The sequence below is a fragment of the Calypte anna genome, chromosome 14 (genome assembly GCF_003957555.1).
Source record: "Calypte anna isolate BGI_N300 chromosome 14, bCalAnn1_v1.p, whole genome shotgun sequence".
NCBI classification, from domain to species: Eukaryota; Metazoa; Chordata; class Aves; order Apodiformes; family Trochilidae; genus Calypte; species Calypte anna.
The window spans coordinates 9,477,126-9,703,168 of NC_044260.1; the positions used below are offsets into that span (position 1 = coordinate 9,477,126).

General features: G+C 39.4%; 11 protein-coding genes across 21 annotated transcripts; 7 read left to right on the forward strand and 4 right to left on the reverse strand.

The window, feature by feature from the left end:
* The first annotated feature begins 759 nt into the window (after positions 1-759).
* Positions 760-6,004, forward strand: RSL1D1 (ribosomal L1 domain containing 1). 2 transcript variants are annotated; one of them, XM_030459634.1, is made up of 9 exons: positions 760-853; positions 945-1,081; positions 1,731-1,869; positions 2,184-2,332; positions 2,491-2,592; positions 3,213-3,306; positions 3,394-3,522; positions 4,059-4,268; positions 5,474-6,004. In XM_030459634.1, the coding sequence occupies exons 1-9, from the start codon at positions 827-829 to the stop codon at positions 5,816-5,818; spliced, it is 1,332 nt and encodes a 443-aa protein (XP_030315494.1). In that variant the 5' UTR covers positions 760-826; the 3' UTR covers positions 5,819-6,004. The 2 variants fall into 2 exon arrangements, with proteins under 2 accessions (XP_030315494.1, XP_030315496.1); XM_030459636.1 differs by having other exon boundaries at positions 812-849; positions 941-1,081.
* Positions 6,005-7,761: 1,757 nt separating this feature from the next.
* On the forward strand, positions 7,762-10,805 carry TMEM238 (transmembrane protein 238). Its single transcript, XM_030459954.1, has 2 exons — positions 7,762-8,256; positions 10,561-10,805. The coding sequence occupies exons 1-2, from the start codon at positions 7,856-7,858 to the stop codon at positions 10,568-10,570; spliced, it is 411 nt and encodes a 136-aa protein (XP_030315814.1). The 5' UTR covers positions 7,762-7,855; the 3' UTR covers positions 10,571-10,805.
* A 1,147-nt stretch (positions 10,806-11,952) lies between these two features.
* RRN3 (RRN3 homolog, RNA polymerase I transcription factor) lies at positions 11,953-26,005 on the forward strand. Its single transcript, XM_030459946.1, has 18 exons — positions 11,953-12,068; positions 12,177-12,285; positions 12,722-12,778; positions 13,604-13,693; positions 13,783-13,912; positions 14,376-14,435; positions 15,161-15,224; positions 15,715-15,784; positions 17,420-17,518; positions 18,127-18,222; positions 18,769-18,904; positions 19,454-19,584; positions 20,651-20,781; positions 21,572-21,756; positions 22,305-22,413; positions 22,755-22,907; positions 23,798-23,885; positions 24,544-26,005. Exons 2-18 carry the CDS (start codon positions 12,193-12,195, stop codon positions 24,688-24,690), a joined length of 1,839 nt encoding a protein of 612 aa, XP_030315806.1. The 5' UTR covers positions 11,953-12,068; positions 12,177-12,192; the 3' UTR covers positions 24,691-26,005.
* Positions 26,006-26,990: 985 nt separating this feature from the next.
* NTAN1 (N-terminal asparagine amidase) lies at positions 26,991-34,142 on the forward strand. Of its 2 annotated transcripts, XM_030459947.1 has the most exons (10): positions 26,991-27,189; positions 28,255-28,357; positions 28,433-28,498; positions 28,976-29,084; positions 30,045-30,118; positions 31,355-31,408; positions 32,160-32,213; positions 32,712-32,809; positions 33,553-33,666; positions 33,826-34,142. In XM_030459947.1, exons 1-10 carry the CDS (start codon positions 27,109-27,111, stop codon positions 34,003-34,005), a joined length of 933 nt encoding a protein of 310 aa, XP_030315807.1. In that variant the 5' UTR covers positions 26,991-27,108; the 3' UTR covers positions 34,006-34,142. The 2 variants fall into 2 exon arrangements, with proteins under 2 accessions (XP_030315807.1, XP_030315808.1); XM_030459948.1 differs by lacking the exons at positions 28,976-29,084; positions 30,045-30,118 and having other exon boundaries at positions 26,993-27,189.
* On the reverse strand, positions 30,779-61,328 carry PDXDC1 (pyridoxal dependent decarboxylase domain containing 1). Of its 3 annotated transcripts, XM_030459943.1 has the most exons (25): positions 60,879-61,327; positions 54,636-54,709; positions 54,021-54,086; positions 52,677-52,760; positions 51,679-51,825; positions 50,371-50,560; positions 49,653-49,721; positions 49,145-49,223; positions 48,271-48,355; positions 47,351-47,399; positions 47,145-47,246; positions 46,812-46,937; positions 46,292-46,342; positions 45,518-45,581; positions 44,162-44,250; positions 43,638-43,743; positions 42,356-42,527; positions 41,587-41,705; positions 40,657-40,778; positions 38,585-38,677; positions 38,388-38,484; positions 37,090-37,194; positions 36,074-36,309; positions 35,310-35,359; positions 30,779-31,498 (listed from the first exon to the last, which is right to left on the reverse strand). In XM_030459943.1, the coding sequence occupies exons 1-24, from the start codon at positions 60,897-60,899 to the stop codon at positions 35,333-35,335; spliced, it is 2,373 nt and encodes a 790-aa protein (XP_030315803.1). In that variant the 5' UTR covers positions 60,900-61,327; the 3' UTR covers positions 30,779-31,498; positions 35,310-35,332. The 3 variants fall into 3 exon arrangements, with proteins under 3 accessions (XP_030315803.1, XP_030315805.1, XP_030315804.1); XM_030459945.1 differs by lacking the exon at positions 35,310-35,359 and having other exon boundaries at positions 60,879-61,328; XM_030459944.1 differs by lacking the exon at positions 30,779-31,498 and having other exon boundaries at positions 34,811-35,359; positions 60,879-61,328.
* Positions 61,329-62,550: 1,222 nt separating this feature from the next.
* Positions 62,551-67,162, forward strand: MPV17L (MPV17 mitochondrial inner membrane protein like). Its single transcript, XM_030459950.1, has 4 exons — positions 62,551-62,891; positions 64,951-65,021; positions 66,223-66,252; positions 66,418-67,162. The coding sequence occupies exons 1-4, from the start codon at positions 62,576-62,578 to the stop codon at positions 66,595-66,597; spliced, it is 597 nt and encodes a 198-aa protein (XP_030315810.1). The 5' UTR covers positions 62,551-62,575; the 3' UTR covers positions 66,598-67,162.
* A 7,135-nt stretch (positions 67,163-74,297) lies between these two features.
* BMERB1 (bMERB domain containing 1) lies at positions 74,298-108,427 on the forward strand. The gene is made up of 6 exons (XM_030459811.1): positions 74,298-74,475; positions 89,313-89,436; positions 102,961-103,034; positions 105,056-105,170; positions 106,741-106,823; positions 108,158-108,427. Exons 1-6 carry the CDS (start codon positions 74,370-74,372, stop codon positions 108,268-108,270), a joined length of 615 nt encoding a protein of 204 aa, XP_030315671.1. The 5' UTR covers positions 74,298-74,369; the 3' UTR covers positions 108,271-108,427.
* Positions 108,428-115,238: 6,811 nt separating this feature from the next.
* On the reverse strand, positions 115,239-138,859 carry MARF1 (meiosis regulator and mRNA stability factor 1). The gene is made up of 27 exons (XM_030459542.1): positions 138,700-138,859; positions 137,226-137,433; positions 135,555-136,229; positions 134,414-134,582; positions 132,803-133,029; positions 132,292-132,409; positions 131,419-131,591; positions 130,170-130,604; positions 129,476-129,645; positions 129,232-129,384; positions 128,454-128,643; positions 128,076-128,254; positions 127,133-127,213; positions 126,560-126,796; positions 125,633-125,752; positions 125,110-125,285; positions 124,680-124,900; positions 123,834-123,976; positions 122,406-122,539; positions 121,739-121,941; positions 121,113-121,340; positions 120,267-120,497; positions 119,945-120,157; positions 119,159-119,219; positions 118,916-119,056; positions 118,118-118,288; positions 115,239-117,655 (listed from the first exon to the last, which is right to left on the reverse strand). The coding sequence occupies exons 2-27, from the start codon at positions 137,370-137,372 to the stop codon at positions 117,423-117,425; spliced, it is 5,229 nt and encodes a 1,742-aa protein (XP_030315402.1). The 5' UTR covers positions 137,373-137,433; positions 138,700-138,859; the 3' UTR covers positions 115,239-117,422.
* Positions 138,756-155,575, forward strand: NDE1 (nudE neurodevelopment protein 1). 3 transcript variants are annotated; one of them, XM_030459544.1, is made up of 9 exons: positions 138,756-139,297; positions 145,267-145,395; positions 146,141-146,294; positions 149,357-149,505; positions 149,830-149,966; positions 150,954-151,133; positions 151,879-151,970; positions 152,972-153,108; positions 154,180-154,280. In XM_030459544.1, exons 2-9 carry the CDS (start codon positions 145,310-145,312, stop codon positions 154,271-154,273), a joined length of 1,029 nt encoding a protein of 342 aa, XP_030315404.1. In that variant the 5' UTR covers positions 138,756-139,297; positions 145,267-145,309; the 3' UTR covers positions 154,274-154,280. The 3 variants fall into 3 exon arrangements, with proteins under 3 accessions (XP_030315404.1, XP_030315403.1, XP_030315405.1); XM_030459543.1 differs by lacking the exon at positions 138,756-139,297 and adding an exon at positions 141,921-141,999 and having other exon boundaries at positions 154,180-155,575; XM_030459545.1 differs by lacking the exon at positions 138,756-139,297 and adding an exon at positions 142,061-142,079.
* Positions 155,576-157,570: 1,995 nt separating this feature from the next.
* MYH11 (myosin heavy chain 11) lies at positions 157,571-212,793 on the reverse strand. 3 transcript variants are annotated; one of them, XM_030460232.1, is made up of 43 exons: positions 212,721-212,793; positions 206,105-206,463; positions 202,424-202,580; positions 194,378-194,405; positions 188,735-188,837; positions 187,062-187,082; positions 184,829-184,921; positions 183,973-184,036; positions 183,465-183,563; positions 183,052-183,195; positions 180,609-180,704; positions 180,119-180,237; positions 179,799-179,951; positions 179,148-179,321; positions 178,707-178,880; positions 178,296-178,410; positions 177,176-177,369; positions 176,893-177,014; positions 176,710-176,779; positions 176,405-176,565; positions 175,482-175,590; positions 174,471-174,602; positions 173,990-174,196; positions 173,455-173,592; positions 172,712-172,835; positions 171,928-172,099; positions 171,161-171,373; positions 170,878-171,022; positions 170,584-170,790; positions 169,435-169,539; positions 169,194-169,346; positions 168,514-168,762; positions 168,053-168,265; positions 167,136-167,348; positions 166,460-166,621; positions 165,644-165,772; positions 165,006-165,094; positions 164,644-164,767; positions 164,294-164,502; positions 163,036-163,144; positions 162,280-162,452; positions 161,182-161,213; positions 157,571-158,283 (listed from the first exon to the last, which is right to left on the reverse strand). In XM_030460232.1, the coding sequence occupies exons 2-42, from the start codon at positions 206,444-206,446 to the stop codon at positions 161,186-161,188; spliced, it is 5,832 nt and encodes a 1,943-aa protein (XP_030316092.1). In that variant the 5' UTR covers positions 206,447-206,463; positions 212,721-212,793; the 3' UTR covers positions 157,571-158,283; positions 161,182-161,185. The 3 variants fall into 3 exon arrangements, with proteins under 3 accessions (XP_030316092.1, XP_030316089.1, XP_030316091.1); XM_030460229.1 differs by lacking the exon at positions 161,182-161,213; XM_030460231.1 differs by lacking the exons at positions 161,182-161,213; positions 187,062-187,082.
* A 5,595-nt stretch (positions 212,794-218,388) lies between these two features.
* On the reverse strand, positions 218,389-222,865 carry FOPNL (FGFR1OP N-terminal like). 3 transcript variants are annotated; one of them, XM_030459781.1, is made up of 5 exons: positions 222,760-222,865; positions 222,112-222,309; positions 220,930-221,014; positions 220,088-220,227; positions 218,389-218,808 (listed from the first exon to the last, which is right to left on the reverse strand). In XM_030459781.1, the coding sequence occupies exons 1-5, from the start codon at positions 222,785-222,787 to the stop codon at positions 218,732-218,734; spliced, it is 528 nt and encodes a 175-aa protein (XP_030315641.1). In that variant the 5' UTR covers positions 222,788-222,865; the 3' UTR covers positions 218,389-218,731. The 3 variants fall into 3 exon arrangements, with proteins under 3 accessions (XP_030315641.1, XP_030315643.1, XP_030315642.1); XM_030459783.1 differs by lacking the exon at positions 218,389-218,808 and having other exon boundaries at positions 220,121-220,227; positions 220,930-221,046; XM_030459782.1 differs by lacking the exons at positions 218,389-218,808; positions 220,088-220,227 and having other exon boundaries at positions 220,926-221,014.
* Positions 222,866-226,043: the final 3,178 nt, after the last annotated feature.

Here is a 226,043-nt window from a genome sequence, read left to right on the forward strand (position 1 = left end):
TGTCACTTGATTCCTTTTACTTTGTACTGATACACTGACAGAGAATCAAATCTTGTTGGAAGGCATCTGGTGAGAAGGAATAAAGCCATAACTAGAAAGGCAAAGAGGAGGGGAAAAAAATAGAGAAAAGTGATTCACTAAGGCTTATAATTTCCTATGTATTTAACCTCTGGTTATACATAGGAGTGCTATCCAGGTAGCAGCTCACCTATGTGATGAATGCAGGCAGCTCAAAACTGCCAGGACACACACAGCACTGTAAGAATCAGGGCAAAATAGTTCCAGGCTAGATTTGATCTCAAAACAATGCACTTAACCAGTGTTGAACTGGATTCGGTAAGCATCCCATTAAGCTACTTCCCTGTAGTCAAAGCAATTCTGACCGGGAACCGGGATGCAGCTGCTCTGCCTTTACTATTCACTCATATGGAATAAAAGGTTTGGCATACGATCATCAGTGGTACCCTCAACTGTAGTAACCTGGAAACGGTGGAGTTCAAGATGCTGAGAGGTGTGTCAGGAAAATTAGGAGATTAAAGCTCTTGGACTTCAGGAGAAAGGCTTTGGTTTACTTGAAGAACTGGTAGACAGGATCCCCAGGGAAGCAGCTCTGAGAGCTGGCAGCAGCTCTTTACGGACAACTCCCTCCAATCATAAAAGCAGCCCCGCCCCGATCCCGTTGGACACTCAGGAAAAACGCGTCTTTCCCAAGGGATGCTCCCGTCCCGCACCCATCGCTGAGCGGGTTGGGGACGCCCCGCCCCGGACGGGCCCCGGCGGAAGGAGCGCAGTGCGCAGGTCCGGCTGCACGTGGTGGGACAGAGCCATGGCGGAGCGGCTGGAGCGGGAGCAGGTACCGAGGGGACAGGGCGGCAGGGCCAGGATGGGCCGGGACAGGTCGGGTCGGGTCTTAACGCCGGCTGTGTCGCGGTCGTGATTTGCAGGTGAAGAAGGCGGTGGAGGCCCTGCTGGCTTTCACCAGGAGCAAGGCGAAGGGAAAGGAGCTGCTCGGCGAGAGCGAGAACGTTCACCTCCTGGTGACGGTCTGGAAGATCCCACGCGTGGCACAGCTCATTAAAATGTAAGAAATTCACCCTCGGCCGCTTAGCTATAGGGGTTCTGGGATACTCTGGCCTGGAAAAGAGCATTTTGTCCTGTCCGCCATCATCCTGTCCTGTCTCCCTCTGTGCGGTGAGCGGGAGCTGCCGGGTCAGCCCGGGGCTGTGCCCGCCTCCTGCGCACGGAGAAGGCTCTGGGTCTGGGGGGTTGCCGGTTACAGGGTGCGTGCCTTTAAATCCTTACGTTCAGGAAAATAAATGAATCACCAAATCATTAGGAAGAACCACTCGTCTTTTTGTGGTACCCCAAAGCCCTGAATTGTAAGTTTTCTTTTCAAAATGTAGCTGTACTGTATTAGGAAGCATCCAGCTATGTACCTGGGCCCCAGCCAAGACTTGTCTGATGACTGGATGCAGCCGTGGTGTGAAGAGAGGAGAATGGATGCTTCTCCCCGGATGTGTGTGCATCTTTTACAGTTTTGTGGGCTTTAAAGCATGTGGGTTCCACCAAGGACATTTAGTAGTTAATGTAGACCAGAACCTAGATCCATAGCTTCTCCACAGTACTTGTTAAAAAGTAATGATCTTTGCAGACAGTGTAGACTTAATTTTGGGAGAAAAATTATTTTCACCTCTAAGATATCCTCTGTCCATCTGCTGTTCCCATTGCAGACCACTGCCCCATGGCATTCGACCAGAAACAGCCGAGGTTTGCCTGTTCACAAAGGATGAACCAAATTTATCTGCAGAACAGACTGAAAAGCTGTACAAGAAACTTTTAATCCAGAATGGGATCGGAAGTGTTAGCCAGGTAAGAGATGCATGATGCTATAGTACAGTCCTGTCATTTCCCTCCTCTTGTACCAATGAAAAGGGAAAGCAGTTGTTCTTTTTTGTTGTTTAATATTCTAAGCTCAATGGTTGCAAGTTAAAGAACTGTAGTAAGAGTTTTCTGGCTATTCAAACAATTTTTTTCTACATTTCAAAAAGTATTGTATTCTTTTCCAATTTGTTGTCTTTGGCATTGTAAAATAATGCACTGTGATAGACTCATCACTTATGCAAGATAATTCTGTGCAGTTCTAAGAAGCATTCTGGTGGGCTAAACTGTTACTTGCACTGCAGATCATCCCATACAAAACTCTTAAAAAGGAGTATAAACTGTTTGAAGCAAAGCGTCGTCTTCTGAACAGATTTGATCTCTTCCTGTCTGACGAGCGAATTAGAAGGCTCTTGCCCTCACATCTAGGAAAACACTTTTATGAAAGGAAAAAGTAGGTATTTAAATACTATCTATCCATTTTGTGTGATCTTTTTTAAAGTCAGATCCTTTCAGTTGCTTTGGTTGGTGCATGTGTTTGGTTTTGGTTTGTTTGTTTTGAGGCTTTGAAGTTTTTTGTTTCTTTTTTTATTCCCTTCTTTCTCTTTTTAGGGCTCCTTTGTCTGTAAACTTGAAAGCCAAAAATCTTGCTAAGGAACTACAAAGACATATCCAGGGGACTACGCTCCCAGTTACCAACAAAGGGTGCTGTTAGTAAGTATGAATAGATGAATACTTTACCAGAAGGATAGTTGTACCTTAACTGAAGAAAATTTGAGTTATTTCATTAATATATGAATAAAAGAGGTTAAGGATCAGCATTCTAGATCTAGGTAATTTTCAGCCTTAGCCTTGATAAAGAAATCAGTAGTTCTACTTGAAGTTTGACTGTAAAGTTTTACTATTTGTCTGTTTTTCACTATGCCTACAGAATTTCTGGGAACTGTCACTGTCAAACATCATGTACAGTCTTGGAAAAATATTACTGTTAAATTAGAATATTTTGGAAATAGTTTTTATCTTGTCTTGTAAGACCTTTTTCATATACTGCATGTCTAAAAGGATCGAAATTGGTAATATGCTTAGTAATATAAAGCAGAAATTGTATATGGAAATACAGAAAGGTTAACGTAGGTAAATCTATTCTGACTGTTACTGCAAAAGACTTGCAGTAGCCAGCAGTTGTGGTAGAAACTTTATAAAAGTTAAGATAATTGCCCATGAAATAGACTTCTTTCATTTCTGGGTATACCAAAAAAATAACATGAAGAATTATTTACCTATATATATGTGTATATATATATGTATATATGTGTATTACTCTTTTCTTTCAGTACAGCACGGATAGGTCACACTGGAATGAAACCTGATGAGATATTAAATAATGTCATTGCAGCAGCTGAGGTGATTGCTAAGAAGTTACCCAAGGTACTGCTGATAGATTGATTTAAAACCAAGTCAGTTCATAAGTCAGACTTGTTATTTTTACATAATATACTGTTCTTCTTGTTGCAGAATTGGAAAAATGTAAAAATTCTTCACCTCAAAACACTTAAATCAGTTGCACTTCCAATTTTCACTGCAAATATCTCCAACTTGGATGAGCTTGACAGCCAGCCATCTCTCAAAAAAAAGGAAGTAAAGGTAAAAAAAATTCTTCAGACTTTCCATAAAACCTATTGAAACAACTAGTTCTTTGGCTTCCTTCTGTGCACTATAGTGTGTGTTGAGTTTAAACATTTTAGCATTTGATCCCTTGCATTTATGGCTACAGATGGGTTAGAAGCTCCTGATTCTGAGCATGTCAGATACTAAGTAATAGTAATGAAATCATGGAAACTACCTTGCAGCAAGGAATTGAAAATAAGTTATTTAAGTGTTTCTAGGCCTAAACTGTAAGGAGATGAAATTCATTCCAAGTACCTTAGTTTGCACTGTTTATTAATATTTGCCATTTTAAAATACACATGCATTCAGACTATGCATCCATTACTTGATGGCTCATCAGGGGCATCTCAGTAATTCACAAGCTATTATATTTCATATATTTATATATATTAGGGGGGGCTCTTGCCTAATTTCTAGTCAAGGTCTAGACCAGTCAAGGTCTACTGAATTGCAGTATTTAAATTAATGTTGCTAGACCATCTCATGTGACATGTACTTCAAATTAATTCTAGAAGGTGAAGACCAAGAAACCTAAGAAGGCAGGTAAAAAACTGAAGTCAAGTCAAGTCACTTTGACAACTGAAAATAATGCTGCTGCTGCTACCCAGAAGCTTGCAATAAAAGAAAAAGTAGTAGAAGTCAATGAACCAGGTGATCATGATGATGATGAAGAAATTCCCCAACTAGTGCCTATGCAAACAACTGACATAACTGAGCAGAAGGTAATTGTTTAGTAATATTGAGAAACTCACTTTTCTGTTAAAACTAAAGATTTTGAGCTGTTTAGTTTGCTCATTGCTCCTTAGGGAACACTTGATGGGAACTGGATTTTTTGTGAATATATCATGAATGCAAGAGTTGACTGTATGCAGGATGGATGCCTTGGGGAGGCAGCTTTTTGTTTGTTTGTTTTGAAGTGGGGAGGCCATTTTTGTTTTTTAGTTATTTCCTCTTAAAGACAAATACAGCCAGTGGCTATTGCCGTTTTATGTATTTTTCTGAATAACAGCAGTTTTATCTAGGTTGAATAAAAATCCTGAAGTTAGAAGAAAGGGAGTGCAAAACTTGAGGAAAACCAAATAACATTCTCTAGGATATTTGTGTACAACTTTAGTTCTCAGTTTATGTGATTCTTAGCAGGTTGCATGAAATACCATATGGCTGTATTGTTGCCAGGATGGGAGATGATGTAGATAATGCAATTAACATGTCTGCAAAACAACCAGACCAATAATACCTACATTTAGCAAATTCCTAGGAAAGGCATTAGGATGAATAAAACAATAACAAATATAAATTCAGTCTAGCTATCCTGCATTTGTGATTGGAGCACATCCTTAAACACTCATGATACACCTTTTCAGAGATTCCTAAACTAAAACTACTACATGTAGGCCCACAAAAAAAAAAAAAAAAAAAAAAAAAAATTAGCTTCAAGCTACTCTCATGCAACAGGTCAAAATTGGCTCACTTGACCTGATTGCCAGAGACCTGGTATAGATACAGCTGGAGGCAGCTGTTTTGATGACAGCACCTTCTTTCATGACGGTCATTTGGAATATGTTACAAACTCTATAGAATACTGGGCCTAATGCACAAGGAGGAGTGCAGTAAGTTTGTTTGGACTTCAAAATAGAGCTGATCTTTATTGAGCCTGGAAATGAGGCAAGAGGAGTGTGATTTAAAGCTCTGCCAGCAGAGGTCAGTGACTCGGTTAGCCAAGAGGATGCTTGCAGCTGTTAAATCTATTCACTTTATTTCTTACTTATTTTCATTATTTAGTTCTGTGTTATCCTCTTCTTCCAGACTGAAATGTGAAGAGATTATTTGGGCCAGAAAGCACTTATGTTTTTCATTCATCCTTCTTGAAATACGGTAAAGACGTTTCTTAAGTGAAAGGGTAATTTTTTGTGTGTCTTAAATACAGAAAACAGCACCAACTCCAGAAGAAGGCGACAACCTGGGCAAGAAAACTAAAACACCCCTTGGTAAGAGAAAGAAACAACCTCTGGCTCTGGAGACTCCCAAACCAAAACATAAAGTTACAGAAGAGCATGCAAGCTTGCAGACACCAAGAAACCAGAAAAAAAACAAGCAGCTCAGTGTGCCAAAGGAAGCAATAAAAGAGAAAGAGATGAAAAAGACTCCCAAAAAGCCTGAAGCAAAGTCTTTTGCAACACCCAGAGCTGGCAAATCAATACAGTCAGCTAAGAAGTCTTCAAAAACACCGAAGCAAACACCCAAGAAAGTGCTCAGGCCACAGTCAGCATGAATGTTGTCTGTTGTAACATGATCTATATAGTCATTCAGTGGTATCTTTTTAGTAAAAATCATACTGATGAAGTAAAAATACTATAAGAAAATCCAATCTCTGGAGCCTTTTTCACCTTAACCTGAAGTGATTGATTTGTGTTTTCTTCTGAGAGGCTGGAACAAATAAAGTCATGATTAGCTCATTGGCTCTGTTTCTTACATTTTATCTTTTCCTGGCGCAAACTAAAAGCACTCCACTTCCCAAGTGTCAGAGGGCAGGAAGGGGATGATTCCAAAACAAACAAACAAACAAACCCTGAGAAATAACTGTGTAAGTGGCAACTATGTAAGGGCAACAAAGAACAAAAGCGTGGACAATTGCATTTTATCACTGTATGCTACATCCATGCTAACAAAAAGATTTGATCTTGACCAGAAACAACCATCAGTTTTTAGTTTGGGCTGTAAAATACTCTTGCCTCTTTTCTAGAAATGTGTTGGTTTGGGGCTTTTTATCTTACTAGCCATGTTAAATGTTAATTCAATTTAATTTGTAGATATACGGAAAATAATGAAATTAAAATCACAAGTTTTGTATGAGTAATTGACAGTGACATGTAGTAGCTTGTAAGTGCTGGAACACACATCCTTCACATTGAAGATGTTAACAAGTACAGTAGTAGAATATTAATAAGCCAGTAGTAGAACCATAGGGTTTTTTACTGCAGCTAGGTTTAAATTTTAAAATTCAAAAGATACTTTAAAATAATCACAAATTTTTAACTTAAGAGACTTTCAGCTTGTGATTTCCTAAACATATATTTTGGGGAATAGTTTCAGTAACACAAGTAATCACTGGGGGAATTACTTCACCTAGTCTTGATTCTCACTGTTCATCAGGAGCAATGACTGTGAACCCTGTGCTATGATAGGAATAGAGTCTGTAGTTACAGTAAACAAAGAGCACTCATTGTTATTGGAGCACCTTTAAAGCATCGTTTTTGGCACACTGATCTTCCACCAGTATGTGGAAGCTTCACATGCTAACAATTCTCTTAGACCTGAGTTTGCATTGGCTTGACATTTCCAGTCACAGGAGCAGCGTGGCTTACCCATCATTAAACAAACTGTTAGATTGTGTGAGAGTATGCACCAGACAGCTCACAGCCAAACATAGCTCTTGTGTTTTGGGACTCGGGAGTGTTGAAAGACACATACCAGGTCATTAACTGAAGAGTGAACCAAGTATCTTGCCTATTACATGACTGTTTAACCTGCTGGGTTTTTCATCTTGCATTCGCAACCAGTTTCCTGCTTAACCTGAAGTAGTATTTTAAGTACTCTTTAAGCATGCAGTTAAAGTAGCCTACATGATTTTACAGGTGCATATTGTAACTGTCCCACAGATCTCTGCTGCCTAACAACAGCTGCCTCCTCCTGCAAGCACCAATGCCTACAGCATGTGCCTTCATCTCCAGACCCCCTTTTTTTGAGTACTTCCCTTCTAGGCTGTCTGAGCAAACTAAAGCAAAGTCCTTGCCCCCTTCTAAAGGTAACACTGCTTTAACTAGAGGAGTTACGCTGCTCCAGCTGTGCCTACCCCAGCTCACCTGCACAAGAAAATGGCGGCAGCCACCACCTCCAACCTTCAAGGGCTGCCTCGACTCCAGAGTGCTGACAAGGCCCATCTTCAACACCTGCTCAGGCTCTTACAGAGTGGAGCAACGCCTCGAAGCAAAGCCAAACTGCCTCAGGGAGAGGCCAGCAGTAGGAACTGACCCTCGGCGAACACTTCGGACGACTTACGATGAGAGAGGAGAAAAACCTACGCCATACCCACGGTACCTGAACTCCTCAGAACCGCCCTGAGGGGAGCGGCCGTCCCGCCTTTCACCTCAGCGGCCGCGAGGGCGTGGCCCCGCGCAGGCGCACGCGCAGGGGCGTGGCCCGGGCGCTCCCTCAGGTGCGGCGGCGCCGCCCTCCTCCTGCTCCCGCCTTCTCCTCAGGTAAGGGCGGCCCGAGGCGGCGGAGCTGGAGCTGCCGTCGCTCCCCCGCCATGGCGGCCCCAGGCGGGCTGGGCCGCTGCGTGGCCGCCTTCTGGCTGGCGCTGGCTTTCGACGCGCTGGGCCTGGCGGTGCTGCTGGCCGGCGTGTTCGCCGACGTGTTCTTCTCCGACCTGCTCATCTACGCAGGGGGTATCGGCATCTTCTTCAGCCTCATCTGGTGGGTGTTCTGGTACGCGGGCAACTTGGAGGTACCGCTGGAGGAGCTGCGGGACGACGTGGGGCTGGCGCCGCCCAAGGGTCGTGGGGACAGCTTGCTGCGGGGGCTGGTGCACGGCCTCAGCCACCGCTTCTCCTCCGCATTTTCTTCCGCGCCGCGATCCCGTGCTGCGGCCGCCGACCTGGAGCTGCAGTGTCCCGGGGGCCCGCGGGGCCGCCCCGCCGAGTCCGGCAGGTGAGAGCCGGGGCGGGGGGAGGTCAGTCCCGGGGATCGCCACTGAGCGGGGCCGGGCCGGCAGTGGAAGGGAAGTTTAGGGCGGGGGAAACCTTAAATTTGTCTAAAAGCTGAGGAAACGCTCTTTTAATTGAGCCCTGATGCTCAATTAAAAACTTGTTACGTTAAACCACTTACACTGAACACTTTTTTAATAAGCAAAAATCGTTGGAAATCTTTCGCAACTCTGGCGATAATAGAAATCCTGTGAGAGAAATGGCCCGAGAGTGATCAGGCAGTGCAGGTGCTTCCTGCAGACACCCAGGAGGGGGAAAGGCCGACGGGAGGGAAGGTTGCGGAGAGCTCTGCAAGAGCCGTCGGGTTGCAAGCACAGAAGCTCCTCTGGTCCTGACCTGATTCCGGCGGTGACTCCGAAAGTCAGTCAGAAGCAGGAGGTAATGCGTTAGCCATTAAACACTACCCACACGAGCTCTTGGAACCAAAAAAGTGAAATGCTGACTTCTGGTTACTTTAGGAACAGATTTGTAGCTATTAGTTTGAAACTCATAGATGCTATTAGTAGTTTAACTACTTGTCTTGAACCTCAGTCATCTGAATGAGATGTGCTACTATCCAGTGTGCAAGTGTCCGTGTGCAACTTTGAGGCACTGTTGAAGATCATCAAGCCTTTAAAAATACCCCTAGTGTGTTCATTATTATGTCATGTTTATTTAAAAAATAGAACACGTATAATGCTTTGAAAATGGGTGGATGGAGATGTTGAGCTTTCACTTGATTATGTAAAAATCCTTTTCTGAGGATAATGTAAAAGCTGCTTTCCATGGAGTGCCTGAACTGCATAAGGATTCTGAACAAACTCATGGTCTGTCTCACTGATCAGCTTTTTCTGTTTCTCCTTTAAACTAAATCTTAATGCTACTCTTGACTTCAACATGAACTTTTTTGTAAGCCATCTGTCATGAAAGCCATAGAATTTTCTTGTGAGGAAGTTCTAACAGTAGGGAGATTGACTGTAGATAAGTGTTGCCTAATAGAAAACTTCTAGGAGGCAGGCAAGAACAGCAGCCATTAAACTTTAGGTTTGTTGCAGACATAGTTTATTATTAACAATATCTGCAACTAGAAAATAGGCTGGTGAAAATGAGACATTCTATTTTTATACCTTTTTTTTTCTGAAATGGGCTTGGTTGACAGATTGAGGTATGTATTTGCAGGGGAGAATTACATTTGTAAATTACTTTTTAATCTAAAGATTATGGCAACTACAGGTACTGAGTTCAGTAGGTAATAAACTCTGTAGGTGGTCAGTATGCAATGGAGGCAGATTTTGGTGTAATGAACTACTTCAGTACAATTGCACTAGTAATTGTAATTCGGTAGGAACCAAAACTGTGAGTGTCTAAGTTACACATTGTAACAAACACAATTATTTTAACTTTCAAGGTAAAATCAAGGATAACCTTACACCTCCAAAGATAATTTAGGGTTATCTTTTTAAGTAAAGTAATCTGGAGTACTTTGTATCTTCTCATAAACAAGTGTCTGAATCAGATTATCCTGTACTGATAGACCAAAACCTTTCTCTCTCTGTAGAAACTTGTGAGCTTAACCAAACAGGTTAAACATGTTTGGCCAGATATTGTTAGGACAGAGGTGGGAAAAAACCACCAGCAGCACCACCAAAAAAAAATTTTTTTTATAAGTATTGCCTTAATAAAGAGGTTTCTTCATAACAGAAACTACTTACACTTTTTTCTCATAAAATTAATACTAATTAGATGAGGATCTTTTAACCTTAAAGTATGCAGAGTATAAAATATTCTGGAGGTCTCTACAGTTGTAAGTGGTAGGGAAAGATTCATAGGGAATGGATTCCTGAAAGCAGGAACCAGTGAGTTATCAGGTGCTGTGGAACTCAAGTGCAGGATTGTTTGGTGTGGGACAGTGGAACAGATAAAAATGTACTGATTCAAAAAACAGAGGTAAAAACAGGAGAGGTGCCAAGGTAAAATCTGTGGCTCAGGGAGACCTGGAGCAGTAAGTGGCAGTTAATAAGTGGCAGAGAAAATATCCTGAGGTGTTGGGTACGTGCTGTGCTCTTACACCCGTAGAGACAGCTGCACTTGGTCACCATTGGAGACGGGCTTTTGACTTGATGAATCTCCTTTTTGTGTCTCAACTGGCTGTTAAACATGAGTAAAAATACTTTTAAGACTGTTCAAGTAACACTTTAGAGTTTTATAAGGCTATTTGTTCCAAGACTATTTTGGAGTAACCTTTTCTCGATGTATTTATTACCTTCAGGACCTGTTGAAGACACCATTGTGGAAGTTACTGACTCTAAAAGTGGAGGAAGTGCTGCAAATTGTGGAAAAATTCCCTCTTCAATGCCATAGGATTCTCTCACTATGGAATAATCTCTGCAACCACCATGGACTCTATAAAATGGACACATATAGCCATATCTCTGCCAAACACACTTATTTCAGTGTTGGACTGGATAGCTTTTGTGGGTTGTTTTTTTTAACCATTTCATTACATAAATTAGGACTCTTAAGAAATGAGAACTAGAAAGGAAAAAAAAAACTGATTAACAGAAAAATCACTGCAGCATATAATATAGATGTTTAGTTATATTTGTAATAACCTGGGAATGTTTGGGTAAAAAGCTCTTGCACAATGAAAAGCTCTTGCACTGTTTTACCAAAGTCTGGGAGTTAAACTTTCTGTGATTTTTTTTTTATTTTTTTTTTTTTATTATTTTTTTTTTTTTTTTTATTTTTTTTTATGCCAGTGCAATACTCTTATTTGTAAGGGTGCTTTTAGAACACTTACGTTAAACTATTGATGCAAACTTACAAATGTGGTAGAACTTGTTTATAGTGTAAATATACAATTTACAGTTGCTCTTGAAAATTTAAATTGCTATTTTTTAATTACTTGAAATCAGATTTTATAAGTAGACAAGTAAAAATAATGCTGTTGTTATAACAGTACTTTTTTCATAGTTGCAAATAATATAATATGATGATACTGAGAGGCATCTTTAGTCCAGTGATGCTGGGAATTATTTTCCTATGCTGAAGCATTTGGTGAGCAAGGGAAGGCCATCACCAATAAACCCTCCCTGATGATTAACAAATACTTCGATGTTTTTTAAAATTAACAAATGTGCATCTAGATGGAACCGAGAAGGAGCACATGGAAAAAATTATAATAAAGTGAATTATACCTAACATTCTTGTGTGGATAAATTCCTCACGAGTTCCTCTGCTTTTCAACCAACACAGAGCTTGAGGCCACCATTAGCAAATAGGGGTAGGTCATATACTTCTAAAGTGTGATCTGCTCGCTCTGGTTCCGCTCGCCCTGGCTCTGGTTCTGCTCGCCCCGTCCGTCCCCACGATGGGAATTCTGCTTCCCTAGGACGCGCTAGACTCCAACGGGAGCTCCGGCACCCTCCGCCTGTACGAAGGGGCTGTCTGCCGGTACCGGGCTCTCGTTACCCTTAGGTGTCAATGTTGGAACCGAAGCGGTGCCGCCGGTACCGGGCAGAAACGCTCGCGCCGCGCGGTCCATCGCGGCTCTCTCGGTCCGCCCGCACCACCGACGGCAGGGCTAGAGCAGCCACAGCCCTTCCAGCCGGCGCCTCTCTATGGTGCGAGGGGCGGGGCCGTGCCCGTTTCCGGCGGGGCGGGCGCTCTTTCCGCCGGGGTGCGGACATGTGGCGGCACGGGACGGCAGCGCGCGGGAGGCGCGGCGCGCGACGCCGGCTGCCCCGGTAGCGGGGTGCGCGCGGGCGGCACCGCAAGGCACGGAAGGGATCGGGGCGGGATGGGGGGGGGCAGCACCGGGGGGACCCCTGCCCGTTCCCGTTCCCTGAGACCCGCGGGTGCTCACGCCGCTTCGCTTTCCCACAGGCCCGAGGCCGTGACCATGCTGGGGGGGGACGAGTTCATCAGCTCCCCGCCCAGAAAGACGGTGCGGTTCGGGGGGACCCTGACGGACATCTTGCTCAAGTACCAAAAGGTGATTGCGGCTCCGGTCCGGTGCCCCTCGGGTGACTCCCGGTCCTGCCGCCCCGGCGGTTCCCGGGGGGTGGTTCCGCTGTGAAGCCGCGTGTCAGTGTCTGAAGGCTCAGGGAGCCAAGCGGAGTGCGGTCGGGTTGTGCCAGGCGGTGCTGCTGTGCAAGGGAAACGATTCCCGGTGAGTCAGCCCGGTGACGTCCCGCAGCGCCAGAGGGTGCAGAGGGATCGCGGCGGTGTCAGCAGCGGCAGCGGCTAAGAACGACCCAGCAGCTTCAGGTGTCTGGCAGGGACTGCGCTCTCCTGCGTTCGGCCTGCCTTGAGCTTTCCTGCTTGCCTGGGTTCTTCCTGAAGAACTGTTGGGATACGTTGATGATAATGTATTTTTCTGCTGGGAAAAAATACCAGCATTATTTCCTTCTTTTTCTTTCCACTCCTAGGGTGAGACCACAGAGTTTGAGTTGTTAAAGCATCAGCTGTCAGACCCAGACATCAAGGTAAGAGTCTTGGTACTAAAGGGGTCTGATTTAAAGTTTGGATGAGTGTAATCATCAGATAGGTCACTTTGGTGCTTACCCAAATCCTTTGCTTTAAACATTTAACTTTTTTTTTCATTTGTGGAAGCTATCAGAATCAAAACTGAATTTAAAAAAAGCAGTTGTATGTTTTTACACGTTTCTTACATGCCGTGTCTCAGTGATATATGGTGCTTTGGACTTTTTGCTCTACAGTGAGAAACTGCTTTGTGATGGGGTCTTTCTTTGGTCCAGATAAGAGTCACTAACTCAACAGATTACTTCTGTAGATGGAACCACGTTTTCTGACTTGCATAGCATTTAAGTTGCATGAATTTTTACCTTTTCCTGCACTCACAAAAAGCTTGCTTGATTAAGCAGTACATATGCATTTAGTAGTTATACTCAAGTATTTCATTGCTCTTCTGTATAGCTGTGAGTACCTGCTGCATTTGCTGTCTTTCCTTTTTTTTTTCCCTCTTAATTTAGCCACAAAGCTGTGAAAAGAATGCTTTATTGAGGACCTTCTTTCTTTGAAGAGGACATTTGTAAAATACTTTTATTTTAGTAGGATTTTTGAGTGCACAGGCAAAATCAGTGTAAAATTTTCCATGTAGAGTTCCTGCTGTTTCAGTATCTTTCATGTGATCCGGGGGCTGGAGAAAGAAATTCCATGTATGTTAATATGAAAATAATTTTGGTGTACAATTAATACTTGACTTTCTATTTTGAGGATTTGTGCTATTTTTTAGTAACAGGCAATTCTGTTTATTAGAGTAGTTATCTACTTTTTCTGCTTTTTTTAAGGATGCCCAGATCATTAATTGGCTGCATGAATTTCGATCTGCTGTTGTGTATTTGACTAAAGAGCTTGAACAACTGGTCAGCATTTTGCTGGTAAATATAAGTTTGTTCTATGGCAAGATGAAGAGTTTAGTACTCAAAACATCCTTTTCTTGATATCTGGATCTTTTGCTTTCTTTTAGAAGCTGCCGTGGTTGAGAAGAAGCCGAGAGGTAGTGGAAGAGTATCTGGGTTTTCTTGGCAATTTAGTGTCAGCACAAACTGTCCACCTTAGGCCGTGCCTCCTGATGATTGTGTCCCAGTTTGTCCCCCGTGAGTTATTTTCCTCTTTTTTGTTTGATTGTCAAAACTTCTTTCCTAAATAAATGATGTATACATATAATGAGTAACAATTAATTATCTGGTTTGTTTGGTTTCTTGTTGATTACTTTTTTAACTTGAATGGCTGAATTATGACACAGTTTTCTGTACCTAGGTTTTAGAAGGCAAGTTCTAGTGGTTAATACAGCCCTCATTTATGAAGATGTCCTAAAAAAGAACAAAGTTTATAATGTAGTGACCAAACACTGAAAGCTGCAGTGATGATCTCAAGAACCTCCTGGTTCTTCGGGTGAAACAGTACTTTTTGATCAGTTTCTGCTTATTGTAGAAAGTCTTTTGGATAATCTTGGTACTTTAGTCCTGATGATAAACCTGTTGTCCATTGTACTTGATTTGATACTGAAACTGCTGCTACCTGTAATATTTGAACAGTTTTGATGTAACTTTTTTTTAGCTCGAGTAACCATCAGAGAAGATGATGTGGATATTTCAGATTCTGATGATGATGATGAAAGTGAGTTTAAAAAAAGCATGGCTTATATATGCTGCTGTTAATACCTTTACTAAAAAAGCATACAGTGCATGTGGCTCCTTTTTTATGAAATTAATTTAGCTCAGTTAACAGAAAAACATTAAGAAACAGTAGATCCTTAAATTCCCACATGAAGGACTGTCCCGTACTCAAATCAGTCATGTGGTGACCCACCTCATTTCAAAATACTTCTGTTGCTGCAGCATCTGTGGGAATAAGACTGAATACATAGGAGAACTTTCCAGATCTAGATTGTCTCAAATCCAAAGAAAAGTTAGTTTTCCATTTGATTTATCTCAATAAAACTAGGTTGTTAGGAGGATTCTTGAGTCTTTTTTTGTTTGCTTGTGATAAGCTCAAATACAATTAATAGTTATAACAAAATGCTGTGTAATTTGTGTCTTCATTGTTAAAGCAAACAGATGAATGTCTTTCAAGAATTTAGTTTTTTTTTTAAATCTTGAATGCTGTAATAAATTTCTACTTGTGGCCCAGTTACTCTTTCACTGTTCACATGTGGCACTTTGGATTTTAACACTGTGTCATCGAAGCCTAAATTATCTGTTTGACTATTGTGAAAATGAGGCAAAATCTTCAGGTAGATTTTATATACAGACTTGGACTTAAGGTATCTTCTGAACTGGTTTTGTTGGTTTGCAATTGAGTTTTCTGTAACCAGATGCATAAGTATATTTTTCTCTCTGTAGACCTCTCTGAAAACTTTAACACATGCCACAGAGCATTGCAAACTGTTGCAAGATATGTTCCTTCGTAAGTATATGGTCCTGTGGTTTTGTACGTGCTTTCCTTTTTAAAGCTTGTGACCTGATGTATTGTTTTCTGGGTTTTTTTGGTTTTATTTCTTTATCTTAATGGGAAGTGTAATTCTCAGTTCCATTCCAAAGTCCATTGCATGACTTTCCCTGCTACTCCGTTACTGGTAGAATGCTGTGTCCAGTCCTTAGGAAATTTCAGTAGGCATCAGCAGCTGAAAATCCTCTTAATGGTGATAGGAAGTGGGGAAAATCATGTTTATAGCAACATATTTTAAGTGTCTTTTAACAAGACCACAGTGAAATTTGCCCCTTTACTAACTGTTCTGTGGTCCTTGCAAAAACAAGTTTTATACAACTAATTCCTTTAAAATAAAGTTTCTGTGCAATGAGGTTATTCCAGTCTGTCTTTATATAGAGTGCTGCAGTGTCGGTAACTTGGGGTTATTGGGTTTTTTTGTTTCTTTTGTGTGTTTTTTTAATTGTAGGACACCGCAATTTCTCATGCCAATACTTGTGGAAAACTTCCCTTTCATTAATAAATCAGAAAGGACTCTGGTAAGAACTATGAATACATTTGTTTGTTCACTTGTTCTTAATGTTTAAGTGTACTCCCTAGTGCGACAGCTGATTTGGTGGTGTTGAATGCAGATTTTTGAGTGTATTGCCTGAGATTAGTGCTATTTTTATATATATAAATATATATGGTTGTGTCTGTTTAGTAGAAGGCTGTCCAGACATACTTAAGTTCCTTGTGCATAAGCATTATGCTAGTCTTTAATGACATAACTGCATATCTTTTCCACAGGATTGCTTTCTTAATCAATGCACAGGATGGACCTCTTTGACGATGAATCTCAGGGTTGTGTAGTGAGGAGACGGTAGGGTACCTGTCTCATGTGTTGTTAAAACTTAAAATTTCTTCAAGAAGAACAGGGGGGTTGATAAGAACATAGAAAGCAACTGACACTTCAGGTGAAATCCAAGTTGCCAGGAGTGTAGTGGGATGTTTTATTACGTTTTTGGTATAGTGCTGATGTGGTAAAAACAAGCTGGGAACTTTTGACAGGTTAGGCTCTTATGCTAATCTTTATGTTTGCTTGTTCCAACTTGATATGTTGGCACTTTATTTTTCAGTAAGGCAGAGCCCTGCTCCACCAGCAAGGTTCAATCGGAGCTGTTTGAACTCATCAAGTGCTGAAAAAAACCCTGAAGTTCCTTATATACCTTGATTCCAAGTAATTTTGAGCTTCAGTTCCCTGTCTGTAAAATGAGGGGGATAATAGTTCTTATGGGGTGCTAAGAGAAGAATTTATTTATATTTTGATTTATTTTCGTTTGTTTATTTAATTTCATAACTGTATTTTCAGGGCAAGGTTCGAATAGAGTGTTAAAAAAAAAAAAAAAAAAAAGGTCCATGCATTGTTGTTAAATATTTCCCATGTATATGTTCTGATTAAACTATCTCCATCCATTTTACATACTTAGCAAGCCAGATGGCCTGTGGAAAAATCATATGTGCTCATGTAATTAAAGGTTGTGTTATAATGCATATTCACAAAGAGACTGTGATGTACTTATGTGGCACTTCACCTGGTTTTGTGTTCAAGTTCAAAAACTTGACAGTTTTTGCTGTATGAAAGTTGCAGCATTGCCTTCCTTATGTATGTGTGTATATCTGGGTGGGCACATGCACACTCACAAAACTTGTCTGTTAAGCTGTTTCAATTATAATCAAGATGACTCTGAGGACACTTAGCTGTGGAGTTAAGATCTGTTGTTATAATAACCTGAAATAAAGATGTACTCTCACTTTAAATGGTTCTACTAGATCTGGTTCTAGATGTAGTGAGAAATATGCTTGTTTTAATTTTCTTCAGGAAAGTTTAGGCATAAACTATGGAAATTAATAACTTACAGAATATTCTTTTATAATATTTATACTCATCCTGTCTGGCGATATTTGGAAGAATTTGCATGGAATAGTAGATTAAGAAATCAATGGTAACACAGCTGAATAATTGAAAGTCTATGTTTGGTTTATACATTAATGTATTCTAGATTGAATAATCTGTTTAAATTTATTTCTGGCTCTTTAAATAATAAATTAAGAAACTTGTTTATAAAAATCCTTGGCAAAAATGAGAGTTTCTGTTAATTTTATTATAGATATAAATTAATTTTGTGTTACAGGAATGTTATGTTCATAACCTGCTGCGAGTTACTGTGTACCTTCCAACTCTGAGGCTTCAAATTCTGGAGCTCATTATTGAAAAGCTGTTAAAGTTGGATGTAAGTTTGTTCTTTTGGGGAAGCTTGGTGTTAGGGTACACAGAGTAAAAAATTAAATATATTTCAGTGTTAAGCTTAACAAAAAAAATACTTTGCAGTAGTGCTCACAAGTATAAAATGAATAAAGTTTATGCTCCATTTCCAGTCTTAGGCTGTTCCCACACCTGGGGGTAATTGTATGATGTGTACTGTTACAACCTGCACAGAATCTCCATGCCAGAATCAAAATAACTTTTTCATGCTAATGAGTGCTGAGGTGCAGAGAATGTGCCTCTCTGTAGCTGATCTGTTTTATCATCCCTTTGAAGAAGAAGGATTTGGTCTTAAACAAGGAGGAACCGCACTGGAAATTATTTATATTTTGAAGAACCTCAGCAAAGAGCTTTTTGGGGAAAGCTTGAAATCTGGAGGTGAAGTTTAAGGTGGTTTGGCTTGTACAGTTGTGTATTGCATACACATCATTCCCTTTTAAAGTTTAATCAAGTTTAATCAAGGACAAAACCTAATCTGGAAATTACTCATGTTGACATTTCTTGTATGTACGTAATTAAAAAATTATTGTTATTGTCATAGCTTTACAAAAATTAATTTCCTCTTTGCCACTTTAGGTCAGTACTCCACAGCAAGAGATTGAAGATGCTGAAGAAGCTGCTAATAACTCTGGTAGTGAGGAAAAATCTACAGAGGAGGGACTTTTTGACATGGTTGGCTATCTTGTTCTAGTAAAAATGGTTTTGTTAAAATTTTAACTTCTGAAGTGGCTGTGAACTGAGAAACTAGGAATATACTGTTGCTTTGTTAACTACACTGCAAATCAAGAAACTGTAGGAATACATTATTTTATCATTGCTGTGTTTTTGCTTTGTTACTGCACTGCACACAGCTCTTGAAACCTGACAGCTGACAAATGGCTAATGTGTTCCCTTTATATATGTAAAATACCCAGCATATATGCAGTGAATTAATTTCATTCTGTAACAACACAAGCAGATATACATAAAGCTAAGTAAGGAATATGTGCTAGTTGGCTTAGTTTACAAAAAAATGGTTACACTAAACTGTGTAATAATTAGATAAGGCTTCTGTTATCAAAACAAAACAAAACAAAACATCCAAATGTACACCCCCAAAAAACCACTAAACAACTGTGGCATATCACTGAAAAAGAAGTTGAGTTTCACTTTTCCTGTAGTAGCTGTTTCTGTGATGTGTATCTATAAAATCTGCCTGCCTGCCATTTTATCTACCAGGAGGAAGATGAAGAAAGAAGAGGAAACAAAGCTGTATCTTGTAGTAGTGAGAGAATGGCCCATCCACTTGCAGAGCGACTTGATATTTTGATGACCATCCTGTTTTCCTATATTAAAGATGTTTGCCATGTAGATGGTAAGAACACGACCTGTAATCAAACTTGTTTTGCTTGCAAGTAGGAAAAATGTAGGATTTCTTGCTTTCTGCTTCAAGATACAATCCTCAGCCTTTAGCACCAGAATTCTGCCATCAGCAGGCTACAGGCTGCATTCCTCACTCTGCCCAGGGGTATTTGCAGAGGATACAAAGGTACATTTATGACTTTAAAGGTCTAGTCTTCAGCTGGAGACATTTTGATTTTATAAATAGGACACTGTATCCAGATGGCTCCTCTGAATTGACACATTACTGCAAAGTGCATGTCTGCCAGTTTTATACCTGTGTGTATGTGCACATACACATATATTCCCCACATACACCAACAAAAAAAGCAGAGCTCCAGTCCAGAGAAGTCTTACTACAAATATCTTTTAGATGTTGGATGAGCTTGTAAGTCAGGTTGATAGTTTTCCTTTACAAATTTTTTAGTGGTCTAGAAAGTTATAAATGCCACATTTGCAGCATAAGGGCAGGGAAAAACGGTGGAATGTCTCATTTAATTCTGTTTTCTTTTTGTGTTTGTAGGCAAACTTGATATTAACAACACAAAGGATTTGTATCGGGATCTGGTATCTGTTTTTGACAAGCTCATTTTACCAACCCATGCTTCATGTCATGTACAGTATTTCATGTTTTACATCTGTAGCTTTAAATTGGTGAGTAGAAGCTGGTTTTTAAATGCAGTGTCTTCAGTTATCTCTGCATCCTTAAAAATAGCTGTTTTCTGCTGTAATTCTGGTATTCCATTTGTCTGGAGATACTACATCAGGATTCATTAATATCTTTATTTTCTTTCTCTGTTACTCCTTTCTTCAAGTTTTTCTTTATGTGGTTTCTTTTTCCATATTGTTCCTAAGCTTCAAACGGATGCAGTCTTGGCTAGTGTGAAGGAGCTTGGTTAATGGACCTCTTAAAAGAATCAGTTTTTCTCTTGAACCTGAGACACAGTGCTCCAGGAAGTTTATCATCCCAAAACTATCTTGAAGATACAGTTTATGTTAGCTTTTCAAATTGGAATTGATGTCTGCTGTTTGTTCCCCCTCTTCCTGTTTTCTATCTCTCTCTAGCAAACTTTCTCTTAGCTTATAAAAATAAGACTGTGCATGCTTTTTGCATAAGAGTAGCCAGGATCTGGTTCTGCTAATGCACTCTCTCTGACAGTGGTGGATAATGAGTGTGTTGGAAATATCAGAATGGGGTGTGTTGTGATGCTTTGCTAGAAAGTCATCTCAGCATCCAGCCTTTTGTGGGGACAGCCCATGATGGGCAAATTCAATAAGAAGATCTCTCATGATCTTACATTTTTTGGTACTGATGTGAATTGTGGCCAAAATCTCCCCAATATAACCATTTAAGGTGAAGAAATCATTATAGCTTATAGAAATTTCCCCTCTTGCTGTCTTCCTTGAATGTTTCTGACATTTTCTGCAACAGGAGATGCTGAACTTGTTTAGTTTCTTACCTCTCTTGTTTTTAAACACTTGTTTATCTGTTCCTGGCTTGTATAGACTTCTGGTTCAATTTACATTTTACTACTAAATATAGATAAAGACAACAGAAAAGAATGCTCTTCCATCACGCATAGGAATGCTTATTTACTACAGTTATAGGTAGACTTTATTTGTGGTTTGGTTATGGAAACTGTGGAAATTGAGTATTAGGAATCTTTTAAACAATTTAATCAGCATAACAACTTATGATTTCTGTGTTTCTTGTCTCTAGGGGTTGGCTGAGGCGTTTTTAGATCATCTTTGGAAAAAACTGCGTGATCCAAACAATCCTTCAGTGATCAGGCAGACTGCTGGGACTTACATTGGCAGTTTCTTGGCAAGAGCTAAATTCATTCCAGTCGTGTAAGTTTATGATAATTGTTAAAGTTACATATGGATTTCACAGTATGCATGAACAATGTTGGTCTTCTGTTCCCACTACTTTGCCAGTTGGCCTGTATCAATAGTCATTTGTCCTTTCTACAATACTGTTTCAGTATTGGCTTGAAGTTTACAGACTAATGATTTCTGGGATTCATGACTTCCTGTTTAAGGTCTCATTTCCAAAGAAGTGCTAAGCACGGGCAGGTTATGTTCCTTATAGGTGGTGTCTTGGATGCCCAGTGTATCTCATGTTCAGAAGCAGATGTTTTCATGACCTATTGAGGCATTTTATGTAGGCTCTGAGACAGGAAAGTCAAGTGGTCAAGAATTTTGATACAGATGGATTAATACACTTAAGCAGATGGGTGAAAATGTCTTCATATGTACACATTCTGTCTTTTTATGATGTTCAGGGTGGGTTGGTGACTTAAATGTTGACCTTTTTTTGTTGACCATTTGATACTGGAATAACTTGCTAGATGTGGGAGATATCTCTGTACTATCTGTAGCCCAGGATTCTGATTATTTACTCTGTGTGTCACATGCAACATGCGTTCATGAATTCATCTCTTCTGGCATCTTGTGTTTTCCCTGATTGTGATTTTCAGTGCTGATACATTGATTATATTCAAGGAGAGAACTAAATCTCTTCCATTGCAATGAGTCTTTATTACTGATACTTTTATAACCATTAAGATCACTGAATGCTTGTTTAACATCTTGTCTTGGGGTGTTATACTTTTTTTTTTTTTTTTTCCCTCCATTATAGTACAGTAAAAGCATCCCTGGATCTTCTGGTGAACTGGTTGCATAAATATATTGAAAGTCAGGATACAGGGGCTAACTCTTACTGTGATGTAGCTCTCCATGGGCCATTTTATTCTACGTGTCAGGCCGTGTTCTATACACTCATTTTCCGTCATAAACAACTTTTGGATGGAAATTTAAGGAAAGGTGAGTATTGTAGGTTTAAACAGCATTGGGATTCATTTGCAGGTTTTACTGTTGATGTGTTTTGTGATGGTCAGTTTAGGCAAGCATCTGTTGTTCATGTTGTTTTGTTCTAAATAAAATGAGATGGCTTGTACACCCGTCAAGCCACGAAGCTAAATAATCCTCTTTCCCCCCACTGCATAAAACAATGCCAGTAACACCTCAACATTGATAGCTGGCCCCACTTACTGAGCATGTTTAAATTGCAGCTGTTTGAAACTCATGAAACTCTTTCTTAATAACTTGTGCCTCTGGTCAGCACCTGTAATGGGTCTGTAAGTGTAATGCCTGTGTTAGAAGGACCCCTCAGATCTGGCAGGTTACCTTGACTTGGAACAGATTTTCTGCAGAACAGGCTGTGGGGTAGATCTCTACTGTAAAAGACCACCTTATGATGTACTTCTGTGGTGTCATGCAGAGTGCAGTCTGGTCAGACTGGGAATTCTTATAAGATAAATTCAGATTATATGAAATATAACCCATGTTTGTCCGTTCCTCTTATTTTCAAGGTCTCGCATATCTGCAGAGTTTGAATTTTGAGCGCATTGTCATGTGCCAGCTGAATCCCCTGAAGATTTGCATACCCTCTGTTGTGAACTTGTTTGCTGCCATTACCAGGTACCTACTCGTTTGTTTCCGTTTCAGCTTGATGCAGATACTTCTGTATCTGTGGGTGTGTTTCTATTCAAAAACAGCACAGTCCTTTGAACATGGGTTTTGCTTTGTGCACCAGGACAACTTGTATAACACTGCCCATATTCTAGGTTGGTAAATCTCTGGTTCAATTTCAGTGAAATCCTACAGCACTATGAAATGGATTGCTTTGTGTTGCAGGTAATATGATTGTACTCAGAAAATAAAGTGATGTTGAAAAATAACTTTGTATTTTAGTACCATCTGAAATTCCTCCTTTCTGTGTGCTAAAGACCCTTGTTTTTTTCTCTGTTACCTTTTTGAAGGAAATACCAGTTGGTGTTCTGCTACACAATAATTGAGAGGAACAACAGGCAGTTTATACCAGTTGTTCGGACGGGCACAGGGGGTGACCTCGTGCAGACGTGCACCAACCCCCTTGACAGTTTCTTCCCCTTTGATCCATACATTCTTAAAAGGTATAGTTTAAAAATCAATAATTCTTTTCTGCCTTGTAGAAAATAACTAAGACTGTCAATGTTTCTGTAGTTAACTTCCTTCCTTGATCTTTAGTACTATTCATGTTGCATATTTCAACCAGAGATTATCAAAGATTTGAATTAAAAGTTACCCCAACTATGACTTGTAGCACTGGAGAAGGAACAGGACCCAGTTTCCTGGAAGGTCTAGAGAATATATTTGTTAACTTCTCTTTGGGTTTTCTTGTTGTAAATACTGCCTGAAGTACCGTACCATAAATATTTTGCTGGAGCTGTGGTCATGTTGTGTTATTTTCTTGTTGTTTGTTTGGTTTAGGTATTTTTGCACCTTGAGTGTCTTGCTTTTTGATTGGAGACTTCATCTTATTTAACACCTTTTTTTTTTATGGGTAGATTATTTGCAGCTTTGCAAAATGTCTAGCACTATGATGCTTTAATCACTTTTTAATGTTAAAGGGCAGAGTTGTGGCATTTTTTGGTTTCTAAAGAATGAATGCTGCTTCATAAGAGGAAGCCTTTCACAGACGTAGAAATTATTAAAGAAGCCATATAATATGCTAAAATTTCCAAAGAAAATCATACTTACTTGTAAGCATAGTGTAGCTGTTAAAAATGCCCAGCTAGGAATTAGGGGAGCTGACTGTATTAGAAGTCCTGAGGTGAACATTTGTAATTTGTACCCATCAGTTGAATGGCATTATTTCTTCGTGGGATTTAAGGGATATTATAAAGGGATTAGTTGACTAGTTTGTAAAATCCTACAGAGGCCTATCAAAATGCCAGATGTTCTATATTGTATTATTAAAATGAAATATATATTACTGTTACTGAATACATGAATTCATAGTGTGCTTTAATTCCTCTTTCAGATCGAAGAAGACTATTGATCCTTTTTATCAGTTTTGGGAAGAGCTGAGTGCTGAAGATCTTGAGAATCTGAAGAAACCCATTAAAAGGGTAACCAAAATGCAGTTCAGCTTTTTCAAATCTCTATCAGCTTCTTCTATTTTAGGACTAATTTTTTTTATTTTTTTTTTTTTTATAGATAAGACTATTCTAAACATTTATGAGAAACTGTAGTTGAAATTAGGAATTTTTAGGGATTGATCTGTCCTTGGTTTGAGAACACTTTTCCACTCTTATGCAGAGGAGTTATTTTAGCAGCCCAGGATCTCAGGTTATGGGCACAATATCACTGGAAAATCCACTTTATAGAAATGGTTTAGTTCCCTTATATCATAATAAGAGTATGTCTTACTTCTCTTACCACTCCAGCTGGTCATGGCAATTGTAGTACAGCTGGAGTCCTGAATGATGCCCTTCTAAAGCTCCTTTTTAGTCTCTTTATCTTCTTGCAGGATGTCTCTCCTATGTCAGATTCATTCCATCCTATGATAAAATATAAAAATCCCTTATGGTGTTGTAGCTTTGTTAACTGGTCACTTTGTAAACTTTTCTATAGTGTTTTAATTAGAAGATTTGATTATTACAACATTTCAGAATTTAGTTTAGGAATACTTTTTTTTTTTGGTCTCAGCATTCATTACTTCTGACAGAACTTGATAGAGACCTGGAGTATCTTTCTGCTCTCACTGGTCCTTTTGAATTTATGCAGGGTGCTTCTGAAGATGAAGACGATGACTTCTTGAAAGGGGAGACCCCTCAAAATGATGGTGTGGTTGGAATTGCTCCAAATTCTTATGAATCAAATACTTTGAACATTGGCTCCCCCCTGGATTGTTATGTGCCGTATCCTCAGTGACATGGAGAATCAGAAGTGGAAATGTTGAGAATGGTGTGCAATTTTTTTCTCTGTAAAGAGACTTTAGCTCATCTTTGCAAACTGGCAAATGTTTAAGTAACTACATTTAAGAAAAGTCATTGTTTCTTAAGCATCAGATTTCTACAGATATGTTATGATAAAGGTATATGTTGGTAGAAAAGCCTAGAGAATAAATAGGGTGATATTTTACAGATTTCACATTGAAATGGATTTTATGGCTTAAAAGGATTTTTTTATAGTTTTTCCTGACTTCAAAACTTTTGTTTACTGCTTTTCTCTACAAGGTTTTATATATTGGGGGTGAAAGTGTGGTCATCCTTCCTACTGGTCTGTGAGGGGACCTAAGTTCCATCATCAGTACTCCAGCTGTACTCTTCGAGTGTTTCTGACTTGGTTTCAAAGCAGTGGTATCATCCCATGGTAGGGAAGCCATGAATCAACAGTGATTCTTTTGCACACATCTCTTAAGCTTTTCCTGTCTGTAGAGTATTTAGTAAAACAACATGACAGTGGGAAGTGTAATCAGATGAAAAGCATTATTGCTCCTTAAATACGTAGCTGACACACTTTGCAAGCTGTGAAAGTTGGGACGTGCAAAAGTGATGATGTTGAAAACGAAGGAGTAGCTGAATGTATGATTTGTAGATAGGTGTCTCTGGGGTGCTTGTGAAGCACTCTCAGACAGGTATTTATTTTCAGGGTTTGAAGTTTATATGTGAATGTTGACAAGAAAAAAAAAAGACAAAATAATTTCCCTCTTAGAAAGGAAATTTTTGTGCCACTGGTGTCCTTGTGTTGTCCACGTGTCAGTGTTGGTTTCTCTGCATAAGTTTCTTGTCTTTTTTTTGTGATTATTTGCTTTTTAGATTTGAGTAAGAATATAAATAGTTAGGGGAAAAGTGTTATTTGTGCTACATTTAGTTGAAAATATGCATTTGAGACTAAACTGAATAGCTGTGCAACTCCATTTGTTTACCCTTCTTTAGATTCCAAACTTGGAAGTGTTCAAGATAACATTTTTAATCAAAGCCAATTAAGATCAATGCAACCAGCACAAATCTTACACCTTTGAAAAAACATCTCTGTATGTAACTAAGGATCTCTCAGTGTAGTTGAGCTTCTCCAAGTTAGTGTTTGTTCTCACAGATTGCAAAACTGCGTTCTGGGGATAATACTGCAGTAAACAAGAGTAGATCTTGTTCATCACTGGGTAAATTGAGACTTAGTTTTTGGTTTCAGTTTTAGTCCTCTTTATTGTCATTCCTGAGCAATAAACAGTGGATTTCATCTGAAATAATTGCATTCTCTCCTGGCATAGAAAAGAAACGTTCTTGCATCAACAGCAAGGAAAATGTCCTTTGCAAGCTGCCTTTTTCTGTTCTTTCACCGCTAGGCTTTTAGCAATGTAGTCATTCACTTCTTACAGAACAAGGCTGTGTCAAACATTCCAAGTTGTAATAACAGGCATGTGAATGAGGAACTTCCTATCTTATTAAAAGTGAAAGAAAAAAGATCTAAGTGATGCAAAGTATTAGAGAATCATGTGCACAGTTTACATTTGTATCCTAAAGGCATTTGCTTAAAACAGATTAAATTAGGAATCCCACTGTTTCTGTAATCTCTTCTGTGATAGACCTGGCTTCCTTGATGTGATTGCAGAAATACGAGCTGACAGGCGCTGGTGTTTTGCTAGACACTATGTTCTGTAAATGTCTCTGAATGCTTATTCAGAGGTGGAAATTCTGCCTTACCTGAGAAATGAAGTGTCGCTTTTGAAGGAGGTATAGCTGTTAACTTCTGTGAAAACTGGATCGGAAAGGGTAGAGCTGAGGTTATAGGGTTGTTTCCTGTTGGTTGGGAACAGTCCACGGTGCCCTGGCTGGTCCTGTTCTTATGTTCACCGGTGGAGAGCTGGGGGCAAATACTCAGACTTTAGGGAAAAACTGGCGTCTGAAAATCCAGCTTTGTGTCTGATGGGCGGGTGAGTGGTGGTGTGGATTTATTTATAAATTCGGGGCTTTATCACGGTTATTTCCAAAACGATTTCTTAGAATAACCTACGGAGAGTCCCGCAGTCGCTGGAGGAGAGGATTGGTGCAACCTGAACGTGTTAACACCGTTAAGCGGTGACGTTACCGGGCGTCTTTTCTGTCAGTGCCGTGTTTCTCTGGCGGTGACGCGGGTGGGGCCGGGGAAGGCCCTGACCCTGACCCTGCCCAGGCCTCCCGCCCTCGCAAGCCCCGCCTAGGCCGGGCCGTCCTGCCGAGCTCCGTCTGACGGCGGCTGCCCCCGCCCGTCTGCTCCCAACGCGCTTGCGCGGCGACGCCCGGCACCGGCCCGGCCCGGCCCTGAGGTGGCGGCTCGGAGCTTCCGCCGCGGGCCTGGGCGCTCGCCGAGATGCCGCTGCTGATTAACGGTGAGCGGATCGACCTGGCGCGGCCCACGGGGGACATGATCCGCACCTACCCGCATCTCGAGGTGAGGAGGGGGCGGCCAGAAGGGCCCCGGCGATGGGAACCAGCGGGGGTCCTAGCCGGCGGAGGAGCAGCGGGTCGGGGTGGCCGAGAGCAAAGCCGGAGGGACGGGACGGGACGGGCGGCGGAGCGGAGCGGGAGCGGCCCCGCGCTGAGGCGGTGCCCGCTGAGGCGGCTCGCGCAGGAGCGGCCCGGCCTGTGGTGGCACGGGGCGAGGTAACGCGGCTCTGCACCGCGGTGTTCCCCCCCCGCGATGAAATGACTCGGTTTGACCGAAAATAAGTAAAATCAACTGTCACTGTAACAGTAAATGCCCCGAGGTGGAAAAGCTTGTGCGGGGTAGGTGCGTGTGCCGGGCCAGGTTGCCCCTTCATGTGCAAACCGACAAAAACTGGTGATAAAAGTCACGGTAACTTTTAGGAAAGTAGTGACCTCGGTTCCAGTATGTAGATGTTGTAATCCTAAGGGCGGGCTGTGAGCCAGGAACTGCTGAGCAGAGCTGAGCTGTCTGGGGGGGTGTTTTCTCATCAGAAAATGCTTTTTTTGTAGAAACTGATTTTTTTTGCAGAAAACCGGTGCAAATTTGATAAAACTGTGACGCATTTTTTGAGCCCCAGGATGGAAATTCACGGCCTAGCCAGCAGGTCTATGACAGCACTGCAGTAGTCACAGCCCGGGAAGCTGGGTTTTCCATGCAATAGCAAGCTGACAAATAGGGATATTTAGCTAAGTACTAAATATAAATATGCTGGATTTTGGCAGAATAAGGCTGAAACTTTTAAAAGATTTCCTTTCTTGATTAAACTTCTGATAGCTGCTCTGGTATTGTCCAATGTAATCTTCACCAAGTTCAATTGCTTTCATTGTACCTTCATTTTATAATCTATAAAGGAATAAAATTGATTTTGTGTGTTTACGGAATGATGGTGTTTAAATTCTCAAAATTCAAAATATATCATAATTTCTTTCTGACCTGGCTCCCTTTGCTTTTCAGAGGTGATGTTTCTGTCAAGTAATGGATACACCTGAGAATTCAGCCACTGTAGTCTCTGTTATCATTTATCTTTAGGAAAAGGCAAAACAACTAAGAAGTCAGCCCCCCCAGATTGTGGAACCCAAAGGTCTTCTGTATGTCCAGCAGAGAGAATTTGCAGTGACCACACCTAAAGATGGTAGGCATTTTTCCTTCTGCTGAAGCAATGATTGTAGGAGTGGAGTTCTTACAATGTTTCTCTCCTTTTAAATAGGTTCTGTTTCCATTCTTGGATCCGATGATGCAACTACCTGCCACATAGTCGTGCTTCGACACACAGGTACCTTTGAATAATGTTCAGAACAAAACCTGTACCCCTGAATTAATGAATTAATATTGGTTTATGCTGCTTGCTTCATGAGCAGATCCTAAACTTGCTCTTCTGTGGCCAGGGGCAGCTGCAGCCCTTGGCTGTGCTCAGCAGTTTGGGCCTGTAGGGTTTGGTAAAGGCAGAGTTCTTAGAAGGATCCTTGCTCTTTGCCTGGATTTCTGACATTAGAGACTGCCCCGGTTGCCTGGTGCTTGTTAAAGGCATTTGTAGCCTTTGTATCAGTTCTGGTGATTTTGTGGTGGGGCACACAAAGGGGCTATTGCCTCATTCAGTCAACCAGTATCTTCTGCTGGAGGCTTCTGTCCCGAGGGGAAGGAAGATGGTGGGTGTAACTCTTGCTCTACTACAGTAGTGTAAACTGTTACTGATTTCCATCATGGTAGCATGAGAGCCTCCAACAATGTCATTGTCTTCTCATGTCCTCAGGCAGTGGAGCTACGTGCTTGACACACTGTGATGGCTCAGACACAGAAGCTGAGGTGTCCCTCATCATGAGTTCAGTAAAATCTTTCTCTGATACAGCAGGATATGGAAGGTCAGCTCTGCTCTTACTGCTTTTCACAAAGGGTATTGCAGCTTTTAAGGTGGGGAATTTTTATGTCATTATATGGGGTTCAGACAAGGTGACCGAGCCAGAAATCTCCCTTCATCGAGAAAGACATGTAAAAACAAGAGTTTTCTGGATGATTTTGAGGGTATTTTTAGCAGTGGTTTAAAGCATGGTTCTGTTCTGAATAGTGTCTCTGTAAAAATACCATTTTTGGTATTGTGAGGTTGATTTTACAGTTTCCCAGTTAACTTTTATTTCAGAGATGTGAAATTTTCCGAGTAACTGGTTTTGGTTTTGTGTTCTATTTTTCCTTCAAAACTGTTGAACTTGTAAATTTCTTTTGGGATCTGAGATTCCATCTAAGATTTTTCCAAGTCCCACATTAAAAAAAAGGGGTGGAAAGGACAGTAGAGGGGGAAACGGAATTCAGCAAACAAGGGTCTGGAAGTTTTTGCCCCTGTAGAACAAATACTCAATGAAATCAGAAGATAATGGTCTCTTAGAAGCTTATGATTTTTCAGAGCTTGTCTTTACACAGACTCTTCCCAGAGAAGAACCTTGCTGTATGGTCCAGGGTGGTTGTGAGGTCAAAGGAGCAAAAATCTTCATGTTTAATTAACCTTTTATTTCAAACTGAAAGACGGTTACCAAGATGAGTCCAAACCAGAGGTGCTAACCCTTGGAGATACTACAGGGTTAGACAGTTGCATGCATTAATGCTGCTTGAAATTTTTTATTTGTTTTGCTTCCTGGGTGATTCCTGAAGTGTTCAGATGGAACTACCATAACTTGCTATGTAATGCAAATCAACTTGGTGCATGTGGCTGTAACAAGTGAGGCTTCTCTAATGATTGCTTTGCAGTCTGGGCTGGGGTTTACTTTGTGAAGTTGTTCACTTTGGGATGTCTTTTTAACTGCTGTTTCCTGTTATTCCATCTCTGTTAGGCTGGAAGTACACCTAGTTGGAGGTTTCAATGATGATAGGCAGTTATCACAAAAACTTACTAATCAGCTTCTTAGTAAGTTCACGTTTTTTCAACTCTCCTGTCTGAAAAAAAAAATAGTAGTTCTGACTGGATTTGAGTAAAGTTTATTTGTAATCTGAGCCTATTGTCATTCAATGGAAAGAAATCTGGATTCACTCTGAAGGGCTCTGAGGCTCACCCGTGACCAGTGCATGGGATGGAAGGTCTAAATTTGGAATTTCTTGCTGGCTTATATTCTAGTGTAGAACTGGAGTGCAGTTCAGCTGCTGACATCATCTTGGTCAAGTGTTGTCACTGCCTAAATCTACAGGTGTGGCTGACTCCAGGTGATGTCAAGTCACCATTGATTTTGTACCTTAATATGATGAGGTAAAATTTAACTAGTGCTTGGAATTTTCTGATGAAAGATTTTGTCTGTTTATAAAAGCTATAGTCTAGCTATAATGTCAAAGTGTGGTGCTTTACAAGCACATTTAAGTCCCTGCTTAGACCCTGTAAGTGCTCTGGCTCGTACTGAGCACCTGTGGAATGTGGAGAGGCCTTGGCCTGCTGGAGCAGGGACAGCTATCAGTGAGTGTGGGAGGGAGAGAGGTGGCCCAGGGGAATAAATGAAAGGAAAACAGAACTGGCAAAGGTCTTGGGATGCAGCCTCATGGTTGTCACAACCAGTGATTCCTGTTAGCCGTGTTAGGTGTCATATGACTTGAATGAAGTGTTTTAGTTAACTTTTTTCCTCAACTTCCTGTTTTTCATGGATCACAAGTTAACCATTTGAAACAGTAATGCTGTATTGTGATTAGAGCTTTGATAAAGAACATGGGAGTTTTTTTCTGGTGTTTGGGATGGTAAAACAGCTAATGAAAGACCAAGGTTGGTCACTAAATATGTAACATTTTAGGAAAATACATTTAAATATAAGCTATTAAAAATACGGTGAACTAAAGCAGAGCTTATGTGATGCCAGAACTAAAGCAGTGTTGCTAAAAGGAGTAAGTGGCACAACACTTGTTTAGCCTGGTTTTGCTTATACAAATGGCTACACTCTGTGAATTACCATCCTGTTTAGTAGCTGTGGCTTTAGTTTTATAAAACTTAGTTTGAAGCAAATCTGCAAAATGGTGTTTACTCTGTTGCCTTACCTAGGAACAGTGCGTTAGGTCTCTGCCCAGCTATTCTGCAGTGCACAGCACTCGTAATGCCCCCTTGTCTATATACAGCACCTGCTTTGCCACCTGTCAGTCTTATACATTGCTGCTATCGTTGCTGTAGGAGCATTCGATCTCCAACCAGATGATGTTCACTTAGTGACTTTCTGTGTAACAGGTAAGAAAATGGTTCCTTGGTTTATGAAGTATCTTTAGCCACTGGAATTGAAGCGCAGGGGTCTTTTCACACACAGCTTTTTTACCTGTCCTGTAAGAAAGAACAGTCTTAGTCCTCCGTAACAATCTCTAATTTTTAGTTTTGTGCTGGCAGTGCATGTGGTGATGTCAAATAGAAAATACAGCAACGATTCTCTCCTTACCACGTGCTGCTTACATGCAGCTAGTGATAGTAGAACCATCTGTGATGGTTACCAGGGTATTTTGCCACCTTTGTCCTGTGGATCTTAAGAGGCAATTGACAAAGGCACTTAGAGACCTCTGACCTGCCTTCCTGCAAGTCTGAATTCCAGAACTTAGTTATAGTGTGTGATGTCTATAAAGAAATAATTTCCTTTTTCTCATGCCACATTCAATTTTATTTCCACCATCTATACAGTTCAATGCTGTTGGTGGCTTACATCTTTGAGACTTAGCATCACAGCAGTTCAGCATTGTGTGTTTCTTTCCCTGCAAGCTGCCTATGCAGAAGGTGGAGCTGGCCATACTATTACGAGACAACATTCAATTGCAGGCCCTAAGTGGATTGTTTCTGGCCTCTACCTCCCTTTCCCTGGCTCTTTTAGGCTCCCTTGGTATATTTCTGTCTTCATGCAACATCAGATCTGTACTTCTTTTATAATATGTAACTAAGTGAATGCTGCTAAGAAGAATCCAAAGCCCTACGAGTCTGACTTTATTTTTCCTTACAGAACTAAATGACAGAGAAGAAAAGGATATTCACTTTCCAATCATTTATGGAATAGGTGAGTTGAATAAGAATTCAGTGTGTTTTTTTGTAACTGGATTTATTTTAAGATTCTAGTAGCTAATGGACTGCTTTTAATGACTAGGTCAAGCGTGTCCAAAAGTTAAGTGCTGCTGTTAGAGGCATAGGTAGAAACAGAAGCTTTCTTCTGGTACCACAGTTAGGTAGATGCAGATGTGTAAGTGGCTGTGTACAAATGCAAGCAGATTTTGTTCTGTTTACCTGTACTTAAAATTTGGAGTTATTCAACCTTCTTTTCTTACCTCATTCTGTGTTTTTTTATTTAGTTTGTGTCTCTGAAATGTTCTTCTGAAATGCTGCCAAAGCAGCATCAAAATAATTAGAAATCAGCTATTACAGGTTAAGGGGTCTGTGGTACTGAGAAATACTGTAGTAGCATGCGTTGGGTTAACAAAGTCATGATGAGGATACTGTCATTTTAAACAAGTGTTTTGTAAGAATTATTTGTTTCTCTATTTATATTCTTTCCTACCAGCTGTAAATGTTAAAACAGCAGAGATCTTCCCTGCAACCTTCCCAGAAAAAGGGCCGGATGAGGATTTGCGTTCAGCCCACGTTTTAACAGGAGCAACAGTGAGTAAAAACAACAGGGCAAGAAAGGGTGTTTTTGCTGGGAGACCAGACAGTGGCAATGAAATGTGAAAAGGCTGAGGAAAACAAATACATTATAAGTGTTCTATCAGTGTAACAAAATAACTGAGAAAGATGGTTTAGGTTTAGGTTAAATATTTAGTTTAGGTTAGATATTAGAAAGAATTTCTTTAGGGAGAGAGCGATCAAGCATTGGAATGGGCTGCCCAGGGAAGTAGTGGATTCTCTGTGTCTGGAGATATTTAAAAAGAGACTGGATGTGGCACTCAGTGCCATGGGCTGGGAACCGTAACGGTGGTTCAAGGGTTGGACTCGATCTCTGAGGTCCCTTCCAACCCAGCCAATTCTATGACTATGATTCTATGGAAGAGTGAAGGCCAAGTATATGGGTGGAGATCAAACTACTGCTGAGCTTCCAGCTGCCAGGGTGCCCCTTGTCTTGGATGTGCATCTCTTTCGTGTGCTGTTATGACAATCCTTGCAGCTTTCAGCTGGGTGACTTATGTAAAGAGATTCAGGTCATGGGCATAATCCCAGCAGTATCTTTCAGTTCTGGGTTTGTTGTTAGTTTAACATCCTGTTTGTCAGAATAACTGGTTAATCTTTATGCAGTAGGAAGGCAGTGGGGCTGAGCTGGGAGGCAGCTGCAGCTCAAGGTACTCAGTGAATTTGCTCTCTTTCATCTGTGAAGCACTGTTTCAGTCTTAAGGCTCCCTGTGTTGCAGCTGACTAACATCTACGATCCAAAGATGGAACAACTACACATTGGACCCTATTTCTGGAGACCTTTCCCACATGTGGATTTCTGGTTGGAACAAGATGATAAACAAATTCTACAGGTAACTGAAATTGACTTTGTTGGGGTTTTTTATGGTCTGTCAAAACATTTCCCAGTATACTGCTGGGGAAGATGGGAAATAATTTTATTAAAAGGCAGAATAATTGAGAACTTTGTACTCTGAATGTCAAGCAGCTATTGCTACCATTTTCTTTTTCAGAATCTTTCCACATCACCCCTGGCTGAACCACCCCACTTTGTTTCCCACATTAGATCTACATTAACATTTTTAAAAGAACATCCATTTCCATCTCACTCACTGTTTCCTGACAGGAAACCTCGTATCTACAAAAAAAATGAAGAAGGGTTGTGGGAACAGGTTTGTTCTGACAAGATCTAACCTGGAACTGAACACCTCAACTGCTTTAGGGAAGTCTAGGCATGCAAGGAGTGCAATCTGTTGCAAAAAGCATACTGCTGGTATAGAAATACTATTGTTCCTGAACTTTTCAAAATAAAATATTTTGACAGAAGTAATTTGTTTTTCTGCATTACTTACATAGGATTCAGTGCTACTTCGAAGTAAGATTTTGGCTCTTATTTTCTGTTGCTCTACTTCAGTAATTCAAATGCACAGGTAAAGAGCAGGAGCAGTGCTGAGAGACTGAGAGGAAGTCAGTACCCTGGTGTGTATTTTGGAAAATGATTTTCCACAGAAAGTGAAAGAAAGTGCACATGATTAAAGCTTACTGAAAATAGGGAAGCATCCTTCAACAATTACTTAATTCAAGAATAATAATTTGAAGAATCTTTAATGAAACATTGAGATAGTATCCTAAGAATGAAGCTCATTCCAACAAAACTACTGGTTTAACATTTCCAAATATAAAAACATTAAAAATTAATCTTTCTGGTGATAATTTTATCACCAACAAATTATTCTTATTAACATACTTCATTGCACCAAAGAAACCAATAAGGAAGACTCGTTAACTTAACTGGTTTTGCACTTTAGAAAAATTGCACTCTGATTTACATAAATTACCCCAACAGCAAAATTAACCTTGTTCATGGCATCCCCCAAAAATCTAGAAGCTGAAAGTCAAATCAGGTGATAGTACAATTAAAAACCCCCAAATTTTTCAGATTATCGAAGTAAGTCCTGCTGCCACCAGAGCCACTAATGATGTTAATTTCTATCTTCTAGTGGGAGAAAAACAACCCAAGCAAAAAACATAAAGCAAATTACAGTATTTGTATCCTACAGAGCTGGAATGGTTTTCCCCAACGTAAGCCACCTTTGGGAAAGCAAGCTTTTCCAAAAGATCTCCTTTCTACAAGAAGCTCTGAAAATTTGCAGCAAAGTGATTAAGAAAACTGGGGGGGACAGACAGACACCTAAACCTTAACTTTTGATTGATCCAAAGCTTTGCATGTGCATTAAGTAGTCCCAGACACTAGGAAGTTGTGCTGTAGTGTAAATAACCCCTGTAATTTCTTTGTACAATTCCTACCATAGGTAAGTTACTGTTCTTTAAAAAAAAAATAAGTGTTGCAACCATCACAAATGTATTACTTTTTCAAGCTGTTCTACAACTATGGGTAAAAATACACAACAGAAGGGGACTCCACTACATGTGTTTGATAGTATTTGGTTTATAAACAGCGTGCAAAGGAAAATAACAGTGTGTTGGTGTTTCTTACCAGTGGCAGAAGCAAGAAGCCGTTCAGGCATGCAGAGGCACTGCTTCATTCTAAAAGGCATAAAACTTGTTAACTCAGTCCCCACTGTACCAAGGGTCTCAGCTGAATGGATCAGGTCATACCAACACCAGAAAAACAATGGTTGATGGCAAAACACTACCCAGTGACTCCTATGTACACAGAGCTCACCCCACCACAGCTGCTTAGCAATGTTCCATGTTAAGGGTGAAAAAAAAGAAGCAAAGCTCAGATAGTGTAACTGCAGTACATGGCTTGCAGGAGAGGCTAAGATACTAAAAAGGTGAACAGTTGGCAGCTGAGTATTTTTTAAAGTGTATTAACATAAAATTAGATAATTTTACAATTATTGGGTGCAGCTGTATTCTTAGTCTTGTGTATGGCTGATTGATTGGTTAATTAGCAGATATGCCTAGATTCCTACAGGAAGGATAACTGCCAATTGTTTTTACAAATGCTGATGAGCAGTTACTAAATTTCACTAGTACTTTGGTGAAACTCAACATGTAGAGGATTAAAGCAACTGTAACAAGAGTAAGGGGTAAAACAAATCTGTCCCTTGGGGTGAATGTATATTTGTGCAAAATCCCAGTTAATAAGTTACAGTAGTTATTACTGTACTAGTGTGTGGCACTGTTCACATTTTAAATGCATCATTAATGCCCTGCCTCCCTGGGCATGGGGCTCCTCTGCAAAGTCTGAAATCCACAGTCTGGATTTTATCTTTGACTTTCTTGTTGCTCTACCTTTGTGCAGTCATTTGGTGATTTGTCACTTTGAATATCCTCAGCGTCCATCTTTGTTGCCTGTGCCACCTCCTTCTGCTCCTCTGTTTTTTCTGTCTCCAAAGGTCTTTGCTCTTGGCCAGGGGATAGAGCTGGGGGCCTCTGGTCCATCTTCTCCAGGTCATCACAGTGGCTGACTGAACTGGTCTCACTGAGTGCATCAGAACTTCTCAGAGACCTTTTAAAAATTTTCTGACCTGCCAAGTGTTTAATAATGTATTGAAGGCAGCAAATTCAAGATGTGGTATGCACAAGTTACATTTCAAAGAAAGTATCTGAACTTTACAACCACACACACACACAAAAAAAAAGATTTTATTTGGTTTCTACCTTGAACCCTAAGCAGTTACAGCTATGTATGCAAGGCATAAGCAACTTATTTTATGCTGTGTAAGCAGAGACTTCAAATTCAGCTGAAAAAGAAACCATCCACATGCACAGTGAGGAGATTCTAGGGTAAAAACTAGCACTCAGAATCACAGGGTGGAAGCTAACCAACCCAAAAGGTGAGTTAAGACCATGGTTTTCCTACCAGTCAAATCAACATTAACTGCTAATATAACCTCACAGAGAGTGCCACTGATTTACTAGATCTCCACCTTAGAATGACCTTGTCCACAAAACGTTAGGTAGCAACAAAAATGCAGTTACTGAGCTACATTATGCATTTATTTCAGTTAAAACTTTTGTCTTGTTTACTTGCCACTTTTTAGAAGTCAATAACCTTATAATATTCCAGCTTCATAAGGAGTTGCTGGTTAATGGGTAACAATTTCTGTAGTCCCAGGAAGAATTACTGGGGAGAAAGACAGATGGCAGGTGTTCCTGCCATGTTTAAATTAAGGTTTTTAAGGCACCAGAAGATGAGCTCTAGTTTCAGATATTGCTAAGGATGGTAAGTTGTGGGTACTCCTGTGTCAAGCAACTCGTGTGTTTTAACAAATTTTAGAAATAAAAACTGAGATGTAGAAACTTACCAGGAAGTCTTTGCTTTGCTAGACTGGCAGTAGGAGTTGGTGGTGGAGTAGTGCCTGTTCCTTGGGCTTTTGACACATACGTGGATTCTGTGGATTCTAGAGAGCCTGACATTAAAACAAAAAAAGTTGAATAAAACACAAGCTAGGCAAGTTTTCTTTTTATCTGTATTTATAAGACACATGATAATCCTATCTTTACTGCACATTTCTGAAAGTCTGAGTTGAAGTTGCTACTTGATAATAATTTCTGAGTACCTGGGGTTACAAGTGCTGAGACTTAGAAAGATGAATAGGAAGTTTCCCCTCATGCTTACTTCACAATGCTGCTACACCCTGTAGTACTTCTCTCCTTTTCCACTGGACACTCAACATACAGCAGCACTTGTAAGAGGTTTCTAGCTAAGAGGTAAGTATGCCCAAGGCAGTCTTGCTTCTCTCTGCTGTAAAAATCTTCCAGTTGGTACATCAAGAATCAAAAAGGAAGATCCCAAATACAGCAGAAAGCCTTTCTCACTGTTCACAGAGACAGTTGAGCTGTGCCAGGCCCAACACTTTGCCAAACTCAGGAATATTCTTAAGGCTGCTACAAATTTTTACAGAGAAAATTCTCAGACTGTAACTTCAGAATGGCTTCTGTTAGTACATCAGGCTTCCTGTTGTAGCCAGTTCTTGTCACACAAATTAAAAACGGGTGAAGTACCAATTTTTTACATTGTTCCATTCCATTCCTCCCAGTCTGCCACACAGCCGTGCTCACAGTCCTCAGCTAGTTTGTCAGACACTGCATTCATAGCATGCAAACCAGCACATCATCAGTGTGGCAAGAGCCAGGTGATAGCTCAAACCAGGGTTTCAGACAGACATCCAGTTCCAGCAGCTCAGACACCAGTTTGCAAGCACAAGGAAGGAGGACACATGCATATACATGGGGAAGCAATGTTCTAAGACCTGTGGTACTCTGCTGGCATATATATCCTTATAAACACAGCATAAATGTCAAACTTTTGCAGCATATGTAACAAAAAAATCACAGAAATTAGTCCTCTATTAATAGATACTAGTGACTAATATAGCTTTTTTGATGTGACTCAACATGCAAGAACAAAAGGTAAACTGCAAGAAAGGTTAGAAGATTGTCTTACTGGGTGTTACAGAAATAGTGAAGAGTATGTTCTGTTACACCCTGCGGGTGGATTTTGTCACTCATGATCAAATTAGCACAAGAAAGTGTTGCAATTTTAGTATAAAGTTGGAAAGTTCTAACATCATGACATGGCTGCAGATCCACTGAGTCCTACCTGCTGTTAAATTAAATGTTCTTCCCTTTGGTGAGGCTTGGAATGGAGAAAACCAGTTCAGCACGGAGCCTACTACAGGAATTTGTCGGAGCAGTCCCTGCAAAGTACAATCAGGCACTGGCTGGTCAGTAAACTACCCATGTTGTAGCACATCAGTTCAAGATACCTAGACAGATAACTCATGTTTATAGCCTTACCTCTTCCAGAAGTCGTTCTTCATTTGCTTTCTGAAGCTGAAGTTGTGCTTCCTGTATCCCTTTTCTAACAACTTCTGTCATGTTTTCCAACAGCTAATAAAAAAAACACATATTATTATATATATTATTTGCACTTGAAACAGTCTTTTCAGTTCAGGTTTTGAAGATATAAACATGTAGTCGGATACTTTTCTAATTTAAGACTATATTTGACAATCACTGTTTTCTTATGATTGTAAATTAAAGAGTGAAGGCTGACTGCAGGATTTTTAAGACAGACCCAGAGGACAAAATGTAATTTTAAACAGAAATGGTCCATCTTTTTCCATTACTTACAGATAAGCCTGTGACCCAGATTCTTCAAAGACCTGCTTAGTAGCACAAAAGCATTTGTCAGATGCTGAATCTGAGAAGAATTTTTAGGTTAGAGTGGATTTGGATTTCTGTAAGTGTCCAGAACTTACACCAGCCTCACAGTAACTCTAACCAGTATGTGCCAGTCTAGCTACTGGTTCAGCTTCGGTTTTCAAATTTATATACAACTACCAATCTGAGCCCTGTGGTATCCTCTGCCTGCATCAACAATGTTTCACACTGCAAAGGACAAGCAGCTGCCTGGGAGAGTTGTAGAGGTAATAAATGAGCAAAGACCAGAGATAAAAAAGTCACAGTTTTGTCATATGCAAGGCAAATGCCAATTTCCCTAACTTAATATGGGGTTTAATATTGTGCAAGGCCCAGATGACAGGCACTTCCTCCAAAATGCCAAATAATTGGATTACAAAAAAGGAAACTGCTCTTTTTCTGTAGGGGAGGGGCAAGTCAGGATTTTACTACCAAGCTAAATATGAATATTCCCAGCAACTGACTACAGAAGGGAGTGCAACAGGACTGCATTCAGAGTACAAGGAAGGACCACTCTGTTTTCTGGTCCAGTTAGGATGTTTGATCTACGTTTTAGTTGTGCCTTTTAGTGTACTTCTTTCTGTGTCCTAAGTGCTTGCTGATACTGGGGTAGTTTTTTTCCTAAAAGCTTCCCTCTTGTACAAAACCTCCTTTTATCTAAAGCATGAGTATGATTCTTCTCAGATTGGTTCTGCTTATCTGTTTTGGATCACATGGTATTCAGGTCTTTCCAGTACTACAGATTTACTGTAGCTGGTTTCAAGGACTGCACCTGAGGCCCCAACTACTCTTTGTTCCTCCCTAGAAACCTCAGGATCAGAGCTGATTCCAACATTCAGTTCCTAATCTCTGAACTACAACAGTTATTAAAAAACTGAAGTATATACAGGCAGGCTGCCTTTCATCTCACCCTCAAAACAGCACAGGAAGTCAAGAGTGAGCAGAAAAAATCACCAGAAAACATGGCTAGAAAAACACTGGCAAAATCAATATAATCCCATGGGCAGAAACAGGCAAAGGTTTTCTGAAGTTCTATTTTTCAGGAGAGAAAGTGTCCAACACTACAAGAATAGAAGGACATTCATTTGTGATGCAGATCATTTAGAAATTCTACTTTAGAGAACATCTGGAGAACTCTAATCAGGTAAATCTTTTACAAAAAGGAGTTTCATCATCAGCTTTATTACTTCAGTAGGTAATTTGTAATTTCTGGTTTTAAGCCACCAATTTAAAATTTTTCACACTTTTTAGGGCACAGTCTTATCTTAAAGCTGCATATAAACAATCTGAATCCCACCACCTGGTAGCAGTGATGAGAAATACCAGCTCACAGTCAGCCTCCACCTTACTCCTGTTTCTGGGTTTGGGTTTTGTTGGGTTTTTTTGACAGCTGAAATTTTAGTGATAGAATGAGCCTATTTCCACACTACTCAAGTTTTTTCATTGAACTATTGAACACAGGATCATGAACAGAAATCATGACATCCTTAGAATATCATAATTCTGTCACAGTACTTATGAGGACACAGATTATTCTACAGTAATTAATATGGTTTGTTGTGGGCAAGTACAATTTTTACTTTTACAAAGAACAAAACCATGTCCTGAAGCCAATATGGAAGGGGGAAAAAAGGTTCTGAAATGCTCAAAGATATTTTAATACATACTCTTGAATTTTCTTCAATTTCTCTGCCTGTTGCTGCAATAGTTTCAACTAACTCAGACACATCCACATCCTCAGTTACCATGCCAATGTAAACACAGTTCTTCTGCCCTCCAAATTCTGGACCTGTGAGCAGAGGGAGAATCAAGTCTTTGTGATGTACAAAAGTGCATTTTCACAACAGGTGCAATAATCATTTTTGTTAATCTGGAAATCCTAATACACACTCTTCAGTCATTAAGGGCAGTATCTGCATAGGTATAAATTATGCAGACTGACAAAGCTCAGCCCTGTGGGTTTTCAGAAAGAGGAAGATGTTTTTAAAAACAACATCTGAACAAGAAAACCAAATGGATATTTTATACAGTCAAGGGTTAGTATAATAAATATCAGTTGCTGAATATGCTTCAAACTCATTACTTTCTGCCATTTACAGATTACTTGGTTCTACAATTCTAGGGCACTTCATTTTAGAAAGCTGATTAGAAAAAGGCCAGAGTTCCAAGTAAACAAATTAATATTATCTCAGCTATAATGTGGCACTATGTAAACATGAAAGTGCTGCCAAATATCAAACTCATCTGAAGCTTTTAATCTACCTACAGAAAGCAGTGAACTGGTCAGTGGGTTTTGAATGAGATCTGTGTTTCACTAGGTATGGCACTGAGAAGGCTCAGATGATAAGGAGGAACACTGCAGCTTTTATTCTTTCTGTGGAGGAAATGCTTTTTGGTCTGGTTGCTGAATATTTGCCAAACAAAGCAGAGGTGAAGAGGAAATGAAGTTGCAGATGCTGTTTCAACAATGAACATATATGCAGCAGTGTAATTTTGCATTGTACTGACCTATGTACAAATGACCTATTGAACTGTTGGAACACAGCCAGCGAAGTTACTATGGGCTTGAACAGAAGTTTTTTAAATAGTACAGTTACCCAGAGAAAAAGTGAGATCTGACTCCAGTTCATTTAGTTTTTTCAGAAGTTCTGTATTGATTTTTTCTAGTTCTTTTTCTTGTTTGTCATCATTCTTCCCATCACTGTGATAGTTGTACCTTCAAACAAGCCAGAAGATAATTTCATTTTATGATATATACAAAAATATTGACATTTAGCATATTTCTACAAATCTCTATTTTATGAACAATAACCCTCAAATTATTACATTTTAGATTAACAAGTTTATTGGCAATTGTCATCAGAGATTGTGGATTGGGGCAAGGTGGCTGCTGCAAGCTTAATTGAACACAACACATTTCTAGGTAATGGATTGATTATATTTCAGCTGCTCTGACCGTACAGAATCCTTCCTAGCAGACAGTATCAGAGGATCCAGACAGACACCTGAAAGGTTTTATTCAGTATATGAGTGAACCCCCTTATAGACAAAAATCTATAATAGAGTAGGATGAACTTGCATATTACATGTCCATCTATCACATCCACACACTGGATCCACAACAGTATTAGAACTATTGTCCTCATTTTGCTGGAAAGGCTTTTCAGCTTTTAAGAAAAGATCTCAAAGCAATAAATATTAAATAAGTATTTTTTTTAAAAGTGCTCAAAAGCCTCAACTTTGTGTCAAGCCAGATCCTAATCAGCAAACAACACATAAAAATCACCACTAGAGAGATCACATATTTCTTTCCATTAATGCACAGTCTATCCAAATATATAGTGAAGAAAATACAGAAATATTTACCTTACAACACCTAAGCCTGGCCAGCTGAGATCTTCAATATACAACAGGCCTACTGTTCTTCTCACTTCTTGCTCAAATTCCTCTCTCATTTGCAGTGTACTTGTCAATACTGGTATCTTCATTTTTAAGCAGTCTACTAATTGATCAACATCTTGTATTTCAGTTCCTAAAACTAAAGACCTGATGTGTTAAGTGTGTGATAAAAGTGAACAGACACACACATAAGTGTCTGAATTAAGTTAGTAATCTCTAAGGAAGTAACTCTAAGTTAATCATAAATACAATTTACAGATATTATTGAAATATCTTGACCCATATAATAGTGTTTTTTCTCCAGTTATCTATCCACTGATATATCAAAATGGAGTAAGCTAAAAATTTCATAAAAATAAGCTAATGAAAAAGGATTTTCTAATATTACAACTAGTATGGACAATACCCTTAACATCTGTAGCTAGCATCAGAAAAAAATCCTCTTCCCATAGCAAAACAGACAATGAATTAGCTTCAGTGATGGTTTAAAAAAAAAAAAAAAAAAAGTAAAAAAACCATCACTACAGCATCTCCAAGTAACTTTATCCAATATTCTATCTTTCTGTGTACATCAGGATCCTCTCATGCCAGTGTTAGGTGTTTTGATAGCTTAAGCTGTTCACTTCACACAAGCTAAAAGGAGATCCCATGGATCACCCTGAGATCCTGGCAAATTGCTCTGTGAATCTGCTGAGTCTAAATGAAGTGTGTATATAGTGCTGACTTAAACATGAAGTTTAAGAAATTTTCTAAAACACAGATTTAAGGTTTTTTCACCTCCTATATCAGTAATTATAGAAAAACCTAGAGGTTTATAAGCAACTATTCCAGTTGAGTAACTGTATTTCGACCACAAGCACCATTTAAACGTTGAAACATATGTATAGAAAGGTCTAACATCATCTTTATCTGAAACAGCTGAGAGATGGAAAGGTGACAATGATTTATCCTCCCTACTTCTTTTATACCTGTCAGAAACAAATTGCTTCTCTCCTTGCTTTTCCTAATGAATGATCAGTCATTCTCTGCAGACAGAGAAGCAATGTCATATACAACAGCTGAGCTACCTCTAACACACCTCTTGCCAAAGCACAACAGAACAATAAAGCCAACATCATTTGGTTTGGTTTATAAAAGCTTCCCTCACCACAGGAAAATATACTTAAGAGTTTCTGCTAGGAGATTTGTTCTACAATTCTATAGCACATCCCAGTGTGTAACAAGTTAGTGAATTAAAAGTATTTGTTACCTGCAGAAGTCATTAGTGGGCTAAAACGGACACACGTGCCTTCATCTTCCAGTTCTACCACATCAACTCCACTGGCAGGAACCAGCTGTGCCAACTGCTCTCCCAGCTGGAGGGAGAAGGCACAGTCACAGAACAGCACAGAGCATCACCCCCTGCAGTTGCTTCCTCAGGCTCATGACTATCTAGCTACTAGGAATCTGGAGGAGAAAGACTGCAGATTCATGAACACACAGACATTGTCAATGAAGTATCCAGCTGATTACAGAGTTCAAAACTTTTCACATATTCACAAAAATCCACTACCAAAAGCTTAATATGCAGTAATAATTTCAGTCATGATTACATGTAAAATAATCAGAAATGTAAAAGCAATTTTGCAATTTTGCTTCAGAGCAAAGAAGTCACCTTTTTAATCCAGTGTCCACTAGATTTTGAAAAGGTTATCAGTCTACCAAAGGTTGATTAACCTCTGGAAGCACTCCAGTGACACATTTTTCCTTAAGAGAAAAGGCATCCATTCTTACCCACTGATTGAAAGTGTCATAAATGTGTCTTTCGTTGCTTATTATGGGATGCTGAATAGTTGAGGCCTGTGCAGCATGTGAGCTTTGATCTGAATCCAAAGATACAAGAATCACAGAAGTGGATTTTTATTTACTTAATTAAACAAAAGGCAACCTAAAAGTTAGACAAAAGACAATTATATTTCCTAAATAATGTAATATATCTGCATGATGTACTGGACCTCAAGCAGACTAACAAAGATATTTTATTTTTTTTTAAGCTATGTTGAACATGACAAACACTAGAAATTAAAGAGCTGAATATATTAGTTTTAAAAACAACTAATAAAATACTTTTCTCAGTTTTGTGGTTCAAATGCCCCAATGGAAAGAAAACCAGTATTTTCACGAAACAAAATCCCATCACAGCAGCCTGCAATATTTGGTGCACTCAGCTACCTTTTTAATCAAGTTTTAATTATTATTTTCCATTTTAATTATAGTAAGGATTTAAAGGTCTGTTACATACATAAACATGCAAAAATGACCAAGCATTTCATATGCTTACAATTCATATGGGTGAATTCTCCCTAGTAAAGTTTTTCATATAGGTGCATCAACATACAAGCAATCCATCATGTCACTGGACCAGGATGGACAGGTTTACTTTGTAATTGCAACCACTAACTAGATTAAAACCCAAACCAACTCTCCTCTGTTTTCTAGCAGTCTTCTGCCTCATCCCAGCTGGATATTTCCCCAGCCTCAGAGTGTGCACACAAAATCAACATGACAACATCCTCTGTTGTAACCAAGAGGACAAATACCCTCTTTCCTGGAGAACATGTGCAGCTAAGGATGTTCTGCTCAGAGCCACCTGTGGTGTGGCTACTGTATCCCCATAACAGTATTTACCCAACTGTTCCTATTGTGTTCTGTTATTTTAAAAACTACTGCAACATGTGTCACCAGTAAAACACAGGAACATGGTTCCTGCAAGTAGTCACTAAAAGCTTAAAAGGAACAGAAAGCCTGAAAGAACTGAACTCATCTGTTACACTCAAATGCAGCTTGAAGCTTATGAGAGAGCCTTCTATCTTTTGCTCTCAGGATCAAAAATCACATGCAAATCTCTCCTTGCTCTAGAAGGCAGACAATTACTTGTTATGAAAATTAATAACACTGCAGTCTATCTAAAAAAAGAAGCTATTTCATGTATGAATTCTACCACTAGATTCTGACCAGCATTCAATGTCTTTTAAAAAGCATGCTGCCAAGAGAAGTGCACTACCTAACCTTTACCTCATAAAATTAATTTTACAAATAAGTAATTTAAAAAGATATAGAGAGAGGTTTGTTTTTAGATAAATCACATACCTCTATTTGAATATTCCCGAAAGAACTTGAAAACCACCACTGGTGAACTCAGTTCATCTTCAACCTTAAAAAAAAAATAAATTAAATATATTTTCTTGTAGTTTTGAAAGATTTAACACTAAGTAATTCATTAAATTGCCAGGCAAAGCAGATAATTTTTTTTGACAGCAATAACTATGTTCATACTATCTCAGTATTAGAAGTTAACTCTAGGAGTGTAAGTAAACATTTGTAAACACAGGAAAGTAAATCATTAGTCAGCTAATGCAGGATTATATAAATTTCAGGTATCTATAATTAAAATTTAAGTACTATAAAGCAAGGACCCTAAGTAGGTTCATTAGCAAATGTACTGCATGAGTTTATTTAGCTTTAAGAATTTTCAGACATTAACATTAAAAAAAAATCTCTTGGAAATCACCTCAGAATTACTGGGGAACATCAAGAAATTCCCAGGAGGAATAACAAGATTAGAACTGATCCTGTTTTGAGGACAGGATACATGGGTCAGGCAACTTCTGGAGGCAATCTGAGGCTACATTTCACAATTTGAAAAATGCAAGATTTATTTCAGTATAAGGGGGAAATGCTGCTGCAACTTGAATTCCAAAGGGATTTCCACTCTTGGAAAAACAATTTTTACAAAACTGGTTATTGTCACTCAGAATGATCCATAAAAACTAAGCAGAATATATTTTCTAGTTATTCTAGTTAATTAAAAATGGGGGAGCAAAGATTAAGGTATAAAACCAAGATATTAATTTTACACTGTACCGAAGTTTTAATGAAATCCAGGTTTTTCAAGTTTTCCAGCAACCTTTGACTCTAAAAGACAACAGCAGAAGGGAAACAAAAGGAACAGACAAATACAGTTTTAGGTGAAAATTAATCTGAAAAACAATAAATAGTCACTACTTATTTTTTCTTAACAAACCCCAACAGACATTCACCCAATTCTTTTTTTGTAAATATAAAATTTAATTTTTTTTTTATTTTTAGTAAAACACCCACTACACAGTCAAAACCAGTATTTGTATTGACTGTAATGCACCAGAATAATAAAAAATACCAAAAGAATCAAAAGGATAGCAGCTATTATAAAAACATTCCTAAGTATAACTGTGTTCTGTTACATCCATCTGGATGTCACTTGTACTATCATCGCTACCAAAACTTTTTTCTGCTTGAAGACTCAAGCTGCTAAATCAGATGGTGAAGATTCTTAAGAACAGTCTCCAGCCCATACTCAGCAGCAAAACATCCATCACCAGTGTGCCAACAAGCTGTTGCTTACTAGCTGTGAGGCATGCTTTATCCTCTCCACAATCCCATCGTGGCCCAGGTACTGCAAGGAGAGCCACAGCGGCAGTGCCCGGAGCTTCTCCACAGGCTGACTGGATGTCAGCCCAGCTGCTAAGGACTGAAGAGGAAAACAAAAAAACAAACAAACCATTATTAACCTCTCTTCAAGTAGTTCATTCTTGTCAGCTTCTGGAATGTGTCACAGCTTAAATAGGGGAGCTTTTGCAAATTATAATTTAGACGCTTTAGAACAAGAAGGCACTAAACTAGGATCAAAATTAAAGTCTAAAGATCTTGAGAATAATGACTGAGAAATTAAACGTACCAAAGATGGATCCTCATGTCTGTAAAGTGTCACTGCAGGCACAGCTGGGAGACCCAGCCAGGAACCCAGAGTAAGAGTCATGCTGTCACATTTTGTAGCAGCCTGAAGATTGTGACAATGAGCAGAATATAAGCCACATATATTTTTATTAGATTATAACCTTAAAATCTAGAGCACATTATGTTTCAAGATATAGTAAAACATACCAGTACAGAAGAGGAGACATAACCCAAAGCCAAAGTTGCCAAATTCACACTAGAAAAATAAACTGGTTTTAGCACATATTAAATATGTATTAAAAGACAGCATTTTAATCTTTGAGTTTCAACAGTTCATGTTGATGTGTAAATTAAGGTAATTTTTGTTCATATATTTTCCATTAATAAGCAATAGATGTTGCTACTTGGTATCCCAAGATTGAAAACCTAAAAGTAAAAATGCCTTTTGATCTAAAAATGTTTCAGTCCTACCTTTGGGGAAATCATCCCCCAGAGACCTGCCCAGAATTCAGTATCAATTTGGTATTAAAAAAAAAAAAAGCATGCAAATGCAACACTATACAATGAACTATCAGGAGAAATTCTACTCCAGGATCAAAAAAAAAACCAAAACAACCAACCAACCCCAAAATCTTAGACAACTGGAGTCTTTATTAACATTGTCTAAGTTCTTGGAATTTCTTTTCCTCTTGGTTTAAGTTATGCTGCACACTGCACTTGGCAGCAGTGTTCTTGACAACCTTCATTAAAGTGTCACCTCTTTCACACTCACTTCATTATCCTTTCTTATTCTTAATAATCACTGTATAATGTCTTCCCTGACTTGTCCTGTAAGGTCTCTTTATTCATATTCCAGGCTATTAAAAAGCAAGAGCAGATAATATACCATAAAAGTAACCACTGACCTATGCTGGAATAACCACTCCAATTAATTATTCTTGTCTATGTAAAACAATCTGTATCTCATACACTAACAAAATTATAACCGTATAAAATGCTTAACATGACAAAAATAAAGATGGTTTTGTGGCCCTCTACTAGCTGGCTAGCTGCAAAATTTTGTGCTCTCTAGTATTTCTACTTTTTAATTAAAATAGTTATACAGAAATAATTTTCAAATTTCATACCCTTCTACATGGAGCCACATATTATACTGCTCACAAAGTTCCTTCAGTCGGCCAAGTTTATCCGTGTGCCCAGCACCTGGTGTCCCTTTGTTGAGAAGGGAAAAAGGCAATGACAAACGTGCAAACTGGGACTCTACACAAAAGTACCTCTTTTAATATTGTCAAAAATGTCACATAAGAGCAGGTAAGAGGATGTTTAAAAAGAGCCTAGTAAACAATGTTTATATCTGGTTCATTTTGACTTACAAGCAATTGGAATTCTAAACAAAAAATTATACTAATTATTTTGCTTGTCAATATATGTTAAAAATACATAGAAAATTAGAGATCCTGGGCATCAAGAGGCTCATCAGCCTCAGATAAGAAATGCAGACATTTGTAGTATGTTCAAAGTATGACCTCACCTAAAAGAAACTAAGCCAAGATTAACATCTATTTTTCCACGCCCAAAGGAAGTAACAGTTACCTCATTCATTTGTACTTAAAACAAATTTTGTTCATGAGCACTTCTGTTTAATTAGCTAGATGAAAAATGCAATTTTTAACTTCAAAGTTGATGGCACATTCATAAAAAAAATTCTGAAGAGTTAATGTGAAACAGATTTTCACCAAGAGATTTGCACTAAATTCTAGTCTTATTAATACATCAATTGGCATAAACAGAACTGGAGCAGTACAATCCAACTTTTTAAAAGTTAAATAAAGCCCCCTGTAGGCAGATAATGGTTGTGTGGTCATTAAGATATTTACTGATATTTCTCGACATGCAATCAACTAAGCTATTTAAGAAAATATATTTTAATTTTGGATCCTATATATTATTTATTCATAAAATAGCATGCTTTAGTTGTTTTTGTTTGTCTACAGCACTTACCAGCATTGGCCACGAGCAACAAAGGCAGTTTTCCAGACTCAATATCATCTTTAATCAGTCTGTCCAACAGAGCAACATCCTGTTAACAATAAGAAAAAGATACATATTTATAAATGCTTACCAAACAATACAAAATTGTTTCTGCTGAGCCGGAATAAAACATTAGGAGTGAAAATGGACATAACTCTGAAGTTCTGAAAGACATTCTTAATGTCTTTGTGGCTTGCAGTTTCTTCTTCTCAGAAGTAAAATAACACAAAGCTCAGATAAAGCATTTGTGAAAAATACAACACAAATACATCACGTAGTCTGGAAACACACCTCCAACTGCATGCATTATAGAAACCTTGGACTGAAAGTCACCATACTATATGCTAATAAAAATATCTTGCAAATGACAAGACAAAGGTACAAGCCGCTGGCTTGTTAGAAGATTTCAGTCTACAGTTTGTACATCTGTAAAAAAAAGAAGGCAAAAAAAAGGAGCTCTTAGGGAAAACAAACTTACCATTTGATGCTGAGATCCAAACATAGTGTTACAAGGCACACGGCACATGCAAGAAAGGGGTAGCCCGAGCTGCAATAAAAATGACAGAATTTCAACAACTGAGACAGACTCATCTCAAATTCACAGAAATATACACAGTGACACAAAATAAATGTGACAATAAAAAGTCAGATATTACATTATAAAGCACACTTCCTGCTAAAACTTTTGAAAAGCTCAGCCCTCATCCTTCAAAACGCCCCTTTTCATACTATGTTTCAACAGGCAGACACAACATCCTAATTCTTAGAAATATTTATAAGCTATAAAAACCTACTATGTCCACAAAAAGGCAAAGAAGAGATGAAGATGAAGGGAATCTGCTCATGGGGAACACTGATCAGGCAAATGTGTAGAAGGAACAAGAGAGCTGCAGAGACAGCCTGCTCAGCTTGCCTGGAGATGTGTGTATTCAGTCAACAGTTGCATTGGGAAAAATCTGGAGGAACCTTGCCTTGTACCAGTGGAACTTCCAGGCAGACACACAGATATAAAGGAAAACTTTTGCTGGCACCAACTAATTTACAAGACCACTGCCAGCAGTTTATCAGCCTATAGTGCAAGTATTTGTCTCTTGCAGGAAAAGGCTAAACATATTTTTAAGATCCAAATTTCAAGTAGGTAATATGAAGCCAGGTAGGTTGTACTTGCAACTAAAGCCCCAACTGATTCACTTCACCTGATTGCATAGAGCTTGGCCCAAGCCTGTTCTAGCTGCAGAACTGATGTATATCACAGGCTGCTTAGTATGGAGCACATTAAATCCCTCTACTGTATAATCTTCATAGCGTGTGTGAATAACAAGTCGGCAGATTTTTAGGAGACCTTCACGATCATCTTCATGATAATAAGCTGATCCATTTTCATACCTGCAATAAAAGCCAAGCAAGTATGACCAACAAAACTGACAGCCCGTTCAGTGACTAAAATAACACCAGCAAAGGAGGTCACAAGAGGACAAAGAAGACAGATTAAACCCCCTTCTCTTTTCCCAGGATAACGTAGTGTAGAGTAGAAGGAAACTTTGATGAGAGAGGTTGAAATTAACCATGAAAGAAGCCCAGTATGTATTTTCATTCAGACTCAAAGACAAAATAAAGTTCCTAAGGGACTTCCTTTACAGACATCAAAACCTTGCTTACTAAGAAGAGAGCTGGGGAAGGTACACACAAAAAGCTTTGTCTGGGTTTAATATATTTAAATTCTGGACTGTTAATTTTAAAGAGAATGCAACCTGACAAGTAAGCAAAATCAGAATGAAACACATGAAATAAAGTAAATGGGCAGAAACTTGCAATCTTTATTACGAAATCACAAATCAAGCTGTTTTGTAACACTCAAAATTACTGACATCATTTGTATTTTAGCAAGTTCGAAAATAAGACCACAATTTAGTATAATCTGCTCAGCACACTGCAAGACCATTTTCCTGATGTTTTAAATACACGAGTTACATAAATTAGTAACATAAATTAGTTACATTTTCCCCCAGAAATATTTTAATGATTTTACTGATATTTCGCCTTCAAATTATTTTACAAGGCATTTTTCCTTGGGGCTCACAGGGGTGCAGGTCTCTGCTCCCCCCCACCTTTTTTACCTCCTCTAAGTATCAGACCCAGGTGAGCACATTAGCCTTTAGAGTCAAGAAAAAGGAACAAAGTAACTAATGAAGAGATAAGGTATGAATGTTCCACACTGAGGGCAATCCCTCAGCTGTAAATAAGAAATAATAATTTAGTTCAATGATTGACCAATTAATGTGTCTGCAACTGTACCTTGGCCAATAGCTCAACATTATAGGCCTTATAAAAGGATGTTTGCTTGAAGTTTTTCTTTAAGAAAAATGTTAAGTCAGACCTCTAAAAAAATATTTTTTAAGCTGTGGCACAGGCCATTTCTTTTTTTGACATCCTCAGCCCAGTCACACATATTTTTAAATAATTATCACTACCTAATCATACGAAAGTTATTTACAATAACTCACCTGAAAAGCCTGCAGAGCCAGAGAGTAGTATCAGAAAGGATCCTTGTTGTAAGTTTTCTCAGTCTTTCCCTGTCCAACACTGATATATAAGCAGCCAAACTGTGCCCCAGCAGAGCCATGTGACCCTGCTCACCAACATTTTGAAGTCTGCAAACCAGAACACAGTAACTGCCAACTCAGTACAAGGCATGAACATTACAGTAATTTCAGGTTCACAGGTTTTTATGGTAGAATAGCAGAATTTGTTGACATGCAATTTTAAATATTTAGCAGAGAGAAGTACAGTACACCAGTCACCTTCCTGCCATTGTGTATTAATGTACTAAAATGTAGACAAAAGCACTTGGACTTCACTTGGCCTAGCTGCATACAGTAAGACCTCAGCTTCTTGTCTGGCCAGACAGCTGCCATGAGTTGGAACTAAGCACCTCATCTACTTTGGGGCTTTAGACTGCATTACCTATATATCTTTCTCTCCTCATGCAGAGAACACTCAGGAGACTTCTTACTATCTTTAGAGGCATAGTTTTCATTAATTTCTTGGGGGAGTTGTTTGTTTGTTTGGGGTTTCTGTTTGTTTCATCTCCATACTGTTTTTCAAATGCTAATCATACTGTTCAATAATCTTCTGCAGATTGGTATAACTTCCATTTTACAGAAAAATGGAAATAAATTTTATTTCCTTTTTTTGTTTCCCTTTAAAATCTGCAGGAAGAGATGGTAGAATAATTATTGGCAAAGTTTTAAAAGACTTTCAAAAAACTGAATACAAAATGAGCTGTCACATCACAAACAATTGTCTTATATAATTCAGTTGAGTAATTAAAGCTTTACAATTTTAAAAAAGCACAGCACAATATCTTAAGAAACATTGCACAATATTGTTACACTTTAAAACACTTAAACATGCAAGTTATATAAGAGTCAGAACTAAAAAAAAAAAAAAAAAACAAACCACAACATACATATATATATATATTAAAACATATTGGATTTACCTGTATGCCTGTGAAGTTTCCTCTTCCTCCTCTCCATGCATTAGGTTCTGAACTAACTGAAGGATGCTCACCATATCCTGGCCACTGGTGCACCGAGAAGAAAACAAAACCCACAGAAAAAACCCAAAAGTTCAGTACCAACTTCTAACAAAACAGTCATTTGGGACACTGCATGTTAAGACATGAAGACAACACCGCATTGTTACAGAATGCTGAGTGTAGCAAAAAAAACCCAGCTCCTTGCTCTGGAAAAAGCAGATACTGAACACAAAGTTGCTGAAGCAATTAACTCAAAACGCTACTTAATTATAGTAGGACACTTCAGTAACTGTGAACTCAGACTCACAGGAAAACAAATCTGTTGAAAGCAGAAAATCTGGACTGAAAAGCTGAACTTGACAACGTTTAATTGCTTATTCCTACACAGCAACAGCTAAGGATCCAAATTTCTCTCTGCACGATGCAGCTTCAGCTCAAACTCATTTCTTAATTACCTACAAATACTGATTTCTGGCAAACAAAAGCTACATTATACTACTGACATCATGCACTCTAAAGCAATAAAACTGGAAAAGACGCACAACACTTAAACCTGTGTAATTCCAATTAAAATCTACAGAATTAAAAGAACTTAACACTGACAATAGAAACTGGATTTTATTTTTAGGAAAGCTAATTCAGGTGTTTCCACTCAAAACCAAGTCTAACTTATCTACACAGAAGACAGATTTTGCAACACTTTTAGATATGCCAGCTTGTATTCCTTCAGGATCCTCTTCCAAAGAGGCCACAACCAAGTTAAATGTCAGGCTTCTTAAATTTTATGCACAAGAGCTCCATACGGGTTTTTGTTTTTTGGTTTTTGGTTTTTTTAAGACCGGTGGGACGAAAATGTGGAGGTGTTTTATCTTGGTTTGGAGGGGGGTGGAGTTTGGAGGTTTTGTTTCGTTTTCTTTTTTTTCAAAGCTTTTGCATTTTAGCAGTAAGGTCTTGGTGTGTTTGAGTTTTTTTGTTGTTTTTTTTGTTGTTTGTTTGTTTGGCGTTTTTATCTGGGTGCTTTAATGAATCTTTATTTATAACACAAATTTATCTAGATGTACTTGATGTCTCAACCACAGCTGTAAACATCTTCATCAGATTCCAACTGTTCAAAACTTCAGTACAAGAAAAAGTAATCCCTGTTTTTTTCCCCTATGTGAGTATGGAAATAGTTGAAATAATGTCTGGCCTAGCAGATGTTCATGTTTGCAGTAACACAGAAGTTTACTGGAAAACAAACATGCTGAACATATTCTACAGGTTTTAATAATTAAAGAGCATTATCTAAAAACTGCTGTTTCCTACCTGCCTTGCAGTGGTCCAGGAATATCTTTCCGTGCATATTTCTTTTCATTTTCCTCTTCCACTTTTCTAAGTTAAAGACACAATAAGTTAAGCATTTAGTCTGAGTTTTATAACATCAAACATGTAGCTGACTTTGGCTTGCAGAAACACACACTGCCAAGTTTGCAACCTATTTCATTGACAACCATTTCATAAATAAATCAGATGAGACAAATGCAAGTGTTTAGCTCAGAGTGAAATAAAGAGTTCCCAAGTTTTGGTTTTCACTTCTGTACCAGAAAATGCCAGTACACAAGAGTCTTACATATTCAGGAATTAAAAGTTACTTGCACAGCAATAGGGAAAAAACCACTTAATATCTCTGAAAAAAAATCCTTACTGGACTTGCTCTGAATATTACAGAACACATATAAAGATGTATATACACACTTATTTTCAAAAATCTCATCATTTGAGAAATAATGGTGATTTGTATAAGGTGTAAGATGCAGAATGAGCTTAATATGACAATATGACCTTAAGCTACAAGGAAAATTAGTTCTTTGATGCTTAATAACAATGATAATAATCCTCTTAAAATCAGGTATTATTTTTGTAGCTGTACTTTGCACATACCTTTGATTGTCTTCTAGCATCTTCATTGCCTCATTCAAATTCTTTCCCATTTCTGCTAGAGTAGGGTCAACCATCTTTCAAGGAAAAAGATAACTTTTCTTAAAAGACCAAGAAACATTTCTTTTACCACTATCCCTGCAACATCCCCAATGAAAATCCATGCATTAGGCAGATTCTTTTAATTAGTCAGTGTGTACTCATTTAAAAGTAACAGTATGGTGTACATCCTGAACTCAGCACAACTGAATGTTTCTTTTTCATAGCCATTTTACCCCACCAATAGAACTTCAACCACTCCCTTAAATATAAATATAAAAATTAACATGCAGTCTTATCTGAAATTAAAGCAAAAGCACCAAACACCTTCTAAAGGACACTCTAATCTTTCTACAAAGTATGTAAAACAGATCAATACCCCAAACGCAATCATAAGTTACCTTCTAGAAAGTAATTTGTTTGGGAAGCTAAGCACTGAAAACATTTGACCCAGGTGGGCTTTTGGTCATTGAGCACTTTGATGCAAATTCAGAGAGAAACCTGCACTGACTGACAGGGTTGTTTTATTTTTTAGATTGCCTGTTCAACTAGGAGATATTCAAACATGTTCAAGTAATAATTCCTAGGAGAGGCTAATAAGGCCAACATTTCTTACCTAAGAAATACAAGGAGGTATAATTTAAGTTTGCTCTAGCAAGGCATAAGTAAAACGGCATCTTTCCCTGCCATTTCCCCATTCAGGTTGCCCTGACACTTTAACAACAGCAGTTTTAAAACCAGATGAGAAAACACCTAATCCAGCTACTCTTGTAAATCTATTTTCTCCTGTTTCTGGTACCTCTAAACTGACTTTAAATCCTAACTTACTGGAGAGAAGCCCTTTAACTAAACAAGAGAGTAAAACTGACCCACAATAGGCACCTTAAGGAAAGGCTGACATGCAGAAAACAGTCATCTTCAAGCAATTGCAACCCTCTAGCTACACAAAACAGGTTTCACTGCTGAAACCAGGTAACAGACACTTGTTAAAGAGCCTGTCATGATGGAAGAGCTTTAAAAAGCATTGAACTGATTTCCCCTGAACCAGTGAAACATTCAAAGATGAGTAAATAGTATTTTCCAAATAACTGCTTTTGCTTCAAAGAAGTCTCTTGTGAATTTTGACCCAAAACACCTGGAGGAGCTTGTGACACTGACAAGAGATCTGGAGAGGAACATTATCCATTTAAGGATCAGATGCCACCAGAACCTTCCAGAGAAGGTATAATCTGATATATGTATAGTAGTGGATATTAAACTCTATTTGAATAATAAAAACACACTGTTTAGAAGGTAATTCCACTGACAAGACCCATCACAGCAGACAGCAAAAAGGTTTAAGATACTCAGGTGACCCCTGTTTCAGAGCTTCTTTTCCCTTTCTCTGCTTCCCAAATGTACTGGAAGCACAGATTCCATAAATTCAACATCAACCCTTTTTCAGAAGACTGGCACATACAGCAAAGCCTCCATTAGTTAACCCTGTAGATTGCTGCTAAGGCTGGGGACTACTAGGAGGGGAAGGTGGTGGTTGTTTAAAAACAAAACAAAACCAAAGGAAGTTAATATTCAATAAGTAAGTTTATCACACTACCCATGCTGCAGGAACACTGTATCTTTCCTGATGGAATATTTGAGAGCCAGTATTCCTGAAGGCCTGCACATGCTTTCCAGCACTGCATGCGACACAAGTGAATCGGTTTGCTCACACACTTGTAGACACAAAAGCAAATTTAATCACAGAAGGTAGTGGGGTTAATTTACATGAGGATATTAAACTATTTTCACTGGGAGGACTCATCAAGAAAAGAAAAAATTAAGTTGAGAGTTACCATATGGTCAAACACTATTTTTATCAAAATATTTAGAGATCTAACTCATATTTTAGGAAGTGGTAGGTAGCTGAAAGAGTGAGAAGCCAGGCATGGTCACACTGGATCAAACCATGATTGATTGCTCTCTCTATTCTGTGGCTTTAGAAATCACCAGTAACAAATGCTTAGTGGAAAACAATATGTTTTCCCACAAGAATCCCTAGCATTCGGCAATAAATGGCTTTTTACATTTCTTGCTTCTACAACTTGTATTAGCTATGAGGTCCAAAACTTACTTAAACACTGCATGACAGAACAGCACAAATACAAAAACTTCAAGATCTCATCACAGAGTTAAAAAAAAAAAAAAGAGCCACACATGACAAGCATTTGATACTCAGAATATAATGTATATATATATAGCTAGAAGAAAAAAATTAAAATATAATTGGCAATATTTCCATATGTTTCCAGTGGTTTCTAGGGTTGCACCACATCAAAGAAACTCTGAAAGGAAATCTTACTTAAGAAATCAGTTTTGCTCCTGGGAGACTTTAAGTGAGTAATTGACTATACATAATTTACAGAATGTATTTCACATACTTTAATTCCTGTTGCCATAAAACATGTTTGATGGCTGGAAGGTAGTTATTTGCTTGAACCTTCCTCAGCATCACATACAAATATTCAAACAGATTGGTTGTAGATGAGGACACAAGATGTACAGGCTTTACAAAAAGGGCTCTGAACTGTTTTTGTTTGTTACCAACACAAAATTAATGTGCTGGAATGACATCAGATGTTAAAACCTGCGTATGCTTGCCTTGTGACTCACACTGTCTCACTTAATAGTAATTTCACATGCATGAAACCCTTCTACCAATAAGATGGCAGAATAAATACATAAAAGACAGATCAAAGAGTCATAAGAAGTTAGCTAAGCTCCATAAAATAAAATGCTATGAAATCCAGCAACTCTGAGCATTCTGATGTGGGTTTAATTGGAAAATTAATACCTTCTGGTTGTTTTGTTTTTTCCAGCTGTTAAGTGGACAGGCAGCAACTTATTTTCTCTTTTAAGTTATGGGAAGAAAAGGACCCCTTTAACAGCTAGATACTGAATCTTTATACCCTTCCTTCTCTGATCACATTAGCAAGGGCATGCAGATAGGAAGCAGGAGACTGCTTATTTTAAGCAGGAAGAAAAATAGGTGTGGCAAAGTTACAACAACAAACCACTCAGTTAAGAAAAGTTTATGAAGATACTTCAATAACATGCCATAATAAAGCAGTACCTTGCTTTAGTTTAGTCTGTAAATGAGATCAAGTGCATATAAATCAAATCAGTAATAAATGGAGTACTGTTTTCATTTTCCTGAACCTTTTTGAGAAAGAAACTGGCAGACAAGTTATTGAATACCTCCTGAATCACAGGACAACATACTTTTTGAGGGAGTTAAGACAGCTGCACTAGGTATTATACCAGTTTCTGCACCCAGTCCTTTCCCTGGAATCGCAGGATCTGATGCTGAGCAGTTTGGTGGATCCTTTGACCAGATGAGTTCCAAGACAAGGAATGTCCTTGCAAGGAGGCACCAGCTTAGGCTTCTTCCTTCAAGGTGAAGGAAGCAACCTGACACCTCCTGCATTTTAAGTCCTTCAAAGACCCTCACATTCAGTACCTTCCTTTGACTTTTATCACTTGTTGCCTAAAACCAACTCACTAAGGTTAACTTGCAAGAGGTTTGATTTTTGGTTACTTCCCTATTTTTTTTAAGCACTTTGAACTATAAACTGGTTTTGGTTTATGGGCAGTATGTCTCACCTTGGGGTCAGGCAAATGGGGAAGGATAGGGGGCAATTATCCAGTTGTGATAAGACTGAAAATTAATTACAAATTCAATAAAGGAGAATGTTGCTTCATATACCAATGTTTTACAACCTTGAATTTGCATTCCCATAGGCTGTACTCCTAATGTACAAAAGGGACAATTTTTAAACACACTATATAAACTACTGTGTGTGCAAAGAAACTCACAGGCATAGCTCATCAAGTATTTCATGAGACATACGCCTCATTTTCCCACTGTATTACTGTATGTGCCTAGAAGGAAGTTTTAGTATCAAATCCAAAAACTGTTCCCAACAATGAATTAATCTCAAACAATGCCAGTATTCTTCAGCCAAAATAATACAGCACTTATTCTCTACGCTACAAAAAAAGTTTAGATAACAAATAAAAAAGCAGCCATTTCATGACTGTTAGGCTTGAATGAAAATGGCACTGCAGCACCACAAGGCTTCTACTTACAGGTATTTACTCTTTTGTCTTTATCACTTCCCTGACACGCAGCAGGATATGCCAGCAGGACTGCTGGCATGAGGTTTTGATCGAGTTACCAGGATGCTGTGGTAATTAACACACTAACAAAAGTCACAGGCTGAGCAAGAAACCAAAACAGGTTTTTTTATGTTTAGGGAAAATACTGTTGTAGATACAACAAAAAAAGTTACAAGGAAAGAATTTGCACTATCATACCACTGACAGCCACCTAACTTGAAAATTTAAATGTTAAAATCCTTCAAAAGATCGGTCAATTCTATCAAAATAAATCACAGATCTGTTAGCTTAACTTCTAAAATTTGACACAGGCTTCCAGAAGAACTTAAGTTTTAAGTTCACACAGAAAAAAAATCCTGGATTTCAGGTAAAAATAAAGATACCACTTATAACACACAACATTCACATATCAAAAGAAAGAAACCTGATAAAACAAAGATAATTTGCAAAATCCAACTATGAGATTGTTTGTGTGCACACCTGTATGTCAGATTCTACAAGTCTTCCTTGCAATCCTGCCATGTTAAGTTTTCACTTCTCGAGTTTTTCATCTTCTAAAAAAATAATTTTTCAATGTGCAAGAAGCTAATTAATGCCTATTAGAGCTAATTAGGAGATTCTACCAAAATGCCTTCTGCATTATTAAAAATATGAAAGTATTTATCACTGACATCCCAATATACACATATATAAACATGTAGGAAGTAGAGAATCTATGGTTCAAATAAAAGACACTCTCAAATGTACTACATTAATGCTTAAAGAAGCACAATATAAATGGATGTACATTCTCTGATGATAAACACATCCCAATTTGGACGAATTTCAAAATTATTTAGGGGGAAGACTTATACATCATACTGAAGATGAGATAAAGTTCAGACTGTATCATTATTCTACTTGAGATGAGTTGATAAAGATCATATTCCACGACAGCATACTCAAATAATTTCAGACCAAGCACTGGTCACTGTAATTTTTGGCAGTTTTATAACTAGTAAAGAACTTAACCTTTAAAAGGCTACCAAACCCTCTTCAACTCTGTATACTTCATGTGGATTGTAATACATAAATAATTTTGTCACCAGTTAATTAACCACATCAGAAGGTCACTCTTTCCTTACTGTTCACTAGAGCACATCCTTTTTAACGTTCTCTGGCAAATTCCAAAGATTACCTAGAAATTAACATGCTGTGTACAGTAAATGATATGAAGGGGAACATCTCTTAAGCACCCAAAGTATAAATTATTCCACATGTATACTATCCTCAAAAACATACAACAATGGTGATAAGCTATGTATCAGCAGCCACTCCATCCTCACTTCTAAGGCAGATCTTTGAAGCCACGGTGCCACGGAAGCAGGTGCCACGGAAGCCACCAGAAGTGTAGCAGGTCCCAGATTATTCTATCATATTCTGACTATCTCACAGTGATAAAGGAAATACAAGTTTTGTCAGTCCCTTATGGTAGTAAAGAATCAATATTTGCTTTGTACAGCAGAGAGCAAACACCAGAAACAAACACCCCTACCATGAAATGAAAAAAATACAGTATTTACTGTTCTCCTGAAGGCTAAAATTCCCAACAAAAAACCTCCATGTTTTAAAGAAAGCCCGTTCCTAAATCAATGTCCTGGTACTTACTCAGTTTTAATAAATCAAGGACAGAGAAAAAAAACCCAGCCCTCGCACAGGGCGACGAAGGCCAAGGGCCGTGAAGCTCCACTGTCTACTGAAGGCTTCCGGAGGCCAAGTTAGCACAGGCCCGTGTGGCACAGCCCCTCGGGGCAGGTGGCCCGGGAGCGCCGGTGGAGCCGCGACCCCACCGCAGCCCAGGCTCTGGGGAACTGCACCGAGCCCCGGCCACTGCTGATCCCAGCCCCCTCCTCGGCCCCGGCCCCGGGGCACGGCCCCACGGCCCCCGCAGCGACGGGACCACCAGAGCCCGGTCGCCTTCTGGGCCCGCCACGCCTCTGCACCCCTCCGCCCGCAGGTGCCCCGGCCCCTGGGCCGCCCCCTCCGCCGCCAGCCTGACATCACCCCACAGACCTTCTCCAGAGAGGCGTCCATAGCCGGCGAGGTCGCCGGTGCGCACTGCCTCCCCGCCGGGCACTTCCGCCTCAGCCCCGGCCGGCTCCACGCTGGCAGCGCTGACGAGGCGGCGGCGGGAGGGGCGGGGAACGCGCTCACCTAGGGAACGGCAGCAGGCCCGCCCCGCGGCTGAGACCACCGCGGCAGTGCAGCGGGGAGAAGCCGGGGGCAGAGGCTCTACCGAAGGCGCGGCGGGGCCCGGCTCCCTGACAGCGCGGGCCGTTGAGAGCCCAGCCCGCTCCCTGCCCTCGGCACAGTGCCCGCTGCAGCTTCCTGACACCCCCCTGCTCCAGCTGGTGGAACAGTCCCCGGGAGCCACCGGGAGGTGACAGGTACTGGCGCATGCGCAGTGCGCGCACCCGAGCGGTGACTCCCGCCGGGGACAGGAGCTGGGCGGCTGGAGCTGTTCCGGGTTGGATATCCCGGGTAATGGTTCGTGGCATCCCGGTACCCCGGGAGGATTCTGCATGGCTCGAGCCTTCACAGACTTCCCGGCTGGCACCCCGGCGTCGTCAGCTTGGCCTACAGGGCAGTCCTTGCACAGCCAAAACCTGTTTTCCAGAGCTTGCTTTGTCGTTCAAGCTGCAGTGACTTTGTGACACATTCCTCTTCCTTTTAGCGCTATTTATATTACTTAACAGCTGTTTTTTTCCCAGAGCCACGTCTATTTATTTAGATGGCAAGGACAGCTCATGAGCCCTGACTGTGTCTCCCAAGGGACTGGGCAGCTCACTCCTTTGCTATTAAAATGTATTTCAATCTACAAACCAACCATGCCTATTTATAATGATTCCTGAAAGATTTCATTATAGTTTCAAACGCATTCATCCCATTTCCTATGAGGACACAGTGACTGAACTACCACCTCATGCCTGGAGATGGTTCCCTAAATCAAGTCCGAGCCCACAGCCAGGACCAAGGAGAAGTCCGGGATGCTCTCATCGCTGTAGCCAAGTGCTGCCTTGCAGGACAGAAGCCTCCGTAGCTGTCAGCTCACTACATCTACTTCGGATCCACTTTGTGACAGTGGTTTTGTGTACACCAGTCTCTAGAACAAACATACATCACTTCTGATTTCTCCTCAAATTGTCTCAATAGCAGAGGGCAAAGCAGAGCAACAGCAGGAGCTGCTGCTGCTCAGCAGGTACGTGTCAGCCTTGCTCAGTGAGGGAACAGAAACCAGACTGCAAAACAACAGCAAAACTGACAAGAAGCCATAACCTACTCATGTAAGCAAGCGCCAAGGAGCTAATTAAAAAGATAATAAGCAAACAGTGCCTAGTTTCCACATGTCTCTTAATTGTTCCAGCAATACTGTACAGTGCCTTCACGGTACACTCTGGACGATAGCCCAAGCGACACAGTGACCTACTTCTCCCCAGTGAATGCGGTTACTTGAAAAACCACCCCACGAACTAGAGCCCGAGCGCCTGGCCATCACCCGCGGGCTCCCAGAGACGGGCGCATCCGCGGCGAGGCCGAGCACGGGCACTCAGCAGGATGCCGGCCTTCCCTCGTAGGGACAGACCCGGCGGAGGCGGCACCCCGGGCGGGGTAGCCCGGAGGGGAATCGAAGACCGTAGAGATGGAGAGGGCGGCAGCGGGCGGGCCCGCGAGGAGGAGGAGGAGGAGGCGGGCGGAAGAGGCGACGGGCCATGGCCGGGGAGCTGCTGCGCGGCGGGGTTCGCCGCTTCCCCTGGCTCTGCAACGTGCTGCTCTACGGCGGGCTCTTCGCGGCGGGAGATGCGGCCCAGCAGCTGTGGCGGCGGCGGCGGCGGGGGCAGCCGCCCGACTGGGCGCAGACGCGGCGCGTAGCGCTGGTGGCCCTCGCTTTCCACGGCAATTTCAGCTACGTCTGGCTGCGGGCACTAGAGCGGGCGCTGCCCGGCCGCCGCCCAGCCGCCGTGCTCGGTAAGGTGCTCTGCGACCAGCTCCTCGGCGCCCCCGTCGCAGTCCTCGCCTTCTACACAGGTGAGTGCCGCCATCTCGGGGCGGCGAGGCGGGCGTGCCGAGCGGCGGCCGACAGCGTCGACCGGAGAACTCCGGCGGCGCCGGCAGGCGTGGAGTAAGCACACCGAACGCGGGACTTCTCACCCCAGGTTGTACGAGGTGTTGAGGTACACGCCTGCCTGCCAGGTGGTGATCGCTGCGAGCCGGCTCCCGCAGCCCCAGAAACGCCGGTGCGGGACTGCGAGACCCTGCCCGCAGCGATCCGAAGCCTCGGAAAGCAAGGCCTCGGAAAACGCCGCAGCCGCTCGCAGAGGGATGGGGAAGCTGCTGGGGACCTGCCAAAGCCGGACCTGCCCCGGTATGCACGTAAAGCAGCACGGCCGCCGGCCCCCATGCCGCCTGCAGCACGGAACGAGAGGGTGCTGTGCTAAAGGGGAGTCCCGCCCTGGCTTCCTTGGGCCCCTAGCTTTTAATTAGTTGCAAGGAATTCAGACCTTGCAAGAACTGAACCATCCGTGTCTGCTTGAATTGCTCTGCTCAGTTCTCAACGTCATCTGTCTCATTTCACAGCTGTAAATGTCGGGAGATACTATAGTTCAACAAATAAACTGTACCATCTTCTGCTGCAAGAGTGCATAGCAGTACAGTGTTATTAGGTGGCAATGTGTAATTTCAAAACTGAATGAATAAGAAGAGACTCAGAGAAGACTAGTATCTATTTCAAAAATAAGCAGTGAATAAGAAAAATTATAGGTGAGTCTAGTGGAAAACAAGGCTCTCATTTAATTTAAACTTAATGTGGAAGAAGAGTAAGAAGGGTACTCTTTCTGCCTGGTCTTGGGAAATTTCCATTTTATGACTGACAGGCAAATCATTCAGTTTGTGATTAAAGAAAAAATGAAGGAAAAAGTCAAACATCAGGTGTTTACTCTCAAAATCTTATCTGCCAGTCAGACTGTAAGCAGAGGATTGCCCAGTGACCAGAAGAATTTGAAGGATGACAGAAGCAATGGGAAACATGCCTAAATTGGGCAGCAGAATAATGTATCCATTGAGATACACCAATAACCTCATGGCATGCAAACTTCTAGGTGTACCCGAGTTGGTCTAAGCAGCTTGGGCCTCTGCTTTTGGTTTTCAATTGATTCATTAAAGCATGTTATCTAACACCATTGCTTAACACATATCTCACGTCACGTCTTCCAGTTAAGGTAGCTGTTCTCTGAAAAGCTGCTACATCTCTTAGAAAGATGTAGACTTAATTTGGCACTTGAAGAGTCTTATCACATGAAATACTGTTTAAAGGGTTTATTGCTTTCAGCATTATAAGTGATATTTCATGTGATGGGAACTCATTCAGTTCTTTTGTTTCCTGTTTGCCTATGCCTAATATGTAATTTCAAGTCATACCACTTTCCTTTTGATCTTGGGTGTAATGTTGGGAGGCTGTTCTGAGGTTGTGTTTTCCTAGAATCAAGAGGAGTTTGGATCAAGGAGAATTTATTTAAAATTTTGGAATGCTGTCTGTGGAGAGTTAAACAAGTAGGTTTTGAATTTTTTCTGCTTGTCAATTCTAGAATTTGGATTTGATGGACATATTTGTGAACAAAAAAAAATTACATGTTTTTTATGATAGAAATAAAATAAAATACATGATTTGGTGTCTTTTCCACTGAATTCAGTGGTCTGAATTCAAGGATCCTCCTTCAAGGATCTGATTCAACAATCGCTTGCAAAATGCTTTATTCTCTCTCTCTCTCTGTCTCTCTCTCATGGGTTTAAAATTGCTTTCACCAAATATGTTCCACTACCATACCACGGGGAATTACATGGCAGTAGAACACATATAATGTACAGTATATTCCAGTTGATACATCACATCAACACAGAGAGTCATGTCAATAGATGAGTAGATTTACGTAGCATCATTAGTCATCTGGAATGGTAATTTTTTCTTTGTAATTATATCAGATTTTCTTTCAAAACTTTTTTATTTTGAGAAGAGTTTGGGACGTAATTCAAATGAGTTAATGAATCATTTTTGTGGTTCTTCTGATTGTTGTAAATATTTTGCTACTAGGTATGAGCATCCTTCAGAGGAAAGAGGACATATTTTCAGACTGTAAAAAGAAATTTTGGAATACATATAAGGTGAGGCAAACAATTCACTTATCTACCAGACAGAGGGAAAAAAAAGGAGAAAATATTTTAAATACTGCTTGCTTCAGAAGCCTTTCTTTCACTTCATTATTTGATTAAATGTAGGAAGCTTTAAGTATCAATCGTCACCTGAAGTCAGGGTAGTCTGCAGCAGGCACTGCTGCCAGATGGATGAAATGATGCCATTTTAAAACCCTACAGTGTTTATATACATAGCAGTTGCACCCAGCCCTGCTTGAATGAGAGCCTTACAAGACAACACTGATTATATTGTACTACATTTTATCTCACGAAGTACCCATACACCAATGTTTAATTATTCATGCTGTTTACAACTCTTGCATGGACACCTGTAAAACTAACTTGTTATAGAAATATCTTTTTTAGGAATCAATTTCAGCCTGTACTTTTTTTCAGAGACAGTCTTCTCACTTCCACAAATATAGTCCATTGTTTTAAGAAGACTTTGGTCTACATGTCTACATACATGGGTAAAATTATCTGTGCTACCTCAGAGCTGAAAAAAAAAAAAGAATTTAAAAGGTCTCTTAAGCACAAGAAGAGATAGATTAGCAGAAAAAATAAAATAGAAGGAGAAACTGTGATTTAATGTGAATTTATTTTCACATTGTGGAAATATATGGGTAGGACAGAAAAGAGTAATTTTCATTCCTGTGGAGGATGATTCTAAAAACAGTGACCATTATATCCTATCAAAACATAAGGTTTCTATTTCCCTTATGTTCTATGAGTAAATTATCATTGATTTTTTGCAAAAAAGCCTTACATATATGAGTAACTAGAAGGGGCATTGCAAATGTGAAATAAAAAAGTGTTCAGTGATATTTTTAATTCATGGCCGAAACAAATGTTCACATATTTAAACATTTGTTCACCCATCTGGTAAATGTGTTTATGTATCTGGTGTCAGATGACTTCAAAGACTTAACTGTGCCTAGAGTTTTGTATTTAAAATAAGTTAAAATAATGTGTTTGAGAAATTCCTGGTATTGTGATTATTGAAGGTGATTAGAAGTTTAATATTGTAGCCTTTAAGGTAAACAACTTAAATTTACATTTGCATCTTTTATTAAGTATACTCAAATATGTCTTAGTCTTTGCTAAATATGGTAAGAAAAAATGAACCATTGCGGTTGAAATCTGTAAGAATAACAAATTATTTTCATTTCAGACAGGACTGATGTACTGGCCTTTTGTGCAGGTGAGTTTTCAGGGTAACTCAACAAGCCCTTCTTCCTTATAAACCTAATTTAATGCATCTGCAGTCTATCTAACCTAGTGAGCAGTCAGTGGAGTTGTTGGGTGGGTAGGTTAGTACTTAAGGATGTCTGGACCACTAACTGAGCTCTCTCTCCTCCCAACACAGCTTTCAAACTTCATTTTGGTCCCTGTTTACCTGCGAACAGCTTACACGGGACTCTGTGGCTTTGTCTGGGCTACCTTCATTTGCTTTTCCCAACAGAGTGGAGATGGCACAGCAAAATCAGCACTTATGTGGCTCCAAAGAGAGAAGGTCAATGCAGATGAAGAATCATCAGAAAAATAAGAACTTGAGTCTGGAGCATGTTCTAAATGGAGTTTATGACAGTCAGTAAACCACACTGCAGCCTCATTGATGTGTTTAGAATAAACAGTCATCTTAACATTCCTTGGTTAGTACAAGCAGTGGAACAGTTTGTCTTTGTGCCTGCTTATTTTTCATAAAAGAGGCCAATTGTATATAGACATCTAATTATTTTCATGCTGCCATCACATCTCTTCTGGGAACAACTGACTTGCAGGGTAGTGTAAGCATTTGCACATCATGTCAGACTGCTTTGCTGGGGAGAAATATTAACTGTAATTTAAGTTTCAAGCAACTTGTAATTGCTAGGAGAAAGAGAATGCTAGGAATGTGAAGTCATCAATTGTTGGACTTGACAGTTGTTATAAATGCAAGATTGCTTTTTCAGATCAAAATCTAATGCATTTCTTATCTAAAAAGTGGCACTGAATCTGTTTTATTCAGAGAAAACAAAATTGCTGAGTTTGTAGGGACTGCTTCTCTATAGGGGCAATCTTGTTTTATTCTACATTAAAATCTATGTAGCAAATAAATTATTTCATAGAATGTACAAACCTGAAGTATATTTGTACATCTTTTATCTTCACGTCAGAGCTCTCTGGGGTGGATGCTTCATATTCACACTTGGGAGAAGCATCACTCAGACAGCTCCTGCACAATGAAACCTAACTGAACACTGCAGAGAGCTTTTGCTGGATCTGTCAATGACTTTTGCCTTCAGCCCACAATGGACAAAGTATTGAAGAGTACATGGGAGTCTTGACACTTTCACTCCTTTCTACTGTTTCATTATGTTCAAGATATAATTGAGATTTTGAAGAAAAAGAACATGGGAAGGAAGGTAATGTGAATGCTAGAATCCATCACAAAACAATCCAGTTATATATAAAGATCTTGCATTTCTTCTTAAAATGACTTTTAAACATTTCTGTTCCTAAAACACAATGTGTAAATACACATTGGAAAAAGTGAACATTGATCTGTTCTGTTAACAGATGATCATGCCTGAATTGGTATTTTTCCAGTGCACATCAGTATTTTTAAAATGTGCATATGTATCTCAGAACAGGAACTGTGCAAATTTCTGTGATTGCAGTAAGTTGAAATCAGACCAGTAAAGAAGGCTTTGGTTTATTAGAATGGGATTTTATGCCTTGAAATTATTAAACTGGAAGTTTGAAAGAGTATCTTATTTAACCCATCTTTGGTGATTGTAAAGAGAAGACTCAACCCTCTTTCTTTACAGTAATAGGAAACCACTTTGAGGAATGTTTGAATTCCTCAGTCCTCTCTAAATAGGAGTGCAAAGCCTGCTCAGGCTGTTAAATATGTATTCCTTTGGCCAGCAGCTGTAATACTTAATATATTGCTTACAGTTATTTGTCACTGTGGGAAATACTGCTTAGCTCAGAAGTGATGGGGATCGTGCAGGAGCTGCCCAATCTGTTCCAGGTACAGTCAGCCTGTTTAGCATAACCCAATGGTTAAGAGTGATGCAAAGTACTTGTATGGCTTTGACTGCATGACTGAAGCAAAGGGGAAGAGGGTAGGTGGCTGGGGGGGCTTCTTCTACAGTCTGTTTTGCTGGCAGACAGGTCAAGAAGGTAGCTTCCCTCTCAGGACAGACAAGTCACTTCAATTCCATCCAGAGAGACATGGAAGAGGACACCTGCCTATGAACTTAAGGTGGAATTAATTTTAATTGACTTTCAGCATCTGTAGTGTGGACATCTGCAACTTGGCTTATCAGTTTAAGCTCTGTTTATAGTCAGTGGAAGAAAGTAGGTAGTTTTAGGGATGTTTTAGGGATGGTGAACTGTAGATTTTAAATGTGTCTTTCTGTTGGTAACAGAGTTTAGGCAACTGTCTGCCATGTAGTTAGCTTCATTGCAGATGCTTGTATTTGGTGATCTGAATTCCTCTGGTTCTTGTCTACTCTGCATGACCCTGTGGAACAATTTAGTGGGTGTTGATGTGTGAATCCCACAGTGTGGATTAGGTGGTCCTGATGCTGGACATCCAAGTAGGAGCAAAAGACCACAGAGGAACTACCTTCTTTTTACCCTTTTAAAAAATGAAAGATGAGTGAACAAATGTTTCAGACAACTACAGCTGTTAATTTGTTATTGTATGTATAAAGTCCTCAGGATAAAGAAGTGATTTCTGTGGTCTTTTCTTCTTCTGGTATCTTTAGGATCAGAATAGTTTTTAAGGTACGTTTATTCAGTGAAACTTAAAAGTTTCAAACAAGGTGTACTAACTAATTGACCTTTTTCTTACAGATGCTATTTATTTGTATTTCTGCTTGTGCCTTAAGAGTTTAATGAGTAATAGAATTCACTTGGAGAAGGGAACTGGAAACTGTTGCCATTAGAAGGAGAGTGTAACATTATTTGTTTCCTGTAAGTAGTATGTGATGCTCTGCTACATCTCAGTGCAAAAACTACTTCTACATGGGTATTGGTGGTAAAACTTAATCCCCAGGTGAATCAAGAATTCAAAACTATTTTCATGATCTGCATATTGCTGATACTTTTCTTCAGCAGTATTTAATCAATGGAAAATACATCTTACTATAAACAGCTTAAAAGCTTATACAAGCTGTGCTTTATTGCTCTATGTTTTTGTGCTGCTAGCTTTTTGCTTGGGAATTTGACCTGAATCCTGCTTTGTCTTCAAGTTTCTCTGACTGTGGGCTTCAGGGTTTTTGTCAATACTTCTGTTCCTTAAGTACAGTTCTCTCATGTAATGGAAGTCTGTAGCTCTATTTCAGTAAACTTTAGATTCTGCATCATCCTTTCACTTCCTCTGTTTCTCATGTTAAGTACTTGACAGTTAAGTAACCCGGTTCCCTTTTCATTAGAAAAAACACTTTTTTTTTTTTTTTTTTTTTTTTTTAAATTATGAACATGAATTTGTCTTACAAGCATTTCAGACCCACATAATACAGAACAACGAAGCTGTATTGGGACAGTTTCTCAGAGTGGATAAATTAATGCACCTTCTAAAGATTTTCTGCTTCTGTCAATTTAGTTTGAGGAGCTGACCTCTTGGTTCTTAAGGACTTTTTTGACAGTTTTTTGGGTTTTTTTTTCTTAGAAAATTAATCTCACAGAATAACAGAATGGTTGAGGTTGGGAAGGACCTCTGGTACCTCTGGTATACTAGTCCAACCCTATTAGACACATCTATGAACTTCTAGTTGCTTCTAAAGATTCAGTAATTTCTTAAAAAAGTAATAAAGATGTGCAAGAGTTTTCCCAATGTCTTTCCACCACCTTTTCAAAAACAGCCATGTGGGCTTTATGATTATTTCAAGGAACTGCACTGATCTTTACTGCCATCTGAACATGCAGATTTCCATAACCAGAAAGCTGAACAGAATTCTACATTACGGAGGTGTTCAAGAAGGAGGGAACACTGCCAATAGCTACTAAGCATGCATTCAGGTGACATTTCCATTTTATGTCATGTGTCCTCTGTAAGAGTAAATGGAATGAGAATACATTTATACCAGGTGCTGTGCTAGCTTGTTATTCTGGATACCTGTGGAGATGTAGAGTCTGAATTTGATAAAATGAGAATTTGAAAGTGTATTTTTCTACTGCAAATCTTTCATGCAAATATACTTCCTGTGATTACTGGTAAATGAAATACATCCTTCTAGGCTTGGAAAATTCAAGAAGGTCTTTTTCACACCAGAAACAACTATCCAGTAACACAGCATAAAATAATCAGTTTCATACTGCAGCAGAGGTGATTTGTTACTATATCTGGTACTTTCAATTCTCTGTATAGCACAACCCTTGAAATCTATGCAGCCTCAAGCCTTCTGATTCTCTGCTGTGCCAATGCTTTCTGCTCGTGGTGCTGCCTCTACTGCTAGTGCCAATCCAGTTAGATGTGCAAGGAGTACTTGAATTTGATTAAAATGATGGATTTCAGGTTTACTGAAAAATGTTTGTGTTTTGGCAAAGGCTTAAAATAAACATTAAATGCTATTCTTTGGCTCTGTCTTTAACTTGTATGTGTACAAATACAAAGCCAGGTCTTATGCAAATTTCTTATGGATTTTCACAGACCACACACAGCAAAAAGCTCAATATGATGTCCTAGACCTTATTACAGCAGCAGAGCAAAATATAATCAGGGATTATTCTTTGCGTTTTAAGGTTAGTTACATACATCAGATCATTTGCCACCTCTGAACAAATTCAGAACAGAATTCTCATCTTCAAAGCTTTATGCTGGAGCCAGTGGACTTAATTTTTTATTAAAAAGAGGTAAAACTGATATAATTATCTGCTTAGATAATCAATGAATTTGCAGAAGGAACTGAGAAAGTCGATCAGGAAAAAGAAAAAAAAAGTCTGAAAAGAACAGAAGCTAGCTAGGGGTCCTTACTGAAGAACTACACACAGTGTAGCTGGTGTGGGATACTCTTGGGAAGAAAACTGTTCAGAAGATTTGAGGCAGAAGGGAGTAATGTATTCCACAACTGGAAGAGAGATACCACCTTCTTTCCCTGCTGTAACTTCTTGCATATTTAGAATGAGGAGGAAGCTTTATGGAAAGGTTTCAAGTTGAAAAATTCTGTTTCATAGATGTTATGGCCAACAGGGGAAAAAAAGATCATTCAGTCTGAATTCTTGCATAATGCAAAGCAAAGAGTTTTTCCATACCACTGATGTTGAGTGTCATGCCGTCTTCTAGAAAGGTATTCAAAGCTTTCACACAATGGGGGTTCTTGAGAAATTACTTATGTATTTTAATTAAGTTTTATCACTTTTCTAAATCAATCTAGCTTTACCATCCTAGTAAGATTTTTTTTTCTCTTTCTGACAAGATTTAGACTTGGTACAGTATTCCCTTTCTGGCAAGATTTAAAGAGTTGCTACAACAGACAAAGTCTTCTGTATTCATTTAGTATTAAACTCTTAATGTTTTTGTCTATTCCTTGGATAAACCACAATAGGTTTAGCTCTGTTTGTCCCTTACTAAATCATTCTTTGAGTACTTTTGTGAACCCTTCTTTTTCATTGCAACTTCTAACTTGAATTGTAGACAGTAACGCTGCAGAGATTACTCCCAGTGACAGTTTCATGTTATTTCATATAGATATTTTTTCTACTGCTGCTTAATATTCCTGTGCTTAAGCAGCCAAAGAATAGATGTGCTCCCTTAATTTCAAAATTGTATCGAGAACTGACACTCATTTATCAGTCCAAAATGATTAAAGTTATTGTAATCCATTTTAAACAACAAAGAATGCAGATTAGAGGTGAGTATGAGTGTTGATGTACACTTCAACATCATCTACACTAACAAGCTGACTTCCCTTTTTTTGCAGGTTATTAAATTAATGTGGTAGCACCCACAGGTTTGCACTGTGTATCCAGATAGAAAAACATACTTCACTGCAGAGTATAGCACAATGCATCATTCTGCTCTATGCAACATAAGTAACAATTACATTTTTTCTTGTGCTGAGGTCTCCAGATTAACGAGGTGTGCAGTTAGCTTGGAAAAGACATTGTGATTGACAGCTCTGCTGTATCAGCAAGTACATGGGAGAACTCCAGAAACTGAAGAATGGGCCTTTCTGTTTGCTGTGTTCAGGGAAAGCCAATTATGAAGTGGGGCTGTAAAGTAACAGGGGGAAAGGACAACAGGTCACACCCTGTGCACACACTTGTTTTTTGTTAAGTGATGTGATGTGAGACACCTATGCAAATGCTTCCTCCAGGAGAAGACCTTGAATATGGAATCTTGATGTAGTTGTTCTTCTCTTGTGTTTGTGAGAGTCTGCAGGGCTGAGCCCTTACAGTATTTTGTGACTTTTCCAAAATGGGCAGGTAAAGACTTCCTAGTTACAGTAAATCACCTTACACATTCTTTGTTTTATGTCATTAAACTCTGTGCATCCAAGTTTCTAAATAGTGGGTGTACTAACAAATGCAGAGCTTTAAATATATAACCATTTCTAGGATCATTCCACCATCTCCTAAACAATGCACTTGAATTCAAATTCTCTGAAAAACTTGAAGGGATGGATTGAAGCTAAATTGTCCTCAGATCAACCAAAAATTGCCCTTTCTCCCTAATCAGCCTGTTTCCCTTAATCCAACTCTCATCCATATCCCAGATGGGCTCTTATCTTCCTCCCACACATGTGTTCCTCACTTCTACAAATGAGTCAGTCCAGCCCACCCCAGCAGGCAGCTGCACTGTCACCCAAAATCAGCAGTGCAGAGGGCTGCCACCAGCTTTTCTGCTTGACTCACGGCTCTGTTTGGGCTCCATCTCTAAAGGACAAAACCAGCGAGGATGGAGCAATGCACAGTCAGTAAGAGCTCTTCCATCATGTCTCGTGCTAAAATCATGCATATCCCTGTGGAGCACAGCTGACAGAAAAACTGGAGTGCCCTGAAGACCTAAAGCATTGTTCAATTAATTTTGTTAGCTATTTCCAGTTCTCAGAAAAAGCAGAGAAATTATAACACATTTTCAGCTGTAGAATTCAGTGGGGGTTTTCACTACTCCAACATGTGAAACACTCCCCAAACAAAATTGTTCATGAGTATAGCAGCAATGGGCATTAGTCCAATTAATAAGTAGAGCCCTGAGTATAGAGGTAGTACTTCTGAAGCACTGATGGCTGAAAGGTGAGGCAAAGTTTTTAGGCAAAGGTAGCTGACAAACAAGATTTCATGCACCCTGTATATGTTCAGCATTACCAGTACCCCATGACTCTTGATAAATCAGACAAGTTGTGCTAAAACCCTGATTTTCTGTGGGCCACTGGACAACCTGCCTAACTCCCGCTTCCCTGTCTTTCCATCAGAAATGATACCTCACACAGTAAAGTGCAATGGGATTTCACTAGGAAAAGTGCTCTCCAACTGTAAAACTCTGTTCAGGGCCTTTCTCCATATAACCTCTCCTACAATAAAAGAAAAATATAATATAATAATCACAACAGTGATTATCACCACAGTTGTCTGTCTTGCATGGTCATTTCCTTCTCTTCTATTACCAGCAAGCTACAGAAGCATCAAAGCTGCATGCTTATGAAAAATACAGATGATTATGAGAAATTTAAAAATCTTATCACTTGTTTAGGTCCTGTCCTCTGGCTTTTGTTAACATGGTGTTGGAGTCATTCACTGCAGGACTTTCAGGAAAGTCCAGGACAGCATGCACAACAATCTGAGATGTGTTACTGCAAAAGCTGTAAGTGGATGTGGATTTTACCATTATTCCCCAGGTACCTAGGCCAGAAGATGTGCCCAGTGTTGCAATGGCCAAAAAGACAGTCCTGTGTCTTGACAGATACTGACTGGCTTGCCCGAGTCACTTCAGCTATGCAATAAAAGTGTGCACCGCAGGTGAAAAGATGGGCAGAGACAAACCAGCCAGGGGCTCTGAGCTGCAGGGTAGCATCCTTTTGGAGGTCAGCCGGCCCACCGGAGCGGGAGGGTGGGAACCGACCTGTCCTGCGGGGGCTCGGCGGGCGGGGCATGCTCCCGGTGACGGCTCCCGCGGGGGTTACGGCTGGCATTGTGTCCCTACCTCCCCCGCCCCAGCCCCGCACTGAGCATGTGCGCAGCGCCGCTTCTCCCCCTCCCCGCCCGTGGGCCCGTGCTCCGCGCAGAGGAGCGGTGCGTTCTGTGGCGTGTCCGCGGCGGTGGGGCCGCATCCCCGCTGGCATGGTGTGAGCTGCGGAGCCCCGCGCCGCCCGGCCCGGCCTGGCCATGGAGCTGAGGAGGTCCATCTCGGCCAGCGCGGAGGCCGAGAAACCGATGAGGCGCTACGGGGCAGTGGAGGAGACGGAGTGGAAGGCGGAGGCGCTGGGGAGAAGTGAGTGGGGGGCATGGGCGCGGGTCCGGCTGAGCACGGCAGCAGCGAGCGGGGAAGAACTGACGGCGGTGCGGGGCGGTCCTGTCCTCCTGGACCCGCGTCCGGCAGCGAGCGAGCGCATGCCGAGGGCTCCTGTTAGCAGGGGGAGGCCGCCGGGGGCTCCTCGGGGAGGAAGGTTTGTGTGACCGTTTTGCCCTCTGAAAGGGCTGTGACGGAAACAAAAAGGTTTTCTTTGTCGAGGGACAGGGAAACAAAGGCATCTCCGGCCACTTCAGTGTCTCCCGAAATAGGTTGCTTGCTCGTTCCGCAAAGCCAAGCGATTAGACAGACAGTGGCTGAGGAAGGATGACTGGGATGCTAGCTCTCCCTTGTTGTTTATTAGGTGGGATTTAATACATAGCTTTTCATATATATTGGTAGCCTTTCATGTGCTTCGCATGTGAAATGCACAAACCTCTCTGTTCCTTGTTATGTCAGGCAGAGGGTATAGGAATACAGCATTTAATTCCCTTCTTCAGTGGTTGCACTGTATTTAAGAGCTCGATGAATACTCTGTGGTGGAGGAGCCTTCTTGAAGTCGAAATTTTGCAGAAACCAGCAACTGACATAACGTTTCCAAAGTGCAAGTGCAAAGAGTAGTTAAAAACATACGTAGCTGTAAATTCAAGTTATCCATGCAACCTTATCTAGTAAGATACTATTTATTATTCTCTCACTGGCAGAACTATCTTCTTTATAACCTAGTAAGCTTTTCCTGGATAACCAGTGAGGCAAGAAATCTTAAAAAGACTGTCACAACAAAAGGCTCTGTACTAGTATAAAAAGTATTTTCTAAGTTTTGTCAAATGTTTGATTAGGCCATAGGGAAAAAAAAGTGTCGTGTTATCTGTTGTGCCACCTTGGCTGATACTAGGGTTGCTGATGCTCCTAGTTCTCTGTCCATTTTTTTATGTGCATCGCGAAGTCTCACCTGGCTGCCTTTTAACATCCTGTGGCTTTGCAACAACCTGGCAGCAGATTTTAGCCAGCACTTTTGCTATGTGTAGATATTTCAGATCCTGCTGTGTTCTGAAACTGTACTTCAGCTCTGGAACCTTCAGTTCTCACGCATATGATATTGTCTACCATATGCTGATGACAGGGTGTAACTCTCTTATTCTGCTGCTTCAGTTGCAGAGTTGGTTCCATTGCAGTGCCTGGCATAGGTTCAGGACTGAGTAACTCCACACCTTCTAAAATGGAACTGAAGACTGAAACCACTGTTGACCAAGTTGGTTGACTGAGTCACATACAACAGTTTTTTGCAGGTTTCCTAGCATGATGCAGACATGTGTTTTTCTTGTTCTAAATATGTGTGGTTTTGCTCCAGAGCTCAGGATGTGTGCTCAGTGCAGCACTTGTAATAATAGTGTCTGGTAGCTTGAGGAGGACAGAAGGGTGACGTCTTGCAAGCTTTAGACAAAAAAATAATCTGTTCTGCAGAGGACAACAGAGGCTGAGTGGGAAACCTGATCTGCTGAAAAAAAAAACGCTCAGCATTGAGCTTCCACCCAAATCACAGCTTGACCAGGTACCGGAATGGGCTGTTGGCAGGACTAGAACCAAACGTCTGGCTGTCTATGCCCTGGCTTTGCTCCTGAGCTGTCCTTTTGCACACTAGGTTCAGTGTAATGAGAATATTTCATGTGCATAACAGTTTAGACAGAGAATAGAAAGTAATCTAGAGGCCATAGTCTGTTATTTGAAAAGTAATAGATTATTATATTAAGACTTAGATATTTGAATAACTGATCCATTATGTTTGCTCATAGGCTTCAATTTAAAATCATGTGGAAAATGCTATTTATGGTTGCTGTTTTAGATGATACATTCATATCTTTCCTATTTTAATCCTAACAATGACTTCTGGTTACTTTTGTGTTGATTAAAAAACTAGGTATTACCATTTACTTTAATGCTCCCTTATAGTAGACCTTAAATAGCATGGCATGATAACAGTAGTGAAGAAGCTGAAAAAAACATAATCCTCTTTTTTATTTATGTCAAAAATTAGCCTTTCGTATGTGTATATTGGTTTAAATATGAAGTGGTAAATAATAGTATCAACAAAAGAAGCCTATTATTGTGTATGCATTTGCCCTTTTTACTCTGATGATCTGCTGTGTCTTAAATCAGGATGTTTTTGGAGGTAGAAGTGTGTATCTGTACAACACTGCATGATGGACTGCAGTTTCCAGGTCAGTGCCAGGAAATGTGAATGTAGTCGTATCACAAGAGAATGTACATCCTGATGATGTCCATTACAGAAATAATTTCACGAAAGTTAGGTAGTTTCTGAAGTAAGAGCACTCAAGTCTTCATCACCAAGTGCACAGCTTCATTTAGAATGATCTGTCGTGCTTTTGGCAGAGACTCATAATGCTCTGATTAAGAAAGTGTGTGCCACACTAGGGAAATAGCCACAAAGAAACAAAGCAGTTTTTCACCATCCTTTTGAACGCTGAACTTCTCAGATTAGATTTCTGCTGATTTTATCCTTCCCCTTTCAGTTTGCAGAATTCATGCTGAATGAAGCCAAAATGCCAGAAAACAAACATCCACAAACCTGCTTCAGTGCTGTGCATAAAAACTCCGTTACTATAGCACCTGCCCAGTCCAGTCAGAAATGCACTGTAATCTTGCCTATCATGCTCTGGTGATACTATCCCCCAGCTTCATGATATATCCACTCTGATTTAAAAAATCAAAAAAAAAAAAAAGGTTTACCAACCATTTATATTTATATAGCCCAGTGCCACAGCAATGCCCTTGTGCTACTGTAAATTCCCATAAATTGTTAAATATATCTCTTAGGCAATAAAACAGACAAAACAGACTAGGATTACTCAGACCATCTATTAATATAGGTGGGAAAGAAGCTAACTGAAGGATGTACATAAATACATTTCAAAGAGCCAGGAGAATGATGTACAGAGTGAGACTAATCCAGTTTATGCTGTCTACACATTGTCTCATCTTTCTAATTCCTCCTCTTACAGCTGAATGCTCTAGGCAGATGCTGAGACAGAGGAAGAAAGAAAACTGAGAACTGGAAATACCTCAGTAATTTTTTTACTATGTTTGCTAATTGGTCCCATTCAGAATGGGACATGTGCTGCAAAGTACTGTGTCACAAGCACAGAAAGGTTGGAACGTGACACTCCATAGTCATGAACCCCAAGGTACTTTTCTTCTGTAGCTTAGAATGTTCTATTTTCATTGAAGTCTTACTTAGTAAAATAGTCCCAGAAACTCAATAGGTAAATAATGCTAATTTATTTCCATGAAACATGTTCTGCTGTCTAACTGCATAAATAGCATAGTATAAATGCATTCAAAATTCAGAGATGAAAAATGTGTGCTTGGAGGGCAAACTGTAAGAAAGCAGCAGGAACACACTTGGATAATTATGTGAAGTTGCCCTTCAGGATCAGCAATGAAGCATAAATTATCAACATTCTGTCAGATTCTAAAGGACAAAATATTTGAGAAAATAACTTTTAAGAGAATTTGTCATTAAATGGGGATGAATGAGTTTCAGCGAGACAAGTGGGTCATTGCAAAAGCCTAATGATTTCAAACACTACCAAATGAAAGAGGTAATTTGTTTTTGCAAGAACATCAGCAGTGTTAACAGATCTTTTTATTGCCCTGAACCTTTCCCTCCCCCAACCCCTTCCCAACTGGGGATTGAAGCAGTTTTGTATAGAAACATTTTTGGGTTTATATACTGATAAAATTGGAATAAAAGATTTTCATTATAAAGTGGTTGAATGCTTTTGCTCATCTCTTGGAGAAAAAGATTCCAAAACCAGAAATGGAAATCAACAGTCAGTTCTACCACCAACACCCACTCAGTTAATGAGGCCAAAGTAATTTTTAGAATAATGGTATTGAAGCCAAATGAGTAAGGAAGATATCTGACTGCCCTGAGAGAAGCCTGATGGACTTTCTTATTTACAAATACAAAATATAGACCTGAGTCTTAAGACTGTCAAATTGCCTTTGTTTCTTCACTTATGAGACCTCCAGGAGGACAGTCAGCTCAGTCTCACTTCAGCCCCGTGCCTTTACTGGATTGGACTCATATGTCTATAATATTTATCCAGTGTTTTTAAGGTTGCCTAAAATGTCCATGAGCTGCTGGCAAGATGTTGAGAACACTGTTAGAAACCTGTGTCATTAGAGAATCACTTAACAGAGCAAGGAGAGAGAAACAAGCTTTCTGGTATGCAACTGGATAATTTAAAAAGAGAATACTGTATTTGTCATAATGTCCATTTTATTATTATTTCACTCACAACATATGCTGTTCTGTATCTGTTGATACTCACAGGAGAAACCATAAAATCATATATTACTAAAGAGGTTTTGGAGGATTTTTTGAGACTTAACGTTTTGTTAACTTTTCTGAAATAGAAATAAATAATGACAATAGAAAAAGTCTTTTAAAAATGCCAAACTAAATAAGCTTTAAAAATTATAAGTTTTGTGTTAGTATTACAGGATCAGACTGTGAGTCTAGTAAGGAATACAGTGGAAAGCTTCAGGCTGTTTCCTTTGACCACTGACCAAATGACAGAAATAAATAGAAAATAATATGTGTTTTTAATATAGCTTTTTAATTCCCCAACCCATAAAATGAATGGAGAAGGGATGAATTGCTTTCCTTGGAGTGTGGTTTAAACCCATTCTTGCTCCAAATATGAATAGGAATGTGCATTGATCTCAGTAGGAGCTCTTCAGTAGGGAAAGTACCTAACCTTTGGGGTCAAACTAGATGACCTTTATAGAGGTCCCAACCCAAATTATTCTATGATTCTACCATCTCTGTAACTAACGGCACCAGTTTCTACTGACAGCTTTCTGACACTACTGAATCTCACACAGGACTGTGGCAGTGTTGGGGACAGAAACCCCTTCATGAGTCTTCCTGAGCCAGACTAGAATAGCTTCTTGCAGATAAAGGTCTAACCCAGTGCCACTGAATAAAATGGACAATTAGGGTGCTTTTCAGTCAGACCTTCTGAGGCCATTTTCCTTCGTTTTTTGTGTCTCATTTTGGATACATTTTCTCATAGGAACATTTGTCAGATCATATGCACTGTGGAAAGAGCTAAAAGAGGTATTCTCATATATCATCCTCTTAATAAATTTCTCCAGCTTTCTTATTCTGAAGTTGCAGAAAGGCAAAATATCCCAGCTAGAGACTGTTTTATATCTACTAGAAAGATGAATGGAATTCTTATCAGTTTCTAGATACTGTGGGAAGGGCTCTTCTGCAAACAGTAGGGAGAGAAGAAGACTGGATAGCAGTGACAGTTCTTCAGGATGAGTGTTTGCTGGTGAATCAAAGAAACAGGAAGCATGGGAGATTAATTTCCATTAAAAATGAAGATTTGTAAACAAAACTCAAAATTGCAAACAAAAGGTAAATTCATTACTCAATCCTGTAGAAACTTAAATCACACTTTTGTAAGATTTATTAGCCTGCTAATAGCAACATATGAACAGTGGTCTGAGATAGGTTAGAGTGAGTGTGTTTTATCTATTCTGTGTATTTGACAACACTTTCTGAGTAGAGTCGGTACGATTTTCATTGCTAATTGTGAGAAGTTTTCATATAGCAACAGGGGAGATATCAACACCTAACGAAATGGGAAAAGCTGATTGTAATGTGAAATAATTGAATGGGAAAGATTACCTAGGGGGGGAAAGAGGAAGAAAAAAAGGAAGCAATTTAGCCTAATTCACTTTCTAAAACTAACAGGTTTCATGCTGGTGGCATCCCAGTATTTTACTGAATGACACATTTGTTTCTAGCTCTTTTTGAGATCATGTGCAATTCATACAGAGAATTTCCATTTAAAAAACACAAGAGTCTGGTCTATTCATTTTGTAGTGGCTGATTCCCAGAGCTGTGTATGTTCAGCATATGTCAAAGATCAAGTCCTCAAGCTTTGTAATGTGGACATTTGCTGAAATCTGATTATGGGCTTAGATTTTAAAAAAAAGCAACTTAGTTTCTCATAAGAAAGCTGGCTTCTCCTCTAAGAGACCTGCAGCTTTTCCTCAAATGTTTGTATCACACACTGATTTCTGCAAAACAGGGAGATGGGTCTTTCATTTCCTAGTGCGAAGGGATGAGGTCACATACTTCCTTGGTACCGACAGTTCCTCTGGGCAGCATTTTAAATGAGACATATGTTCCAAGGTTAGGTTTATAATTCAGAAAGTCTTCTCAAATGCTGTGATACTATTGTAACTGTGGTAAGAAACAGCCGTTTCTTCAAGAAAGTCAGCATCCCTTACCATCCCAAACTGTACAAATCTTGGGTCTAAGCTGGTTATGAACAAAGCACAGCAAATTAGGGACCAGTATCTTCTGTAAAACAGGCAGGTTGGGAGGGCTGAGGAACTGATGTGACTCATTGCTGTCCCTCCTTACACACAGGAGAGGGCAGATGCAAAGCCCCTTCACTGGTGCACCTGTTCTCAAGCTCAGAGAAATCCAACCTCTGCACCAAAGCTGCCTGATGCTCCTTACCAAACCCACCTCAGGCTGAGGCAGGCTGAACAGTAGTAATGACTTCACAAACAAATGAGCTAAAAGCTGGATTTTCCGCAAGCAGCACTTGAGAGCCAAAACAGTATCATGCAAGATCAGATGAATAGTCTTAGCTGCAGATTTGTCTGCTTGTACAGAGAGAAAGAAGAGAGAGAAACCAAAAGGGAACATTAGAAGTTTCTGCTGGGATACTGAGGGCAGCTTTCTGTCAGATTAGGTCAGTAGGAGAGACACTGATGAAATACACGGTAATACATCTCCTAGAAATAGGTGGAAAAATGTCACTCTGTTACTTCAGTTACAGCAAGACGAGTTAGGTTGCTTAGTTTCAGACTGACATGTTATGTGGTCTGAAGGAAACTGCTTTCACACCTCACCTAAAGCCATGAGCCAAGTGTGTGAAAAATCCCGTTGTCAGAGCATCTGGCAACAAGGAATGTGGTACCAAGCCACAAACTACAGTTCATTTAAAATTGGAAGTAGCAGCAGGAAGTCTGAAAAATATTCGCACAATTCAATTACTGTACTTTAAGTCTGTCAAAATTCTCTGCAGACCTAATTTTATGGACAGCTCTTCTTTAAATCCCACTCAAAACCACTTAATCTTTCTTAATACACAACAGAAATGACGGGATGAGATACTGCAGGCCATTTTGCAAATGGACTGTGCTAGTCTTGAAGTGGGTCTGTGATTCTGTTTAGGCACTGGGGATACTGGAAACTGACGTTTGAAATGGTCACACCAATCATGATAATACCCTTCCAGTGTGCTGTAATTGCTCTGAAAAATTTCTGCATGTGAGCAAGTCCTTCTTCTATGCTTATCAGTATGTCTGAAACACCAGTAAAGACATTCTACATTGCTAGATTTTTATACCTGATGTGTGATAGGAACTGTACTGAGATGATACTAAGCTGGTTACTAAGTGGTCACTTTCAGACCAGCTTGCATCTGAAGGTGTGAGCTGTAGTGACCTTCTACGTAAGAATAAAAAAATTTAAACCTGCCAAATTTAGAATCTGGGTATTTGCAAACTGTCTCCACTCTGAGATGCAGTTTGTATTAAAACACAGGATTCAGTTTTAGTTGAGGGGAGAATCATGTCAATCCACAAATATAATCTCTGGCTTCTTAATAGGTCTTGAGTTTAAAAAGGTTTTCATAAAAACATGTTGATTTCAAACTCCCTTTGCTGTTTTCATGATTCTCTTTTCCTCATTTTTATGCATTTGCCCTGTAAGGGGCTGAAGAGACTTGTGCAACCTTGTTGTCATTGACTACAATGGAAAGAGGCTGGGGCATGCAAATTGCATAGACAGTCTTGGAATCAACTTCAAAGTATGAAGGTTGAAAACTATAATCGGAGTGTCAAAGCCTCAAAGAGTTTTCAAGACCCAATCTGTGAGTGTCCTTAGGGTAATTTATGTCAGTGGATGTACTTCTGCATACCCTGATTTACATCAGAAACCCTTCCTACTAATTTCAATCCCATTTAAAAAAAAACAACAAAACTTTTTACTTAATATTATGGCACAGTCAAATCAGGCCTGAGGCTCTTATTTCCTTGTTTATTGGAAGACTTTCATAGGAAGTTATATTCATCTTGTATTTTCAAAGAAACATTTAGTTCTATCTTAAGTTTGGGCTCCCCAGGTACTTATTGCTATGACTGCTGAAATTCTGTTTCCTGATCTGTAAATATGGTTTGTATTAGCTTTTTAACTGCTGCCAGAGGGAGTATTAGTGAATAAATATCCTCCCTCTCCCCCTAAAATTGACTCTTCAGAGGACTATATAGGGTAGTGTGAGTCACAGATCAAAGACATGATATAAAATACAAGGTGGTAGTGGAATCCTCAGTAGAGGAGAAAAACTACATGTAAATCCTAATGATAGTGCTATAAAGCAGCACCAAATCATACACAAATTTGCAGCTAGAAATTATTCTAGTTACAGATGATTAGGTAGCAGGAAATCGCTGAAGTCTGAAAGATTAAGTGCAAGATAGAACAAATGGAATTTATCATCCAAATACAGGATGGCAGTATAGACTTTAAAATGCATGAAGTCTGAATATAACATTAAGGCCTATGTGTCACATCAGATTTCTACAAGAACTCCAGACTGGTGTGGATTCACAGGATTGTCAGAGAAGGATGGACAACTATTGAGAGATAAGCTGTTTTTTTCAGGATACCATTAAAATCAAAATGAAATCTCCTGTGCATAGAGCTGTTCTTAGACTAGAGAATCTTTTTCCCTAGGGAAGTGTAAGATTAAAGGGTTGCATAATTACCCACTTAGGAAACTGGAACTGTCATAAATTGACAAAAGACAAAGGCAAAAATAATTACTGCTTATAAATTTCTTAAGATAACAAACAAGGCAATTTAATTGATGCTGGTTTTTAGAGGCAAGATCTTCAAAGATCTTATCATCATTGACTTGTGCAGATTCAGGTCTTTGAAGAGAATAAGGGCAGAAAACCTTCCCTAAAATGGGAAGTTGGAACCATCATTTAACCATGAAGCTTCTAGTTAGCGAAGTACTGAAAACCATCCTTATTAGCAACTACTTTTACTACCTGAATGTCTCTTTCTACTTGGACATGTGTAATTGAAGTAGAAAACTAAAAGCAGGATCTCTTTCAGGTTCCATTTTTAAATCAGCCTTTCTTCAAGACATTCCTGTGACTTACAGAACTACAGCACAAAAGATGCAAACTAAGCAACAAAAAAATTTCATTTTGGCACTGAGGAGGTACAAGCACTTTCTTACATCAGGTGTGAAAGGAGTCAATGTGTGCAATACTTCAAGTATGACAGAAACTAAAAGTACTTTTGAGAGTTAGAGGAAGGAGTTAATAGTCAACATTGTGAATGACATTTATATTTCAAGAGAAATCTCAGCGAGACCACTCTGTACAAAAACCTAAAATGGAAAAGAACGGGCTGCTGTTTAACAGGCTTTTTGCAAAGGTAAGTAATGAAAAATAAAAGGCCAAAGCTTGAAGGTAAGAACAAAGAAAGTACAGAATAGGTAACTAAAAGAATCTTTTTATAACATGAGGTTCTTAGGTGTGGTCATAATGTATTTTGTGGCTCTACATGCCAGTCATTCCAAAATAGATGTGCTGCACAACCCATGGAGAAATACTAATAGGGAAAAGTAATCTCTAAAGACAATAGTAGTGGGCAGAGTCTATTATTAGAGGACAAAAAACTAGTGTTGTACTCCCCTTGCATATGCTGAACTTCTCAGAATCACTTTGGTTCCAGCTGCCATCAAAAGCACTGAGTACTGGAGGTGACACAGCTGAATTTTGCTTCTAGCAGGAAGCTGAATTTCTTTTTTTCTCTTACTGTGCCTCTAACAGCTTCTGAGGCTTCTCAAGCCCAAACACTATCACAGCATCCAAGGCAGCTCTGGGCCCAGGCAGTCAGACCAGCAGAAGTGGTGGGGTGGGCTCAGCACCATGATAGTCAGGTCCCTTCCACACCAGTACTATCCTGTGCCACCCCAGTCTACCCATTCTAGATTGCATAATGTTGCCTGCTTGTTAGGGAAGCCAGGAATGCAATGTATTGCAGCTGCTTGTATTTAGCTGTTACATATATTTATATGGTAATTTCAGCATAAAACATTGAATAAATACCATTCTATACACATGCCAAATTAAATCATTGTTAGAATTCACAGTAAAAGAATGCTGCAGCAGGCTAGATCAGGAATAAGCAATTAGATGCAGCAATTTTTCTGCACAGGTTCAAAGAGGAAAAAAACACACCTTGGAGCCTCTGTGCACATTTTAGGCAAAAGTATAGTAAAAGGCCTGGGTACAAGACTAGTAATCCATGCCTCCAGGTGACAAGCTAGTGACAAACTACGGGAATTATCTGGTATTTTTAATGTGAATTTGTTTTCTGGACTGTTCTGTACTGTAACTATTTTTCTGCAATATGCACCTATTTTCCATCAAATGTGCTGTTTTTAAGTTGCCCTGACTCTCTTTGTCATCTCTCTCTAAAACGCCTCCTGCTTGCTTCTGCTTTGGCTCATCAACTAATAGTGGTCTTGGAAGTCTTGATTTTGATACCCAAAACAGCATTAAGAGTGCAGTTGCTGTACCATGCCCTATTAGCATTTAATAGACTTCGCTGAAAAAGGATTGAGAATGTCACTCAACTCCTGAAAAAAACCCAAAAGTGCTGACCCAGAGTTGGAACAAAACAGCCATTAACAGTATTTTAAGGATTATCAATTATTGGACAATTTAAGGGAGTTGAAATGGGCTTCCAATTGCTCAGTTTAAATCCAATCCAGGACAAAAATGACTTAAAATAGCTGAAGCTGAGCAACTCCATTTTTGCTGAGTGGTATTCACATTAGAGAAACCATAAAGCTGCTTTTGTGCTGCAAACCTTTAAAGATCTCTCAGCAGTCATGGATTGAACAGAGTCTCATTTAAGGTATTTCATCTATGTCAAAGATGAAAAAAAAACGTGGCAGAGTAGCTGGGCCATTATCCTTACCTGTGCTGGAGTTCTTCTGTTGCTAAATGACCAAGGTAACTCTTCAGGGCTACATGACTGACAGTTACCAACAGCAACACATTCACAAGCAAGAAAAAGGATAAACAATGTCCTAAACAGACACCAGGATCCAGCAGACCTTGTCCTGGCTCTGCCACAGACTTGCTATGTATCCCTAAGCAACTCATCACTCAGTTTTTACTACCTCTAGACAGCAAATTGCCCACATACTGGTTTAAGTGTTCATGAAGTAGAGGTCTGATTGACAGTTAGCATGTGGATACCAGCAAAATAAAAATAGCACAGTTCAAGCTTCCTACAATATGACTTTGGGACCCTCTGTGTTACTGATACACCTCACCTTCTCCACACGTCTTGGACAAAGATGATGAGAAAACCCCCAAATTAGAATTAAACCAGCTAATGTTTGTGGGGCACAATTAGCTTGTCAGTATGCTCACATCAATGACAGCAACAGAACTTTTGCTGGTAATTACTTTAAAGATTTCTTTACAGTATTCCACATTGATTTGTCTGAAGCTACTGACACTAGTGTAATGCATTCTCTCATTTCTCATTTTGTAACTTCAGACTTCTTTTAATGTTTGGGGTTGTTTTTTTTTCACTTACTGAATTAATAGGCATTTAATTTTTTTGTTGCTTTTCATCACAGGTGGCTAATGTTCCATTTCTGGCTGGCATACAGAAGATGAAATGTGATCATTAAGTTAACACCCAGTTTAACTATACCAGTCTGCATTTAAATTGAAGCAAAAATATGCATAAATAGCTTCATACTTACCTCTTCAGTCTCTCATATGTAATAACTTGAAAGTTTTACTTCTATATTGTAATTATTTTCATGCTAATACCTTTTTGTGCATACAGTAATAATAGTTTATTTGTTTCTCTGTCAGTGAAAATTAGCCTGGAGATAGCAGAGCATATGAAATAGTTCCATCTTGTCACTGGCTGTGACTCACCTCAGCGTTGTCTCCACTTTTGCTTTATGAGTTTTGGGCTTTTACCAGAAACAGAGTTTAATAACAATATTAAATAACAATGCTAGAAAATAGTTGATTAATGCATGCTGACCTTAAATCAAATGAAACTTTTCTTCTTTAATAAAAAAGTACAAGACTTCTGTGAGAAGCTGTTCAGAACTATGTCTCAAAACACTAAAGGTCCTGTTCATCACTCGGACAGAGCTAGTGCTTTATTCACAGGCTTAATATTGCTAAGATATTCTCTCCCAAGTAGTTTATATCCCAGGAGCTCAAACCATTTTATGAAAAGTAATTAGATATCCTTCAGCATAGTTGCTGCCAGGTAGGCCCAGCAGTTATCCACAATATTAGAAAAGACACTTAGACACAAACACATTGCTCATTTGTAAGAAGTTACAAGGTAGGAATCCTGACCTGCAGCCTCTTCAGAGGCTTGTATTTCCAGAATGTCCTCACATCTGTGCTCTATTATTTCAGGATTTCTGGAAATACTGTGTTCTAATTGCACCTTTTCCCTTAACTGTTGCCTTAAAAATGCATACTCTTCACAGGGGCGGTATACTGTGCTGGGGGTTATGAGACCTATGGACTTCCCTATATAAAGGTAATTGGCAGCTGCTAAAGCAGCTTACTTAGGCTTTATCTGTTAGGTAGAGAGGTTTTAAAAACCTGGAAGTTTGATACAAAAAATTATATTGTTCCTTAACAGTGCCCAAGGGAACACACAAAGCATTGATTGACTTCAGTCCCTTCTCCCTTGAAGACCATGCCTACTTCTCTAGAATTGTGTCTTAATCTCTTCCACCAGTGTCTCCATACTCACTTCTCTATATCCTCACTTAAAAATTTCTTCCCATTTATCTGCCTGGTCTGATTTTCCCTCTTAATCCAGTTCTTGCTAATCTTTCTGGTATGTTCACAGCACACATTCTGCTATGAAAATAAACTAAACCACTCAGATTTTTATCTTATTCTACCTACATCTCTAAGGTTGCAGATAACTAGTATCTTATGGTTTCTCTATTTCCCTCCACTTTCAAACATGTGGTGCCTTGCTTACATTCTTTTGAAAACACTGCATAATTTTGGATAGCTTTCAAAAATACTTTATCTGGTTCAAGCACATACTGAGTGGGATGTGAAGGAGAATCTTGTGACTGTTGTGCACGAACTCAGACTAGACTACTGCTTGTCACACTAATTCTTGTGTTGGCTCTAAGCATATACTCAGGGTATTGGGCTTGTTCATGAGTCCCCTCCCGAATTATAGAAATCACAGTATGATGGCTGATCTGATCCAAGGGCTAACACTGGGGCAGCTACAGCTAGAGTTGCATAGGGGAAATAAGAATTACATAATTGTTTTGTTTTCTGAGCTCTTGAGAACTACTTTTAATTTATTTGCCCACTTTCTTCATTATGAAGTGAAGCCAAAATTTGCAGACAATACTAGTAGGATAACTTTCAAAAATATTGTATACTATCTATAAAGAAAACATGTTCTTTGTATCCTTTAAAACTTTCTTGCTTCCATTTTGGGAAAGCAGGTCTTTGTGAACTAAGCTCATGCAGTGGCTGTTAGTAGAGATTTTTGTAGTTTCATTCCTACTCCAATTTTCTCTCTGAAATTCTTCTCAGCAATGCTTAGTCTGTCAGGAGGGACTTTGGAAGTCATCTCCTCATAAGTAATTGAACATCTTTTTTCTGATGCTTTTTGTCTCCTGCGTTCTGCATAACCATGCTGAGTACAATTTGACTTCTCCATTTTTATTTTTCTAGACCAATACAGCTGAAACAAGCCTGCTTTCAGGAATATGTCTCCACTTGGATATCAAAACATTCAGGCACTCTATTTTTCAGTTTCTAAATTCCTGTTAAAAACGAAGGCCAAGTATGGTGAACCCTCAGAATAAGGTTTTCCAGAGGCCAAGTTGCTCCTTCCCAAATTCACTTTCTATAAAATTGGTTCCTTCTATCTTTGATGAACACAGTTCATAGCCCTGTTTCTATCAATTACAAGAGGTAATACATGAATTACAGAGAAATAATCATGGGAGGCTTTACTAATTGCCACATAATCACTACAAGGTGCTGTTTGTCTCAACTGATGTCATTGTCTTAGTGAGAAACACTCAGCCCCTTGAAGGATTAGGCCCCACATCATTTCTAACCATGTGCTTGGCTCTTTGCTAGTGGGTCTGGGCTTTTGCTGGTAGTCAAGCAGAGATGACTGAACCACATAAAGTGTTTCAAGAATTAAAGATGAGAAACCTTCATCAGTTTGCCTTGCCTGCACTTGTGCCAAGTACAGGACTCTGAAGAGTTGCAAATAATTGCTTTGAGTGAATTTTGCAGAAGTCTATGGCTGTTCTTTCAAAGTTTGTAGTGATACTAATCAAGGAACTGTAGCAATAGTTACATGTTGGGTGGGATTCATTAGAGGCAAGATAAATTCTGACTAACAAAATTAGTATCACTTTGGCTTAGGGATTCTTTCACTTCAGAATGGTTGCATTGAAAGTAATAAGCAAAACAATGTGTAACCAGCCAGTGTAGCATCCAGCTAGAATATGCTTTACTAACTGCATCAGTTACCCCATAATCACATAGCTCTGTGATTAAATTTACATTTCTAAAAAACTATTATGAGTTTGGCTAGCATAATTCATTTGCTCTTCTTTTATACACAGATCAACTTGATATCATTTCAATGGCTGAAACAACAATGATGCCTGAGGAAATCGAACTTGAGATGGCAAAGATCCAGAGACTTCGGGAAGTCTTAGTCAGAAGAGAATCAGAACTCAGGTTTATGTAAGTATCAATACTTCTGGGAAAACACTATGCAAAATTAATCAAAATAGGAAAGAATGCTATTTAGAAGACTTTTATCTGCCTGACATTTTAAAAGGAAGAAAGATAAAGAGCATCCAAGTTAGGTGAATGCTTGCAAAATGCCGTTGGGAAATAATTTTTGCAGTTACAAGGAAAATTACCATTTTTATTCAGCATCATTTGCAGAAGACATAAAAGGAACCTATTACTTACAAAAGGACACTTTAGCAAAGTGCCTGGCTACAGAGCATATTTTTACACCTGACTTCAGTCCTTTGTGGGAAGAATATTTGTCTGAGGAAAATATCAACAGGTAAGGGGGTTGGAGCTACAATCTAACGTAATTCAGGCTTTATACCTCACTTCATTAGTGATCTTAGTTCAAGTCACAAGAGAGCACATTGTGTTCTGGGCTAATAACAGCCAAGATTTGACATTTGTTAAATGGAAGCCATTAGGTTATGAACACAAAACACATTTTGATGTATCCAATTAAATAGAAATGCTTCAAGAGATATTTTAAAATGACCAAAGGGTCAGGCATAGGAGCTTCACTGGAGGTTAATGAGTATTTATCCAGTTCTGATGAGGAAGTCAGTAGGGTTTATATTCCAAACTTTCTGAATTTAGCAGAACAGGAACTATTAATACGGAGTATTTTATTTTTAAGTACTCACCATGAGTACCTTTTGCCATAAACTAACATCTTTGCTGACAGGCCAAGAACCTCAGTAGTTCTAACCAGACCATTTGCTTTAATGAAACTACAGTAGCCTGAGAAAACTCACTTACTTTCTTCTCCCCTTAAAGTACAAAGATAGGATTGGTACTTTAACCCTTACACCTGAAGGTTAATTTTAGTGTCCTGACTTGCATTGCCAGAAGCTGAAAGCCCCACCCCAAACAGCAGACATCTGTATCTTGAGTATTGTCCCAGAAGACTTTAGCCCCAAATCACTGCTGAAAAACCTTTGGCAATAAAGACTAGCAATAGTGACTCTGACCTTTAATAATACTGTAGTACAAATGAAAGAAACAGCAAATGTTTTGTTACATCTACTCCTGGTAGTCAAATACCTACTTGGTTCTTGACGTGTACATAAATCCAGTCTGGAAGAAGCTTCATCACTGAACCCTGCACTTTTCTTGACATTATCTGTATCAAAGCACTGAAATAAACTGTCCTAGTGAATGAGAGCCACAGCAGGCATCTGCCTGCCACCTTTTTGCATGTTCTTTACTTGCTCTGTTTGTTCTTAAAATCCAGCCTATTCATTCTCCCCATGCTCACACTCATCACTTTATTGACTAGCAGGTGTTCTGAGTAAGGAACACAGAGGAGCCTGCTTATTAAAAAGGAACTAATCTGACATTCATACCATGCAACAGTACTCTTTCTGCATTAGATGTAGCCCAAACACTCTGCCTGGTGCACTGCTACAGAAGAACACTCCCCAGTGAATCACTGGCTGAGTAAAGAAAGCTCTTCTGAGCATCAGCATCCACCAAGTTTGGCCCCAATATTAGCAAAGCAGGCAGGTGAGAAAGGCAGCACCTGCCAGAGATGGCCTCACCTTTTTGTCTTTTCTAAGTAATATAAAGCCAAGTTAGTAGCTGCTGTCTTTAGCAAGAGGTACTGAGGTCTGTGCCACTACCACAGATCTTATTCCTTCAGCAGAAGCAGAGCAAGATGACCACCCGAAGTAATTTTTTGTCTATTTCCTGAAGCAATGCATTTCCAGTGTCCCAAGACCAAAAGTCTAAATGTAGGTAATTCATTTTAGTAAGTGTTCTGACAGGACTGGATTATCCTATGAATGATCTATACAACCAGCTGTATGAAACTGAGCTGAGAAAGGTTTAAGCAGACTACTTTGAACAAATGGCAAAAATCAGTACTACATCTATGCTCAGACCACTGAGTTCAAGACAAGGTTTAATAAGAACCAGATCTCTCTAGTTCTTGTACCTGCTTTAGCTTTCCATTGAATTATAACAAAAGGATAAAACATATATATATATATAGTAATAGAGAAAATGTGTGCTGTGTTTGTATTCTCTTTTTTCCCCTCATGCTGTTAACAAGAGTGGCAATTCGAGATAAATTGGGATTTTTTAGTTTTTATAGAAGCATGAACACAATGAAATAATTTTGTAACACACACACATCCAGCCACAGCTTACATCTCTAGCTACCTTTTAAAAAGTAATGGTTCACTTCTCTGTATGTCTGATTTTCAAAAATACTGGGTCAAAGTACATGGTAGTTGTGCTTCAGGAAAAAAAAACCAAACAAAACAAATTAACAAAAACCCACAAACAAACAACACCAAAAAAAAAAATGAGCAAAAAAGCCCCAAACAAAACACAAAAAAACCCAAAGAAAAAACAAACCAGGGTTTCTACTTTGAGTAGTATTACCCACCCTAATTGTGGCCACAGCTCTCTCCTGTTAAAGGCACACAGCCCGTCAACTTTTCTTACACACGGCAGTAACTACCAGAATTCTTCACAGAACAGGCACTGCATTTTAACAATATTCACACTCAAAAATAAGAAGGCAACACACTGCAAGCTAGACCTCTTGCTGATGGGAATCAGAGCAAGTTCTTCCCCTTTCAGAGTAATGCAGGTTTAATACATGGAAGGAACTTGCTCCAAGACTGATTGAAATTACTGTTTTTCTTGAAGATACACAGAGAAAACATAGAAGGGATAATACAACTCAAATGTTACTGTTGTTTGAAACAAAAACAGGTGTTGTCTTTAACTGTTATGTCAACATTTTGCCCTGACAAACGCAACAGTCATTAAGTAAGGACATTTGGGAGAGAACTTTTCCAGGTTAGCTAGCACAAAAAAGACCCTGAAACCAAGCCCAACTGAAAAAAAATACCAATCCTAGCAAGGTCTGGATGCTCAGTAGACCTGGAATTGGTCTGCATTTTCCCCACTTCTGAGCATGAATCAGTAAGAACTTCTCATTCATATATATGAGAATATTGGTAATAAAATATTCTTTTAAACAGTCCCTCAGCTGTGATCTATATAACATTTTTCTCTTCAAGAGACATGAATTCTAAATGAGGGAGTCTAGCAACATGGGCAGACAGCTTTCCTTGTGAAGCTAAGGCATTGAGGCCTTAGTTTTATTAAGGTAATAATGAGGTCCATATTAACTTCTCCTCACTGAACATAATAATACCAATAACTAATGAAGTCTGTAGGACAGCGAAAGGGATCAAGAGAAATATGCTGCTCTTACATCACTACACAAATGTTATATTACAGTCCTTGCAATTGGTAGTATCTCAGTATCTAAATAAAATCTTTACTGAATAGTCCATCGTCACTAAAGGCTTTAGAAGAGCCACCCTGTTGGGGTAAAAGGAGGAGCAGGATGGTGAAGAAATAAAAGCCAGATATTTCATCATCATTATTGTAAAGCAAGTCCTGAAATATTCAAGAATCCTGCAGTGATACTAAACTAAAAATTAAAAAGGTTTAATAGTATTATGCTATTAAAAGGTGGTGCAGAGTAATGTTCAAAAACCATAGACAATGATCTATATTTTTCTTATCATAAATATCCAAGCAGGCTTGTTTGCTCATCTGTAAGCCTATGTCTATGAAGCATACTAGTAGTTCAACAGACCCAGATTTTAAATTTCCAAAATTGAGGAATATTTCAATTACACTTGAGTAAATTTCACATACATTTCTGTGATTAGGCATTGAGTTAAAACAAAGCTTTTTAGTTTATGATTTTTTTTTTTTTAGTTTATGAATTTCCCCCCACCTCTTTGCAACAGTCCTGCTGTGAATAATCAAGTTGCTTTGTGCTGTACTAGATATTAAAATTACTCACAGTCTTCTCTCCAGGCCATCAACAGAAAGGTTAATCTCCTCAGGAAGAATTCTTCCACCTCTACAAAGAGATTTAGACACACAGTCAGCAACAGGAACTCGCATGATACTGCAGTCAGTCACCAGATAAGAGAACTTACCTGCTTGTTTAAGGAAAGGGCAAGTAAAATTCCTTTAGTCGTGGGCACACTTTATTTTTAAAGTTTAGAGGGAGTCCTTTGGAGGGTCCTTTCTCTGCAGAGCCACTCAAGGCTGTGCCATCTGCCTGCTTGCCCTCAGGGGTGACAGGAGCTCTGAGCCGCCTCAGACAAAATGGCCGCCACACCACACAAAATGGCTGCCCTGCCTGTAGGGCCCCTGCAGCCCCATTCCCCTGACACCCACCTTCCTCTTCCAACAGCTTTGAGGAATTTTTTTCCTCTCTCACACACTCTGTGTGCTCCCCTTATTGTCTGCTGGGCTGTGGGGTGTAGAGGACCGCTAAGGCCCTTAAAATCAGTTTTTTTCCTAGTGACCACCTCCAGTGCCCCTGGCTGCAGTGAGAGGCAAGACAGCACCGGCAAATCCGTCCCAGGAGGCTTTATGAAAAGTGGATGTGGGGCTGTTACATGGGTGTAACCTCCACCAGTCTTTTACAAAAAACAATCCCTACACTGTGCGATCACATTTGAGCTCAGGCAAGTGTAGCCACAGCAGAGCAGATGCTCCATGATTTGCTCTCTAATTACATTATCGAATTCTCTTTGTCGCCAGACCCTGCCTCACATAGTGCACAGGGTGGAACTCCTCAGGATATGGTGAGGTTATGTAGCAGTTGTGGCTGTTTGGAGTATCTCTCCTCCTATGCTACTGCTATTTTGAAATGTCATAAATTTGTGCCAGGAGCTGTTGTGATCATCTCCAGCCAGCTCAAGAAATTAAAATAGAGCTTAAAACCATCATATGGTATCTGTATCTCTTCTTGGTTTATTTTCAGAAGGGATGAAGACTCAGCACATATTGATATGAAGGAGACAGTATGCATCAGTTTATAGCCAGCCAGCATTCCCCCTCATTTCTCAGGCTTCTCTGAGCTCATTTCTTAAAATATTCTCTATAAAGAGTTTTGGGTCAACCTATAAATTTTCAGTCTATCTTCGCTGTTGAGGAAAGCAAACATACCACTTCAAAACATGCACTTTCTCCCTTTTTCTAATTTTCTTGTCCCACTTCCTTTTCTCCTTTCCTGGAAAGACAGAATACCCAAAAGCCAAGGGAGCTACTCAGCCAGTATCTTCTCCGTTAGTTACTGCTATGGATACATGAGTGTGCTTCAAAAGCAGTTCAGGATTCACATCACTGAGAGGCATGGAAACCTACCATGTTGAAAGTCAAAACTAAAAATGGATAACTCGTGTTAGCTCAGTTTAGCTGACAGAGGAGACAGGCAGCAAAACCTCAGACCTCTGTATGACATGGGAAAAAACCCCCGAACTTCAAAATAATTTGTAGTGAAAAATTAATGCATTATATAATGTATTAGCATATTCTGATCCAGTAAGTATTAATAGTATTGGTGAGATCACCCAGAATTAATTTCTCTGCCTGGGAATGGAAAAGGCAGGGAGCACTGACAAATAGCATTCACTGTCATCATGAAACATGTTCCTTTGGAAACCTGCCAGTGCCTGGTACTGCTGGCTTTCCAGATGGAAAGTAAAACTTGAAGCCAGCTATACTGGCTGACCTTGAATGAAAACTGTGGAAGGTGCTTCCACCTGTGATAGCTCTCTTGGGAGTGGTTATTTCTGCCATGTACGTGATGCTGAATAGCAATTTTAAAAATATATTGGAAATACAGAATATTAAAGAGGTTGCTTTAGGCAAAACAGTTTTACTTACCTCATTAAACTTGTTTTATCTGTAATATATGACAAATAAAATAGCGTATTTGCCTAATGTCTGTGCAGTTATTACACTGCAAAAAAGCCAAATTCACCTCCACATTGACCTAGTAGAATTAAAAATGGTCATTGTCTTTGTAGACGCTATTAGATGCCTCCCTCTTCTCCAATGTGCTCATAATATCAACATATCAAAATTATCCAGAGATACATTAGGATTTTTAGACCATTTTACACGATTATGTTTGCTTACTTGTAATCCCAGGATAGTAGTAGTAGAGGTAGCACAGTCAGGAATGGCCTATAGGGTATTGCTCATAATGGTAAAATCTCAGATTTGTATATACTTGTCAGCTTGTCAGTTTGATAAGATAAGGTACCATTAGGGAAAATGCCAGTCCCAGCTTTATGAGGGTATCATGGCTGTCACGCTGAGGCAGCCTGGTGTGGCAGTCTCCTGCAAGACAGCATTAATCTGTGGCTGTGGCAGGATGTCCCCATTTACCTTCCCTGTTCCAAATGCATTGCAATGGCGTTTCATCTTCAAATCCCCAGAATCCTTAAGAAAACAATCAGGAAACTGTTAGCTAGAAAATGGCCCAACCTAATCTCTGTAATGAAAGATGTCAGACATTCAAATCTTGAGGCTTCTGAGATTAGGGGCATTATTTCTAGTGGACTGCCATAGATGGGGAAGGTCAAGTTCAGGTGAGGGTCTCCCAGCTGTCCAGATGGGAGCCTGGAAGCCTCAGGAAGAGAATTGCAAAGTTTCAGACTGCACACTTTAAGCTGAAAATACAACTCAGCTCTTTAAGGAAAGAAAGATGCCTTTGGTTCCTTTTGACCTTTCTGCAGACCCATCTCCTTTGCCCTGGTTTGACAGCAAATAATCAACACTAGAGGAAAATATGATATCACATTTTCAACTGGATAGCTATAAAAATGCTACATTAAAATGCTAAGAAAGGAATAAAATTGTTAGTGGTATATGATAAAAAATAATAAGCAAAGTATTTAATAAATTGCAGACTTAGTACCTGTTAGTTGAGATGTTTGTGTCTTAAAATATAAAAAAAGGAAGAGTTCTCATAATTAGGAAAGCAATTAGTAGAAAAATTTCTCTAGTGTTTTCTACATTGAATATATGCTATCATTGTCTCAAATCTCTGTTAATAGAAGAGAAAGCAGCTCTGGGTATCTTTAATCCTCCAAATTAGTCATTTTTAGGTCAGTAATTTAGCACTGTATTTCTAAATGCAGCTTTAAATCCCAAGCTAGTTTTAATTTTCCAGTTCTTAGCTACCTATGGTCTGGTTTGAATGAGTAGATAGTAGAATGAATTGTCCCAGGAGACCCTGTGTCCAAAATAATGTGTTCATAATACATCATGCATATATAGTACTCACTGTGGCCCCACCCTTTTGCAGAGCTGATCTTCCTATAGGCAAAGATGCTCTCTAATGATGTGTAACTCTTGACCTGTGCTATTTGGGTGGGCTTTCTCACTTGCCTTCTGCTATAAATAGGAGATGATAAGATCAGTGATGATTCAACAGTGAATTGAGCAGTCCTGCAATGGACCAATTGTAAATGTTGAATTTTATACCAGGTATCTTCATGTTCTTTTTAAGCTTCCATACCCAGTAGTTGCTCTTCTGGTTTTAAAAATAAGTAAAAGTCAATTATGGAGGCAAATTAAGAATTAAATTTACAATTGATTGTGCTAGAGACAATACATACCTAGATCTGGAATTGCCTACTTCTGCTGCCTAATAACAAAAAAATAAAATTACCAGACCAGTTTAAATGAACCATGGACATAAGTTGGCCCTATGCTTTTACATGCAGTCTTCTGTATACTACTGTGATGGTGTTAGATACTTCTGAGTTCAAATCCTCTATTGTATGTTTTTAGACAAATTAACTTAGTCAGTTTTTGCTATGTAGAGAAATACTCTCCTCCATCTTGGGGCATTTCCAGAAAAGCTCCTCCCGTTACTATTGAAGTTGAGAGTTAAAACTTGGTAACTGGCAAAGGAGATGGCCAGGCTCAAGAGAATTTAACAGTGTCATTGAGAATGAAATACAGACAGCTTCTTGGGCACTCCTCTGGATTTCTGTAAAATATGCTTAAAGTATGATCCCCAGGGACTGAGATTTCAATTGTCAGAAATGACAGCTGTATTAGATTACTCTGCAAGTTGTGGTCCAGTGCTTCTATTCACTGTTCTGCCACCAGAGAGCGCTTTGAACAAGAAACTTAGACCACTAGTTAAGGTTAATCCTGGGATTTGTGATGTGTAACCTGGGCTGCCAAGCAGCCTGGTCAGCAATCTGTTACCTTAATTGCCAGCTCTGCATCTTCCATCCTGAACAGCACCAGGTGCTGAGCTAAATAACAAGGTGATAAAAACACACCGTAATGACTCAGAAAATGTGTGCTGTATTCATTAAATGTTGCCTGTGGTATCACAGGTTTATAATTAGAAGCTTTAAGAAACTACAATGAGTTGACAAGGGCAAAATGGAGTCAAATGTAGAAGAGGGGCTTACGTAAACTTTTCTTCTGTTCCCAGAACACTTTCAGCATTCCAGATTCCTCACAGCTTTGGCAAGGCCTTAAATGCCTGCAGTCCTCAAAGGCAGCCTCCTCTCATATTCCTCCTCTCCATCTTGGTCCTTATTTTAATGAATCTGCAGCTTGACAACACAATACCATCTTTGTAGCAATTCTGTTATTTCTGTATAGCTTTTTAGTTCAATCATCCAAATTTCTTCATCACTTCTGGCTGCCCTTAACTGGTGTTCATTGTGTTCATTGGTGACACCAAAGACATGATTTTCTTATACCTTCTCCAGATACATATAATTATGTTAACATGCAGATTAGCATGACATCTGATTCTTAAGCTGTCTCCTAAATCCATACTATCAAAGTCTTCAGGAACTAACAATTACAAGCATTATATTTCTGGGACAGGAATATATTAAAACAGAACAAAAAATAACCTAAGTGCCTGCAAACTCTCTTGGAAGTAAGGCAAAGAAACTAACAAAATCACTCTACATTTTTAACTTCAAGTACTTCAATGCAATAACAGAAGACAATCTCAGACATCCTCTTATAAACATGCTAGAGGGAGCAAGGGAGCACACATCTATATCTAACTTTGAAAGTAATTCAGCAAAGACAAACTCTCCAGCCACACTGAGCTTCTTTCCTTGTCCTGAAATCCATGACAAAGATTTGATGCTTATGTAGCTATTAGTAGCTCTTACTCTCAGATTTTGAGCCTTTTTTTTTTTTTTTTTTTTTTTTTTTTTTTACAATTAAGGGAAGCACTTAGTGATTTTCCTACTGCCTTTTACTACCATTTTTTACCTTTTTTTAAATCCATGACTCTAGATGATGCCTGTGTCTCACGCTAGCTAATCTGGTTTCCTTCCTCAGCTGAAAAGCAGAGAGAAAAGTGTAGCTGTAATGAAATAATTTCTATTTAAGGAGAATTTCTGTACCTTGTACAGAATGTTTATTTTTTTAAGTGTAGCCTTTCCTTACCTTCCACAGCCTCTGAGACCTGCCTGGATGGGAGGTCTCCTCTGTTTCCTTGCCCTGCTCCCCCTCAGTCCAGATGGTGCACAGCAGAGGTGACTCATTCTGTCACCTCACTTGTGGATCTGATGGCAATGACAGCACTCAGAGCATTCTTCTCCTACTAACCTGACCAAAGAAACCTAATGAAGCTGAGTCACTGCCAGATTACTGCAGACTCTTCCGACCCACTTATTTTCCTGTCATTCTGTGACACATTTAGAAAATCTTTTGTTCATGCTGTTTATACATTATGGCCTTTTTTTTTTTTTTTAGCAAAGTATGCTTTGATGATATAACTTGAAGTACCGAGAGAGAAAATAATAATACATGCTTATGTGATATTCCCAAACATGCAGAAGGTTTCTTGCAATACGCTATCAAGAAATAGAAAGCAGAATTGCAGACTGTATCAGGAATACATGAAAGCACTGACAGTTCATCCCTAGTTCAACACTATTGCAATTATTCCAGGAATGGATTTGGGCTCTTATAAAAAAATGCTTTATCATACTCATAACTCATGTGTTTAACATTGCTAGGCAGACACTTAAAGCTCAGCTCTGGGGGAGAAACATATATTGTTTGCTTTACTGATGCTCTTTCTACAACATGAGAAATTATTTCACAGAGACAGGAAAAAAATGTACTATCTATTCTAGAGAACACAGAATTCAGCAGAAGTTTTTTGCATGTTGCAAATTTTACACAAATGTCTCAAGCAGCTTTGCAAATAAATCAAATGGGCCCAGAGGGTGTCTGTACCCTATTGCAGTACCCTACCATACTGTGCCTATAGGTAAAAAGCCATTGTGTATTTGGTACAGACAACCAACCTGACTGTACTTTTTTCCTTCAAGGAGAGCACCATGAGCACAGGGATGCACAACAATTCCCACAAGCTGGACAAAAGGCTGGGTAACTTCTCTTGCCTGTCTTGCATTCTGATGGATGTGACATAACCTAGGAGAGGAAGTATTACAGAATTAGGCTCACCACTGTTTCTCCAAGCTTCTCTGGAGAAGGTTAGGAGACCCAAAGGAATTTTGGTTTCCTACTCTGCAGATTCCTGTTCTAAGATACCAAAAGCTATTTTTACTTCCTAAAGAGGTTTGACAGTAATATAAATATGCTCTCAGTCAAACCCTGCTGATTATCTATCTTTCAAATGAGAAATCCACTGGGGTTTCATTTTTTCCAGAAGCAGCATTAACATCTCCTGGGCCTTCTGTAACTGCTCACATCTAAGAATCAGAGCATAAGAGGGGAAAAATAGAAGAAGGGTTTTTTTCCACAAGGAGTTGCTCTTTTCTTTGAGGACAGCAAGGTGGCCTTGCCCAGGACAGCAGCTGTAGGCCTACACTCCATATTATTTGCTAGGAGATCTGGGGTTTATAGTTAAAAGCAGCTATACCTCCTGCATTCATTAAGTCAGATGAAGCTTTCACATGATTTTTACAAATATGTCCCATAGCCCCCCTTTAGTCATTTAATCATATCTATTTTTTTTCCTAATCAGCTCCACAGAGTGGATGAAACACAAAGGGTATTTGACACAGATGGAAGGAAAGATGGTCTATGTGCTTAAGGGGATTGGTACAGATGGTGGGTTTAGTCTTTGTCCATCGTAAAAATGCAATAGCCTACAGAACTGGGACTCTGGAGAGGTCATCTGGCTTGTGACTTTTAGAATTCAGATTGTCACAGAGCTGTTACAGCCCTTAAGTGCTTAGCTACATATCTGTATCTCTCCTGTAAGATCCTAGAAGACATAAACAAGGTTTAGACCTCAGGAAAGAGAGATGCTAAGAACACATATGGAGAGTGCTAGCTAGGTGCTCTTCAATGAGATTTTAGAAGAGCCAAAATAATAGGAGGAATTGCAACTCCAGTTGCAATATGAGGCCAATACCTTTGCCATAAATTGAGCATAGTGGCTGCAGAGACTACTGAACATCAATGATCTTATTCACTTGAAGCATACTGCCTATGGTCTTTTAAATTCCTGAAAATCCTGAGAGAAAAGGCAGTGACATTAACTTCTGCAAGTTCCCTGAAGAGGGTAGGGAATCAAACAGATACAGTGAAATACACTTTCAGATCTCCTCAGTACAAAGCCTAACCCACAGAAAAATACATGAAAAAAAGTGTATGTCCTCTCTATATGAGCAGAAACTCACGGTTCACTTCACTAGTTGAGTGCCTGGGCCCTAAATATTATTTGAATACAGCAGTTCAATATTGAACATTTCTTATGAAGAAACTGCTGTATTTGTTAACCATGGTAATTTTCCTGAAATGTATTAATACTTGTTATATTCATATGACACCCAAACTGCACGAACATTAAATGATTAAGGAGCTGGGAGGCTTGCTCACGTCCCAGCACATTTTGAATACTATTCTCCAGAGAAGACAGTGTTTAATATTCTTCATAAAAGTAATTTTAGTACCGTTTAGCATGCTGGCTCTCAAGAGTAAAACAAGCTTTGCTTTTGATCAGCATGAATAATATGAGGAGCCCAAGTAGGAATAATCATCAGCATGAAAGTCTCTGCCTCCAAGTGTCCCCAACATATGACAGTGAACCATGGACTAATCTTGAGGCTGGCATCCTCATCTTTCCAATAAAAGCATGGCTTACAGGACAGAGGTACAATGGGAGGGCAGATCCCCAGCAGGGGTATACAGTGGCACCTAAGCAAGGAAAAGAGATAAGCAATAAAAATTAGAGATATTTCACTGTCCTATTTTGGGAAAGAAGCAGCAAAAAGGCAAGAGGAATAGCTGCCACAGTTCAATGAAAGTTGTGGAACAGGAAAGATAGTTAATCAAAGTGGTAAATAATAAAAGGTTCAACATGTTTTGAAAATATGAGCAAAGCAGCTGAAGGACAACTCCCTGTGGAGCCCTGCCTTCTATGCAGAGGCAGCAAGGAGAACAAAAGCTTGTGTTGTGAGTAAAAATCTACTTTGTACCAGAAACACCTACTTTTTCCACTCCTTAATTCTATGATTTGATATTATCCTTTGTACACACACACACACACACACATACTCTAATCTCTTGGATTTCCTCTCTTGAAATACCTCTGTGACAACCCATGTTCTACCATAACCTACCTTCAGCTGCTTAGGCAACAGGCCTTCAGGCAGAGGATTATGAAACAAAGACTCCTATCTGTGGGTTAGGATAGTGTTGGCGACATCCGAGATGAAGAATGTACAATTAAACACGAAGGCTGTTCTTGGTATTCTTCAGGGCATGATTTAAAAATGAAAGCCCTGATAGCAGCCTTCAGAACAAATACCTGAGCCTTGGCTGCCTATATGGCTGACACTAAAATGAAACATTTGCCAGGAGGCTAATGCTGACATTTGGTAGCTTCTAGAGGAATGACTCAGTATAACACCTCTCAGGATAGGTATCAGTTTCAGTAAGAACTGAAGGTGCAGTTTCTGCTAATGTTAGAGGATTTTTTTTTTTAAGCTGTCTTCTGTATCTTAATCGACTTTATGCACACATCAAGGATTTGAAGTATCCTTAACAACTGTGAAGACATTCACACAAGGCACAGGACTTCTGAATAGGTAGATGCCAATTTACAACAGTTTCCAGACCTTTGGCACTAGGGATAAGTGACTAATAAGGTCAAAATGAAAATTGGTAGTGGAATAGGAACCTTGTCTTGACCATCCAAATAATCTTTCAGCTTCTGCTGCCCTTTCCCAGGCTCCCTGTTACTTTCACCTTTGCTCTTTTTTCTCTAGTGAAAACTGTTGCTGCAATATGGCATACCTGTCTTTTTCGTGATAATTAAATATAGAGACCCTTTCTAGAATATTCTTTGACAACCAAAAAATCATGATGCATCTGAAATAGTCTGTACTGCCACGTATGACCTAGACACAAATTAGATCCCAGTAAGACAAGCAATCAGGGGCTGAACAGACATTTAATATTAATATCTCTTGCTAGATGTTTAAATTGATGAACAAACAGTAGTGGTATCTGAACATTAAATATCTGCATTTCAAGCTGACGCACAGGTCCCAGGCAGGGGACAGTGTCATATACACAGATGAGATCTGGCTGATCCCAAATACAGTTTGTCCCTGAAAGTGTTTTGTTGTTTTTTTGTTTGTTTGTTTGTTTCTGCAGGATGGATGACATCCAGCTGTGCAAAGACATTATGAACCTTAAGAAAGAGCTGCAGAGTCTGGTTGCAATCCCAGGTAATGGGTATCTCCATCCCAATACTAGGATAACGCTTGGGTGATAGGTGGGTGGCAGTGGTGTCAGAAACACACACACCTCTGGCCCTAACAATTGGAAATCTCCTCTTATATGTTTGATTTTCCTCTCTATCCCCTAGACCTTATTTTTTCTTCCCATTTTCTTTCTCATCATTAATCTTCTGGTCTCTCAATTTCTTTTCATGCTGTATTTCACTGTACCCTTGGCAACAGTTTTGTAAGTATCACTTCCATCTCACACATACCTGGCAATCTCGAGGGAAATGAGTGGCACAGAGGTTGTCAGAAAAGACAGAGTACTGAGACACCCAAAATAAATGGGGGAAAAAGGAGGGGCATTTACATCCATCACTGTGCACAGGATGGGACTGCTTTTTTCCTAGATACACCAATTAATTGTCACATCTGTAGTTAAATCTGCCTTCTAGAATAAAGTAAATCAAGATTCTACAGGAATAAAGAGGCAAAAAAAGTCTTTTTCCCCAAGTTCTCTGCAAATTTGCTGCTCAGAATTATGGGCAGTTTTTCAGTCCTTAACTCCAAACTCCATGTGAAACCAATGCTGAATTTTGCTCTGCTACAGTTTTGCTGGTTTAGGTCATCACTACAGCCCTATTCTATTCAAAACCACCAAAGTACAAGACAGATCCTGCAAAAGACTCAGGCAGCTGCAGTGGGCCATTTACAGTAGATACCACATGGCCTATAGCACCTTCCAGAAATATTTTGCTGCTGCCTATTAGGAACACATTTTGTTTATGCTCATTTTTCCCCCATTTTACTGTGCAACTTTAAAGGACAGCTTTCTCTGCAGGGAGGAGAGAGCAAGGTCACTTATGAAATAAGAAACAGGGATCTACTCTGAGACGACAAATTCTTAGTTGTATAAAAACTTTTCCACTTTTCTTTGCACCCAAAAAAAGTGGACTTAATCTTTCTTACTTTTTTTTTCTGCTGAAAATTCAGCATAAATCACAGGAATTTTCAACAGGTAACAATGTATAAGTCTCACATTAGTCAACAATCACCTTCTTTTATAATTTCTACAAGGTAAAACACAAAAAATACATCCCAGAAAAAGAAGCCTTACATTACACTACTACCACTGGCAGACCATAATTCAAAATTCTCCAGAACTGCATTTAGAGAACCACAAAATGCAGTACAGTAAGAGCTGTATGAAGATACAGTCTAATGCATCTGAGCTGTGTTTTATGTTCTGACTGAATGTAGGAGCTATTTTAAGCAACTAAATAAAATCAGACAGTTGAAAATTATTTAATACAACTTAATTTTGGATCATGGGCTTCAAAACAGTACTGGTAATTTCTGCAATAAATGCATTCTTTATTACGTGAGATAAAAGCATTTTGAATGTATTTGAGACAATGAAATTCTGCAAGTCTTGGCCTCAAAGTCATACTCCCTCCTAGTTAAAAGCAAGTCTTAATTTAACACATTTAACAGTGTCTTCTCAGCTAATCAAAATTTTCATGTTCTTGAGGAAATATGTGGGCTGGGATTTGCCTCTGGCTTTCTTTGCTCCACTTGCTAAGTTTGAAGATTTTTGTCTTAATTACATTTGCTTTATAATCTTAAGTTACAGCTCTGTAATCCCTACCATTCATGACTTTCAGCCAGTGACAGGCACATTTTTCACATAAAAAAAATAATACGCAGACAACTGTAATGTAGTCATTACAGATTGGGCAGTGGACAAGGACTTATATTAATTAGATTTTTAAATCTTGGCAAAGATTTTGGAAGGCTTGGCAAATCCCACACAGTCTCCAGACCATTAAACTAATCAGACTCAACAGCAGCAAGTAGAAGAAATAAAAGGCAGCAACCAGAATTTCCCACGGTTTTAGTAATTCAGGTCTGAAGAGCCATTTACTTCAATCTCCATTTTTTTCTTGAACATTTGCAATATCCACCCCAGAGCCCCTCACCCTTCTCCCTAGAATCTGAGGTAATAGTTTCTTTTTGGTTTTCACTAGAAAAAGAAAAAACAAAGATGGAGAAACAAAGAGAAGATGAGCTGATTCAGAAGATACATAGACTGGTACAAAAAAGAGATTTTCTTGTCGATGATGCAGAGGTGGAGAGATTACGGTAAGAACTAAAACCAACTCAACTTAGTAATGAGATTTCACAGGTCTAATATTACACTGGAGTGAGTAACAAAATTTACATCAACATTATTGGGAGATAACTGATCTTTCAAAACAACTTAGCACGTAAAAAGCCTCTTCCTAGTTCTATAAGGAAAAGATTTCAACTAGATTACTGCTCTTGATTCCCAATGTGATTCAGTCATCTCATGAATACAGTGGGGCTTGGTCTCTTACTTTCCTACCAGAAAGTGTCTGGGTGTTTACCATTAAAAAGAGAAGGATTTTTGCTGCTACCATAGTATCCTGTCGGGATGAGAAGCAGACATGAAAGACTACAAAGGCTATTTGTAGACATGTAAGATCTGAAAAAAGAAATTAATGTGGCTGGGGTTTATTATTACAGTTCTCACCCTGCCATAACAAAAAAACCACAATGAGAACAGTTACTGACACAGGTCTACGTAACCTAAAATATAAACAAGATCAGAATGGTTTCCTCTCAGTATCTTAGCCCTAAGTTGCTAAGAAACCAGTGATCTTTCTCAAAAGTTTATTTCCAGCTGTTGCATTGAAATCACAACAGTGTACAAACTAACAGTTTTCTTTCCACTGTCTCTTTCAACAGTAAAGATTCAAGGCTCATCAATCCATTTATCCTACATGACAGTATCTTTTCCAACACATTTAAATTCTAAGCAAGCAAAGGACAGGAGAGAAGAAAGCTTGCCAGAGTCCTGCAGCTGATCAAAGAGAACTGACCAAAGTCAGCAGCTGACAAGATGCTTGATCCAGTAATATAATCCAGAGTTCTCAACTGGTAGCTCAGTGTGCAAAATTGCAAAAAACTCATCAGCAACCAGACAATGCAGAAGCCTAATTATAGGCTACTGAAAATATACTGCTATGTACTATGCAGAAGTGAATGCATTAGTGTTAATTCACATTTGCAGTAAAACCTGAGGCTTTTCTTGACAATAAACTCTGCTTTTTCTCTAAGCTGAGATATTAAATCAGTGCATTCTTGTTAATGTTTAAGTAACAAAGTAGCAAAGAAACTAACAGGGAAATATGAACAAACACAACCAAGGTAACCAACATAATCTTTTTCTTTTGAGCCTGCTGCTGTCATCTTGAGAGAAACACACCTCATTTTGATCAACACTAACAGCAGATGATCATGAAATCCAGTCTAATGTCTAAGCAGGCTTTGAAAAGTCAGCAGCACATTCACCCTGATAGGTATCCTCTGCTTTACTTTGTAGAGGAGACATCATAAAACACTTGTGAGGCCAGCTTAAAATGGGTAATATATTATGGTTGAAATCCCCTGATTAGGGAATATAATGAACTCAGTGTTATCAGAGACAAGTACAGAACCTTGGAGAAAATTCTCTGGCTTCTACAAGTTTGTTACTGTTTTCATTTAGTAAGCAAAAAATTTGTTGTTAAAAGAACGAAGTAGTGAATTGTTTATAGTTAATTGTAAATAGTGCAGCTTTTACTGTCTCATTCACAGAGAAAACATTGATACTTCTGTAACAGATTTACATTCTTTTTTTCCCCACCAGAGAGAAAGAAGAAGACAAAGAGATGGCTGAATTCCTTCGCACCAAGCTAAAACCCTTAGACAAAGCAACACAATCTCCTACCAGTGAGTTCCTAAACATTAAGAAAAACAAGAACAACAAGAAAAAGTCCAAAGAAAACTGGATAAAAGAGTATTTTCAAAGGCCATTTTCAGCCAGCCTCTTTCAAAAGCTAGGTTGAGCTAGATTACCCTGAAACAAGATAGTGCATCAGCAATTGATGACCACTTAAAATTCAGATGCCCAGTTACCCCTCAAAACTGACTCCAAGTCATCCATGATTACTTTAAAATGGCTTTATATGTTTTAAATATGCAAAGTGTATTTGAATATATATTACCACAACTTGCAAGTAGATTTCTTTTTGCCAATCATTTTCCTACATGTGGTTCTACAAAAATAATTGGAAAAAAATTAAGATCTGTGCTAAGATATCTGAAGCAGTTTGCCTGTTTTAATGCAGTCAAGATAGGAATTGTAGAAAAGGCTGCAAACTTCCTCAGCTGCCATGAATTTTGTACATCCTAGCAGCATAAATATTTCTCAGAAACTTAAGTAAATTACATGATCCCTTGGGAAGCCCTTAGCTGAAAACTGTTAAACAAAACAGTCACAGCACAAACTCAAGTTAACACTGATTTGGACTTGTCTCAAATTGAGCTTTTAGGCAGGGAGACAGCCCAGAAAGAGTAATACCCTTCTTAGATAGTAAATTTGGTCTACCAGCTGAAGAGGTGGCTCCAAACACACCACTTTGCACAGATCAAGATCTTCCTAAAAAACTTCTAGGGGGATATGGAATGATTGAGAAGTTCGAGTACAAGGTTGTTATCAAACATTAAGATGCAATTATTTATACCCTTTTGGTTACAGGCAGCATGTTTCATCTCCTTTGTTAGTTTACTTCATGTCATTGCTTTTAAATGCAGTATTATAGACAAAAAGATTCTTTTCACCCTGAAAAACTAAAACCTATCTTTATTTTTTTCTCCTAAGTACAACATCCCAGTTGATGCCAGAATTAACACCAGCAGTATTGCTTTTCTTTAGCTCCTTAGTTGTTGGGGTTTAAACACAGTAAGATTACCTCATGTGTAATGCCTGTTACCCAACCCTATGACTGTGAACATGGGACTCCTGGATTGAACAAGACAGAAATTTACCCTCTCACTCAGATCTTTGTGTTCTTTAGCCCCTCTTAACTCCTCGCCCTGAAGAGATAAGACTGAGCTGCTTGAATCCACATACCAATTTGGTTACTACCAAAGTATTAGATGTATTATCCAAACTAGAGTTGAAAAATGTGGGGAAGTAGGGTAGGAAATACTTTAATCCAGAAGTAGGAGATATAGTTTGATCAGTTCTTGGTTTTAACAGTGTCCTGTTTTGAACACTGCAGGCAGCCCAGCAGAAAAGAAGGCAGAACCTCCTCCAAGCAAGCCCACCATTGCCAAAGCAGGATTGGCTATTATTAAAGATTGCTGTGGGGCCACACAATGCAACATCATGTAGCTCTGGGCTCTCTACCATCTTTGTCTTCAATTGTTTTCATTGAATGAAACTATAGGGTGAGGGGAACTACCAAGTGTCCTGCTAACAGAATCAAGAGCAACTGGTACAACAGTAATACATGGAATGTACAATGGGAGGTTCTTCACTGTTGCATGGATCACTCAGTACGCATGCCTAAAATCAAAAGAAATCTATATAGTGGCTGTTCAGTGACCAGAAAAGATCTGTAGTAGAGTCAACAAAACCACCCCAGTGATTAAGTGATAAGAAGGCTTGTTTCATCCAGTAAAATGTAAACCAGCAATTTGAATAGGCTATCACTTTCTAAGAATGTTGTGCACCTCCCCCCGTGACAAACAGCACTCAAAAATTGCTGAAATATCTCATTTTGGCTACTTTTCAAAACAAAAGCTGCAAGTAGCAATGCTGTATATAGTGCAACTGATAGATGAGGCAACTTTAAGATAGCTGATGTTTCATACAAAACATCTACCAACCTAATGTGATGTTCAACTCTTTGCTGTTGAGTTTCACTTCCAGTTCTTCCTGAAGAATGAGTGACAAAGATGCTAAAAGTACAGTTAGATTTTTCTATACCATATGATTTCTGAATGACTGAATTTTCTGAATGAAGACAAATGAATATTGCTTGAACCAGGCAAAACAGATCTCTGGCAAAGGTTTATTAAACACAGCTACACTAATCTGCAAATAGATGCCATCGTCCAAAGCTGTGTCATTTCTCCTTTAGATCTCCAGCTCACATGAAGTCAGAGAAAAATTGACCCAGAGAGTTTTTTCCACCTATTATAAGTTACATGCAATATGAGATTACAGATCACTGGAAGACTGTGTGGAAGAGAGTGGAGAACAAAGAAAATGTAACTAATATTCAAACAATCCTTAAAACAACTATTGATTGTATATTTCATGACCATAAGATATATAAACTATCAAGCACAGGAAGACACTAGCTAACCAAGACTAACTGCACACAAGACAAATACACAAACACAAAACTAGACACTTGTGGCAGGAAGATTTGCATTCGACAGAAAATGGGTTTAAGGTTAAGGGAAATACAGAAAGACATGCCTGTGTTTCACCATTTAGTGTATTTCTGGTCTCTATGCAGATTAAACCTTGTGGAATCTAATATCTTTATATTAGCTGTCAGTAGCTGGTTTGTCTGTGTGATGGTATTCCATATAAATGTACTGTGATAGGTATAAGTAGTAAAATAAGTGTTCATAATCTAATGTGAATATCTCAGGCTTAGAAATATCAGATAGCAAAAAGTTCCTAAAATAAGTTTTTTCAAGAGGAACTTCCATTTTCGTGAAGCCAGATAAGTGTGCACTTATATACAAAGAAACCACAGTTATAGGAAAGGAAAAAAAATTAACAGCAGTTACTCAAAAGGAATAAACTAGTATATTTTAGAGAGAAAAGAATACCTTATTAAGGTTCAAGGAGACAAACACCATCTAAGGAAACTCAAGACTACTCTTGTACAATTAAAACCTAATCCCTAGCATTGGACTAATTCAATGAAGAACATTTGCAATTCCAGAAGCATTTGTTTCAGTATTGCAGACTCACTTGAGACAAATAACCTGCCACTAAATTACTTAAGGTTTAAAGATCAAGGATGAAAAAACATAATGGTTCCCACTAAGACATGAAGCACTTTAATTATTTGACCAAAGATGCAGGAAAGAGGACAAAATATATTCAAAGGCTGAAGTCATATGCAGTTATTGCATCCTTGTCAATCCATACATCATCACATCAAGCTCTGCAGTTAATATTTACTGTATGTGGTATAGGTTGGACTCTGTACAGCACCTGTGTACATTAGAATTAGGAGGAAAATTGCTTTTAAGGGAGAATATACAGTGGAGCTGACAAAGTACCCACTGACTACTGCAAAATTCTGCAACCTCTTCCATTTGCTGGCATCCAGTTAAGACATCAGGAATTATCTTAAGATGAGGCAAATGTTCAGTACCAATACCAAGGCAAGTAGAAGTTAGGAAAAAAAACCTGTCCTGAAGCACCAGACTTAGCCTTATGAGAATCAAGTGTTACAACAAAATATTGTGAAAGGAATAAGTAAAATGGTCCAGAAGGACTGCAACTGTTGTAAGGCAAGAGGTGACTTGTGCTGCACATTAGTGTTTAAATCAGGCTGTGCTGATGATTGAGGTGAACCCTTCAAGCAGCACAGAACATATAGTCTCTTTGGAAGGAAAAGTGAACTCAGCAGAACGTAGGTTTATAAGAAAAAAATTTCTTTAACTGGAAATGGAGCTAGACATTTCTGGGATACAACGCTCATGACTAGGCTACAGTGCTTCCTGTTTTAATTACAATGAACAAAATGCAGCAAGTATGAATATGTAATATTCTTATACAGTAACTACTGGGAGCCAGTTTCCCAAGGGGACCTGAACTGCAGCAGTACTAACGAAAGTGAACTTCATTTTAGAAGTTCTAGCTTGGCTCAGCTGAACGCTTTTCTTGGTATGAGTTTTTGTTCAATTAGCAAATGCTTTGGTTTTGTTTTTATTTGAGTGGGTTTGAACAGCCTGCCTGCACAGTACCAGTGGTTCCTTTAGAAGGGGGTCAGTGATGCTGCTTAAAGTCCTGGATTTTTTAGTCTGCAAGGTCAGATTCTCAGCTGTGTCCAATACTGGCTTACAGTGTTGTCCATCCAGAACACAAAGCCCTAATGGAATCCTTCAAACAATGGTTGTAATTAAAGCAAATTAAACAGAAGAAATGAAGTGTGTAAAAATTTTGGTCCTCATTTTTACAAACAGACTCAACAAGAGTATTCCCAAGTACAATGAGGGGCTCTGTCACTTCTGTGATCCTATGGACATAGCATATTATGCAATCCACATTTGTAAAATCACCAGAAAATATCAGACCAGTATTTTTAGGTGACTACATTGAGTAACTGGCATAATTTCAGAAATTACTTTCAGATACTGGTCACTATCTGCAAAGAAGGACTTGGGTTGAATGAAGCCTTGAAAATCTCTTCTGGATATCCCAGGTGTTTATTGCTTCAGAAACAAGGCAAGGTATCAGAGAAATAAAATGTAAGGTGGATTTGACACACTATTTCCTCTGTGAACTGGTAAACATGGCTATTTATATTCAGGAAAGGATCTTGGTCTACTGAGAAAAACAAAAGTGCTATTTGTACTAATCACCAGTTCTACCAGCAAGTGGTTTTCTTGTACCTTCCCCTAGGCCTACTGAATCTCCTCAGTGAAGTAAAGATATTTCGAAATAAACTAAGCTGCTGTGTTACACTAAGCATTTGTTTCTTCCTGTTACTAAAGGAATTGGTGGCTGTGGAGTAGAGTGGGATGCCTGAGGGTTTATCATGTCATCACTGAATGAGGCTGTAAAGCAAGTCAGATCAGCATCACTGTATGTGCCATAAGTGGAATAGCTTCTGGCAGTAATACAGGTTCCAAATCTCAAGGTGAAATGAATAAATATCAACTCAGACTAAGTGTGCAGGAGCTGATGTTTCTCACCATCTTTCTTCCTGAATTACTATTAACTTATTTCTGGCACTATGTCACAGCTCATAAATTGCTTTGCTTTTAAGCTGGCAAAGGCTGCTCTACAGCTTCCACAGAAAGACACACAGGGTTGGACTGCAATCATTTCTAAACCCTCTGGGGCACAGATACACTTCACAGAAATCATTATGAGGGCTTTTGCTTGAGCTCAAAAAGTTTTAGAGACAGCTTCCAAAGGTATCACCTATATCCTCACAAGCAATAGGAACACTCCAGTTTACACCATTTGACTTGGGACTAAGAACAGTCCCTTGTAACACAAAATAAAGAGCTAAGGACATAAAGTATAAGCCAGATGCTTTTATACTTTGTCTGTAACTACACAGGCCACCTGTAAAAGCAGGAAAATCATCCTGGTCCAGAAATACCTTGCTCAACCTTTCAGGTGACAAGCTGTCTTAGCGAGGGCAAGGATTCTCTGTATCCATCTTGCTCCTGAACTGTTACTTTCCCTGCAGGCAAAATCTAGAATATCTGCAAAGTTCTGCAGGGCATGGATCCTTCAAGATACTGACCATGATCTTTTAGACATAAGACTTTCCAAGTTTTCCTTTTCCTCCTCTAATTCATTCGCTCTCCTCAGTTTTCATACTCATCACACTCAACCCTCATACTTAAAAAAATGCAATGGAAAATGTGAAAGCAACCTCTGCTTACATGGCTGTCATGTAAATTGTTCCTCTCCCTTCCTTTACACAGCTTGATTATTTTTCTCTGAATCCCTTTCACCTGCTAAATGTTTATCCTACTCTTCAGGTAAAATGATACACTTACCTGAAAAAGTGTTTAGGTCCCACTGTACAACAACAGTAGTATCCTCTTTTGTGCCAAGCTTGTTGGCAACAACCTTCAGTCTCCACTGAAGAGCTCAGTTCCAGTAACTTCACTGGGACATATCCTCAAATGCACCGATCCACACTTCAAACAACTCCCCCTTTAAGTGCAACCAGCATGCTCAGGCTTCTTCTGTCAGGCTTGTCGCTACTTAGGGCTAAAGTGTTTACATGCTTAGGGAAAACAAATGCAACACTGTCCTTGGCAATTACCTACAAAATGATAAACAAACAAAACCTTAGGCAGTCTGTATACAAGGCATGTTAGGATTAGATAGAACCAGTGGAACATCTGAAAAATGCCTAAAATCTAAACTACAGAAAGGGCTCAGAAATAATACCTTGAAGTCACATCTCATTTCTTGAATCCATGTGCTTTCTGTAGCATATGTATAGGGCTACAAACCACTAAAACAATTTTAAATTCGAGTGACTCGAATTTTCTCAATCTAGGTAATAAACAAAATGTGTTCATACAATAAGGAATATTACATTAAAAGTTACCCATGTTGAAAGATTGGGTACATTGTATCTCATCCTCTGAACAAATACGGGATAAAGTGAGGGAAAACAACTGAAAGATGGCTCTATGTATCTCAATTGTTTTACAGCATACACCCACTGTAAGACATCACATTATTCATTAATAAAATGCTGATTTTAAGTACCTTTAGCATCTGACTTTCTATGGCCACACACACCGAATATGATTAGGTATCTAAGTCAAGCTTTGAATACAAAATCACTTAAAGCCAATCTTTTTAAATTCTAGTTTTCAAAAGCACAAAAAGATTAAATACTCAATTTGCAAAAAGGTTAGCTGCAAAGATACTTAACTCCTTTCAAGTGTCAGAGGCAAGAGACTAAGTGGCAAGACTAAAGGTTTAGTCCCACAGACTGGTAAGCAGGCTTCATTGCTATCACTCAGTTTCCAGTTGCTCACATTCCTGCTAACAGTTATCTAAGCAAAGCAAAACCAGGCAGCGTTTTTTCCCCCCTAAGCAGTCAGTTTTTCTCTCTAAGGAGAGATTAGAATACACAAAGCAATCTGTCCTTTATGGCCAAAACCAAAGTGCTCACCCTATTCTTGAGAAAGATTGATCTCTTACTCTTTCACAGGCAAAAGCTTTGCTTTGTTCAAAGGAAAAAGCCTCTTGCCAGCTCCTTGGTTCAGAAACTTTAAGCATCAGGAAACAGCCTCATGTTCTCTGTTCTCTTACGGTTATGCTTCCTACCAGTATCTTTCCACATCAAACCTGAAACAGCAACTATGCAAGTCACATCCCTGATGCCCTTCGCTGGTGTCATGGCCAGGTCTCTCCTTGTGTTTTCACTTGGTTTGGGGGTTTTTTAATTACAGTCAACAGGCACTAAGTCACAAACTCACCACCCAATTACACTCTGCCCCATTCGATTATGACAGGCAAAAGAGGTTATATTTATTTTACAAAAAGAAAATTTTTACCATTTAAAAAAAGTGGCTTAACATAAGATGCGAATCAAGAAAATGGGCATGTTTGCAACAAAACAATTAAAAACAAACTCACCTTTTGAGGAGAACATCACACAGGTCACATGAGGGATTTTACTTGTGCATACTTAAAACACTCACAACTACTATAATTTCATTCTTTTAGAGTGGTGATTCTATGGTTTGTGGTGTTGCTTAAGATGCTGTAGAAAGTTTTCCTGAATGGTCTGCTCCTCCTTCTAACAAGTGATATTATATAATTTATGGAGAGTTTCCTGCTAAAGAAGTTTAGGTAGATACTTAATTTTTTACTGAACAAGAAAGTATTCTGCAAGGTCAAGTGAACACTTATCTGTACTCTAGCAGACTGTTCCACTTAATAGTTTGATCAGGTGAGAATATGTAACAAAACCACAAACAAAAAAGTTAAAAGTAGCTCATCATGCTCTTTACTTTTGTCCATAAAGCTGTGAGATGACAGAACAGTCTGATTTACTAGCAGGTTTTTTTGCTAAATTATTTTGTATTCTGAAGTAAAGTTCAAAGTACTCTACTAAAGCTGTAAAGTAACTTGCTTGCCAGAAATGTAGTTCCCTGGGTAATTAGTAACTTCAGCAAGCTGGAGAACAAAGCTATTGTAAAATCAAAGTGGCTTTTTAACTTCATTCCACATCAACACTCCATATGACATTATTCACATCAATTTTAACATTCCAAAATGAGACTAACACTCAGGAGAAACACCTTACTTCCACCTGTTCCATTTAAGCTCCTTCCTCCATCTTTTTCTTTCGGTGGATATATAGGCTTTCCTTCTAGAAGAAACCCTAAACATTTTTATGTTTTATGAAGAGCAATAGAAGATCCTGAGTGCACCTGCTGACAGCTGAATTGCAAAAACTGGGAAAACCCTCACTGTCCAGAATAGCAGGTTGTGAATTCATAGGTTCTTGTCCTCACTAAGTAGCAAATTTTAAACAGAGCAGAGAGTTAATGAGACACAACATGGGTTTTACAACCATTTTTTTTCCCCAACTCTTTAAACAAGGACAAGAAATATGCTTGCTTGAAAATTTTATTGACACAACTGTTTGGTCCCAACACACAAAACAGCACTTGAGCCACAAAAGAAAGTGTCCAAACAAAGCAGACCACTAAGAAAAGAATTCTTTCTCCCCCTCCAACTCCAAGGAAAAGATAGTGCATAAATTGAGGGCTTCAGTGACATTTTTTTTTAACAAACATGAATCTGAAGTAGTACATTTAATTGTTAAATTAAAGAAATTCATGGTTGTAATGCTTTTAAATCTGCTAGTCCCATCATTCATTTAACCCTTCAGATAAAAAAATATATTGCAATTCACTTAGTTATTTTGTTACACTATGAACACAACTTCTCAAACATATTATTCTATTACTTTCAAACAGCAATTTCATCAGTATCACACATGAATCCAGAAAAGATATGCTGACCTCCATAAATCGCATAACCAGCACACTCACTGTGACAAATGCCTTATTTATTTTCTGCTGAAACAAAAACCTGCTTTTCTTTAGTACTCCAGATGACTTGTAGCTGCATCTCATGAAAATATAATCTCAGGCTGGTCTTTTTCCCAATGCTCCTCTGAAACAGAGATCTAGACTGATCAGTGTTAACCTTATCAAACTTGAGGTGAAAGCAGATGTTCTTGCATTTAACTCATTAAAAGCATTCCAAGAAAGCTTACTTCTAAATACTTTTCTATAGCAGTGTGTCTGTAGAGGTTTACTAAGGACTCATAATACTGTGCCACAATGTTCAGAAAAACTTCCAAGTGTTTCTCTGCATTCACAATGGCTATAAGTTCACTATTGGCAATACTTGCCTAAATTTAAAAGATTTTATAACAAAATCTGACTAGTAAAATTCTGTCTATAGCCATTATTCAGTGGCATTTCCTGTTGCTGGCTGAGACATCAGAGCCCATGTTCCATGTCTCATATATTACAATAGAAACCACCTAAACATTCACTTGGCCAGTGGAAAACCTCTAGTACAGGTTCTTTCAATACTACAAGCAATTTATTTGTTGCCTGGCAAATACAACCCATTGTAAATGCCATGGTTACCCATAATGGGTAGAAAGTCTCATACACTGGACGTTTCTGCCAACTAGAGTTAAGGTTATCCACTGACTTAACTTCTCTTCCAAAGCTGGCCCTTTCAAAAACCAACACAGGATACCACAAATTGAAAAAAGCTTCCAACACTGGGAGTAAGTTTCAGAATAAAACCAGACACAGCTAAAAGACAGCACATCAAAGGATAAGCTTCTCATTTACTGAACATGCTTAAAAATAGAAAACAAGGTTTAAGCAGAACAACCTTAGCATTTCCACCTGTAGTTAGAACTTTCCTTACAGATGGAAATAGCACCAATACCTTCCATCAAAAAGCATTTTATTAAGACCTGCTCTATTATCTGTAACTTATGCATTAAATGCATATTTCAGAAATATCAGAATCTTCCTAACTTCATTTCTAGACACAAAAAAATGTGTGTGTCTGTATCTTACACATTACACCAAGACAGTCTTTTCCTTAACCAAATCCATGCCAGACTGGAACTAAATATAAAAGGGAAGTTTAAAGCATCCATGTCCTAGAAAGCTCCTAAATGGGACTGAAAGCTACAGAAAATATTTAAAACAAGTTTTACAAGAAATCCACAATCTTCTACAGACATCTTCAGACAACAGATTTTTCCAATGCAGTTACAAGAACAAGGTTCTCCTCTGGAGTACAATTAACTCTCTCACCCTTGCCATTTCAGGTCAGCAAGTTAAAATTTCTCAACAGGCTTTGAAAGACAGATCATGCATTTTATTAATACTGTCTGCAACAATACCAGTTAGCAACAGCCTATAGAATACAATATGCTACATGTATGATTATACCACTAACAAGACTTGAAGAAAATAAAATCTGTTCCATTTTAATTTAATTAATATTTCACTTTTACTGAACACATTTATGAAAAAACTGTAAAATTTATTTAACAAATGCCAGGATTTTTTTTTCAAAATAATAGAAAAAATCTGCTCTGCTGACAACTGTGTTCAGTGTAAAAGGAACAAATTCTTCACAGAATACATTAAATACAAATTAATCTAGGTCTTTCATTAAAATATTTAAGGGCTAGCAAATAGCTTTACTTTCTGCAGACACCAAGGTATGTCTTTTCCACTAAAAAGAAAGAATTAAAGCTTGGTTACAGGTGCAAATGAAAAGTTTGCTGCCAATTTCACCTTGTTTTTATGTTGCTTTTTAGCTGGGCTGTCCATTGCATCCTTGTTTAGCTGGCTTTCAGAGGACTGACTGGGAGCCACTGAAGCATTCTCTGTGGTGGTAGATACCACAGAATCAGAGGTCAATTTTTCTTGAGCTGTGGCAACAATTCTTTGTTTTTCTTCTTCTGTTAAAATCATTATCTCTAAAACAAACAAAACAATTTATTGATCCTCTGTTCTTGAAAAATAGTATTGCTGGAGATAGTATTTTTATAAATATTTGTTGGCCTGATTCAAGTCAGATGTGTTGTGTTCACCTCTGCCTCATCTACTACTTACAATATCACACTAAGTTTCTTAGTGCTCAGAAAACCACTATAACTTTACTGCAGTGAAAAGGCTGCCACAGGTTGGCAAAAGGCAGTTTTACTGCTGGATAAGGTACCTGTAAGATTCACCCCAGAGAATCACAGCAGGGTACTTACACTCAGCACTGAAGAGTTGCTAATAAAAGCCACCTGTATTTCCAACATGTCCCATGGTGTGATATACATACACCAGTATTTAAGTAGAATTTCATGTAAATCAACTATTTGACACTTTATTTTCCAAACTGTACAATTTAACATCCATAAGTAATACAACACAGGCAAGCAAACTCTTACCTGAGAGAGATGCAGGGCGTTCCTCAAACTGAATGAGGTCTGCAGACTGCAGAACTACTGGGTCAGGTCTCAGCTGGGGAGATGGAAGGCAGGAAGGAACTGGCTCACACAAAAGGTCAACAGGAGATGTGTTTGTGAGGCAAAGAAGTTCTTGCTCAGTTTGATTTGAAACTACAAAAAGAAGAGAACATACTTTGGTATCTGCCACAGAGAAGGGCCAGTTACCAAACAACTCCCCTGCATGGACACCAGTACTCCATGAACTACTCAAGTACCATCTCACACACTTACATGTGAAAATGAAGCCTAAAGTTTCAAAATAAAGTGAACTGCCCTTAATTGAAAGGGATGAACCTAGACTTCTGAAACAGTAAGTCACAAGCAATTCCACAAATTGTCCAAATTGTAAATAGTAAAAGCATTGAAGACCACAGCAAGATATGAAGTGTGAAGTCACCATTTCCCAGTTTTTTTTTTATTGGAATACAAACTTATACCAACAGGACTGCAGAAGTTTCTACTATATTAGCTTTATGCTTATAGACTTAAACTTCTACAAGAATCTGTGGGAAAGAATACTCTAGCAGCCACATACACAGACAAGGAGGACATTCTTGTCAGGATGTTCTTGTCATGAAGACACATGCCTAACTACATATCAGGAGAAATTCAACAGCTTTCAAGCCACAAAACACTTCCACACAAGTTCAGATTGACAAACTCGCACCCCCATGCTGCTTCACTCTGCTTATTTCCCCCCTAAAGCAATAAACTTTATATAAATCAACTTTGCATTACCATTGCTAGGTGTTCCTAGACTTAGTTCCATCGATGAAGTGGATGCTGGGATCCCCATAATATTTCCATCATCTTCAGCAAGTTGATTTCCATGATCATCCACATGATCAGCAGGAGGAAAACTAGGTGAGGTAAAACGAGCTACAAAAAAAAAGGCAAGTTCATTTGGTTTGTTTACTCAAGTCATCTCTGAAAAAAAGAAACAAGGAAACCAAGATAATGCTCAAAATTGAAATGCTTTACCTTTCATATCATTCTTTAGTACCACAATTCTCTTATGGCCATGTCCTTTAATCCAGACCACCTACAAATGTAAAAAAAAAAGATTAGAATTAAACATAGCCATACAATCTCACAGCCTAAAGCAGCTTACTCACTGCCTTTCACCTACCTCTGCACTGACATTTCTTCTAGAAGTAAACTAAATCATGTTGCTAACTTGTACTACACTACCCAAGTAAAAGCTTTGGCATAGATGATTGAGACAAAAGACAAACTACAGGCCTAGCAAGTGTACTAACAAGGCATTTACAAAACAGTATGGTGAGAAAACAAATTCCATTTTTTAACTCTCCAGAATGATTAATTTACTGAAAGGAAAGCTTACAGCCATGATCTGGGAACAAAGATATTCTAGAGCACTTATATCACATATGGATGACAAGATGAGATAGCAAAATTCCACTTTGTGGCACTTCTGACAAGGTCCCACAACTTTTTACTCCTAAAATCAAAACCCTACTCTTGTTCCTTCATACAATTCAGAAATAAATTATCTCACTTCATAAAACATGTCAAGGATGTTTGCAGACTCACCAAGAACAGTTAAGTAAAATCTGACCAAAACATAAAAAAGTTTCCTTTTTCTTATTATACAGCTCAGAAGCTATTAGAAATTAAACTGGTATAGGCCTTCTTGGAGAAAGTATTTCAGTAATTCACACCCTTTAACAGAAACTGCAGATGTGTAACTATTTTTAATCCATGCAGAAACCTCAAAATAATTGTGCAAAACCAAATTCTTCACACCTGTGGAATTGCTCCCAAGAGCTCTTCTATATTATTGCACCCATAGGCTTTAGGTTGCAGCACTTCTCCTGTGTACTTGCTATATGCTACTGGAAACTCATGAAGAAAAATCTGCTGATAATGGTAAGTGTGAAGTAAGGACCTTACATTTTTTGCAAACATATAGAGATTTGTAAGCTTCACATATTCTTCTGCTGCCCCATTGGTAAAAACCTATTAGAAAAAGAGAAGAGAAACAGTTACAGTGCATACTTTAGTACCTTCTAGTAGCAATGTCTTTTAAAATATGAAACACACCAGAAGGCAAAAAGCACTTGCATACCTCAACCAAGTAAGGCAGACTCTTCAGGAGTTCAGTTAAGGTCATAAATCCATATTCACATGGATTCAGTGAAGTACTATGGATTGCTTCATAATGCTGTTTAAGTTGTTCAACAGAAAGAAAGGATGTTCCATCCCAGGACATCAACAAGACAAGCAATTGGGCAGTCAGAATCCGCAGAGATTTTCTATTTATCAATTGAATCTGCTTGCCAGACTCTGTGTCAACAACCTAGAAAAGTGAATGGGGAATGAAGTTAGGGAGAGGGAAAAGTTTAATTTATAATTAAGTTGTGTAGCTGGAGTTTATTTGAGCACAGCTGTAGCTGATATTGCATACCAGCATCTGGTAACTAGCCCAGCCAAAAGTACACAGGATAAAGCTTACTTAATACATGGAAAAATTTACTTTGAAGACAAAAAGCTGTGTAGTGATTTCTGTCCACATGGAAGCCATGTTTTTTACTTTGTTCCAAACCAGAGGGACCTAACTGAACTCCAGCCTGAAGATCAGCTGCTAAATTAACAGAACTGAAACAACTAAACCAGTATGCCCATGTCTATTGACATAAGCCCATCTACATATTCACATAATCACTTGATTTGCTAAACAAGCATGAACTTTCCCAGAGAGAACTGGAAGCCAGAAAAAAAACCTACAGAGAACATAATAGAAATAATAAAAATTACATTTAAAATACTTTTGAAATATTCACACCCCAGCCTAATGAAATACTGCTCTCAGAGAACAATGCTAAGGACACTGAGACCTGTGATTTGAGACAGGAAATTCCTTACCTCAGCATTACATACCTTTTAGAGGGATAAACTACAAATGTAAGATTACCTTCACAACATGGCAAAGCTTCTGCATTAGAGCTGAGACTGAGCTAACATCATAGTCATGAAGCCGCAGGGTGTATCCAAATGTCTTGCTGTACTCTGTCAGTAAATCACTCATCATGAGGCAGTTGTCTTTCTGAGACCGTAACAGTTTCACAAACTGGGCAGCAACTGCTTTGACTTGTTCTACCTCTGTGAGAGTGAGAATTTTCTCCTCCCCACATTCCAATACCTACAAAACAAATTATGCTTTCTTAGTAATTTACCCATTCTGCATGAAAGAAGTGTAATCTGCACTACAATTTCCTGCTTGCAGGTAATAATCTCCAGTGTGTCAGAGGTCACCTACCTTCAATTTCTGCACAGCAAGCAGAATTATTATTAAACATAACAAAATGGCAATAAATAGTTACCTTTTTTAAAGCAACTTGACACAGCTTTAATGAAACTTAGCCCTGATATTGATGCACTGAATTTTGTAAATGTAATACAATTTAGTAAATCTGAAATCAAGAAATTGAACTTGAATGTGCTAAAAACCTCATACCATTTTACCAATGAGAAACATTATCTCTGCTGAAACAGACATCAGAAAAACGCTTTAGTACAGCTTAGAATTTTAGAACTTACAAGTAAGACATCTGGTATGGCTTCAAAGAGCTCAAGTAATTTTGTAAAGCCATAGTAGGCAAGCTTGCACTGACGACCAAAGTGGTGGTGATAAGAAGGAATAAATTTATTGAAGGGCATTCGAAAATGGGGTTGATGGCGCAGTAAGTCGACCACCTCTTTAGAAAATTGTTTGGTTCTTTCAATTTCCTCTTGTGTACGTTCTAAAATTGAAAAACAAAGAACAACACACTTGGAAAATGCAAGAAAATAAAGAAGTTAATATGAGGACTGATTTTCAGCTTAACCACATGTCACACAGTCACTATTTTGTTCTACCCCTGAAAACCTTTACTAAGCTTACACATTTCAAGTACAAAATAATCAGGCCACTAGCATTTGATAAGATACTAAATAGGCAAACACATTGGCATTTTTGCTGTGTGGTAACAACCCATACTAATCATTCCACAGAAAGTTTAGCTACTTGCAGAAATAGCGTTATGTGTTTAGTCACCTGCTTTCCTGTCTGTTCCATAATAATTGTTCCTCAAATGACAAATTTTTTTATTTCCTAGGTCAAATTAGTTCTGACAGTAGAAACACCCAAGTCACTCCTATGTAGTGTAGTTAATACAGTTTTGAAACTGTCAGTTTCTCTGGCAACAAAAAAAATACATGGACATACCTCTTTTGGGAATACAAATGACCATTTCATTATCTTGCTGTGACAAACAAATGGTTGTATCTGGAATTTCTGATATAATATCAGCCAGTTCACACACTCCATACTCTGTAACATCCCAGTCCTTAGAGAAACACCTGGAAGTTTTCAAAAATTTTAGAAAATTGCATAGTGTGTGCATGCTGTGCAGGCAAAATAAGAGTAAAATTAAGGACTAAGCCTCCAATCTTAAAAAGTAAGTATGATTTTCATATTGGCAATAATACTAGCATGTGAAACGAAGGGGAAAAGTATTCTTAATTTAATTATCTATCCATTCTGTCCAGAAAAACAAGAGTTACTCTGCTGGTTCACCTTACACTGGCAGAAAAAGCTGTATATACCAGCCAGCAGATGCCTAAAACTAGTGGTAAGTGACCACATAAAGCTGTATTTTTCAAGCTCAGGTTTTAAGTGATTTAAGAAAATGTAATTATATTATACAGCTCCATATGCTTACACTTTCAACAGTGTTTGCTTAACAGTTAGACAAATAGTCTTAAAAATCAGGTCAAAGAGGGCAAAGACTGTATCCTGGCCTTAAATATGACAAACACCATATATAAGGTTCACAAGACCATGTAATACATTAACATTTTTACTCTACCCTTCTCCCAAACAGGAACCTCTCAGAAGCAAGAGCAGTTCACATATATTCTTATTCAAGAAACTGCCAGAGCTCACTGGAATTGAGATGTACATTTAGTAGACTCAAAAACAACCAACAGTGGATTTTTTCCAGTAGTGTAAATAAGTACAACCATGCACTCCCAAAAAGCTGTTGGCTCACACAGCATAATAGCACATGTGTAAAGTAGACCACATGCTATGGCTTCCTCAAAGCCTATTATATACTACTTTCTACCTTCTTAAGGAAAGCATCATTTCTGATTCTTTAAAAAAGAAGCAGCTAGAAAAGAACATTTTTCTTGACAACAACAGGTATTACTCCTTACTTGATTGCCATTGCTAGATCCAGCTAAAGTAACAACAGTACCTACTGACAATCAATCATACATAGTTTTCTAAAGCAAGCCTAAATTTTTGCTTTACTGTTCATGTTCACATGCCACAACCTGCTTGCTTAAATTCAATCTTGCGGTCATTGCTTCAAATAGAATTAATAGAATTAATGAAATTAATAGAATTAATAAAATAGAATAACCCCTTTTAAGCCCCAATGCAGGTAAATGAAGCTACTGCTAAAGGAAGTAGTAAAGTCTGCCAGAGAGCTTGTAATTTTTGTTTTCATTAGGCCTTTGAACTTCCACATCACAACAAAGAGGAAATACAGTCCCCACAGTTCTGAACTAAGATTTAAAGTGCTGAATCCACTTCCACCACCTTTGATAGATAAGCACAGTTATTCTTTCTTCATTAAAGATAACTTACCAGTGATAAGCCTGTAAGAATTCCCTCACAATAACCTGCTTACTGGCCTGGGATTTGAGAAGCTTCAGTAAGTCTTGAGTAAAGCGCTTCACTTGAGCTCTGTGTGTAAGAGTTAACAAGCGTCTGGAACCCATACCAAGAATCTGAAAGACAATTTTATTTCATCACTCCCATCTAGCATCCTCAGTAAATTCTTTCACAAGGAATTTAGAGGCTAGTTCTAGTATAGGTAAGCTAGAACTAAAGTATGACAGTGTTCGAAACAGCAGCCTCAGGAAGCCATACGCTTTCTGTACTAAGGCATTAAGAAATTAAGAAATGGTTCCTCCACATCAATGCTATTGCAACTGTTGCACATTTGCATTGTTTATTTAAAAGTTCTACAACCAGCTGGTGTTCAAAGTAGTAAGCTAATGTGACCATAGTGTTTCTTTTTTGTACCATAAGGTCACTTGACTTATTTCACAGACAAAACCTTCAAGTCACAGGCTGCACATGACAGCCTAATTTACAAGCACTCAGCACTTGCTTTGTTCTTATGACACAGCATGATTAAAAACTTTTACTCAAGCACTGGCCACAGGCTAGAAATAGCTTCAAACTTTACTGTGCTGAACCTAAGTCTATGGAATAAAGACTTAATTCCCACAGAAGTTGTTTTGGAATAGTAGGGACAAACAAACATCTCAAGAACTTGGATAATTACAGTCCAAAATTCAGGTAACCATCTCAGGGTGGATGAGGTAACTGCAAAGCATTTATTACACAATAACAACCAGTAACTGAGATACTTGAAGATAAAAGTACAAATCCCCAGGTTCAAAGCAACAGTGTGATACAACTCACTTGAAGTACATGAGGCACTGCTTCTAGGAGCTCCATTAATTTAGAATAGCCATAGTCAGACACCCGGCACTGTTTTGCAAAGTGATGATGGTATGTTGGGATGAATTTACTGACAGGTATCACACAGGATGGTTGACTTTTAAGTAGATCTATCACTTCTCTGCTGAACTGAATAAGTTGTGGATTACCTACAGGGCTCTTAGAACGCAGAAGCCAGGGATCTACAAAAAAAAAAATTAGTATTACTGAAACTTTCACTCATAATTTTCCACCAAACAATGCATTTTATTTATCACAGCAGAAAAATAATACTCAAGCTAAAAGTTTCTTTTTATAAAAAGCTTAATTATACAAGATATTTACTTTACACTAATCTTATTTTTAGTAGAAAGATTAGTTCAGATAAAAGATTTTAAACAGAAATATTTACCTGTAGTAGGAGGTGGTGGTTTGTTATGTATCCATTTAATAACTTTAATGCCATTTTGGGCAGTGGCAATGTTAACTCCAGGAACACAGGTAATTAGATGTTCTAAAGGAACACCACCCTGGCCTTCTGGCACCATTTCAAGATCACTGAACTCTGACATATAACAATCAGGAAAACTTTGGAAGAAAAAAAGCTTCCATTATACACTAAAATACCATTATAACAATTGTCCTAAAAATATCATTATTTGGAGACACTTCCTGAACAAAAAGCTTCAATATCTTACAAACATATTAGTCTTCATAAAATGCACATTTAAATAGATGTGCCTTTTTTTGCTCAACAAGACTTCAAAAAGTAATGACTTCATAATACAGGTATTTTGCTATTAAAGATACCACCTTACACAAAAGCTGACATCTTCATACAACAGGTAGTTTGATCATTACAACAGGCATCATAAAAGTTTTTAATCTTTAACCTATCAGCCCTTCCACTAAAATAGTAAATTAAAATACTTTACCTCAGTAAAGGCACAGTACCCTCATGTGTCTGTAGAAGACTGTGAACTTGGGGAGCAAATGTCTTCAGAGACAAAATCACAAAAGGAATTCTATAAGAATCTGGATCAAACTCATGCTCACTGTAAAAAAAAAAAACAAAACCAAACCCGAAAACGTTGAAGTTTATTTACAGGCTCATTACACACACAGCTTCAGTATAGTGTGCCTGTGCTCACATACACACCCATAGTAAACATTACACTACAAGCATACAATATGTAGTGCTCCGAGCTGACAGTACCAATACGAGCAGTCACAAGCTACTTCCCTCTTTTCTTCTTCACAAGAGTTAACACAGCTACAGCAAATCTCCAGAAATCAAGGAACATTTTGAAGATCACATTTTTATCATACTTATATAAAAACTTTTAAAATAAATTCTAGGAGCACACACCAGGCAGTTAACACCTATTAACTGCTCAAGCACAGCTCAGCTGGTGTTCTTAAAAAGTTCAATATATGGCTTCAGGAAATCTCCAGCCACATATGAATCACTTACTTAATGTAGCTGGAGAACAAGGAATGATCAGTTCCCACTATAACAAAATTCAACTAATGGAAAACTCTAGACTGTATAAACCTGTCTGTATAACTAGAGGAAAGTAGGAAAGTAGTATACCTTTCAGCTTTTGGTTAAGAGGAATGCAATCTTGGCAGCTGTTCTAGATACAATCATCTTACCTGAACAGACTGATCCACAAGAGCTGCCTAAAAAGTCACTGTGACATCTCACTAGTTTCTGCCTGACTTATTCTTGTAAACATATAAACAGTGACTGGAGCATGCTGTATGAACACATATACCTCAACTTCAATATACATATATATAGCTGTTAAACACTGTTCAAATATTTTGTAAGATTTTAGAGTATTTTATACACAGCTTACATAAAGTCTTTATTCAGGCAATGCTGCTTACAAACAGGTTCGTGATATTCCAGCTCTTCAAATATTACAGGACTGCAGTTTGCTGAGGAACCATCGTGTGACTGTGAAGATCCCAAGGGACTCTGCCTGGCTTGGCTGCTGGGTAAAAGGCACACCAGCCGCCCACCTCCTTGGTCACGGATTGCCACAGTATCTGTCAGTTTATATAAATCTGATACAATCAACTTATGCCCAAATCTAAAAGAAAAAAAAAATGGAAATAAGTACACATTATAAAGACAGTAATCTATTTTTTATTTAAGAAACAGGAATATACTAGAAACTACTCTAAGCAAAAAGTTAAGGTAACTTATCTATTCATCCCAGTGTAGAAAAATTTAAGTAAAATACTGAAAGTATAACCCTCTGACAAGCCAGTATCACAGTCACTGCCTCTGGATAGATAATATGCTGCAGTATCTAACAAAAAACCCATAAAAAGTAATAAATGAAGTGTTATAATTCACTATAAACAACTACATGAGATCAAGTTGTTTTTAGAAATACTAGAGAAAATGATAACTAAGAACTTACTTCTTTTCATAAATTTCTGTGAATTTGAACACAGGCAGACAACAGGCAGGTGCATCCTGCAGAATGGACACAGCTTCTGAGCTGTAAGAGAAGTTTTGTAACATGAACACAAAATTACCACTAGAAATAGGCAGTCTCCAGCCCAAATTAGTGAGATATTTACAGATGCAATTTATGAACTACAAGTATTGCAGGACAAATTGCATTCCCTTCCTCTCCAGTACCAAAATACTGACAAAGGAGTGCAAGTAGTAACATCCCTGCTAACTCATCTAGGTCATGTCTGAAGGAATTCCATCTTTCAGAGGTGGCAGTAAAATCAAGCATCTATAAAATGCAACATTAAAGCTGCAGCATTACAAGCTACCAGCCTGGTCATTACATTAAGACCCTTGAACAGGTATAAACTAAGGCAAGAATGAAATAAAGTTGTAAATTATACAATGGCAAGCAGTGTATAACTGTAGAATGCTCAATACTCTAAGCACTATTTTAACTGGAACTTTGTGAAAACATGAAGACAACATTTTTCCCACCACTTTCCTTCAATAAGTAAAAATCTGAGACAGAACACTTATTTTTCTCACTAGCATCATCACTCTAGTTCTGTCACTTTCCATATAGGAAATGGATATCAAACACCAACAGCTTTTAAACTGTGTATCATCCTCAGAGAGAAGAAAGAAGATACAAAGTGTAATTTTAACTCAGTTGCACAAACCAAGTCATTGTGGTATATCAGTTTTATGAAAATCTGAGCAGTTTCTCCAGATGCAACTTAAAATAAGCAGTGTAAAAAGACCAAATTAAAAACTAACCTCGTTGTATTTAACACATTCATCAGACCTAAGACAAATTTTACTTTATTTCCCTGGCAGTCCTTCACTGAGTATTTTAAATCCTACACATGCTGTAACAGTTAAGATGCCAAAGTGCTTATTACCTCAGTAGAGAGAGTGATTTACTAGAGGCTCCTGTTGCCAAGGAGACCTGGATCCTTTTACTGCCTATTTTGTATCGATGCAGACTGTTGACAGCACTGATTGCTTCTTGCAGATTTTCCATCTGAACTGTAGCCTTCAGCTGGTAGTCTGTGTGAGGACTAAGCTCTACACTTTTTACCTGGAAAGAAGAAAACAACACAAAAATTAATAACAGTGCAAGTGGTGATGTTTAATTTTAACATGATATTTAATTTTACCAAAATGCACAATAGTTTTACATTCTTACTCACTTAAATCTAGACCAAAAACATATGTCCATAAATCCATTAAAAGGAAGCATTTAAAAATAGATTTAATAAGGGTATTTTCACCTTTACCTTGCCATGTCTTGAGAAAATCTCTTGTAAATTTTGTTGCAACTCTTTTCTGGACAATCTGTAATCTACATTGCTGATGTGAATGTCTGCACCATTTCCAAAAGGATCAGTAGAGTCTGTGCCACCAGTAGGATTAACTACATTAAACGTGAGTGGAGATGATCTATTTGACAGGTTTGGAGACATACTCCTAGGTAAATAAAAACATTTAACTAAATCAGCTATTGCACATTTCTGATACATATATGCATCTCAAAATGAATAAGAAAATAGACACAGGTCAGGTGCACACATATGGCTCTCAGAAGGTATTTTCCTAATACATATTTGTGAAAGCAAAGCAAATTATACAAGCAAAACATCATAAAAATATTTCCTATGAAAAGAAATAATTCATATCATGGTTCAGTCACCCAATTTCATAATATATTAATAAGACAGTAGAAAATTTAGTGTAACACATTAAAAAAGTCAAATTCATTTGCATTTTTTAATAATAGGCAAAGCCAGACATTTAAATCTACAGGAATACAATGGGCCTGGATTAATTTCAATGAACTAATACAAATGAAGAGTAAGATGTCTGTAATATCTCTGAATACTTTTCAGAAGCTTTAAAATAAAGTTTGCAGGAAACAATTATTACACAGTAAGTTTCTGAAAAAGAGTTCACTCTTATTTTTACATCTGCCCTCTCATAGGTGTTATGCTGCACAACCTGTTTCCAGGGCACATATTCATGAAGTCTCACTTGACCTCCCAAGTAAAACACACTTACCGAGATGACCAGCAGCTCTGAGACATGAATAAAGGACTGAGCTGTCTTGAGGCTGTCAACTTACTGAAAGCTGAAGGATAGCTGACCTGGAATACAGTTTCATCTTTATCTACAGGGGAACTGCTAATGCTCCTGGAAGCAGTGGTCTCTTTTCTATTTACAAACAGAAGAAAGAAAAAAATTAAATTGCAGAATTCACATTATAAAAAGCATAGCTAACTGGTGTCTTAATTTTTAAACTTACTTCTGACTACTTTTGCAGGATGATTCTCCTGTTCCAAATTTTTTGGTTGCCAGAGACACAGGAACTGCTGTGTTAGAGTTACTCTGAGGACAGGAAATTTGTTCTCTTGAATGTTCTTGCTGGTTTTCAGCATTTCTACTGATGGTCTTTGATTCAATGCGGCACAGCTCCTACATGAAACAGAAGAAAGGTCAGCTATAAAGGCACCAGACATTCCTTGCTAGAGGCTTTCCTTCTGATGGAAACCCAAGTAACTGACAAATTCTGCTTTAATAGCATTTTCATTACAATGTCATAACCAGGAATATTCAATTTTATGTGACAAAAAATACTGAACTGTCAATTAGTTGAAATATTTTCCTAGACTGCAGATCTATCCTGCTTTCCTTTAAAACTAGCAGATAGAGATGTTATGCCCAACACCAATACAGAAGTCAAAACTGGCCTACAATTTGAGACTAAGTACCAGCAGTATTTCTAAACTGAGAAAAATGCAGCAGGGCAAACAAAAAACAAGGCTCAAAGAAAAACAAGCCTCAAATTCATTATCTGCTTTCCAAGCAGATTATTACAGGCCTCTTTCAGGAATGTCACTATACATTACGGTTATTCATTAAACAGGATGAGTTAAAGCAATAATAGAAGCAATTCTCAGATCATAAGGAAAAGCAAGAACAAAACAGACCAACAGTACCTGTAAACTTTTAACATTGGTGGGCTTGATGACTGATCCATGAACCTGGAATCCCCTCCCAGCAGAGCCTTTGGCACCAGAAGACTGATCACCAGATTCCTTGTTGAGGAGGCACAGCTTTGTGTTTTTGTTAATTTTTTTGGGAGACTTCACCTTTTCAGTCCCCACAAAACTAGAGCTTTTTGCTTCACTCAATTCTTTGTTTTTTGGAGAAAAGGACACTACAATCCTATTACCAAAAACATCTTCATTTTCCATTCGCTTCCGAGCCCGTTCAGCACTGTCTTGATTCAAAAACCGAAGCACTGCGCTGCTCCCAGAAATGCTCAGCACCTTCCCTCCACAGTTATCTGACAAACGCCTCAGTCTGTTGCCAACACTTTTGCTGTCTCTATTCGTTGGCAGATTATAAACATATAGCAGTGTATGGCAGGCCTGTCCAAGGGGAGTAAGATATTGTTATGTCAGAATACTCTCTTGGTCAAAACCGTTATTTCTGAAACTAGTTCTCTCCTCCCTAACACCCACCCCAGCCAAAGTCATTCTTTTTTCAGCACTCAATTTGTTTAGAAAATTCTCACACCAAGGTAGATCTTCAAACTTCTGTCTCCAATATAATTTAAAGTTACAAAAGGTTACAGACTCCCTTGAGTCATCCATTGATCAACACCTGATCACTCCTCTAGATAAGTAATTATCACTGTTTACAACTCAGGAACTTTATATATTCTACACATGCATGTGAACACATTGTTCAGGAAGTCATTTCAAAGAAAGGAAAGGTCTGAGTGCTGTGCAAAGACAACACAGCAAATACAGACAAAACTGTCAGGAAGACAAAACACCTGAACACTAGAGACAGTCACTCAAAACTATTAGGAAAGCACTGCAAAGCTGTCACATGCAAAGCTGTCTTACTGCAGCTAAGTAAGTAAGTTTTCACCCTACCTTTCTCTCAGTGAAAAGCATAAGATGCATTATGTAATAAAATATTTAGTGATAACAATGTGCCCTTGCTATTTTACTTCTCTAGTTAATTACCTTTTAATTATTTCATTATTTCAGTCTTAAAGCAGAAAGCAGATTCACACAGAAGTAACAAATATAATCAAAGAAGCAGCAGACATCTTGTCTTACAAAAAACACACTGATAATTAAACTTTGGCCTGCTCTCCCTTTAAATATTAAGGAAAAAAAAATGAGGTTGTTACTTGGAAATGTCTGTTGCATAACAAAACGAAAACCTTACCGGCATTTTCAGCGGTAACCTTGGTGGCAAGTCTGAAATAAATTCTTCAAAACAAATAAGCTCATGAGCATGATGTAAGAGTGCTTCTGAAGCTTGGTTTTTGTGCACCAAAATTATCCGAAAACCATGTCTATGTCTCAGGTCACTGAGTTCCAAAGCAAAGTTTACATCCGCTGGGGGAGACAAAAGAAAAAAAAAAGAACAAGGAAATACAAGTAAAAAAAAACCAAACCAGACCTCACCTGACAAATTCTATTTACCATTGGAAGTATTAGAAGTTTCCAATGAAAGAGCACCAATAGCTACAAGGCTTCTCAGATTTAATTTAAATCAGCAGTGAGCATTCAGTCTCACAGACAAGGCTTTCCTTTTTAACAGTAACCTCAAGCAACTTATCAGCAGGGCATTCAGTCCTGAATACTTTTAAGGCAAACATTTGTTTAGCTTTAGGGAGAAACCCAAGGCAACACATATCAATTAAATAATTGGCTTGCATATTTAACTGTATAGGGTGCTGCTACAAGAATGAAAACAACTCAAATACATTTTGTTCAAAGCTTTCTGAAAGACTGCCATAAAGATTAAATTCATTTTACTTTATTAGCTTCCTGCTGAAGTTGTCCAACTTTAGACAGTATTTATACAGATACACTCAACAAGACATCAGATCCCAATGCTGATTTCACTAAGCTAAGGTTTTGTCTTGCTGCCCTTACTTTTCCCTTGCTGCCACCAACATAATTAAGAATTCTCAAACAATTCAGTTAAAGCTGATTCTCAACACAACACTTGAAAAAAGTGGAAAACACTATGCAAAAAACACTACTGCAGAGACAACTGAACTCTGTACAGATGTGTACCACAAACACTTACTTGACACAAGAACAACAGTGGCGGGTGCAGTGTGTGTATCAGCAAACCTCCTAAGACTCTGTCTGAGTTTGTCATCAGCAGCATTCTTTGCTGTAGCATTAATGTGTGCAACGGTCACCTATGGAAATGGAAATTTAAGCTCCAAACAAAAGCTTGAATAAGAGTTATGCTTGCTTAAATTATTTTTTTAATTAACATAAATACAAGCTTTCACAGGCACTTTTTACTTAACACCTACATGCATTAAATACAATACATACAAACGGTTCTAATGAGCAATGAACTTCAGCTCTAGTTGTTCAGCAGTGTCTTGGGGATGAATTCTGCTGTTTAGTTTTGAAAGGCATCACAACAGCAAAGTTCAGCATTAAGGACCCCACCCATGAACTAATAAACTCATGCACCAAAACCCACAAAAGCCAAAGTTTCAGTGAACAGAAATCACTGGTAGCACAACTGGGAGGACGCAAAATCTCCAGTAAGAACATCAAGTCAGATGCTGTTCAGATACCTGGCAGTTGTTCAGCTCCTGAATAACTTCTTTGTTTTCTTTACTGATGTCACATACACAGATGAATTCTGCCTCTCTGTGGCCTTTAAAAAACTTCTCACGAATCCTCTGTACAACTGCTATAGCTGAACGGCCAGTGGGAACTGAACAGTTTTCAATATCCCAGAAGACTCCAATGGGGGGCAAATTTTCCAGAACTTGTCCTGTTATTGCAACTTCTGGAGACCCTGTATAGGTTTAACAACACAGCTCATCACATCTCCAAATACCAAAATCACCAAACATGCTCTAAACTTGGCACATGTAAAGCTTTATGTTTTAGAGAAGAACAAGCCTAGGAGTTCAGATTTATTTTCTTAAGGAATTTAAAACAAATCAAGTGTTCTCAATTTCTCGAATGCAAAACTTTGCACCTCAAACAAGCCTTAAAAAGAAACTTAGTCACTGCTAAATTTGGATAAAAATTCAATATAAATTCACCCTTATTTTTAAACTCTCAAACAATCAAGTAACATATTAGAAGTTACCAAATACTGAAGTGGCATGCACCATGAAAACTATCTGAAGCTGTATCACACTACTCAGTGGGTGTTACATCAGTAACAGAAATTAAACATGAAAGCTGCCAAAATTCACCAAATTGAAGCCAAACCAAATGAGATTATCAATACAGTGACAGTGATTATAAGAAAATCAGAAAAGTATAGAACAAGCACAAATGCATCCTACAGCTCAGAAGCACAAGGTTAACAGTCTTTGCTATTACAGATTAAGCAGCACAAAAACTTGCTGTTGTTTCAACACTGAGTATCAATTTAAATTTTATCACCACTGAATTCCATTCCCACAAAACAACTGGCAAAGAAAAACAAGGAATAACACAGAATCCTCACAACTCAAAAACAAACTAAGAATCAAAGCTAGCAAAGAACACAAAATAAAGCACAACAGACAAACGTCATGCTTGGGTATACGTTGCCTAGTTACTCTTTTACAAGAAGAACTGGAATTTCATTTTGTATGGCTAACTAAAATGAGCACTGCACCTTAAAAACCTAATAATGGGGGAAGTCTTAAGATGACAACAAAACTAACCAATTTCTTGCACTTCCATAACTTAAGGTTTGTAGCTTTCATACCACCTATGATTTTTCCAACTAAAGCAGTACTAACACTGTAGAAAGCCCATTTTTAGTGCTCTCAAGGTTTTACTGAAATGACAAACATGACTCTTTTACTGCATATGACATTACACTATTGTCTAAGAACAGGCTTTTCAAAGTACAGATGAAGATAATTTCTTTGTACACCACCAGAACAAAATCACTTGCAAGCACTTAAAATTGCTTCATCCAGTTCTTAAAACTGTGGAAAAAAAAAACCACATCGAAAGTCTGCAGACAATATATGGATCACTAGGTAGTCAAAACAAGTAAATCCAAACTAAGACTTTGGAAAAAGACACAAGGTATTATTTCACATTTTAGTTGGCTGTGAGTAGAAGTTTACAGCAATTACCAGAGAACAGTGCAATTTAAGGGAACTCTTCATGTGAAACAGTATTTAAGGAGGACACCCACAATATGCAAATTTCAAACAAATGTGGTTTACCGTATTTCTGTGGTGATTTGCCAAGGCTGCTTGCCAGCAGCAAACTCTTCTCGTTTCCTGCCCCTTTGGTTCCACAGCCATTACATATTGGGATAGGAACAGGTGCAGTCTGTGCACTTGGAGGAGGAATATTTGGCCAGATTTTAGCAGCTATGCTGTTTCTGATTGGCTGTTGGGACAATTTTTCAAAACAGATGTTCATTTAGTATACAATATTAACACACACCATGGCATGCAGAAAACACTGTTTTCCTTCTGCAACAAATGCGAGTTCCTACGTACTGGAGCAGATGTTAAAAGTTAATTAACATTACCACTGCATGAAGGAAACTTCTATCCTGGAGCCTTTCCTAGTGTACTTAGCTCTAGATTTCCAAATGCAAGGAAAGATTCTATTAAATTCTGCAAATCAAGACATAGCATGTATTAACATGTTTTTTTTTAAAAAAGGACCTAATGTGAAATCAGCACAACAAAAAAATGTAGAATGCTCCTCCAAAATAGCAGTCAATTTCAAACACACCAAAATCACCATTTAATGTACTGAAATCAGGACATTTCAGTTTAATATTGTAAACTCAAATTTGTAACTAAGTACACATTTTGAAGTTGAGTAAATTATTTCACTTGAATTTCCTATTAAAATTCAAGCAGTTTTAATCAATTCTAAAATGTATCAAACTGGTATTGAGGTATAAATTAGACAGAACTTAGACCTACCAAACCAAAACCAGAATCTCCTTACAGCATCAGATATTCCATCAGATTTACATATGGATCTTCACTGATCAGTTGCCCAAGGGTAAATGTTAATTGCTGGTCGTGTTTTGTCATTACTATGGCATACTTTAATTAGAGAAGTCAAGAAGAGGTAATTGTCCTTTAAATACAGTCAGATTTCTGCTTGAGTACACTGCAGATCCCATGTAGCCTAAACATTGAGATAACCACTCTTGTCTTATTAACTGAATGTTATCTCAGAAAACAGGCTGTGTTCAAACAAGCTATCTAGTAAATTTGAACTGTGTCAAACTAGAATGCGAGCTGCAACCCATGGAAGATGGTGTTCTGCTCAAGCAATGTTATTTCTACATTAACCATACACCATGTTTAATGAATGAGAAACGTGGCATGTACAAACCTTGCTCAAGCAGTCACTGCAGTAGTGAGAACCCTTTAAACAAACTGAAGGTGCCATGTTTAGGTGCAAAGGGTTGGCGCACACGCGTGACGTTAGCTCCGACTGTGCAATATGTTCATCCAAGTGGCCTGGGGCCCCACTTGTGAATTCAGAACAAGGAAAATAACCAGAAGATGTGCAGCTCTGAAGGGCTGGGAACTGATGCAGTTTGTGCACGTTACCATGACAGGACTGGAAATGGAGTTTTCCACAACAGGGCAGATGTTGACAGGAAGAGACACTGTTTTCTACACGCATGCCAGCAGGAAACTCACTCGCAATCCCTGCCAAATTGCTTCTAGGTGGAGAGTTCTTCAGTGAAGATGCAGACTGAAAAGCCAGTCCTGACCCTACTTGACAAGTAATCGTTCCAGTGCCTTTTGAGTCTAATACTGTGCCAGGGTGAATCAAATTACCACCACCACCACCACCACAATGTACTTGTGGACTACAAGAAGAGTCAGAGCCATGAGCACAGCAGCTTACTTTCGGGGCAGGTGAAAGCTGTATTTGTTGTTGCTGAAGAGGATGAACATCAGGAAGTGGTACTGCTGGGAACAGCTTAGAGCCAGCATTATGTGGAGATGAAGTATCCTTCAATTCTACAGCACCTTTCTTGTTCTCCATGTAGTCTTTCTGGAAAATGAAAGCTCAGTTATGCTCAGACACACAAGTAAAATAACAATTTTATACTATAAAAAGCTTATTTTTAAACTACCATTTGAATAATAATAATAATAAATATCTAAAGTAATATCTTTACCATAACTTGCTGTTCCAGAGCTTTAAGCTAGTAGTTTGGAGCAACTTTTACTTTCCAGACTGAATTTAATGCATATCCTACACTGTAATAAATAATTGGTTATAATAATGGTTCAAAAACCATTCCTCTCTACCTAATACACTTTGCCAAAAGCCTGTCTAGAACTTTTTAAAATACTGAATTCCAGAATTTACTCTGGCTACCTACCTTACATCCCTAATGCATGAGAATAGCAACAGAAGGTACCTGCTTATCTGTTTCCCCCATGTCTTTTACTGAAAATCAGATTGACCATGCATGAATGTTCCTAAACAGCTGGAGCTTGTTTGATCAAGTAATCATCACATTGCACATGCACCTTAACACTTGGTATATTAAGTTTATAAAATCATATTCAGTTACAGTATAGGAACATTTAAAGAAACAAAAGCAAGGAAAAATGACTCATTCATGAAAAACATCACCAATATAAGTAACTAACATACAGTAATAACTCAGAAAACTCTTAATTTGCCTGCAAACTAAACTGCTAAAATCTGGAAACATGAGGAAAACATCCAGACTCTACTCCTCAGCAGTAACTTTGTGGAGCTTTCAAGAAATTGCCTTGCACACTTTTTAAGCAGTCAGTTATATTATTCAAGTCAGAGCTGTACAGAGTAAAGCTTCTCAAGCACTGCAACTTGCCTACCTTCAAGAACACTGACAGAAGAGCTTTGAACACAACTTCAGACCTTGAATTTCCAGGTAGATTTTGTACTCACTATGGTAACTGCTGTCTCACTTTTCTCCTCTGCCCACTAACAGCCTTTAGTCCACAACACCTGCACCAGGATACCAACTGTTCTTTTAATAAAGCAATGAATTACCGTTTTTGAACCACAAGGCAAAGACTTCTCAGCAGCAGAAAAACAATTAGAAAGCTTCCAGAGCCATGGTTTAGCATCATTCTCTTCTTGCTGAAGCCATCCAAACGATCTATTGCAGAGGTTCTCTGTCCTGTTTCCTTCCATCATACAGCCAAACAAAAAGGTTCAACATTCTTCCATCCCCCCCTCCTTTCATCCTTCCCACCTGCTAATGACGAAAAAAAAAGGCATGTTTTAAATAACTTTTAAGATAAAACAGAAAATAAAGGGCTGCCCTAGGAATTCCACTACTGCTGGATCACTGAGCCTGCATTATTTATGTTAAACTTAATTATGCACAGGGGACAAAACCCTGAGCATTCCTATTTAGTACAGAAATACTACTCATGGCCTGCAGCACAGGCAAGCTAGTCCAAAGAAAGCACTATTTAAGTCTATGGCATTATCTACACTGTCCCAGAAATGCTTTGCTGCTGATATGACATAGTTCCTCAAAACTTTCCATGCATTCTCCTGGAAAGAGAAGGCAGGAGATAGGTTTTCATCACTAAATACAGAACAGGTGCAACTGAACTCAGCTGAAAGAATTAAACTGCATATTCATTCTTTTTCCATTGGCTAACAGAACTATATATACACCTGTATTAAACATCCAGCAGTTAGCATTCAAACTGATCTTCAAATTATTTGTTATTTACAAATATTACAAAAACTTTCAGATTTAGAACCACGAATAAACAACAGCAACTAGTTAAAGGCCCAACCACATTATACCAAAAAACTACAATCAGCAACAAAGTCACCTTACCCTCCAACCACGAAGGCATTCATTAGAGTGCACTCCTTCACTATTTTTGCATCTAATGTTAAACGCAGTAAGCATAGAACACATTTCATGGCATTACATTTGCCCGAACATTACTCTGACCACAGAAGTAGCTTGACTTTTTCTTTAAAGCAGAGATGCTTATTCACACCAAGCCTAAGTATCCCAAAATTACGTTGTATAAAACATTAAGCCAATCAAGTTCTACAACTCTGTAACATATTACTTTTAAAAATGCCTCTTTGCACCCATTCGTTTCGGAGCTAAAACGCTACCTGAACAGATGAAGTTATGTTAACGACCTATGTCCGCGCCTTGCCCTCTGCGGCTCGCAGCACCCAGGCTGCTTCCCGCTCGGCCTGGCCCTCAGCCCGGGGGCCACGGCGAGGCCCGACCCTCCGCCCGCCCCAGCACCACCCCAAGTGCTGCCGGACAAACGGCCTCTCCCGCCCGCGGGGCGGCGCCGAGCCCGGGCCCCTGTGCAGCTCCGCCCGGGGGACGGCAGCGGCCCCCGGCCCCGCCCGGCCGCGGCACTCCGCAGGGGCCTCCTCGCTGCCGCAGGGTTGCGATGGCAGCACCGACTAAGCTGGAGCCGGTACACGCGGCTTGCCTGAGCTCTACCCCGCTCGCTCGCCCGCCGCGCCTCACCTGAGCCGCCCCCGCCGCCGCCCCTCACATCCCGCTGCCGCCGCCGCCCCTCGCCCCCTTTGTTGTCCTCCCGCCTCCCTCTCCGCTCCTTCTGCCGCCAAGCGACGCTGAACGCCGGAAAGCAGCCCGCTGCCGCAAAGACGGCTGTCGTAACGTCCCGCTCCCTCCTCCCCGCCGCGCAGCGGGCCCGGCCAGGCCGGCACCGGCGGATTTTAAACCCGATCCGAGCCCGGGGCTCCCGGCAGCACCCGGTGTGAGGCCTGAGCCGGGGTAGACCCGAGTGACACCCCCAGCCGGGGGAGGGTTCTGCAGGAGAGCCCGATCCCAGCTGGAGAGGTGCTGAGGCCGCTGTGAGGGGATGAGGGCGGCACCTGAGGGGACTGGGGAGGCCGCGTTTAACAACACCCGGTGTCCTGGCTGGCGGGACCGCTGAGCAGCGGTTCTGTTCCCCCTCACAGCGAGACCTCCCCCCCACATTCTCGAGATGGGGAGTCCCGGTCCAGACACACCCGAGCCCTGGCCCACAGGGCCGGGCAGAGCGGCAGGAGCCTGCCCCGGAAAGTCCTGCGGAGAAAGTTGCCACGGGGTTCAATATTAGGTAATAATTTTTGACACTTTGCACAGAATTTAAGCTTTCATTTAGAACTTTCTTTCCTGCGTACACACACACACAAAAAAAGAGAAATCTGCTGTTTGGTTATTTTAACAGAAGTGTCAGTTCTCAGTATTGCTCCCATTGTCACATTAGCTGTGTATAAGGAAAATCCCCAATACAAAGCAGTTGCTCACTAACAAGTACAAGCTTCTATCAAGCCATTGAATTAGGTATTAGCCTGCTCCTCATCCCCTGATAACACACCTGAGGCCTGCTGGGCAAACAAGCATCAAGAGTGGGCTTCCACTGCTACCTCAGTTTTAGTAATGTGTAATTGGCAGGGTCTGTGGATGGGAGTAACACTGACAACCCTCTGAAGATGGCTGGGTTTTATTCACTTTGGAATATTATAACTTTGCACATTGATACTTCTCCTTGTCTCAACAACCCTGCCTCTGTTAGTAATTTTACCTTTCTTGTCTTTCTGCAGACATATCCACCTCACAATTCAACAGTTTGCTCAGAAGTCTGGGCCCTGTCATCCAGGCTGGGCTTGATCCTTGTTTGCAGGTAGCTGAGTCTCTCATAGAGTCCCTCTGGTAGAGACATGGTTCTCTCAGGGTGCAATGTTGTTGTGTATCAAGGCCTTAAGAGGTGTTAAGAGTTTTGCTTTGCTTAACACACCAGAGCTATTAATCAGCATTTGACAGTTTCATCAAACATTTGTCAGTTCAGGATATCAAAGGGGTTTTAAAGTATTGAGAATCTATTTCTTGCTTAAGCATATGCAAATCCATTTTTAAATGCAGACTGCAGGGAATTATATAACATCTTTAAAAGACAGAAATAGAAAATAGGCTTAATTGATGTTAAATACTTGCAATGACAGCAAGTTAAATATAGTGATAGCAATATTTGCATATGATATTCTAATACATATGTTTGCTGTGTCTTGTTATGAATAGCAACAGTAATACACATTTTTCTCACTTAAACTTTCTTCTTGCAAACCAGGCAGTGATAGTAATTATAATAACCTTTTAATTAAATTAATTGCTTGTGGATAGTAATGCCTGTGAGCCTCTGGCATTTCTTAGGGTGGTGTTACAGTGTTTTGAAACTGGATAAGAGTCTAAACAGCTGCCTCTGAAATGTGAGCAATTTTGCTGTGTTTTACAAGTATTTCAAGATGAGAAATCATCTTTGTACTCACTCACAGTATCCTGAAAGATTTGTTCAAAGAGGCGAAGTAAAACGTTCTTTGTCACAAACTTACAATGTATATTTGTTTTTTAGATAGTGGGGACATAGTGTGATAGATAATAAAAACTTTACTGAGTAATGACAGAACTGCAAATCCTAGTAACCCAATTTTTTTTAATGCTTAATTTAATTTTCTATTCAGAGTTGTATAGTAGTTTGTCCCCAATTAGTTCTGCTGAACGTCTGACCTCAAAAGATATTTATTATTTTGCTGAACACCTGAGCTGAAAATGTAATTGTTTTGCTCATTCTTTTCAATTCAAATTGTCTTAGCTATGGGTAAATTTCTCTTGGTAGAATATTCTTCCACCAGTGTCCATCCTTTGTTACTGTCCCAGCTGCCTTCTACTGAGTCTTTGGGAGACAGCACATTCCCAGTTTAGACCGGGAGGATCAGCCCCAGCTTCAGGCCTGGAATTTGCATCCCAGCAGCGAATGAAACTGGGCTCGGGGCCTCTGCGTGTGTGTGCCCGGCCCCCCGCAGTCTGTGGGAGGTGCTGCCCGGGTGGGAAGTGATACTCGGTGACATGTGGCTGTTCCCGCGTGGGATGGAGCGTAATCCATCCCTATGGGGTAATTTGTTGGCTTGTTTTGATGCGGGAAACAACTGCCAGACACGCCTGATGACCCAGTGTTTGTGTACACTGTTGGGTAGGGACGCGCCTCCGGTGTTTGGGAAAGGCTCTGCCCACCTCACGCCCCTCCGCGCTGGTCCCACGCGGGGAACCATTGCTTGGCCCCTCCGAGGCGCAGCCCCGTCCCCGTGCTGCGGCTCTTTCCCCCTCCGGATGCTTGTGTCGTGTTTTCTGTAGTGATGACACCGTGCGGAGAGGGAGATGCGTGTCCCCGGCATCTCATACACGGCTTGGTCCTTGCGACAGGGACACAGGAGCTTATGAAAAGGGGAACTTCTGAGTAAAAACGTTGTTGCACAGTAAACGATTATAATCACTGCCACACTGCTTGCTCTTTCAGAAGAGGCCCTTGGAATAAGAATAAAGAGTACTAAATGCAAAGCATTTCCTCCTTCACGGGAAAAGGTGTATTTAATACAGCCCGGTGGCAAATGCCGATTTATACCTTTCACCTCTTGGAAGGTGCAGGTTGTGCTCGCTGTGCCTCAGGAAACACCGGTGACAGTGTGTAGCGTGGTTGAGGCGTGCCAGTGTTGAGCAGGGGTGATCTCTCCCAGGGACGAGTGCCGGGAGCGGCAGGGGAGGAGCGGGGGGAGCGGGGCCGCCCCGGCGCCTTTTGAAAGTAACCGAAGTTTCCAAACCTTCCAGCAGGCGCTTTCTGGCAGCGCTGATTGGCGGAGCCGCTCGCGGCACGTGACCAGCAGCCAATGGGGCGCCCGGGCTGGGCGCAGTCGAGGGGAGCGGCGGCTGCCGGCGCGGAGCTGCGGGGTCCTGCGGCGGCGAGGGAGCGGGGAGGCAGCGATCGGGGTTCGTCTCCGGGGATCTCTCTCTGTCTCTGTCTTTCTCTCTCTTGAGGGCGTCATTGCCGCCCGGGTAGGAGAGTTTCGGTAGGACGCAGCCCCTGCTATCGTCCCTCATCCTGCGGTGGTAACAGGGGCTGGGTAGGGGAGGGAAGGGGATGGGGAGCTGGGTCCTGCGTGTGTGCGGGGCACCCGCTGCTTCCCTCGTCCTTTCGTGTGAACCTGAATCTCTTGCTGCTTAGACATTTCCACGCTTCTTGTCGCGGTTGCTGGTGGGGAGGGGTGCGTGGGAACTTGGCCCGCTGGCCTCGCTCCCTCCGGGCTTCGTGCTCCGAATGGGAATGGGAAGCCCCGGAGCCTGTCTGACCCCTTGGCTTTCAGCTGGAAGTATCGAGGTCAGGTATTTCAGGAGAGAAAACTTTGCGGAATTTTCTTAGGAGTCGCTGGGAACTCGAAACTCTTGCTGCTGGACCGGGATCTGAAAAGCTGAGGGCTTTGCTGAATTAATCCTTTTGATAGAGAAGAGCCTGAAAAGATGTGCTTTTCTGTGCTAGCTGGGGGATTCTGTAGTAATCCTGGCACTCTGGTGACCTCTTCTTGTCTTTCTCTCTTATGGTGATTTCCTATTGTATTGCTTAAACAAGAATGCCTTTTGTGTAACAGAAAGGCTCTTGCAAGGCGACTATTTAAAGAAAATGTAGTTTTCGTAGGATGGTAAAACTACTTTTCAGAAGCAAAGAAGGAGTTTTGCTTGGTTTACAGATTAGAAAAAAAAATCTAAAAGGAGCTTCCCTATCTCTGAGGTGGATAATTCACTAGGACTGTTTTACTCTTAATATTTTATTACAATATGAATTTCTCAGAGTCAGACTAGGAGGCATTGCTGCAAGGATAGGGCAACATTGTTTATCAAACCAAAATATTCTCTTGTTAAAAAAAAAAACTAAATCAAAAACCTCCGAACAAAAACCCAGAACAAAACAAATGCGTAAGGGGTTGTTTTGAGTTCTTTATTCCAGAAGTGAAAAAGATTAAGTTGAGGCTTTCATGCATTTGGGGAACTTGGACTATGATTCCTGAACTGAGGGTCCTTCGTTGTGGGTGGGTGTGGTTTTTAATGTTATTTTCTTAAGTATTTTGCAATTCTGCTTTCACGTGTGTGAAATTGTTTCCTGTAACTTTTATGATGAGGTATTTTTCTCCTTTCAGAAGTCCATTCCCCACCCATGAATGCTTCCACTTCCTGTATGATGTAGTGGCTTTGTAATGTCTATGACCAGTACTTGTTCTGCTTGCAGGCAGTAAATCTGGCAGGATGTCTCTTCTGGCTTTGTGTGTGCAAAAACTAGTAAGGTGCAGCCAGTGTGTGCCTGTGACTTTCACTCCTTGTTTGTTCCATATTCGACAAAACATTGCTGAAACTTTCACCCCCCTCGCCCTCCCCTCTTTTGTAGTGAACCTGAGTGATGAGGAGGTCTTAAATGGTTTACTTGATGACTCTCCAGGCATTTTGCGTACTCTCTCAAAGCTGTTACAAATCAAGGGGAGAAGGCAGCAGACTGGAAAAGCAAAAAGTCAAAGCCCTACCCTTTTCTACAGGTAGTTTAGAAAGATTTATGTGAGAGGGTTGTTGTTTGTTTTTTTTTAAACAAATTTCAGAAAATGAAGAAGCTTTTACTACTTTGTCTAAAACTTGAAACTTTATTTTCAGTTAAGGTTTGTATCTTTCATCTTTGGTTAGTTTCAAAATCTCTATGAGCTAGGGTGTAGTGTAGGTATACAGGGAACCCAATAGGTCTTCTTGGAGGGGAAAATCTCAACACAGCCTATGAATATTTTTCCCAATAGATGTGCAGGAGATACACAATTTTTTTATGTGTGCACATTTTTTTTTTTTTTTGATGTGCTGCTCAGGAGGTCTACTTCACTGTTTCCTGAGTATCATGAATTAGAAGAGTAGAAGGCAGGACTGATATCTAAATGATCTTTGAAGGCATTTCTCCTCTTTATAGCATCAGGATTACCACTAGGAAATGTTTTGCTCTGTGCATCTGGAGCTGAAACTTGGTAGAACTGTGTTTCTTCAGTCATTAAATTTCAGCAATGCAGTTTTCTGCATTGTTATGAGTTGTTCAACACCACCTTTGTTTACTGTCCTTGATCTAGTTAGGTTTCTATTAAATTTATAATGTCTAATGGAATGTTTGCCTCACCCAGAGTTAAACATGGGCAAGTTATCCAGAACATTAAGTTTGATGTTTCTCCATTGTCAAGACTGACTCATTAAAATGCTATTTGCTATTGACCTGTCTATTAGAATGCATCATGCACATCAGAGGGCATTCATTTAATTGTGGTGTCTAGATACTCAACTCTTCAAGTGAGTGTGACCAGGCTGAGGTTCTTGATTCCCCTGTGGCTCTGTGATATGTCATTCCCATTTGGAACCATATCCTGTGTCTGGACTTATGCTGTCACAGGGACAGCTAGATGCTCTAGATTCCTCACTGAGTTGCTGCAATTTATCTGCATAACCTAATCCAACCAGGTGGTATCCCACTGAAACCTCTGTGGAGCTTTTATCCTCATAACTTTGTGAATTTCTGCAGCTAAATTCTCCTGTGGCTCTTTGAGTTATTCAGATATATTTGTGGCTCTCAGCCACACATGGATTGTGATATTTCAGGTTTGAGGTTGGGTAGCTTTCTCTGTGTTGACTTAGGGAGAAATTTTTCACGTGTCCAACAGTTATGTCCATGAAAAACTTAGGTGCTCCTGGAAATGTTAACACAGGAAATTAGAATCTTGAATACTTTGTGTCTTTGAAGTTTATCTTTAATGATAAGTGTCTTTAGGGTTATTGAAATCAACCTTAACTGTACTATCTTTGGAGCTGAAGTTGTGGCTGATGTGTCTCCTCCTCTATTTGTGTTCTGTGTTCAGTGGCACAGCTGTGGCTAAAGTCTGAGATTTGGTGCTCTGCGCTGTGTGGTCGGGGGGGGGGGGAAACCAGTGTGGCTTACACCACACTGCTGGCAATGTGGTGTAAGCATGCAACAGCCTTGGGAGAACTGGGGAAAGGGGCCTGATTAATCAGTAGAGGTTCCTTTCCATGTGAGGTGCATCAGACAGAGCCCTGTCAAGGGCTGGTCTTTACTTTGATCTCGAGGTGTCCAGTGACTTTCTGGGAGGAGCAGTGCACTACTGTGCAGCAAAAAAGTACTGGGGTAGCTCACTGCATTAACTCTTACACTTGATCCTTTAATTTTTCCAGGTGTAAAGAATGAAACAGGAGTTGTAAACTTTGAGGAGTCATCATGGAAGACTTGGCAGGACATAACTTCAGCTCAGTGGAAGAGGAAACCAGATACTGGAAAGAGTTGGCGATGAAATACAAGCAGTGGTAAGGCAGTGCCTTCACTTTTCCAAGCTGTTCAATAGAGTGCATAATACTGCATTCAGAGGAGGAATTTTCTCCCTTGAGTAGTGTTATCTAAGGTGGCTCAGCTATTTTGAGTGGTAGCAGTAGCAATGTTCCTGTGTAAACAGCAGCAGCAAGGAATGGACCTACTTTGCTCTTCCCTTTAGCTCAGAATGTTATTCTGAATGCTATGAAGGGTGAAAAAAATCCAAACTTTTTAGATGTTGATACTGCCAGGTCCTTTCTTAGACCTTTCAGTACTGCTTGTTTAGCTTGCTAAAGGATTACTTCAGTAGAATTGTGTAAGATGCAAGAAAATTTTTCCTTCCACCGTTGTCTCTTTTTCTTAATTTTTACTGCTAGTAAAAAATGGCTTTGTTGTTATTTAAAAAAAACTGATAAAATGAATAACAGATTAAATATGCAGATAGCAATGAACAATGTACAAGCTTAAAGAAACTCCAGATATCCTCAGCACCTCTAGTGTGAAGACAGCCTGGGTTTTTGCTGGTTATTTGGGTCTTTTTTTGTTTGTTTACCAGTTTGCTAGGGTGTGGCTTCCCATGTTTGATGGAGAAACATTTGCATATGGCCCTCCCTGTTGAATATGCATGTTGGAGAAGGGCATAGAGCCTTCTGTGTTAAAAGGCAGTAATTGCTTTTTACCTTCAACATACAAGAGATTTTATTAATTATGATGAGTTCTGTTGCTGGAATTGCTCTCTAGTGCTGAGAATACACAGGAGGAATTGCGTGAATTCCAAGAAGGGAGTCGAGAATATGAAGCTGAACTGGAGACTCAGCTGCAGCAAACAGAGTCCAGAAACAGAGATCTTCTGTCAGAAAACAATCGTCTGCGGATGGAGCTGGAGTCAGTCAAGGTAAGAGTGGGTGATGCATACAGTGAGATGTATACAGTGGTACATAAGTGCAAAGTGATGCAAAGGTGAATGAGGCAGATCTGCAGATCCCTTGCTTTGTGGACAGGGACCTTCAGCATTACAAAGAAACCTAACAGAAAAACTGCAAAAAAAAAAAATCTGGAAAAAATGAAGAAATGCCAGTCTGTTGTCTGCTTGGAGAGTGCTGGGTACCTTGGAAATATTCCTGAACCCCCATTCTCAGATTGTAGCTATGTGTAAGCCTAGATTTGAGATGGGAAGAAATTGGTTGCAGTACTCTTGGGAGTAAACATGAATGTAACAGAGCTGCTGCTCTCTTCCTTTTTCCATCTACTTAGTGCTTTTGTTTGCAGTTTTTTTGCAGTCTGCATTGTGCAGACACAGATAATGTTGCAGAACAATCAAAATACAAATGTTCCTGCTCTGTTCTTGTGTTATATAAAAAAACTCAGTAGTTTAAAATTCTTTATACATAGTTGTATATTTATTATCTGGCATTCCAGATAAGCCTGGAAGCAGAAGTTGGTGGTTAACATGTAGAACTGAGAGACAAAAAACAATTTCAGTCCTGTTTTCATTAGTGAATCCTTCCTTCTGTACCCAAGGAAAAATAATTTATGCTCTTTTAAGCTTGGTTAGCCTTTTGTGAAACTAAGAATCAGGTGGAAAGCATTAACTTTCATAATTATACAACATAAGGGAACTGAGATGGAACTTCTTACCAGAGTGACTTTAGAAATAGTGAAGCTATCTAGAGGATGAATAGTGGTGAGTCTGCCTTATTTTAGTGGCATTGTCATTAAAGATCCTGCTAGTTCCCTGTGCTGTTTGACAGGTTTAGGAATTACTGGTAAGCATTTCTTAAACCTGAAAAATATTGTCCCTGAAATTGAAGTGCCTTTTTAAAGTTTGGTTTTGTTTTCCTTTTACTTAAAGGGGAGGCATAGTCACTCAAGAAACACCACACTGCATTTCTTAGGGCTAGGTCAATACCTGTGGAAGCAGAGATTAATATAATTACACTTCAGGTCAGTTGAATGAAATATTAAACTAATGGGAGTGAAGGGTGTTTTTATAAGTGAATAATTACAGCACTAATCCAGCTTTGCAATACCTTTTGTCTAAGATGTTTTCCAAATTGCTGTCATAAGGAAATAGAACAAAAATACTCTTCCATTCCAGGCAGATGTCCTGTTCTTTAGCACCAACCTAGTGATCTCTTCCCCCTTCCAGCCTTTTTGATAGGAAAAACTTCAAGGCTTGTTTCATTGTATTTATTACATTGCACTGATCTTGTATTAGCAGCAGTATTAAATGCTCTTTGTCTCCTATAGTTCATATGGAACCTGTAGTTTATTTTTAAAAATAAATTTAAGAGGAGGGTGTGGGTTTTTTTTTTTTTTTCTTTAGAGTATCTAAGATGAGAGTCAGGGTCAATGAGCCAGCCAAAGCAGTTAAGAAGGAAATAGTGGGAAACAACATAGAACCTCAAAACGTTGAGGGTAAACACATTTTAGAAAATCTTAAGTTATTCTTCACAGTCGATAACTTTATTAACACATATTCTGCTTGAAACAAACCTTTTAACAATTGGCTATTCATGAAGCCTGAAAAAATGTAGTAACAGCCTGCAGTGAAGAAACAGAGACTCCATTGATGGCTAGATCAGCTGATAGTTTATTACAATTGGCTAAAATGAAAGACTCAAATCTTACAGTTCTGGTCCTTTATATGAATCAATTCAAGAGCAAAACATTGCACTTGTGAAGCTATTGAGCATCAGTGTTAACTGAGCCCATCAAAGGTTGGTGTCTGCATCTAGGTCAGTGCTGGTGAACTTTGCCAGGCCCACACAGCTTGTGCCTTTGAGCTTACCAGCCTAATATGTGTGCTTGCTCCCCCCTGCCAGGAGACAGAGTTCATGCTACCTAAAAATAAATGGAAATAATAATTTAGATGATTTGTTTAGAGTCCTGAAAAGCTAGGTGAAAGTACTTTGCCTCTTAGAACTAGTTATTTTTAACTCCAGCATATAACAATGCTTCAGAGAACTGGAATTACAGCAGAGTCACCACAATGTAATCAAATAAGAATTTCTTAATTCAGGATGGGTTTGTCTCTTCCTTCTCCCTGTCTATGCATTTCATGTGCTAAAATAACTGTCTTCAGATTATCAGTCAGGCTAGGTGACATGTCATGGTTATCAAATTCCTGAGCATGCATTTGTATTCAGTGACTTGAAATGTCTTGTGTTGAAATTCTGGATGGGGATGGTGCTTCAGGAATGCTTTTTATACAGCAGTTTTTGAGTTTCAAAAAAATTTCTGGCATGTTAGAGTGGTCTGATAGCAAGGTGGTGAAGGGGAAAGTGTTGCAGTAGACATTGTGCTGTAAAGCTTTCCATGTCACTTGACTTGGAGCTAACTCCAAATATAGCCACAGCAGCAGGAGAGAGATATTTGATGGAGAAGCCTCCATTCCTGCCTGTGCCTCTCTTGAATGTATCCTTGTGCACATGCTATAAAGGGACAGTCTGGTTTAAGTTCACATCCAAAGCATATTGCTCAGTGTTTTGTGATCTAGTACTCTGAACCTGCTTTGGGCTAATAAAACCACAGGGGCAGTGGAGAACCCTGCTGATTCCACAGAAGTATGCAACTGTCACACTTGGAGATATTTATTTACTTACCTATTCCTAAGTAGTGCTTGACTTTTTATTAGAGTTGAAAATAAGTGGATTCTCTTGCATCCTGCTTTGCATGAAATTATTCTGAGTTTTGCTGTCTGGGAGAGGGAGGAATAGCCTTGTGCTGTGGAGGTTGGAAACTGCTCCCCAGCACCATTGTTAGATAAGTAGTGACAAGAAAAGCTCTGCTGGCTGTCCAGAAATTTGTGAGCAATTGGCTTTGATGGCATTTTACCATATGTAAAGGTAATGTTTCTTAGAAAACTTCACAGCATCTGCCTCTAAAGGGGCTCAGACAATGACAGAATGTGCATTGCCAAGTCCCTGAAACACTCTTTGGTTTGCCTTGGGTAAGGAAAAGATTGAGATGCAGCATTCAGAAGGATACAGACAAATCTCTGCACTGGAAGATGACTTGGCACAGACAAAAGCTGTTAAAGATCAACTTCAGAAATACATTCGAGAACTTGAGCAAGCAAATGATGACCTGGAAAGAGCAAAAAGGTGAGCTATCTCCTTTTCTTTTTCTTCCTGTTCTATCCTAGGAACATTGTGTCACTGAGCTGTTTGTGATGCTGTGCTCATTCATGTTCTGAACTCATCACTTAGGTGATGATTGTGCAGATGAGAGCATTGAGGCAGATGGGAAATGTGATAATTTTTTTTTCCCTTCCACTCCCTCCACTGCACTCTTTCATATCTTATCTACAATAAAAAATAATAATGAAACAAAGCAGACTGAACAAAACCCCAATATTCTCTCCTTTCTTGTGAGAGAGTTCTTCTGTGCTTGAGGGATCTATTGTGACATCTTGTGCACTCTTTCAGAGCCACTATAATGTCTCTGGAGGATTTTGAACAGCGTTTAAACCAGGCTATTGAAAGAAATGCTTTTCTGGAGAGTGAGCTGGATGAGAAAGAAAACCTCCTGGAGTCCGTGCAGCGCCTGAAAGATGAAGCCAGAGGTTAGACAGAAATTACTTGTGTCTTTGCCTCTCTCTCCTGGCTTGTAGCTCCTCAATCTGCTCCTTTATATCTTTTCAGTCTGGTATATGGAATGTAGAAGCAAATTAGAACATTTCAAGGCTGTTTAAACTCTGACTTTGTTCCAGAGCAGCTCACAGAAGCAAAAATCTTCTCCAAAGTTCTTCTTATCTATGGTGATACTTCAGGGCCTTAAGGGTATAAGAGTCAGTCCAGCTGAGGCATATGCTAGTCTGGCTTTTTGTAACCCATGAAGGTCAGCTTTAATAACAATTAATCTGATTGTTTTCTGGCCTGTGAAAAGAGGCGATGAAAGACTAATGGGGCAGTAAAACAGGAGGGCTGTGGCTGACTTCTAGTTACCTTTGAATAGCTTCATATGCTGTCTTCTTGATGTCTGTCAGTAAGGCTAGGTAAGAAAAGAGAGATCATGGAGCTGGAATAACACCTTCTGTTTTCAGGTCTGCTCAGATTCTGTGTCCTTGAGTAGTTTCCATAAGTTAAGTTATAGCCAGGTTGTGGGACAGAAGAGCTCTCTCTATCCTTTGGCTAGACAATGGTGTGGCTTGCACCTGGCCTCAGCTCACATTTCGTTCATGTGGAAACCATGGGAGTACAATACATAGGAACTCAAGCTGTTGGGGAGCTGGAATGTAGCCAAGGTGTGCCAAGTTGCCTTGCCTCAAATGAAGTTAATTCCCTCCCTGAAAAGGAGCCTTGTGAAAGGGTATGAAAATCAAAGCCAGATAATAGCAACTGAGCTCATATTGCAAAAACATCTTGAGTCACAATCCTAGAAAACCCTTTAGTGATTGCCCAGATTTTGGACACAGACCAGGACTAATCTTTACAAGGATAAGTAACTTCATCTCCACAAGAGCGGAGACAAAACACCTTTTGAGCAAAACACCTGGTTTTACCTTGGTGGATACATACTCCAAAGGCTTGTTTTGTTATTTCTTTCATAGATCTACGACAAGAGCTTGCAGTGCAGCAGAAGCAGGAGAAGCCCAAAACACCAATGCGAACTACCCTGGAAACAGAGAGAACAGACACTGCAGTTCAAGCTTCCTTATCTGTGCCTTCAACTCCCTCTGTGCACAGGGCACCCAACATCAACATACCCACCCCTGCAACATATAGAAGAGGTGACTGGCATTAACCAGCACAGAAAAACTATTTGATGTTCTTATTTTTCTATAGTTTCTGGCTAAAGGAGGAATGAGAGGGGATAATAGTTGAGTTTTTACTTTTAATACCACCTAAGTCAAATCACTATGATCTTGGTATACATAGACTGTGATTTTGGGGGGTTGTTCATAGACTGTTAATTTCTATTTGACTTGCAATGTCCAGTAACAACAATAATAATTATGAGGGACATGATGAGTTGTTGGGTCTTTACTATGAGTTCACAACTGTCTCATAGATGTTGGGGGGGAAGGTTTTTAAAAACTTCATTGTCCTCTTTGCACTCACATTACTTGAATTTGCTTCTCTGTAAGAGCAGGTCCTCTTTGAGAGAGAGTTGCTTTTTACTCTGAAGCAGAAGGACACTGACGAGTCACCTTAGCTCTGTTCCCACTGCAGCAACAGAGATGCAGGGTAGGCTGTCAGAACAGATCTCTAGAAATCCAAGCCACAGCATGCCTAGAGACTTAGCTTAGGACAGTGTAAGTTGAGATGTCTCAGGAAGCCAATGCTTCATATTCCCAGTGGATATGAAAGATATGGAGGTGAGATGCAAAAAGGTGAAGATATTGATGTTTCCCTGCACTGTTATGTCAGACTGTCTTTTGTGTGGGTTTTATTGGTTGGGGATGTGTGTTTTGGTTTTGTTTTCAATTTTTTTTTTTTAATGTGCTGTGTATCCTTCTTTCACCTGCCCTTCAGGTCTCGAGGACAGTTACTGTGCAACGCCTCTCACACCCGCTGCAAGAATATCTGCACTTAACATTGTGGGAGACTTGCTACGAAAAGTAGGGGTGAGTGATTACCTGCTAACCAGTGCTCTCTGAAAGGCAGAGCTGTCTGAAACTGCAGCCAGCATTATTTGTGCTGCTGGTCAGGGGAGAATGGGAAGGGTATCCTGCCCCCAAGTTAGCTACGCGTAGCCTTCAAGTTTGGTCTAAACTTTGTATGTTACTGATCAACCCCCAGATAGAGATGGACCCCACTGTGCCTTTCTAAGATGTTCCCAACAAGAGAATAAAGTTTCCTCTACACATTTTTGGAAGTGCTTGTGCAAATGGACATGAGTAAATTAGGAAGGGAACTGCTCCCATGAAAGGCAGAGAGGGTGGCAGGCTGGTGCCTGATGTTCAGAGTGCTTCTGGTGAAGTTTGCCTTAAGAGTCCTGTAGTATTTTGAGCAAGGCCTCTTGTCATTTTTTATACCCCAATGTTGTACTGATACACATGCTTTTTGATGGTCTGAGCTGAAGAACTGACATGGCTGTGGAGTAACCCAGCAATAAAGGTGAATGAAGTGATCTGGGATGCAAGCATGTAGACAATAGCATATCTGTAGTTCAGTTTTCTCAGGTGTATGGCCTATTATGTACACTTGGATATTAGCTCAAATGAACATTTAGTAATCTAAAAAATGATGCATGTAAGAAAGGTGTCAAAATCTTCCTGACAAAACTAAAGATTTTGTGTTCTTGATGGTGAACAGCATCAACTCCTTATCCTCCTCTACTGAAAGAGAAATTCAGCTTTGGAGAGGCGACTGGCTTCATCTCTTCAAAAATTAAGAACTTGTGTGGCACCAAGGTCTAGCATATTCCTCTACTAGACAACTAATTCTAAAAGACACAAAGAAACCCAAACCCACAATAAAAAAAACAAACACAAAAGCAAAAAGAACAAACCACAACAAGCAAACAAACAAAAACCACTGTTCATGCAGTTTTGGTGTGCCACAATGCCATCTTGTGAAAAAGAAAGGTGATCTCTAACATTTGTCTCCTCTGTGTTTACATTAGGCTTTGGAGTCCAAACTTGCATCTTGCCGAAACTTTGTGTATGACCAAGCTCCAAGCAGAACCTCAGTGTCCATGTACATGAACAGAGATGTGCTTGAAACACGCCCGAGCCCTCACCAGCCTTTGTGTGATGGAGGGTGAGTGCTGGTCTCTGCTGTTGTGTCTTAGAACCCTTGGTGTTAGAACTTAGTTATTGGTGCTGTACAAAAATTGTTTTGCTAGAGGCAGATTTGTTTTCAAGAGATGTTTCATATCAGTTGCTGCTGAAATTGAAAAACTAGCTGAAATCAAGTTTTGAAACCACAAGTTCAAAGCAAATGTATTTTGTTATAAATACATGTATTTTGTTATAAACCCCGTGTTGAAGTGGGGTGAAATACAACAGAGGATCTCTTGTTTATTGGCTCAGTTAGTTTTATCCTTTATCTTCTTGTACAAGTGATGTCTCTGGACCATTATGGCATGTAGGGGCTTATCACAGCTAAGGTTCTCATTTGTAGAAGAACTGGGAAAAAAAGCAAATAATAGCTTCACTCAATTTAAATTTTTTATGGTTTCTAAGATGTCTTTCCAAGGAGCAGCTGACAGGAAAGTTCCCTGACTTGGATTTTAAGTTTATCTGCACACTTGAACTTGATTTTTTTTATTATTATTATTATTTTGTTTTTGTTTTTTTTAAACAAATGAAGAATAATCAGCAAGGTTATCTCAAATTGCAGTTCCATATCTGCTTACACCATGGAGTCTTGTACTTCACATTCTTTAGGTTCTCTGTATTAAGTGCCTATAGTACATTTTGTTCTGGACTTGATTTTTTTAGACCCTTGTGCTGGGAATACTGGTTTGTCCTGTTATCCAGTGACCAAAGTTGTTGTGTGGAAGGACTTCTCCACATTGTACTTGTTATCTCAGTTTAGGGTGAAAGCTTCTACAGGAAAGCCTCATGGGCTAGGCATTATATATTCATGCAGCTGATTATATATCTATGACTGTAGCTAGAACTTAAATTCTAACACCTGTAAAAGAGCTTCTCACTACTCAGAGGGAAGCTCAGCCCAGTTAAGTAATGGGCTTACCTAGTGCTCAGAGTGTTATTCTTTTATCTGTAGTTTTCTCAGGCTAAATTGTGTTCTCTAGAACTGTCCAGTTACTCTAAAGATGGTGAAACTGGGCAAGAAGTGCACTAACTTCTTTTTTTTTATTTGCAGGTTAGTCAAACGCCTGGAGTTTGGAACTCGCCCTTCAAATATTCCGGGACCAATGAGCCATCCCTCACAGAGTGTTGTCAAGATCCTGCTATGAAAAGCCTGGTTGTTTTTGGAAAAGGAAAAAAAATATTTTAAACTTAGTTTTAAAGTGAATATCAGTGAGAAGCAGGCAGCAAGTCTAGGGGTAGGAGAGAATGGAATAAGAAGCTGCAGTTGGCAGTGGCCTCTTGTAGCCTTGCCCAGTCTGGACTCTTGGCAGAGTTACTGTGGTGAAGTAATACTGCCTCACAATGCAGGACTTCAAATTGCTTTCTACATCAGTTGCTCCTTGAAAAGTAAATAGCTCCTTGAAAGCTGCTTCTTTTGACACTGCCAGTCAAAGCCATTGTCCCTCTACCTATGATAGAGGCAGTGTAGCTCCTCAGGCTTTGGCTTTTGGTTTTAATACAGCACCATGGTGTTCTGGCTTAAAAACTGGTTGTGGTGGCTTTCTATTATGGGTGTTGTGTTCTGCAGTCACTCAAATTAGAGGAATGGTTTTATGTGGATAAAGATGTATTTCTGCGGGGAAGCTGCTCAGCTCTTCTTGGGGTGCTTGCTGGCCAGAATCTCTTCAACAGTAAAACCTATCTGTAGGTCTCTGGTTTTGTAAGCAACGACTTGCCATTAGGAATAGGTCCTAGTGCTTGGAGTACTTGGGAAATCCTAGAGCTAACAGCAAGGGAGGAGACTTTGCACTGGCCTACTATATTGACTTTATTCTTTTTTTTTTTTTTTTTTTTTTTTTTTTTCTTTTTTTTTTTCATATTGTGGCCCATAAAGCCTAGCTGTTGTAGGAAGCAAGATACCTGATGATGAAATTCATAGTTCTAACATCTCAATATGTGGGTTTTACTGCTTTCCAAACCTCCCTTTATTAATGTGCCTTGTGTATTAGTGATTTTTTTTTTTTTTAGTGAGAATATGCTTTCAGCTGTTACTAAAGTGGGTTTAACCTGAAAGTCCCTTATGCTAGACAAACATATATGAGAATTATTTTAAAATATTTTTCCCTCCCATATGTTTTTTAAATGAAGAAGTTTCCTCAGCAATATTAATGTAACTTACCTCCAAAATTATCATGACTAAACAATTTTTGTTTTTTTGCAAGCACTGGGGAGACCTTACTTGAGAAAAGAATGTGTAAATGTGTTTGGGTTATTTGTTTTGGTTTATTTTGGATTTGGTTTGTTCTGTTTGGGTTTTTTTGGTATTTTGTTAAGAAAATCCTGTGAAAATGGTCACTGATGCATCTGTTTCTCTGGAACAGGGAATAACCACAGATCTTTCCCTTTATTCCGGCTATCTACAAAGTTGGCTTAACTGAGGAGCAGAATAAAGCTTATTTTTAATGCTAGTTGTTGATTCATTTTAAATTTCTTTTACAAGTTGTCACTGTGGCTTATGCACAGATGTTTGGTACCAGTTTTTAATCTATTTCTGATAATGAAGCTGAAAGAGATATTGTTCTGTTGAGCCATATGCAAAGATTTTCATACATCTGTTCTGGTGATTTCCTACTCTGGGGAATGTAAATACCACCACAGCTAAAGATGCCTCTGGGATTTACAGTGCACTGTAATATTTACAATAACATTACACTTCTCTCTCTGAAAATCTTGAATTCTGGTTGTTTTAACATTGTTTTTATTCTTTCAGGCAGGGAGCTTGCTCTTACCCATGAGGAGCAGAAGCATGTGGCTACTTTGATATTTATGCTGGCACATGGACTGTGTAGCCTGGAAGATCAGGGGAGACAAGTTGCATTTTCCATATCTTGCCAGAATTTACCTGTTTGGTGAGCAAGTTGGCTTGCAGTCAGATTGAGACACACCATTGAGATAAGGTAGAAAGTTGGGAAGTTATGGCTGTGCTAGAATGATAGATTTTACAGCTAATATTATTAATGTGATTACAGAGGTAACCAGGTAGACTGTGGGTGGATAGGTTATTGAGAATTATCAAAATAACTTCGTCCAGAACAATCACCTCTGTAATGATACAGAGAAGTATTTTTGGGGAGAGGAACTTCAGTTCAGCCACTGTTGCAGAAGGATGCTTTCTGTGGTGTTATTAAAGAAACTCTGGCTCTATTTTGTCACAAGCTTTGCTGAACAGGGATTGGAACCTGAGTTTCTCAAGTGATTGGCAGTGCTGTAACCATCTACCATCATGTATGTGAATTTCTTTTAGAAGAGCTCTGTGTTCAGTTTACTGGTTCAGCTCTGAGCATAGGCCATTCTTTACCAAGTCTGACTTCTTGGTATTCTGGTTCCCACCATGCAGGCTCACAAGCTGTGTGCTTAACAGCCAGATCTTGAACAAATGTATGAAGCTGGGCTGTGTGGCTGATTGAGCAATGAAAAGGTCTTACTTGACAGCTTCTAACCCCCCACCTCTGCAGCTTGTAATCTTACTCTAAATAGATTCTTTACACTCTTCCTTTACTTTTTCATGAGAATTCTTTGGGCTCTGATTCTACTGTCTAGATGGTGCCTTATCTGAATCTGCAGTTGGTGTATTCTCAAACAATGCTTAAATTTAGATTATTGCATTACCTGCTAAGGTGGATGTTTTTAATGACTTGTTTTCCCTGTAGTCACACTGCTTAAGGTTCACTTGCTGAGAAATCTCAAGCATCAAGGAAGTGCTCTGCTCAGTTCAGACTAATTCTACACCTGGCCTTGCTGTGCATGGCTCTCTGCTGCCCCAGTGTGACCACCAAGCTAGTTGCTATCTGAAAGCACTAGAGCTGTGTGGATTTGTGGCAGGTCTTCATAGTTTCCAGGAGTGGGCTTGGTCCTGTTTGGGTGCTCCAAAAATAAAATGTAATTGCGTGTTTATTCCTTGATGTAGAACATCTTGGCTTAGATCATTGTGCTTGGTGTGGGCTGCTGTCTCTTATTGTTCTCTGACTGGGATAGAGGCTCTAGTTGGAAATATCCCTGTACACAGAGTCTTCAAGAGTGGGTTCAGTTGCCTAATGACAGACACTTAACACCCTGCCTGCTTTCCAGCACTGGAATGCTGAAAATCCCCTTCAGGCCCTGTGTTGTGTCTGCCAGCCTTTGGATACATCCAGGGCACCTAGATACGTGTCCATGAGGTAACCAAACCTGTCCCAACTACTTCATGTCACCTGACGTTCAGCTCAGTGTACATATTTTTTCTTTAATTCCTTCAAAAGCAATTGATAAGAAGAAAACCTGATTTTGTTCTAATGATTACAGGTGACCTTTTCCAAAAAGTATTTGAATTGTAAAGAAGCTCTACTGCATATCCCATTCCCTTTGAGTATGCTGTATTGCACACAAGTGACACAAGAGTACAAGAATTGCACACAACACAGGAATTGCACACAAGTGACAAGTTTTATAGTCTTTTATTAGTGTGTAAGCACATCCATGGTGCATATAAAACTGTAACAGTTGACTTAATTTGAACAAATGATATTTTACTTTTTCAGTAAGTGATTAAAAAGGCAATTCCACCTTGTGAATGGTGCATTGGGGGTGTGGTAACCAGGAAAAAGCCTATATTAATCTAATACTCAAGACAAAATGAAAGTTCAAGAAAAGACTAACCGACCAATGAGCATTTTTTTTTTCCTGCAACAGTCTTGCAAAATCCTGTGTAAACTATAGTCCACTGGCATTTAAATCATCTGAGCTACTAGAACTCACTGTCTGGAAGATTCTTGAAGTGAATTACTCAGTGTTAAAAAAATACCCCACCTTTTCAAATACACTTCAAGGTAAAACACATTTTGTAGTACTTTTAAAGTCATTCTATAAATCGGAGACAAGGCAGTTGTGCTTTTATCATTGTCAGAGGAGTGGGTGTATGTGACCTTGACACTAAGAGTAGACTTACACAGTGCTAAATATCATCCTTCCTCCCCTTGCTGCAGTGCAGTATTTAAAGCGTGCTTATTCACTGGCTTTTCCATTGAAATCTCCATCTCTTGCATCCATTTCTTCATCACCTCCATCTGTTGAATTTTCAATTACTCTTCTGCCTCCAGATCTACGAGGTGGAGCAAAAGATGCTGGCTCATTTCCCCTCCTGCAGTTGAGAGAAAAAATAAAACCAGACAGGTGTTAGTTCATTTGCAGTCCTCACAAATAAGCATAGAGTTCTGTAACAATACTTGTGGGGCTGATATTTTTTTTTTTTAAATGTGGGACAGCCAAGAGTTGTGGGCCTCTAATACAACTCTGTTCTGTAGTATATAAGAATAATCTGTGGATAGGTTGAGACTCCCTGTTGCTTGGAACTGTGATGGGAATCCTGGTATTGTGCTTGAGGTTGTCCTCTGGTCTCATCTGCTCCAGTATCCCTATCTTCATTTCACTCATTTCCCTTATGGGTACCGCAACTGGTTGTGGTTGGAAGGAATGGGAAGAAGGGCTGCTTGTAGCCACAGCAGCAAGGGAATGTCCTTCCTGTCCCTTTGGAAGAACAAGGAGAAAGTGAGCTTGTGCTGAATTCCTGAGCTGCAGCCATGAGTGATTGAAAGCCCATTGAGACCTGGAACTGGAGCAGTGTTGCAGATGCCAGCAGGCATTTTTGAGCCCACAGTCCCTCCCTGCAGAAGCTGCACTGGTCAATGCTTTGATGCACATGGTGTCCTAGTTTGTGAATAGTTCCAATCTCTTTCCCAATGGAAAGAGAAAATCATTGTGTCTTTGGAAGTTTGTTTTAACTCAGGTGCTGACACTTAACAGTGCAAGTGTCTTGCAGAAGAGCCTACAGAAAATGCTTTTCCCATCTTACCCCATTTTCCTCTCCCATCTCCCTCCCATCCCCATATATTTCACAGCTACAACCCAAGGCAGAGATGCTTTGGTTCTCAAGGTTAATTTTTTAGGGAGGTGTGAGCAAGTGAGACAGAAGATGGCTTTTTGTCTTCTTGGCCTTCATTGCTACTGTGGTACAAAACATTTGAGTTTTGTTACCTGGCCTCTCACTTGCCCCTCATTAAGCAAACCTTTGTAAAGGCTTGAGACTACAGACATAAGCAATAAAATAAATTCATTATCACTGAACTTTGTGCCAAAATTTCTCGTTTGATGTTAAATGCATCCAACTCTGTACTTCTTTGGGTACAGCAATCACGCATAAATATTTAAAGGCTCATCTTGTCCTTGCAAAAGACTAAGCTGGTGTTGTCCTTTCTGAAGCAGCTGTTAAGTTTTATCCTCCATGCAGGGGAAGTGTATAGGAACACTGGCTAGGCTAACTTATTTCAGAGGCACAGATCTGTTTCCATGGTAGAAATGTGACATAGAGTGTTTTCTACTATTCTGCCTTTAAACTTCAGTCTGAGCAAGCAATTAGCTGGATGATAAAGCTTCATTTAAGATCTGCTGTTAGTCAACCTTAGTTATTCTGCTGCCTGTGGTATGTTTTAAATGCAAGAGAATGTAACTTCTGTCTTGTCATAGCCCTGATAGTCTATCAGCAATGTCTACTCTGTTATAATAGTAGATACTTGTTTTTGCTGTAAAACAAGAAAGTTCTAGTTCTAAAAAAAGTTCAAAATTCATTCCTTCTTGTCACTAAAGATCTTGGATTTTGCCAGGAAGAGCTTTTTAACTCCTTGGGCTCCAGCTGTCTGTACTTAGTTACTTGAAAGTCATTTGTAAGATCATTCTCTATGCTGCAGTAATTCACTGAAGTGCTACAAGAGAACATGAGGCTTGTGGGGAGTGACAGCAAGAACCTAAACAAATGTGAATGCAGTTTTGGCCATAAGGAAGTGAACTCCCTATCACACATTAATAATTTCTTAACAAACAGTTGCAATATGCATAAACTTAATAGTTCTTAAAACTGGTATTGGCCCTGTATATAAACACTTTTCTGTTTATATGTGTTGGTCATAAACAGATTTAGGGGTTTGATAATATTCATGTGGTCACTTGCATTAGTACTGTTAAAATAATGTGTATATTTGAGACAAGCCTTAAGCATTACTGTTTGCTTAGCATCTCTGTATTTAATCTACCTTTGAACAAGTACTACTGCAGCAGTGCCTCAGTACCAGTCTGACTGGAAATAGTAGGCTGACTAAATGGCACATGCAAGGACAAGACATCATCTTTAAATATTTGTGTATTCACAGCAAAATCCAGCATATGTAAAATAGAAAATATACAAATATTACAAGGTAGTGGCTCTTTAATTTTTGCAATAGCAGGTATTAATCTTACCTCAAGAGAATGTGATGAAGTATAATCTAGGGCTGTGCTAGGTTACAGTGCCAATTAATTTCAGTGTCCATGCTTTCCATTTTAACAAGAGTAGACATGCAACGTCATGTCTGCTTAATAGCTCTAAAAGCCTGAGAAATAGTTCTTTGTAAGCAACACAGGCATGGAGAGCTAAGTGTTGAAAGGCAAGATTCTATCTTTTGTCTGTGATTTTGTGGTGTGTGCTAAATCACATGCAAGTAAGATCTTCCCAAATGTCAGGTGAATTAGATGGGATCTTACCTTAGAATCAGCATTACAATGTGTGTAAGAAATACTGTGAAATTCTAATGACATGCTGTGACTCTTCATATTGATTAGTCTTTTTAATCAATTTTACTATTCAATGGTGTATTTGATTTGAAAAAATCTAATCTTTGCAGCTGAGCACAAAGATAATGTGCAAAAAAGACAATTTTCATGCAGAAGAAATCAGAGTACTTTATTACATACTCTGGTAGAGCTTGTGAGAATGCAACATAGGTAAGTCTACATCAGTACATAACCTACTGGTAAGAAAAGTTGTATCACTGATAAACAGCTGATGCTAGCTAGATTATTGTAATATTTGTCTCTTTTGGTAAAACAGATTAATGCCAAGATATCCAAGCCTTCACAGTTTGCAGAAACCTCACATAATTTTTACTTGGGCCAAAGAAAATGGAAATTTGTGCAACACAAGCTAGCTGCAAAGTTGAAGGCATGGTACCTGCTTAGTCATGCGAAGGTTCCTGTGTCCCTCTGAAACAGAGATAAAGAGTCCTGGGCAGTTATACTAAGCACATGGTCATGATCAGAGGTAGGTAGATTACTTTTAAATAATTAAACAAAGTACATTACAGCCTATTACATTACATTTAGATAAAACAAAAATGAGCCTTCTGCTGATACTACATATTCTATATAAAAAGGACCAGACACGGCCACTCCTTTTTAAAGCAGCTGGGAGCAAGGAAAAGGCTGCCACATCCCTAGGTCTTTACTCTGAAGTAAATCCCCATCTGAATACTCATACCTGTTACTGGTAAACACACTGGCAAACACTGGTTCAAGAACAAAACTAGGCAGGTGCTTTACTTTAATTTGAAATACTGTTAGTTTTACGTAGAAAACAAAGCTTTATGGTGTGATGATGCTGATAGAGCAATTTCCTCATAACTCAAGTCAGCCTCTGAGTTTTCAGACCCTGTGAGTGCAGGAGAACTCAAGTGTATAGCTGACAGCTTTATCTTTTTCCCAGTAAGACTTAACAAGAAAATGGGACATTGTGATCTTTTCCTTGGTGTGATGACACTGAATCCCTTTGTGGTGGAGTCCAAAGAGACTTCTGGATAAGAGTAAATGTGTTTTGCCTTTTGCAGCCTGTGATGGTGTCTAGACTGTTTATTGTGATGTGTGAGCTGAGCATGTGTGAAAAGCACAAGCATTTCTACTTTTTGTGACTGCTTCTGTACAATGTAGAGCCATTATATGAGGGGTGTTTTCAAAAACAATCAAGCCTAATTCTGTTACTATTTAAGCCAACAGGAGTTTTGATCAGAAAAAGAACCAGGCCTGTGCCATGTTGCTGCAGTTGTTGAAATTCTGAGACTGGTGTGGTCTATGAAATGCCCTTCACCTTCTTACTTGGGCCTTTTGTTCTATCAGCCAAGCTAGTACAAGGACTGAGTAACTGCAGCATTATCAGTGTTTGCTCTTTACTTGAACAGATTTTTTTTTTTTTTTTTTTTTAATTTCTCTGGCTTAGCTGCAAGTTTCAAGGCTGTCAATGAGTGGAGAATGGCCATCCCAACCAAGGGTACTCTACCTGAGCTTGCTCTTTAGTGCTGCAACCTCACGGCCCAGGGCTTCGTTACTCTCAGTCGCTTCATCCAGCTCCCTCTGCAGCTTCCTGCGGTTTGCGTTGATGCGCTGAGATTCCTCCTCAGCCTCCTCCAGCTGCCTTTTAAGTTGCTTGAGTCGTGTGTTGCCCTTCTCAGCCTAAAGGAAAATGTTAGATTAATGCTTCAGTGCAAAAGGGTTTTAAAAGCTTTTCATGCCACATTTTAATTTCGTACTTCTAAATGCTTTACTGAAACGTGGCCTGAATCAAAGGTATAAGCTCAAAATCTAAAAAATGTACAAGAAACTGCTTTGTGGGAGTTGATTTTGCTGACAGATACTGTATTCAGACACTGCCTTGCTGTTTCTTTTGTCACAGTCCTGCCTCTGTTTTTCTGACTGGCAGGCTAATGTGTATTAGGTCACTTTTCAAACAAAATGTGTTCATCATCACCATTCATACGCCAGTAAAGAAATTGTGCATAGTCCTATATATCACTGGGCAGTCTGACTGGCAGCTAGCTGATTGACAAGGACTAGTGCTTTGACGCTTAGCATGGAAGAAGTACGTTATTCTGTCTTTTAGCAAAGGGCTGTATAGCTTTCCCATCATTGTATCCAGGCAGACAGTCTGCGTTGTAGAGGGATATTTCTTTGAGGCACAGCATGGAATTTTTCTTTCTTAGGATAAAACCTGAAAATCCCTGTGCCCCAGGCTGGAGCTCTCATTACAGTCTCATACCTGATCTTTGTACTGCTCTGCTTGCTTTCTCTCATCCTCCACCTGCAGCAATGCATCTTTCAGCTTCTTGTCCTTCTGGCGCAATGTCTTGGCTGCAGCCTGCTTCTCTCTGCAAATGACAGAGCAACATTTTGTGATGTGGAAGGTCTGTAGTCTTCACCCGCCTCAGGCATGTTGGTCATGAAACTGGCACCAAGGACCCATATGTTAAAAGGTCTTACTAAATGTGACAGGTGAATTCTATGCAAACCTTATAGGTCGTGTTCTTCTGATCAAAACAAATGTGTTTGCCATATGCTAGAGGTGCTCCAGGAGATTTGTTCCATAACACAAGGTGATTTACTCAAAAAATAATCCTACTAATGGCATGTCTTGGTTTGGGACAGGATAAAGGTAATTTTCTGTCTTGTACTTTTGCTTTCAGCTAAGTCTCTTGCTGAAATAACATCAAATTTTTCAGACAGTGTCTGCTTCTAGGACTGATAACGCTCGATGTTTATAGTTACAGCCAGAGCCTGGTGTGCAGAGCCAAGGACACTGCTTAGCTCTGAGGAACATTTTGCCCTCTGGAAGGAGAGAAGGAGTAAAAAGATCACACCTGAAGCCCTCTTTTGGGGAGGAATTGACAAGATAGATGGCCAAAATTGACCAGAGTGTTCCATCCCATACACGTCATATTCAGTATACATTTGAGGGATCACAAGGGTCAAACCCCAGCCTGGACTTTCCCAGCCTTGGTGCTGACAGAGTTATTTGGGGAGAGGAAGGAGGAACATGGTATCAATTTTCCTGTATATTTGTATATATTTAGTAATTTTTTTTCTTTTTATCATTACTGTTTCATTAAAGTTGTGTAGTTTAGTTTCCAACCCATAGGTCTCTCTCCCTTATTCTCTCTCCTTTCTTTATCAGGGAGGAAAGGGGCATTAATAGAGAGCATCTGTCATAGGGTTTAATTGCTGGGCCAGTGTTAATCCCTGACATGGCACAATGTGTTACGGCAATTAACCTGGCAGGTCATAGGTCAAAGTGTAGGGGAGCAGATCCTTGCCTTTGATACCAGCAGAACTTTTCAGAAATAAAACAGTTCTTAATCACAACCTGTAATAACTCCAGTTTTGGGCCAAAGAAATGTTAAGTGAGGGGGAGACAATAACAATAAGAGCCTAATAACACAAATCCTGGATGCCTTTGTCTACTTTCCATCTCATTAACTCAAAAAATAAATGAACAGCTGTACCCTCTGAGAGACCAGTACCTGGCTTCCTGTTCCAATTGCTCTTCAAGGGAAGCAATTTTGGCCTCCAGAGCAGCAATTGTAGTTTTGAATTTGGACTTCACAGCCACCTCCATCTCCTGCAGCTTACTCTTCAGCTCTTTGTTCTGTCTCTCTAATTGCTGCCGAGCATTTTCATTCTTCTGTGCAGCTGAGCGCTCTGTTGCCAGCTCATTGTTCAGCTGCTCTGCCTGCAACCAGAAGAATGGATGTTGTCAAAAGTGTTGCCTGTCTTCAAAGATATGACAGGTGGCAATTCTCCAAATATTTATTCAGAACCAGAAATATCTTTGGCTGGAATACAAAGTGACACGTGCTGAAACGAGCTCTACCTGCTGTACTGCTTTCCTCATCCGATCACCCATTGCCTCTATGTTGCTTTGCTCCTCTTCAAGCTCTTCCTCCAGTTGGGCAATTCTTGCCTCCAGGCGCCGTTTCTCATCCTGGAGACTTGTCCTATAAATTTAGATTTAGTAAGGGTGTAGTTATGGCTCTGACCAGTTGAATGGTTCTGAAACTCTTATGAACTACCAATAATTAATAAAAGCGAAATAAATATTTCAATGAAACTAGTCAGATGTGTATGTTATATTGTGAAGACCAGATGGCTGTTGGGAGAGGAACATAACTTCTCTTGGCAGTCATGAAACTTTCAGCAGCATCTTTACAGCCATGTGAGTAATTCAATTTCTACCTTGCAGAAGCAGCACTTGCAAGTTCCTCTGCCATCTCTTCTTTCTCCAGATCTGCTTGTTTGCGAGCTCTCTCTGCAGCAGCCAGCTCCTAGGAGAAAAGGAATAGGCAGCATAGTAAAGAATTGAGCAAGTTAAGTGCTCAGATAGTTATATTATAATACACAGGACTGTAAACTTTCTTAAACTGGCATAAGATGGGTTGTATTGAATTTTTGTCCTATCATAAATCCTATTGAAGCACAATGGAATACTTTAACCAGCTGTCAGCTGTTTTCTCTTTTATTTGGTTTTAGTCACAAGATGGCCATTCAATACACGTAGGAATACTAGCACTTACAAGACTTCAGGAATTTATAGCTATTGAAAACAATTTCTGTTGGATAATGCAGTTAATTTCCCTTCAAGGTGGGTGGTCTGTGCCTTCTATCTACCCAGGTTACTTTTTCAGTTTAATCTGGCTATGCTCAGACCTAGACCCAAGCATTTTAGTGGAGTGAATGGAGCACACAGAACTTGTTAAAGTGCTGCTTATAACTTTACATCCACAATAGCTATTATATTATTTCACTGCAGTTCTGTTTTACTGCTGAAGGTCATAGATAGTCTGCGTCATACTGCTCTAAGCTTCCTCCTTTACCTCTTGAAGCTGCATAAGATCTGCTTCCAGGCCCTTTGCTTTCTTCTCATTTTCTCTGGCTGTAGCAAATATTTCTTCCCTGGCAGCCCGTGCATCATCCAGCTCTCGCTGGTAGTCCTTCATCTGAGCCTTGTTGAAAAGAATAATGGACATTTGTTTATGTCTGCCTTTATTATAATTTCAGTAGGAAAAAAACTGGACAGAATAGAACACAAACATTTACACAGTCATAATGCCTGCTTAAAATACAATTTTTTGAAAGGTGAGATAGCACACATTGGAAAGGTCTGAAGTGTTATTCCAAGAGGAATGCTTCCACTTGCACACTGCAGCTTTTGTGATGCATATTGTCCTAATTTGCTCTGAATGTTTGAGTACATGTGCAATTTTAATCTTTCTGATACATCCCTTTTTCTTGTTTAGCTGTCAGCATACGACAGAACAGTTCATAATCGATACTTACAGATAAAAAGGAAAGTGCTAATTCAGAGATTATGTGATTTCTGAACAGTCTTTTATGCTTTTGAGCATAAACCATGGAACCTATGTTTTCTTTCATGTGGGTAAGCCAATAGCTGCATATAGTTGCCCAGAGAATTTTGGAATCTCTCTGCAATGCTGGATGTTTCCCACGTGAAATTTTCCTTTGGCAGTCAAACTGAGCATTACAGCACAGATACTTGAATGTGGGAGTAAAAATCCCTTTCTAACCAATTATCTGGAATAGGAATCCAGTTCACAGACTTTACCAAACTTTCACATCGTGACTGTACAAAAGACAGCAGCTGGAAAAGCCATATTTGGGGGATTACATACCTGTAATTTGCGAAGTTGTTTGATGGCTTCTTCTCGAGCTTTATTGGCGGAATCAGCTTGGCTTTCAAGGTCTTTGACATCAATCTCCAGCTTCTTTTTGGCTGCAGCTGCCAAGGCACGTTGCTTCCGCTCATCTTCCAGTTCTGTTTCATATTCATGGAGCTGACCATTAAATAAAACAAGTTTAGGGAAGTCCTTCAGCACTCTTAAACACTCTGTGTAAGTCTGAATAATGTATATAGCCTGCTCTATCTCTGTTAATTGGGATTTCCCTGGCTGTTAAAGTAGATTTCCATTTTGTCCAAAAATTCAAGATTCTTGAAAGAAGCCAGCAGTTTGGCTTCTTTGTTCACAGAAATATGTGTATTACAAGATGATGACAACACAGTTTCTCCTTGCTGTCACAACACTAGTATACAAATAGGTTGTCTCTTGTCTGTTAGTTTCCAATGCTTTTGTTATCCATTCAGTGTACCTTGAGAAGGCAGATAGGTTTGAAGGTTTTCTCACTTGCACTGAGAATAAAAGGAAGGTTATATAATGTTTATATAATGTTATAATGTTATATAATGTTTTCTTCTCATTGTAGTAAGATGCTTTTAATAATGGCATCAGGTTGGATACTTCCAGCTGGCTTGCTTAGATATTTACAAAGATAATAAATAGGGAATGGTACCTGTTTAAGGAGTTGTCTTCTCTTCTCCTCGTTTTGTTCATCTCTGGCTTGTAAATCTCTTTCAAATTGGCCTTTCAGGGCCTGCATATTAACCTCCAACCTAAGTTTGGCATCTTCAGCAGCCTGTAGCTCATCCTCTAGCTCTTCTAATTGTGTCTTCATCTCTTCCACTTGCTGTTCAAGAGTCCGCTTCGATTTCTCCAATTCGTGGACCTTTCAAGCAATGAGAATTTAATAGACTTGGTATAAGAAATTAAAATTTATTCTAGTTAAATACAGTTTACCTGCAGTATAGGCCACATTTGAAAATATCAGCTGTGGACAATGAATGAAAAATTTGCACTCAAAATAGTTTAAATTAGGATCTTTTTCTACATGAGCAAATCTGTCTTAAAATAAGAAACTTTTCTTTATCTCAAGATATAATTTTTAATCTAATCAAGTTGTCATAGTTTAATTTAGTACTAGAAGTAATATTATTATATTACTAATAAAAGAGGTGATGGGCAATGCACCATGGAAATATGCTGCAGCTACACATGTAAATGTTAGGCTGGCATCAAAATCAAATATAACTATTAGAATTGCAGAGATTACAAATTCAAAGCTGCTTAATAAGATAGTAAATTATTTAGAATCTCTTTAGTGGTTTTTTTCAGTCAAAAAAACCTCTTCAGTTTTTGTCAGTAAGAATCTTCTTCGTGCTTGAAGTCATGTTAAAGATGGCTTGGAGTTACTTCACCAAGTCTCTTGGAAGTTTGGGCCCAAATGGAATAACCTCTGAATTATCTATGAAGTAGCTGATCTTGCTGAATAGCTTTGTGTGCTAAAGAGAATTTCCCACACTGAAAACAATGATCTGTTTGTCAGCTGCTTTTTTGTTATTATTGTGGAAATTTTTTTAAGCCCAAACTTACATTCTTGCCAACATCATCTTTGGAGCTAACAAGATCTTCCATTTCAGCTTTCAACATTTTATTTGTTCTCTCCAGTTCTTCCTTGGCTTCCAAAGCCTCTTCAAGTGCTCGAGCCAATGACAAAGCCTTTGTTTCTTTTTCTCTAGCTTCAGCTTCTGCTCTGTCCCTTTCATCTGCATATTTTGAAGAAATGTTTTTTTCTTCAGCTAGCATCTGTAAAAAAAGTAGTGTTAATACAGGAGGTCATTAGTAATAGGTTTTTTTTGTTGCAACTTGTTAATGACAGAGAAAAATCTTTGCTTTTTGATAAAAGTATATACATACAAAATTAACTAGTGTATGTGTAATTAAATATTAGTTTATTTTGTTGTCCCTGCTTTATCCTTCACTGAGCCTGTGGAGTCTCTGAGTTGCAGAGAAGTTAGGTGGTAACATAGCAAGAGAGAATGTTAAATTCATACCTGATCAAACTTCTTCTGTTTCTTCTCCAGGTTGGAGACCAGCTGACGCTGGTTGTCTAAGTCTACCACCAGGTCATCCAGCTCCTGCTGGAGTCTGTTCTTGGTTTTTTCCAGTTTGTCATAAGAAGCAGCTTTTTCTTCAAACTGTTGCGTGAGACTCTCAATTTCCTTCTGAAGTTTCTTTTTGCCTTCTTCCATGGTTTCTACTGTGCTGGAATACTCCTGTAGCTTTTTCTTGGAGTCAGAGAGCTGAAATTTGAATTCAGAAGATAGATATTTACAGCAGTGACAACAAAATGTGACAGAAAAGAGAGCCAGGAGACAACTAAGACCAAGAAATATTATCTAATTTGACCCTTTTGAAGCTAGTGACCAGTTATCCATCACCCAGCCTTTACAAAATGAGGCCTATGTGCATACAGACCCAGTATGCACATATAGGCTTAGTGTCCAGCCCATCTTGGGAGGTACCTTGTGTTTGTACCTGTCCTAGAGAACATGACTTTAAAAAAGGGACAGTGGCTCCACTGTGAATCTTCCCTGATGCCATCTGGGCTAACAGCACTAGTTCCATGAAAGTCCATGTGCTATGCCAGGGTAGTTCTACAGATCTGAAACCTCTGGAATTACTGACAAAACTCTCAGGAGTGGAGCTACTGATTTAGCCATGATTTCTATACCTGTATTGTCAGTGTTGAAATATGTCTCTCCAGATTTTGTTTTGCTTCTATTTCTTCATCCAACTGCTCTTGCAAGCTGTTCCTATCATCCTCTAACTGACGAAGCTTGGTGGACACATTCAGCTTCTGTCGTGTTTCTTCCTGAAGCAGCTCCTACAGTTGACAACATAGTCATTAGTTTAGGTCTCTTTATAGTGCATTTTACAAATATGGTATGGTAGCTCTTACTGGGTGACTTTACCTGTGTGTCTTGTAGCTGAGATCCTAAGGTTGCAACATCTTTGGTCAATTTGATTGCCTTGCTTTCTGCTTCATTGAGCAAACCAGTAACATTCTCAACCTCAGCCTAGAAGATATCACAGTGAATAAACGCAGTTATTTTACAAAACTTCAAAATCTTCCTACAAACTTTAATTTTGTTCTGCATTAAAATCTTAACTTCAAACAGGATCTGAATCTGCTCCCATGCTTCTTGGTCACCTCAAGCTTAAGATTCTAGCTTAACTGGAATTCACAATTTTGCCATAATTTTTCTGGACAGTATGTGGGATTTAAATACTATGGAACAAAATTGTGCACACAAACTCTGAAGTGTCTGTAAGTGTCCTCTCTGTGACCTGTGTATGAAGACCATCTAATGCTGTTTTTGTCTAGTTTACCTTGGTATTTTAATTTTGTAGTTTGGCTATATATCACAACCATATTCATAAGGCAATATTAGTATACTCTTTTCAGTGAATTGCAATGGGGAATGGGGATTTTTGTATTTTCCTTCCTCTCCCAGTTTGACAGAACTTGGTGCATTTTGATTATTTCCTTGTTTATCCACTAACTTAAAATAATAAACAAAAGCTTACTGCTGCTATGAATGAAGCTGTAACAGTAAGTTGGATTAGTATTGCTGGACAATGAGCATCTATCAAAGAACCATTTAAAACTGTCTTTAGTCATGTCTTACTAGACACTCATAGATAAGTGAGATTTCTCATTTTGTTGTCATTTTTTCTGAGCACCTTACGTGTTTTATAGCTGACTAATACATTCCCAGAAGCCACATTCCTACCAATGTTCCTCACTACCCAAAAAAAGAATGAATGGAAAGAAACTGTGAAACATGCTGGACAGTCACTGAACCAGTGGTGGCATTACAGACTGCAGTATATGCAGAGGGGTGGTGAGAATAAAGGCTGTCACAGGGTGGTTGTAACTATTCAATTGTGTGATAACTGACCTAGGAGTGCAAGGCAGAAACCCTCCAGATGATCAGAAGATTCAGAGTTTCAGCTCAACTCAACAGGGCCAAGATTCCCCCAGATATGCCCTCACAGTATAGTTTATAAACTGATCTTCTCAAGCCCAAGGTGGCACAGCAAAAGGTTCAACTTCTTACCTGTAGCTTATGAACTTTTTCATTGAGTTCTGTCCGAACACGTTCTCCATCAGTGTATTTGGACTGTAACTCCTGCAGCTGTACTTCCAGCTTCTTCTTCTTGTGCTCCACCTCTTGTTTTGCCTGATTTAGGCTCCTGACTTCATTAGCCAGATCAGCATTTTCTTTCTCCATTGTCTGTTTGGTCTTATCCAAGTTTACTTTAGCCTACAAGGATGAAGAGAAAGAAGATGATCTAAAAATGGAATCCATGTTATCTAGTGGTTAATTTTCAGTAAGATAGATTCTGTTTACCCTTTTAAATTGCTCCAGCTGCTCTGTTAGCTCTTCCACAGCTTGAGTGTGCTTTTGCCTCATCTCCTGGACCTGGGCTTCATGAGTTCGAGTTTCCTCCTCCAGGGCTTTCTTCAGCACTGTGACCTCCTGTTCACGCTTTGCTCTGCAGGGTAATGCACACAAATGCAGCAGATAAGAGTCTTCCAGTCACTGAGAAAATACCACTACTGCACAGTAACTAAACACTATTGCACTGAGCTTGGTGACCTTTACTTTTGGTCTATGTGCTGTGCCTTCATACCTGAGCTCTTGCTGGGTTGCTGTGGTGTCCAAAGTATCTTCAAGCTCTGTCTTCAGAGCCTCCAGCTCTTCACCTAGGTCTCTCTTCTGTTTTTCTGCTTTGTTTCTTGCAGCTCTCTCAGACTCCAAATCTTCCTGTAGGTCAGAGATGTGAGATTCCAGTTCACGGATCTTCTTGAGGGCATTGTTCTTCTGACTAGTTTCATCTTCAACCCTGAAAAGAGAGTATTTAATTTCTTATGTTAAAAAAATAATTTCCCTTTGAGAAAATCAGTATTCAGAGATTAAAGGTTGACATGGAAAGTACACAGGGAAGAGGGAGTACTGGCTCAAAAGGGATCTGGGAGCTGTACTTTATCAGAACACAGTGCCTGGAGGTGCTGATCACTAAATTTAGAAATTTGGTTAAGTGTCATCCCTCTTAAATTTACACAGAAAATCCACTGAGTTGCTCAAATAAGGTCAAACTAAAATAATTCTTCCTCTTGCTAATGGAGTATGTCATTAAACTTAATGCTTTATTTGACAGCATTGCTAATGCCATTGGGAAGAGGAGTTTTCCTTGCTAGGTGGAGGTAAGATTACAGATCTGTGAGCAAACAGCAGTGTAATTAATCTTCGCAAAAGGAAATTTGGAAGATGGGGACAACACTCAGTCTGCCACTGAGATATGAGAATTATGGCTGCAGCATCTTGGTGTCTGGAAAAGGGAGAAAAATATATTCCAGCCTCAGTTTTCAACCTGTATGTGTAGACAGGAGTGAATACCTGGCTAGAGCAGCCTGCAGCTCCTCCTCCTTCTTGGCTAATTGTGCCTTCAGCTCAGCAATTTGTGCCTGGAGCTCTGCAATTTGCTCATGTAGGTCGCCTGACTCCCCTTCCAACTTCCTCTTGGCTTTCTCCAGTTCTTGCCTGCTCTTCTCTTCTTTCTTCAGTCGCACTAAAAAGTAAGGCTCTTGGTCATGGGATGGCATTCATGCAAGAAGTCCTTAATCTCATCTTGAACTTAGGCAAAAAATTGTTCTGGCCTCCAGGGAGGCTGTACATATTTAACTGCAGTTCTGAAGCAATGTGCAATACCTTATTGTCATCACTCATCTCAAGCCACCCCAAACAATAATATATTTATCTTTGTCTAGAAGCAGCATTGATTTTTTTCCCTTTTTTCTCTTCTCTACTTTTTTGTATGTAAGAAAAAGGAGGTGTCTATGGTTTATGCACCCTGTAGTCTTAATGATTTTCCAGGTATAAAATAACTTCAATATAAGACTGTAGTGAAATGAGGCAACCAGGTGCCACTAATTGCCAGGGAGTGAGCATGAGCTTGTGTCAAGCCCACCTGTGCCTAATTAGGGTAGGCCCCCACTGCGCATGACCAGGGGGCCAATAAATGGTCACTCCCTGGCAATTAGTGGCACCTGATTGCCTCATTTCACTACATAAGACATTTGAAAAACACCCCACAAATTTGTTATTAGTTCTTTCCTTATTCTCTTTCTGTGATGTGTGCCAAGGCAAAAACCCCTGATATAAAACACTTTATTCATGTTACCTTCTAGTTCTGAAATCATAGATTCATGTTTGTTTTTAAGCTTTGTAAGATTTTTGGCTTTTTCTTCTTCTTCTGCAAGATTTGTTGTTAAATCACTTATTCTTTCTTCAAGGAGTTTTCTTTCCTACAGAAAAATAAAATACTTGTGTTGACAAAGTGTCTGTCATTGGTGATTGTGAATCAACTCTTTGCCAACTACAAGTGTCCAAGATAGTATTTTTACACTGTATTTCTTGAGATGTGGTGATACATTTCAATTTGTCAATTACAGAGGAGCTGAGGAATAGTGTCTCTGAATTCCATATTCTTTAATTTTGCTATTATAGTCTTGTATTCACTCTAGGGGCTCTAATGGCTGGTCCACTTCAGAGGAACATCCCATTTCAAAAAGTACTGGAATAAATGCTTTCTTCTATTTTTAATCATGAAGTTAGGTTAAAATTTGCTGAAAAACAAGTTAATTATTTCTTCTGCTTGGCTCTGAGAAGATGTCTTCTACTTACTGTGCTTGAGTGCTGTGAGCGTTTTGCTTTACTATATTACCACAACAGACATAAACCCCAGTAGTTTTTATAGAGTTGTATAAATGAGCATGGAAAAATTATAAGAAACTTGTTTGATAAGGTTGTGATTTTCTGGTGAATCTGTACACCCATGACACTATGTAGTCGGGAATATTCCCTTTGTTTTAGTGGAAGAGAAGGATTTTTTCTCATGTAAGAAAATGAACCCACAGCACTTACCTTGGTTAGCTTGTTATTCTGATCTTCCATGATGAGGATATCATCTTCCATTTTCTTTATCTTGCTATCTGCTGCTACTTTCTCAAGTTGCAGTTTCTGCCTTGCAGCTTCTTCTTCTTCCAGCTGTTCTTCAAGGTCCTTTGAGGGAAAAAAGAAACTCAGAAACATGAATTCTGGAAATAAAATACTGCTTAGATTATAGGAAATGCTTACTGTTTGTCCCTGTGTGTGGGGTATGTTGTTGACTTTGTTGGTTTTTTTAAGAGTTAGACAATCTGTAATGTTTTGGGATTTAGAAGGGAAAGATTTGGTAGAATAATTTTTTTGAGAAAACATTATTTAAAACTGAGATGGGGAAGAAGGGAACTCTGGGAGACAGACCATCCATTGATTCCTCTTACTTCAGTGGCACAGACATTTGTTCTATGGAGGGCTGTGTAACAAGCATTTTCACAGGATCTGAGGTTTGCCAGTGTCCATATTTTCTCAGTGAGATACAATCTACTGTCTGTATTTGTAACTCACATCTCCTTACCAGCATTTGTTGTTGCATCTTTTTCTTTTCTGCTTGCAACTGCTGGCTGCGCTCCTCCTCCTCTTCAATCCTGGCTTCCATCTCATGCAGGATCTCTTCCAGCTCTTGTTTCTTGGCAGCTAAACGCACTCGCATCTCTTCAGCTTCAGCATACAACTCAGTTTCTGCCTGAAGCTGTTCCTGAAGGAGGTTCTTCTCTTCACAAAGCTGCACAAATAAAATGTATAGGAAGTTAAGACTGAATTGCCCCATGGTGCCTTTCTACTAGACAGAAAGGCAGGCAGCTCTCCTAGAGGTCTTTGTGTGAACATTAGGCCTCTACTGAAGCAACTTTGTCTGGGCTGAAGTTTTGTTCTGGACCACTGCTGTAAATACAATTGCAAATACAAAGAAAAAAGATAGCTTTTTTTTTTTTGTCATAGCTTCTAGAAATGGTGAAAGAACAGCTTGTGTTTCCCAGAGGCTCAGAGATGTAAATCACCTGTGTGTGTTTCAGTTCCAGCTCCTTCAGTTCACTCTCTGCTTTTTGTTGTCTTTCCTTAGTTTTTTGTAGCTCTTCATCCTTGGCCTGCATTTCTTCCTCTTGGCGGGTGACTTGCAACAGGGGTTTCACCTGCAAATAAACATTTTTTTAAAGAATGTTTTCTGTCAGTATTTATGTTACTGAGCATGGTACTAGGGCAGCACTGTCTGTTGGTGCTCAGGTGCAGGATAAATACTGTCCAGCCAAGCTCAATGTAAGTACTTTTAAACGAGCAAGCCTCAGAAGTGTTGCTCTTCACCATCCCTCTGTTAATTCTTGGAGCCTTGTGAGCACCTCTGCCTCCAATAATGCCACTTTTTGAGTAGCTCCTAACCTGTTTTTGTCCACTGATAATGTACAAAAGCTACATCTTCATATCTTCTGCATAGAAAGGCAATGTGCACGTGCAAATGTGTGTCACTGCCTGTTTCTGGCTGCAGAGAAGATTGCTACTGAAGCAAGTAGGAACAGTTTTCTGAATCCAAATAGATGAAGCTATTTTTGAAAAAAAATCAAAACAAACTCGGGCCTCTTCTATAGGAAAATAGACTTACTTTGCTTGAGTGCCTAGCAGGAAGATGTTCATTGTCCCAGTTAGGGAAGCTCTGACCTACTGAGTTCCCCACAGATACATAACTCTGCATGTTTATGAAACTCAGGTTTACTCTGTTTTATTATTACCCCCTGCAAAATTATTTCATTTTTGGCAATTAAAAAGAGTTAATAAACATGCAAAATCTTTTTTTAAATCTCTGCTTAACTAGTTTTTTGTCTTCTCAAGCTATAACTAACTTTAATTTAATGGCATTATATAACTATCCAGAGCATCTCTGAAGTCAACGAGGCTCTTGCCATCCACTGCAATGGACTTTGGAACAAGGAATGCCTGACATGATACACCTCAGCATCTTGTGCATTTCATTTCTTTTGGAAAGCTGAGGAGAGATTTCACCAATAGCAGTCACTCACTTTAGTGAACAGTCTCCACCATTGCCAGTTCCTCAGCTTCAGGTAAGCAGCACAATTTCTTTGGATAACCTTCATTGCAGTCAGCTGTTGCTGTCTCTTGGCAAAGGCTCTGAAGTTAAAAAGCAAATTGGTTCAGTCTGAGACTGTGAGGTGTCTGCAAGAGACACATTAAGCAAAGAACTCTCTGGCATGAGAGTCTGATTAGCCACATGGTTTGAGAATCTGGAACAAATTCTTGTTACTTCAAGGGTGCCTGTGCTTTTTCTGGTGAAGATGGTAACTGTTTAGTTTTCTGGTATTTTATTTACTCTTCTAATTTTAGACCACTTCAAAGGTAGGCATGAACCAGAAAGTATAGATCTAGTTCAGGATGTGAACATATTTTGAGAGTACGTGGGCACTTAGAATTTGCAATGATCATCATTCTCAAATCCTATTGTATTTAAATTTCTTTGCTCAGCAGTTTGAAAGCCTTGGTAATGTTCAGAAAAATGGCATTATTTTTAATAGTTTTGTGATGTATATTACCTATGATCATGCTACATGATCACTGCTTCATGCCCAAGGAGTATAAGAAATTGTTTTACAGATCATAGCAATGCTGCTACTTGTAACAGTGCATAAAACTCCAGTCATAACCTAGGATGCTCCTTCTCCTGCTTGTACAAACACATCTTTAAATGATGGGTCATTGCCTCAGAGAGCTTACTGTACAGAGGGTGTGAGTAGCCTTAAAATGTAATTGCTTTCCCATAATTACACTAACAAGTCTCTTCTGGGCAGCAAGCGAGTCCTTCATTGGACACAAGTTGAGTTCTAATACAATACAAATAATAGTAACAAAATGTCTTGGTATCTTCAGTTCATTATACAGAGGACAAAAGGCTACACAAGACATTTTTTTGATTAGTACATGTTCTTACTTTCTTGCCAGGTAGCCTCTGCACTGTGCCTGGAAGGTGATGATAACATCTGTGATCTTCAGATCTCTCTCTTCTTCCAGGTGAGCCAGAACACCTGTTCTGAAGAAGATTTTACTCTGTCCAATTCTGTACAAGTTGGGATCAAGTTCTAATGCTTTTATCTGGAGGAAAACAGGGATATTGGTTAACTCCAGTACAGAGGTTTAAGGTATGAAAAATTACTTCTAACTTCTGTTAACTCTTAAGAGCTTTTACATAAGTAGTATAGACCTGATTATCAATAGGATCAAAAATGCTTTCCTCACCATCAATATGCAAGCTTGCTTCCCATCCATAAATCCTTTAGGAATAGCATTTGCAGCAAGAATTTCATATCTGCCAAGAGATGATGATGTTAGGGAGGTTGAAACATCAGATTATTTTGTACCAACAAACATGTATCACACCACTCTTAAGCCCAGAGTAAGGACAGAGTGGGGGGTCCCTACCGTTGGCGGAACTCCTGGAACACAATCCTGTTGGGAAATCCCTGCCGGCAGATTCGAATTCCTTCCAGGACACCATTGCAGCGTAACTGCTCCAGCACTAAATGGGCATCAAGTTTGCCAGCCTGAAAAGAGAAGAGAAAATATTTTTAGCACAACTGAAATTTACAAAAAAATGTTGTCATCTATGTTTGAAGGCAACATTTAACTCTGATGTACTTGTACACTGAGCAGCTCAACATTAATGATGTGCCAGGAGTCAGAAAATTGAGCATTTGAAATTTACCCTTTTTTCATGATTTGGAATTATACAGCGGACAAAGTTGGGATTAGTATTCCTTAAGGTGGTCATCAGTTTGGTCAGCTGCTCCTTGTAGAGTTGTCCAACAGTACGGAACATTCCTTTCTTGGTTTTTGAAGCACTAGGGAGTGAGCTTTCAGTCATCTTGGCCATCTGGTCCAGCCCAACTATACGGTCCACTGAAATATAAAAGAAAGTATGTATTGAACTGCAAATATAAACTGTCCTTAGCTTACGCTGCACCTTTAGCTGGCATTGTTTTTCTGCAGCTTCCCAGAGACAACCAATGCACTTTTGATGCAGTAGAAGCATAGTAACAAAAGTACTAGAAGAGCCCTCTGGGTAAATAGTCTACTTCTGTCAAATGTGTAAATGAGGTTATTTGGTATCTAGTGACAGAATGAAGTGACTGAATATACAGAATATATTTTAATTTTTTTGCTCTAAAAGGGACAGTCTGTCTGCAATATATTCAATCGCTAGGTTGCTGACAGAACCAGGAACAACATCTTCACTCCCCCTGTTACCCAGTGGTTCTCAAACTATAATTAATAATCTCCCTCTGTTATTTTGATAATTCATAGCCACCTTGCTGGTGTTTGCATGCACATTTATGTCTGTGTATTAAATGTTTATGCTGTACTATATGTTACAGATCCACATAGACCTTTTAAAAACAAAGTTTATATGCATGCAGACATTGTTCTCATAGAGCATAGCTGAGATTCTACATCACTGGAGAGAACTGTGCACAACTTCCAGGGAAGATGTGTGTAAAGTAAGTGATACATAAAACCCAACAATAACCTGTATTAAATGAGGTGTCCTGTAACACATATCCAGCAAAATTATAACAGTATAATAGATACAGTTTATTCTGTTGCTGAATAATACTAAGTAAGGAATTTTTTTATAGTGATTGAAACTATCTAATGATGCTTTCCATAAACATGTCTTTAGAACATGTTATTCTTATTTCATAGTTCAGTCACTTCTGTGCTTGTAATTTTCATGCTTTGTTCTGCCAGCAAGAGATAGCTGTCAAAATGTTGTAGAAGTTTCTCCATTTAAAGCCATATTACTGATTTAGAATTGTGATTCATACCATCCTTCCAAAGGTCTGCTACAAATTTGTCTGAAGACTGGTTCAGCAGAGAAGTCACATTGTCGTTCAGTGGATCCATGTTCTTTGTTAGCCAGGCAGTTGCATTATAGGTGACCTACAGGAAACAGTGCTATGTCAAAAATCTGTTCTTGATAAAGAAATCTGGAGTGTCCAGGAACACTCAACCCTGTATAAGACAAAATCCTACAAATAACAATAGTAAAGTAAAAAGCTTTCTATTGCTGAACATTTTGAAAATCTTATTTCAGATATAATGTTATGAAAGTACCTAACATATACATTATATAATTAAAGCCATCCCTTATTAATGTGGGTACTGGACTGTTTCTTTTTTACCATTTGGGCATCAAAGAATCGAAGTTCCCCAAAATATCTCAATCTGTCCAGTACCTTTCCTGCATAATGCATTATACAGAACTCTGTTTTATCCTTGAGTTGCTTGGGCTTCTGGAATTTGGGATGGTTGCCTTGTTCTGTACATAGTTTCTCCACAAAGGATGTGTCAGTAGCTTTGGGGAACCAGCACTCTTCATCCAGTAGAGCCAAGACACCTGGAGGATTGGTCTGCAATGTGAGCAATATCAGATCAGTATCATCAGAGGCAGAGACAAAGAGCACCACTGCTTATATCCCTTATGTTACAAATCCTCCCAGGCAGCAAAGGATCTGGAATAGCTCTAAATGGATCTGATATACATATATATGTCTATATAACACATATAGTTATATACAAATATATAACTATATAATTATATATGTTTTTATATAATGATATATGACTGACCCTGATGCAACCTATGTAGTACCCCAGCTAAAGAGATATAATCTTACTGGTCTTTCAATCAGTTCAATGCAAGGTTGCAGGTCAAGGCCAAAGTCAATGAAATTCCATTCAATGCCCTCTCGCTGGTATTCCTCTTGCTCCAATATGAACATTGTGTGGTTGAAAAGTTGCTGAAGTTTCTCATTAGTGTAGTTGATACACAGCTGCTCAAAGGAATTGATCTGTGAAGGGGAAAAAAAGTGAATTCTTAATATTAGAAAGAGATCTTTGTAACAAGTGGGAACTTGAATGACAAGATGAAATGTGCTATCTTCTGTTTCTTTTTACAAATAACAAGAATTCAAACACAAGGTTCTATATTTTTCTAATTTAAGATCTTGAAAATTTTCATTGAGTTCTTAAGTGATAAATCCTTGTACTGGGACCTGTTTAAGAAACCATGAAAAGCACCCCGTGGCTCTAACCTGAGACCCTGGCTTCTAACCCACAGAAGCCCAGCAGAAGCCCTGTGCCAGCCTCCAGCCCTTGCTGCCAAGGAACAGAAAGCAGCTGGGTGCAGTAGGTGTGAGGGTCTTGGGCAGCTGGTAAGAACCAAATGGTTTTTGTAGCTCTGAAACTAGATTTGTGTCATCTCCTCTACAACCCCCTGCATGATACTGAGGAGTTAGTTTATGCAACTTGTGTCCCACAGCATATACCTCAAAAATCTCAAATCCAGCAATATCAAGGATCCCCAAGAAGGAAGCACCTTGTCTTTTTGTTTTATCGAGAGCTTTGTTTACTCGAGCAAGAATCCAGCGGAAAAGACGCTCGAATTGTGCCTTGGCCAAAGCCTCTATGGCAAAGTCTGCCTGAAAAAACAGAAGAGAAAATTGCAAGTGAAAAAAACCCACCTCAATTAGCTGCTAGTTTCTGTAGAGATAATGAGACAGAAAACTGACATTTCTCTTTAGACCAGATGGAAGAAAGAAGAGAGGAAAATAGTTTCAGGAGAGTCAAGCAGACTGCAAGTAGATACCTGCTCTTTGGTCTGAGCTTTCTGAACAACATCTCGTCCTACTTTGATCCTTGGGGTTAGAATAGACCTTGTGAAATCTGTCACATTAATCCCCATCAGGTGACACACTTTTTGTGCAGCTAGAATATAAGAATGACATTTTATTTCACATTGTATTTTCTGTTAGCAGGTTCATAAGTGTGAATACGAGCAGCTCAGCAAGTATGTGGAGTTACTCATCTTCCTTAAAAGCTTATCTATAGTGCACACTGGAGATGCTGCTTATCACAGAAGTATTATTTGTGATCCAAGCAGCAAAGTCACTCTTCATCAATGTATGGATTCAAGGTAATTATAACTGAGCTGATTTTAACTATGGTGTATCTTTTAAAGCCTGTGAGGTTTACAAGTAATACCAATTAATTAAAAAGTATTGAAAAAAAGTGTTTATTCAGCTGCTATTTTATTGATTTCTTAATGCTAACTAAAATTTTTAATTGATAAGTCATACCAGTATTGTCTGGCATGGAAGCTTGATCAGTGTTTCTTTCCTTCTTGAAGACAATATTACCCAGTTGTAGGACAGATGAAGCAACCTTCAGTATAGCTGTAAGAGAAATAGATAAGATAAATGAGGAACAGGATGGAAACATTTTGAAAGCTCTATTCTCTGCAATAAAAAAAGATTAATTCTGTTGCCTATGATACTCTGTACCTCCATGAAAGGAGCTAGGTGTGCTTTAAAAGACTGTGCCAGAAACTGCAGAAGCCTGAGAACTGATTGACCAGCATCTCAGCTATGTTTGCAGTGTAGTTCAGGCCAATCTGGGAGCACCAGCACTTCCAAGATAAGTTTTGCTGGCTCCCCAGGCAGACTTCCAGGTCTCAGGATTTCGTCTTGCACTCACAGTGGTCTATAGCATCTTCCCTGCTCAGTCACTTGAAGATCTAAATCTCAGTCTTTAAAAAACTATATGAATTGCCAGCATCTTCAAAATGTATGGGACTTCTGAAGGTCCAGTTAGGCAGGAACGTGTGGATATGTAGTTATGGAACAAACATCAAATGTATACAAATCTTCGAAGGATTTGTGTCAAAGTACATAAAAGTAATTGATTAATGTTTGATTACTAATATATATAAAAATGTGATGTTGCCTAACTTCAGGTAGTAAAATATCTAAGTATGTTACAGGTGAGACCGTACGCTCCCCACTGCCATAGCTGGTCCAATGCTCAAGTGATGGGTGACACTGGTTCTGCCACCAGGTGTCACTTGGGGTATGGCAATGTGTATCCACAGGCAGTGCACACTGCTCTGCACCAGCTGCAGGCCTGCATGCTCCCAGGGACAGTGAGAGATAAAAGATGCTCAGACTGATGTCTCTGTCAGGCCCACATTTTCAAGATAGTTTAACTGACTTATGCTCTGTGGTTTTATTTCACTTTTCTCAGAATCAGTGAGTACAAATATGAGCTATTTGAGCCTGTTTCATTTCTTTCAAAATTAAATAAAAATATTTTGCAAGTTTTTCCTGCTAGTTGTTGGCAAGTTCTGAAAAAAATGTCTTTAAATGACTGTTGGTATTGTTAGAGCTGATGTGAATTCAGTAGACCATTCTGGGTTTGCATGGAATTCTGCTAATGAGAAGTCTTCCCTTGTCATAAGCACAAATTACCTTTCAAACACCATGTGTTACAGTACTTTTACATGCTGACAATTGCACCAGTCCTGTGGAATTCAGAGGGTCAGGAATACATGTCATGTTCTTGCTACAAGAAGGCCTCAGGAATTTGTAAGATGGACAGCAAACTATTGTGACAATTTTTTTTTGTTGATTCCTGTTTAAATGACTGTTTAGAGCTGCCCTGTGCATTACCACTTGTTCTGTGTTGATACACAGGGCATTATCACAGAGATAATATCTCTGATGACATATAGCCCTATTTTCTAATATAGGTTGTGATTCTTTACTATATCTTTCACTGTGTCTCCAGCAGGTGCTGCCAGTTTAAGCAGGAGGTGGTTTGCAAAGAGTTTTCATTATTGGCTTCAGCTGGTCCCACTGTTGCAGCAACAGGACAAGGTAGGCTGCTGGAGTAATTTCAGTACAACTTTTCTAACAACTGCCTAAAAGCAGCAGAGCATAATTGGATCTACTTGCAAAGCAAGAACAGGCACTCTGATACTCACAGGATTTCCTGAGGTATCACCTCATTTAATATCAAGGTGGCAATGATCCCAAGGAGGCTGATAGCATTTTTTATCATGGATCTATGATAGCATTTTCAGTGTCTTCACTGCCAGTCCATTCTCTGCCCTTGCTCTCCTCCCCCCAGATGATTCCTGCTCCTGATTTATGATGTCTTCAGGCACTGTATTGACACCAGTTCAGTTGCTTCTTGTTACTGGCTCTGACTGTGCTGCCTGTATTATGTGATGTTGATCCTTTGTTTATACCCTGCCTTGATCTTGTGTCTTGCCTAATCACACAGAACTGAGTTCCCCTTTTATTTTTAAGACCCAGTTGTAAAAAAATCTGTTTGAGAAATTTCACCTTATGAGAGAACCTTCATTCTCTTTCTGTGAGACTTCTGTGTCTCTAAAAAATGTCTCTAATACCTCTTGAGAAAGAAGGAAATCTGTGGGCAAGGATTCACTGTGCACCTCTTAGCTAACAAGTGGTAATAGCTTTGCACAGTGGAAATAAGAGGCAGAGGTTACATGGTACATTTAGTGTCCTCCAACTGGTGGTTCATGCAAGATGCCACTTCTCCAGAGAAACAAGGACATAAAATCTAAATAATTTTCTTATATAAGTGTAAAATCTTACCTCATATGCATATTTTCCAAAGTGATAATTCTGGACAAAATTAACTTCTGTGCTTTTGCATCTCTACATAGTGTCACTTGCAGATATATACCTTGAATATGTTCTTGCTAACAATTCTCACCTATCTGTTCCTCCTCGGTAAAGCCCATAATTTTCATGGCTTCCAGGGTCTCCTGGAACATCTCATCATCTTGCTGAGAAGGAATAGGCACGTGGCCATGAGATAGAAAGGTGTAATTGTTGAAGCCTTCCAGCAACAGTTCATCTAAAAAGCAAAGAAGAAAAACCTTACTTCTGTGTATCATCTTAGTATCATTCACTATGGGATCTGAATGAGTTTACATCTCCTGTAAATTAAAATGTCCTGTAAACTGCAGACAACCTGGCTCAAACAGGTGAGAATTATATATATATAGCTTAAGAGCTGCTTATTTATAGAAAGGATTGACACACAATTAAAGAAGTTAAGATAAATTACATAAGCCATTGCTCAGACTGTTAATGAGATCTAAGAATTGTTAGCAAGTAACTTACTCCTCATGTGCTCAGGAGCTCCAGCAATCAAATAGTAAAAGATGTGAAATGTTCGCTCATCTTTAGCCTGACGAATACAACGGGATTTTTCAAGCAAATCTGTTTGTCAAGTGTGTTAAAAAAACACAACAACATATTTCAGTCCTTGCTTAAGTGTGCCATAAGCCTCAGAAGCATCATAACATTATTGAAATATTTGCCACAAGTTTCTCTAATATGAACATGTGTCTAATTTTGTGGCAGGAGTTCTGGAATTGGTATAATACTGCAATGATTAAATTGATTTTCTCCCTCTTATTATATGGTAAATGCTGGTAATCATAGCAATAAGCACTGTAATAGACATGGATGCTTTGGATATCAGTTATATAAAAACAGTATTCACTTCCCTTCATCTGTGTTTATAGCAGCCTCAGCAATATTTGCCTTTCTTAGACATGCAATGGAGTTTGTTTATCTTGTTTCCTTCTGCTCCCCACAGTTGCTTGCAGGGCACTGCTAAGGATACAAGTCTCTATGTTGGCTCCCACGATGTAGCCTGTCACATCGAAGTTGATGCGGATGAATTTGCCCTGTGAATGAAAAGAAGATTGGGCTGTTCTTTCAGGTTATGCCAGGTTTTCCAACATTAGTATTTAGCCTTTTTAATAAGACATTTACGTTATCCTCTTAAGAATAACATGCTTGATTCCTTCCTGCTGGGACAACACATGGAGAAGCCTGAAAGGAAACAAACTTCCATGATATTCCCTCTGGAGAGCTTTTTCCCCCACGTTTCACTCAGGCACTTAGAGGCCAGGCTTTGGAAGCTGGGGATATGACAACATCAATTTTCTACTTTGATTTCTGCAAATTCAATGAGAGAATAGCAGTGCAGTGTCTGTACAGAAAACAACTATCTGCCAGTACTTCCAGAAAGGTCATCAAATAGTGACAGTCCTCAATTCAAATTTGCATCTGTATCACTTCTGGATTTTTTTCCTCCTGTAGTTTTTAATTTAATGTATTAGCTGCTCTTGTTAAGCAACAATCACACTCTATGTGATATATGCTCAGGAGTACATATTTTTATTTCCAAATATTCTGAAGATGGGTATGTTCTGGAGCAGGAACTGGCTTTGGAAGGCCATACATAGACTAAACTGTGAGAGGACAATGATTTGGTCAAGACTGAGCTTGATCTTTGACCTTAGTATAAGGCCAAATTCCTAATCCAGTGAGGAATTCTAAACTGTTTTTAGGGTATTAATTTCAAGTTGCTCTTTAGAGAGAAGCACTGATGAGAGCCACTGTCTGTACACAGTATTTTAAAAGATGCTCCATGTCTCCCACCATCGTGACCCAACTGGATTTCTCCTACTTACAAATCTGGAGGAGTTGTCATTCTTCACAGTTTTGGCATTTCCAAAAGCTTCAAGAATAGGGTTTGCTTGTAGAAGCTGTTTTTCCAGCTCACCCTAAAATTCATTCAGATGCAGTTAACTTTGAACTTCATCATTACTTAATGAAAACCAACAAATGTACACAGGAGAAAAATGTGAAAGGTAGTTTAAACCCCCCTTTTTTTTTTTTTCTGAATCCTATACTTCATGTGGATTCATTTTCATTCTCTGTTAATCTTTATGTTTATATATTTGTGCAGCTGACTGCTGTCCTGTACACAGGACCCTTTTCCAGCCCTGGTATCTGTGACAGATCAAGATCTATTAATCTCTTCATCATAATGATTGGCCTTTCTTAAAAAAAGGGTCATTAAATGTAGGGCTTTTATCAGTTTAATGTACTGTTTAGATGGAATATTCTTAAAGGAACCTTAGCATGTCTTTTTCAAGTTAATTTTGCTGAAATCCTTTGCTAGCAAATGACAATGTAATTAGAATAACTTGCCAATAATAATTTCAATGTAATGCAGCTAAAAGCTACAAAGCAGATTTCATCAGGTCAATTAATAATGATCCATGCAAGGCTATTTAGGTTAAATATGGAAATGCATTGATTTACCTCAAACTAGGATAATGAATTCTCATGCAAACACACAAACTTTGTATTATATTGTTAATTGTGATGGGTAATTGGTAATGAAACAAATCATGCAGTGAATGAAGCATGCATTTAATGCTTCTAAACTTTGTAAATGAATCACTGAAGTTGAAAAAAATCACCCTGAAAAGGAAGAAGTTTTTAATAGAAAATATGATATAATTTAAATAGTTTCAATTAGAAAATAAGGCAATATTTAGGTTGAATCTAGGAGAAATAATTTGGAAAATGCTTCCCAATTAGCATCTTAAACCTTTTTATAAATGCCATTCCTGAATATCCTGTAACTTCTATGGCAATGATGAGAGCTGCCTTAGAAATATCAGTATGAAGCAACAGGCTGTTAACAAATGGCTGAATTTATGTGCAAGGTCATGAGATGGGAAAATGTGCACCATTCATAGAACACAGATCTTTTGGAAGGAAGATTTCCAAAAAAGCTAATACAGATGTAGAATAAGTAATGAATCCCTGAAGTTTCTCTGTACTGAGCAGCTCTACATTTACACTCTGTAAATTTAAAACCTCTGTTCTAAGGTGTTTCTGCAATCAGATGGTGACATCTAAAACAAAGCTTTGTCTGCTAAACTGAGGCAGATGCCACCTGTTTCCACTGGGAACTGAGCTGTGCCACAGCCTTGGGATATAAAATTGTGGCTCCAAATGAACAGCACTGTATGCAGCTGCAAGTCCAGTGAACTGCACAGAGTTTCCTATGCCAGCAAGAAGTTCAGTTTTTTGCAGTTTGTCAAAATAAGTACGAAATTAGCTAAGGGACAACCTGTTGCCTTTCATCATAGCCCAAGTCTGAGAGGCAGCATTCATAAAAAGGAAAAAAAGACCCCTTAAAAAAAAAATCCTATTTGCATGGCATAGAATCAAAAAGACTATGGCAGCAAATCTGCCTGTATTCCCAAAGCACTGTTATGCTGATGTGGCACAACTCAATACAGGATGAGGGCCTGTAGGAAACTACTGTGAGACACCTACAGACACACACCCACTGCCATGGGAATTGCTGTTGTGCATCCTAGCAGCAAGCTCAGAACATGCTGACTTGAGCAGATGGGAACAGTTCTTACTGGTTACATGAAAATGTAAAATTGAAAGCACCCTCAACTGGAATGCATGCAGCCAACCAAATCAATCCAACATCGTGAGGTTTAGGAATTATTTCACAACAGTCCTAAAAAGTTCAACCTGAAGCACTGGAAGCATTTGGGTATTTTCATTCAGAAATCACACTGTGCAATGTCAGGCTGAGTGGCTCTTTCAGGATGGTGGGAAATGTCATTCAAACACTGGCAATTTGAACACAGACATGTAGAAAAGAGCAATACTTGAAAGATGACCCTGCCTGTGTCAGACCTCATTCTTTACCATGGAGCCTGACACAGTTAGGGTTGATTTGTGAGAGCATTTGGTGCTATTGTTGCTTTTTGTCATATCATACAACATATTTCAACAAAATATCTCATGAATTTTCCAGGTGCAACAATAGCATGCAGATCTACACTCTGTGCCTTAAACACACATCAAACAGTCTAAGTTACTCACGTAAGAAAAAGATGGACCTTGCTGTATTGAATAATGCGGTATAAAACAAGTGTCAGTATCATTTCCATTACAGAGACATTTTTATTGTTTTTCCTGTATTAAAATAAGCAATACACATTTCCCATGCAAATAAACCAGGAATATAGAGGCAATCAATCTACTGCAGACATACCAAGAGTACAGATACTGTTAGCATGTATAGAGCACTTTAAATGAGGAAAAAAACCAACCCTGAAGCAAACAGATGGGATTTGGATCCAGTCCCAGGCCAGTCTCCCAGGACCAGACAAGGACAGATATTTTTATGGTAAATCCCCAGTTCTTCTCTGGTGCAACTGAGGCATTTGATATTCATTATTTTTTAATGACTGAAATTGCAGTGCCAGTAGTCCCTGTAACTAAATTATTATTTATCAGCATGTTGTAAAACAATTTAGGTTTTCTCTCAGCTCCCAGAGAGCCCTGTGTTTTTCCTTCAGGTCTGTCTCAGGGCCAGATTTGTCCTGAGGCTCATGTAATTACCCAGAGGAACAGGGTAACTGCAGTACTTGCCCATTAGGAATGGCCTTGAAACCACAAGTTCATTTTCCCCAGCCACTGAGCAGGGACCCAGTGGAAAGAAGAAAGTTTTTTTTTTGCATAAACATTCAACAAAGGAAAAGAATGCCTTTAGTCTTGGACTGTTTCCACTCAATCACAGATTTCTAGAAAATACTACCCAGAGGGACATCCACTCACTCCCCTAGCCCAAAGCAGAATCATCTGTACATAAACAACAATTATTTATGGTGGAAAAGGCTGCACAGTCTGTACTCTGGAGTTCTCTCTGCTGGCATACACAGTAGGGAAGGGCAGGTGTAGGAGCCAGCACAGGTGTGGCCATCAGATTTTTACTTTGTTTCCCACTGCCCTACTAATTACTGCTTTTAGACACAGTCTTATATTTGGGACACACTGAAATGTCTTTCCTGAATTAAACTTTTGTTATGCAAGTGAATCACTACATATTTTTGCAGAATTTCGAGTAATGTACAAAAATCTGGAAGTGAGACAGGACCTGGAGTGGTATCACTGAAAACAGCCAAGACAGCTGAGAACCTGAGACACCCTGATGCTCTCTGGGAACTGGGCAGGTAAAAGCTTCTACTATAGTTCAAAGCAAGAAAAGTACTTAAAAATATTGTGCCTTTCCAAGTTGTTCTCTCAGACAGAGGAGTACAAAGAAAATACAAGTTTTATACTGGGACTCTGCAAGTTAGTAAGAAAACTTACATGCTAATAAAGCCAATCAAAACTTTGGAAGTTTAAATGCTGGTATATGGTTTTGTGATGTATTTGGACAATGAATTAATTAACGGCTTTCCTGAACTTCTTAGTTGCCAGAGGCCAAGGGTTAAATAAGGACCCAAGAGCTTCATGATAGGATATAAATAGGTGCTATGAATATGGAAAGCTATGAATATTTCTTTTCCAGCAAAGTACATTCTGATTTGATGCCGGGGGGGGGGTCAAACAATTTTTTTTTCCATAAACATAGAGCTGTGACATAATTGTGTACTCTTAATAAGTCAACTCTTTGGCAAAACGTAGACATTGACTTGTTGTTAGCCCAGTCAGCTCAGTACAGTCCTAAGAGCCTTGAAGAGGACTTGAATATGGAAGAGTTCACTTACAGTGACAGTTGTTTCCTTTTTGCCCTTATGTGATGAAGCAACAACAGCCAGGTACTGAATGACCTTTTTGGTATTTTCTGTCTTGCCAGCACCAGATTCACCTCTGAGGGGAAAGAAAGTAACACAGAAGAAGGTAGGTAACCAGTGGACTCCTTCTGCAACATGATCCTTGCTAGTGTATAAAAACAGGACTGGAAACTGCCTGGCTCATAGTTATTTATCCCAGAACAGCATCTCTCCAAATCCACCTGATTTCAGCATGCAAAGAACACATTATCAGAGCTACATCTCTCTCCCATTAGTATTTTGACTGGATATTGGGCCATTTAAGGCAATTCTGAAACGTGATGCATTTTTGAAGGGCAGTTCATCTTTCTTTGGCAGCAGCTGAGCATTTATCAGAAGTGGAGCTGGCAGGGAGTTTGCTTGTGTTTTAAGACCAAAAAATACAACGTTAACTATAATATGGTACAGCAGTAAGAAAAAACATCAACAGTAATAAAATAGCTTTATGTTCTGAAACTCTTGCATTAAAGTAGACAAACAGCTTGTATCAGTGCTGGAGAATAAGCTCATCACCTGCCTCATCTGAACTCTGTCTTCAGCTCCTCCTTGAATTCAGTGGGACCAGAGCTGGGACTGCCTGAGGTGGCCCTGCTTACCAGGTAGTAAAGGACATCCCATGTGGGGAGGGGTCTGGGCATCCTGACTGTGTGCCAGGCAGTGTCCTTTGGGTATCAGGAAGGCAGCAGTAACTTGTCACCTCCTGGAGGACTGCCAGGATTGAGTTACTGACAAGTCTTAAGCCCTCTCTTAAAGTAAAATGCTGGGTTTCAAAGTAGAGGTCCAAGAGCCAGACTTACAGCGTTTTCTCAGAAGGACATTGCCAGCCTACTTCTTCCTTTCTGAGTGTCATATTACATTGTCTCATATCTTCTAGATATCTTTGGCTCCGATGATTATTTAGAATTTTTTTTATACTGTCCTGTCTCAACAATCAAAATAGGCATTGAAATAGATGTAGATCTATTAGTTATTTCAACTGCATCAGGCCAGTGCAACGAGGAGGCCAACAGTCTAAGTGTATGTTGGCCCTCTTTAAATGAAAATTGATTTTAAAATAAAAAGAACAATACATTCAAAAATCCCATGGATATTTGTCAGCTTTTTTTGAAGCTGTAACTATTTAGCTGGATCCATTGCAGTTCTGCTTCTTTTCCTAATTAGGTAATACAGGAGTTAATTTTCCTTACCAAGGGAGCAGTGATAAATGGGCATTAAAAATATGAGAAAGTGCTGTGCAGAACTTTCAAGACAGGATGACATTGATGTAAACCTTAGGAAACCAGAAACAATTCCTGCCTGAGGTACAACATGATGAGAAGTGTTTCTTCTGGCTTTTAGAGTTTTAAACAGAAATAAATGAGATGAACATGTTCATTTTCACAAGGCCTGGGCTGGTTTGCAGTTTAGAGGTTGGATTCATCTCTGCTTGGGCTTTAGAGGTAAAACATTTTCATGTTTTCTTGATAAAAATTAAGTGTCCTGGGAGCAATTCCAAACCAAGCATATAATTTTGAAGACATATGCGTACAAAGTTTTCAAATAAATCTACCTTACAACTTTGTTTCTTTGGGAAAAAAATAAATAAAAGAAAAAAAGAAACAACTGAAAAAGCAACAAAACCTCCTTTCTTCAAACAAACCCCAGGCTTTGAACTATTCAATTTTATTAAAGGTTATTTGTAGTTCATCACTCCATGAATTGCATTTCCTTTCTCCCAGGGCAACAGTGCCCATCATTTGGCTTTCCCCTGAATCCCTGTGTGTATTACCATTTATGGCATCATTTTACTTGTAATTATCCTACCACACTGTAATGCTTCAGTTACTTAACATTTGGTTCTGTGCTTTCATCCTTAACTCTTTGCTTCCACACAAGCTGAAGTTTTTCTTTTTCCTGTAGCTTGACTTTGAGGTTTTAACTTTCATTTGAAGTGGACAAAAAAGAGTTCTTCAACATGAAATGGAACTACCTCAACATGAAATGGAAAGCAGGACCTCAAAAGCTACAAGTAGGAAAAAAATCTCAAAGGTCAGTGAGCAATGAAGAATTATGGTCATAGTACACTTGTTTTTTCAATACATCAGAGCATTTTTAAATGTCCATGACAATAAACAGGTCTGATAAGTATCAGTTAAACAAAAATAATAGCTCTCAAACACTAAAGGATACATCACAGATATATGACAGCATCTAGATTTAATCTCAGAGATAAAATACCTGTGCAGCAGGTCCAGCTGCACAGTTCTGATTATCCCAACTGCAGTACCTAATCTATGGAAGCCCAGATTGTTTTTCCTATACATGTTTTTTCTTTCCCAGAGCAAAACTGTCTGCTGGGCTTACAAGCCTGCTCTGCCATCCTCACATTGAGTGGCATGGTTAAATTTATTTTTCCATCATTTCTTGCCAGGCATTGTTTTGGGAACTCAGTACAGGATTTAAAGAACATAGGATGACATATGTGGTGCTCATCTAGACCAGAGTTTTCATATCACATGACTTACTAGATCATCTGTGACTCTGTTACCTTCACCTTAAATGAAAATTGTCCCATTCAGAATAGGTTTCTGAATTAGGACAAGGTGAGTTGGTCCCACTGTTGTAGGGTAAGTCTGTGGTGGTGTAGCTAGGACTCTTGTACGTATGGGGTATAACTGGGAAAATTCAGTTTTAAAAGTGTATTTTTTTTTTGCTGAAAATTTGAAAGCTTCCTATATTGATAGTATTATATAAGACTTATATTCCACTTTTGAAAACATCTAAAAAGTAACAGCAGAATTTATTTTCATCATTTGTTTCAGTAAGCAATGAACCACAAAAATTGACCATTCAAACATCACTTAATCTGGCTCTGCTGGCACTGCAGGAAGCCTCTTTGCACAGGGCAGTCAATGAGGTGCTCTAAATTACATTAGGGCTTGGCAGGCTTCATCCTGCTGTTTAAGATACACAAAGATTATGAAAAGCTTTGTCCTAGACCAGCTGTACCCCCTTAGAGATCTGGCTCAGAAGCCAGCCCACTGATCCTATGAGTTTACCTATAAAAAAATGCCTATAAGAGACCAAGCTGGTTCAGCACCAAGCTGCACCCTAGGTCTGAATCTTCATGGAATATCTGTGTGGGAGAAGGACCAGGCAATAATGCTTGTCAGCTCCAGCCTTTTAGATTTGGTGAGCTAGGAAAGAAAAGAGTTTAGCTTTCTTGTGGAGAGGTCTTTTGACTTTACAGTTCAGAGGATGCTCTGGATGACTCTGCTGCTTGAGATGTGGCAGGGAATGATGTGAGAGGATGTTCAGTGATGCTGCCCATGAGAAAGAGCTAGCAGCAGAAAGGATGGTGTGAACAGAGATCAAAGGCAGTATGCCTGAAGTTATTAGGAAAATGTATGGAAAAAAAAGAAATCTAGGAAAGACAGAAATTCTAAGCATTGTAACATATGAGCATTAAAGACAGATGAAGCATTTTAAACATACCACAGCATTTGGATTCCAGGTGAGCTCTACTAACAATAGAATAATTTTGCAGAAGTAATACAAAGCATACGGCATGAAGTATTTAAAAATAAAGTGCACAATTTCAGCTTGCATTTTGTCACTGCTATTTTGGCTATCCTGCTGAATTTCCATAAACTAAATAGCAAAAACTGGGAGACAAGCAATAAAAAGTCTACTCTGCAGCATTACTAAACATGGGTGTGCATTTGGCAGCATCTACAATTACTTATATATGAATCCTTACTTTTTTTACAATGTAGATACCAAGCCTAGCAAAGCTTGAGTCTATAGGTATTTAAAGAAAAGATTCTAGATGATCAGTTCCATGAAGTCTTCAGTTATTGTTGTGTATTTCATGAAAAAAAAAATTCTTGGAATTTTTAGCAATTCTGTACAATAATGCAGATTTCTTTCACATTACAGCTGAAAGCCAAGTTAGTTTTCTTCTCTCTGTACAGCCAGATAAAGCCAACAATAATGGTAAACCAATAATGGCTAAAATTGTGCACGTTGTTTTGCATTAACTTGACTAATCTTAGGTTGAAAGACATGTGAGAACTGTTTTAAGCTATGGTTTAAGCTCTGGGTCATGATGCCCATCTAACATACAGCACTCATTCTAAATGTCTCAATAAATCACTTAATATGGCTATTTTCAAAATGTGGAAGATCTTTCATTCTCTCTATTATTGGTGTGAAACACCTTATGTTTCCTGCTTATCTGGCCAGTATTTTAATTTAAAAAAAAATATATATGGTAGCTGTGGATCATTTAAGGATTTTCATGAAGAGGCACAGACTTGCAAAAGAAAGCCCCTATCTTAAAAAATAGAATATTGCAAAGTTAAAAAATGATCTGAAGATTTACTAATGGAAAACTAAACTTAAGTACAGAAATAGAGGGAGGAAATACACATCATAAATTTGTCTTCATTACAATGACATATTTTTCCCTGGGAAAAAGGTGAGGGACACTTTTAGACATCATGTCATCAATTTTAGATTTCTTTTGGGTATTAATGCATTTTTTTATAGATTCTTGACTGATACACTTGCATATAATGAAATCCTGTTACAACAGAGGTTGGAGCTATGCTGGTCATTATGGTACTGGATACAGTATAAAATTTTTACTATTTCTTAGGTGATAATTTTTTTCCAGCCAGCAGTGGCACACTCAGAAGTAACTGTATGGCTGGTGATCCATAGCAGTGCTTTTTAGGAACTGTAATATGGACACAGATATTCCAGTCAGTAGCCACACTTGGACAGGCAACCTAAACCCAGTTGAGTCTGTGGAGTGCTGGGTTGTGCACAATAAAGCTCATGGCAAGAAAATCACTGCTTGACCCATGATGCAAGACCTGAACCCCCCACCCTGGTGCTGTCTGAACACGAACAGGTCAGAACTCAAGGTGAAGGCCTTCAGCAAGCTGGGTCACAGAAAAATCAAGAGTTCAAACCAGGGCTGGCTCAGCTGATGTTTCACTGCTGCCTAAACCGATTGCGCAGAGAGTGCAGAAGGGTCCGACGCGCTGTGGTGCTGAGCCCTCTGCCTCCTGCAAGGGTGGTCACTGCTAGCAGGGAGGCATCACACCTTCCCCAAGCTATGGGATATGCAAACAGCACAGAACAACAGCACGAATATAAAAGATTGCACTTTTTTACAATGACATCTGAATTAGGAACTTACAAAGCACCAACAGCTAAAAATGAACAGCAGCTCAGTAAATATCTGGGATGCTCTGTGATCCTCACTTTTCTCAGTTCCTCAGATTCCTCTAGAAAGCTATTAAAATCCCTTGTTCTCTCTATAGGTACGGCTTTACAGACACACTCCCAAATCATTCGTTGTAAACTTAAATCTCTCAATTCAGAAGTAAATTTGAAGAAATAAGTTTGCTCAATAAAGATTTCCAACAGTACTGATATTTCTTTTTTTATCAACAGGTAAATCTATTGGGACTGGAATTCATGCATACTAAAGTTGAGGATAATATGTCAGTTCCATCAGAATTCAGATAAATTTTGAATAAAGACATTGTAATATTTAGATATACTGAAATAGCTTAGTTTACTTACGTGCAGAGGATAGACTGATCTTCTCGATCTGTGAATAAAGAAAAAAAATCATTAATTAGGGAAAATGTCTGTGTTCTGACAGAAGCACTTACATTTATAAGGATTTATATTGAACATTCCAAAATCTAGCAATCCATGATTACTCAAAAGTACTGGGTTCACATCTTATGTGATTTGCCCTTCCATTTAAATAAACGTCTCTAATGGAAATATTTTGTACCAAAAATGAACAAAAGGTCAAGAGTTCAAAAATATTCTTTTGTAAATTCCATTAGAGATGAACTGTAATGAGGACAGCAAAAAGATCAGGCTCTCTATAAGAAGATTAAAACTGAAAATTTCTAACCTGAAACTCAAGGTCTTACTATGCTTATGAAGTATGGCTAGCAGCCCACTTGAAACAAAGTGTGGACAGATAAGGCATCAAATAAAATGTTTTAAGTTGGTTATGCAAAACTTTAATTTTTGAAAGCAGAGCACTTTGCATACTTGAATAACTTCTCTATTTCCTTTCAGAGTGAGAGGCAAATTTTATCAAGAGGTCAAGTAATTTCTCTGAGATGGCCTCCAAAGAAACAAGATACTTCACAGATTTTAAGAGTGTATCGACAAATACGTAAGTATTCTTTTTGCTTTTTACTATGACCAGGACCATGAAACATATTTTAGATAAAAATTTATAAAAAGGTGGACCAAATCTCCATTTCTACTTTTGTGAGGGGTGTAAGAGGTTTCTGTGCAGCAGCATCCAGTACCCTGTGACACTGCAGCAAAGTTTGGGATTACATCCTGGCTCCATAACCTGGGCTTGCAGTGTTCCTCTCTGCTTATGCTTTTGGAGTTGGAGTTTCTCTTTACCTTCAGAACTTTTACACAAAATGTTCTACCAAAGGACTGATCTCAGGCTAAGATCTCCAGGCTGTGATGGACAATGAACACCCACTGAAGTCTCATAATGTGCTCTGCAATGCTTATCTACCTTGTTCTAGAAAAGTCCATGGTAATGGGAGGCTTTACAGTTTGCCCTCTATGTCAAGGTGCAATACTACCATGTTTTCTGTCACCAGTTCTGAAGCAGAACAATTTTTTTGACTGTGGGAATGGTGAAACTTTAGGACAGGTTGCCCAGAGTGACGTGGGATCTCTACCCTCGAGCTATTTGTAAGTAGACTCAAACAAAGCTCTTAGCATCCTGCCCCAGCACTGAGTGAGGCTGTCACAGACTGTAGAAAAATCTTTTAACTTCAGAACATAAATTCCCAGGCAGGTCAAATACATTTCTGAAACCTGTGCATAGGATACAAATCTGAGACTTGGGGCCAATAACCAAGGCAGACACAAGTGTTTCTTTATGTTCTGGCATTGTTTGTCAGATGCTAGCAGTGGCCCAGTGGAGCCTCTGGTCAGAGTTGAAGACACGAAAGACTCCCTTCCTCCTTTTATTTAGCATGTGGGAGGACTTGCAAGGCTACCAATCTGATTGCTCACCCATGTCACTGACCCTGAATGCAATAGATACCATGAGATAAACAAGCTTTCTGAACTGTGTAAAGATAACAGAAATAAATTCAACCTATTAAGCTTGCAAGCTTTAATTGCTGCCTGGACTACAGCCAGCCTAGGAAAAGCAGTAGAGGATTCTGCTATGGCTTTGATTTATAACAACCAACTGCTTTACTTCCAGATCCTCAATAGCTCCAACATTAACTGCTTTATTGATCACTCACACAGTAAATGGTGTGACTTAACTGCTGGTAAATTTGGCAAACAGGTACAGAATGGGTTGTTACATTTCTAGTGGAGGCATTTGTCAGCAATCAGCACAGCAGGACTCTTCCACATAAACATTTGGGAGGAGAGGATCTGTGAGCCATGTTTATTTTTCACTGCAGGATACGAACCAGTTTTTCTTTTAAGTGAAAAAAAGTGAGAACACGGTAGAATTTTTGCTAAAAATAAACTGTTGTGTAAATAGAAACCATGGGCATATATTGATATTGCATCACAAACCCATAAATACCATCAAGAAAATAAAAGTGACTCCTTGATACAGAGTTGCCAGTGGAATTTCTGAGCTCAGGGAACATTAGAAAAATTTGGTCTCCTCTAAGCCAAGTATTTTCTCATTACTCTTTGCTGCCCATTGCTGGCCTTCTTTTGCTCCCCACTAAGTGAAAAACTCTTCCTGAAGGTGTCTCATAAGGAGTTTGCATGAATACATGCATATGAGTGGCTTTGCTGAAATGTAGGAGCAGAAGAAGAGTTAGGAAAGTCAGAAGTTGCACCTAATGCCCTCTGGGATAGAGGACAGGCAGTGCAAGCCAACCCTCAGTTACTGTATTTCTTTGGACTCAAGCAACCCAGTACCTCACATGTAGGTACAGGGAATAAATCCTGCTGATATGTAAATAAGATGGAAATGGAGGGAATGGGGTCTTTGGTCTTGGAAGTACTCAAACTGCTAAGTTGTTGCTGAGTCTCCAAGGATGACTTGTGGTGAAGCAGCACTTTGTGACTGACTGAGAGCAGCTCACTTGAGGGGATTCACAGAAGGAAAATCAAAATAACTTCCTTACTTGCAGCTTTCTCATGTAGTCTGAAAGGCTTTCAGGATCTAGACCTGTGTGATTTGCCTGTTCTCTGCAGGTGAACAACCCCATGGGATTCTTTCAAGCTTTTCATCACTGACACCCATGCGAAGTCTTGAAGGTTTTAATTCCTCCATTACTAAACTGTGCAGCCTGTCCTGTGAAACCTCATGCTGAAAAACTGTCCTGTGCACACTCACAGAGGAGAATTCCAGATGTTACTCAATCTCCTTCAGCATTTTTAACAAATTGCAAAGGTAAGGATGGAACGTATCAGGAAATCTAATCCTCCTCTGCTATAAGTGAAGCTGCAGGTACTCATCCATCTTCATTACTTTCAAGGGCTCTCCTGCCTGATTGCTTCTACTTCTGTTCTGGAATATTTTATTCTATATACAAAGTACTGTACCCTATTTTGGGAGTCTGCAACTTTATGTGGTTAGATCTATCAGAAGAGAATTACTTGCATGAATAAAACATAATTCCTGAGGGGTTAAGAAGTAACAAAATACATCTTCTAGCTTCCAATACCTTTCTAGTTAATGACTTTTTGAAAAATTTGACACCACCACAAAGATTATCATATTCACCCTCTGTATGTCTCTATTTGATGTTCTGGACATTTTCTAAGTTTTTGCCTCAATTTTTAATAGCACAGAGATCTACATTTACGTTCTAAAACCCACCAGCTTGCACCAGACCTGCAATTGACTTTTTTTTTTTTCCTGGAATCTGTTTAGCTTTTTCACCAGACACCTCCAGATTGTTTGTAAGTATTCTATGTCCCTCTGTTCATGATAGACCAGCTCGTTCTGTTTAATCACAAACAAAATCAGATGGTTTATCACAAGGAAGCAGCAAGTTGTCAGCTTTACCATAAAAGGAAAAACGAGCCTGAAACTGTGTTCCAACACTCACTTACTGCTTCTTTACATTTGTTAATAACTACACTGCCTAAAGGGGACATTTCTGTGCTGAGGACACAGTAAACAGATGGCTTTTCACAGCAGCCTTGTTTTCTAAAATCTTGGGAACTCTATTTCCCTCTCATTCCTTCCAGGAACTACCAGGTTGTTTGTTTTTCCATCTTTAACCCAAGCTGAGTAAAAATGGCTTTGCAGAAAATAGATAACCTTCTTGGATCTGCAGAAAGCTGTAATATATCTTCTCCATGATGAGTTATTGCCAGAGCACTTAGTAAATCATTGCATGAAAAATCTGCATCTATTCTATGTATCTATTACTACTGTGACATAACGTGTCACATTTCTATTGTTTGTCACTTATTTGCTATTTGCTGTGAGCAGGGAAAATGGCAGAATGCAGCAGCAGAACTGGTTCTTACTGGACTGGTGTCTCAGCTCCACCATCACTGGGAGCTGACAGTGCTGCAAGAAGTCACCCACCCACCCTCAGCTTCTCCTCCAGACCTGGCCTGCACTGCCCTCTCCTTCCTGCTGCCACCCATGTCTCTACAGCCACATTGGGTGCCAGGGGGGGCACCCACCTTCAAACTAATTCAGCAAAAAGCAAAGGGTGGCTTTCACTTGGAGCAGTTTTGCATCACAACTATGTGAAGTCTGGTGCTGGCAATATAAGAGGTGGAATGGAGTAGCTGAGCCCTTTGTCTGGCAGATGAGCCAGAGGGGAGCTATTTCACCCAAAACAAAGGAGAAAAAGTTAAGTACAGAAGCATAGGGTGACACTAAGTGTAGCAGTAGTCAGCTAGCTTGCCTATAAAAGCAATCAATAGGGCCCGGTTCTGGGTGGTAACTCCTGGAGACAGGTACACATGCAAAATGCTTTTGTGGAATATGATGTTCTCTTAGTCTTTTAGGATAAAGAAAACTAAAGTGGAAAAAGTTTATTCTTGTTATGGCTGGAAACGAGCATTGGTGGCTCTGCAGGAGCAACAACCAGGCTGCATTAGTGAGGTGGTAATCAGTAGATTGAACAAGCACCCCAATTTGAACATAGGACAGTATGACTGTAATCTGTAAGAGGGTTTTAGGTGCTCAGAACCACTTGAAACAAGTGGAAAATTTATCTCTTACCAGCCAAAATCTCTGTTAATTCCCATGTCCTGTGAGATGTCAGCCTTTCTGCATTTTTTGAACAAAGTCCAATTATCTGATTTCTGCTAAGCATAGTTAAGTGTTGTTACCAGAACAGCTTTGATAGGAATTAAACATCATCCCTAATGAATACATTCACCAAGTAAGTCTCTAAAGCAGGGGAGCAGAGCACTGTGCACTGCTCATGTGTTTTTGCTGGGTGTTTGTGCCAGCAGAGGAGAGGGTGAGAATGTGAAGGGCTGGGATTCCCAGATGATGAGCCTGCAATAGAACCAGAAATCTCCAGACACTGAGGCTTGATTCACTGAAGGGTAAAGATTCTCTGAGATATATAAAGAAGCTGATTTCTCTTTGCCAAGTGGCCCTGGTCATGAAGTACCAGAATGCCTCATGAATCTACGATATATTTTACTTTGGCAAGAAGAAACTATGCAAGTTTTCCAGATAAGGAGCAATACTGACATCTCAAAAGGAAAACATTGAGTGCCCTGCTCTGTTTTTATGAGTAAGAATTTTTGGTTATATTCTATTTGTACACATGCTTACAAAAAACTATGAAGCTCTCTCTGTCTATACACGTTACGTGCACACACACACACAGTTAGGTTGACACCCACTTTCACCACTCCAATGTGAATATAATTTGGCTGAATAAGTGGAGTTATTTTGAGGTACAGTTTAGTTTTATGCACAAAACATAAGTGCATTTTTACAAACAAAAGCACAGCTTTAAAACCAGCTGGGGCCCCCTTCAGAGATGGAAAGACTCCAAAATGGCATTGTGCAAGTAAAGTGTGGGTGTCCTGGGCTTGTGATGCAAACTCTTGTGGGACTGTTCCCCAGCTGCCATGCCAGCTGTGTGTGGTTAGGATGGGAGGCAGCAGAGGAGAAGAGGAGCATTCCCTTAAAGGTTCAATTGATGATCTATCCCTTTTTCTTCCCATTCAATTTGCTTTCCCCCACCTCTCTGCTGTCAAGAATTATTTGCAAAGGAGATCCATGAATGATGGTGGTGTCAGGCTTCCCCAGGAGTTGGTGTGGCCAGGAAATTATTTAGAGCATGACAGAAATGAACATAAAAATCATGCATTCTTGTTGCCTCCTCCTCCCAGCACACAGCCTGGGAGGCACAGCTGAACTCAGGTTGTTCCAGGTGCAGTTAATGACCACAGTGAAAAGTAATCCAGCCCCAGGGGCTCCCCCACTGCTTGGGGAAGCATGTTAGGAAGGATGGGAGACAGAGAGGACGAGTGAAAGAGGTTTTTCTGCTGCTGGGATCAGGATAGTCTATGCTGACCCTAGTTTCATATTAAGCAGAAAACTCATGTACTGTCAAGCCAAGACAATTCTCTTGCCTCAGAATGGGCAGTGGTAGTGTGGGGCTTTTTGTCTGTCCTGCAGCTAACCTGTAGCCTTTTCCTAGCTGTGTTTTCCCCATCTCATTTTTAGGGACAGGTAGCAGTGTTCTTAACTGCTGAATGAGGGGAACACTGCTAATCGCCTGCAGGAGCCAGAAGGTTATTAAAGAGTTTCAGCAAAACTTGCTGCTTAAATAAAGGATTTGAGGAAAGAAGACTGCTCTGACTTCACTTCAGGGCCTGCTCAAAGCCCTGAAGAGTGCTGGATTCAGAACACAGAGTTTCAGGGATGATCAGGAAGACAGATCCGTGACCCTGCTACTTAGCACAATAAGCTTATGCCAAGTAAGTGTCTTATAACTGTGGTTACCTTACTGTGGTTAATATGCTATTTATTGAATCACTTTATTCTAAGAGAACCTGCACCCTCGGTCCTAAGATATACACCTGTCTTCATGAATGAGTCTGCTTGTTACAGTAAGGAGGGAGGGTTTTTTTCAGGATGTCTTCTATTGTTGCTTTACTGATCCCCCTCTGCTCCACTGTGGCTCTGCCTTCTGCAATGCACCCAAAGAAAATGAAATAGCTCTAGAAAAAAGATGTCATATCAGCCATGGAAAGAAAAGAGGCTGATATGGTAAAGTAGATACCTAATGTCCTGTCTCTAGAACTAAATTAACTGTGTTCCCAATACTTGTGTATCTGAAAATGTAAGATTCCAAAGTTAGGAACCTAAGTTATAATTAGGGAATCAAAATAAATAAGTAAATAATCTTTAGAAGTTCCAAGAATTTTCTTACTTGGATTATTTTGTAGCATGAAAGTGTGTATGAATACTGAGGACTTTTTTGAGGTGAAAAGGCCCGTTTTGATGCTTTTGATATCAATCACCATTGCTGTGTTTGTGTGTGTGTGTGCTTGTACATATAGTGCTTGTAGCAAAATGACAGGGATTGGTTGGTATTTGCAGTGAGCAGAAATCTTCCTGGGCTTGGCAGCTTAAACTGCCCAGAAGCCTGTCTACGTATGAGGTCTTTTTTTCATTCTGAGGAAGCACTTTGTCTAGTCCACTCTTTTATGTGTACATGTAATGATTATAACAAAATCAATACTGGGTAGTAATCCAGGTGCTACACTGATATCTCTGCTTATTGTTTTCCCCAGTCAGATCTAAAACCCATAAACCCTAAACCCTTAAATCTGTAAACTCTAAACCAGGAAGCCCTAAGCATTAGGGCTGAGCATGTGAATCTTGCAGGACTAAACCTCTAAGGAGGGCATTTAATTTTCAAAGCATTTTGTGGAGTTTTGGTTTCCTAGAGAACCTGAGGTTGCCGTGAGAATGCAACTGGTCATGTCCCTGTAGTCCATGGGTGTTGCAGCCTCATGCATTCATCACTGTAGCTTTTTCATCCCTAAATTTGTGAATTTTCCCTAGAGCAAAAAGCCCTTAGTCTGTCAGGAATGACTTCAGAAGGAGGAGAGCCCTGTGAATTTTAACAATTTGGCTTGCACCAGTTGGGGCCTGACTGCTTTCCCATTGCTGCTCGTTGCCATGATTTTTAGAAAGCAGAGTGCATCTCAATTGAGGGCTCCACAGCATTAGAGTGCAGTGAGGATAGCCCCAAAATATTATTTGAATTTGCTTTGCTGGGGGAGACAGAGAGGAGCAACACTGACAGATCCAGCAGTGCTAGCAGCTAACTTTGGAATGGTCTCCTCTGGTGGAGAGAGAGCATTTTCCATGCCCGTATTTGCCAAAACTATTTGCTTGACTTTGAAACCTTCCCACATGCCTCAACACAGATGGGTAAAAGGATTGTTTTTCCTTTTTGAGTCACAGTGTTTGTGGACTGCAGTTCTTGCCAAAGAATTCCTCTGAAACTTCTAGAAAGCCCGTGTCACCCTCTGTAACAGATCTTTCCTGGCTGTGCCTCTTGTAGGGGTACATGTGGGGTTATAGGGTGATTTCTCCCATGTCACTGTGCAGCCATTCCTAGGAACTGGAGCATTAAACTCCCCTACCTTGCAGCATGCTCCTGTAGGCTGTGTCTGCAATAGCATAGATGTGGGGTGGCATCTCGTGCCTCTTCTTTCCCTTGTACATGTCAATGATTTTCTCTGAATAAATGGGCAGCTGTTTGTATGGATTTATCACCACACAGAAGAGTCCTGAATAAGTCTGCAAAGAAATTGGGATAAAAACCAGAATGAGTATCACATGCCACGGCTAGTCTGGAAAACACAGGCATCAGCTGCATTGAACTAACAGGATTTTAGCAGCTATCACTCTTTTGTGTTCTGCCTTGGGTAACAAATGAAGCAGCAATTTCTGAATGTACACATATGGGTGGTTTCCAATATCCAGTAAGCAAGCTTCTGGAAGTTTGTAAATTTAGCAACCTATAGAAGTGCTGTGCTTTTATCTGATGTTAGAGCTTCTTTACTTCTCTTATTTTCAGCACATAAATCACTCTTTTCTATGATGTAACTGTAATATGGAACAACTGCAGTACTTCGTAGTATTTTTTTATGTGCATTTTTCATATAGAGCGTGTCCTCTGCTTGGGTAGGTGTCAAATTTTGTGGATTGAAATATAAAGTAAAAAGTTTGGATTGATGTTAGAAGAAGGCTTTAAAAAAAAAATTATATGAACATCTTATAACAGTAACAATTTATGAGAGTCTTGGAAAAAAATTACTCAAATTCCAGGTAGGTGTCTTAACAGAAAAGTCATGCCTTCACTATATGACTCTTTCTGTAAGAAATTTAAGGAAAATGTGATTTCTGATTACAGTTTAATTAAGGTATTTATATGAAAACATATACTTAAACAAGTTAGTAGCTGTTCATCAAAGTTTTTTTAGGTTTTATTACTTTCTTTCATTTTGGAAATCTCCAAACTAGGAGCAGAGGTAATAGCATATGATAGCAGATAATGAGCTCGGTATCACAGTTGCTGAAAGTAAGCAGTTTGCAATGGTTATTCATTAAAAATAATAAAATTAAAAAAAACAAAACAACCTCCCCTCAAAATAAAAAACTACCAAACTCTGAGATTATAATTGCAGGGGTACTGTGATATTTAAACTGGCCTGTGGCTATTAGTTTTAAAACTATAAAATGATACTCTTTATAACTTGAGTATAAGTGGGTTTTTATTTTTCTTGCAGTGCTGTGTGAACGAGGGCTTTGTGGTGTGCAGCTGCTGCTGTGCCTCAGTCTCAGGGCTGTGTCCAGGGATGGCTCAGGCTGCCTCAGTTCCCCCATAGGAAGCACTGCAGTGCAGGGCTGTAAAATGGCATCTGGGAAGCTTGGCTCTGGGCACAGGGATTTCCCTTTCCTGACCATAATAGGAAATGGCCCAACATGATCTCGGAACAGCCTCAGCTCTTTATATGGTATTCAGCAAACACGGTGAGAGCACCCAGCAGTCCCCAGCACTGAGGAGCAGGTTGGGTGCTCCATGGTAGGCAGAACATCTGGGGTGCTCTGGGTGGTGATATGGATCTCTCCAACCATGACTGTGACTGTGTTTCCATGGTCTCAAGTCAGGTAGCAAGGCAATCAATCTCTTCCTTGCCAGTTTTTAATATCCCCAAGCCAAAGCCCTTGATGTGGAAGGTGGGAAATTACTGTGCAGGATGTTCATTGACACTGGGGTTCAGAATAAAACTGTGATAATTGTGTCAAAATGAACTTCAGTGCTGTAGGGAGAGTATTCTTGAAAAGTGGCATTTTTTTCATTCTAGAATGACTACCAGGGCTCTTAAGGAAAGGATAGCTAGCCTAGTATTTTCAGTAGAAACATTTAGTGGACCCACTCAACTGATAATTCCCAACCAAGTAAATAAAATGATAGGAGAATTAATTTCCAACTCAGGAAATCTCTAACGGGAAAATGTTACCATCATGTTTTCTTTTATATGTGTGGGACTCAAAGGCCCACATTACATGCAATGTAGGAATTGCATGGTAAAGCCAGGAGATGGGTGTTTAAAGTTAGTTTTGCAAGTGGGTGAGAACGAAATCTCAAATTCTTTTTAGGTGCCCCCTATTTATTTAATTTCTTTTAAAGGTATGACAGTATCTCGTAAGACAGCAGTGTGTAAAGCTGGACAATTTTAAGCAGTTTTTGTTTACTGAAAATACTGAGAACTTGTTGTAATACAAGTAAAAATATTTTCTTTATAACTACCATCTTCTCAAAAGATGGTCTCTTGAGAAAGAAAACTTAATACACTTTAATCTCTGTCTCCATGAAAAATTCATTGATTTCTAATGGCATTATCCACTTTTGAAATTAATTTCTTCTTCCTGAAGAAAATGAAAATTCCACAAAAAATACACATAGTAAAGATCAGAAATCCTGGGACATCTATGTTAGGTGTTGCTGAGAAAAACAAAGAAATAAACCCCATATCTTTTATCCCACTGTTTTGCTAGTCATTTGACTTAGATATTGCAGCCATGCAGAACATTTTCAGACGAATTCCATTTTAGTCAGTAATGCTGCATATTCTGGTATAATAGCACATAGTTCCATAGGTTCACCTGCAAACTTATAATCAAATAAACTCCAATACTGAAAAACTGACAAGTCCCATTTCTATTGGGAATCTTGATGATGTGCATTTTAATACATTACTGAAGGAAAGACCTTGGGTTTGGCTCTTTGAAGTTTTGCATTACTGTTAAATAGTTCCTTTGTCGAGTTATATATAACTATTGTATTTTTTGCTTCATTTCCTACTCTACAATCTAGCATTGCTCATCTTAATTATGAGAGCTGTACTCCTGCTTCTGAAACCTTGTTACTTAAGCTCTGCATTTTCTTTCACTCATCAGTGGTCTGTCATACAAGTAAAGTTTTCATGGACTGAAAAAGTAGATGACTTTTCTGCAGCACAGTGTTGGGATCCTACCAAAGATTCTATGCTAAATTCCACAGAAAGTTTCCAGGCTTTCTTACTGTTTGTGCATAGATTAGAGGGGTTAGTAGTGTGCTTGTCTTAATACACTTGTATGGACTGGAAGGTAAAATAATCCTGGCCAAAATTCACAGGAACATAGCAAAGATTATAATTTTTCCAGGCTTGTCTGATCTGTAAGTTGATCAACGCAGGAAAATAAAAAGAGGTTTAATGGATGCCTGACTTTGGTTCTATAACACACTGGAGCATATATGTATTCTCACTTGAATTCCAATGGGTTTATCCATTTATTCAAATGTAAGGTTTTACTCAAGCACCCATCAAACCAGAATTTGTCACCTGTCTTTCAGTGGGAGTTTTGACTGGGAAAAGACTGCACGATGTGGCTTTTCACTATGTTCATCTTGCAAGTTGCTAGAAACTTGTTCAGGTTTATGTGGGAGACATTCAAAAGTCCCCACTGGCTGGTGTTGTGTAGCTACAGAAAGGGATTTCCAAGCCAACAATCCTTTCAGAATTACCCTAGCTTTTGGGAATAAACCTTAATGTATTTTAAGTAAGGAAGCAATTATTAAAGTAGGAGAGTTGTGGGGAATAAAGTGAACCATAAACATTTTTGGTTTGGAATGCCACTTCTGAGGAGTACTTGCATAGCTGTGTTACATCCAAGGACTGGATATATCCCTGACAGTGACTGGGTTCCACCTTCTTCGTGATGGGCCATGGTAGCATGCAATAGGAAATGTGATGTCCATGTTTGATTGTACTTACATAAATTAAACCTGAGAAGTATCTCTCCCTTAGATTGTGCAGCACTGAAGCTTCATTGAGGCAAGTCAGCTCTGCCATGTCCTCCACTTTGGAGAACTTCGGAGGGTTCATCTTCTGGATGTCATCCTTGCTCAGTGTCACTTTCTTTCCATTTTCTGTCAGTTCAACTGTCACCTCATCCCCTTTCTCTTCCTTGATACTTGCTGCTTCAAATCCATGTTTCTCTGATGGAATCCAAACCAGTTTCTTCGCTGACCAGTCAGCCTGGGCAAGTGGGTTGTTAGTGAAGTTTTTGTCCACAAAGAGGAATTTCTCATCGTCGCTGAGAGATTTGTGAGCCATTTTTACTCAGTAGACACCTGTTGAGGAAGCAAAATATTCTGCTTTAAAAGCAGGCAAATACAGAGATGTTCTAGGCAAAACACATTTGTTAAATCTGTCGTGCAGTAGATCATATCATTCATATCTCGTATTTCTGTGCAGTTACTTTTGGGTGCCATTTTAGATACCTTAAAATATCTGTTACAGTGCCTGAAGTTATCTAAATTAAATGCTTTATGCACTAAAACAAATGAGGACACTTGAGCTTCTTACTTGATTTTCTTTATGTTCTATGGCATAACTAATGTCTGCAATGAGGCTGTTAGGGATGCGCCAGGACTGCCATTGAACTGCTTCCTGCAGTCTCATCTCTTGCCCATCACAAAGTTAACTTACTTCAGATACATAAAAAAATTCTTATCATCCAAATACTGTTTGGTGCATACTGAAATACCAGTGTAATAATGAAGGAGTTAGTAGAACAGTTCCTAGGCTGTGTCCCAGAGAAGACAGAATCACACTTTCTTGCAAAGGGCTACTTCCAATCAGTCTGATACCATGTCGTTTGGAGAAGTATAAAATTCAGAAAAGGTCAAAAGATAAAATGTAAAAAAAAAAATTACCACTTCTTCTGGAGAGGAAGTGATTTAGATTTATCCCCTGTCCATGGTTCAGACAGTGGGAGCTGATAATTTACAAAGAGTAAATGTCTGCCACGGGAGAGAGAAAAGAAAGAAAACAAGTCTTGGAATTGCGTCAGTTTTAGATCCTCTGAACATCATCTACTCAAATTAGAGGGATCCATCTGTGTCATGCAGTTGCACGTGGATAAAACAGCATTGTAGGGTTGCACTTGGATGAAGCAGACCAATGTATCTACTCTGCAGCTGAGAGCCCTGTGGGAGGTTTTGGCTGCTTTGCTCCGTATTTGGGAGGGAGGAGGCAACTCCTTTCCTGCTCTGGATACTGGAGGTTAGGATGCAGCTGCCAAGAGCTTTACTGATAATGCTGAAGCTTTTGTAAGTGTTCTGCTCAGCCCCATGGGACAGGCGTCTCTAAATGAGGAAAGGAGTAAACAGAGAACTTCTTGTGGTTTGCTACAGGGCAGGGAAAGAGTTGGTGCTCATCAGGGAAGCTGCAGTGGAGCAGAGAGGGGAGCTGAGGAGGAGCTACAGTGGGGAGTAGGGAAGAGTCTGTGACCAAGAAAAGCATCTCCAGGAGACTTGAGACTGTTCCATTTCCTTATTGAGAATAAATTCAATATTTACAGCATTCAAACAAATGTGAATCTTGAGGGAGATTGGAGAACTGACTGTGAAACATGTCAGCAATGAACCCATAAGCAGAATTATACTTGTAAAGACCAAGCTCTGCAGAATGTAGTCAAATGGACACCCTGTGCTCTGGGAGTTTCAGAGATTGTTTTCCAAATATTTGTTCCAAAAGCCTTCCCACAGTTTACTGTTTTTCAGCAAGGCCGGACTGTGTGAGGGGTATACAGCTTAAAAACAAAACTAGGAATTTAGAGGTGCCTAAGAGGGTTAGATGATGTTCAACTGAGATTCAGGGGAAATTAGATGCCCTAGCTCTTTAAACTCCCTTGGCAGTTCTTTCATCTGAAAAAACCCAACAGCTTTCCTCTAGGTGTGCTTGTTCCAGAGCCACCAGGCTTGCCCTGGAATCCTCAACAGGGAAATTCAGCCAGGCTGTCCATGCAGATGCACTATGGTTTGGGTGGAGGGGAGGGAGACCCTAACAGCTCAGCTCTGCGTTCCCCACCACCCCCTCTCTGCCAGGGAGCACTGTAGGATGTGGCCCTTCACTTGCTCCCAGGGGATTCTTGGAAGAGAGCTGCAAGAGGAAACTATTTGACCTCTGTGCAGATCAAGGCAGAAAATGTTTCCTCGTTGCCAAGAGGGCTGGTAGAGCTGCACAGTTCCAATAATGGAGATGGTATTCTCTCCAGCTGAGCTTTCCAGCTGGCGGCCACAGGGTGAAGCTGGGGAACAGAGAGCCCTGGGCTGGGGCTCCAGGAGCCAGAGGCTTGGGGAGCAGCAGGGACCTGCCATGGCCTCTCTCCACATGCTGTGGTAGCAACAGGCAAGGCATATTCTCCATCCCACTGCCCAGCAGCCTGGGAGGAACTGCTGCACCAATGAAGTGGGAGGATTTCAGCCCCTGGTAGGTCCAAAAGACAGAGCTGTATGGTCATCCTGAAGCATCAGAAGGGTTGGATTGGGCTGCCCATGGGTAAAGTGCCAAGTGGTAGCATATGCAAATCAATAGGAATTTGGTATTGCTATCAGAAACACCAAAAATTAGACTGAAATTCAGAGCTGAGATTCAGAGTCAGATCTTGGTGCTCTGAGGCTGCCCACAAATGATGGTGATGGAAATCAGACAGACAGATCACCCTGATGTTCTACCCCAAAAAACCCAACCAAAGCTAAACACTGTTAGCCTTCTACAAAGCATGTCACCAGGGGGATGACCCAGAGGTTCTTCGCTGTTTTGTTGCCCAAGGACCCAGGGGAAGTTCCTTACCTTGCTACATGCTAAGTCAAAGACCTCTCCCACAGATAACAGCATGACACTGAGACCTGGTCTGTGTTCTGCTACATTCTCTTCCTTCTTCCTGCACATAAAACTTTCTGCACCTTGTTGTTTCCATTCAGTCTTTTTGAAAGGGAGGTGAGGTTGGAAGGTGTAAGAGATAGCCTAGACTGCTGAGTTTGGAAAGACAAGTTTTTATTTACTAGATCTAAGTGTTCTTTTGACTAATTTAGACATGGTACGAATAAACCCTCTACAAGAAATAGGGAATAGACAGTCTGAGCTGGATCTCATCATTCCTCTGAAACACAACGAGGAGAAAAAACAGCTTCATGTTAAAAAAAACTTTTCATGACGGATCCTTGAATCTGAGGCTCAAGTTTGACTAGCAGCTGAGTACCACAGAAGTAAAAAAAGATGTAGTTATGAAGTGTGAATTAATGAATATTAATGGTTGTGTAACTTAACGGATATTAATTAAAACATTCATATTAAAGAAAGGTTTCTAAATGGAAGAGGTAGAAGGCGAGCTCCACCAACTCAAGTAGCTGTGTCATAGTGAGGTGCTGTGCACTGAACTAATGAGCTGCTGAAGTTTTCTGATTAATAATTTGCAGTAAACCTTATGATCCATCTCTGATCAAGACCAAACTGCTCTGGTTTAGCATATGATTGATACTGGGGAGTCATTACTGCCTATCAAGAACATTCCCTGAGAAGGCAAATTTTACCCCTTGGCCAGTTCCTGGTTTTTATCTGTAGGGCTGACTGAGAGAAGTGGAGACCAGTATCTTATACTGGTTAAGAGGTTCTTCTCCATTCTTTTAGGTAGATGATAGCCTCTGTCACAGACGAGTAAATATTTTTATACACAGAGATGAGCTATCCTGAGGAAGGCAGAAGGAACAGGGAGGAAAAGCTGTCAAAAAAAATACCAATGGTATCAAGTTGCTTGCCTTATAAATGTGCCTCTGGTCCATCTGTTATACTTGTCTAGAGCCCCAATGTGTATGTACATACAGACACACTGTGCTTTAACAGCTTGATTTCAAGTCCTCCTCCTGCTGACCTACTGCAGATGTATCTGTCTGATCTTCACTCTCTTTCCCTTATCACATCAGTAACAGAAGTTGAACACTGCCTTTACAAGCAGTGTATCCTGAGTATATTATTCCAAGGACAAAGTATAAGTGTCTCCAGGAAGTGCACTGTAATTAAAAGGCTATTGGCCAAGCAGAATTGCCTCCTGGGTCAGAGCTTAGAGGGACTGCTTTTCTCCTAATGAGAAGATAAATGACACTTCTCCCTTCCTCTGCAGGATGTGCACGTTAGAACAAAAGCTTATCACAGGCGTACAGGGAATAATTATTAGACCAGAGGAACATGTAACCAAGTATGTGAATGATTTTCAGAAAACAAGTCCCACTCTCTCTCCTAAGTTGTTTCTGATGGAATAATGCAGCAGTAACCTGCTGCTAAACTCAAACTGCATTTCTTTGGCTACAGTACTTCTTGACTATGTTCTTTCCAGGTTGGTTCTTTCACTTTTCCAGTACTTCACTGAACTGCCCAACTGAGCATTGCCTGAAAAAAAAAAAATCTAGGAGTGAATCCTAATGTTGTGATCTTCATTTGGGAACTGGTTCCCCAGCACAGATAGCTTTGTCACAAGCATTGTTACCAGTCCCTCCTTGCCTTTCACTTCTCCCTCCTGGACACTGGCACCCCACCCCTCAAATCCTTACTTTAATAATGGACATTTTCATCTGATCATGGAGATATCATCAGTACTAGCAGATAGTTGTTCAGCCATGAAAGAGGGAAAGTCTGTATTTTAAGAAATAACTTTTTCATTCATTTCACAGGGCTATTTTTTTGTGGTTTTGGTTTATTTGTTTAATTCCTTCTCCATGTGTTTAAATAAAAATGTTTGTAAGTGCCTTGGTCTCCTATTAGGTCTTCTCATCTCTATTCAAGTTACTACATAACTCTGCTTAAACACTTGATAGCTCTTTTAATACTCCAAAGAAATTGGCACAGGAGCTACCTGTGTTACAAACTGTAAAAATTAAAGAAGGAAAAGAGACTTGAATTGTATCATATAGGCATAGATTCCATTTATTTGAAAAATACCAGCTATTTCAGATATGCCCAAATGTCATTCTATTAAGTAAATCAGATTCTGCGTGTTCATTAGAATTCATAAATAACCCACATTTTAATGGGACTTTGGATAAGTTGGAAAACTTTCTCTAGCTCTTGGCTTCTTCTAAAATTAACCTACTTAAAAGAAAAGCCAACAGATTTGCAACTACCAAGTCTCAGTGAATTATAAAGAGTTGGGATCCTCTGCATAGATCTGTGCTTGCTGCCATATATGGTGATGTTCTTTTCAATAGGAGCTGTTCCACAAAAATGTAATGATAACAAATTCAAAACAAATACCTTTTAGGGACTGGCGTGTCAATTGCAAATGAGATTATAAAAATCAGTGTTTACATCTAAGCAAATACAGCCAGAGGAGTATGAAACTCAAGTGATTAAGTAATCAAGCACTTTGCTCTCTGGGGGTTCATTGTTTTCACCTCTGTTGGTGGCTTGGGGGAATGGGGAACTTTGGGAGTTCAGCAGTCAGTCTGTGCACAGCATCTTGGTGCAAGCTGCAGTGCTTCGAGTGAAAGAGTGAAAACAAGGAGGCTTGGTTTTGAGCAAGTGCACTTTAGAAAAGATTTTATTGAGATCTATCTATTAGATGATAATGGCAAACATTTGATTTCCCTTATATTTATGCATATACTCCTTTATATTTAAATATCTCATGGCTTATTAATAACACATCTCAAGTACATATCAATATTTAGGTATGCGTACATATATATATATATTTCTGTGCATGTGAAGGCAGTGAACTGCTGGGATGACACTGAAGCTGCTTTCTATGCTGCCATCTACTGTCCTCTTTAACAAAATACCTCGAGTAAAAGTTACAAGTTTGATGCTGTATTTTCCCCTTTAAAAAAGGCATGTCACTTTTGAGGTTAATCGAATTTGTGTAGTTCAGAAAATTATCAGATTATTTTTGCTTAAACTTTATTCCTAGAATATAAAAACATACATATGTAATGGTAAGGTATAAGAATTTTTTCCTTTTCTTCTTCTACTACTTAAGCATTTTTCCTCTTTTTAAAGAACAAGGAACTGACAAACTAATTATTTTATTTTAGTATAATTTCTTTAAAGATCATGGCAAGAGCCCTAAGTTCCCTTATAAGCACTGAAAATGTAGAAATACCTGAAGAAGCCCAGCATCTCAGCCTACCAGGTTTCTTCTTTACTGATGGCACATGTGATGCTTGGTTGGAGCCTGTACCTGCTACCACCAGGCAGCACCAGCACCTTGTGAGCTGCGTTGCCACTGGCTTGGAGCACAACTCATGTCCTGCACCCAGCATCTCTAGGGCTCAATTTAGCACTTAGCAGTGGTAGAAGTGACTAAGGAAAGAGCTAGAACATCTGTGCAGGCTTTCAAGCGTGTGTGGTCTCCAATTCATTCTAAACAGAAACCAATCAGTAACACAGAGTTTGGGATAAACCACCTGAGAGTGTCTGATAAGTCTGTTCCTGTTTCTAATTTCTACGCAATCTGCAGGTTAATTCACTGCATGTGTTTGCAAAGCAACTGCTCCATCCCAAAGCACAGAAGCCCCCAGCCCATCCCCAGCAGGGATCCCGAGGTACTCACAGTGTCCGATGGGGGGAGCAGAGCGGAGTGGAGAACCGGGAACCTGTGCAGCCACCAGCTGGGACAGTCCAAGTCCTCCCCTCCTTTGCAGCCTCCCTATATAGAGGAGGAGAATCTTGTCAGTGGGGAGGGGCCCTGGAAACCACGTCCTGCTGGAAAATCCTCTCAATACCTGGGTTAAAAAAACCAGCCTGAGCCAAGGACCTCATTCCCAGCAGGGCCTAACCCTGGACATCTGCCCCTGCCCTGAGCTGCTCTTTAGGGAAGTGGGCTGGTTCTGACTTAAGAAATGGATGAAAGGGGTGCCCCTAGCTCACAAGTTTGGTGGTTTTGATTTTTCCTAGGGTGTTTTGACGAGCAAATGGACCTTTTAACTCCCTCCTGCCTTGGCAGCATCCTTGTTCTTTGTGGACCCCTGCCTAGGAGAAGGAAAGAGGGCAAATCACAGATCTGTGGCAGAAGTTTTCCCACTCACCATCAGTGAGCTAAGTCCCTGAGTTGAGGGGCTGCTTGGGAGAGGACAGCTATTGCTAACAGCAGGGACTTGTGAGTGGAGTTTGCTCTAGGTCTCCTGTGTTTATGTGACATTTAGAGCCTGGTGCTGGTTGAAGCCTCTTTTGCCCCACGGGAACAATCGGGTCATTTCCCACCTCCCCAGAGGATTTACCCAAGTTTCTTTTGCAGTTCAGTGCCCAGCTTAATTCCAGAGAAAGGACTGTAAATACTTCTTCATGTATAAGAAATACATCCCTCTCTCCATAAAAGGAAGTAGGAAAATGATAAATAGCTGAGGGGCAATAGTCCCCAGGATGCAATGGAAAGAATGGGGGGCAGGAACCATGTGCTGGGTGGGAGAGGAGGACAGAGCACTGGTAGCCAGACCTGCAGGGATTAGGAAGTGGTCTGGTCCTTGTCAAACATCCCTCATACCTCCCAAACCTTCAGTCCCCAGCTGTCCCCCCTCCTTCCCCTGCTAGTAGCCAACAGCCTTGTGCAGTAGGACCTGTGGATTGAGACATCCCAAAAAGGGAAAGCTAGGATCCTCTAGGAATTCCCACCAACGTGCCAAATACAAAATACCGAAACAACCCCCTCTCAGCAGCAGACTAAATATGGTGTATACCCAAAGGATCAGAGCACAGACCTGGGTGAAATAATTTCTCAACATCAACAGACCTCTCTTCTCTGGAAAATAAACCCCTCTGAGGAAGATGGATGAGGCTTACTGGTCTCAGCATCTTAAAAAAATACCTGTGAGGGAAGGCTAGACTGAAAACCTCTGCTGTCACTTGCTCAGAGTAGCAGTGCTTGCCAGTCTGACAGACCTACTGTAGCCCCTTTTTTCCAGCTCTGGCGAGTGGTGAACAAATTTAGGTAAAGGAGAGGGAGGAAGAGCCTTGAAGTTTTGTCCCTGAAACATTTCAGAAATCCCAGGTATGGTCTTGTGTTCAGGCTTTAGCTGGAGGAGACCAAAATTGCCAACACAGCTGCACGTTTCCAGCAGGTGCAGCTTGTCCTTCCCCATGGGGGTCTCAGCCAGTGTCCCACTGCCAGCTTCCCACTGGTCTGAGGATAGAATTGGTGGTGGTGATTGAGGCAGTGGTAAAGGGCCAGGGGGAAGGTGGAGGTGACAAATTGCCCTGTCCCCCAGATGGAAGGTAAGTGCCACCCAGCCCTGTGAAGCCCTTCCAGGAGCTGAAAGGCAGCAATGTCATATCAGACTCATGCATGTGTCACTTTGTTGGAGAGAAGCCAGGTAAATGATCACCAGGAGGTAAATCCAAGATACTTGCCCTTGTTAGCAGAAAAGTTCCTCACCATGTAGTTCAAACTTCTTTTTTTTTTTTTTCAGTTTCTTGGTTGCAAGCTTAGCTTTTAAATAGGAATACAATTAATATAAATCAATGAAATGCAAAGGGATCCTCTGAAAAGTATGATCATTTCAACATTCATCAAAGATGTTCCTTTTAAACCCATGCAGCTGTTTCATAAAACCAGGCACATTTTCATAGTAGCTTAAAAAGGAGTGGAAATTATTCTGGCTGGTTTGCAAACCACTGTATGTGCACACACGGGCTTGCTGCCCAAGTAGTGTATTTAACAGAGGCAGTAGTAGAGGGTGATATATTATGTGACATTAAACGGAGCTGGAAAGTCTAAAAAATAACTGCTGCTGGGACTGAAACAGTTGCACTATTGAGCCATGTGCAATAGGAACTGATATGGATCAGCCTGGCTTCTGACATTCAGTTAAAAGTGAATGCAAGATTATGCTAATGTAATAGCCTGGTTGGACTTCCCAAAATATTGTGGTATTTTTTTTTTAAACCAAAACTGTCTCAGAACTAAAGCTGTGGATTCCCAGTGGATGATGACTTTGTGACAACAAAATAAGCTTTATTAAAAACAAAGCAGCAAACTGAATTATTTATTTATGTGTTTTTATTACTTTTCTAGGAAAAATAAAATATTGAGCAGTCTGCCTGTAAATATCTCCTTGCTGAATTTGGACTGTAAATATTGTGCTTGAGAAAAAACAGGAGTTGAGAAAGAAGGGAATTTGAGCAGCCTTGCCAAGGTGTAACCTGAATACAACAAAAGGAAAAAAGAAAAGCATGGATGGAGATGTCAGTTTGTGAAATAATGAGTGCCAGGTAAGCAGGTTTTTTTGTTTGTTTTTTTGTTTAATAATGTTTTTACCTAAGTTTACCAACAATGTTTCTCTGAGCTGGCATGCATAACTGGAACAGATAAGCAGAGTGGTAAGTTACCAAACTGTCCTCTTGCAACAGGAGGGACAACCTGCATCCAAAGGAACAACGAGGTAAAATAGTCACCAACTGCTTCATGTTAAGCTTTGTGCCTAATGCTGGCTGCAGGTCAAGTGCAGTATGTGCAGCACACAGGTCAGTTCTGAATCAGTTTGACACCAGGTGCCTTTACACCCTTACAGGTGTGGACAAATATTTTGGGGGTTCTTTTCCTAGAGCATAATCACCCAGTGATAATCATCACTCTTCTGGAAAACTGGTAACTGACACTGAGAACAGGCTTGATACAAGAAGCCCTGAGGAAGGGAAGCGTAACCAAGTCCTTGGAGTGTAATGATAAACCTTTAAAAAAAAATAATTCCCTTGTGCATGACAGAAATTATTACCTCTGAAGCAGCACTGATGCAGATGAGTCTATAAACAGTTTCCTTTGATGTTAGAGGAGAGCAAAATTTCAGTTTTAAGGAACTGAGGGCTTTTTTTTTTCTGGGTTATGTTCTTCCAAAATGCTTTCCAGATCTGATATCCAGACCAAACTCCACTGGCCCCTTGTCATCTTCACTTGTGATATCGTGCTTGGACAAACAACAGCTTCTTTTAATGTAATTCCCTAACAGTCTCTCAGTCTCTCTCTGTCCACTAAAATTCTGTAATGCATTTTGCTCACTGAGACCTCCAAACGTACTTGCATCTTTTTTCATTTTCTGGTGTAAGTAGAAAGAAGGGCAGTTCATTCAAGATGTCACAGCTTCTTAAATTATTTGAGAAAATGATTTTTGTGCATGCTCACACAAATGGCACTTTTACCTAAACCTGAACCTAACTCTAGGGTTGTGAATTATTTTCATCTCAATATTGACTTGGCTTAGTTTAAAATTTTAAGGAATTATTTTTTGAGAGTGCAGCCATAATGCACAAGCTTTGCAATTCTTCTTTCTCTGTTAACAAAACAAGTGAGGCTGCTGGACATTAAGAGGGCTTGCTACTTGTTAGCATCTTGAAAGATGCTCTTGTATTTCATGCACTGCTTGGGATAAATGCCAGAGCATTAATAATGTAATTACCCCAGTATATTTTCATAGACATATTTCAGAGCTTTGTTGTACAAGTAAGTATCACTGGAAAGACAATTTACTGGCTCCCACCTCCCAAACCAGTGCAGGGTCCTGATAATGGGCCAAAGTTGCAATCTCCAAAGAAAATAATTGTGAGATTCCCTTCTGTCTGAAGCAGGTTTCTACTCTGATTTCAGAGATACAGCTTTATCTCAAAGCTCAGGGAAGGACACCCTTGCAGCATCTCTGCTTTTGTAGCTGTGGAGACCATGAGCCTGCTCAGCTGTGTGCATAGGGAAGGGCCAGTACCAAACATCCCCTTGACTTCTTCAACCAGAACTGGAGTTATATTTGATTTCTACCACTAAAAATCAATTTCCCAGGGAGTTCCATGGCACCTGGGCCACTTCTGTATGATGTGTACTGGGAAGACAGAAAGCAGATGCAATGGCTTTGGTTACACTGGAAGATGAGGCATAGAATGAGGCAAGAGCTTTTGTGCTTCCAAGAGCCCTTTTCCTTGCCCTTTACAAGACAAGCCAGATTCCAAAATATTGAAATTATTTGGTCCACTGGCTTTAGAGAAACAGGGCCCTAGCATTTAACCTCTGTAAAACCAGAGTTTAAAAATGCAGGTATTTCTTTAGCCAGAGCAATTGTATCTGCATTTTTCATAAGTTTGTTTTTGCAACTTTCTGTAGAGATACTCTCAGCTCATTCCAAAATGAAGGGAATTTGCAAACAACAGCTTAGAAGATAATTTTTCTACTGTGTTTTTAGACATTGAGAGATCAGTGATTGTGAATATTTGCATTGATGTGGCAGGAAAGACCCCAGTAATAAGGCAGAATCCCATGGTGGCTGGTTTTACCCAGACAGCTTTTCAGCCAAGTAGTTGAACCTGACAGTGGTGCCAGCACAGAGCTAACAGTGAGGGTACAGAGATAAATTCCTTTGCTTGACTTAATGGTCAATTATAATTGATGCAAAGCTACAGAAGACTTAAAGATGGATTTGACTGAGGTGTATTTGCAAACACATGTCCTCCTCTCTTGGAAACAGTTCTGAGATAGTTACTAAATCAGTGACTGGGGAGCTGGCAGCATTGCCCTTCAGAGGAAGGGGATGAGCTCACTGCTGAGGCTTGAAATGGATAAATGTAACTTCCCCTTTCAATGTGTTTCTCTACAATTTCACACTGGAATAGAGGTCAGGCTGGTTAAAAAAAAAAAAATTAAAATACCTGCAATGCTAGCTGGGTCAAATCAAGATGAAGGCAAAACTGTACTGCCTGTACAATTTAGGATCCTCTCACTTAAATTCACAGTGAGTTCTCTTCCTCTTTTTTCCCCACTTAGAATGCCAGTTATCTAACAACTAAGATTTTTAAAAAGGCAACCCTAAAAACTTAGACAAAACTTCTCTCTGTACCACTGGAAACACAAACATCTATAGATCTTGTTAAAATGAGTGGAGAAAAAGATGTAAATACCTCAGCCAGTTCTGGGAATCAGTAATCTATTATCAACCTATTTTTAGCTTTGCCTGACTTAGAGTTTCATGTTGTTTGGAAAAAAACCCAGAAATTCTTCTCCCTCCCATATACTCAGTGTTATGCAGTGCAATTTATAGCAAGTCCAGATGGGAAAGACTTATCCTCATTTGTTTGTTGGCATGAAGATAAATATAGTCCTCATTTCCGGAGAATCAGAAACAACTATTCTTCTAAAGAACCTTTCTGTTCAAGATTACCTTGCATTACTTATCTGAAAGTAGCAACTTCTTATAGAAGAGTGATTAAATATGTAGCTTGAACACTTTCAAAACACCACACAATAAAACTGGAAAATTTTACTAAAAAACCACAGGAAAGGTACACGAGATGTAATATAGTACAGAAAGTGCAGAAATCATAAGTTTTCTGGTAAATTTTTAGTATTTTGGTATGTTTAGTTCACTCATCTCTTTTCATGTACAGTTTTCCCACTACTAGAACTGTAGGAATAGAGTCTTTGCTAAAACATTTTTGATACTGCCCATAAGTATGACCCCATCATCCTGTCTCGTGGGTATATCTAACAAGCTGAGATGGTCCCATTGGACATATTGGGAAATTTATACAAAGAATAATTTCCTAAATGAACTCATACAGAACTTCCCATGAGAAATTAGCACATGAAATGTATCATCTGTGTATATTTTGTAAAACAAGGGGTTCTTCAGTGCTTGTGCCAGCCATCCTTCCTGGTTCTGGAATTCTATCTGAAAAGGAAAAACAAACATAAGTATTCTCAGACACTTGGAGAGCCAATAGGTCAAAAGCTCCTATTTTCTACTACTATCAACTTTCATACAGAATATCATCACAAGAAACTTTGAGAATTTTACAAATATATTTTTCCTTGGAAGTTTGTGAGGTAAGAGCTTTGCATTGCTAAAGATTGGATTTCAGACAACTTCAACTCTGCTATAGTGAAAGAAGTAAGACAAACATCAGATTCCATGTTTTATCAGAATTCCCAGTCTGTACCAGTTATTGGAATATTAATTCAACTAAATAAGCAAGATAATTTCTAATATGAAAAGCAAGTTAGATCTTAAAATATGAGACTTTGAGGACTGAGTTCATAAATGGACTTGATTACCTTAATATGCATGCTAATTAAAATAGCTAGATAATTAGCATTTTAAACCCACTCTGTTTAGGTCTCCACTTACACATCCCACAAACAGAAAGTAATTTCAGACTGTGGTTACTTAAAATTAAAAGCCTTAAAACTGTTATATTTTTGTTTAGTTCCAAAAGTATTGGGTTGCCATGTATTATGATTAATCCTGATTTTGTAACTAACACTTAACAACTTAAATCCCTGTCAACAGGGTACCATGACCCTGCAGAGAGTCAAGTTCAGAACTGAGGTACAAAAGTTATAGTTTAAAAACAACTCTTCCATCCACTGAATTTGAATGGAGAAATTTCTGATAGGAATAATTATTTTCTAACACAGATATTTATAGCAGTTTTGGTATGAAACACTGTTTCTTCAGCCCCCTCTTCTGGTAGAATGGAAAAAGCATTTTCCTAATGAACTGAACTGTTAAGAAAAGGTGTTAAGTGTTCTCTCACACTTTTTAGTTGTCAGTAATATCTCTGCCCTCATATTTTTCATTTTTTTGGTAAAAAAAGAAGAGCTGATAATACTAACACAATAGTAATAAACTCGCCCAGTAGAAAGTGAAGTTATAATATGCCAAACAGAGTCTTTAAAGGAAAAAAACTGGACCAATGATCACTCTCATTCTGTAATGATTTTGATAATAATTCTGTAATTCTTAAGAAGTATAAATTGTGACTAGTCAAAAAGCAGACCAGAAAGGAAAAATAAGAGCAGCATTCCACTCTAGAGCAATGAACTCTACGCTTAAGCACCCAATAGAATGTAAGTTATGTCTTCAGAATAAGGCTTATGCCCATTTACAAAACTTGACAGCTAAGTCACAAACAAAACTTCTACAAAAACGACCCCGTATCCCCACTCACCTTTTTGATTTCTCTCAGTAGGTGGTTTGCCAAGGTTCTGCTTTGGATAATTCAGCAAAGATGATTTTGGAAAGGTATTCTGGGTACTTTCTTCCTTATCACCGTGTAAGAGAGAAGAGAGAATTCCATACAAGAGAGGTCTGTTTAAGAGAGAAATGACAAAAGCAGTCTATGACATCTGTAATTAAAAAAAAGCATTAAAAAAAAACACCTCTTCCTCAGAACTTCTGAAATCTTAATGTTCACCTCTCAAGTATGTACAGATGTATTTAAAGTAATTATTTAAGCTGTGGATCCCCTGAAGATGAAGAACTGGAAGGTGCTGAGCACATTAGGACACAGACCCACATTCTCACTCAAGCAGCCTTTGGTGGGCTGCACAACCCAGACTTGATTCTTCCTAAGCAACTGACAGATTCTGAGAGCACAAATTAAAGGGAACACTGGCTGTGTTTAAACCTGCTTTAGTAGCCTGGATCAGTAATGTAGTTGTATCAAAGCACTGTAAAATTATATCTAATCTCAGAGTACAATAATATTTTTATTGCTCTGCAAAGCTGTTCACTGATACCCAAAGAATTATCTGTTTTCTGCTCCTGACTGTAGGGAAGACCTGTGTTGTGGTGTGCCAGGTACACTATCTGGAAAATGCTGTAAAGTTGGTAGAATTAAATGTTGAGTACATTGGAAAACTGGCCTGTGTGAGTCTGACTGCAGCATGTCAGAGCAGCCCTGTGATCCAGTCACATTTCAGTTGCTGAGAACATTTATATGTTCTCATGTAGTGTTTACAATAACACTAAAGAACAGAATAGAGAGGGCATTCCAAAATCACTCCTTACACTGATTTTCCATTTGCATCTTCAGCTATGTTCAGCTCTCTGGCAAGAAACTGTCTGTCCAAGGGCACTTCAGGCTGGCCAGATTCTGGAAAAGAGATTCCCCCTGAATTCTTAAGGCTGGCAAGAAAAACATCACCAATTAACTTAGAGATGGGTAAGGAGACTTCAAGAGAATGAGAGCACACACCTCCCTTTTAGACTACTGATATCTGACAGTATATTGTAATTCCAGGAAATTCACTTAAACATTAGTGCTTCATACTCACATAATTTACAATAGCATTTTACAAATTAATAAATTAATATAAATTAACCAGCCAAACTCTTCCGTGGAAGTATTTATCAGATTTTATGCATTTATTACTATACAGACTAACTCATTTCTGTCTTCTCAAGATGAACATTCATGCTTGTAATTTTAATAGAGTGAAATGTACCAAATTATTAAATAGCAACAGTAATTACTGTATCTAAGCACAACTACAGAACTTCAGAATTTCAAATACAAGTTATTAATCACTGCAAGTGCTGTATCATATAACTTATGGCTACCATTTAGATGTTGTAGTCTGAACAGCTCTCAAATATTGGTATTTTAGCAGAGCCAGTAACAGTACCAATTGCAGTTGTTAAAAAAGATGGACCTTAATCACATTCTTTTTTGTTCTTTAAGCTGAGGATATCTAACCATGCTCATGATTCACATAAATTGCCAGAATTGCTGCAGTTCAGACTTAACTGCTTAACATGTTACAGTAGTATAAATTATTCCTCAAATAGATTGTGTTCATTTGTAGTATTTCTATTCTTTTTACTTTACCCAAATGCCAATGAAAAAAAAAAGTGATATATGCTTCAGAAACATTGTTAGCCATTTCCAAAATAAAAGCAGACATTTCAAGAAAGGATTTGCAGGCTGACAGCAACTTTTCTTGCTCTTGCATCAATTGCTGTTAAAGCATTTACCCCAAGGATGAAGGAGCAAAGGGTCAGGCTTTTTTAAAACTAATGGTATGGTTTGGCTTAATGCTGCAGGTAAAGCTGTGGGGAGATTGTTCATATCTTATTTATTTCCAAGAGAAGAAAAGATTGTGCAGCTTAGTCCCACTTATTCACAGTATCAGTGGAATTACTCAACCAACCACTGCCTGTCTATTAATACATTGGTGACAGACTCAATACCTGCAGTTAAAACAGATGCTGTGTATTTATAGTTGTTAAATTCCAGGTATTCACGAAATAGTTCATTGATTAAGAAATTTTCATGAGACAGTTGTGGCCGTGGTTCACTCTCGTCATGCAGTGCCTTAAAAACTTCAGCTCTGATCCATGCTTTTATTTCTCCAAGAGCACCTCTTTTTTCCAGCGTGTCCTTTAAAACTATTACCATAAAAAGATCTGTTAATACAAACCCAAACGTATTCAAGCAGGATGCACTACCCACAATATCAACATCATTTCAGCCTATTTACCGTGAAATGTGCAGGTGTCTGTAGGTAACACTAGAAACTTAACAGCTAAAAACTAAGCCTTTAAAAGAAGCCAGAATTATTTATTTTCTTTTTTACTAGTAAACATAGGTTCTAGCACGTTCAGAACCGGGAAGTTCCTGGTCCAAGACGTTTTTCACGACTGACAGTCAGACCGAGACAAATGACGAGGCCGGAACGTTTCTCTGGAGGCTCAGGGCCGTTCCTCCAGCGGCTCCCCAGAGGGAGGTGTGAGGAGCCGGTGACCCTATTAGCTCAGGCCGACCTCGTTACCGAACCGGCCGCCTCCTCCGCCCCCCCCACCCCGGGGCTGCCCCCCCGCTCCCCTCCGCCCCTCCACCTGCTTTCAGCTCCGCCACCGTCGCCATGGCCCAACCGCCGCCCCGAGGACCCGGATGAAGCACCGCGGTGGCGCCAGGCGGACACTGCGCATGCGGGGGGAGGGAGGGGGCTGTGTCGGCCCCGCCTCCCGGCGCTCCTCAGCCAATGGGGGAGCGCCGCCGGCCGGCGCGTGCGGTTCGAGCCGGTTCTCGGGAGGGGTCGCGCGGGTCTGAGTCGTTCGCTCTCTGAGGCGAGGGGGGAGCGCGGCCCCTGAGGGGACGGGACGGGACGGGACGGGACGGGACGGGAGCGGGTCCCCAGCCCCAGAGTGGTCTCCCTGGGCCGCCACGGTGTCCGCTGGCAAGGTCAAGCCGGGATAACATCGTTAGCGGTGCCTAGGTGATACATACGGAGTTACCGTTCGGTATCCTGCCGGTGTCTGCCCTGCCGGCGGGGTGAGGGGACGGACGGCGTTTCAGGGGTGCCGAACTTTTTTCCTCTGTCGTTTCGAAGGTTGTCAATTTGCCTTATTTGAAGGGGATTAAAAAAAAAAAAAAAAAAAAAAAAGAAAAAAAAAAAAAAAAAGTGGAAACATGGAGAGCGAGCGAGAGTTTGTTCCTTGGTGTGTCACCGAGGGGTTTTGTACTGAGTCCCTGAAAAATTAACTTTTAATTTAAAGGACTTGCCAAAGATGAGCTTTTAATTAAAAGGACTTGCCACATGTAACCGTACACAGGGTGTTTTGCAACTCTGTGAGGATCCCTGGTGTGTGTGGAGGCGTGCGTATGTGCTTGGTGCTGCTGGGATGAGTCAACAGTGTTTATATTGTGTTTTTATTAAGTATTTCCCAAAGGAAATGCAGCCAGTGTGGATGAACAAACTGGATTTGTCAGAGTCTAAATGGAGCAGCCTGCTTGGGCTTGAAGGAAAATGTGAGTCTTCTTAAGGAGTAAACCACTTATGCCTTTAGCAGAGCCAGTAACAGTACCAATTGCAGTACCAAAATGGGATTTTTTTTACTTGGTAGGTTTTGGTTTGGTTGGTTTTCTTTAAATTTCCTCTCAAAGTAAATATTTATATTATGAGCTCCCAAAAATCTGTGGCAGGGATTTTCACTTTTATTTTCGGGATAAAAGCAGTCTTCAGAAGTAATGGTGATATTCATCTCTTGCTTTATTTTATCAGTTACCTTCAGTGAGTCAGCAGCAGCAATGCCCTGGTCAGTGCTAAGTGCTGCTGCCCAGATCCCTAGGGCAAACCTGGTGATGAACCTCTGCTTACCTTTAACATCCATGGAATTTTCATAAGCAAAACATTTTCCTCTGCATCTTTCCAAATTTCTCCATGCTCTTGTGGCTCACTGTTCTATTACACCAAATCTCCAGTTAATAAGTTATTGCTGGTTTCCACTCAATAGTCTCTATCCAGCTTTAGTTTGTATCCTGCAAAATTAAATTTTGTTCTAGGTAGTTTTTGTTTTGGTTTTCTTATGATTGAAGGATGTCCTTTTAAATAAGATTGCAGTTTCTGTTTTATTAATCAGATTTACTAGAAGCTGTTTTAACAATAGTTGCTGAAATCCACAAGCAATGACTTTCTGATGCTCTGAGATCTGCAGCTTTGGGTTTGTGTCAGTTCTGTTTTTTCTCCTCTACAACAAGAATTTTGAGTCCATTATATTTTTCTTCTGAACTCTACTTCCCCTTACATTTAATTCTCTACTCTGCATTTTGACTGCACTGTGATTAAAATCCAAATTTCTAAGGGAAGAAGATGGAACTAATTGGAAGGGAACTAAATTGGAGTGTAGATCCAGTATTAGCCTGGTACAGGGACAGTTTGAGGCTGTAAAAATTGTTATATTGAAGTACTTGAAAAGTCTGAATCTTGAAAATGTAGCTTCAGTTTTGTTACTCTTAGCATAAAATGGTACCTTCAGAAAAATGTACGGGTAAAAGTTTATTTTTCTTGATCCGCCTCACTTCATGCTCTACTGTTTTCTTGTTTGAAACAATCCCTGCTTATGATCTCTATATCCTAAGTAATTCTCAGCAGTATAATTTAAATTTTAAATCTATATTCTATTATTGTACACAGAATATATGTACAAGCTAAACTCTTAAAGGTTGTTGTATCTATCTAGCCTTTTTTTCTGATTTACTATGCTATTAATAGTGCTATAAAAAATTTTTTCCAACTTAGTTAAGAAATAACTCATATTAGTTGTCAGAGCTATGATCATTAATAGGCACTACAGAGCAGCCAGGATTTAGAAAAGTATTCCTTATAGCTGAGGGGCAGCAGGATAACACATGCTGCACTGTGATGAGACTTTTCTGTGATGAGACTTTTTCAACAAGTCATAGTGAGCATGGAAGGCATCAAAAACCAGATCACTGGAGTAGTTAATATGATTTCAAGACGTAGAAAGTAGGCAAAACAGGACAGAAATATTCTTAATAAAAAGAAGGGGAATTGGGCTTTGATATTTAGCTGTTCTCTTGCAATACTGTAAAGATTTTGACCTGCTATGAACTCAGGTATGAGTTAACCTGAGGCAAACTTGTATAGATTCTGACACCCTGTTTGATTTAATTTTTCTGTGACAATTCTTCTCAGTTCACTGTGGACTATGTGACCCCAGTGTGAGACAGCCAGGGGAGAGATAGACCAGAAATGCTGTAGCTGGATGGGTGGTCTGGCCACAGCTAAGGACCAAGCACAGCTCTGAAACTGCACTGAAGGTGTGCAGGTGAGTACAGAGCAACCTGTGTTCCATTTGTTTTATGTGTGATGCTTGCTTGTTAGTTATACATGAGACAACTGTAGAATCATAGGTAAGTTTTGTTAAAAGACCTTTAAGATCAATAGGTTCAACTCTTAACCTGCTAAATCCACTGCTCTCTTTGAAAAACTTTGTCAATTATTGTAGTTGCTCTGGATGCAAAAGGACATTCTAAATTAAGGTTCTCTTTCTATCTGAAGGGTAGTGTGTGTATAGATAAATGTAGGGTGGCATGTATCTACGTGCAGTGTATAATGCCATTCCTACACATGTGCCATCCATGTTCCAACTGATCTGTTCTAATAGATTAGATAATCAGTTGAGCATGGATACCATCTGGGTTTTAACTGATGCATTTTAAGTAGGATGGGAATAGAGCAGAGTGGGACACAACCAAAGGCAACCACAGGGGCTGTGGAGTTACTTATTTCAACTTTGGTGCATACTTTGGTGCAAATTTGGTTGTGGATGAATTAATTTTGGTTCAGTTTCTGTTCATGATAGTCAGTTTTAACAAA

Bases quoted from the DNA above. Each gene is read 5' to 3' on its own strand.
- NTAN1 (XM_030459947.1), top strand. From the start codon at position 27,109: ATGCCGCTGCTGATTAACGGTGAGCGGATCGACCTGGCGCGGCCCACG. The intron at 27,190-28,254 runs GTGAGGAGGGGG...ATTTATCTTTAG, and splicing joins GCACCTACCCGCATCTCGAG to GAAAAGGCAAAACAACTAAG. The intron at 31,409-32,159 runs GTAAGAAAATGG...TTTTCCTTACAG, and splicing joins AGTGACTTTCTGTGTAACAG to AACTAAATGACAGAGAAGAA.
- NDE1 (XM_030459544.1), top strand. From the start codon at position 145,310: ATGGAAGACTTGGCAGGACATAACTTCAGCTCAGTGGAAGAGGAAACC. The intron at 149,967-150,953 runs GTTAGACAGAAA...TTTCTTTCATAG, and splicing joins CCTGAAAGATGAAGCCAGAG to ATCTACGACAAGAGCTTGCA. The intron at 153,109-154,179 runs GTGAGTGCTGGT...TTTTATTTGCAG, and splicing joins CAGCCTTTGTGTGATGGAGG to GTTAGTCAAACGCCTGGAGT.
- MYH11 (XM_030460229.1), bottom strand. From the start codon at position 206,446: ATGGCTCACAAATCTCTCAGCGACGATGAGAAATTCCTCTTTGTGGAC. The intron at 174,603-175,481 runs GTGAGTGACTGC...GTTTATTTGCAG, and splicing joins GGTGGAGACTGTTCACTAAA to GTGAAACCCCTGTTGCAAGT. The intron at 172,836-173,454 runs GTAAGTGCTGTG...ATTTTTCTGTAG, and splicing joins AGAATAACAAGCTAACCAAG to GAAAGAAAACTCCTTGAAGA.
- PDXDC1 (XM_030459943.1), bottom strand. From the start codon at position 60,899: ATGGACGCCTCTCTGGAGAAG. The intron at 50,561-51,678 runs GTGAGTTATTGT...CTTTTATTGCAG, and splicing joins TGGCTCTGCAGGCTTTTCAG to GTATGAAAATGGATCAGCTT. The intron at 41,706-42,355 runs GTAAATATTTCT...GCTTGTTTGAAG, and splicing joins CCAGGCTTAGGTGTTGTAAG to GTACAACTATCACAGTGATG.
- MARF1 (XM_030459542.1), bottom strand. From the start codon at position 137,372: ATGATGGAAGGAAACAGGACAGAGAACCTCTGCAATAGATCGTTTGGA. The intron at 127,214-128,075 runs GTAATAAGCACT...CTTCTCTTACAG, and splicing joins AAATCACTCTCTCTACTGAG to CTCAGAAGCTGTGTCCATTC. The intron at 120,498-121,112 runs GTAATCTTACAT...TCACTTTTCTAG, and splicing joins AGCTTTGCCATGTTGTGAAG to GTTGTTGACACAGAGTCTGG.
- BMERB1 (XM_030459811.1), top strand. From the start codon at position 74,370: ATGGAGCTGAGGAGGTCCATCTCGGCCAGCGCGGAGGCCGAGAAACCG. The intron at 89,437-102,960 runs GTAAGTATCAAT...TTGTTTCTGCAG, and splicing joins GAATCAGAACTCAGGTTTAT to GATGGATGACATCCAGCTGT. The intron at 105,171-106,740 runs GTAAGAACTAAA...TTTCCCCACCAG, and splicing joins GCAGAGGTGGAGAGATTACG to AGAGAAAGAAGAAGACAAAG.
- RRN3 (XM_030459946.1), top strand. From the start codon at position 12,193: ATGCTGGGGGGGGACGAGTTCATCAGCTCCCCGCCCAGAAAGACGGTG. The intron at 12,286-12,721 runs GTGATTGCGGCT...TTCCACTCCTAG, and splicing joins TCTTGCTCAAGTACCAAAAG to GGTGAGACCACAGAGTTTGA. The intron at 18,905-19,453 runs GTAAGAACACGA...TTGTGTTTGTAG, and splicing joins AGATGTTTGCCATGTAGATG to GCAAACTTGATATTAACAAC.
- RSL1D1 (XM_030459634.1), top strand. From the start codon at position 827: ATGGCGGAGCGGCTGGAGCGGGAGCAG. The intron at 1,082-1,730 runs GTAAGAAATTCA...TTCCCATTGCAG, and splicing joins GTGGCACAGCTCATTAAAAT to ACCACTGCCCCATGGCATTC. The intron at 2,333-2,490 runs GTAGGTATTTAA...TTCTCTTTTTAG, and splicing joins CACTTTTATGAAAGGAAAAA to GGCTCCTTTGTCTGTAAACT.
- MPV17L (XM_030459950.1), top strand. From the start codon at position 62,576: ATGGCCGGGGAGCTGCTGCGCGGCGGGGTTCGCCGCTTCCCCTGGCTC. The intron at 62,892-64,950 runs GTGAGTGCCGCC...TTTTGCTACTAG, and splicing joins AGTCCTCGCCTTCTACACAG to GTATGAGCATCCTTCAGAGG. The intron at 66,253-66,417 runs GTGAGTTTTCAG...CTCCCAACACAG, and splicing joins TGTACTGGCCTTTTGTGCAG to CTTTCAAACTTCATTTTGGT.
- FOPNL (XM_030459781.1), bottom strand. From the start codon at position 222,787: ATGGCGACGGTGGCGGAGCTGAAAGCAG. The intron at 221,015-222,111 runs GTATTGAGTCTG...TCTCTTTTCCAG, and splicing joins AGCATCTGTTTTAACTGCAG to AATCTGGCCAGCCTGAAGTG. The intron at 218,809-220,087 runs GTGAGTGGGGAT...TTTCCTTTTCAG, and splicing joins TACTGAGAGAAATCAAAAAG to ATAGAATTCCAGAACCAGGA.
- TMEM238 (XM_030459954.1), top strand. From the start codon at position 7,856: ATGGCGGCCCCAGGCGGGCTGGGCCGCTGCGTGGCCGCCTTCTGGCTG.